Below are 216,946 nucleotides of genomic sequence, written 5' to 3' on the forward strand. Positions count from 1 at the left end.
TAAGGGGGGGGGGGGTCTTGGATAGGAATCATTTCCAGGGACCCGTACTTCTCCATACACCGTACCCCCCAATATTCCTCCATTCCCCGTACTTCTCCATACACCGTACCCCCCAATATTCCTCCATTCTCCGTACTTCTCCATACACCGTACCCCCCAATATTCCTCCATTCCCCGTACTTCTCCATACACCGTACCCCCCAATATTCCTCCATTCCCCGTACTTCTCCATACACCGTACCCCCCAATATTCCTCCATTCTCCGTACTTCTCCATACACCGTACCCCCCAATATTCCTCCATTCCCCGTACTTCTCCATACACCGTACCCCCCAATATTCCTCCATTCCCCGTACTTCTCCATACACCGTACCCCCCAATATTCCTCCATTCCCCATACTTCTCCGTACACCGTACCCCCCAATATTCCTCCATTCCCCGTACCTCTCCGTACACCGTACCCCCCAATATTCCTCCATTCCCCGTACTTCTCCATACACCGTACCCCCCAATATTCCTCCATTCCCCGTACTTCTCCATACACCGTACCCCCCAATATTCCTCCATTCTCCGTACTTCTCCATACACCGTACCCCCCAATATTCCTCCATTCTCCGTACTTCTCCATACACCGTACCCCCCAATATTCCTCCATTCCCCGTACTTCTCCATACACTGTACCCCCAATATTCCTCCATTCCCCATACTTCTCCATACACCGTACCCCCCAATATTCCTCCATTCTCCGTACTTCTCCATACACCGTACCCCCCAATATTCCTCCATTCCCCGTACTTCTCCATACACCGTACCCCCCAATATTCCTCCATTCCCCGTACTTCTCCATACACCGTACCCCCCAATATTCCTCCATTCCCCATACTTCTCCATACACCGTACCCCCCAATATTCCTCCATTCCCCGTACTTCTCCATACACCGTACCCCCCAATATTCCTCCATTCCCCGTACTTCTCCATACACCGTACCCCCCAATATTCCTCCATTCCCCGTACTTCTCCGTACACCGTACCCCCCAATATTCCTCCATTCCCCGTACCTCTCCGTACACCGTACCCCCCAATATTCCTCTATTCCCTGTACTTCTCCATACACCGTACCCCCCAATATTCCTCCATTCCCCGTACTTCTCCATACACCGTACCCCCCAATATTCCTCCATTCCCCGTACTTCTCCATACACCGTACCCCCCAATATTCCTCCATTCTCCGTACTTCTCCATATACCGTACCCCCCAATATTCCTCCATTCTCCGTACTTCTCCATACACCGTACCCCCCAATATTCCTCCATTCTCCGTACTTCTCCATACACCGTACCCCCCAATATTCCTCCATTCCCCGTACTTCTCCATACACCGTACCCCCCAATATTCCTCCATTCCCCGTACTTCTCCATACACCGTACCCCCCAATATTCCTCCATTCCCCGTACTTCTCCTTACACCGTACCCCCCAATATTCCTCCATTCTCCGTACTTCTCCATACACCGTACCCCCCAATATTCCTCCATTCCCCATACTTCTCCATACACCGTACCCCCCAATATTCCTCCATTCCCCGTACTTCTCCATACACCGTACCCCCCAATATTCCTCCATTCTCCGTACTTCTCCATACACCGTACCCCCCAATATTCCTCCATTCCCCGTACTTCTCCATACACCGTACCCCCCAATATTCCTCCATTCCCCGTACTTCTCCATACACCGTACCCCCCAATATTCCTCCATTCCCGTACTTCTCCATACACCGTACCCCCCAATATTCCTCCATTCCCCGTACTTCTCCATACACCGTACCCCCCAATATTCCTCCATTCCCCGTACTTCTCCATACACCGTACCCCCCAATATTCCTCCATTCCCCGTACTTCTCCATACACCGTACCCCCCAATATTCCTCCATTCCCCGTACTTCTCCATACACCGTACCCCCAATATTCCTCCATTCCCCGTACTTCTCCATACACCGTACCCCCCAATATTCCTCCATTCCCCGTACTTCTCCATACACCGTACCCCCCAATATTCCTCCATTCCCCGTACTTCTCCATACACCGTACCCCCAATATTCCTCCATTCCCCGTACTTCTCCATACACCGTACCCCCCAATATTCCTCCATTCCCCGTACTTCTCCATACACCGTACCCCCCAATATTCCTCCATTCCCCGTACTTCTCCATACACCGTACCCCCCAATATTCCTCCATTCTCCGTACTTCTCCATACACCGTACCCCCCAATATTCCTCCATTCCCCGTACTTCTCCATACACCGTACCCCCCAATATTCCTCCATTCCCCGTACTTCTCCATACACCGTACCCCCCAATATTCCTCCATTCTCCGTACTTCTCCATACACCGTACCCCCCAATATTCCTCCATTCCCCGTACTTCTCCATACACCGTACCCCCCAATATTCCTCCATTCCCCGTACTTCTCCATACACCGTACCCCCCAATATTCCTCCATTCCCCATACTTCTCCATACACCGTACCCCCCAATATTCCTCCATTCCCCGTACTTCTCCATACACCGTACCCCCCAATATTCCTCCATTCCCCGTACTTCTCCATACACCGTACCCCCCAATATTCCTCCATTCCCCGTACTTCTCCGTACACCGTACCCCCCCAATATTCCTCCATTCCCCGTACCTCTCCGTACACCGTACCCCCCAATATTCCTCCATTCCCCGTACTTCTCCATACACCGTACCCCCCAATATTCCTCCATTCCCCGTACTTCTCCATACACCGTACCCCCCAATATTCCTCCATTCTCCGTACTTCTCCATACACCGTACCCCCCAATATTCCTCCATTCTCCGTACTTCTCCATACACCGTACCCCCCAATATTCCTCCATTCCCCGTACTTCTCCATACACTGTACCCCCAATATTCCTCCATTCCCCATACTTCTCCATACACCGTACCCCCCAATATTCCTCCATTCTCCGTACTTCTCCATACACCGTACCCCCCAATATTCCTCCATTCCCCGTACTTCTCCATACACCGTACCCCCCAATATTCCTCCATTCCCCGTACTTCTCCATACACCGTACCCCCCAATATTCCTCCATTCCCCATACTTCTCCATACACCGTACCCCCCAATATTCCTCCATTCCCCGTACTTCTCCATACACCGTACCCCCCAATATTCCTCCATTCCCCGTACTTCTCCATACACCGTACCCCCCAATATTCCTCCATTCCCCGTACTTCTCCGTACACCGTACCCCCCAATATTCCTCCATTCCCCGTACTTCTCCGTACACCGTACCCCCCAATATTCCTCCATTCCCCGTACCTCTCCGTACACCGTACCCCCCAATATTCCTCTATTCCCTGTACTTCTCCATACACCGTACCCCCCAATATTCCTCCATTCCCCGTACTTCTCCATACACCGTACCCCCCAATATTCCTCCATTCCCCGTACTTCTCCATACACCGTACCCCCCAATATTCCTCCATTCTCCGTACTTCTCCATATACCGTACCCCCCAATATTCCTCCATTCTCCGTACTTCTCCATACACCGTACCCCCCAATATTCCTCCATTCTCCGTACTTCTCCATACACCGTACCCCCCAATATTCCTCCATTCCCCGTACTTCTCCATACACCGTACCCCCCAATATTCCTCCATTCCCCGTACTTCTCCATACACCGTACCCCCCAATATTCCTCCATTCCCCGTACTTCTCCTTACACCGTACCCCCCAATATTCCTCCATTCTCCGTACTTCTCCATACACCGTACCCCCCAATATTCCTCCATTCCCCATACTTCTCCATACACCGTACCCCCCAATATTCCTCCATTCCCCGTACTTCTCCATACACTGTACCCCCAATATTCCTCCATTCCCCGTACTTCTCCATACACCGTACCCCCCAATATTCCTCCATTCTCCGTACTTCTCCATACACCGTACCCCCCAATATTCCTCCATTCCCCGTACTTCTCCATACACCGTACCCCCCAATATTCCTCCATTCCCCGTACTTCTCCATACACCGTACCCCCCAATATTCCTCCATTCCCCGTACTTCTCCATACACCGTACCCCCCAATATTCCTCCATTCCCCGTACTTCTCCATACACCGTACCCCCCAATATTCCTCCATTCCCCGTACTTCTCCATACACCGTACCCCCCAATATTCCTCCATTCCCCGTACTTCTCCATACACCGTACCCCCCAATATTCCTCCATTCCCCGTACTTCTCCATACACCGTACCCCCAATATTCCTCCATTCCCCGTACTTCTCCATACACCGTACCCCCCAATATTCCTCCATTCCCCGTACTTCTCCATACACCGTACCCCCCAATATTCCTCCATTCCCCGTACTTCTCCATACACCGTACCCCCAATATTCCTCCATTCCCCGTACTTCTCCATACACCGTACCCCCCAATATTCCTCCATTCCCCGTACTTCTCCATACACCGTACCCCCCAATATTCCTCCATTCCCCGTACTTCTCCATACACTGTACCCCCAATATTCCTCCATTCCCCATACTTCTCCATACACCGTACCCCCAATATTCCTCCATTCCCCGTACTTCTCCATACACCGTACCCCCAATATTCCTCCATTCCCCGTACTTCTCCATACACCGTACCCCCCAATATTCCTCCATTCCCCGTACTTCTCCATACACCGTACCCCCCAATATTCCTCCATTATTCATACTTCTCCATACACCGTACCCCCCAATATTCCTCCATTCCCCGTACTTCTCCATACACCGTACCCCCCAATATTCCTCCATTCCCCGTACTTCTCCATACACTGTACCCCCAATATTCCTCCATTCCCCGTACTTCTCCATACACTGTACCCCCAATATTCCTCCATTCCCCGTACTTCTCCATACACTGTACCCCCAATATTCCTCCATTCCCCGTACTTCTCCATACACTGTACCCCCAATATTCCTCCATTCCCCGTACTTCTCCATACACCGTACCCCCAATATTCCTCCATTCCCCGTACTTCTCCATACACCGTACCCCCCAATATTCCTCCATTCCCCGTACTTCTCCATACACTGTACCCCCAATATTCCTCCATTCCCCGTACTTCTCCATACACCGTACCCCCCAATATTCCTCCATTCCCCATACTTCTCCATACACCGTACCCCCCAATATTCCTCCATTCCCCGTACTTCTCCATACACCGTACCCCCCAATATTCCTCCATTCCCCGTACTTCTCCATACACCGTACCCCCCAATATTCCTCCATTCCCCGTACTTCTCCATACACCGTACCCCCCAATATTCCTCCATTCCCCATACTTCTCCATACACCGTACCCCCCAATATTCCTCCATTCCCCGTACTTCTCCATACACCGTACCCCCCAATATTCCTCCATTCCCCGTACTTCTCCATACACCGTACCCCCCAATATTCCTCCATTCCCCGTACTTCTCCGTACACCGTACCCCCCAATATTCCTCCATTCCCCGTACCTCTCCGTACACCGTACCCCCCAATATTCCTCCATTCCCCGTACTTCTCCATACACCGTACCCCCCAATATTCCTCCATTCCCCGTACTTCTCCATACACCGTACCCCCCAATATTCCTCCATTCTCCGTACTTCTCCATATACCGTACCCCCCAATATTCCTCCATTCTCCGTACTTCTCCATACACCGTACCCCCCAATATTCCTCCATTCTCCGTACTTCTCCATACACCGTACCCCCCAATATTCCTCCATTCCCCGTACTTCTCCATACACCGTACCCCCCAATATTCCTCCATTCCCCGTACTTCTCCATACACCGTACCCCCCAATATTCCTCCATTCCCCATACTTCTCCATACACCGTACCCCCCAATATTCCTCCATTCCCCGTACTTCTCCATACACCGTACCCCCCAATATTCCTCCATTCCCCGTACTTCTCCATACACCGTACCCCCCAATATTCCTCCATTCCCCGTACTTCTCCGTACACCGTACCCCCCAATATTCCTCCATTCCCCGTACCTCTCCGTACACCGTACCCCCCAATATTCCTCTATTCCCTGTACTTCTCCATACACCGTACCCCCCAATATTCCTCCATTCCCCGTACTTCTCCATACACCGTACCCCCCAATATTCCTCCATTCCCCGTACTTCTCCATACACCGTACCCCCCAATATTCCTCCATTCTCCGTACTTCTCCATATACCGTACCCCCCAATATTCCTCCATTCTCCGTACTTCTCCATACACCGTACCCCCCAATATTCCTCCATTCTCCGTACTTCTCCATACACCGTACCCCCCAATATTCCTCCATTCCCCGTACTTCTCCATACACCGTACCCCCCAATATTCCTCCATTCCCCGTACTTCTCCTTACACCGTACCCCCCAATATTCCTCCATTCCCCGTACTTCTCCTTACACCGTACCCCCCAATATTCCTCCATTCTCCGTACTTCTCCATACACCGTACCCCCCAATATTCCTCCATTCCCCATACTTCTCCATACACCGTACCCCCCAATATTCCTCCATTCCCCGTACTTCTCCATACACCGTACCCCCCAATATTCCTCCATTCTCCGTACTTCTCCATACACCGTACCCCCCAATATTCCTCCATTCCCCGTACTTCTCCATACACCGTACCCCCCAATATTCCTCCATTCCCCGTACTTCTCCATACACCGTACCCCCCAATATTCCTCCATTCCCCGTACTTCTCCATACACCGTACCCCCCAATATTCCTCCATTCCCCGTACTTCTCCATACACCGTACCCCCCAATATTCCTCCATTCCCCGTACTTCTCCATACACCGTACCCCCCAATATTCCTCCATTCCCCGTACTTCTCCATACACCGTACCCCCCAATATTCCTCCATTCCCCGTACTTCTCCATACACCGTACCCCCAATATTCCTCCATTCCCCGTACTTCTCCATACACCGTACCCCCCAATATTCCTCCATTCCCCGTACTTCTCCATACACCGTACCCCCCAATATTCCTCCATTCCCCGTACTTCTCCATACACTGTACCCCCAATATTCCTCCATTCCCCATACTTCTCCATACACCGTACCCCCAATATTCCTCCATTCCCCGTACTTCTCCATACACCGTACCCCCAATATTCCTCCATTCCCCGTACTTCTCCATACACCGTACCCCCCAATATTCCTCCATTCCCCGTACTTCTCCATACACCGTACCCCCCAATATTCCTCCATTATTCATACTTCTCCATACACCGTACCCCCCAATATTCCTCCATTCCCCGTACTTCTCCATACACCGTACCCCCCAATATTCCTCCATTCCCCGTACTTCTCCATACACTGTACCCCCAATATTCCTCCATTCCCCGTACTTCTCCATACACTGTACCCCCAATATTCCTCCATTCCCCGTACTTCTCCATACACTGTACCCCCAATATTCCTCCATTCCCCGTACTTCTCCATACACTGTACCCCCAATATTCCTCCATTCCCCGTACTTCTCCATACACCGTACCCCCAATATTCCTCCATTCCCCGTACTTCTCCATACACCGTACCCCCCAATATTCCTCCATTCCCCGTACTTCTCCATACACTGTACCCCCAATATTCCTCCATTCCCCGTACTTCTCCATACACCGTACCCCCCAATATTCCTCCATTCCCCATACTTCTCCATACACCGTACCCCCCAATATTCCTCCATTCCCCGTACTTCTCCATACACCGTACCCCCCAATATTCCTCCATTCCCCGTACTTCTCCATACACCGTACCCCCCAATATTCCTCCATTCTCCGTACTTATCCATATACCGTACCCCCCAATATTCCTCCATTCCCCGTACTTCTCCATACACCGTACCCCCTAATATTCCTCCATTCCCCGTACTTCTCCATACACCGTACCCCCCAATATTCCTCCATTCCCCGTACTTCTCCGTACACCGTACCCCCAATATTCCTCCATTCCCCGTACTTCTCCGTACACCGTACCCCCCAATATTCCTCCATTCCCCGTACTTCTCCGTACACCGTACCCCCCAATATTCCTCCATTCCCCGTACCTCTCCGTACACCGTACCCCCCAATATTCCTCTATTCCCTGTACTTCTCCATACACCGTACCCCCCAATATTCCTCCATTCCCCGTACTTCTCCATACACCGTACCCCCCAATATTCCTCCATTCCCCGTACTTCTCCATACACCGTACCCCCCAATATTCCTCCATTCTCCGTACTTCTCCATATACCGTACCCCCCAATATTCCTCCATTCTCCGTACTTCTCCATACACCGTACCCCCCAATATTCCTCCATTCTCCGTACTTCTCCATACACCGTACCCCCCAATATTCCTCCATTCCCCGTACTTCTCCATACACCGTACCCCCCAATATTCCTCCATTCCCCGTACTTCTCCATACACCGTACCCCCCAATATTCCTCCATTCCCCGTACTTCTCCTTACACCGTACCCCCCAATATTCCTCCATTCTCCGTACTTCTCCATACACCGTACCCCCCAATATTCCTCCATTCCCCATACTTCTCCATACACCGTACCCCCCAATATTCCTCCATTCCCCGTACTTCTCCATACACCGTACCCCCCAATATTCCTCCATTCTCCGTACTTCTCCATACACCGTACCCCCCAATATTCCTCCATTCCCGGTACTTCTCCATACACCGTACCCCCCAATATTCCTCCATTCCCCGTACTTCTCCATACACCGTACCCCCCAATATTCCTCCATTCCCCGTACTTCTCCATACACCGTACCCCCCAATATTCCTCCATTCCCCATACTTCTCCATACACCGTACCCCCCAATATTCCTCCATTCCCCATACTTCTCCATACACCGTACCCCCCAATATTCCTCCATTCCCCGTACTTCTCCTTACACCGTACCCCCCAATATTCCTCCATTCCCCGTACTTCACCGTACCCCCCAATATTCCTCCATTCCCCGTACCCCCCAATATTCCTCCATTCCCCGTACTTCTCCATACACCGTACCCCCCAATATTCCTCCATTCCCCATACTTCTCCATACACCGTACCCCCCAATATTCCTCCATTCCCCATACTTCTTCATACACCGTACCCCCCAATATTCCTCCATTCCCCGTACTTCTCCATACACCGTACCCCCCAATATTCCTCCATTCTCCGTACTTCTCCATATACCGTACCCCCCAATATTCCTCCATTCCCCATACTTCTTCATACACTGTACCCCCAATATTCCTCCATTCCCCGTACTTCTCCATACACTGTACCCCCAATATTCCTCCATTCCCCGTACTTCACCATACACCGTACCCCCCAATATTCCTCCATTCCTCGTACCCCCCAATATTCCTCCATACGTCTCCATTGACACATTTCTTGTTCAGGAAATGACTGTACAGGGAAGCACACTGCCGACGCCTGGTTGCTATTGGTTACTGCAGTTGGGGGGATGGTCTGGTATAAATAAGAATTGTGTTTGCTCTTCTCTATTGGCTGACGGCTTACGCCATGATGGCGGCATGCCCACAGCTCCGCCCCCACGGTCTTTGGTTGGTGCAATCTACATCAGGACCCACCAATGCCAGATCCTGTCCTGACCCACCAATGCCAGTGTCCTTCTGGAAATGCCTGTTGCCTGGCTGTCACGTTGAGCTTCTGAATCGATTTGCTGACCTGGAAGACATTGGTGGGTCTGACTCTCCTGATCTGCAGGATTGTTGCGGCTCCAGGACCCCGAGTACTGAATGCAGAGGGTCCGCATAGCAGCCAGGCGACTAGCATTTTCAGCAGGAAGTCCACAAGGCGAGGAGAGAGAATCGGGACAATCCCATTCCATAGGAAGAGTTCGATGATTTCCATAGGTGAGTATTGTTCAATGTTCACGGCATCCAATCAGATCTCGCTGAGTTTGTCTTGTCCCACCTCCCATGCTTCTAATGGGCCACACCCTGAAGCAGCGATCCGCCCGGCGGGGGAGGGGGAGGATTGTTACTCCTGAAGTCTATATTGTGACCTGAGTGCTTGTTACATTGTTTCCTTCCAGCCAGGAAACTTTCTCCTGTACAGAGACCTTGTCCTCTCTGCCCCCCCAGTCCTTCTACGCCCCTGTCCCCTCTGACTCCTCCCCGTCATTGCTGCCCCCCCCTGTCCCCTCTGCCCCCCCACCAGTCCTTCTATGCCCCTGTCCCCTCTGACTCCTCCCCGTCGTTGCTGCCCCCCCCCGTCCCCTCTGCCCCCCTGTCCCCTCTGCCCGAAACCCCCCCCAGTCCCCTCTGCCCCCCCCCCAGTCCTTCTACGTCCCTGTCCCCTCTGCCTCCTCCCCGTCCTCTCTGCCCCCCCGTCCCCTCTGCCCCCCTGTCCCCTCTCCCCGAAACCCCCCCAGTCCCCTCTGCCCCCCCACCAGTCCTTCTATGCCCCTGTCCCCTCTGCCTCCTCCCCGTCCCCTCTGCCCCCCTGTCCCCTCTCCCCGAAACCCCCCCAGTCCCCTCTGCCCCCCTGTCTACTCTGCCCGAAACCCCCCCAGTCCCCTCTGCCCCCCTGTCTACTCTGCCCAAAACCCCCCCCAGTCCCCTCTGCCCCCCCACCAGTCCTTCTACGCCCCTGTCCCCTCTGCCTCCTCCCCGTCCCCTCTGCCCCCCTGTCCCCTCTGCCCGAAACCCCCCCCAGTCCCCTCTGCCCCCCTTGCAGACTCCGAGCTGTCTATCAAATGACTCGATTACCCTTCACTGCTCCCTTATAGGTGCATCGAAGGGTCTGTAAGGAGGGAAGGGGTGAGGAGCTGGGCCAGCACAGACAGAAATTAGCCCCTCCCAGGAAAGAGGAGGGCTGTGATGTGTCAGGCTGAGAAGGCTGGATTCAGGAGCTGACCCCCCCCCAGAGTGTCACATTTTCTACCATGAAATGAATATTTCACGGCGCAGGGAGTCGTCTGAACAGGCTGCGGCGCGGGGAGTCGTCTGAACAGGCTGCGGCGCGGGGAGTCGTCTGAACAGGCTGCGGCGCGGGGAGTCGCGGCGCGGGGAGTCGTCTGAACAGGCCGCGGCGCAGGGAGTCGCCTGAACAGGCCGCGGCGCGGGGAGTCGCCTGAACAGGCCGCGGCGCGGGGAGTCGCCTGAACAGGCCGCGGCGCGGGGAGTCGCCTGAACAGGCCGCGGCGCGGGGAGTCGCCTGAACAGGCCGCGGCGCGGGGAGTCGCCTGAACAGGCCGCGGCGCGGGGAGTCGTCTGAACAGGCCGCGGCGCGGGGAGTCGCCTGAACAGGCCGCGGCGCGCCCCTCACTGCTGTGCGTTGTGCGTTGTCAGCGCATTTCCCGGCTTATCTTCTCTTCTAGAACTTTGACACTTTTATCTCCGGACAACATTCACGGAGGAATCCTCCACTGAGCACAATAATGGCCCTCTGTCTGACAATGCTACTCGTCTGGCTGCCTCTGGCTTCAGTCATTTCTGGACAAGGATTTAGATACGATATATCCAGGGAGCACGTGGGGGGGGGGCGCATGGATGGGGCATGTGGAGGGGGTGCATGGACGGGGCACTTGGGGGGGCACATGGAGGATGACACTTCTGGTGTCACTGACCCAACAGATGAATATCAGAGTGGGATCTGGACATCTCCTCTACATGCCGTCCAGCTCTGTGAAGTGGATGGATCTGCACGGCAGTCTGCAGCGATGTCCTTCATGATTCTCACTTCAGGTTTCTCTTTAAATCGGAGTGCAGACTCGGGATTTATGGCCGGTATTGATATTCCTCTCCCCACGTGGAGTGAGAATTATCAAGTGCTGAGGAGAGACGATTTGTCTATAAAAATGTCATTATGGGTATTATTCAGAAAATGGCGGGGGTGTGCAATGTGATGGAGGCTCTGCACGGCATGACCTGAGTCCACGATGTGATGGAGGCTCTGCACGGCATGGCCTGAGTCCGCGATGTGATGGAGGCTCTGCACGGCATGGCCTGAGTCCACGATGTGATGGAGGCTCTGCACGGCATGGCCTGAGTCCACGATGTGATGGAGGCTCTGCACGGCATGGCCTGAGTCCATGATGTGATGGAGGCTCTGCACGGCATGGCCTGAGTCCGCGATGTGATGGAGGCTCTGCACGGCATGGCCCCCATCGTAATAATCAAGTCGGGGAAACCTGATAGGTCAGTTGTACAGAAGTCCATCAGCAGACTGCCTTCTGTACACCATGCCATACAAGGATCAAGATTCATCTACTCCCTGCTGAACCGGTCACATTTTTATAAGATGAGCACCAAGGAGACCCCTCTCATCTGCTATGGTGTAATGATGGGATATTCCAAATTCTCCCATTTTGGAGGCTCCAGTAGTCTGGGACAAGCATTGCTCACCCTGAAAGAATCTAAAAGGAGAAATGCTCAAAACGTTTCCCCAAAACCCCCCAAACCCAACATAGGCCCATGTGTTAGGAAGGAAGGGACTACAGGGTGACTAGGGGGTGTTGGGAAGGAAGGGACTACAGGGTGACTAGGGGGTGTTGGGAAGGAAGGGACTACAGGGTGACTAGGGAGTGTTGGGAAGGAAGGGACTACAGGGTGACTAGGGGGTGTTGGGAAGGAAGGGACTACAGGGTGACTAGGGGGTGTTGGGAAGGAAGGGACTACAGGGTGACTAGGGGTGTTGGGAAGGAAGGGACTATGGGGTGTTGGGAAGGAAGAGACTACAGGGTGACTAGGGGTGTTGGGAAGGAAGGGACTATGGGGTGTTGGAAAGAGACTACAGGGTGACTATGGGGTGTTGGGAAGGGACTACAGGGTGACTAGGGGGTGTTGGGAAGGGACTACAGGGTGACTAGGGGGTGTTGGGAAGGAAGGGACTACAGGGTGACTAGGGGGTGTTGGAAAGGAAGGGGCAGAAGGAGCCAACAATGAGAAGACCAGAAGGTTCTTCTCAATGAACACCAAGAAGATCACCGAGAACTGGAGCAAAACCAAGCAGGTTGAGACCGAACTTCTAGGCCGGTTTGGCTCTGTACGGCATGGCCTGAGTCTACCTTCACCCCTGAGGAAGCCTCCAATGAAGGTGAAACGTGTTGGGTTTGGGAAATCCTTTGAGCACTTTCGGGATGAGGAATACTGGACTATTAGAACCTCCAGAATCTGGGGGCGTTCTGAACATTCCATCATTCTATTGTAGCAGAGATTAGAGGGGTCTCCTTGGTGCTCACCTGGAAGTAGACGGACACATTCGTTATCACAACATTCTGTACCCTTTTTTTAAAGGTCCTATTTTAGGTTTTATTGGTGGGAAAGGTGGACGGTGATTCCAGCACCTCACGGATTTATTTTTGAACAATCTATTGTTCTCAGCGGAGTGTTTGGACTAAAACATAAATAATCGTCCAGATTTCATGCAAACTTTCAGGGTTTTACAGATTCTCTTCATCAGAAGGTGTGCAGCTCTGGAGCGCGATGGGCTGTGCACGGTTGGTCATTCATGTACATTATAATCGAATTATTCTAGAAGTGAATGTTCATTCAGGACAGGGAAGTGGAAGGATTCCAAGTCCCTCCAGAAGGAAGGTCCCGTTGATTAGTATGCACAGGCTGGGCTTCTCAGGGACTTTAATGACCATTCAGTCTACAATAGAACTCCTCCATAGAGGGTCTGTAGGGCAGATAAGGCTTCATGCTCGGGAGTCCAGTAGATTCTTTGAAGCGCCAATAATTCCAAGAAGTCCGGAGACATCTGATGACCTACGGATTGGACAGTCTCTGTATGGTTTGGCCTTTTTATGGGGTTGTAGGAAGACCATTTGTGGGCGGGGTCATCTGGACTTCAAAAGGTTAGAGGGTTGTTGTCAGGTCAGTGTGAGCCGCAGATCACCTTATCTTGTTTGGAAGAGTTGACTGACTGTCTCATAAAAGCGCCTTGAACTTTAGGAGCCTTTGATGTAGTCTGGAAGGTCTTTGTAGAGCCTCTCTCTCCTACATACACCGCGTTCCCGATGATTCTGCAGATGATATTTCCTCCTTTCCCCCAATAATTGATGTAAATATCAGTCGGCAGAATTCTCAGGTGACAACTAGAAGAGGACAATTCACATTTTATTGAACAAACCTCCTAATGATAACAGGATTTGTGTTCCGGATTATTCCGCACAGGAAGTTTCCAAACACTTTCTAGGTTGTAAAGAACTGAAAATTGTCATTTGTTGTGTTTGCAGCAAATTTACTGAAATCAAAAGCTATTTCAATCCAACTTTTGCCAACATTGTAACTTTGTAAACATTTGAAGCGTCACGTTACATTGTAACATAGGAGCCCTTATCTGATAGCAGATCACAAGTCTGGCATCCATTCAACTTGGCAGTTTTTGGACAGTTTCTGATGGAATTTGTTTGCAAGATGTCAGAATCGCCTCCCAGAGCTGCTGTTTGGATGTAAACTGCCTCCCACCCTCATAGATCTTTTGCTTGAGGATGCTCCAAAGGTTCTCCATAGGATTGAGGTGAGGGGAGGATGGAGGCCACACCATGACTTTCTCCAAAGGTTCTCAATAGGATTGAGGTCGGGGGAGGATGGAGGCCACACCATGACTTTCTCTCCTTTTATCCCCATAGCAGCCATTGATGCGGAGGTATTCTTTGCAGCATGAGATGGTGCATTGTCACGCATGAAGATGATTTTATTACGGAAAGCATAGTTCTTCCTTCTGTACCAGGGAAGAAAGTGGTCAGTCATAAACTCCACATACTTTGCAGAGGTCACCTTTACACCTTCGGGGACCCTAAAGGGGCCGACCAGCTCTGTTCCCATGATTCCGGCCCAAAACATGACTCCACCACCGCCTTGCTGACGTCGCAGTCTTGTGGGAACAGGGTGGCCGTCCACCAACCATCCACTACTCCATCCATCTGGACCATCCAGGGTTGCACGGCACTCATCAGTGAACAGGACTGTTTGACAATGAGTCTTCATGTATTTTCTGCCCAATGCAGCCGTTTCTGCTTGTGATCATTGGTTAGTGGTGGCCGAATAGAAGGTTTCTGCACAGTTGCAGGACTCTGGAGGACTCTACACCTTGATGTCCGTGGGACTCCAGAGGCACCAGCAGCTTCAAATATCTGTTTGCTGCTATGTAATGGGATTTTAGCAGCTGCTCTCTTGATCCGATGCATGGATCTGGCAGAAATCTTCCTCAATGTGCCTTTATCTGCACCAACCCGTCTGTGCTCTGAATCAGCCACAAATCTCTTCATAGTGCGATGATCACGCTTACGTTTTCCTGAAATATCGAATGTTTTCATCCCTCGTCCAAGGCATCGAACTATTTCACTCTTTTCGGCAGCAGAGAGATCCTTTTTCTTCCCCATATTGCTGGAAAATGGCGCTCTGCTTAATAATGGGGAACGCCGTCCTTTAGGAGTTTGTCCTGAAATTGGGCTCACCGGCCAATCTAATGATCACAGGAGTCCCAGATTGTTTTCAGTGTTCAAAAGAGCCCTGACACACAATGCCATCCAGGAGTTACACTGAAAAACAGATCTTTGTGACACTTAAATAGAATTTGCAGAATAATTTGGAACGCGGTGTAGAGATCTTCAATGTGGCCAGTTAGCCGTGGACTGAAACCTTTGTGATTTGCTGAGGAGCCCAATATTTGCATTTGTGTGGTGATTGGTTTTGTTTTGTTTTTTTGCGTGTTTTTGCTTCTTCACGTTGCTACACATGGAATCCAATGGCGGGAACACTGCTTACTTCATCTAGGATCTCTCACCAAGATTCTTTTTCATTTGTGTTTTCACATCTCATCCCCTCCAGAACTTTTCCTCTCTACTTGGCTGACCTGTGTATTTGTTGCAGGCCGTGTCAGATGGGTCATGGTTTCCCGCACATCTCTGTGGTATAATGCCCATTCCTGATAATTGCAGTTGGTTTGGTATATCCCGAGGTTAGGCCAATATCTGTTGTCGCTTCCATTTACCATCTGAGCATGGCTGTCGTTTGACACAGACGGCAATTGAGGGGTCCGCCAAGAGACGTCACCCCAGTGCCACACTGATAATTAGGACTACCAATTGGCCAGACATTATTATCCTTTTCAGTGGGTTTTCCCTTTGATGGTGTTGAGGATTCCACAATATATAATGCTCTCCTGTTACCGTCCCACAGAGAGTTCAGTTGTAGTTGTACCCTTTGCTATCAAATTTTGGAGAGATGGAATAAAGATGTCCATAGACCTTAGACAACAATCCGATGTCTATAGGTGCAGCAAAAGACCTCACATTGAAGATATGGTACCTCCACCTATTGCCTCATGTAAAAAGCCACCCAACAAATGTACACTGGAAAACCTCGTCCTGTCCCAGGTGACTTCCCACTCAAGATGGCCGCAGAGGGCTCCCCTTCCATTTCTCTGAACATGGCGGCTAAGGCGGTTGGCCCAGGATACACAAGGTTGTCAGGCTATGGGTACACTTCTTACCAGTCTCCAGTGTTGGTGACCTGAACCATGAGCGCCATATGCAAATAATGACTTTGTCAGCAAAGCTGTCCATAACCATGGTGGGTCCATAACCATGGTGGGTCCATAGGGAGGTGGAAGTAAAGGGGACCTATTTCATATATTGGAGCTTTCTGGGGTTCTGGGACTCAGGGGTTCCTCAGAAATAAAACAGAGGCCATCTAGAGGCGCCTGATATTGATTACCAATAGTGGGTGGACATATTAATGGTTAGAAACTTTCCAATTCTCGGCGTACCATATACAATTATTGCCCCGTTTTCCCACCATAGACAGTTGCCTGGTTTTATTGTTTAAATGAGAAGCTGTTTTCCCTTTTGCTCATCCTGTTGCCTCTCGGGGATGCCGATCTCACGCAGACACTATGGATAGCTCTGCCCAATCAGAATCTTACATTTTGTATAATAACTGGCGTTTGTTTTCATTCTTGTAGCTCATGCAGTAGCCATGGTGGTGTCTCTGGAATTGGCTTGGATCAGCTCACAGAAGTCAGACTAGTGAAGGTGGATTTCTGGTTACGTCTCTCATACGGGAATGTTGGTTTCTTCTTGAGTCCTCTTTGAATTTTTTGTCTGTGAACCGTATTCTTTCTACTCGGCCTCCTTTTATCAGACGTTCCATGAGCCGCACTCACTAAGTGGGTCATGTTTGGGCCTCGCTGGCACACAGAGAGGTTGGAGAGAAGGTGGATGAAAGCTCTTAGCCGTAGGCCACAATTTGTACCGTATTCATACCCTCATTTGTGTAATAGACATTCCGTAGACTCATTCCAAGAACGATTATACAATTTCTGCAGAGCTGGAGCAACTCTGACTTACAAACCGGCTTCATGTCCCAAAAGGAGGATCAAAGCCGGAGCTGCGGCCTGGACCTCATTATTACCGTCTGTGGCTGGTGAGTCGATTTGTATTCCTATGATAAGAGGATTTATAGATCTCCCCGTGAAGACGTTCCATAATAGAACTTCCAAATGTGTGGCGGTCAATGCTCCATCATCTGTGTATACCGCGCGTTCTCGAGGCGAGCCTCCTACACCGAGCCATGGCTCTCCTTCCTTCCAGAATGTAGGAATCGGTATATCTGGAATGATTTCCTTCAGAGAGATGGGAGGTGGATCCCATTCCCGTGTCATTCTTCATGGTGAAATCTCTGAGCCGAGATCCCAGGTCTGCCATTACCAGAGGTGCCCAGTGTGGGGACTGATTCATGAACTGCCAGTGCCATCCAGCAGACTCTGCAACTGCCAAACGTCAGCGATTCATGGAATACACTGCAGCCAGATTCCAGAGAGCTCCTGACACGTGGGGTGGATCTCCTTCCTCATTAGTATGATGAGCCGCCATTGCTGTCTGAGACTCACACCAGCTTTTGAACTTCTGTTCTAATTGGTGGATGTTGGGAATTTATTGACACTTTAAATCAACTCTGTTGCTTCATTTTAAAAATGGTAAATTACCGCCCCCCATTTCCCTACCAGTCACTGCTAAACCTGCAGAACTGGACCATTCTGGTGTCTGATTCCTGGTATCCTGCTGTGGCTTCATCTCCAGCACCTATATCTCAGGTCAGGGATGGGGGAGGGGTTGCTGGGATTTCTCTTCACTAACGTTTCTCAGCTTTACTTCTATTAAAGTGTTACTTTACGTGTGATAAACCTCAGCTGATTGGTCCCCGATGTTCGGTCTCCAACTCTCGGGGGTCTTCTTGGTGTTCATTGAGAAGAACCTTCTGGTCTTTTTGTTGGCTCTTCTGCCCCTTCCTTCCCAACACCCCCTGGTCACCCTGTAGTCCCTTCCTTCCCAACACCCCTAGTCACCCTGTAGTCCCTTCCTAACACCCCCTGGTCACCCTGTAGTCCCTTCCTTCCCAACACCCCTAGTCACCCTGTAGTCCCTTCCTTCCCAACACCCCCTGGTCACCCTGTAGTCCCTTCCTTCCCAACACCCCCTAGTCACCCTGTAGTCCCTTCCTTCCCAACACCCCCTAGTCACCCTGTAGTCCCTTCCTTCCCAACACCCCCTAGTCACCCTGTAGTCCCTTCCTTCCCAACACCCCCTAGTCACCCTGTAGTCCCTTCCTTCCCAACACCCCCTGGTCACCCTGTAGTCCCTTCCTTCCCAACACCCCCTAGTCACCCTGTAGTCTCTTCCTTCCCAACACCCCCTAGTCACCCTGTAGTCCCTTCCTTCCCAACACCCCCTAGTCACCCTGTAGTCCCTTCCTTCCCAATACCCCCTAGTCACCCTGTAGTCCCTTCCTTCTCAACACCCCCTAGTCACCCTGTAGTCCCTTCCCAACACTCCCTAGTCACCCTGTAGTCCCTTCCTTCCCAACACCCCCTGGTCACCCTCTAGTCCCTTCCTTCCTAACACCCCCTAGTCACCCTGTAGTCCCTTCCTTCCCAGCACCCCCTAGTCACCCTGTAGTCCCTTCCTTCCCAGCACCCCCTAGTCACCCTGTAGCCCCTTCCTTCCCAGCACCCCCTAGTCACCCTGTAGCCCCTTCCTTCCCAGCACCCCCTGGTCACCCTGTAGTCCCTTCCTTCCCAACACCCCCTGGTCACCCTGTAGTCCCTTCCTTCCCAACACCCCCTGGTCACCCTGTAGTCCCTTCCTAACACCCCCTGGTCACCCTGTAGTCCCTTCCTTCCCAGCACCCCCTAGTCACCCTGTAGTCCCTTCCTTCCCAACATCCCCTAGTCACCCTGTAGTCCCTTCCTTCTCAACACCCCTAGTCACCCTGTAGTCTCTTCCTTCCCAGCACCCCCTAGTCACCCTGTAGTCCCTTCCTTCCCAGCACCCCCTAGTCACCCTGTAGTCCCTTCCTTCCTAACACCCCCTAGTCACCCTGTAGTCCCTTCCTTCCCAGCACCCCCTAGTCACCCTGTAGTCCCTTCCTTCCCAGCACCCCCTAGTCACCCTGTAGTCCCTTCCTTCCCAGCACCCCTAGTCACCCTGTAGTCCCTTCCTTCCCAGCACCCCCTAGTCACCCTGTAGTCCCTTCCTTCCCAACACCCCCTAGTCACCCTGTAGTCTTTTCCTTCCCAACACCCCCTAGTCACCCTGTAGTCTCTTCCTTCCCAGCACCCCCTAGTCACCCTGTAGTCCCTTCCTTCCCAGCACCCCCTAGTCACCCTGTAGTCCCTTCCTTCCCAGCACCCCCTAGTCACCCTGTAGTCCCTTCCTTCCCAACACCCCCTAGTCACCCTGTAGTCTTTTCCTTCCCAACACCCCCTAGTCACCCTGTAGTCTCTTCCTTCCTAACACCCCCTAGTCACCCTGTAGTCCCTTCCTAACACCCCCTAGTCCTCCTGTATCAGATCCAGAATCTTCACTTGATTGGAGGTTTATGGCCTCCATCCTATCCTGTGTGAAATCCTCCAGGACAGAAGGAATGGTGGGGGGGGGGGGGAGGGGGTGGCAGCATCAAAAGGCTGAATGGAGTCCATTGCTTCCCTCTATTGTAGTTTGGTCAATGACACCCCGGCCTGCATGAGGCTGAGAGTAGAGCAGGAGAGAGGCTTGGCACCTTTTCATGTTCAGTCCGGGTTCATCGGCAGGTCAGCCAGCCCGGGATGACATCAGTAGACTTGTTTACCACGGTGTGTGAGGAGCGATGGGGGGCCACTGGCCCTCAGACGGAGATGAAGCTCGGACTCCGGCATCAGGACAACCGACTCTGAAATCAGCTACAGAGACTTGTATCCATGTGACGGCTCCTCATCCGTGTTAGGCGGCTCCTCGTCCGTGTTAGACGGCTCCTCGTCCGTGTTAGACGGCTCCTCGTCCGTGTTAGACGGCTCCTAGCCAGTGTTAGACGGCTCCTAGCCAGTGTTAGACGGCTCCTAGCCAGTGTTAGACGGCTCCTAGCCAGTGTTAGACGGCTCCTCATCCATATTAGACCGCTCCTCGTCAGTGCTAGACGGCTCCTCGCCAGTGTTAGACGGCTCCTAGCCAGTGTTAGACGGCTCCTCGCCAGTGTTAGACGGCTCCTAGCCAGTGTTAGACGGCTCCTCATCCATATTAGACCGCTCCTCGTCAGTGCTAGACGGCTCCTCGCCAGTGTTAGACGGCTCCTCGCCAGTGTTAGACGGCTCCTAGCCAGTGTTAGACGGCTCCTCATCCATATTAGACGGCTCCTCGCCAGTGTTAGACGGCTCCTCATCCATATTAGACGGCTCCTCGCCAGTGTTAGACGGCTCCTCGCCAGTGTTAGACGGCTCCTAGCCAGTGTTAGACGGCTCCTCATCCATATTAGACCGCTCCTCGTCAGTGGTAGACCGCTCCTCGTCAGTGTTAGACTGCTCCTCGTCAGTGTTAGACTGCTCCTCGTCAGTGTTAGACCGCTCCTCATCAATCTTAGATGGCTTCTCGTCAGTGGTAGACCATTCTTCTTCAATGGTAGATCGCTCCTCGTCAGTGGTAGACCGCTCTTCATCAATCTTAGACCGCTCCTCGTCCGTTGTAGACCACTCTTCATCAGCAGTAGACTGCTCCTCGTCAGCAGTAGACCGCTCCTTGTCCGTGGTAGACCGCTCCTTGTCCGTGGTAGACCGCTCCTTGTCCGTGGTAGACCGCTCCTTGTCCGTGGTAGACCGCTCTTTGTCCGTGGTAGACCGCTCTTTGTCCGTGGTAGACCGCTCCTTGTCCGTGGTAGACCGCTCTTTATAAATCTTAGACCGCTCCTCGTCCGTGGCAGACCGCTCCTCGTCCGTGGTAGACCGCTCCTTGTCCGTGGTAGACCGCTCCTTGTCCGTGGTAGACCGCTCCTTGTCCGTGGTAGACCGCTCTTTATAAATCTTAGACCGCTCCTCGTCCGTGGCAGACCGATCCTTATAAATCTTAGACCGCTCCTTGTCCGTGGCAGACCGCTCCTTGTCCGTGGTAGACCGCTCCTTGTCCGTGGTAGACCGCTCCTTGTCCGTGGTAGACCGCTCCTTGTCCGTGGTAGACCGCTCCTTGTCCGTGGTAGACCGCTCCTTGTCCGTGGTAGACCGCTCCTTGTCCGTGGTAGACCGCTCTTCATCAATCTTAGACCGCTCCTCGTCCGTGGTAGACCGCTCCTCGTCCGTGGTAGACCGCTCCTCGTCCGTGGTAGACCGCTCTTCATCAATCTTAGACCGCTCCTCGTCCGTGGTAGACCGCTCCTCGTCCGTGGTAGACCGCTCTTCATCAATCTTAGACCGCTCCTCCTCAATATCGGTTTTGTCACGTCACCAATCACTCACAGACCAGCATTGTCCCCGAATCTCCTGACATTATAGAACACAGAAATATTCCCGTCTGTTGCTCCACCTTTTAAGTTACAATATAAGACCTCATTGGCTAATCTGTTCTCTCGATGTTGCCGCCAGGGGAGGAGTCAATGGGTGGGCCTGTTTGGTGGGACGAATGGACCAAAGCCAGGAAGCGGGCCGTGCCATGTTCTCAATGCCAGCACTGTAACATGACATTTACTGATGGACCGCTCCATGAATGGTGATGAGGTTCTGGAGGAGACCAGGCCAAGCTGCTCTTCAGGAACCCAAGTCTGGATTTATGGCTCCAGCTGGATATTTGGGAGCTCTATGATGGATGAACGTTCTCTATGTGTAGACTCAATTAGTGGCCATTTATGAGATCGAACATAATGACAGGTTCTCGGCATTGTACCAGTCTATAGTTACTGAGGATCATTCAGTATGACTCCAACACTTTAGGACCATCTGATTGTCTATGTGTAAAGATCAGATCATGGTCACTGAAATATCCTTCTGGAGACGTTTCCTTCATTTATCACCACAATAATACCATGTATGGGGAAATCGGCCCACAAGGTCCAATCATACTCACAAGTGCCCATGTGTAATCAGTTGGGGGTCGGAGGTGTGGCCTCCTGTGTGTCCGCTGTAGGGTAGGATCTACTGTAGGCCCGTTCTCCGACAACGTGGAGGTCATACAGTGCGTATAATGGAGACCCGCCTGGCCCTGGCCCACAAAGGGGAAGATTGCTTCCGCAATGAAGTCCCCCCCCCCCCCGTTCTGTAGGTTGGAGGAGATCAGAGCGCCTTTCTCAGACACATTGTACAGTTAATTAGGAGGAGATAACGAGTCTGGCAGAAGACGGCTCTTCAGGAGCTCATTTCCAGGATTTAGCGGAGAGATTTCTTCCCCCGGAGTGACCATAGACGTGAGACCATCTGTTACCGAATCTGACCGTCTTCTGGAGATTGGACATTTTCCCTTCTCTGCTGTCTAGAAAGGCTACCAGACTTCCCTGAAGGGCCACAGAAGGTCTTCAAGCCTGCATGGCGTATAACCAGCGTCCATCTAGGCCCCATAGACATCGGAAAGGTCCCATTGGAAGGCTGTTATCTTGGGGCCCATTGCACCCAATGGCTTGCCTGCCAGTATTCACTCTTCTCACCTCTGCTTCTGGAAGACGTCCTCCATGTCCCCCAAGGGCCACGCCGACCCCCACTGTGCCCTAAAGTTTGTTCAAACTGAGCCTTTCCCAGAGACAATCCATGGCAGGAAATATCAGCATTACATGCATTGGTCGTGGTGGGAATAAGCTCCCGGGTGTAGGGGGGCTCTTTGTGGCCCCCTGGGTGTAGAGGGGCTCTTTGTGCCCCCCCGGGTGTAAAGGGGGTTCTTTGTGGCCCCCTGGGTGTAGAGGGGTTCTATGTGGCCCCCCCCCCGGGTGTAAAGGGGGCTCTTTGTGGCCCCCTGGGTGTAGAGGGGTTCTTTGTGGCCCCCCGGGTGTAGAGGGGGCTCTTTGTGGCCCCCCCGGGTGTAGGGGGGCTCTTTGTGGCCCCCCCGGGTGTAGAGGGGTTCTTTGTGCCCCCCCCTGGGTGTAAAGGGGGCTCTTTGTGGCCCCCCGGGTGTAAAGGGGGCTCTTTGTGGCCCCCCGGGTGTAGAGGGGTTCTTTGTGCCCCCCCCAGGTGTAGAGGGGACACTTTGCGCCCCCCCCAGGTGTAGGGGAGGCTCTTTGTGGCCCCCAGGTGTAGGGGAGGCTCTTTGTGGCCCCCAGGTGTAGGGGAGGCTCTTTGTGCCCCCCCCCCCCCCCCCCCCCCCCCGGGTGTAGAGGTGGGCTCTTCTGCTGGAGGGGCTGCACTCACCATGACCCCATACCTTGTGATAATGGGATTGAACATGTTGACTCCTAGTCGACCTCTCTGGACAATCATCCCCCCCCCCCCCTTTGTTGGTGGTTTCAGCCGCCTCATCTGCATCTGTGAATGTTTCGGGTCGGTAATGTCGGCCTTTTGTCCCCACACAATGCCGGGATTGGAGGACAATCTGGAGGACAGTTTTGGGTGAAGTCTCTGCAATTAGCAGAAGATTAGAGTCCATTAACATGCGAATGCTGCCCCCCCCCCCGGGGTACAATAGTCCCCACCCACTCCATCCAGGGCCTGGTAAGGTGACTACACATGTGCAAAGATTCTATAGAGTGATATGATGACCCCCCCGGGGGGGGAGAGACCTCCTCCTGCACCTAGATCTGCCCATCAGTGATATGATGACCCCCCCGGGGGGCAGAGACCTCCTCCTGCACCTAGATCTGCCCATCAGTGATATGATGACCCCCCCGGGGGGCAGAGACCTCCTCCTGCACCTAGATCTGCCCATCAGTGATATGATGACCCCCCCGGGGGGCAGAGACCTCCTCCTGCACCTAGATCTGCCCATCAGTGATATGATGGCACCTTATGGACAGGGGGCCGCCCGTCATTAGGAAGGGGAATCTCCCACCCAATCTGCAGGTGTATGGAGCCCACGTCTGATACATAATGAGCGGCTGTCAGACGTGTTCTTCATCATCATCATCATCATCATCATCATCATCGCCCATCCGTTCTCTACAGAACAGTGCAAATGTAAAGCCGCTTGTCTGTGATTGGTAGATACTGGAAACTTAACTGACTGTATTGGTGAGATCCCTGTGCCCACTATGAGGGGTTCCCACCATCCCTGTGCCCACTGAGGGGTTCCCACCATCCCCGTGCTGAGTTCCCAGGTCTGTACACCCTCTGTGCCCACTATGAGGGGTTCCCACCATCCCTGTGCCCACTATGAGGGGTTCCCACCATCCCTGTGCCCACTATGAGGGGTTTCCACCATCCCTGTGCCCACTATGAGGGGTTTCCACCATCCCTGTGCCCACTATGAGGGGTTTCCACCATCCCTGTGCCCACTATGAGGGGTTCCCACCATCCCTGTGCCCACTGAGGGGTTCCCACCATCCCCGTGCTGAGTTCCCAGGTCTGTACACCCTCTGTGCCCACTATGAGGGGTTCCCACCATCCCTGTGCCCACTATGAGGGGTTCCCACCATCCCTGTGCCCACTATGAGGGGTTCCCACATCCCTGTGCCCACTATGAGGGGTTTCCACCATCCCTGTGCCCACTATGAGGGGTTCCCACATCCCTGTGCCCACTATGAGGGGTTTCCACCATCCCTGTGCCCACTATGAGGGGTTTCCACCATCCCTGTGCCCACTATGAGGGGTTCCCACCATCCCTGTGCCCACTGTGAGGGGTTCCCACCATCCCTGTGCTGAGTTCCCAGGTCTGTACACCCGCTGTGCCCATTATGAGGGGTTCCCACCATCCCTGTGCTGAGTTCCCAGGTCTGTACACCCGCTGTGCCCATTATGAGGGGTTCCCACCATCCCTGTGCTGAGTTCCCAGGTCTGTACACCCGCTGTGCCCATTATGAGGGGTTCCCACCATCCCTGTGCTGATTATCCCCTGGTTATCTGATTATCCCCTGGTTATCTGATTATCCCCTGGTATGCCACTATGAGGGGTTCCCACCTCCCCTGTGCTGAGTTCCTGGGTCTGTACGCCTGCTGTGCCCATTATGAGGGGTTCCGACCATCCCTGTGCCCATTATGAGGGGTTCCCACCATCCCTGTGCTGAGTATCTATGTCTGTACCCCTGGTATGCCCACTATGAGGGGTTTCCACCATCCCTGTGCCCTTTATGAGGGGTTCCCACCATCCCTGTGCTGAGTTCCCGGGTCTGTACGCCTGCTGTTCCCATTATGAGGGGTTCCCACCATCCTTGTGCTGAGTATCCGTGTCTGTACACCTGGTATGCCCACTATGAGGGGGTTCCCACCATCCCTGTGCCCATTATGAGGGGTTCCCACCATCCCTGTGCCCATTATGAGGGGTTCCCACCATCCCTGTGCTGAATTCCCGGGTCTGTACACCCGCTGTGCCCATTATGAGGGGTTCCCACCATCACAATCTTCATGATTTGCATATATGTTTTATATTCTAAAGAATGTAACAGGAAAAGTTGGGACACAAAAATCTCAGCCTGCTGTGTAGTGGGCTCCATTGTTGGGCTCCTCAGGTAGATCGGGGGGTGTAGTGGGCTCCATTGTTGGGCTCCTCAGGTAGATCGGGGGGGTGTAGTGGGCTCCATTGTTGGGCTCCTCAGGTAGATCGGGGTATGTAGTGGGCTCCATTGTTGGGCTCCTCAGGTAGATCGGGGGGGTGTAGTGGGCTGCATTGTTGGGCTTCTCAGGTAGATCGGGGTGTGTAGTGGGCTCCATTGTCGGGCTCCTCAGGTAGATCGGGGTGTGTAGTGGGCTCCATTGTCGGGCTCCTCCGGTAGATCGGGGTGTGTAGTGGGCTCCATTGTTGGGCTCCTCCGGTAGATCGGGGTGTTGAGTGGGCTCCATTGTTGGGCTCCTCAGGTAGATCGGGGGGTGTAGTGGGCTCCATTGTTGGGCTCCTCAGGTAGATCGGATCTTGTAGTGGGCTCCATTGTCGGGCTCTTCAGGTAGATCGAGGGTGTGTAGTGGTCTCCATTGTCTGGCTCTTCAGGTAGATTGAGGGTGTGTAGTGGGCTCCATTGTCAGGTGGCTCAGGTAGATCGGGGGGTGTAGTGGGCTCCATTGTTGGGCTCCTCAGGTAGGTCGGGGTGTGTAGTGGGCTCCTCAGGCAGATCGGGGGTGTGTAGTGGGCTCCATTTTTGGGCTCCTCAGGTAGGTCGGGGTGTGTAGTGGGCTCCTCAGGCAGATCGGGGGTGTGTAGTGGGCTCCATTTTTGGGCTCCTCAGGTAGGTCGGGGTGTGTAGTGGGCTCCTCAGGCAGATCGAGGGTGTGTAGTGGGCTCCATTTTTGGGCTCCTCAGGTAGGTCGGGGTGTGTAGTGGGCTCCTCAGGTAGGCCGGAGGTATTTGGTAGTCTCCTTCATTATCGGGTTGATTAGTGTCCGTTTCTTACCATGTGCACATTTCCCCTGCATTTATCGCCCCCCTCAGGGGTCAGTGAGAGGTAACGTCAGGCCAGGATGCTTTTCAGGGCAGCCTGAGCTCAGCAAGGAGTTAGCGCCTCGCCGGGCCCCTGCCCCGAACAATTTTCTGGTCAGTAATTATGAGAGTCGAGTGTGTCTTGTTGATTGCGGAGGTAATCGGAGAGAACAGTGCCTGGATCCTGTCCAGCAGAGGAAGCCATCCGTCCATGAACCTCTCTTCCCTTCTATGTTGGTTCATTCGTGTTCGGAAATAGGAAAGGTGAAAACTGGTGCAATTCTGTGAGGGTGCAGATTGGGGGTCCCTGAATTCGGGGCCTCCGCTGATCTGGGCCGTAGAAGCCGCTCTGAGCTCTCCTACCTTTGGCTAGGACCGGATTACGAGTCCTGTAGATGATGGGTTTCCCGGGTCCTCCATGGCACAATGTCAATGTTCTCTTTGTTCAGTCTAAGCCGGGATCAGTCCAGGTGCCGACCTCCTGCCCTCGATGTGATGAGACATCTGGTAATGATGATGGAGACACGGTGACCTCCATGTTCTGCAGTCACGGGATACAGCATATTACATTGTGTAGACCAGTGAAGGGACTCTTCGGAAGGCAATTACATGGGACTTGTGTGCGTGTTTTATATTTCTATCATTTTATATTTAATCTGGGCAAAAGGGCAAAACTCAGCACCTAAGGCAGCCAATCCTGGTTCAGCATGTATGGACTTCCTTCATGTATGGACTTCCTTCATGTATGGACTTCCTTCATGTATGGATTTCCTTCATTAATGTATTTCCTTCATGTATGGATTTCCTTCATGTATGGACTTCCTTCATGTATGGATTTCCTTCATGTATGGATTTCCTTCATGTATGGATTTCCTTCATGTATGGATTTCCTTCATGTATGGACTTCCTTCATGTATGGACTTCCTTCATGAATGTATTTCCTTCATGTATGGATTTCCTTCATGTATGGACTTCCTTCATGTATGGATTTCCTTCATGTATGGATTTCCTTCATTAATGTATTTCCTTCATGTATGGATTTCCTTCATGTATGGACTTCCTTCATGTATGGATTTCCTTCATGAATGGATTTCCTTCATGAATGGATTTCCTTCATGTAAGGACTTCCTTCATGAATGGATTTCCTTCATGTATGGACTTCCTTCATGTATGGACTTCCTTCATGAATGGATTTCCTTCATGTATGGACTTCCTTCATGTATGGATTTCCTTCATGTATGGACTTCCTTCATGTATGGACTTCCTTCATGTATGGACTTCCTTCATGAATGGACTTCCTTCATGAATGGACTTCCTTCATGTATGGACTTCCTTCATGTATGGACTTCCTTCATGTATGGACTTCCTTCATGTAAGTTTTCTCATTGGTTGTGATGTTCTCACTGGATGAGACCCTAATAATTAGTTTCGGTGTTCAGATACTTGCTGATGTGACATCTGTAGGGTCATGTGTTAACATTCGAAGGTCAGATACAAAATTGTGAGTCGTTCTACCTTCAGAAGTACTTGGAACTCTGTTCGGTCATGTTTGTGATTCACATTTATCACAATACATAGACAGATTTCTTTTAAAAGGACAGCCAGCTCTGTTTCTCCATTGGAGCCATCAAATACCCTGCCCTTCTGGGTATAGGGCATATGATCTCCTCCCAGGAGGCATTGCCCCCAACAAGGAGAACATCATGAGCCCTGTGTAAGCTCCAACATGGAGTGGGAGTCACCTCCCGATGGAGGAATGAAATGGTGGAGGAACTCTAGAAGGGTGAATTGGCTCAGGAAGGTGACTATAAGGGGAAGGAGGAGTCAGGTAGGTGAATAGAAGAGGGGTTGGATAGGTTGGACTGGTAAGGGCCTCCATCACTTTACCCCTTCAGGGCACAGATGGGTTTCTTAAATTCTCTTTGTGCAGTTCAACAGATGAGCTCCTCCTCCCTGAGGTACATGTGACATCATTGGACAGCCCATGGTGTGAGTGATTCCTGGTTTGGATGTACAATGGATGGCCCATGGTGTGGACAGTTCATGGTGTGGACATGCAATGGATGGCCCATGGTGTGGATGTACAATGGATGGTCCATGCTGTGGACGTACAATGGATGGCCCATGGTGTGGACGTACAATGGATGGTCCATGCTGTGGACGTACAATGGATGGCCCATAGTGTGGACGTACAATGGATGGTCCATGGTGTGGACGTACAATGGATGGTCCATGCTGTGGATGTACAATAGATGGTCCATGCTGTGGATGTACAATGGATGGCCCATGGTGTGGATGGTACATCGTATGGACGTACAGTGGGTGGTCCGTGGTGTGGACGTACAATGGGTGGTCCATGGTGTGGACGTACAGTGGGTGGTCCATGATGTGGATGGTACATCGTATGGACGTACAGTGGGTGGTCCGTGGTGTGGATGTACAATGGATGGTCCATGATGTGGATGGTACATCGTATGGACGTACAGTGGGTGGTCCGTGGTGTGGACGTACAATGGGTGGTCCGTGGTGTGGACGTACAGTGGGTGGTCCGTGGTGTGGACGTACAGTGGGTGGTCCATGGTGTGGACAGTTCATGGTGTGGACGTACAGTGGATGGTGTGGACGTACAGTGGGTGGTCCATGGTGTGGACGTACAGTGGATGGTCCATGGTGTGGACAGTTCATGGTGTGGACGTACAGTGGATGGTGTGGACGTACAGTGGGTGGTCCGTGGTGTGGACGTACAGTGGATGGTCCATGGTGTGGACAGTTCATGGTGTGGATGTACAGTGGATGGTGTGGGCGTACAGTGGGTGGTCCATGGTGTGGACAGTTCATGGTGTGGACATACAGTGGATGGTGTGAACATACAGTGGATGGTGTGGACGTACAGTGGGTGGTCCGTGGTGTGGCCGTACAGTGGATGGTGTGGCCGTACAGTGGATGGTGTGGACGTACAGTGGATGGTCCATGGTGTGGACGTACAGTGGATGGTGTGGACGTATAGTGGATGGTGTGGACGTATAGTGGATGGTGTGGACGTACAGTGGATGGTGTGGACGTACAGTGGATGGTCCATGGTGTGGACGTACAGTGGATGGTCCATGGTGTGGACGTATAGTGGATGGTGTGGACGTATAGTGGATGGTGTGGACGTACAGTGGGTGGTCCGTGGTGTGGCCGTACAGTGGATGGTGTGGACGTACAGTGGGTGGTCCGTGGTGTGGACGTACAGTGGATGGTGTGGACGTACAGTGGATGGTATGGACGTACAGTGGGTGGTCCGTGGTGTGGACGTACAGTGGATGGTGTGGACGTACAGTGGATGGTCCGTGGTGTGGACGTACAGTGGATGGTGTGGATGTACAGTGGTTTGTCCGTGGTGTGGACGTACAGTGGATGGTGTGGACGTACAGTGGATGGTCCGTGGTGTGGACGTACAGTGGATGGTGTGGACGTACAGTGGGTGGTCCGTGGTGTGGACGTACAGTGGATGGTGTGGACGTACAGTGGATGGTCCATGGTGTGGACGTACAGTGGATGGTCCATGGTGTGGACGTACAGTGGATGGTGTGGACGTATAGTGGATGGTGTGGACGTATAGTGGATGGTGTGGACGTATAGTGGATGGTGTGGACGTACAGTGGATGGTGTGGACGTACAGTGGGTGGTCCGTGGTGTGGACGTACAGTGGATGGTGTGGACGTACAGTGGATGGTCCATGGTGTGGACGTACAGTGGTTGGTGTGGACGTACAGTGGGTGGTCCATGGTGTGGACGTACAGTGGTTGGTGTGGACGTACAGTGGATGGTCCATGGTGTGGACGTACAGTGGATGGTGTGGACGTACAGTGGATGGTCCATGGTGTGGACGTACAGTGGATGGTGTGGACGTACAGTGGATGGTCCATGGTGTGGACGTACAGTGGATGGTGTGGCCGTACAGTGGATGGTCCGTGGTGTGGACGTACAGTGGATGGTGTGGACGTACAGTGGATGGTGTGGATGTACAGTGGTTTGTCCGTGGTGTGGACGTACAGTGGATGGTGTGGACGTACAGTGGATGGTCCGTGGTGTGGACGTACAGTGGATGGTGTGGACGTACAGTGGGTGGTCCATGGTGTGGACGTACAGTGGTTGGTGTGGACGTACAGTGGATGGTCCATGGTGTGGACGTACAGTGGATGGTGTGGACGTACAGTGGATGGTCCATGGTGTGGACGTACAGTGGTTGGTGTGGACGTACAGTGGGTGGTCCATGGTGTGGACGTACAGTGGTTGGTGTGGACGTACAGTGGGTGGTCCATGGTCTGGACAGTCCACGGTGTGGACGTACAGTGGATGGTGTGGACGCACAGCGATTGATCCCTGCTTCTTCTTCTTCTTGGCAGATCATCATTTGGGGTCGGACGGAGAAGTGTCTGAAGGAAGCCACGGAGGAGATCAGGCAGATGGGCACAGACTGCCACTATTTTATCTGTGATGTTGGTAACAGAGAGGAAGTCTACCAGCAAGCCAAATCTGTGCGAGAAAAGGTGAGCTGTGCTCTGCCAATCAGTGACGAGAATCCTGAAGTCTATCGCCGCTCCTCAGATGTGACGACTGCATTTGTTTTCTTTTTTTAAGGCTAAGAACATTTTCTTCAGGTACAGAAATGACCTGTTGATCCTGCCAGAAATGCTGTGTCCTTGTCACTTCCTGTTATCTCAAACAATGTTCTCCAGGAACTACAAAAACCCTCCTTCCTATGTAATGGAGATAGGAGATGGAGGTGTCCTGTAGTCCTGTTGCAGTTCCCCCCCATAGATACAGTGCAGTGAGGTGAGCGTAGTCACCCTAGGACAGGAAGGGAGTTACTGGCGGGATCACAAGGTGAAAAGTCTAACGTGGCCACCACATGTATGAACGGGCAACCTGCAATGTATGACGATTGTTATTGGGAGAGACATTTGCAGTGTGATTGTACGAACCTTCTGTGCCACGCCGGCCACCATCTCAGGCTGTTTATGGTGACAACCCGTAATACGTGATATCATCCATGATCTCTGCCTCTCCTTCTAGGTTGGTGATGTCACCATCTTGGTGAATAACGCGGCGGTGGTCCACGGGAAGAGTCTGATGGACAGTGATGATGACGCTCTTCTGAAGTCCCAACACATAAATACACTGGGACAGTTCTGGGTAGGTCTTCCTCCCTCCATAGTTTATTCCTAGGGCCCCTTCCATGGAGACCTTCCCAGCAGCAGAACTTAGGGCCCCTTCCGTGGAGACATTCCCAGCAGCAGAACCTAGGGCCCCTTCCGTGGAGACCTTCCCAGCAGCAGAACTTAGGGCCCCTTCCGTGGAGACCTTCCCAGCAGCAGAACCTAGGGCCCCTTCCGTGGAGACCTTACCAGCAGCAGAACTTAGGGCCCCTTCCATGGAGACTTTCCCAGCAGCAGAACCTAGGGCCCCTTCCATGGAGACCTTACCAGCAGCAGAACCTAGGGCCCCTTCCATGGAGACCTTCCCAGCAGCAGAACCTAGGGCCCCTTCCAGGGAGACCTTCCCAGTAGCAGAACCTAGGGCCCCTTCCATGGAGACCTTCCCAGCAGCAGAACCTAGGGCCCCTTCCAGGGAGACCTTCCCAGCAGCAGAACCTAGCAGTCCTGGGGCATGGGAGCCTAAATTCCGGGGAAAGTAGAAATCCTGCCTCGTAGTGGGGCCTCCCCTGCACTGCAAGGGATAAATGTCCATTCAGATCTAGGCCAGGAGTCTCCAAACTGACCACATCCAACCCGCTACAAGAATTCATCTGGCCTATAGCTGGGGTCAGCGGTGTATCCTCAGACTGAGGGTTCAGATCAGTCGGTCTCTGCTTCTGATTGGCATCCTGGTGTAGGAGGGGCTCTGATATATGGGGGACCCTGATATGTAGGAGAGGCTGTAAAGTGGTAGGACGTCTAATGTAAAAGCAGGACTCTGATGGGGACCCTGATGTAAAGGGGGGCTTTGATATGTAAGGGGGGCTCTAAAGTGAATAGAGGGCTTCTCGTGTAAAAGGGGGACTCTGATGTACGGGGGGGCGGGACTCTGGGGACCCTTGCGTAAGGGGGGACTCTGATATGTAAGAGGGGCTCTAAAGTGGTAGGAGGGCTTCTGGTGCAAAAGCAGGAGTCTGATTGGGAACTTCTTGCAAGAGTTCTTCCACCCCAAACTGGCTCCTCCATGTCTTTATGGACCTTGCTTTGTGCACTGGTGAGCAGTCATGTTGGAACAGGAAGGGGCCATCCCCAAACTCTTCCCACAAAGTTGGGAGCATGAAATTGTCCAAAATGTCGCCTTAAGAGTTCTCTTCACTGGAACTAGGGGGCCAACCCAACCCCTGAGGAACCCCCCACACCATAATCCCCCCTCCACCAAACTTTACACTTGGCACAATGCAGTCAGGCAAGTACCGTTCTCCTGGAACCCGCCAAACCCAGACATGTCCATCGGATTGTCAGACAGAGAAACGTGATTGGCCCCTCCAGAGAACATGTCTCCTGTGCTCTAGAGTCCAGTGGCGGCGTGCTTTACACCACGGCATCCGACGCTTTGCATTGCACTTGGTGATGGAAGGCTTGGATGCAGCTGCTCGGCCATGGAAACCCATTCCATGAAGCTCTCTACGCACTGTTGTTGGGCTCATCTGAAGGCCACACCAAGTTTGGAGGTCTTTAGCTATTGACTCTGCAGACAGTTGGCGACTTCTGCGCACTGTGCGCTTCAGCATGCGCTGACCCCGCCCTGTCATGTGACGTGGCCTACCACTTGGTGGCTGAGTGGCTGTTGTTCCCAGTGGCTTCCACTTTGTTATAATCCCACTAACAGTTGAGCGTGGAATATTTAGCAGCCAGGAAATGTCACGGATGGACTTATTGCCCAGGTGGCCACCTATCACGGGACCACGCTTGGAGTCACGGAGCTCCTGAGAGCGACCCATTCTTTCACCAATGTTTGTAGAAGCCGTCTGCATGCCTAGGGGCTTGATTGTATACACCTGTGTCCATGGAGGGGATTGGAGCACCTGAATCACATGATATGGAGGGGATTGGAGCACCTGAATCACATGATATGGAGGGGATTGGAACACTTGAATCCAATGATTTGGAGGGCTTGCCCAATACTTTTGGCAATATAGTGTATGTAAAGCGCAGTAGGTGGAGTATCGGGGTGACGGCTTAATTGGAGCCCCTAAGGGACACAGGATTCCAGTGAGTCATCCAGACTGCCATCATTTATTTAGGTGGAATGACCCTTAAAGTGGCTTACTCTGCTCCAGTAATTGCACAGTGGAATGTTGGGAGCTATTAGTTGATCAGATCAGGAAGTAGAGGGTTGGCCAGTTTTATAGAAGGTTGGAGAAGGTGAAGGTGTGGAGGATGGAGAAGGTGAAGGTGTGGAGGATGGAGAAGGTGAAGGTGTGGAGGTTGGAGAAGGTGAAGGTCTGGAGGTTTGAGAAGGTGGAGGTTGGAGAAGGTGGAGGTTGGAGAAGTTGAAGGTGTGGAGGTTGGAGAAGGTGAAGGTGTGGAGGTTGGAGAAGGTGAAGGTGTGGAGGTTGGAGAAGGTGAAGGTCTGGAGGTTTGAGAAGGTGGAGGTTGGAGAAGGTGAAGGTGTGGAGGTTGGAGAAGGTGAAGGTCTGGAGGTTTGAGAAGGTGGAGGTTGGAGAAGGTGGAGGTTGGAGAAGGTGAAGGTGTGGAGGTTGGAGAAGGTCGAGGTTGGAGAAGGTGAAGGTGCGGAGTTTGGAGAAGGTGAAAGTCTGAAGGTTGGAGAAGGTGGAGGTTGGAGAAGGTGAAGGTGTGGAGGTTGGAGAAGGTGAAGGTGTGGAGTTTGGAGAAGATGAAGGTCTGGAGGTTGGAGAAGGTGAAGGTCTGGAACTATAGATCATTCATACAGATGTCTCTGTTTTATTGCAGACTACAAAAGCTTTCCTGCCACGCATGTTGGAGTTACAAAATGGACACATTGTCTGTATAAACTCTGTTCTGGCATTATCGGCCATCCCAGGAGCCATCGACTACTGCACCTCCAAGGCCTCCTCCTTCGCTTTTATGGAGAGTTTGTCCTTGGGGCTTCTGGACTGCCCAGGAGTCAACACCACCACAGTATTGCCCTTCCATACCAGCACCGAGATGTTCCAGGGAATGAGAGTTCGGTAAGTACCAGAACCGTCATGGTGAATCTGCTGTCAGTGGAACCCATAGCAACAAGACTTTGCAGAAGTCTGAGAAAGATCACGGTGGAACCTCATTGGTTTAATATGATTTAGGCTAGGCTCCCTGTAGGCGTGGCCTTCACGCTTCACATAGACTCACTCTCCATGCTCCTTTGACATACAATACATAAACATGTCTTCCACACTCCCCATAGACATGTCCTCCATGCTCCATAATAATGTCCTCCACAATACATAAACATGTCTTCCACACTCCCCATAGACGTGTCCTCCATGCTACATAGAGATGTCCTCCACAATGCACTAAGACATCTTCCACACTCCCCATAGACGTGTCCTCCATGCTACATAATAATGTCCTCCACAATACATAAACATGTCTTCCACACTCCCCATAGACGTGTCCTCCATGCTACATAGAGATGTCCTCCACAATGCATTAAGACATCTTCCACACTCCCCATAGACGTGTCCTCCATGCTACATAGAGATGTCCTCCACAATGCATTAAGACATCTTCCACACTCCCCATAGACGTGTCCTCCACCCTCCATGGCTTCTCATCCATTTACCTTCTCTCACAGGTTCCCCAGCATCTTCCCACCTTTGAAGCCTGAGACGGTGGCCAGGAGGACAGTAGAAGCTGTTCAGAAGAACCACGCTCTCCTATTACTCCCGTGGACAATGCACATCCTTGTTATCTTGAAGAGGTAAATGTCTCCTTGTGCTTTCCTTGAGCTCCAACCAAAATGCTGCAAAAATTAAACCTTTCAGAGTCCAGCCTATCCGGTCACCATTTGGGTGACATCACCAGTGCTAGAGACTTGATGGGCTCAGACCAGAGAATGGCCGATTACACAGAGGGCAGATAGGAGGGAACAGTCAGAGGAAACCCATACTGAGAGGAAGATACTGGCTGCCATTGCTGACCCAAAAATCCACTTCTTGGTCTCTGGCTTTATTACAAGTCATTGAACCAGTACAAGCATGCAGCCAGTGTGGCTAGTACCTGTTATGCATTCTTGTTCCAAAGAAGTAACCCAAGGTGTTGAAGATGTGGGATCAACATGGCAGCCAGCCGACCATAAAAGGAGAGTACAGAAATTACGGCCTACATGTTTTGTTTTCCGTTTTGAGATCGATGACCTGAAAAAAGATCTCATGTCTCAGGTTCTTCATAGGACAGTTTGAGCCCTTGACTGTCCTCCACCCCGGGCCCATGTGCCTGCTTTTCCCACCCCCGTGGCTGTAGTAATGCATTCCAGGCGTATTCCCTGCAGAGCCTATCTATAGCTCTGAGTGCTTCCAAATATAGAGGGTCTCCTGGGACAATCGTTGTCTTGGGACACTCGAAGTTTTCTTCTGGTAAATGGGAGAGAAAATATGAGATCCGGGCAGAACCAGAGCCAAGACCAACTTTCCCAAAATCCTTCTCGAAGGACAACTGAAGAATATAACCAGACCAGTTATGGTGGGCTGAGAGGAACCAAAAATCCTTCAGTAAACCCAAGAAAAACAGAGAGACTTCTTCATACAAATTGTATCTGACCGCCATGAACAGTAATGGAATTATTCCTCGGTATTGGGGGAAGCCATGCAGACCGTTCCTTTCTGCCCCCTCTACAGCCGGAGCCACTGGGTGAGTGCAGATTCCACCTCGTCATCTACACCAGTAGTCTCCAAACTGGGGGCCGGATGTGGTCCTTTGCTTGCCTTTATGCAGCCCTTGGAGCTCCCACTGACACCATTGATGGGGCACCGTTCCTCCTACTGATACCAAGAATGGGGCATTGTCTACTCCCACAGGTCAGTCTGCCCCCCCCCCCCCCAAAGCCTGGAGGACAGTAAACTGGCTCATTGTTTAGAAAGTTTGGAGACCCCTGCTTTAGACATCACTCCAGACTACTGTCGGCATTAAGAAGATATTCCCTGAGGCCACCCCCCCATACTAATAGGAGGGATGAACTCCTCATTTTGGGGGTTGAGTTGGAAGTGACATCTGACCTTCTGACCTAGGAGAGCTCTATTGTGGTGTCAGCAAACCTGCAGCCTCTTCCATAGGTAGACCATACAGGTCATGGGCCATAGATCCACCATACAGGTAATGGGCCATAGATCCACCATAGATCCGCCATACAGGTAATGGGCCATAGATCCACCATACAGGTCATGGGCCATAGATCCACCATACAGGTCATGGGCCATAGATCCACGTACAGGTAATGGGCCATAGATCCACGTACAGGTAATGGGCCATAGATCCACCATACAGGTCATGGGCCATAGATCCACCATACAGGTCATGGGCCATAGATCCACGTACAGGTCATGGGCCATAGATCCACGTACAGGTAATGGGCCATAGATCCACGTACAGGTAATGGGCCATAGATCCACCATACAGGTCATGGGCCATAGATCCACCATACAGGTCATGGGCCATAGATCCACCATACAGGTCATGGGCCATAGATCCACCATACAGGTCATGGGCCATAGATCCACGTACAGGTAATGGGCCATAGATCCACGTACAGGTAATGGGCCATAGATCCACGTACAGGTAATGGGCCATAGATCCACCATACAGGTCATGGGCCATAGATCCACCATACAGGTCATGGGCCATAGATCCACGTACAGGTCATGGGCCATAGATCCGCCATACGGGCAATATGTACCTCAAGGCCAATTTCTGCATCTGTTGTCCTGTCATCGCGCTTACATCCTGCATCCTGTCTGTTGAGCACAATTGTCATCTGTAACACAGAAGCATTTTCTTCCCTCTGCACACATGACCTCCGTCTCCATCCCCCGCCCTCTGCACACATGACCTCCGTCTCCATCCCCCGCACTCTGCACGCATGACCTCCGTCTCCATCCGCCGCCCTCTGCACACATGACCTCCGTCTCCATCCCCCGCCCTCTGCACACATGACCTCCGTCTCCATCCCCCGCCCTCTGCACACATGACCTCCGTCTCCATCCGCCGCCCTCTGCACACATGACCTCCGTCTCCATCCGCCGCACTCTGCACACATGACCTCCGTCTCCATCCCCCGCCCTCTGCACACATGACCTCCATCTCCATCCGCCGCCCTCTGCACACATGACCTCCGTCTCCATCCCCCGCCCTCTGCACACATGACCTCCGTCTCCATCCCCCGCCCTCTGCACACATGACCTCCGTCTCCATCCCCCGCCCTCTGCACGCATGACCTCCATCTCCATCCCCCGCCCTCTGCACACATGACCTCCGTCTCCATCCCCCACACTCTGCACGCATGACCTCCGTCTCCATCCGCCGCCCTCTGCACGCATGACCTCCGTCTCCATCCCCCGCCCTCTGCACACATGACCTCCGTCTCCATCCCCCGCACTCTGCACGCATGACCTCCGTCTCCATCCGCCGCCCTCTGCACACATGACCTCCGTCTCCATCCACCGCCCTCTGCACACATGACCTCCGTCTCCATCCCCCGCCCTCTGCACACATGACCTCCGTCTCCATCCCCCGCCCTCTGCACACATGACCTCCGTCTCCATGCTCCGCCCTCTGCACACATGACCTCCGTCTCCATCCGCCGCCCTCTGCACGCATGACCTCCGTCTCCATCCCCCGCCCTCTGCACGCATGACCTCCGTCTCCATCCGCCGCCCTCTGCACGCATGACCTCCGTCTCCATCCCCTGCCCTCTGCACGCATGACCTCCGTCTCCATCCCCCGCACTCTGCACGCATGACCTCCGTCTCCATCCACCTCCCTCTGCACACATGACCTCCGTCTCCATCCCCCGCCCTCTGCACACATGACCTCCGTCTCCATCCCCCGCCCTCTGCACGCATGACCTCCGTCTCCATCCCCCGCCCTCTGCACACATGACCTCCGTCTCCATCCGCCGCCCTCTGCACGCATGACCTCCGTCTCCATGCTCCGCCCTCTGCACACATGACCTCCGTCTCCATCCGCCGCCCTCTGCACGCATGACCTCCGTCTCCATCCGCCGCCCTCTGCACACATGACCTCCGTCTCCATGCTCCGCCCTCTGCACACATGACCTCGGTCTCCATCCACCTCCCTTCGTTCATCTGGCCTCCTCTGTTCTTCTTCCCGCAGTGTCCTCCCTCAGGCAGCACTTGAAGAAATCCACCGGTTCTCCGGCTCCTACACATGTATGAACACCTTCAAAGGACGAACATAGACTCCTCTTCTGCGTGGAGGAAGATTTCAGCAAAGTAAGAGAGACTCCCTGACTGATCCAGACAAGACTGAGGTGTGGCGTCCCTCCAATGAGGCCGAGAAGCCTCAGAAATGAGATGGTGCCTCCAGGAGGCCTCCACGTGTTGTCCTCTTCAGGCCCCGATGATGTCATGGAGGACGAGCAGAGATTCATTTTCTATGTTTTAGTAGTTTTATTGTTTCCATCTGCTGGTGACAACGAATATTCAATGTTTTATTGGACCTCGATGGACGTTGTCCCATTGCATTGTGGGAGCTCCGGCCTCCATGGACTCTTCTGCCAACGAGACGCTAATAGAGGCTGAAACCGTTCGCTGTGTTTCCTCCCATTGTTGTATGGTGTGGACTTCATCCAACCGCGTCCAAAAGGCTCCGCCCCTCAGAAAGTTCTGCCCCTCCCCCTTCTCTGCATCCTACACACAGGATATATATTGACCATTAAACCCCCCCCCCCCCCACCCCACCACCGGGGTATTCCGAGAGGTGTAACCAGCTGTTCTGGACTCCTATTGGCTGATAGCTCCTAAAATACAGGTGGAGGTGGGCCATGGGGTGTGTGTCACTGGCAGAGCCCCTGATTGGCTGCTGCAAGAAGATGACCCTCCCCCAACTATGTCCAGATATAGAGAGCAGCCGACCAGTAAGAACAAAGGGGCGTCTTCCTGGGGTGCCGGGGTAAGGAGGAGCAGTCCTGGGCCGCTGCAAAAATTACCCCCCCCCCTCCCACCAACGCCCCATCCCACAGCCACACCCCAACACCCCACAGCCACACCTCCATCACACCCCACAGCCCCATCCCACACACACCCCACAGCCACACCCCCATCCCACACACACCCCACAGCCACACCCCCATCCCACACCCCACAGCCACACCCCCATCACACCCCACAGCCCCATCCCACACACACCCCACAGCCCCATCCCACAGCCACACCCCCATCCCACACACACCCCACAGCCACACCCCCATCACACCCCACAGCCCCATCCCACACACACCCCACAGCCACACCCCCATCCCACACACACCCCACAGCCACACCCCCATCCCACACACACCCCACAGCCCCATCCCACAGCCACACCCCCATCCCACACACACCCCAACACCCCACAGCCACACCCCCATCACACCCCACAGCCCCATCCCACAGCCACACCCCCATCCCACACACACCCCAACACCCCACAGCCACACCCCCATCACACCCCACAGCCCCATCCCACAGCCACACCCCCATCCCACACACACCCCAACACCCCACAGCCACACACCCCACAGCCCCATCCCCCACACACCCCACAGCCACACCCCATCCCACTCATACACACACCCCACAGCCACACCCCCATCCCACCCACACCCCACAGCCACACCCCCATCCCACACACACACCCCAACACCCACCCACACCACCACCACCCCCCCCTTCCCCCCACACCCACCTCGAGGCGGAAGAATAGAGAAAGTTATTTTTAAGGGCTTGAAGAAAATCAGGTTTTTGTAGTTTTATGTTTTTAATATTTAAAAATAGAGAGAAAAGCAGGACTTTGCTTCGTTGGGTTTTCTCTGGACTGAAAACAGCCGTCACCCCCCATCCATCACCCGCCATCCATCGCATCGCCCGCCATCCATCACCCGCCATCCATCGCGTCGCCTCCCATCCATCGCGTCGCCCCCCATCCATCACCCGCCATCCATCGCGTCGCCTCCCATCCATCGCGTGGCCCCCCATCCATCGCGTCGCCCCCCATCCATCGCCCGCCATCCATCGCGTCGCCCGCCATCCATCGCGCCCCCCGCCATCCATCGCGTCGCCCGCCATCCATCGCGCCCCCCGCCATCCATCGCGTCACCCCCCATCCATCACGTCACCCGCCATCCATCGCGTCACCCCCCATCCATCGCGTCGCCCCCCATCCATCGCCCGCCATCCATCGCGTCGCCTCCCATCCATCGCGTCGCCCCCCATCCATCGCGTCGCCCCCCATCCATCGCCCGCCATCCATCGCGTCGCCCGCCATCCATCGCGCCCCCCGCCATCCATCGCGTCGCCCGCCATCCATCGCGCCCCCCGCCATCCATCGCGTCACCCCCCATCCATCGCGTCACCCGCCATCCATCGCGTCGCTCCCCATCCATCGCGCCCCCCGCCATCCATCGCGTCGCCCCCCATCCATCGCGTCGCCCCCCATCCATCGCGTCGCCCCCCATCCATCGCGTCGCCCCCCATCCATCGCGTCGCTCCCCATCCATCGCGCCCCCCGCCATCCATCGCGTCACCCCCCATCCATCGCGTCACCCGCCATCCATCGCGTCGCTCCCCATCCATCGCGCCCCCCGCCATCCATCGCGTCGCCCCCCATCCATCGCGTCGCCCCCCATCCATCGCGTCGCCCCCCATCCATCGCGTCGCCCCCCATCCATCGCGTCGCCCCCCATCCATCGCGTCGCCCGCCATCCAGCGCATCGCTCCCTATCCATCGCGTCGCCCGCCATCCATCGCGTCACCCGCCATCCATCGCGCCACCCCCCATCCATCGCGCCACCCCCTATCCATCGCGTCGCCCGCCATCCATCGCGTCGCCCGCCATCCATCGCGTCGCTCCCCATCCATCGCGTCACCCGCCATCCATCGTGTCGCCCGCCATCCATCGCGTCACCCGCCATCCATCGCGTCGCTCCCCATCCATCGCGTCACCCGCCATCCATCGTGTCGCCCGCCATCCATCGTGTCGCCCGCCATCCATCGCGTCACCCGCCATCGCGTCGCTCCCCATCCATCGCGTCGCTCCCCATCCATCGCGTCGCCCGCCATCCATCGCGCCCCCCGCCATCCATCGCGTCACCCGCCATCCATCGCGCCCCCCGCCATCCATCGCGTCACCCCCCATCCATCGCGTCACCCGCCATCCATCGCGTCACCCCCCATCCATCGCGTCGCCCCCCATCCATCGCCCGCCATCCATCGCATCGCCCCCCATCCATCGCTTTGCCCCCCATCCATCGCCCGCCATCCATCGCGTCGCCCGCCATCCATCGCGCCCCCCGCCATCCATCGCATCGCCCGCCATCCATCGCGTCGCCCGCCATCCATCGCGTCGCCCGCCATCCATCACGTCGCCCCCCATCCATCGCGTCGCTCCCCATCCATCGCGCCCCCCGCCATCCATCGCGTCGCCCCCCATCCATCGCGTCGCCCCCCATCCATCGCGTCGCCCCCCATCCATCGCGTCGCTCCCCATCCATCGCGCCCCCCGCCATCCATCGCGTCGCCCCCCATCCATCGCGTCGCCCGCCATCCAGCGCATCGCTCCCTATCCATCGCGTTGCCCGCCATCCATCGCGTCACCCGCCATCCATCGCGCCACCCCCCATCCATCGCGCCACCCCCTATCCATCGCGTCGCCCGCCATCCATCGCGTCGCCCGCCATCCAGCGCATTGCTCCCTATCCATCGCGTCGCCCGCCATCCATCGCGTCGCTCCCCATCCATCGCGTCACCCGCCATCCATCGTGTCGCCCGCCATCCATCGCGTCACCCGCCATCGCGTCGCTCCCCATCCATCGCGTCGCCCGCCATCCATCGCGTCGCCCCCCATCCATCGCGTCGCTCCCCATCCATCGCGTCACCCGCCATCCATCGCGTCGCTCCCCATCCATCGCGTCACCCGCCATCCATCGCGTCGCTCCCCATCCATCGTGTCGCCCGCCATCCATCGCGTCACCCGCCATCGCGTCGCTCCCCATCCATCGCGTCGCTCCCCATCCATCGCGTCGCTCCCCATCCATCGCGTCGCCCGCCATCCATCGCGTCGCCCCCCATCCATCACGTCGCCCCCCATCCATCGCGTCACTCCCCATCCATCGCATCGCTCCCCATCCATCACGTCACCCGCCATCCATCACGTCACCCGCCATCCATCACCCAGAAGTTGCACCCGCCATCCATCGCATCACCCGCCATCCATCGCCATCCATCGCATCACCCGCCATCCATCGCCATCCATCGCGTCACCCGCCATCCATCGCGCCGCCCGCCATCCATCACCCAGAAGTCGCACCCGCCAATCTGACGTTTAGGAACTTTTTTTTTTTTTTTGAGATTCTGAAATGAAAATATTTGGAAAATGAAAAGGAGTCTGTGTTCTATCATCATCCTCATCCTCATCCTCATCATTCCCGATGACGCCTTAGCCAGTACAGAGGTCATAGGTCATACAGGCACGGTGAGCCGCCCACAGAGCGCCCACTAGAGGCTGACAAACCGCAGGAGGCTCCAGAGCCACACGGAACGTTGTCACCCAATCAGGCCCCATTCACACGGGGGGAGGGGGGGGGGCCTTTACACTACGCCGTATGATAGTCCTGACCACTGCACTCTGTGAGCTGTGCTGTACATGACTCTCATGCTGTGCTGCACTTTGCATACTCCTGACTGCTGCACTCCCAGTGTGGAGCCCCATAGATGGTGTAATGAATGGGACTTTGTAGCTCATAGTCCAAGGTAGAGTGTGGTGGTCAGCAGTATTGCATGTGCAGCAAAGCATAGAGCGCGGGGCTCAGGAGTATACGGCATATGCTGCATTGTGCAGGGCTCAGGAGTATGCCATGTACACCCATCTTACAGAGCGCAGGGCTCAGGAGTATTCCATGTACACCCATCTTACAGAGCGCAGGGCTCAGGAGTATGCCATGTACACCCATCTTACAGAGCGCAGGGCTCAGGAGTATTCCATGTACACCCATCTTACAGAGCGCAGGGCTCAGGAGTATTCCATGTACACCCATCTTACAGAGCGCAGGGCTCAGGAGTATTCCATGTACACCCATCTTACAGAGCGCAGGGCTCAGGAGTATTCCATGTACACCCATCTTACAGAGCGCAGGGCTCAAGAGTATTCCATGTACACCCATCTTACAGGGCTCAGGAGTATGCCATGTACACACATCTTAGAGAGCGCAGAGCTCAGGAGTATTCCATGTACACCCATCTTACAGAGTGCAGGGCTCAGGAGTATGCTATGTACACCCATCTTACAGAGCGCTGGGCTCAGGAGTATTCCATGTACATCCATCTTAGAGAGCGCAGAGCTCAGGAGTATTCCATGTACACCCATCTTACAGAGCGCAGGGCTCAGGAGTATTCCATGTACACCCATCTTACAGAGCGCAGGGCTCAGGAGTATTCCATGTACACCCATCTTACAGAGCGCAGGGCTCAAGAGTATTCCATGTACACCCATCTTACAGGGCTCAGGAGTATGCCATGTACACCCATCTTAGAGAGCGCAGGGCTCAGGAGTATGCCATGTACACCCATCTTAGAGAGCGCAGGGCTCAGGAGTATGCCATGTACACCCATCTTACAGAGCGCAGGGCTCAGGAGTATGCCATGTACACCCATCTTAGAGAGCGCAGGGCTCAGGAGTATGCCATGTACACCCATCTTAGAGAGCGCAGGGCTCAGGAGTATGCCATGTACACCCATCTTAGAGAGCGCAGAGCTCAGGAGTATTCCATGTACATCCATCTTACAGAGCGCAGGGCTCAGGAGTATTCCATGTACATCCATCTTACAGAGCGCAGGGCTCAGGAGTATGCCATGTACACCCATCTTACAGAGCGCAGAGCTCAGGAGTATGCTATGTACACCCATCTTACAGAGTGCAGGGCTCCGGAGTATGCCATGTACACCCATCTTACAGAGCGCAGGGCTCAGGAGTATGCTATGTACACCCATCTTAGAGAGCGCAGGGCTCAGGAGTATGCTATGTACACCCATCTTACAGAGCGCAGGGCTCAGGAGTATTCCATGTACACCCATCTTACAGAGCGCAGGGCTCAGGAGTATGCTATGTACACCCATCTTACAGAGCGCAGGGCTCAGGAGTATTCCATGTACACCCATCTTACAGAGCGCAGGGCTCAGGAGTATGCTATGTACACCCATCTTACAGAGCGCAGGGCTCAGGAGTATTCCATGTACACCCATCTTACAGAGCGCAGGGCTCAGGAGTATTCCATGTACACCCATCTTACAGAGCGCAGAGCTCAGGAGTATGCCATGTACACCCATCTTACAGAGCGCAGGGCTCAGGAGTATGCCACGTACACCCATCTTACAGAGCGCAGGGCTCAGGAGTATGCCACGTACACCCATCTTACAGAGCGCAGGGCTCAGGAGTATGCCATGTACACCCATCTTACAGAGCGCAGGGCTCAGGAGTATGCTATGTACACCCATCTTACAGAGCGCAGGGCTCAGGAGTATTCCATGTACACCCATCTTACAGAGCGCAGGGCTCAGGAGTATTCCATGTACACCCATCTTAGAGAGCGCAGGGCTCAGGAGTATGCTATGTACATCCATCTTAGAGAGCGCAGAGCTCAGGAGTATGCCATGTACATCCATCTTAGCGCAGGGCTCAGGAGTATTCCATGTACACCCATCTTACAGGGCTCAGGAGTATGCCATGTACACCCATCTTACAGGGCTCAGGAGTATTCCATGTACACCCATCTTACAGAGCGCAGGGCTCAGGAGTATTCCATGTACACCCATCTTACAGGCCTCAGGAGTATTCCATGTACACCCATCTTACAGGGCTCAGGAGTATTCCATGTACACCCATCTTACAGAGCGCAGGGCTCCGGAGTATGCCATGTACACCCATCTTACAGAGCGCAGGGCTCAGGAGTATTCCATGTACACCCATCTTACAGAGCGCAGGGCTCAGGAGTATTCCATGTACACCCAACTTACAGAGCGCAGGGCTCAGGAGTATGCCACGTACACCCATCTTACAGAGCGCAGGGCTCAGGAGTATGCCATGTACACCCATCTTACAGAGCGCAGGGCTCAGGAGTATTCCATGTACACCCATCTTACAGAGCGCAGGGCTCAGGAGTATGCCATGTACACCCATCTTACAGAGCGCAGGGCTCAGGAGTATTCCATGTACACCCATCTTACAGAGCGCAGGGCTCAGGAGTATTCCATGTACACCCATCTTACAGAGCGCAGGGCTCCGGAGTATGCCATGTACACCCATCTTACAGAGCGCAGGGCTCAGGAGTATTCCATGTACACCCATCTTACAGGGCTCAGGAGTATTCCATGTACACCCATCTTACAGAGCGCAGGGCTCAGGAGTATTCCATGTACACCCATCTTACAGGGCTCAGGAGTATGCCATGTACACCCATCTTACAGAGCGCAGGGCTCAGGAGTATTCCATGTACACCCATCTTAGAGAGCGCAGGGCTCAGGAGTATGCCATGTACACCCATCTTAGAGAGCGCAGGGCTCAGGAATATGCTATGTACACCCATCTTACAGAGCGCAGGGCTCAGGAGTATGCTATGTACACCCATCTTACAGAGCGCAGGGCTCAGGAGTATGCCATGTACACCCATCTTACAGAGCGCAGGGCTCAGGAGTATTCCATGTACACCCATCTTACAGAGCGCAGGGCTCAGGAGTATTCCATGTACACCCATCTTACAGAGCGCAGGGCTCAGGAGTATGCCATGTACACCCATCTTACAGAGCGCAAGGCTCAGGAGTATTCCATGTACACCCATCTTACAGAGCGCAGGGCTCAGGAGTATGCCATGTACACCCATCTTACAGGGCTCAGGAGTATGCCATGTACACCCATCTTACAGAGTGCAGGGCTCAGGAGTATTCCATGTACACCCATCTTACAGAGCGCAGGGCTCAGGAGTATGCCATGTACACATCAGCGTACAGAGCGCAGGGCTCAGGAGTATTCCATGTACACCCATCTTACAGAGCGCAGGGCTCAGGAGTATGCTATGTACACCCATCTTACAGAGCGCAGGGCTCAGGAGTATGCCATGTACACCCATCTTACAGGGCTCAGGAGTATGCTATGTACACCCATCTTACAGAGCGCAGGGCTCAGGAGTATTCCATGTACACCCATCTTACAGGGCTCAGGAGTATGCCATGTACACCCATCTTACAGAGCGCAGGGCTCAGGAGTATTCCATGTACACCCATCTTACAGGGCTCAGGAGTATTCCATGTACACCCATCTTAGAGGGCTCAGGAGTATGCCATGTACACCCATCTTACAGGGCTCAGGAGTATTCCATGTACACCCATCTTACAGAGCGCAGGGCTCCGGAGTATGCCATGTACACCCATATTAGAGAGCGCAGGGCTCAGGAGTATGCCATGTACACCCATCTTAGAGAGCGCAGGGCTCAGGAGTATGCCATGTACATCCATCTTAGAGAGCGCAGGGCTCAGGAGTATGCCATGTACACCCATCTTAGAGAGCGCAGGGCTCAGGAGTATGCCATGTACACCCATCTTAGAGAGCGCAGGGCTCAGGAGTATGCCATGTACACCCATCTTACAGAGCGCAGGGCTCAGGAGTATGCCATGTACACCCATCTTAGAGAGCGCAGGGCTCAGGAGTATGCCATGTACACCCATCTTACAGAGCGCAGGGCTCAGGAGTATTCCATGTACATCCATCTTACAGAGCGCAGGGCTCAGGAGTATGCCATGTACACCCATCTTACAGAGCGCAGGGCTCAGGAGTATGCCATGTACACCCATCTTACAGAGCGCAGGGCTCAGGAGTATGCCATGTACACCCATCTTACAGAGCGCAGGAGTATTCCATGTACACTCATCTTACAGAGCGCAGGGCTCAGGAGTATGCTATGTACACCCATCTTACAGAGCGCAGGGCTCAGGAGTATGCCATGTACACCCATCTTACAGAGCGCAGGGCTCAGGAGTATGCCATGTACACCCATCTTACAGGGCTCAGGAGTATGCCATGTACACCCATCTTACAGAGCGCAGGGCTCAGGAGTATTCCATGTACACCCATCTTACAGAGTGCAGGGCTCAGGAGTATGCTATGTACACCCATCTTACAGAGTGCAGGGCTCAGGAGTATTCCATGTACACCCATCTTACAGAGTGCAGGGCTCAGGAGTATGCTATGTACACCCATCTTACAGGGCTCAGGAGTATGCCATGTACACCCATCTTACAGAGTGCAGGGCTCAGGAGTATGCCATGTACACATCACCGTACAGAGCGCAGGGCTCAGGAGTATGCTATGTACACCCATCTTACAGAGCACAGGGCTCCGGAGTATGCCATGTACACCCATCTTACAGAGCGCAGGGCTCAGGAGTATTCCATGTACACCCATCTTACAGAGCGCAGGGCTCAGGAGTATTCCATGTACACATCACCGTACAGAGTGCAGGGCTCAGGAGTATGCCATGTACACATCACCGTACAGAGCGCAGGGCTCAGGAGTATGCCATGTACACCCATCTTACAGAGCGCAGGGCTCAGGAGTATGCCATGTACACCCATCTTACAGAGCGCAGGGCTCAGGAGTATTCCATGTACACCCATCTTACAGAGCGCAGGGCTCAGGAGTATTCCATGTACACATCACCGTACAGAGCGCAGGGCTCAGGAGTATGCCATGTACATCCATCTTACAGAGTGCAGAGCTCAGGAGTATTCCATGTACACCCATCTTACAGAGCGCAGGGCTCAGGAGTATGCCATGTACACCCATCTTACAGAGCGCAGGGCTCAGGAGTATGCCATGTACACCCATCTTACAGAGCGCAGGGCTCAGGAGTATGCCATGTACACATCACCGTACAGAGCGCAGGGCTCAGGAGTATGCCATGTACATCCATCTTACAGAGTGCAGAGCTCAGGAGTATTCCATGTACACCCATCTTACAGAGCGCAGGGCTCAGGAGTATGCCATGTACATCCATCTTACAGAGTGCAGAGCTCAGGAGTATTCCATGTACACCCATCTTACAGAGCGCAGGGCTCAGGAGTATGCCATGTACACCCATCTTACAGAGCGCAGGGCTCAGGAGTATGCCATGTACACATCACCGTACAGAGTGCAGGGCTCAGGAGTATGCCATGTACACCCATCTTACAGAGCGCAGGGCTCAGGAGTATGCCATGTACACCCATCTTACAGAGCGCAGGGCTCAGGAGTATGCCATGTACACATCACCATACAGAGTGCAGGGCTCAGGAGTATGCCATGTACACCCCATCATGCAGAGTGCAGCATGCCATTAGTATGGATATATGAGATAGAACAGTCAGAGGTATGTAACATCGGCTGTAGGGAGTATGTAATGTACAAAGCACAAAATCCTGACCCCTGCACCCTGTATACTGTGCCATACATATTGACCTGTGTGCGATCCCCTATAAATCTCCTTCCTCCTCCCCAAGAGAAAAATGACCCTTCCCTAAAGCAACCCTCCAAGCTTACCATCTATTGTTCACCCCACCCCCAACATACAAGAGTGCACCAATCAGGGAATGTATTACACAGGATACTGATTGTTCATTGGGCGGGTGGGTTGGTGGACACACATCTTTGAAGATGCCTCCAAGACACGATATTCCTCATCAGGTATTGGACTGTATGGGGCCACAATGTTTCTGAGGAAGTGAAACTCCATTGAACCCTTCTTATAAGAGTGGGGGAAGGTAAGAGTTCACTGTCTGGACTGTATCCTTGTGATAACCCATAACAACCAATCAAAATGCACTCTGAAGTCAGGGAAGTACAAAATCCATGTTGATTAGCTGGATGGGTTACTCCACCTAAAGCAGAACTTCACCGCTTCCCCCCTCCCATTATAGTAAACATTTTTTTTCAGGGAGCGGGGACCTCTTTCTGACGTTCCCACTTCTGCTCTGCTTGACCCAGGTGAGTGGATAGGAAGTTCTCCACCCGCAGGGTCCTAGGACACGTCACCAGTCATAGGAGGCTGAGGGACTAAGCACAGTGTGTCTGGTTTATGTACAATGGAGAGCTGACTGTGAAACAGCAGAAGGTCACAGCAGGCTTCCCGAATCCAAGTCAGGGACCCAAAGACCAGCCAAGAACCAGCCAGGGTGAGGACAGCATTAGACTCCTAAAATGGTAAATCAGCAACTACAGCATTTGTAGCTTCAACCAAACTGTTAAAGTGCCATAAATATAGCATGCCCCGCCTTCCACAGATACAACCTTGTTCCCCAACAAAGCCACAAGCTTTGAAGCCAACTCCATAAAGACATGGTTTTGCCAGTTTGGTGTAGAGGAACTCCAGTATCCCGTACTGAACCCCGACCTCAACCTACTGAACACCTTTAGGTTGAATTAAAACACAGAGAGTGACCCAGGTCTCATCTAACACCAGTCCTGCTCTTGGAGGCTCATTATAAAAATAACTACCAATAATGAGAATAGGAGCATACCACTCCAAACTGATCCACTATATGATCCAAAGTGTGTTGACCTTCCGCCATATCAGGGTTCAGGTGTCTCCAGTGAAGGGTCCTGGTAATCCTCCATCATACAAAGACATTGGAGACAATTGTGCGCTTCCAGCCTTGTGGTAACAGTTTGGTGAAGACCCTTTTCTGTTCCCCCCATGACTGTCCTCTGTGTACAAAGCCAGCTCCATAAAGACATGGAGGACCAGTTTGGTGAAGACCCTTTTCTGTTCCCCCCATGACTGTCCTCTGTGTACAAAGCCAGCTCCATAAAGACATGGATCACCAGTTTGGTGAAGACCCTTTTCTGTTCCCCCATGACTGTCCTCTGTGTACAAAGCCAAATCCATAAAGACATGGATGACCAGTTTGATGAAGACCCTTTTCTGTTCCCCCATGACTGTCCCCTGTGTACAACGCCAGCTCCATAAAGACATGGAGGACCAGTTTGGTGAAGACCCTTTTCTGTTCCCCCATGATTGTCCCCTGTGTACAAAGCCAGCTCCATAAAGACATGGAGGACCAGTTTGGTGAAGACCCTTTTCTGTTCCCCCATGACTGTCCCCTGTGTACAACGCCAGCTCCATAAAGACATGGATGACCAGTTTGGTGAAGACCCTTTTCTGTCCCCATGATTGTCCCCTGTGTACAAAGCCAGCTCCATAAAGACCAGTTTGGTGTGGAGGAACCCCAGTGTCCTGACCTCAACCTACTGAACACCTTTGGGTTGAATTAAAACACCAAGAGTGACCCAGGTCTCATCTAACACCAGTCCTGCTCTTGAAGGCTCATTATAAAAATAACTCTACCAATAATGAGAATAGGAGCATACCACTCCAAACTGATCCACTATATGATCCAAAGTGTGTTGACCTTCCGCCATATCAGGGTTCAGGTGTCCCCAGTGAAGGGTCCTGGTAATCCTCCATCATACAAAGACATTGTAAACAATTAGGCTCTTCCAGCCTTGTGGTAACAGTTTGGTGCAGACCATTTTCTGTTCCCCCATGACTGTCCCCTGTGTACAAATCCAGCTCCATAAAGACATGGATGACCAGTTTGGTGTGGAGGAGCTCAAGTGTTCTGTACAGAGCCCCGACCGCCATCTAATAAACACCTGTGGGATGAATTGGAAGGCTGATGGTGAGCCAGGACCTCTCACCCAACATCAGTACCTGGCCTCACAAGATCAAGGTGACCCCACAGACACCCTCTAAAATCTTGTGGAAAGCCTTTAAAGAAAAGAGGATATTATAGTCACAATGGTGGGCAACTTCATATTAATGACTTTAGGGCTTTAGGTTGGGTTGTTCAACTCAAGTGTCCTGCACAGAGCCTTGACCTCAACCCTACTGAACACCATTGTAATGAATGAATGGGACTGTGAGTCTACTCATCAAGCATCAGCGCCTGACCTCACACATGGGTGCAAATCCAGAAGGAGTGGAGGCTGCAAAAGGGGCAACTCCCTATTAATGTCCATTTGTTGGGGGGGGGAGGGTAACTTCATATTAAGTGGCCTTGGTAATGAAATGAGATGCCCAACAAGCCCATATAGTTGTGATGGTCGGGTGTCCATAATCATAAGACCGTAGTGTAGTTGGGAGTATTGCTCAATTTGGAGGCAGAGCCTTCTGCCCTTCTTTCCTCCCTGCTCCCCTTTCCTCCCCTGCTCCCCTTTCCTGCCCTGCTCCCCTTTCCTGCCCTGCTCCCCTTTCCTCCCCTGCTCCCCTTTCCTCCCTGCTCCCCTTTCCTCCCCTGCTCCCCTTTCCTCCCCTGCTCCCCTTTCCTCCCTTGCCCCCCTTTCTAGTCTTGTATACCAATTGTTGGAAATGTATCACAGAAACTACCAAAAGAGTTTATATTGCCCCAAACGTTTCATCTGACATTATTGCACTCTAATGTGAAGGAAAATGAATGTCTCATTCCCACAGAAAGTTGGGATTTGCCACATAATGTCCTGAAGTCATTTCTATTCTTTTTGGATCTTATTTCTGATTAATTAGAAGGGATTCAATAACGGAAAATTAAAAACTTTGACATTTGTGAAAGTTTGAATGTTAAACCAAAATGTCAAGTTAATGGCAATCCATCAAGTGTTCACTGGATAGTCAACCAATGGAGAAGGAAGGGCAATGCATGCCAAGGCTCCTGCCGGAGAAGCAACTGGACATGAAGATTGAAGAGCCTGATTGGCAGAAATGAGAAGACAGATGGCTTAATCCTGACCAGCTGTCACAACACAGATACGTGGACATAGACGCCACATACCTACCTGAGAATGATAGATGGAGCAATATCAGCCTGACAAATGCAGGAGTTCTACCAACAGGATGGCGCACATTGCCAGAAATGCTCATCTGCACAGATGGGATCAGGATGACTCGAAGTTTGTGAGCAAAATGCTGGTCATATGCAGAATGCAGATCCTGGAGATAGATGGACTGTCTATGTTCACTCTCATAGTTACGGGATCTCAGTAGGTCTGACATCATATAGGTTTGGTTTAGGTCCTATGTAACTTACCTGCAAGCTTCCTCCATGAGCAACCCAAACCACCCCCACCCCCATAAAATCATTGCATGGTACTTGCCCATATGATGGATGGCTACTAATCTTCGGTTTCCTAAAGTTGGCCATACTTTGATTCCTCCTTCCACACTAACAGTACCGGAAGGCTCATCTTCAGGTTGATCTTTAGGTTCATCCCTTGCACTGGTTGGCTGGAGGAAAGACAAAGGGGTGCAAAGCGCAGATCTCTGGAAGGAAATCAGAACCGTTCAGCATAGGGAATGGTGAAAAGCACTAACTTTGTAAAAGCAACCGTCCTTCAATACCTTCTATCCTAACTTAGTGTACATCTCGGGTACATTGGTGGCACGTATATAAGGCCATCTCTCTATTCTGAGGGCGAGCCCAATTTCAAGAAATATAAGAAGCCAGATAAGGCATTGAACCCACCAGAAAAGTGAAAAATACATTCTGTGATGGCTAAAGTATGTCTGTGAAAGGCCTCCTCTGAGATGGTTCTACTCCGGAGAGGAAGGAAGTGTGAGTGAAGGGTCTGAAGAAAACCTTTTCAACCTTTTTTTTACCATGGAGGAGCCCTTAAAATAACTTTTAGGGCTTGGGAAATCCCTAGAAAAGTTTTCGCTCCCAGTACTGTAGGCAACTTGAAGATATTGTAGTAAGTAAATTATTGGACATGGGCCCCCTTCCATTGGTGCTCAGTGGAGAAGGGCCACTTCTTTTAATGGTCAGGGAAGATGGGGCTCCTAGCAATCTCTGGAGGACCCTAGGGAGCACCCTGGTTGAGAAATGCTGTTATAGAGGAAGATGGGCCCCATAGAGGAAGATGGGTCCCCTTCTTTTGGTGGTCAATGTTCCATTACTGTTCAGTTGAGATGGGCCTCCTAGTAAACTCCAGAAGAACCCTAATTAGTACCCTGATTAAGAAATGCTGGAGTAGAGCCAATAATGGGGGGTTGAATGAATTGATAACTCTTCATTGTGCTGCTGAAGGAAGATGGCCCCTTCCATTGCTGGACAGTGGAAAAGGAACCCATGCCATTGGTGGTTGTTGGAGATTTCATTACTACTACTGTATGAGTGATTGAAAGACACTCAGAGCCTGAGCACTGAACTCTCAATTCCTCACTGGGACTTATTGGGACTCGATCGCTGCTTTTCTTTGTTACATGTGGGTTGTTGGAGATGGACCTCCTTCCTTTGGTGGTCAGCAGAGATGGACCCATAACATTAAAGCTCAGTGGAGATGGACATCTAGGTGGAACCTCTGGAGGAATCCTAGGGAGTACCCCAGCTGAGAAATGCAGGTGTAGAAGAAATCAGAGAGGGATGAAAGAATTGATAACTCTTATTGTGCTGTTCCTCTTGCGGTATTCTGTTGTCAGAGGGGATCAGGTAGTGAAACGATGGAACTGGGAGCCATGAAGTTCTGTTGGAAGATTCTGCACACTCAGGAGCCCCTCCACTCTTCAAAGGTGGCTGTGCGGTTCGGTCTCCATGTCCCTGGCACACATACTCCTTGTGTACTCATCTCAAATGGAAGCTTTGATTGATTGGCCATAGTTGGCCAGTTCCAGGGCCATGAAGCTGATCCCGTCCTTTGCTGTCAGAGAAGTCACCGTCTTGGACATCAGGACAGCTTCTACCGGAGGTTTTCCAGAAGGGTGTGTATTGTGACTGATTAGCCTGAATATGAGCTTCATGACAATTATTACACCGTTTGTATCAAAGATCGGTAAAGGGGCCACCATGACAAGAGATGGAAGACCATAGAAAACACGCAGCTCGCCTGGCTGGAGATTTCCCAGGACTTGGAGGAATCTCTCTCTCTGAGTGGAAGATGATTATCACCGTTATACGGGAAGCTCTGAGATCTCCAACAGAAAACATTCTCTGGAGTCTCAGGCTGGCTCCGATGGAGGGGGATCTGAATCTGACATGATCCTGCTGGGGGGCAGGAGGGAAGGGATATGGGGGGAAGGGTTCAGAGCAAGGTTAGCCAAATACTGGATAAATTAAGCCGGACAAACAGACAGCTCACCTCTATGTGAACCCTTCACCCCACCAACCTGCTCCTCACCCGCCACAGGTGGAGCAACGACTCCCCCGGCCTCCCATTACCCAATGTGCTTGTTCTGTAAGAGAGCGCCATGAGCCGAAACACAGAAACCATTGCACCCGCAGCCACTGATACAGAATCAAAGACCACTGATTGGAGGACATTTATTGTACAATCGGGTGATATACTGTATATTGGATGACTGGTGTATATCAGCCCCCAATACTGAGTAGGTCCCCCATTCCTGACCCCCCACCATGGTCTCCACTCTGAAGGCACGCTGTGGTATCGGCACCAAGCCGTCAGTAGCAGATCCTTTCAGTCTTGTAGGTTGGGAGGTTGGACCTCCATGGATCGGACTTGTTCTTCCAGCACAGCCCACAGATGCTCGATTGGATTGAGATCTGGGGAATTCGGAAGTCAACTCCTCAAACTCGTTGTTGTGCTCCACAAACCATTTTTGAATCTATCAGACCAGGCCACCTTCTTCCATTGGTCCAGTTCTGAGGTTCTTGTAGCCATTGTAGGCACTGTTGGCTGTGGAGACGGGTCATCATGGACACCATGACGGGTCTGCGGCTACACAGCCCCCCATACACAACAGACTGCGATGGACATTTTTTCTGCTTTCATCTCTCTGCTTCTTCTGATGGTAACAAATCACACAAAGCACAGATCCACCATATTTTATCATCTACACATGGGACGGGGGACCTACCATGGTCTGTCCCGGAGGTAAGTAGTAATAAGGACCTTACATTGGACCTGAATCATTTATGAAAAGAGAAAACAAAAGGATGTTGATTGTGGACTCCAGAGATGAAACGTTGGGGTCACATCTATGATCCGACCTACAATGGGGACGTTTGGGAGGGCAGCATGGAGAAGGACCTGGAACCCCGAGGACTGTCAGGGGATTCTGGGTGATAAAAGGTCTTCAATCATCTTCTAGGCGCGGCTTTGTGTGTATTAGAGATAACATTATGTAAGATGTTATCTGGTTATAAGATGATCCGGTCTCCTCCCCCTCTGGGCTCCTCCGGGTTCCTCCCCCCCCCCCCCCCCTCCGAGGACAGGTGCCCAGAATTCCTGCAGATCATGAAGGTGTGATGGAACTTGGCAGACGGATCCCAACTGGGATAACATTGACTGACACGGTGCCCACCGTCCCGGAGGTATGATGGAACCAGCCTGGTCCTGCACCCCCCATACATGGAACTCCGGCCACAAAACCTTTATTCATATCGATGATTGTACGCTCAGATGAGCAGGACCCTCGTGGCCCCCTTGTATCGCATTGTACCGTCTCCCTTCACGTTGGACCCTCGTGGCCCCCTTGTATCGCATTGTACCGTCTCCCTTCACGTTGGACCCTCGTGGCCCCCTTGTATCGCATTGTACCGTCTCCCTTCACGTTGGACCCTCGTGGCCCCCTTGTATCGCATTGTGCCGTCTCCCTTCACGTTGGACCCTCGTGGCCCCCTTGTATCGCATTGTGCCGTCTCCCTTCACGATGGACCCTCGTGGCCCCCTTGTATCGCATTGTACCGTCTCCCTTCACGTTGGACCCTCGTGGCCCCCTTGTATCGCATTGTACCGTCTCCCTTCACGTTGGACCCTCGTGGCCCCCTTGTATCGCATTGTACCGTCTCCTTTCACGTTGGACCCGCGTGGCCCCCTTGTATCGCATTGTACCGTCTCCTTCACGTTGGACCCTCGTGGCTCCCTTGTATCGCATTGTACCGTCTCCTTCACGTTGGACCCTCGTGGCCCCCTTGTATCGCATTGTACCGTCTCCCTTCACGTTGGACCCGCGTGGCCCCCTTGTATCGCATTGTACCGTCTCCCTTCACGTTGGACCCACGTGGCCCCCTTGTATCGCATTGTACCGTCTCCCTTCACGTTGAACCCTCGTGGCCCCCTTGTATCGCATTGTACCGTCTCCCTTCACGTTGGACCCTCGTGGCCCCCTTGTATCGCATTGTACCGTCTCCCTTCACGTTGGACCCTCGTGGCCCCCTTGTATCGCATTGTACCGTCTCCCTTCACGTTGGACCCGTGTGGCCCCCTTGTATCGCATTGTACCGTCTCCCTTCACGTTGGACCCTCGTGGCCCCCTTGTATCGCATTGTACCGTCTCCCTTCACGTTGGACCCTCGTGGCCCCCTTGTATCGCATTGTACCGTCTCCCTTCACGTTGGACCCTCGTGGCCCCCTTGTATCGTATTTTACCGTCTCCCTTCACGTTGGACCCTCGTGGCCCCCTTGTATCGCATTGTACCGTCTCCCTTCACGGTGGACCCTCGTGGCCCCCTTGTATCGCATTGTACCGTCTCCCTTTACGTTGGACCCTCGTGGCCCCCTTGTATTGCATTGTACCGTCTCCCTTCACGTTGGACCCTCGTGGCCCCCTTGTATCGCATTGTACCGTCTCCCTTCACGTTGGACCCTCGTGGCCCCCTTGTATCGCATTGTACCGTCTCCCTTCACGTTGGACCCGCGTGGCCCCCTTGTATCGCATTGTACCGTCTCCCTTCACGTTGGACCCTCGTGGCCCCCTTGTATCGCATTGTACCGTCTCCCTTCACGTTGGACCCTCGTGGCCCCCTTGTATCTTATTTTACAGTCTCCCTTCACGTTGGTCCCTCGTGGCCCCCTTGTATCGCATTGTACCATCTCCCTTCACGTTGGACCCTCGTGGCCCCCTTGTATCGCATTGTACCGTCTCCCTTCATGTTGGACCCTCGTGGCCCCCTTGTATCGCATTGTACCGTCTCCCTTCACGTTGGTCCCTCGTGGCCCCCTTGTATCGCATTGTACCGTCTCCCTTCACGTTGGACCCTCGTGGCCCCCTTGTATCGCATTGTACCGTCTCCCTTCACGTTGGTCCCTCATGGCCCCCTTGTATCGCATTGTACCGTCTCCCTTCACGTTGGACCCTCGTGGCCCCCTTGTATCGCATTGTACCGTCTCCCTTCACGTTGGACCCGCGTGGCCCCCTTGTATCGCATTGTACCGTCTCCCTTCACGTTGGACCCTCGTGGCCCCCTTGTATCTTATTTTACAGTCTCCCTTCACGTTGGTCCCTCGTGGCCCCCTTGTATCGCATTGTACCATCTCCCTTCACGTTGGACCCTCGTGGCCCCCTTGTATCGCATTGTACCGTCTCCCTTCACGTTGGACCCTCGTGGCCCCCTTGTATCGCATTGTACCGTCTCCCTTCACGTTGGACCCTCGTGGCCCCCTTGTATCGCATTGTACCGTCTCCCTTCACGTTGGACCCGCGTGGCCCCCTTGTATCGCATTGTACCGTCTCCCTTCACGTTGGACCCTCGTGGCCCCCTTGTATCGCATTGTACCGTCTCCCTTCACGTTGGACCCTCGTGGCCCCCTTGTATCTTATTTTACAGTCTCCCTTCACGTTGGTCCCTCGTGGCCCCCTTGTATCGCATTGTACCATCTCCCTTCACGTTGGACCCTCGTGGCCCCCTTGTATCGCATTGTACCGTCTACCTTCACGTTGGACCCTCGTGGCCCCCTTGTATCGCATTGTACCGTCTCCCTTCACGTTGGACCCTCGTGGCCCCCTTGTATCGCATTGTACCATCTCCCTTCATGTTGGACCCGCGTGGCCCCCTTGTATCGCATTGTACCGTCTCCCTTCACGTTGAGCAATATCCCTCAATAACCACAAAGGAATATAATTCCACTTCATGGTCACCAAATGCCTCTGCAAACCCAGATATTACCATGTAAAAGTATCATCACTGTGCTGTACATAGGCTGTGCAGAGAACAGAGCTGTGAGAGGGGCCAAGTAGGCTCCACCCACTACAGAAATTACAAGAGGGGGCAGAGACCAATCTCGTGCCTGAGCTCAGGGTAGATGGATTCCAGGAAGTAAATGCTGCATAAATCATCTGCCCTTAGCCAAGATGGCTGTGGCTAAAAATCCTGAGGGGGGGGGAGGGGGGGGGGGGTTCAGAGTGATTTCTCAACAAAATAAGCATGGAGACATGGATGGATGGAGACATGGATGGAGGGATGGAGACATGGATGGATGGATGGATGGATGGAGACATGGATGGATGGATGGATGGAGACATGGATGGATGGAAGGATGGATGGATGGATGGATGGAGACATGGATGGATGGATGGGGACATGGATGGAGACATGGATGGATGGAGACATGGATGGATGGAGGGAGACATGGATGGATGGATGGAGGGAGACATGGATGGATGGGGACACAGATGGAGGGATGGAGACATGGATGGATGTATGGAGACATGGATGGATGGATGGGAACACGGATGGATGGATGGAGACATGGATTGATGGAGACATGGATGGATGGAGACATGGATGGATGGATTGATGGATGGAGACATGGATGGATGGAGACATGTATGGGGACACGGATGGATGGATTGATGGATGGAGACATGGATGGATGGATGGAGACATGCATGGATAGATGGATGCATGGGGACACGGATGTATGGAGACATGGATGGATGGATGGGAACACGGATGGATGGAGGGAGACATGGATGGATGGATGGATGGATGGATGGATGGAGGGATGGATGGATGGATGGAGGGATGGATGGATGGATGGATATGGGTTACTGTTTGCTGTGAATAGCACATATTCTTGAATTTGTGGTTCCAAACTCGGTATGGTGCAGACATATCCATCATCACTGACACGTATGACACCATCACTGACACGTATGACACCATCACTGCTGGTGACAATTATATACGATGTCCCCCATAGCGCTCTCTATAATGGATTTCCACACACGGATGTAAATTATTCCGGCTTTGATGATTGGATTGGATGGTCTTTAGGTGTATCCCCCCCCTCCCCCCCCATTGTAAATCTCCTCCCATTCAGCCACGTTCCTATTTGCAGTAATATACCCGGCGAGGGAATCTGCGTTCTCCATGAAATGTTCAATTCCCAGATGTAAAGTTTTCCTACAATCTGCGCCGCCGGCTTTTATAAAACCAATTTCCTGATATCCACTTAAAGTGGAACTCCGGGAACAGAATCACAAATGGCATACATGGTACAATCTGTCACTAACATTGGGGGGCGGTGTTGTAGGGGGGGTGGTAAATGCAGCAAGAATGTGTTCCCGAGGACTCGTTCACACTCACGTGGCATTGGACGCACTTTTTTAAAGCTCTCTGAATGCCAATCAAAGCCGTCACTAAATAAAGTGGTTCCCTTCCAGTCCTGTACACACGCTGTGTCTGCTGGGCTTCATCCTTGGGTCACTTGGTGCTGCAGAGTGTCTCCAAAGCCTCCATAGAAGTCTATGAAACGCTCGCTCACAGCACCTGCAGCATTTGAGGGGCTTTTATTCAGCTTTATCGCAACTTTGTTTTGGAGGTATTGCAGGTTTCAGATATCCCAGGATGCACTGGGAGACCAACAAGCGAACCCGAGAACTGGAAAGATGTCACCAGCAGTCACGTCCGGTTCCTGTGTATATATTCTGGGAGTGTCTGGTGCAGACGTCACATCTGGTGTGCAATATGGTGGGAGATGAGCGGGTATCAGAGACAGAGGCTGATCAGCAAACCAGAGGATCAGCAGAGCTGGGGGTACTACTGAGCGAGGGATCAGCAGAGCTGGGGGTACTACTGAGCGAGGGATCAGCAGAGCTGGGGGTTACTACTGAGTGGGGGATCAGCAGAGCTGGGGGTTACTACTGAGCGGGGGGATCGGCAGAGCTGGGGATTACTACTGAGGGGGGGATCAGCAGAGCTGGGGATTACTACTGAGTGGGGGATCAGCAAAGCTGGGGATTACTACTGAGCGAGGGATCAGCAGAGCTGGGGATTAATACTGAGTGGGGGATCGGCAGAGCTGGGGGTTACTACTGAGTGGGGGATCGGCAGAGCTAGGGATTACTACTGAGTGGGGGATCGGCAGAGCTGGGGGTTACTACTGAGCGGGGGGATCGGCAGAGCTGGGGATTACTACTGAGCGGGGGATCAGCAAAGCTGGGGATTACTACTGAGCAAGGGATCAGCAGAGCTGGGGATTACTACTGAGTGGGGGATCAGAAGAGCTGGGGATTACTACTGAGTGGGGGATCAGAAGAGCTGGGGATTACTACTGAGTGGGGGATCAGCAGAGCTGGTGGTTACTACTGAGTGGGGGATCAGCAAAGCTGGGGATTACTACTGAGTGGGGGATCAGCAAAGCTGGGGATTACTACTGAGCGAGGGATCAGCAGAGCTGGGGATTACTACTGAGTGGGGGATCAGCAAAGCTGGGGATTACTACTGAGCGAGGGATCAGCAGAGCTGGGGATTAATACTGAGTGGGGGATCGGCAGAGCTGGGGGTTACTACTGAGTGGGGGATCAGCAGAGCTGGGGGTTACTACTGAGTGGGGGATTGGCAGAGCTGGGGATTACTACTGAGTGGGGGATCAGCAGAGCTGGGGATTACTACTGAGTGGGGGATCAGAAGAGCTGGGGATTACTACTGAGTGGGGGATCAGCAGAGCTGGGGATTACTACTGAGTGGGGGATCAGAAGAGCTGGGGATTACTACTGAGTGGGGGATCAGCAGAGCTGGGGATTATTACTGAGTGGGGGATCAGAAGAGCTGGGGGTACTACTGAGTGGGGGATCAGCAGAGCTGGGGGTTACTACTGAGTGGGGGATCGGCAGAGATGGGGGTTACTACTGAGCGGGGGGATCGGCAGAGCTGGGGATTACTACTGAGCGGGGGGATCGGCAAAGCTGGGGATTACTACTGAGCGAGGGATCAGCAGAGCTGGGGATTACTACTGAGTGGGGGATCAGAAGAGCTGGGGATTACTACTGAGTGGGGGATCAGAAGAGCTGGGGATTACTACTGAGTGGGGGATCAGCAGAGCTGGGGGTTACTACTGAGTGGGGGATCAGCAAAGCTGGGGATTACTACTGAGTGGGGGATCAGCAGAGCTGGGGATTACTACTGAGTGGGGGATCAGAAGAGCTTGGGGTTACTACTGAGCGAGGGATCAGCAGAGCTGGGGATTACTACTGAGTGGGGGATCAAAAGAGCTGGGGATTACTACTGAGTGGGGGATCAGCAGAGCTGGTGGTTACTACTGAGTGGGGGATCAGCAAAGCTGGGGATTACTACTGAGTGGGGGATCAGCAAAGCTGGGGATTACTACTGAGCGAGGGATCAGCAGAGCTGGGGATTACTACTGAGTGGGGGATCAGCAAAGCTGGGGATTACTACTGAGCGAGGGATCAGCAGAGCTGGGGATTAATACTGAGTGGGGGATCGGCAGAGCTGGGGGTTACTACTGAGTGGGGGATCAGCAGAGCTGGGGGTTACTACTGAGTGGGGGATTGGCAGAGCTGGGGATTACTACTGAGTGGGGGATCGGCAGAGCTGGGGGTTACTACTGACCGGGGGGATCGGCAGAGCTGGGGATTACTACTGAGCGGGGGATCAGCAGAGCTGGGGATTACTACTGAGTGGGGGATCAGCAGAGCTGGGGATTACTACTGAGTGGGGGATCAGAAGAGCTGGGGATTACTACTGAGTGGGGGATCAGCAGAGCTGGGGATTACTACTGAGTGGGGGATCAGAAGAGCTGGGGATTACTACTGAGTGGGGGATCAGCAGAGCTGGGGATTATTACTGAGTGGGGGATCAGAAGAGCTGGGGGTACTACTGAGTGGGGGATCAGCAGAGCTGGGGGTTACTACTGAGTGGGGGATCGGCAGAGCTGGGGGTTACTACTGAGCGGGGGGATCGGCAGAGCTGGGGATTACTACTGAGCGGGGGGATCGGCAAAGCTGGGGATTACTACTGAGCGAGGGATCAGCAGAGCTGGGGATGACTACTGAGTGGGGGATCAGAAGAGCTGGGGATTACTACTGAGTGGGGGATCAGAAGAGCTGGGGATTACTACTGAGTGGGGGATCAGCAGAGCTGGGGGTTACTACTGAGTGGGGGATCAGCAAAGCTGGGGATTACTACTGAGTGGGGGATCAGCAGAGCTGGGGATTACTACTGAGTGGGGGATCAGAAGAGCTGGGGGTTACTACTGAGTGGGGGATCAGCAGAGCTGGGGATTACTACTGAGTGGGGGATCAGAAGAGCTGGGGGTTACTACTGAGCGAGGGATCAGCAGAGCTGGGGATTACTACTGAGTGGGGGATCAGAAGAGCTGGGGATTACTACTGAGTGGGGGATCAGAAGAGCTGGGGATTACTACTGAGTGGGGGATCAGCAGAGCTGGGGGTTACTACTGAGTGGGGGATCAGAAGAGCTGGGGATTACTACTGAGCGAGGGATCAGCAGAGCTGGGGATTACTACTGAGTGGGGGATCAGAAGAGCTGGGGATTACTACTGAGCGAGGGATCAGCAGAGCTGGGGATTACTACTGAGTGGGGGATCAGAAGAGCTGGGGATTACTACTGAGTGGGGGATCAGCAGAGTTGGGGGTTACTACTGAGTGGGGGATCAGCAGAGCTGGGGGTACATCAATGGAGGGAGCGGTAGGTACAGTTGTGTTGAAAATACTAGCAGTCAGACATCACTAACCGGATCAATCACTGTTTGTTTTTGGTGGAAATGATATTTCTACATGGCAGATAATTTCCTAGCCGGTGTAGTAGAGTCATAGAAACCCAACAGACCCGACAGTCATGACATGCATGCTGCTGATTCTGTGTCATTGAATCCCTCATTGAGGGGCGTGTTCACAATAATAGCCGTGTGGAGTTCTATTAGTGACGTCATTCATTCTTTGATAAACAGGTGGCAATTATTGCCCTTATTTAAGGAAGGAAGGCAGCAAATGTTGGACATGCTGGTTACAGTGCATTTCTCTCTGAAATTCTGAGGAAAATGGGTCATTCCAGACATTGTTCAGAAGAACAGCGTACCTTGATTAAAAAGCTGATTGGAGGGAAAACATAAAAAGAAGTGCAGAAAATGATCGGCTGCTCAGCTAAAATGATGGCAAATGCTTTAAAATGGCAACCAAAACCTGAAAGACGTGGAAGAAAGCGAAAAACTACCATTGGAATGGATAGAAGAATAGCCAAAATGGGGCGGACTCAGCCAACAATCAGCTCCAGGAAGATGAAAGAAGGTGTGACGTTCCCTGTGAGGACTCAGCCAACAATCAGCTCCAGGAAGATGAAAGAAGGTGTGACGTTCCCTGTGAGGACTCAGCCAACAATCAGCTCCAGGAAGATGAAAGAAGGTGTGACGTTCCCTGTGAGGACTCAGCCAACAATCAGCTCCAGGAAGATGAAAGAAGGTGTGGCGTTCCCTGTGAGGACTCAGCCAACAATCAGCTCCAGGAAGATGAAAGAAGGTGTGACGTTCCCTGTGAGGACTCAGCCAACAATCAGCTCCAGGAAGATGAAAGAAGGTGTGACGTTCCCTGTGAGGACTCAGCCAACAATCAGCTCCAGGAAGATGAAAGAAGGTGTGACGTTCCCTGTGAGGACTCAGCCAACAATCAGCTCCAGGAAGATGAAAGAAGGTGTGACGTTCCCTGTGAGGACTCAGCCAACAATCAGCTCCAGGAAGATGAAAGAAGGTGTGACGTTCCCTGTGAGGACTCAGCCAACAATCAGCTCCAGGAAGATGAAAGAAGGTGTGACGTTCCCTGTGAGGACTCAGCCAACAATCAGCTCCAGGAAGATGAAAGAAGGTGTGACGTTCCCTGTGAGGACTCAGCCAACAATCAGCTCCAGGAAGATGAAAGAAGGTGTGACGTTCCCTGTGAGGACTGTTACAATTAGAAGACGCCGATGTGAAGCCAAGCTATCTGCAAGAAGTCCCCGCAAAGTCCCACTGTTGGGAAAAAGACGTGTGCTGAAGAGGTTACAATCTGCCAAAGAGCACATTGACCGGCCTAAAGAGAAATGGCGCAACATTTTGTGGGCTGATGGAAGTAAGATTGTTCTTTTTGGGTCTAGTGGGCGGAGACAGTTTGTCAGACGACCCCCAAACACTGAATTCAAGCCACAGTACACTGTGAAGACACTGGAACCAGAATCTCAGTTTATGGAATAAACTTCACAAGATCTACAAGATGTCTTATCAATCGAGTCCCCCAGATGGAGTGGTCTGGATGGAGTGGTCTGGATGGAGTGGTCTGGATGGAGTCCCCTGGATGGAGTGGTCTGGATGGAGTGGTCTGGATGGAGTCCCCTGGATGGAGTGGTCTGGATGGAGTCCCCTGGATGGAGTCCCCTGGATGGAGTGGTCTGGATGGAGTCCCCTGGATGGAGTCGCCCGGATGGAGTCCCCTGGATGGAGTGGTCTGGATGGAGTCCCCTGGATGGAGTCGCCCGGATGGAGTCCCCTGGATGGAGTCCCCCAGATGGAGTGGTCTGGATGGAGTGGTCTGGATGGAGTCCCCTGGATGGAGTGGTCTGGATGGAGTGGTCTGGATGGAGTCCCCTGGATGGAGTGGTCTGGATGGAGTCCCCTGGATGGAGTCGCCCAGATGGAGTCCCCTGGATGGAGTCCCCCAGATGGAGTGGTCTGGATGGAGTCCCCTGGATGGAGTCCCCTGGATGGAGTGGTCTGGATGGAGTCCCCTGGATGGAGTCGCCCGGATGGAGTCCCCTGGATGGAGTCCCCTGGATGGAGTGGTCTGGATGGAGTCCCCTGGATGGAGTCGCCCGGATGGAGTCCCCTGGATGGAGTCCCCCAGATGGAGTGGTCTGGATGGAGTGGTCTGGATGGAGTCCCCTGGATGGAGTGGTCTGGATGGAGTGGTCTGGATGGAGTCCCCTGGATGGAGTGGTCTGGATGGAGTCCCCTGGATGGAGTCGCCCGGATGGAGTCCCCTGGATGGAGTCCCCCAGATGGAGTGGTCTGGATGGAGTCCCCTGGATGGAGTCCCCTGGATGGAGTGGTCTGGATGGAGTCCCCTGGATGGAGTCGCCCGGATGGAGTCCCCTGGATGGAGTCCCCTGGATGGAGTGGTCTGGATGGAGTCCCCTGGATGGAGTCGCCCGGATGGAGTCCCCTGGATGGAGTCCCCCAGATGGAGTGGTCTGGATGGAGTGGTCTGGATGGAGTCCCCTGGATGGAGTGGTCTGGATGGAGTCCCCTGGATGGAGTCGCCCGGATGGAGTCCCCTGGATGGAGTCCCCTGGATGGAGTCCCCCGGATGGAGTCGCCCGGATGGAGTCCCCTGGATGGAGTCCCCTGGATGGAGTCCCCTGGATGGAGTCCCCTGGATGGAGTCGCCCGGATGGAGTCGCCTGCATGGAGTCCCCTGGATGGAGTCCCCTGGATGGAGTGGTCTGGATGGAGTCCCCTGGATGGAGTGGTCTGGATGGAGTCCCCTGGATGGAGTGGTCTGGATGGAGTCCCCTGGATGGAGTCGCCCGGATGGAGTCCCCTGGATGGAGTCCCCCAGATGGAGTGGTCTGGATGGAGTCCCCTGGATGGAGTCCCCTGGATGGAGTGGTCTGGATGGAGTCCCCTGGATGGAGTCGCCCGGATGGAGTCCCCTGGATGGAGTCCCCTGGATGGAGTGGTCTGGATGGAGTCCCCTGGATGGAGTCGCCCGGATGGAGTCCCCTGGATGGAGTCCCCCAGATGGAGTGGTCTGGATGGAGTGGTCTGGATGGAGTCCCCTGGATGGAGTGGTCTGGATGGAGTCCCCTGGATGGAGTCGCCCGGATGGAGTCCCCTGGATGGAGTCCCCTGGATGGAGTCCCCCGGATGGAGTCGCCCGGATGGAGTCCCCTGGATGGAGTCCCCTGGATGGAGTCCCCTGGATGGAGTCCCCTGGATGGAGTCGCCCGGATGGAGTCGCCTGCATGGAGTCCCCTGGATGGAGTCCCCTGGATGGAGTGGTCTGGATGGAGTCCCCTGGATGGAGTGGTCTGGATGGAGTCCCCTGGATGGAGTGGTCTGGATGGAGTCCCCTGGATGGAGTCCCCCGGATGGAGTCCCCTGGATGGAGTCCCCGGGATGGAGTCCCCTGGATGGAGTGGTCTGGATGGAGTCCCCTGGATGGAGTGGTCTGGATGGAGTCCCCTGGATGGAGTCCCCCGGATGGAGTCCCCTGGATGGATCCTCCATACACTTCCAATGATAGTAAATGGCGTGATCCCGAGTGTACATCGAACGTTAGCCTGGAAGGATCCATGAAACGGTCGATGGCTCCGGTGTGGATCCTGAATTTATCGTTTTCTCTGTCCGATCGGCCGTACTCCTGGAATATTCTCGGCTCTGCGGTGATTCTGGTCACTCTGGGAAGCGCTCCGCGGTGATTCTGGTTGCGTCGGTTATTTACGTTCGCTCTGGGAAGCGCAGCGCGGTGATTCTGGTCGCATCGGTTATTTACGTTCGCTCTGGGAAGCGCAGCGCGGTGATTCTGGTCGCGTCGGTGATTCTGGTCGTTCCAGGAAGCGCTCCGCGGTGATTCTGGTCACTCTGGGAAGCGCTCCGCGGTGATTCTGGTCACTCTGGGAAGCGCTCCGCGGTGATTCTGGTCACTCTGGGAAGCGCTCCGCGGTGATTCTGGTCACTCTGGGAAGCGCTCCGCGGTGATTCTGGTCACTCTGGGAAGCGCTCCGCGGTGATTCTGGTCACTCTGGGAAGCGCTCCGCGGTGATTCTGGTCGCGTCGGTTATTTACGTTCGCTCTGGGAAACGCTCTGCGGTGATTCTGGTCGCTCTGGGAAGCGCTCCGCGGTGATTCTGGTCGCTCTGGGAAGCGCTCTGCGGTGATTCTGGTCACTCTGGGAAGCGCTCCGCGGTGATTCTGGTCACTCTGGGAAGCGCTCCGCGGTGATTCTGGTCACTCTGGGAAGCGCAGCGCGGTGATTCTGGTCGCGTCGGTTATTTACGTTCGCTCTGGGAAGCGCAGCGCGGTGATTCTGGTCGCGTCGGTGATTCTGGTCGTTCCAGGAAGCGCTCCGCGGTGATTCTGGTCACTCTGGGAAGCGCTCCGCGGTGATTCTGGTCACTCTGGGAAGCGCTCCGCGGTGATTCTGGTCACTCTGGGAAGCGCTCCGCGGTGATTCTGGTCACTCTGGGAAGCGCTCCGCGGTGATTCTGGTCACTCTGGGAAGCGCTCCGCGGTGATTCTGGTCACTCTGGGAAGCGCTCCGCGGTGATTCTGGTCGCGTCGGTTATTTACGTTCGCTCTGGGAAACGCTCTGCGGTGATTCTGGTCGCTCTGGGAAGCGCTCCGCGGTGATTCTGGTCGCTCTGGGAAGCGCTCCGCGGTGATTCTGGTCGCTCTGGGAAGCGCTCTGCGGTGATTCTGGTCACTCTGGGAAGCGCTCCGCGGTGATTCTGGTCACTCTGGGAAGCGCTCCGCGGTGATTCTGGTCACTCTGGGAAGCGCTCCGCGGTGATTCTGGTCGCGTCGGTTATTTACGTTCGCTCTGGGAAGCGCAGCGCTGTGATTCTGGTCGCGTCAGCGATTCTGGTCGTTCCAGGAAGCTCTCCGCGGTGATTCTGGTTGCTCTGGGAAGCGCTCCGTGGTGATTCTGGTCGCGTCGGTTATTTATGTTCGCTCTGGGAAGCGCAGCGCGGTGATTCTGGTCGTTCCAGGAAGCGCTCCGCGGTGATTCTGGTCGCGTCGGTTATTTACGTTCGCTCTGGGAAGCGCAGCGCGGTGATTCTGGTCGCGTCAGTGATTCTGGTCGTTCCAGGAAGCGCTCCGCGGTGATTCTGGTTGCTCTGGGAAGCGCTCCGCGGTGATTCTGGTTGCTCTGGGAAGCGCTCCGCGGTGATTCTGGTCGCGTCGGTTATTTACGTTCGCTCTGGGAAGCGCACCGCGGTGATTCTGGTCGTTCCAGGAAGCGCTCCGCGGTGATTCTGGTCGCTCTGGGAAGCGCTCCGCGGTGATTCTGGTCGCGTCGGTTATTTACGTTCGCTCTGGGAAGCGCAGCGCGGTGATTCTGGTCGCGTCAGTGATTCTGGTCGTTCCAGGAAGCGCTCCGCGGTGATTCTGGTCACTCTGGGAAGCGCTCCGCGGTGATTCTGGTCGCTCTGGGAAGCGCTCCGCGGTGATTCTGGTCACTCTGGGAAGCACTCCGCGGTGATTCTGGTCGCGTCGGTTATTTACGTTCGCTCTGGGAAACGCTCTGCGGTGATTCTGGTCGCTCTGGGAAGCGCTCCGCGGTGATTCTGGTCACTCTGGGAAGCACTCCGCGGTGATTCTGGTCGCGTCGGTTATTTACGTTCGCTCTGGGAAGCGCACCGCGGTGATTCTGGTCGTTCCAGGAAGCGCTCCGCGGTGATTCTGGTTGCTCTGGGAAGCGCTCCGCGGTGATTCTGGTCGCGTCGGTTATTTACGTTCGCTCTGGGAAGCGCTCCGCGGTGATTCTGGTCGCTCTGGGAAGCGCAGCGCGGTGATTCTGGTCGCGTCGGTGATTCTGGTCGTTCCAGGAAGCGCTCCGCGGTGATTCTGGTCGCTCCGGGAAGCGCAGCGCGGTGATTCTGGTCGCGTCGGTGATTCTGGTCGTTCCAGGAAGCGCTCCGCGGTGATTCTGGTCGTTCCAGGAAGCGCTCCGCGGTGATTCTGGTCACTCTGGGAAGCGCTCCGCGGTGATTCTGGTCGCGTCGGTTATTTACGTTCGCTCTGGGAAACGCTCTGCGGTGATTCTGGTCGCTCTGGGAAGCGCTCCGCGGTGATTCTGGTCGCTCTGGGAAGCGCTCCGCGGTGATTCTGGTCGCTCTGGGAAGCGCTCTGCGGTGATTCTGGTCACTCTGGGAAGCGCTCCGCGGTGATTCTGGTCACTCTGGGAAGCGCTCCGCGGTGATTCTGGTCACTCTGGGAAGCGCAGCGCGGTGATTCTGGTCGCGTCGGTTATTTACGTTCGCTCTGGGAAGCGCAGCGCGGTGATTCTGGTCGCGTCGGTGATTCTGGTCGTTCCAGGAAGCGCTCCGCGGTGATTCTGGTCACTCTGGGAAGCGCTCCGCGGTGATTCTGGTCACTCTGGGAAGCGCTCCGCGGTGATTCTGGTCACTCTGGGAAGCGCTCCGCGGTGATTCTGGTCACTCTGGGAAGCGCTCCGCGGTGATTCTGGTCACTCTGGGAAGCGCTCCGCGGTGATTCTGGTCACTCTGGGAAGCGCTCCGCGGTGATTCTGGTCGCGTCGGTTATTTACGTTCGCTCTGGGAAACGCTCTGCGGTGATTCTGGTCGCTCTGGGAAGCGCTCCGCGGTGATTCTGGTCGCTCTGGGAAGCGCTCTGCGGTGATTCTGGTCACTCTGGGAAGCGCTCCGCGGTGATTCTGGTCACTCTGGGAAGCGCTCCGCGGTGATTCTGGTCACTCTGGGAAGCGCTCCGCGGTGATTCTGGTCGCGTCGGTTATTTACGTTCGCTCTGGGAAGCGCAGCGCTGTGATTCTGGTCGCGTCAGCGATTCTGGTCGTTCCAGGAAGCTCTCCGCGGTGATTCTGGTTGCTCTGGGAAGCGCTCCGTGGTGATTCTGGTCGCGTCGGTTATTTATGTTCGCTCTGGGAAGCGCAGCGCGGTGATTCTGGTCGTTCCAGGAAGCGCTCCGCGGTGATTCTGGTCGCGTCGGTTATTTACGTTCGCTCTGGGAAGCGCAGCGCGGTGATTCTGGTCGCGTCAGTGATTCTGGTCGTTCCAGGAAGCGCTCCGCGGTGATTCTGGTTGCTCTGGGAAGCGCTCCGCGGTGATTCTGGTTGCTCTGGGAAGCGCTCCGCGGTGATTCTGGTCGCGTCGGTTATTTACGTTCGCTCTGGGAAGCGCACCGCGGTGATTCTGGTCGTTCCAGGAAGCGCTCCGCGGTGATTCTGGTCGCTCTGGGAAGCGCTCCGCGGTGATTCTGGTCGCGTCGGTTATTTACGTTCGCTCTGGGAAGCGCAGCGCGGTGATTCTGGTCGCGTCAGTGATTCTGGTCGTTCCAGGAAGCGCTCCGCGGTGATTCTGGTTGCTCTGGGAAGCGCTCCGCGGTGATTCTGGTTGCTCTGGGAAGCGCTCCGCGGTGATTCTGGTCGCGTCGGTTATTTACGTTCGCTCTGGGAAGCGCACCGCGGTGATTCTGGTCGTTCCAGGAAGCGCTCCGCGGTGATTCTGGTCGCTCTGGGAAGCGCTCCGCGGTGATTCTGGTCGCGTCGGTTATTTACGTTCGCTCTGGGAAGCGCAGCGCGGTGATTCTGGTCGCGTCAGTGATTCTGGTCGTTCCAGGAAGCGCTCCGCGGTGATTCTGGTCACTCTGGGAAGCGCTCCGCGGTGATTCTGGTCGCTCTGGGAAGCGCTCCGCGGTGATTCTGGTCACTCTGGGAAGCACTCCGCGGTGATTCTGGTCGCGTCGGTTATTTACGTTCGCTCTGGGAAACGCTCTGCGGTGATTCTGGTCGCTCTGGGAAGCGCTCCGCGGTGATTCTGGTCACTCTGGGAAGCACTCCGCGGTGATTCTGGTCGCGTCGGTTATTTACGTTCGCTCTGGGAAGCGCACCGCGGTGATTCTGGTCGTTCCAGGAAGCGCTCCGCGGTGATTCTGGTTGCTCTGGGAAGCGCTCCGCGGTGATTCTGGTCGCGTCGGTTATTTACGTTCGCTCTGGGAAGCGCTCCGCGGTGATTCTGGTCGCTCTGGGAAGCGCAGCGCGGTGATTCTGGTCGCGTCGGTGATTCTGGTCGTTCCAGGAAGCGCTCCGCGGTGATTCTGGTCGCTCCGGGAAGCGCAGCGCGGTGATTCTGGTCGCGTCGGTGATTCTGGTCGTTCCAGGAAGCGCTCCGCGGTGATTCTGGTCGTTCCAGGAAGCGCTCCGCGGTGATTCTGGTCGCTCCGGGAAGCGCTCCGCGGTGATTCTGGTCGCGTCGGTTATTTACGTTCGCTCTGGGAAGCGCAGCGCCGGCGGCCGCACAGAACGACGAGGAGAATCCGCGGCTCGGCCGCCCCGTCCTCTTCCACTGACAGGCAGATTTGGCTGCGGCGTACTTCCACTGCCAACTCGCTGAATCCATCCAATCCATCATGGGGGGCGGCTGTGAGATGAATGGGCCGTGATCTTCTCCCCCCCAGCAGGGGGCGACCCCCGACACCCTCATTAATGTGTCAATCAGGAAGAGTAATGAATCCACAGAATCTTTGCCCCGCCCCCTCCATTCTCCTCCATCCAGCCGCTTTGTAGGAAGGACCTCCGAGGACGATTCAGGACGACTTTTATTATTTCACACCTCCAGCGATGGAACTCCACCAGGAAAGAGCTGATAGGAGGCGGGGCCTGCGGGGGGCCTGTGGGCTGCGGCGGGTGAGGCCACTCTGATCCAGGGGCGGACTGACAACTCATGGGGCCCCCGGGCAATAGGGGATCATGGGGCCCCTGTGTCCTTGCCCAAACTCAAAAAAGCCAATGAAAAAGGTACCAGGGGCATCTCATGGGGCCCCCTACTGACCCTGGGCCCTCGGTCAGTCTGCCCCTGCTCTGGTCACATACACAGGAGTTACATCATCAGTGGCCACCCAATGAGTGAAGAGGATCACCACAGGCCTGGGAAGGATCGGCGGTGAGGCGCTGCGGTGCCTGGACCCAACATCGGTGGGGGAGGGGACAGGATCTCAACAGATCACTCATGTAACATTCGATGTCCTTTATAAGACAGGCAGGGCTCAGAGAGGGGGAGGGAGAAGCAGCACAAAGAGCCAATCAGGTGTGCTGCGGTGCATGCTGACAGGAGGAGAGAGCAAAGAGATGAGGTCATCAGTCTGCTGCTTCTCCTTTCATTGTCCAGTCCCAGGGTGGGGGTGGGGAGGAGACCTGCAATACAGTATATGGGAGAGGATTTCTGTCCATCCAGTCCTGAGATATACACAGCTCTGCCTGGGGTGGGAGGGGACCAGATTGTCACTTACAGGTCTCCTCCCCGCCCCCACCCTGTGACTGAACAGCAGCAGACTGATGACCTCATCTGGACAGGAAGTGAAGGGAAGTGTCCCCAACAGACAGCAGTAAATCCAGTGACGGGGGTGTGTCCTCTCTGGCTGTCTCCAGGACTGAGGTGCTGACACGGCGGCCTGCTTCCAGTATTGTAGTCAGTGTCGTCCTCTTGTTCCCCCTCCTGTTTTGTGCTAGGTAGTGTAGTCCCCTGCTTGTTACTTTAGATTTCCCTCTCCCGGTGTACAGAACTCCCCCCATAGAAGGCGAATTATTCCAGAGTATTCGTTCACCTTCATGACCAGGAAATCGTCCTGTGATGTACCCAGCCTGGTGAGATGACACTGCTTGTGGATCTTGTGGAGTCAGCAAGTCACCATATTGTCTTCACAGGCAGAGTCTCGGGAGGGAATGTCTACTACATAAACCAGTGTCTGCAACAGGACAGATGACAGGAGACCCGGGGGCCACCATTGTCCCACCATTGCCCCACCACTGTCCCACCATTGTCCCACCACTGTCCCACCATTGTCCTACCACTGTCCCACCATTGTCCCACCATTGTCCTACCATTGTCCCACCGCTGTCCCACCGCTGTCCCACCACTGTCCCACCATTGTCCCACCGCTGTCCCACCATTGTCCTACCATTGTCCCACCATTGTCCCACCGATGTCCCACCATTGTCCTACCATTGTCCCACCACTGTCCCACCATTGTCCCACCGCTGTCCCACCGATGTCCCACCATTGTCCTACCATTGTCCCACCGCTGTCCCACCATTGTCCTATTATTGTCCCACCATTGTCCTATTATTGTCCCACCATTGTCCTATTATTGTCCCACCATTGTCCTATTATTGTCTCACCATTGTCCCACCATTGTCCTACTATTGTCCTACCATTGTCCCACCGCTGTCCCACCATTGTCCTACCATTGTCCCACCATTGTCCCACCGATGTCCCACCATTGTCCTACCATTGTCCCACCACTGTCCCACCATTGTCCCACCGCTGTCCCACCGATGTCCCACCATTGTCCTACCATTGTCCCACCGCTGTCCCACCATTGTCCTATTATTGTCCCACCATTGTCCTATTATTGTCCCACCATTGTCCTATTATTGTCCCACCATTGTCTCACCATTGTCCCACCATTGTCCTACTATTGTCCTACCATTGTCCCACCGCTGTCCCACCATTGTCCTACCATTGTCCCACCGCTGTCCCACCATTGTCTTACCATTGTCCCACCGCTGTCCCACCATTGTCTCACCATTGTCTCACCATTGTCCCACCGCTGTCCCACCATTGTCTCACCATTGTCCCACCGCTGTCCCACCATTGTCCTACCATTGTCCCACCGCTGTCCCACCATTGTCCCACCGCTGTCCCACCATTGTCCTACCATTGTCCCACCGCTGTCCCACCATTGTCCCAACGCTGTCCCACCATTGTCCTACCATTGTCCCACCATTGTCCCACCGCTGTCCCACCATTGTCCCACCGCTGTCCCACCTCTGTCCCACCATTGCCCCAACATTGTCCCACCGCTGTCCCACCATTGTCCTACCATTGTCCCACCGCTGTCCCACCATTGTCTCACCATTGTCCCACCGCTGTCCCACCATTGTCCCACCATTGTCCCACCGCTGTCCCACCATTGTCCCACCTTTGTCCCACCCTTGTCGACCCGGAGGTCTATCGGACACGTTGAATCCAGCGCTGAGTTCAGGAAAGCGGAACCTCAGTGACAGTGCCGCTCCAGACAGAACCTGGAAACTCCCTCTGAAAAGAAATTCAACTGAACAGAAAAATATTGTATGAAACGATGAATGACCCCACTGATGTGACCTGAATAAAACGTTCGATGATTCATATCGATCTCCCCCGCCATTGTCTGCAGTGAAAGGTTCACATTACGTCACCAACTGCAGCCGGAATACAAAGAACACCTCACAGGATCACCAGGAGGCGCCATTTCTGAGCTGCCATCTTGGTGCAGGAAGGGTGTACATCGAACATTCTGCAGGACGATCTTCATGCACTTCACAAGGACAGCAAATGACTGATGTGATTTGTCCCTGATGAAGGAGGAGTGATTTGACCCCTGATGAAGGAGCAGTGATTTGTTCCCTGATGAAGGAGCAGTGATTTGGCCCTGATGGAGGAGTGATTTGGCCCTGATGGAGGAGGAGTCATTAGTCCCTGATGGAGGAGGAGTGATGTGGCCCCCTTATGAAGGAGTGATTTGTCCCCTAATGAAGGATGAGTGATTAGTCCCTGATGAAGGAGGAGTGATTAGTCCCTGATGAAGGAGGAGTGATTAGTCCCTGATGAAGGAGGAGTGATTAGTCCCTGATGAAGGAGGAGTGATTTGTCCCCTGATGGAGTAATTTGGCCCGGATGAAGGAGGAGTGATTTGGCCCCTGATGAAGGAGGAGTGATTTGTCCCCTGATGGAGGAGGAGTGATTAGTTCCTGATGAAGGAGTGATTTGGCCCGTGATGGAGGAGTGATTTGGCCCTGATGGAGGAGTGATTAGTCCCTGATGGAGGAGTGATTTGGGCCCTGATGAAGGAGTGATTAGTCCCTGATGAAGGAGGAGTGATTTGGGCCCTGATGAAGGAGGAGTGATTAGTCCCTGATGAAGGAGGAGTGATTAGTCCCTGATGAAGGAGGAGTGATTAGTCCCTGATGAAGGAGGAGTGATTTGGGCCCTGATGAAGGAGGAGTGATTTGGGCCCTGATGAAGGAGGAGTGATTTGTCCCCTGATGAAGGAGGAATGATTTGTCCCCTGATGGAGTGATTTGGCCCCTGATGGAGGAGTTATTTGGTCCTGATGAAGGAGGAATGATTTGTCCCCTGATGAAGGAGGAGTGATTTGGCCCCTGATGGAGGAGTGATTTGACCCTGATGGAGGAGGAGTGATTAGTACCTGATGGAGGAGGAGTGTTTTTCCCCTGATGAAGGATGAGTGATTTGGCCCCCGATTAAGGAGGAGTGATTAGTCCCTGATGAAGGAGTGATTTGGCCCCTGATGGAGTGATTAGTCCCTGATGAAGGAGGAGTGATTTGGGCCCTGATGAAGGAGGAGTGATTAGTCCCTGATGAAGGAGGAGTGATTTGTTCCCTGATGGAGTGATTACCCCTGATGAAGGAGGAGTGATTTGGGCCCTGATGAAGGAGGAGTGATTAGTCCCTGATGAAGGAGGAGTGATTAGTCCCTGATGGAGGAGTGATTTGGCCCCTGATGGAGGAGTTATTTGGTCCTGATGAAGGAGGAATGATTTGTCCCCTGATGAAGGAGGAGTGATTTGGCCCCTGATGGAGGAGTGATTTGTCCCCAATGAAGGAGGAGTGATTAGTCCCCGATGAAGGAGGAGTGATTAGTCCCTGATGAAGGAGGAGTGATTAGTCCCTGATGATGGAGGAGTGATTTGTTCCCTGATGGAGTGATTACCCCTGATGAAGGAGGAGTGATTTGATCCCTGATGAAGGAGGAGTCATTTGATCCCTGATGAAGGAGGAGTGATTTTTCCCCTGATGGAGGAGTGATTAGTCCCTGATGAAGGAGGAGTGATTTGGGCCCTGATGAAGGAGAAGTGATTAGTCCCTGATGAAGGAGGAGTGATTTGGGCCCTGATGAAGGAGGAGTGATTAGTCCCTGATGAAGGAGAAGTGATTAGTCCCTGATGAAGGAGGAGTGATTTGGGCCCTGATGAAGGAGGAGTGATTAGTCCCTGATGAAGGAGGAGTGATTTGGCCCCTGATGGATGATGATTTGGCCCCTGGAGGAGTGATTTGCCTCCTGATGGAGGAGTGATTTGGCCCTGATGAAGGCGGAGTGATTTGTCCCCTGATGGATGATGATTTGGCCCCTGATGGAGGAGTGATTTGGCTCCTGATGAAGGAGGAGTGATTAGTCCCTAATGAAGGAGGAGTGATTTGGCCCTGATGAAGGAAGAGTGATTTGGCCCCTGATGGAGGAGTGATTTGGCCCTGATGAAGGAAGAGTGATTTGGCCCCTAGTGAAGGAGTGATTTGGCCCCTGATGGAGTGATTTGGCCCTGATGAAGGAAGAGTGATTTGGCCCCTGATGGAGTGATTTGGCCCTGATTTAGGAGTGATTTGGTCCTGATGGAGGAGTGATTTGGCCCCTGATGGAGGAGTGATTTGGCCCCTGATGAAGGAAGAGTGATTTGGCCCTGATGGAGGAGTGATTTGGCCCCTGATGAAGGAAGAGTGATTTGGCCCCTGATGATGAAGGAGTGATTTGGTCCCTGAAAGGAGTTGTTTTTTATCTGATCAGTTCATGTAATTACTCCCGTGGTCTTCCATCCTATTGGTTCCTTTCTGTATGAATGTGGGCGGAGTCACAACGATTGGAGGAGTGGCTCTTCCAGGACATTCCCTCGCCGGGGAGCTGCGATTAGCAGGATGACGATCAACCTGAATACAAGGAATGGCGCCCAGCGCCGCCTGCAGCCAATCAGAGATGACGCGTCTGATCTCCCCGGAAACAGGCGTGTGACTCCTCCCCCTGTGTCTGCGGTCAGACACAATGTTACCATTCACACTGCAGGATCGAAGATCGACTTCTCTGTGGAGACGAATCTCCAGAGAGGAATCCATCAGAAGACCTCATTGGATACGCCGGGATCAGCCGCACATCCAGCAATCCGGCACGCACCCAATGATGCCGCTCAGAGCGGGAGCGCCTCCCAGAGGCTTACAGGGGAACTTCATCCAATGGGAACCCCTCATAGTGGGCACAGGGATGGTGGGAACCCCTCATAGTGGGCACAGGGATGGTGGGAACCCCTCATAATGGGCACAGGGATGGTGGGAACCCCCTCTTATTGTGCACAGGGATGGTGGGAACCCCCTCTTATTGGGCACAGGGATGGTGGGAACCCCTCATAGTGGGCACAGGGATGGTGGGAACCCCCTCTTATTGGGCACAGGGATGGTGGGAACCCCTCATAGTGGGCACAGGGATGGTGGGAACCCCTCATAATGGGCACAGGGATGGTGGGAACCCCCTCTTATTGGGCACAGGGATGGTGGAAACCCCTCATAATGGACACAGGGATGGTGCAAACCCCTCATAATGGGCACAGGGATGGTGGGAACCCCTCATAGTGGGCACAGGGATGGTGGGAACCCCTCATAGTGGGCACAGGGATGGTGCGAACCCCTCATAATGGGCGCAGGGATGGTGGGAACCCCTCATTGTGGGTACAGGATGGTGCGAACCCCTCATAATGGGCACAGGGATGGTGGGAACCCCTCATAATGAGCACAGGGATGGTGGTAACCCCTCATAATGGGCACAGGGATGGTGCGAACCCCTCATAATGGGCGCAGGGATGGTGGGAACCCCTCATAGTGGGCACAGGATGGTGGGAACCCCTCATAATGGGCACAGGGATGGTGGTAACCCCTCATAATGGGCACAGGGATGGTGGGAACCCCTCATAGTGGGCACAGGGATGGTGCGAACCCCTCATAATGGGCGCAGGGATGGTGGGAACCCCTCATAGTGGGCACAGGGATGGTGGGAACCCCTCATAATGGGCACATTTACTGCCTGATGGGTTGCAGCTCTCTGACATCATCACATACAATGTTGGATGACACCGCGGCTCCGCCTACAACCAGCAGATCACGATTCCTCTTGTAGTCATCCTCACAGTGGGGGAGGGGGGGGGACCCCTAATCATGTGCACTTACCTCCCCCCCAGGTTTCAGCTGTCACTTACCCCCCATACAGCCAGGCTAAAATGTTCCGTTTTGGGTGGAGTGACCCTTTAAGGCCACCACATAGAACTGGGGAATGTTCCGACTTCCTGGCGCAGATAATTGTTTCCATCCTCCAGAGACCGCTGAGCTCCTCCGACATCCCCCCTCTGATACCATTCATGGAAATCGCCAGCCAATCCCTTCCCTCCTGACAACATGGGGGTCAGAGAGGGGACAGCGCCGGGGCCCGAGGATCTACAGCCACATATATACATACCCAATGACAGCCAATCAGGGTTCAGATGGATTTCTGGTCCCCGAAGTGAGACGGTTCCGTCCTGAACCACCATCAGGAAGGAGGTCCCAACCCCTCTACATAGATCCTATCACTAGAGGGGTCACCGGCAGGAGGAAGGAGGTCCTGATTCCTCTATATAGATCCTATCACTAGAGGGGTCACCGGCAGGAGGAAGGAGGTCCTGATTCCTCTATATAGATCCTATCACTAGAGGGGTCACCGGCAGGAGGAAGGAGGTCCCGATTCCTCTATATAGATCCTATCACTAGAGGGGTCACCGGCAGGAGGAAGGAGGTCCTGATTCCTCTATATAGATCCTATCACTAGAGGGGTCACCGGCAGGAGGAAGGAGGTCCCGATTCCTCTATATAGATCCTATCACTAGAGGGGTCACCGGCGGGAGGAAGGAGGTCCTGATTCCCCTATATAGATCCTATCACTAGAGGGGTCACCGGCAGGAGGAAGGAGGTCCTGATTCCTCTATATAGATCTTTAGTTGGACCTCATTGAGAATTCTGGGTCCAGTTCTGGAGACGTCACTTACATGAAGATATTGATAAGATAGAACGAGTCCAGAGACGGGAACACAAATGGTGGAAGGTCGGGGGGGGTGGTAAAACATATCAGGAGAGACTTCAGGAGCCTCACATGTCCAGTCGGGAGGAAAGAAGGGAAGGAGGACATGACTGGACCCTTTACATACATGAAGGGGGTGAAGATGGTTCAGGATCTTCTACACGAGACCAAGACCCCGAGGAGCGGACCTCCAACGGAGGAAAGTCCACATCTCATCTCAGAAAGTATTGTACTGAAGGAGTAGTTGGTGTCGGGAATTAACTCCCTGCAGAGGGAGGGAGATGGGGAGCGGTAAATATCTTCAGACATGTGAGGGGCAAATCACTAGAGGGGTCACCGGCAGGAGGAAGGAGGTCCTGATTACTCTATATAGATCTATCACTAGAGGGGTCACCGGCAGGAGGAAGGAGGTCCTGATTCCTCTATATAGATCCTATCACTAGAGGGGTCACCGGCAGGAGGAAGGAGGTCCCGATTCCTCTATATAGATCTATCACTGGAGGGGTCACCGGCAGGAGGAAGGAGGTCCCGATTCCTCTATATAGATCCTATCACTAGAGGGGTCACCGGCAGGAGGAAGGAGGTCCTGATTCCTCTATATAGATCTATCACTAGAGGGGTCACCGGCAGGAGGAAGGAGGTCCTGATTCCTCTATATAGATCCTGTCACTAGAGGGGTCACCGGCAGGAGGAAGGAGGTCCTGATTCCTCTATATAGATCTATCACTAGAGGGGTCACCGGCAGGATGAAGGAGGTCCTGATTCCTCTATATAGATCTATCACTAGAGGGGTCACCGGCAGGAGGAAGGAGGTCCTGATTCCTCTATATAGATCCTATCACTAGAGGGGTCACCGGCAGGAGGAAGGAGGTCCCGATTCCTCTATATAGATCCTATCACTAGAGGGGTCACCGGCAGGAGGAAGGAGGTCCCGATTCCTCTATATAGATCCTATCACTAGAGGGGTCCCCGGCAGGAGGAAGGAGGTCCTGATTCCTCTATATAGATCCTATCACTAGAGGGGTCACCGGCAGGAGGAAGGAGGTCCTGATTCCTCTATATAGATCCTATCACTAGAGGGGTCACCGGCAGGAGGTCCTGATTCCTCTATATAGATCTATCACTAGAGGGGTCACCGGCAGGAGGGAGGAGGTCCTGATTCCTCTATATAGATCCTATCACTAGAGGGGTCACCGGCAGGAGGAAGGAGGTCCTGATTCCTCTATATAGATCTATCACTAGAGGGGTCACCGGCAGGAGGAAGGAGGTCCTGATTCCTCTATATAGATCTATCACTAGAGGGGTCACCGGCAGGAGGAAGGAGGTCCTGATTCCTCTATATAGATCTATCACTAGAGGGGTCACCGGCAGGAGGTCCTGATTCCTCTATATAGATCCTATCACTAGAGGGGTCACCGGCGGGAGGAAGGAGGTCCTGATTCCTCTATATAGATCCTATCACTAGAGGGGTCACCGGCGGGAGGAAGGAGGTCCCGATTCCTCTATATAGATCCTATCACTAGAGGGGTCACCGGCAGGAGGAAGGAGGTCCCGATTCCTCTATATAGATCCTATCACTAGAGGGGTCACCGGCAGGAGGAAGGAGGTCCCAACCCCTCTACATAGATCCTATCACTAGAGGGGTCACCGGCAGGAGGAAGGAGGTCCTGATTCCTCTATATAGATCTATCACTAGAGGGGTCACCGGCAGGAGGAAGGAGGTCCTGATTCCTCTGTATAGATCCTATCACTAGAGGGGTCACCGGCAGGAGGAAGGAGGTCCTGATTCCTCTATATAGATCCTATCACTAGAGGGGTCACCGGCAGGAGGAAGGAGGTCCTGATTCCTCTATATAGATCCTATCACTAGAGGGGTCACCGGCAGGAGGAAGGAGGTCCTGATTCCTCTATATAGATCCTATCACTAGAGGGGTCACCGGCGGGAGGAAGGAGGTCCTGATTCCTCTATATAGATCTTTAGTTGGACCTCATTGAGAATTCTGGGTCCAGTTCTGGAGACGTCACTTACATGAAGATATTGATAAGATAGAGCGAGTCCAGAGACGGGAACACAAATGGTGGAAGGTCGGGGGGGGTGGTAAAACATATCAGGAGAGACTTCAGGAGCCTCACATGTCCAGTCGGGAGGAAAGAAGGGAAGGAGGACATGACTGGACCCTTTACATACATGAAGGGGGTGAAGATGGTTCAGGATCTTCTACACGAGACCAAGACCCCGAGGAGCGGACCTCCAACGGAGGAAAGTCCACATCTCACCTCAGAAAGTATTGTACTGAAGGAGTAGTTGGTGTCGGGAATTAACTCCCCGCAGAGGGAGGGAGATGGGGAGCGGTAAATATCTTCAGACATGTGAGGGGCAAACATAGATCTATACTCAGATAAACCCCCAAAAACCGAAACAACGTGCAGAGTGGGCGGGGCTCTCCTCTTCTGCCGTCACTTTTCTGTGTTTCTAGGAGTTTCGTTTGATAAATACGTTCCAAGCAGAGGCGGAATGACAACTCATGGGGCCCCCGGGCAATAGGGCATCATGGGGCCCCCTACTGAACCGGGCCCTCGGGCAGTGCCCGCGTTTCCAAATGGTCAGTCCGCCCCCGGTTCCGAGTGAACCCAATCCAAAGGTGAGAAAAGTCCGACATTTCATTATCCTGTCCCCTGCCAGCAGAGGGCGCTCCCTGGGTGGAAGCAGTGGTCTCTCTGCAGAGCTCCGACATGCCTCTTGCTTAGTCAGTCCCTAGAACTCTGGAATGAGGAAAGCTCCGGCCCCCAGATGATTGGGAAGCTCTGGTAAGCAGAGGCTGTGTTGGTCCTCTGCAGAGAGACCACTGCTTCCCCACAGAGAGCAAAGGTCATTGTGGGCGGCGTGCCGGCCGGGGGCAGGACTTCCTACTATTACTACAGTTGGGTCTAAACACAGGAGAAGCTCCAGGATGGACTTTGCCGACCTCCAGAGAAGAATGTGTATTACTTTCCATCAGTCCTGTAATGGTCTCCTACAGCCCCGCCCATTGCCCCGCCCCCAGCAGGGCACTTCAATGATCCGAGGATCCCTCCCATAGTGCAACAGAATAGACTTCACTAGAAGGAACACCAATGAGAAGCTCAGAGAATCTCTTTATTGTACATGAAAGTCAAAACAATTAAAAACCGATTGCGGTGGATCTGTAGAAGGAACAAATACGAGAGAAAACCCAGAACGAGCTCCGCACATCCGGCACGCACCAGGCGATGGCGCTCCGTGCTGCAGAGATGCAGAGGTCTAGTGCAATGTAGCTAAAAGTGGACTTGTCACCTGCGTACAATGAAGGCAGCCATGGTCTAGGTTGGAGCCACGGACTAGGGTGCAGCCACGGACTAGGGCGCAGCCACGGTCTAGGTCGCAGCCATGGTCTAGGTCGCAGCCACAGTAGGTTGGAGCCACGGTCTAGGTTGGAGCCATGATCTAGCTCGGAGCCATGGACTAGGGAGCAGCCATGGTCTAGGTCGGTGCCACGGTCTAGGTCGGAGCCACGGTCTAGGTTGGAGCCATGATCTAGCTCGGAGCCACGGACTAGGGAGCAGCCACGGTCTAGGTCGGTGCCACGGTCTAGGTCGGTGCCACGGTCTAGCTCGGAGCCACGGTCTAGCTCGGAGCCACGGTCTAGGTTGGAGCCACGGTCTAGGTCAGTGCCACGGTCTAGGTCGGAGCCATATTCACACACCTCCCAGGACACGTCTCATTACAGACTATAGGAAAGCAATGCGATGCGATCCGCACCTTGTAACCCATTCTGTCTATAGAAATGAAATGCAGAACAGTCGTGGTCACGTGACCTCTGTTCTCCTCTGCATATGGAGGTCAGTGAGCTGGGGGAGGAGAAACAGCAGCATGCTGGTCTTCCCGGTGAATGGTTATGAGGGGGGAAGAGGGGGTGTCAGGACAAGTCTGATGATTGGAGAACAGGCCGAGTTCTCAGCACAGCTGGAGAACTGACCACACTGTGCTCTCCTGTCCAGTGTGGTCACCAATAGGAAAGCAGATGGACTGGCAGGAACACCAAGAGAAGAGGACATGGGGCAGCCGGCAAAGATCGGGGGGTGGGGGGGGGGGGTGCAGATTCTTCAGTCTTCATTGCTGAGCTCTCGGATTTTCCTGATCTGTATGTCGGCACTCAGGGCACAAAGTATTGAAGCCCGAGGATCGGCAACAGACGCAGTCGGCATACAGAGGAGGACCTCAGCAATGGCTCCTCCTCCCATGTCAGGTTGAAGGACTCCATCTCCCCCCCCCCTGCCGCAGCACCATCAGGTTCAGTGTGTAAGAACACGCACATTAGAAGGAACATGGGAGCGCCAATAACAGGGAACATCGCGTGTTTGCTGACGGGCGACACGTTTCTGTGAGCGGGTTGTGTGCTGTGATCCCACCCAATGTGCTCTGCTGTGAGATGTCACAATCAACGGTTCCAATGGCCACTGAAGTCCGACCTTCACACCGTCTACGTGACACTCACCTCAAGAGCGAGCATTTCCTCCCGTGTCACCACGTGGCCTCTACTGATTCCAATCCGGGGTCACCTTGTGCTCCTCTCTCACCCCTCAGTCTGTCATGGATGTTCTCAGCTGCTTCCTTCACCTGATCCGGGTTTACTCATAAAGGTTCTCATGACATATATAGCTCTATACATACATGACTCATGGCATCATACATACATGACTCTATACATACATGACTCATGGCATCATACATACATGACTCTATACATACATGACTCATGGCATCATACATACATGACTCTATACATACATGACTCATGGCATCATACATACATGACTCATGGCATCATACATACATGACTCTATACATACATGACTCATGGCATCATACATACATGACTCTATACATGGCATCATACATACATGACTCTATACATACATGACCCTATACATACATGACTCATGGCATCATACATACATGACTCTATACATACATGACTCATGGCATCATACATACATGACTCTAAACATACATGACTCATGGCATCATACATACATGACTCTATACATACATGGCATACATGGCATCATACATACATGACTCTATACATACATGACTCATGGCATCATACATACATGACTCTATACATACATGACTCATGGCATCATACATACATGACTCTATACATACATGACTCATGGCATCATACATACATGACTCTATACATGGCATCATACATACATGACTCTATACATGGCATCATACATACAAGGCATACGTGGCTCTATACATACATGACTCTATACATGACTGTGTGTGTAGGGAGGGAAGAAGCACGTCTCATCCCTCAGCCTCCTGACTGTAGAGTTCTGGTTACATCCATTGCTGTGACTCGGCTTCTGCCTGACACCAGATCTCCAGAAATGTATGTGGAAGTTGTCAGCAGAGAATGTTCTGTAACTTGGAGAAGGGACTTTGCCCCGGAAGGGATCTTCACTGAAGGCCAGTTGGGGAAGGGATCTTCACTGAAGGCCAGTTGGGGAAAGGATCTTCACTGAAGGCCAGTTGGGGAAGGGATCTTCACTGAAGGCCGGTTGGGGAAGGGATCTTCACTGAAGGCCAGTTGGGGAAGGGATGTTCACTGAAGGTCGGTTGGGGAAGGGATCTTCACTGAGGGTCGGTTGGGGAAGGGATGTTCACTGAAGGTCGGTTGGGGAAGGGATCTTCACTGAAGGTCGGTTGGGGAAGGGATGTTCACTGAAGGTCGGTTGGGGAAGGGATGTTCACTGAAGGTCGGTTGGGGAAGGGATCTTCACTGAAGGTCGGTTGGGGAAGGGATCTTCACTGAAGGTCGGTTGCTGTCAGTTGGATATATTATATGGCTCATGCTGGCCGACCCTTCGGGAGGTCAGACCTTCTGGTGAGAGGCCAATTCATGTGGGTGGAAGGTGATGGTCGTCTTTATGGACCAACTTTTATCTAAACACGTGAAGCCTACATAGACTTTGTTACCATCCATGTACACTTTCCATTTACCTTTTTGCTTTTTCAATTAGATGCGTGTATACCTAGCACTGCAAATGTATGGCTCTATACATACATGGCTCCATACATACATGGCATACATGGCTCCTTACATACATGGCTCCATACATACATGGCATACATGGTTCCATACATACATGACTCTATACATACATAGCATACATGGCTCCATACATACATGGCTCTATACACACATGGCTCCTTACATACATGGCTCCATACATACATGGCATACATGGTTCCATACATACATGGCTCTATACATACATAGCTCCTTACATGCATGGCTCCATAGATACATGGTATACATGGTTCCATACATACATGGCTCTATACATACATGGCTCCATACACAAATGGCTCATGGCATACATGGCTCCATACACGCATGGCTCCATACATACATGGCTCATGACATACATGGCTCCATACATACATGGCTCATGGCAAACATGGCTCTATACATACATGGCTCCATACACACATGGCTCTATACATACATGGCTCTATACATACATGGCTCCATACACACATGGCTCTATACATACATGGCTCTATACATACATGGCTCCATACACACATGGCTCTATACATACATGGCTCCATACACACATGGCTCTATACATACATGGCTCCATACACACATGGCTCTATACATACATGGCTCCATTTACAATGAAATATTCCCTGTATATTTGAAGGAAACCCGCCCCCAGCTGGGAGGAGTGCAGAGGACCGCAGCCGGGCAGCTCACTGGAAGTCCATGACATCATAAAACAAAATGGCTGCCTTAACCGCATGGAAGTGACAATGACGACTTGAAGACTACAACGTAAACAAACATGAGGCACACGCCGCGGTTTCCATCCTCCGTGTATTTACATCGACCACAGATATACATATGTACAAAGTTAGCAAAATAAAGGTCTTTCTTCAAAATTGATACAGCTTTATATGTAGATATTTATAATTATACATCTGGTATTAAATATTACTAACCCGCCACAGAAACCAACCCCGAAAATGTGAGGACAGACATATTCCGGAACATTCCATCCCTCCGCATGGTCTCCAGAGAGTGGTGGGGTGCCTCTTGGGGAAGTTCTGTACTTTAGGGGTTCAGCTCCGGACTGTCCTGCTCCTCCGTCTGCCGTAACATCAGCTGCTGCTCATAGTAAAGACTTTTCGCATAATTGATTTCTTGAGAGATTTTCACGGCGAGGCTCTCGGACTTCACATGGACCTGAAGGAGGAGGAGGAAGAAGGTGGACTATGTGAGACACGGGTTGTAGACAGCCCCTGACCATTGGGAAACTCGGGCACTGCTCAAGGGCCCGGGGTCAGTAGGGGGCCCCACGAGATGCCCTTGGTACCTTTTTCATAGGCTTTTTTGAGTTTGGGCAAGGACACAGGGGCCCCATGATCCCCTATTACCCGGGGGCCCCATGAGTTGTCAGTCCGCCCCTGGTTGTAGATGAGGAAGACCAGCTCCCCCTCATTATATATATGGGGGGGAGGGGAGGGGAATTCTGTTCAGACATGTTCAGGGAGATCAGGTCTGATGACAATTGAGAAAATACTCTGCTGCGCCCATGGGTCGCCCCTCAATGGCTGGATGAACGAGGCATCGCCCCCGAACCAGAATGGAGGTCACCATTGAGGGACTCCAGACTGTCATGTGATCACGTTGATGGAATTAAGGAATGTATCCTGAAATATTTTGGTGTAATAAATTTTCACCAACATTTTACAGAAGGTTCAGCAGTCTGGCTGTAGGCACATATTCCAAAGACCAGCACAAGCAGCTATACCAAAGGCTGACGCCACAACGCACAGCATGGAGAAAGTTCAGAATTCTGGGAATTTTATTTAAGGGGGACGGGTGCAAAAAAACGAAATTCTGAATTCTGCTTTAAAACGAAGCAGGCGCAAGCCCTGACTGCACACAGGTTCTATACAGAGACCACATAAACCTGTGCAGTGGATATACATTCCCCCGATGTCGGAGGCCAATGGCCTCTTGGCCTAGATCACAGAACATGGCCGTCAATGAGCACCTACCATTGGTTTTTGGTGGGACGGCCCTGGTATTGCGATCCCGCTACTTGTAGTTTCTGCCTTCTTGGTTAGCTGGACGTATATTTTCCCGTGATCTTTGGAGACAAGGCAATGGTACAAATCATCGTACTTAATTTCCAGGAAGATGGCTTCCCGGTCCACATACTCGCCCCACTTCAGGAAGTAGACAGTTTTGGAGGAGATCAGCACACAGTAACTGTCTATATGTTCCACGGCAATAAAGCTGAGAAAGGACAAAAAGAGATGAAAATGGAATGTTTACAATGAAAAGACTTTCAGTTATCTTTACTACAGACAATCGAATCACGACTTCCACATTCACAGATGGAAAAGGTCGTCTATAAACCGTTACTGGACCTATTGCTCATTACAGTTCTTCAACAAGGTGTAGTAGATTGTAGTTGTGATCGTTCTTTGGAAGCAGATTTGTTAAGGTCCACCACCAGTTCCTATAGGTGGAGGTGTACACTCCTGACAGTCATTCTACACTATATGGTCAAAGGTTTGTGGACACCTGACCATGACACCTCCTGTGTATGAGCTTACTGGTCATCCCATTCCAAAACCATGGCCTTAATATGCGCCTTCCCCCAATCATCATTAACATGGATCCCCATTTTGAAAAAGCGGGGAGGTTGTCATAGCTGCAAAGGCTTTCCACAAGATTTGTGAAGTCAGGTACTGATGGTGGATGAGAAGACCTGGCTCACCATCGGAGTTCCAATTCATTCCAAAGATGTTCTGTAGGTTGAGGTCGGGGCTCTGTACAGGACACTGGAGTTCCTCCACACCAAACTCGTCATCCATGTCTTTATGGAGCTGGCTTTGTACACAGGGGACAGTCATGGGGGGACAAAAAAGGATCTTCACCAAACTGTTACCACAAGGCTGGAAGACCACAATCATCTACAATGTCTTTGTATGATGGAGGATTACTAGGACCCTTCAGGTACTGAGTATGGATGAGAAGATCTGGCTCACCATCAATGTTCCAATTTATCCCATAGGTGTTCAGCAAAGGTGAGGTTAGGGCTCTTGAGTTCCTCTACTCTTCTAGGAAGACTTTCCATACGACTGTGGAGGGTGTCTATGGCAATTTTGTCAATTTTTAGAGATCAGGTGTTCAGTAGGGTTGAGGTCAAGTCTCTGGAGTTCCTCCACACCAAACTGGTCAACCATGTCTTTATGGAGCTGGTTTTGTACACAGGGGACAGTCATGGGGGGACAGAAAAGGGTCTTCACCAAACTGGTCATCCATGTCTTTATGGAGCTGGCTTTGTACACAGGGGGGCAGTCATGGGGGAACAGAAAAGGGTCTTCACCAAACTGGTCATCCATGTCTTTATGGAGCTGGCTTTGTACACAGGGGGTCAGTCATGGGGGAACAGAAAAGGGTCTTCACCAAATTGTTACCACAGGGATGGAAGAGCACAATTGTCTCCAATATCTTTGTATGATGGAGGATTACCAGGACCCTTCACTGGGGACACCTGAACTCCATCATTGGAGGGAGGATCACATACATTTTCTACAGATGACACCACTGGCAGATGATGTGAGCTTCATCAAGATGTGAAGTCGAAGTGACAGCACCCCACAAGGCGTCATGGGCCGATGACTCTGGGAGTACCTGTAGAAGTCCTGGCAGGGATTTTGTGACTTTTACCATATAGGTAGGTGTGATGGTTAGATGTCCACAAATCTATGGCCTTATAGTGAGTGTTACGCAACCTTTTTTATGCACATTGCCTTTGTGTGTTATTGAGCCCTAAGATATATTAGGGGATCAAACAGATCTACAAGTCATGAGGGGGGAGGGGATATTGCTTACTCAAATTTTTATCAGTCATGACATCAACATTGCTGTTTTTCCAGGTTACAAAGGACTAGGAGAGGGGGAGGTGGTAGAACCATGGAACACACCATATAGTCAGAGATTCTGCATCAAGGACAAAAATTGAAGATATCAGTGAGCAAGCATTAGGAGATCAGGACAGTCTGGCAATCTACTGCTCATTAGTGTCTTTAGAAGACCCTATGGTTGGCCCAAAGACCGAATATGTCCTCATTACTAGCCTTGGTTTATAAAGGGTCCAACTGGTACCAATGTTCTACCTGAAAGGGGAGACTAGATGTCTGTGTAGTGACTTGACAGAAAACTGTGTGGAATGTTTACCGTATAAAATATTTATTATTCATCAACAATCCACCAGATGGACCATCACACCTCTACTGATTGGAAGACCTTCAATACCCGTCCAGTGCGCCTGACAAACAAGGTCCCAGCCAGTTCCATCATTATTCTGTATGTAGGATTTATCACCAGAGTGAGTAAAAATCCGTCATTCTCATGTCTGAGCACAGGATAAACCTTACAAAGCTTTGATCATCGTCACCGACACAACTCATCCATCGTCACCGACACAACCCATCCATCCTCACCGACACAACTCATCCATCGTCACCGACACAACCCATCCATCCTCACCGACACAACCCATCCATCGTCACCGACACAACCCATCCATCCTCACCGACACAACCCATCCATCGTCACCGACACAACCCATCCATCCTCACCGACACAACCCATCCATCCTCTCCGACACAACCCATCCATCCTCACCGACACAACCCATCCATCGTCACCGACACAACCCATCCATCCTCACAGACACAACCCATCCATCCTCACAGACACAACCCATCCATCCTCACCGACACAACCCATCCATCGTCACCGACACAACCCATCCATCGTCACCGACACAACCCATCCATCGTCACCGACACAACCCATCCATCGTCACCGACACAACCCATCCATCCTCACAGACACAACCCATCCATCCTCACCGACACAACCCATCCATCGTCACCGACACAACTCATCCATCGTCACCGACACAACCCATCCATCCTCACCGACACAACTCATCCATCCTCTCCGACACAACCCATCCATCCTCACCGACACAACTCATCCATCCTCACCGACACAACCCATCCATCCTCACAGACACAACCCATCCATCCTCACCGACACAACCCATCCATCCTCACCGACACAACCCATCCATCCTCTCCGACACAACCCATCCATCCTCTCCGACACAACCCATCCATCCTCACCGACACAACCCATCCATCCTCTCCGACACAACCCATCCATCCTCTCCGACACAACCCATCCATCGTCACCGACACAACCCATCCATCCTCACCGACCCAACCCATCCATCCTCACCGACACAACCCATCCATCGTCACCGACACAACCCATCCATCGTCACCGACACAACCCATCCATCGTCACCGACACAACCCATCCATCCTCTCCGACACAACCCATCCATCGTCACCGACACAACCCATCCATCGTCACCGACACAACCCATCCATCGTCACCGACACAACCCATCCATCGTCACCGACACAACCCATCCATCGTCACCGACACAACCCATCCATCGTCACCGACACAACCCATCCATCCTCACAGACACAACCCATCCATCCTCACCGACACAACCCATCCATCGTCACCGACACAACTCATCCATCGTCACCGACACAACCCATCCATCCTCACCGACACAACTCATCCATCCTCTCCGACACAACCCATCCATCCTCACCGACACAACTCATCCATCCTCACCGACACAACCCATCCATCCTCACAGACACAACCCATCCATCCTCACCGACACAACCCATCCATCCTCACCGACACAACCCATCCATCCTCTCCGACACAACCCATCCATCCTCTCCGACACAACCCATCCATCCTCACCGACACAACCCATCCATCCTCTCCGACACAACCCATCCATCCTCTCCGACACAACCCATCCATCGTCACCGACACAACCCATCCATCCTCACCGACCCAACCCATCCATCCTCACCGACACAACCCATCCATCGTCACCGACACAACCCATCCATCGTCACCGACACAACCCATCCATCGTCACCGACACAACCCATCCATCCTCTCCGACACAACCCATCCATCGTCACCGACACAACCCATCCATCGTCACCGACACAACCCATCCATCGTCACCGACACAACCCATCCATCGTCACCGACACAACCCATCCATCGTCACCGACACAACCCATCCATCGTCACCGACACAACCCATCCATCGTCTCCGACACAACCCATCCATCGTCTCCGACACAACCCATCCATCGTCACCGACACAACCCATCCATCGTCACCGACACAACCCATCCATCCTCTCCGACACAACCCATCCATCGTCACCGACACAACCCATCCATCGTCACCGACACAACCCATCCATCGTCACCGACACAACCCATCCATCGTCTCCGACACAACTCATCCATCCTCTCCGACACAACCCATCCATCCTCTCCGACACAACTCATCCATCCTCTCCGACACAACCCATCCATCCTCTCCGACACAACCCATCCATCGTCACCGACACAACCCATCCATCGTCACCGACACAACCCATCCATCCTCTCCGACACAACTCATCCATCCTCTCCGACACAACCCATCCATCCTCTCCGACACAACCCATCCATCCTCACCTACACAACTCATCCATCCTCTCCGACACAACCCATCCATCGTCTCCGACACAACCCATCCATCGTCACCGACACAACCCATCCATCGTCACCGACACAACCCATCCATCGTCACCGACACAACCCATCCATCGTCTCCGACACAACCCATCCATCCTCTCCGACACAACTCATCCATCCTCTCCGACACAACCCATCCATCCTCTCCGACACAACCCATCCATCGTCACCGACACAACCCATCCATCGTCTCCGACACAACTCATCCATCCTCTCCGACACAACCCATCCATCGTCACCGACACAACCCATCCATCGTCACCGACACAACCCATCCATCCTCACAGACACAACTCATCCATCCTCTCCGACACAACCCATCCATCCTCTCCGACACAACCCATCCATCCTCTCCGACACAACCCATCCATCGTCACCGACCCAACCCATCCATCCTCACAGACACAACTCATCCATCCTCTCCGACACAACCCATCCATCGTCTCCGACACAACCCATCCATCGTCACCGACACAACCCATCCATCGTCTCCGACACAACCCATCCATCCTCTCCGACACAACTCATCCATCCTCTCCGACACAACCCATCCATCCTCTCCGACACAACCCATCCATCGTCACCGACACAACCCATCCATCCTCTCCGACACAACTCATCCATCCTCTCCGACACAACCCATCCATCCTCTCCGACACAACCCATCCATCGTCACCGACACAACCCATCCATCCTCACCGACACAACTCATCCATCCTCTCCGACACAACCCATCCATCGTCACCGACACATCTCATCCATCGTCTCCGACACAACCCATCCATCCTCACCGACACAACCCATCCATCGTCTCCGACACAACCCATCCATCGTCACCGACACAACCCATCCATCGTCTCCGACACAACCCATCCATCCTCACCGACACAACCCATCCATCGTCTCCGACACAACCCATCCATCCTCACCGACACAACCCATCCATCGTCTCCGACACAACCCATCCATCCTCACCGACACAACCCATCCATCCTCACCGACACAACTCATCCATCCTCTCCGACACAACCCATCCATCCTCACCGACACAACTCATCCATCCTCTCCGACACAACCCATCCATCCTCTCCGACACAACCCATCCATCGTCACCGACACAACCCATCCATCGTCACCGACACAACCCATCCATCGTCACCGACACATCTCATCCATCGTCACCGACACAACCCATCCATCGTCACATCTCATCCATCGACACAACCCATCCATCGTCACATCTCATCCATCGACACATCTCATCCATCGTCACCGACACATCCCATCCATCGTCACCGACACAACCCATCCATCGTCACCGACACAACCCATCCATCGTCACCGACACAACCCATCCATCGTCACCGACACATCTCATCCATCGTCACCGACACAACCCATCCATCGTCACATCTCATCCATCGTCACATCTCATCCATCGTCACATCCCATCCATCGTCACATCCCATCCATCGTCACATCCCATCCATCGTCACATCCCATCCATCATCACATCTCATCCATCGTCACATCTCATCCATCGTCACCGACACATCTCATCCATCGTCACATCCCATCCATCGTCACATCTCATCCATCGTCACCGACACAACCCATCCATCGTCACATCTCATCCATCGTCACCGACACAACCCATCCATCATCACATCTCATCCATCGTCACATCTCATCCATCGTCACCGACACATCTCATCCATCGTCACATCTCATCCATCGTCACATCCCATCCATCGTCACATCTCATCCATCGTCACATCCCATCCATCGTCACATCCCATCCATCGTCACATCCCATCCATCGTCACATCTCATCCATCGTCACATCTCATCCATCGTCACCGACACATCTCATCCATCGTCACCGACACAACCCATCCATCGTCACATCTCATCCATCGTCACCGACACAACCCATCCATCATCACATCTCATCCATCGTCACATCTCATCCATCGTCACCGACACAACCCATCCATCGTCACATCTCATCCATCGTCACATCTCATCCATCGTCACATCCCATCCATCGTCACATCCCATCCATCGTCACATCCCATCCATCGTCACATCTCATCCATCGTCACATCTCATCCATCGTCACCGACACATCTCATCCATCGTCACATCCCATCCATCGTCACATCTCATCCATCGTCACCGACACAACCCATCCATCGTCACATCTCATCCATCGTCACCGACACAACCCATCCATCATCACATCTCATCCATCGTCACCGACACAACCCATCCATCATCACATCTCATCCATCGTCACCGACACAACCCATCCATCATCACATCTCATCCATCGTCACATCTCATCCATCGTCACCGACACAACCCATCCATCGTCACATCTCATCCATCGTCACATCCCATCCATCGTCACATCCCATCCATCGTCACATCTCATCCATCGTCACATCCCATCCATCGTCACATCCCATCCATCGTCACATCCCATCCATCGTCACATCTCATCCATCGTCACATCCCATCCATCGTCACATCCCATCCATCGTCACATCTCATCCATCGTCACATCCCATCCATCGTCACATCCCATCCATCGTCACAACCCATCCATCGTCACATCCCATCCATCGTCACATCTCATCCATCGTCACCGACACATCCCATCCATCGTCACATCCCATCCATCGTCACATCTCATCCATCGTCACCGACACATCTCATCCATCGTCACCGACACATCTCATCCATCGTCACCGACACATCTCATCCATCGTCACATCTCATCCATCGTCACCGACACAACCCATCCATCGTCACATCTCATCCATCGTCACCGACACATCTCATCCATCGTCACATCTCATCCATCGTCACCGACACATCTCATCCATCGTCACATCTCATCCATCGTCACCGACACAACCCATCCATCGTCACATCTCATCCATCGTCACATCTCATCCATCGTCACATCTCATCCATCGTCACCGACACAACCCATCCATCGTCACATCTCATCCATCGTCACATCTCATCCATCGTCACATCTCATCCATCGTCACCGACACAACCCATCCATCATCACATCTCATCCATCGTCACCGACACTTACAACTCATCCTGGATGTTGTCTGTCAGTCTGAATAGTTGTTCTTGTCCCTCAGCCTGGATATCGGAGTATCTGGGAAGAAGTCCCTGGGGACTGGTGCAGCACCGCGGTCTCCTCACCCTCTGAACCTGCATCCTGGAAGACAGTCCCAGAGAAGATTTACATCATGAAAACTCCTCCAAACAAAACAATCATCATCAGCCCTGACAGCTAAATACAGCGCATGGGGTCACTTCGCTGCCATTCAGGCAGGAAAAGGGACGGGGAGTGATTTCTGTGCTTTCAGCCAAACACATTCAGGGTTCCCCAACATTTATATACCTGGGCATTTATACACCTGGGCATTTATATACAGCACCTGGGCATTTATATACAGCACCTGGGCGTTTATACAACTGGGCATTTATATACAGTACCTGGGCATTTATATTCTTGGTCATTGATATACAGTACCTGGGTATTTATATACAGTATCTGGGCATTGATATACAGTACCTGGGCATTTATATTCTTGGACATTGATATACAGTACCTGGGCATTTATATTCTTGGACATTTATATACATTACCTGGGCATTTATATTCTTGGACATTTATATACATTACCTGGACATTTATATTCTTGGACATTGATATACAGTACCTGGGCATTTATATACAGTACCTGGACATTTATATTCTTGGACATTGATATACAGTACCTGGGCATTTATATTCTTGGACATTTATATACATTACCTGGGCATTTATATTCTTGGACATTTATATACATTACCTGGGCATTTATATTCTTGGACATTGATATACAGTACCTGGGCATTTATATTCTTGGACATTTATATACATTACCTGGGCATTTATATTCTTGGACATTTATATACATTACCTGGGCATTTATATTCTTGGACATTGATATACATTACCTGGGCATTTATATACAGTACCTGGGCATTTATATTATATAAGTATTTATATACCTTGACATTTCAGTACAGTACCTGAGTATTACATACCTAATTATATCTATACCCCGGTATTTATACAGCAGATGCTGTTCCCAGCCGGTACATACAGTGAAGGTTACCAGAAGGTCCTGGATGAAGGTTTGCTGATCACAGGACGAGGCTAAACACCTACAGACCCCTCATGGATATAGAGACCTCCTCAGCCTTCCCTCCTCTATAGTCCCCTGTGGCTGGCATTTCTATGCTGCAAGCCCGGCTTCCCTGCAAGCCCGGCTTCCCTGCTGTGCGCTGAATCTGATTTCCATCATACGGACAGGAGCTGAATATCTTATGAATGTTACCAGCAGGATGGATCTATCAGGTACCTGAGCTAAATGAAATCCCCGTTCTTCTCCCTCTTCTACTTGCAGAGCCTCCAGGATGGATCATGGTCTGTGCTGGTGCTGACCAATCAGAATCCTTCTGATCTGTCCCAGAAGCCCTGCTAAAAGAAGAAGAATGGGGACTCCATATCCCCCGACTGCTGCATTGGCTGCATGGTCATTGACAGCTCAGCACCCACAGAGGTAAGTACAACAGGGACCAGGGGTGGAGTACAGGGTTAGATCACCTTTTATTTTTTTCTGAAAAGGTGAGTTTATATCTTATAGACCTCGGCAAGGATGACCTCACCTCATTCTACCCTCCCATCCTGCAGCCTCCTGGGACATGCTCCACATCCCTGCATGACCAGTCACCCTGGACCATGTGCACTGGGGAGCCGGCTGTGATTCTTCAGGAACTTAGAGCCGGCTCCCATAGAAGAATCGGCTGAGGGAAGGCAGGCTCCATGGGCTGGTAAGTACCTTTTTTTGAAGCCACCAGCTACAGTATTTTTTAAATATTGAGTGAATTTCCTCTTTGTTATTCATGGTCATCACTTTTTGGTAGAGTTGGGAAGTCTCAGAACCTCTGGCAAGTTTTTATTGCTCTTGGTCTGCCTGTCGTCACATTTCATTGCTGCCGGTGTCCCCATTGAGGACAAAACTTTCATTTCCTGTTCTGGTGACCCCACTCAAGAAAAACCTGACAGTGGTTTCTAAACCTTCCACGTTCTAATCAAAAGTCAAATACCAAAAAGAATTTTGCCTGGAGCCGGCACACAGCCACAGCCAATGAGTGCTGATGCTGAGGTGGACACATTTCATTCTTCTGATGACGGGTCTGCTTCAACCTACAACAGGCCATGGAGCCAGGCTATAAAACCAGATCCATCTGACACTTATTCAGCTGAATGGTTTCCATCACTGGCAAGAGAAACACGTCTCCATATGAAAATGACATCCATCTAGTGGGAAATGGAGAACAAAGGGGGCCATGGATTATTTTCATTGAAATCTACCTCTCTGGCTTGCACCACGTTACCAGTTTAGGAGAAAATGCAATAAAATATCTGCTGCATATGGATTCCAGTTCTCGGGTCTCCAGGAACGTTTAGTTCTAAGTATAAAGGAATGTATACAGAGGAAGTGGGGAGAGGGGGAACCGGCCCTCAGAACAAAGATGCTTCTGTCGCCGGCAACACGGGTAGCAGAACGTTCAACTTGGTAATAGAGTCCTTCCAGCGTCAGGAGGATTTGCACCTCAACCATACTGTCCAAGTGTGAGAATGAATAGTATGGACAGGCAGTCCTTCAAGGCTTGCCAGACGGCTCTGTTTGGTCTGGATGGCAAGTCACATTCCTCCCAACTCGCTAGATTTTTTTTTTCTTTTTTATAACTACAGTCTGTTCCACTGTCTCAAGTTTCTTTCTGTAAATAATAAGAACCTCTTATGAATCTAAAAAGCAGAGCTAAGCCTGGTGAGGCCCACATCTGTGTTACATTAAAACCTGCACTCAATAGATTTTTTGATTCTTTTTTAATGAGTACACAAAGGCAACACAAGACAGAAATGCTCCAATGTCTCCCAGTCACAGCAGGGAGGAGTGCGGCTCGAGGAAGAGACAAAAAGGAACTGTGGCCGGTGTCAGAAAGTTCAAGTGTGAGTACAGGTCCTCAGTGTGAAGGGAAAAAATAAAGCCTGCCATCTAGGACAGGAGAGAAGACCATACAGAAGGTACAAAGGTGACCAAAGATTGCCAGGCTGAGTTCAGGTCCTCAGTGTGAAGGGAAAAAATAAAGCCTGCCATCTAGGACAGGAGAGAAGACCATACAGAAGGTACAAAGGTGACCAAAGATTGCCAGGCTGAGTTCAGGTCCTCAGTGTGAAGGGAAAAAATAAAGCCTGCCATCTAGGACAGGAGAGAAGACCATACAGAAGGTACAAAGGTGACCAAAGATTGCCAGGCTGAGTTCAGGTCCTCAGTGTGAAGGGAAAAAATAAAGCCTGCCATCTAGGACAGGAGAGAAGACCATACAGAAGGTACAAAGGTGACCAAAGATTGCCAATCTGAGCTCAGGTCCTAAGTGTGAAGGGAAAAAATAAAGCCTGCCATCTAGGACAGGAGAGAAGACCATACAGAAGGTACAAAGGTGACCAAAGATTGCCAGGCTGAGTTCAGGTCCTCAGTGTGAAGGGAAAAAATAAAGCCTGCCATCTAGGACAGGAGAGAAGACCCTACAGAAGGTACAAAGGTGACCAAAGATTGCCAGGCTGAGTTCAGGTCCTCAGTGTGAAGGGAAAAAATAAAGCCTGCCATCTAGGACAGGAGAGAAGACCATACAGAAGGTACAAAGGTGACCAAAGATTGCCAATCGGAGCTCAGGTCCTCAGTGTGAAGGGAAAAAATAAAGCCTTCCATCTAGGACAGGAGAAAAGACCATACAGAAGGTACTAAGGTGACCAAAGATTGCCAGGCTGAGCTCAGGTCCTCAGTGAGAAGAAATAATATACAGGCCTCCATCTGGGACATCCCATCACAGGATCGAAGACCATACAGAAGGTACTAAGGTAACCAAAGATTGCCAGACTGAGTTTATATTTTTCCTTCACACTGAGGACCTAAACTCAGTCTGGCAATCTTTGGTTACCTTAGTACCTTCTGTATGATCTTTTCTCCTGCCAAGGGATGTCCCAGGTGGAGGCCTCTATATTTTCCCTTCACACTGAGGACCTGAACTTAGTCTGGCAAATTTTGGTTACCTTAGTACCTTCTATATGGTCTTCTCTCCTGGGACGGGATGTCCTAGATGGAGGACTCTATATTTTTCCTTCACACTGAGGACCTAGAGGCCTCCATCTAGGACATCCCATCCCAGGAGTGAAGACCATACAGAAGGTACTAAGGTAACCAAAGATTGCCAGACTGAGTTCAGGTCCTCAGTGTGAAGGAAAAATATAGAGGCCTCCATCTAGGACATCCCATCCCAGGAGAGAAGACCATATAAAAGGTACTAAGGTAACCAAAATTTGCCAGACTAAGTTCAGGTCCTCAGTGTGAAGGGAAAATATAGAGGCCTCCATCTGGGACATCCCTTGGCAGGAGAAAAGACCATACAGAAGGTACTAAGGTAACCAAAGATTGCCAGACTGAATTCAGGTCCTCAGTGTGAAGGAATAATATAGAGGCCTCCATCTAGGACATCTTGTTGCCGTAGAGAAGACCATACAGGAAATACTAAGGTGACCAAAGATGGCCAGAATTCCTGCTTACAATGACTGGAGGTAATAATTCTGCCCATCTTGGCCTGAATTGCATACCACCAGGAACCGCTTGAGTTTACCCAACATCAGCTGGCCATACTCGAGCCAAATTTCATTAGCAATTTTTCACTTTAAGAATGTTTATTCATTTTTCCAATGGTTATTGGGGTCAAACCAACTTAAGTTTTCAACCGAAATGATGAGAAAATTCGAAGGCGCTGGATGGAACATTTTTCTTGAAAAAAAAAATTTCTAACAGCAAACTTGGTTTTCATTCAGGAAAGTCCCTTCATTCCAAAACTGAATGTTAAAAGCAAACAAAATTTTAGCCAGAGTTTTAAAAACGCACAAAGATATCATATGACAGAAAATCAATCTGAGATTATTTTGAATGAATGGTCGAGGCAGAAAGCCAAAGATGAACCTCCATAACCTGAGTCTGGGGGCCAATTAGAGCGAATGTTATCATGTTCAGTGATCCCTCTCTACCCAACAGCACTATCACTGTGTACATGACATGTCTGTTACCAGGCCGCAAAGCCTAGCTGATCAACTTGCACCTTCTTTATTTTCTCTTCATATGTATGTCAATCTACACTTATATGTGTGTCATTTGCACTTGAATTGTAGGGTGTGGGTCTACCATGAAGTCTATGGGAAGGGAGTGTGTTCCTTGGGTTTCTTCTTCTCCTTGGGGCTCTCTCTTTGGGACAGCCTCTGACCCAGTACTCGGGTTCAGCTGATCATGAGGAGCGAGGTCTGCTGGGTCTTTTGGACCTAAGTGCACCTCCTCATCAGAAGTCTTGTGCCCCAGGGGGTCTCTTCAGTAGAGGACCATATGACACACCCTAAGTGCACATTTTTGTGATCGCAAACCCTTTTTTGATGTTCTGTTTTTGCAAACCGCACTGCATACATCACCTAATATACACGAGGATAAAGAATCTCAAAAACCAAAAAGGACAAGTGATCTGATGAACTGAAATAAAGAGAAAATAAATGAATGTCAAATATTTCTCTTTTTATCCCTTTGACCTCATTATCCAGATACAGTAAGTGGAACATCAGAGGAGTCCACGGAGCCGTCTGATTGACCCAGGCTCAGAGGAGTCCACGGAGCCGTCAGATTGACCCAGGCTCAGAGGAGTCCACGGAGCCACCTGATTGACCCAGGCTCAGAGGAGTCCACGGAGCCGTCTGATTTGACCCAGGCTCAGAGGAATCCACGGAGCCGTCTGATTGACCCAGGCTCAGAGGAGTCCACGGAGCCGTCTGACTGACCCAGGCTCAGAGGAGTCCACGGAGCCGTCTGACTGACCCAGGCTCAGAGGAGTCCACGGAGCCGTCTGACTGACCCAGGCTCAGAGGAGTCCACGGAGCCGTCTGACTGACCCAGGCTCAGAGGAGTCCACGGAGCCGTCTGACTGACCCAGGCTCAGAGGAGTCCACGGAGCCGTCTGACTGACCCAGGCTCAGAGGAGTCCACGGAGCCGTCTGACTGACCCAGGCTCAGAGGAGTCCACGGAGCCGTCTGACTGACCCAGGCTCAGAGGAGTCCACGGAGCCGTCTGAGTGACCCAGGCTCAGAGGAGTCCACGGAGCCGTCTGACTGACCCAGGCTCAGAGGAGTCCACGGAGCCGTCTGACTGACCCAGGCTCAGAGGAGTCCACGGAGCCGTCTGACTGACCCAGGCTCAGAGGAGTCCACGGAGCCGTCTGACTGACCCAGGCTCAGAGGAGTCCACGGAGCCGTCTGACTGACCCAGGCTCAGAGGAGTCCACGGAGCCGTCTGACTGACCCAGGCTCAGAGGAGTCCACGGAGCCGTCTGACTGACCCAGGCTCAGAGGAGTCCACGGAGCCGTCTGATTGACCCAGGCTCAGAGGAGTCCACGGAGCCGTCTGATTGACCCAGGCTCAGAGGAGTCCACGGAGCCGTCTGATTGACCCAGGCTCAGAGGACTCCACGGAGCCGTCTGACTGACCCAGGCTCAGAGGAGTCCACGGAGCCGTCTGACTGACCCAGGCTCAGAGGAGTCCATGGAGCCGCCTGAAGGACCCAGGCTCAGAGGAGTCCATGGAGCCGCCTGAATGACCCAGGCTCAGAGGAGTCCATGGAGCCGCCTGAATGACCCAGTCTCAGAGGAGTCCATGGAGCCGCCTGAATGACCCAGTCTCAGAGGAGTCCATGGAGCCGCCTGAATGACCCAGGCTCCTATTGTTATTCACTCATTAATGATTAAAAGCAAAAGTGGTGCTTGGGAGAAGATAAAGTAGGTGTTGGAGGGAGATCTTTGACAAATTAATGGAAGCTTATCTTGAAATTTCCATTTTAACAGCCTTTATAATGTCAACTTGAAAGTAATGAGCAGCTGGGCTGAGTGCAGAGATTGTGGCCAGTCTCTTGGAGATGCTGATGAACACAAAGCACACCAACCCTCCAGCTGTAGAAAACACGATATTTGTAGCTGAACACATCAAATGAAAATATATCTACACAATTCTGGATATTTCACCTCATTTCTGTACTTCTATTACTTCCTAAATGGAATTCCAAAGCTAACTAGAGGGAAATCTTACATTCAAGAGATATCTCACTATATTGTGGATGGGGGGTGACCTGGCGGCAGACCTTTGATAGAACCTCAATAAACAATCACCCCAATATCCTTGCTACAGTCAGCCAGATGTGCAGCTCCTCACGGTATACAGATGCTGGAGGTATACATTTTACACCTCCAGGATTTGTAGTTTTCCCCTTTAGGATACATGTATGGATGTATCCAATTATACGAGGAGCTTTCAAGTCAACCGGGACTTTTCATTTTCTGGGTATAGAAAGGGATGCTAGCGTGGCGGTACTACACGTAGTAGTAACCAGGAAGTGTGTCCTATTACCGATAGGCGGGGCACATGTGGCGGGCCAGTCCAGAGACCGTTAATCAAGATGGCAGACAACAGTGTTAGTGCGTGCGTGGAGCAGCGTGTGGCGATGGTGTTTCTTGTGAACGAACGTGTAAAACCCGCGAATATCTACAGAAGACTTCAAGCATGGGACGGTGATGAGATGCTCAGCTGCAGTAAGATGTTTGAATGATCTAAACATTTCAAAGATGGTGGTCTGTCCATCAGTGACAATCCCGGCCGTGGCGGTTCCCAAACCACAGCAAGTCATTCCTGTGAACATGCAGTGTGTGGAACGCCTGATCCTGGATCATCGATCGTGAAATGGCACCAGAGGTTCTGTGGGAACCGTGAACGCAATGATGAGGAGGTGAAGGCGGCTGTCCTAAGATGGTTGAGGTGTCCTGACAAATCTTTCTATGCCGGAACTTTCCAGGCCTTAGTTACATCCTGGGATAAGTGTATAAATGTAGCAGGGGAGAATGGCGAAAAATAAATGCAGTTTCCACCCATTGAAATTTGTTCTTTTATTATATAAACTCAAAAGTCCCGGTTTGACTTGAACGGCCCTCGTAAACTGATTATGAAGTAGTTGGTGAACATTCTCAGGGACCAACAGTTGTTCAATAATAAATAATGCAACCCCTTTTTTCCCCCTGAAGTCAGTGAATCTGTTGAAGACTGAACGGCCCAACTGACATGCCAGTTGCCATGATTGAAATTGGTATACGGTTACGTAAAATGGCAATGCCATCCAATATGTGGTTGGGGACAAGATTCTGAATTGAAACTAGTTTGCACAAACTTATGGTTCCCTTTCAGGGAGTGCGAGACGCTTGATGGCCTTGATGCCTATTGAACACGTCTACCATCCTCGACAACTCCAATGCCAAGTTTTTAAAGATTTGGGAACCGTGGTTGTCCTATGCCTTTCCTACCCTCCTACCACATAGTGTGGGACCACCGATGATTGGCCCCCTGATGATCTCAAGACCCTATCCCCCTTTTGGCCTTGCCTCTTCTTCCCTGTTTACTCTCTCTTGATGGGACTCTGTTCGTCTTTCGGTCTCTACATGGGCCTATCGCCCAGTTGTCTGTTACTCAGTGTGTCCAGGTTTGCGATTAGCCACGTGGAGCTTTCCTGGACCTCCCCTTCATGGTGTTCCCCTTCATGGTGTTCCCCTTCATGGTGTTCCAATTCATTTTAGCTGAAAACTAATGCTGATTTTCTTTCTTCGCACCATATTTTAGGTTTATTGTACTTATGCCGGTAATTCTATCCCCTGCGTGGGCGGATTTGGTGCTTCCTTTGTTACTTTTTATAAATGAATAAAACAGAAACAAGTTTGCTGCATCTTCTGAGGACGGAGTTGGAGAAATATTCTCGCAGGTGTTCCCATTGCTGACCACTTTCCATAGATATTGGAAATCCAAATGATGGCGTCGTGCTTCTCTGATTGACTCGCCGTAAAGTAGAACTGCAAGAACGCGATCCCCCCCCAGTGTGGTTTATTGGGAAGGGGGGGGAGGCAAGACTCCTGTTGGGAGCCCCCATCACTGGATTTTCTTGGAGATATAAGAAGCTGGCAGGCAATTTTGCCCATAACTGCCCTAATGGAAATATATTCTGGATTGGGTTGTTCTGTAAAAGAAATCAGACAATTGGAGGAAAGGTTAAGTTCCTTCAGTATTGTGAACCCATCGGCTGGTCCAGGATGTATGAGCACAGCTCCTTTCCAGGGTACTCTGGGCCTAGCGATGCTTCCAGGACATCTGCACTCTCTCTCCTCGGGGGGGGGGGAAAGTGGTTGGTTCAGGATGAGGTCACCGGAGTGTCCCTTCTTATTGCTCTTTAATCCGGTTGACATGTTTCGCTATTGTTTCTGGCAATTAACCCGGTTATCCAACAAAGGCATATTTGACCTCCTATCGTAAGCCTGTTGAGTCATTGAAGTTCAGGGGGGAGTGAAGGAGCAGAAGCAGCAAATCTGCAATACGACACATTCAATGTCTGTTTATGAGACGCATGTCTACAACTGTTTTCTCATATCTAATTAAACCCAAAAAGATTCACTGAGCAGGGTATGGTTGGTGAAAGGACCCTTCCCTTTATATGGGGAGAAGGCTGGAGACACAAAAATCTGGGAAACAACAAGACAACCAAAACTGAGAAATGCCCTCAACTTTTTTGGCACCTTGCTGACTTAGCAGTTATTAGTAGAGGTCTTATAAGTGCCGTAGAATATCTGTTGATCCTGCCAGTATCTACCGCTTTCTGCACACAGGTGACCACGCAATCTACAGTCTCCTGTTGTGTTGTCAGTCCAGTGTGCCCACCCCCACTCTGGGACTGCAACCAGCTTGTGACATCACAGGTATCCATCATACCTCTCAGCACCCATCATACCTCCAGGCATCCATCATACATCTTGGCATTCATCATATCTCCCAACATCTATCATATCTCCCAACATCCATCACACCTCCCGGCATCCACCACACCTCCTGGAATCCATCATACCTCCCGGCATTCATCAGGCGTCCACCACACCTCCCGGCGTCCACCACACCTCCAGGCATCCACCACACCTCCTGGAATCCATCATACCTCCTGGCATTCATCAGGCGTCCACCACACCTCCCGGCATCCACCACACCTCCTGGAATCGATCATATCTCCTGACGTCCACCGCACCTCCCGGCATCCACCACACCTCCCGGAATCCACCACACCTCCCGGCGTCCACCACACCTCCCGGCGTCCACCACACCTCCCGGCGTCCACCACACCTCCCGGCGTCCACCACACCTCCTGGAAGCCATCATACCTCCTGGAATCCATCATACCTTCCGACGTCCACCACACCTCCCGGCGTCCACCACACCTCCTGGAATCCATCATACCTCCTGGAATCCATCATACCTCCTGACGTCCACCACACCTCCCGGCGTCCACCACACCTCCTGGAATCGATCATACCTCCCGACGTCCACCACACCTCACGGCATCTATCACACCTCTCAGAATCCATTATATCTCCCAGCAACCATCATACTTCTTGGAATTCATCATACCTCCCGGCGTCCACCACACCTCCCGGCGTCCACCACACCTCCCGGCGTCCACCACACCTCCTGGCATTTATCACACCTCTCAGAATCCATCACACACTCCGGCATCCATAATACTTCTTGGAATCCATCACACCTCCCAGCATCCATCATACCTCCCTGTGTCCACCACACCTCCCGGAATCCATCATACCTCCTGGCATCTATCACAGCTCTCAGAATCCATCACACCTCCCGGCATCCAGCACACCTCCCGGCATCCAGCACACCTCCCGGCATCCAGCACACCTCCCGGCATCCAGCACACCTCCCGGCATCCAGCACACCTCCCGGCATCCAGCACACCTCCTGGCCTGCTCTGAAGGCTTTGACTTTCTGCTGAAGATGACAGCGGTGGTGGCCAGATGCTGTGGCTTTCACTCTGCCTCCAGCCCTGGAGCACAACATGGAAGACTGAGGTTTGTGGTCACATGATCAGTACCTGTTCTTTATTTATCGAGGTTTCTTGTAGGAAATGAGCGGAATTTGTATTTCCGGGGACAGAAGTACAGTGTAAGTATGTCCGGCACGGTTCCTCCTGAGATACATACACAGAGGTCAGGTGTGAAGCACATTGAAGGAGCTTGGTTGGGTTTAGATCCATGGAGAGGGGCGGTAATGGAATGTTGAAGACCTCCAGCAACATTGCACCAAAGGAGAAAATAACCTCATAACCCGATTACTACTTCCCCCAAGCAACTGAGGTCAGCAGTGTCTGGGGGAGGGGGTGCTCTATGAATGGGGTCTCCTCACCTCACACCTTTGGTACCCTATTGCAGCTTTTCTATGTAAGAAGACCTCTCTGTCTGGATTATCAAACATCTGAGGCTGCCATGACTTCTTCATCTAAAGATTGTGATCTCACATCTGTTGGCACTACTCATCTGGCCAATGTCGGGGGGGCAATGTGTTGGGGGGTCAGAATACCTGCTGTGACCCCAATTGTTCCCCGTTCTGATCTCTACAGAAGTCACCTGTAGCTGAATCATGAACAGAACGCTTGGCCCCGCCGTGGGCCCTGAGGTTGGGCAGATTGTACGTCTGGATGACCTCCAATGTCTGTTGCCAACATTCGATTGTTTTCCTTGCATGGTTGAAGTATAAGGAAGTCCTCTCCGAGGCCCGCAGTCCTGCTGCAAGAAGTGGGAGGAGTTATGCAAATATCAAAATGCCTTGATGGGCGGGTGTCAGTCTGGAAGAGTGGGTGTTCCTAGGCAGGCTGCATTTACATAGTGATGCTGAGCCTCCAATGAATGAAAAGGACAGTCAGGCTGTGGAGAAAAAGCGCTAGATGATGCTGGGCGTCCTCCACTCAGGAAATGAGGCGGGCTCTAATGAATGAAAGGGCGGGACCAGAGACAAGCTGGGATAAAATAGCTAGATGATGCTGGGCGTCCTCCAGCCAGGAAATGGGGCGGAGCTCTATCTGACTTGCTGCAGCTTCTAATGCACATTGTGAGATGCTCCCAGTGTGCAGTGACATCAGAGGAAGACATTCCAGTCCAGGGGAGGAGCCGGTACACCTGTGCAAGACTGAAGGGGAGGAGCAGGTACACCTGTGCAAGACTGAAGGGGAGGAGCCGGTACACCTGTGCAAGACTGAAGGGGAGGGGCCGATACACCTGTGCAAGACTGAAGGGGAGGAGCCAGTACACCTGTGCAAGACTGAAGGGGAGGAGCCGCTACACCTGTGCAAGACTGAAGGGGAGGAGCCGCTACACCTGTGCAAGACTGAAGGGGAGGAGCCGCTACACCTGTGCAAGACTGAAGGGGAGGAGCCGGTACACCTGTGCAAGACTGAAGGGGAGGAGCCGATACACCTGTGCAGGACTGAAGGGGAGGAGCCGATACACCTGTGCAGGACTGAAGGGGAGGAGCCGATACACCTGTGCAAGACTGAAGGGGAGGGGCCGGTACACCTGTGCAAGACTGAAGGGGAGGAACCGGTACACCTGTGCAAGACTGAAGGGGAGGAGCCGGTACACCTGTGCAAGACTGAAGGGGAGGAGCCGGTACACCTGTGCAAGACTGAAGGGGAGGAGCCGGTACACCTGTGCAAGACTGAAGGGGAGGAGCCAGTACACCTGTGCAAGACTGAAGGGGAGGAGCCGATACACCTGTGCAAGACTGAAGGGGAGGGGCCGATACACCTGTGCAAGACTGAAGGGGAGGAGCCGATATACTTGTGCAAGACTGGAGGGGAGGAGCCGATACACCTGTGCAAGACTGAAGGGGAGGAGCCGATACACCTGTGCAAGACTGAAGGGGAGGAGCCGTTACACTTGTGCAAGACTGGAGGGGAGGAGCCGATACACCTGTGCAAGACTGAAGGGGAGGAGCCGATACACCTGTGCAAGACTGAAGGGGAGGAGCCGATATACTTGTGCAAGACTGAAGGGGAGGAGCCGTTACACTTGTGCAAGACTGAAGGGGAGGAGCCGATACACCTGTGCAAGACTGAAGGGGAGGAGCCGATACACCTGTGCAAGACTGAAGGGGAGGAGCAGGTACACCTGTGCAAGACTGAAGGGGAGGAGCCGATACACCTGTGCAAGACTGAAGGGGAGGAGTCAGTAGGTGGGAGTGGGGGCTGGGGGTCAGATTAAAGCGGAACTCCAGGTAAAGGGCCTCAGTGAGGACACTTGTTTGGTTTTATCTGCTGAATGATTTGTTATTCTGCCCGGCCGGTTTTCTGACTCCTATACCTCTGCCAAGCAGTGCAGCCAGGATGGGGACAGCACTTCAATAGACCGCTACCTGCAGCCTGAGTCATTACCTGCTCTCTCTGATCCTCCTGTCAGCACGTGTAAATGCAGCACACCTGATTGGCTGCTGTTGTTGCCCCTCCCTCTCTCAGTCTGCTGTGCAGAGGATGATATGAACACAGATTCAGGTTCTTACAATAGCTGCATGTAAATTGTAGAGATACATGTGAATGAAAACACAACTGCATGAAGTGGGGGTTATGTCTGCATGGAGTTGGGCTGATGGGGTGAAGTAGGATTTATGTCTGCATGGAGTTTGGCTGACGGAGTGAAGTGGTTTTTGTCTGCATGGAGTTGGGCTGATGGGGTGAAGTAGGATTTATGTCTGCATGGAGTTGGGCTGATGGAATGAAGTGGTTTATGTCTGCATGGAATTTGGCTGATGGGGTGAAGTGGTTTATGTCTGCATGGAGTTGGGCTGATGGGGTGAAGTAGGATTTATGTCTGCATGGAGTTTGGCTGACGGAGTGAAGTGGTTTATGCCTGCATGGAGTTTGGCTGATGGAGTGAAGTGGTTTATGTCTGCATGGAGTTTGGCTGACGGAGTGAAGTGGTTTATCCCTGCATGGAGTTTGGCTGATGGATCTAAGTGGTTTATGTCTGCATGGAGTTTGGCTGGTGGAGTGAAGTGGTTTATGTCTGCATGGAGTTTGGCTGATGGAATGAAGTGGTTTATCCCTGCATGGAGTTTGACTGATGAACAGATCTTGCAGAAGAATATATTGTACCGGCTCTAGAAGTTTCTGCTGCCAGCAAGGTTTAGGCGGGGGCAGCAATGGGGATGGCGGTGTCCCCGGCCGCGGTGCGTTGTTCCGGAGTCACGCGGCGAGATTCATGTAAATGGCGCGGAGGTCGCCGGTCCTGCGGTGAGCCGAGTTCCTCCAGAAAACGTTTTCCTCCATGACGGCTCCCAGAGAACCGCAGAGAATAACCCGACGCATCTCTTGGCTGCCTAACGGCGAGAAATTGGAAAAATCATTGTTGGCGGGCGGCGAGGAGCGCGGCAGATCTGGAACGCACCCCTGTGATTGGTCTGCCAGTAATTGGAAGGACGGGGGGGGGTAAAGCTCCAGTGTACATTACAGCCAGCGTGAGGGGGTTAATAGCTCGGCCTCAACTCTCCATAAACTTTCGCCCTCGGGATGTGTACTTGTTGGCGGCGGGACAAGTTCTGCGCTGTAATACACGCCTTCACCGTACGGTTCAACTGTCGGTCAGACTCAGGAGCTGGCAGCCAGCCAGACCACAATCAACGTGACATCCCCCCCCCACTCAGATCATCCCTCCATTCACAGCTCTCCGCTTCCATCTGATGCTGGAGGGCAACAATGCTGCAGGGGGGGGATGGGAGCTGCAGACGCCGGCCCGTGCGGGTCTCCTGTCCTTCGGGGCAGTAAGTGAGCGGCCCATTCTGTTCACTGGATTTATTGGGGTGATGAAGAGTTCAGAACCAGAGCAAGAGGGAGGGACAAGGGGAAAGGGCAAGGACAAGGGGGAAAGGGCAAGGACAAGGGGGAAAGGGCGGGACAAGGGGGAAAGGGCGGGACAAGGGGGAAAGGGCGGGACAAGGGGGAAAGGGCAAGGACAAGGGGGAAAGGGCAAGGACAAGGGGGAAAGGGCGGGACAAGGGGGAAAGGGCGGGACAAGGGGGAAAGGGCGGGGACAAGGGGGAAAGGGCGGGACAAGGGGGAAAGGGCGGGACAAGGGGGAAAGGGCAAGGACAAGGGGGAAAGGGCAAGGACAAGGGGGAAAGGGCAAGGACAAGGGGGAAAGGGCGGGACAAGGGGGAAAGGGCGGGACAAGGGGGAAAGGGCGGGGACAAGGGGGAAAGGGCGGGGACAAGGGGGAAAGGGCAGGGACAAGGGGGAAAGGGCGGGACAAGGGGGAAAGGGCGGGACAAGGGGGAAAGGGCGGGGACAAGGGGAAAGGGCAGGGACAAGGGGGAAAGGGCGGAACAAGGGGGAAAGGGCGGAACAAGGGGGAAAGGGCGGAAAAAGGGAGGGACAAGGGGAAAGGGGGGGGGGAAAGGGGGGGAAAACGGAGGGACAAGGGGAAAGGGGGGGAAAAGGGAGGGACAAGGGGAAAAGGGCGGGACAAGGGGGAAAGGGCAGGGACAAGGGGGAAAGGGGGGGAAAAGGGGAAAGGGCAGGGACAAGGGGGAAAGGGCAGGGACAAGGGGGAAAGGGCAGGGACAAGGGGGAAAGGGCGGAACAAGGGGAAAGGGGGGAAAAGGGAGGGACAAGGGGGAAAGGGCGGGACAAGGGGGAAAGGGCGGGACAAGGGGGAAAGGGCGGGACAAGGGGGAAAGGGCGGGACAAGGGGGAAAAGGGAAGGGACAAGGGGGAAAAGGGAAGGGACAAGAGGGAAAAGGGCAGGGATAAGGGGGAAAGGGCAGGGACAAGGGGGAAAAGGGGAAAGGGCAGGGACAAGGGGGAAAAGGGGAAAGGGCAGGGACAAGGGGGAAAAGGGGAAAGGGCAGGGACAAGGGGGAAAAGGGGAAAGGGCAGGGACAAGGGGGAAAAGGGGAAAGGGCAGGGACAAGGGGGAAAGGTCGGGACAAGGGGGAAAGGTCGGGACAAGGGGGAAAGGTCGGGACAAGGGGGAAAAGGGCGGGGCAAGGGGGAAAAGGGCGGGACAAGGGGGAAAAGGGCGGAACAAGGGGGAAAAGGGCAGAGACAAGGGGGAAAAGGGCAGAGACAAGGGGGTAAAGGGCAGGGACAAGGGGGTAAAGGGCAGGGACAAGGGGGTAAAGGGCAGGGACAAGGGGGTAAAGGGCAGGGACAAGGGGGAAAAGGGCAGGGACAAGGGGGAAAAGGGCAGGGACAAGGGGGAAAAGGGCGGGGCATGGGGAAAAAAAGGGAGGAGGGGGGGGGATTAAACAGAAGTAAATCTATTAGTTCCACAATCTGCCCGGCCCGGGGCTCCTCCTCCTGGTTATGGGGCAGATATTTCCATCTCCCAGCCAGGCTTCCCGATATAACAGCCCTCACTACTGTCAGTCACATGATATTGCATGTGGTATGTTTGTTCTTCCCCTGTGTGGGTTAATACACTTGGAGTCTGTATACTCAACGTCATAAAAAAATAAAAACCCAAAATACAAAAAAAATGGATGTTTGTTGATTGGCCCCCAGAGGCAGCTGTTAGTGGCTCAGTGGCTCCCACTGACACCAATGATGGGACGCTATTCCTCCCACTGACACCAATGATGGGACGCTATTCCTCCCACTGACACCAATGATGGGGCACTATTCCTCCACTGACACCAATGATGGGGCACTATTCCTCCCACTGACACCAATGATGGGACACTATACCTCCCACTGACACCAATGATGGGGCACTATTCCTCCCACTAACACCAATGATGGGGCGCTATTCCTCCCACTAATACCAATGATGGGGCACTATTCCTCCCGCTGACACCAATGATGGGACACTATTCCTCCCACTAATACCAATGATGGGGCACTATTCCTCCCACTGACACCAATGATGGGGCACTATTCCTCCCGCTGACACCAATGATGGGGCACTATTCCTCCCACTGACACCAATGATGGGGCACTATTCCTCCCACTGACACCAAGGATGGGTCACTATTCCTCCCACTGACACCAATGATGGGGCACTATTCCTCCCACTGACACCAATGATGGGACGCTATTCCTCCCACTGATACCAACGATGGGGCACTATTCCTCCCACTGACACCAATGATGGGACGCTATTCCTCCCACTGACACCAATGATAGGGCACTATTCCTCCCACTGACACCAATGATGGGGCGCTATTCCTCCCACTGACACCAATGATGGGGCACTATTCCTCCCACTGACACCAATGATGGGGCACTATTCCCCCCAATGATACCAATGATGGGGCACTATTCCTCCCACTGACACCAATGATGGGGCACTATTCCTCCCACTGACACCAATGATGGGGCACTATTCCTCCCACTGACACCAATGATGGGGCACTATTCCTCCCACTGACACCAATGATGGGGCACTATTCCTCCCACTGACACCAATGATGGGGCACTATTCCTCCCACTGACACCAACATTGTTCAGAACTTTTTTCCACTAATTGTACCTGTTGATACTGCCAGTAACATACTTCCTGGCTCACTGTAGTGTATGGAGGAGCAGCGTTGTCACCATAGGACAGGAAGTACACTATATTGCCAAAAGTATTGGCCCCACCCTCCAAATCATGTGATTCAGGTGTTCCAAACCCTTCCATATCATGTGATTCAGGTGTTCCAATCCCCTCCATATCATGTGATTCAGGTGTTCCAATCCCCTCCATATCATGTGATTCAGGTGTTGCAATCCCCTCCATATCATGTGATTCAGGTGTTCCAATCCCCTCCATATCATGTGATTCAGGTGTTCCAATCCCCTCCATATCATGTGATTCAGGTGTTCCAATCCCCTCCATGGACACAGGTGTATACAATCAAGCCCCTAGGCATGCAGACGGCTTCTACAAACATTGGTGAAAGAATGGGTCGCTCTCAGGAGCTCAGTGACTCCAAGCGTGGTCCCGTGATAGGTGGCCACCTGGGCAATAAGTCCATCCGTGACATTTCCTGGCTACTAAATATTCCACGCTCAGCTGTTAGTGGGATTATAACAAAGTGGAAGCCACTGGGAACAACAGCCACTCAGCCACCAAGTGGTAGGCCACGTCACATGACAGGGCGGGGTCAGCGCATGCTGAAGCGCACAGTGCGCAGAAGTCACCAACTGTCTGCAGAGTCAATAGCTAAAGACCTCCAAACTTGGTGTGGCCTTCAGATGAGCCCAACAACAGTGCGTAGAGAGCTTCATGGAATGGGTTTCCATGGCCGAGCAGCTGCATCCAAGCCTTCCATCACCAAGTGCAATGCAAAGCGTCGGATGCCGTGGTGTAAAGCACGCCGCCACTGGACTCTAGAGCAGGGGAGACGTGTTCTCCGGAGTGACCAATCACACTTCTCTGTCTGGCCATCCGATGGACATGTCTGGGTTTGGCAGTGGCCAGGAGAACGGTACTTGCCTGACTGCATTGTGCCAAGTGTACAGTTTGGTGGAGGGGGGATTATGGTGGGGGGTTGTTTTTCAGGGGTGGGGCTTGGCCCCCTAGTTCTAGTGAAGGGAACTCTTAAGGCAACATGTTGGACAATTTCATGCTCCCAACTTTGTGGGAGGAGTTTGGGGATGGCCCCTTCCTGTTCCAACATGACTGCCCCCCAGTGCACAAAGCAAGGTCCATAAAGACATGGAGGAGCCAGTTTGGGGTGGAGGAACTTGACTGTCCTGCACAGAGTCCTGACCTCAACCCCATAGAACACCTTTGGGATGAATTAGAGCGGAGACTGCGAGCCAGGCCTCCTCCCCCGACATCAGTGCCCCTCCCCCGACATCAGTGCCCCTCCCCCGACATCAGTGCCTGACCTGACAAATGTGCTTCTGGAAGAATGGTCCAACCTTCCCATAGACACCCTCCTAAACCTTGTGGACGGCCTTCCCAGAAGAGTTGAAGCTGTTATAGCTGCAAAGGGCGGGGCCAACCCAATATTGAACCCTACGGACTAAGACTGGGGGGCCATTAAAGGTCATGTGTGTGGAAAGGGCGGGGCCAACTCAATATTGACCCCTACGGACTAAGACTGGGGGGCCATTAAAGGTCATGTGTGTGGAAAGGGCGGGGCCAACTCAATATTGAACCCTACGGACTAAGACTGGGGAGGCATTAAAGGTCATGTGCGTGGAAAGGGCGGGGCCAACTCAATATTGAACCCTACGGACTAAGACTGGGGAGGCATTAAAGGTCATGTGCGTGGAAAGGGCGGGGCCAACTCAATATTGAACCCTACGGACTAAGACTGGGGGGCCATTAAAGGTCATGTGTGTGGAAAGGGCGGGGCCAACTCAATATTGAACCCTACGGACTAAGACTGGGGAGGCATTAAAGGTCATGTGCGTGGAAAGGGCGGGGCCAACTCAATATTGAACCCTACGGACTAAGACTGGGGGGCCATTACAGGTCATGTGTGGGGGGGAAAGGGCGGGGCCAACTCAATATTGAACCCTACGGACTAAGACTGGGGGGCCATTAAAGGTCATGTGTGTGGAAAGGGCGGGGCCAACTCAATATTGAACCCTACGGACCAAGACTAGGAGGGCCATTACAGGTCATGTGCGGGGTAAAGGGCGGGGTCAACTCAATATTGAACCCTACGGACTAAGACTGGGGGCCATTACAGGTTATGTGCGGGGAAAAGGGCGGGGCCAACTCAATATTGAACCCTAAGGACTAAGACTGGGAGGGCCATTACAGGTCATGTGCGGGGGAAAGGGCGGGGCCAACTCAATATTGAACCCTACGGACTAAGACTGGGAGGGCCATTACAGGTCATGTGCGGGGGAAAGGGCGGGGCCAACTCAATATTGAACCCTACGGACTAAGACTGGGAGGCCATTAAAGGTAATGTGCGTGGAAAGGGCGGGGCCAACTCAATATTGAACCCTACAGACTAAGACTGGGGGGCCATGAAAGGTCATGTGTGGGGGAAGGCCAGCGGCCCAATACTTGGGGCAATATAGTGTGTGTTAGGACTACAGAACATCTCCTTCTCTCCTCAATAAAATGGGGGAAGGTGTTCGGTAGTTGTCAGAAAGAATTCAGAATGATGATGGTGCAGCACAGAGCACAGGAAGTTCTCTCACAAGATTTCTGGCAGGATCAACAGGTACGTTTTCAGTTATCCAACAAATATGTTTGAATGGGATAAATCTCAGACTGAAAAGGCAACAAACGAGAAGTTCATTGTTAGGGTTGACATACACTTTAATGAGTGGGGGGGAGGGGGGGTCCAGAACAACAGGGGGGAATCTCTCATTTTGAGGAGGTCAGCAATAGCAGCCCCCTTCTTCACTCTTGCCCCCCTCCCCCCATCTCCGGGGGTCCCGCACACACCAGAGCTCAGCATTGCAGTGATAACAGAGCTGTAGTCATTCTTGGCCGTCATGGTGTAACATTTCCCAAATTCTTGTGCAGAAATGTGACCCCCAACTATCCTGACCGTCCAATGAGAGACATTCCTGACTCCCCAAGCAGAGTGAGGCGTCCCCCGCTGCCACCATGTCCCCGACGTACTGCCAATGAACATAAGATGGAGGCATGCGTGTTCTCCGGGCCGAGGTTACACAAATATTGTTTCTTTCGGGAATGTCGGCGGAATCTATTCCGAGACTCAAACTTCCACCGCAGAGATCCAAACTTCCACCGCAGAGATCCAAACTTCCACCGCAGAGATCCAAACTTCCACCGCAGAGATCCAAACTTCCACCGCAAAGATCCAAACTTCCACCGCAGAGATCCAAACTTCCACCGCAAAGATCCAAACTTCCATCGCAGAGATCCAAACTTCCACCGCAGAGATCCAAACTTCCACCGCAGAGATCCAAACTTCCACCGCAGAGATCCAAACTTCCACCGCGAGATCCAAACTTCCACCGCACAGATCCAAACTTCCACCGCGAGATCCAAACTTCCACCGCAGAGATCCAAACTTCCACCGCGAGATCCAAACTTCCACCGCGAGATCCAAACTTCCACCGCAGAGATCCAAACTTCCACCGCAGAGATCCAAACTTCCACCGCAGAGATCCAAACTTCCACCGCAGAGATCCAAACTTCCACCGCAGAGATCCAAACTTCCACCGCAGAGATCCAAACTTCCACCGCAGAGATCCAAACTTCCACCGCAGAGATCCAAACTTCCATCGCAGAGATTCAAACTTCCACCGCAAAGATCCAAACTTCCATCTCGAGATCCAAACTTCCACCGCAGAGATCCAAACTTCCACCGCAGAGATCCAAACTTCCACCGCGAGATCCAAACTTCCACCGCAAAGATCCAAACTTCCATCGCAGAGATTCAAACTTCCACCGCAGAGATCCAAACTTCCACCGCAGAGATTCAAACTTCCACCGCAGAGATCCAAACTTCCACCGCAGAGATCCAAACTTCCACCGCAGAGATTCAAACTTCCACCGCAGAGATCCAAACTTCCACCGCAGAGATCCAAACTTCCACCTCAAAGATCCAAACTTCCACCGTAGAGATCCAAACTTCCACCTCAAAGATCCAAACTTCCACCGCAGAGATTCAAACTTCCACCGCAGAGATCCAAACTTCCACCTCAAAGATCCAAACTTCCACCTCAAAGATCCAAACTTCCACCGCAAAGATCCAAACTTCCACCGCAGAGATCCAAACTTCCACCGCAGAGATTCAAACTTCCACCGCAGAGATTCAAACTTCCACCGCGAGATCCAAACTTCCACCGCGAGATCCAAACTTCCACCGCAGAGATCCAAACTTCCACCGCGAGATCCAAACTTCCACCGCAGAGATCCAAACTTCCACCTCAAAGATCCAAACTTCCACCGCAGAGATTCAAACTTCCACCGCAGAGATCCAAACTTCCACCGTAGAGATCCAAACTTCCACCTCAAAGATCCAAACTTCCACCGCAGAGATTCAAACTTCCACCGCAGAGATCCAAACTTCCACCTCAAAGATCCAAACTTCCACCTCAAAGATCCAAACTTCCACCGCAGAGATCCAAACTTCCACCGCAGAGATCCAAACTTCCACCGCAGAGATCCAAACTTCCACCGCAGAGATCCAAACTTCCACCGCAGAGATCCAAACTTCCACCGCAGAGATCCAAACTTCCATCGCAGAGATTCAAACTTCCACCACAAAGATCCAAACTTCCATCTCGAGATCCAAACTTCCACCGCAGAGATCCAAACTTCCACCGCAGAGATCCAAACTTCCACCGCGAGATCCAAACTTCCACCGCAAAGATCCAAACTTCCATCGCAGAGATTCAAACTTCCACCGCAGAGATCCAAACTTCCACCGCAGAGATTCAAACTTCCACCGCAGAGATCCAAACTTCCACCGCAGAGATCCAAACTTCCACCGCAGAGATTCAAACTTCCACCGCAGAGATCCAAACTTCCACCGCAGAGATCCAAACTTCCACCGCAGAGATCCAAACTTCCACCGCAGAGATCCAAACTTCCACCTCAAAGATCCAAACTTCCACCGTAGAGATCCAAACTTCCACCTCAAAGATCCAAACTTCCACCGCAGAGATTCAAACTTCCACCGCAGAGATCCAAACTTCCACCTCAAAGATCCAAACTTCCACCTCAAAGATCCAAACTTCCACCGCAAAGATCCAAACTTCCACCGCAGAGATCCAAACTTCCACCGCAGAGATTCAAACTTCCACCGCAGAGATTCAAACTTCCACCGCGAGATCCAAACTTCCACCGCGAGATCCAAACTTCCACCGCAGAGATCCAAACTTCCACCGCGAGATCCAAACTTCCACCGCAGAGATCCAAACTTCCACCTCAAAGATCCAAACTTCCACCGCAGAGATTCAAACTTCCACCGCAGAGATCCAAACTTCCACCGTAGAGATCCAAACTTCCACCTCAAAGATCCAAACTTCCACCGCAGAGATTCAAACTTCCACCGCAGAGATCCAAACTTCCACCTCAAAGATCCAAACTTCCACCGCAGAGATCCAAACTTCCACCGCAGAGATCCAAACTTCCACCGCAGAGATCCAAACTTCCACCGCGAGATCCAAACTTCCACCGCGAGATCCAAACTTCCACCGCAGAGATTCAAACTTCCACCGCAGAGATCCAAACTTCCACCTCAAAGATCCAAACTTCCACCGCAGAGATCCAAACTTCCACCGCAGAGATCCAAACTTCCACCGCAGAGATCCAAACTTCCACCGCGAGATCCAAACTTCCACCGCGAGATCCAAACTTCCACCCCGCAGGAAAACAATCAGCCTGGAGTCTATTTATTTACAAAGGACAGAAGAATCCATCCGCAGGTCCCCGAATATATCGCCCTACAAGCCAAGGCAACGGCGCACCTCGATTTAAGGGGCCCCAACAATGGACTTCTCTCGGTTGGTCCCTTTAGGTCTGTGAAATACTGAACGCCTTTAACACTCGGTATATCTGTTCAAGAAGTGCAAAGAATGAACTGCTGATCCTGCCAGAAATCATGTCGGCGTACAACTTCCTGAGCGCTCTCTCTGTGCTGCACTCATCAGTTATCTATGAGGACTACAGAACTGGAGAGGACTACAGAACCGGAGAGGAGAGGGCTACAGGACCGGAGAGGAGAGGGCTACAGGACCGGAGAGGACTACAGGACCGGAGAGGAGAGGGCTACAGGACCGGAGAGGAGAGGGCTACAGGACCGGAGAGGACTACAGAACCGGAAAGGATAGGGCTACAGGACCGGAGAGGGCTACAGGACCGGAGAGGACTACAGGACCGGAGAGGACTACAGGACCGGAGAGGTGAGGGCTACAGGACCGGAGAGGTGAGGGCTACAGGACCGGAGAGGAGAGGGCTACAGGACCGGAGAGGAGAGGGCTACAGGACCGGAGAGGAGAGGGCTACAGGACCGGAGAGGAGAGGGCTACAGGACCGGAGAGGAGAGGGCTACAGGACCGGAGAGGAGAGGGCTACAGGACCGGAGAGGAGAGGACTACAGAACCGGAGAGGACTACAGAACCGGAAAGGATAGGGCTACAGGACCGGAGAGGACTACAGGACCGGAGAGGAGAGGGCTACAGGACCGGAGAGGTGAGGGCTACAGGACCGGAGAGGTGAGGGCTACAGGACCGGAGAGGTGAGGGCTACAGGACCGGAGAGGTGAGGGCTACAGGACCGGAGAGGTGAGGGCTACAGGACCGGAGAGGTGAGGGCTACAGGACCGGAGAGGTGAGGGCTACAGGACCGGAGAGGAGAGGGCTACAGGACCGGAGAGGACTACAGAACCGGAGAGGACTACAGAACCGGAGAAGAGAGGACTACAGAACCGGAGAAGAGAGGACTACAGGACCGGAGAGGACTACAGGACCGGAGAGGACTACAGGACCGGAGAGAAGAGGACTACAGGACCGGAGAGAAGAGGACTACAGGACCGGAGAGAAGAGGACTACAGGACCGGAGAGGAGAGGACTACAGGACCGGAGAGGAGAGGACTACAGAACCGGAGAGGTGAGGGCTACAGGACCGGAGAGGTGAGGGCTACAGGACCGGAGAGGTGAGGGCTACAGGACCGGAGAGGAGAGGGCTACAGGACCGGAGAGGAGAGGACTACAGAACAAGAGAGGAGAAGACTACAGGACCGGAGAGAAGACTACAGGACCGGAGAGGAGAGGGCTACAGGACCAGAGAGGAGAGGGCTACAGGACCGGAGAGGAGAGGGCTACAGGACCGGAGAGGGCTACAGGACCGGAGAGGTGAGGGCTACAGGACCGGAGAGGGCTACAGAACCGGAAAGGAGAAGATGTTTCCTACAATACAGAAATTCACAGCCACAGGACTGTGCAGAGGCTCTCCTGTATGTAGCGTCTCAGAGGTGTATATCTGCAGTTTGAGATCATTTAAGGCACTGCCGGCTCTGACTACTGGTCTCAGGAAATCTGGAATGAGAGTTGGAGTCACTTCCGTGCTGCTCACTGTTCTCCTTGCTGGAGAGGAAGCCATATCTGAGGACCTGCAGTGCACATTCTAATTTATCCATTTCATGGATCTATGATATCTGTTCCTTCTTGACTATTACGGAACCAATTATCAGATCTCCAGTCAGCAGGGGGGCAGCACTGACATAAGGAAGCAAAACCCTGCCTCTACCAAGATGGCCGCCTCCACACAGAAAGATACAGCACAGAACAAACCATGGTAAGTCAGTAACAGATACCCAATCATTGGGCGGCAGCTCTGGCATAAGCAAGCAAAGCCCTGCCTCTACCAAGATGGCTGCTCTCATACAGAGACACAGTACAGAACAAGGCATTGTAAGTCCATAACAGATCCCCAATCATTGGGGGGCAACTCTTGCATGAGGAAGCAAAACCTTGCCTTACCAATATGGCTGCCCTCATACAGAGATACAATACAGAACAGGGCATGGAAAGTCTGAAACAGATCCACAATTATCTGGGGGGAGCTCATGGCATGAGGAAGCAAAGCCTTGCTTCTACCAAGATGGCTGCCCTCATACAGAGACACAATACAGAACAGGCCATGGTAAGTCAGTAACAAATCCCCAGTCCTGGGGGGGGGGGGGGGGGCAGCTCTGGCACAAGGAAGCAAAGCCCTGCCTCTACAAAGATGGCCACCTCCACGCTGAGATACAGTACAGAACAGGCCATGATAAGTCAGTTAAAGATCTCAGTTATCGTGGGGCAGCTCTAAAATGAGGAAGCAAAGCCTTGCCTCTACCAAGATGGCCACCTCCACAGAGAGACACAAAGCATGTAAGTCAGTAAGGGGGAAAGGTTCAGTCACAGGGAGACAACAGGCAGCAGACCACAGGCCTGGTCCTTTGCCCTCTGTTTGACGTTTTTGGGCTCAGCTTCCACAGTAGAGGTTCTCTTAAAAGGCCCCCATAGTTATCACACGATTGTCACCTAAACTGGACAATTTTGGCCTTCAATCTCTATATGGATTGTTGGTGGCAGATCACTGCAGATACCGGACTTAGAGAAACTATCAGCCATGTTAGGTCATTTCAGCTTGGCTGGGATCTGACAAAGTCTGACCACTTCCCTCTTCTCCATAAACATTCACAATCATCTAGAATGAACATTCATGTTAGTTTGTAGCTGTGGGTTGAATTGACTTGCTGACTTCGTACATCTACATTATTCTGGATTTTTCTCTTGCAGTTTGTGACGACACATCCCGACACGAGGCGACCGCAATGTGTCCATATCCTGCAGCTGAGTTCCGCAATGATTTCCTTTCATTTACATTGCTGAGAGTCCATTAGGGGAAGCAGAAAACCATCACTTGTCTTTGTGAAAACCTACGACTACTTGTTAGAGGTGGAGACTCCCTCCATTGGGGTCCCAGAGAAATAGGAGATACAAGGAGCCAGTGAGTGACTTAGCTGGCTAGCGAGGGTCACCAATTGTCCGGGTTTACAGATAGTTTGAAAAACTTGTAAAATTTATTGTGTCCATAAAGTCCATGAAAAAAAATGGGTGTCCATAAAGTCCATGAAAAAAGTGGGTGTCCATAAAGTCCATGAAAAAAAATGGGTGTCCATAAAGTCCATAAACAAAATGGGTGTCCAGAAAGTCCATGAAAAAAATGGGTGTCCATAAAGTCCATGAACAAAATGGGTGTCCATAAAGTCCATGAACAAAATGTGTGTCCATAAAGTCCATGAACAAAATGGGTGTCCATAAAGTCCATGAACAAAATGGGTGTCCATAAAGTCCATGAACAAAATGGGTGTCCATAAAGTCCATGAACAAAATGGGTGTCCATAAAGTCCATGAAAAAAATGGGTGTCCATAAAGTCCATGAAAAAAATGGGTGTCCATAAAGTCCATGAACAAAATGGGTGTCCATAAAGTCCATGAACAAAATGGGTGTCCATAAAGTCCATGAAAAAAATGGGTGTCCATAAAGTGCAGAATCCTTTCCTGTAAGCATTAGTCCTCTGAGCAGCAACAATACTCAGGACTATGAATAAACAGGATCCCGTGTTCCCAAATATTGAGGTTTATCCCCAAATCACAGAGCTCCCCACAGTGTGATGTCCTCCTGTCCAGGCCAGTAACAACCACCATCACAACTGGACAACATCATTATTGGGGATGGTTGGGTATCATTATGGGGATGTGCTTGAACTCTATTCTATTCCCATTCTACGAGCACAAGAGTGGATACCACTATCTGCTGTGCGCTGGACACCACAAAATGAACGTTTGGTAGCCCAACACTAAGAAAAAAAAACCCTTGGCCCCTCCCCTTTTCTGCACTGCAAGGATTAATTGCTTGATTAGTATGTGGAAAATGATGAAGTACTTACCTTACTCCTCTTTTTAGCAGGCTCCCTCCAGCACTGCGACTAGTCCCGCGCAGCCTGCTTTGTATGACCGGTTCTGGTTGCACCCTACCCTCCTCAGTGTCCCATACGGGGTAATGTCTCGGTACTGTATGTGAAGTAATGAGGCTCCACCCACAGACTGGAGTTCCAGACAGAGGAGGAGGGCACTGGAGCTTGACGGTGCGGGGTGTAAGTGATAGGACCTCTTCTCTCCACTAGACATAACTCTTGCACTATGGGGGTCCCCACTGCAAGGGTGGGCTTTAATGCTGCAAAGAGAACTCCCTGACTGAAGGACAGTAACCCCAGGACTTGGACAGGTCACCTGACTTGGCTCTCCATCTGAATTTCTCTTTCTCATTCGTTTGGATAGCGATTTGCTTGTCTAAGAAAGGTGAAGCACAATATACATTTGTAGAGCTCACCATTGTGGTAAGACCAGACGGCTGCTTTATAAATGGGGCCCCTAGTGATACCTTCATTATGTGGATCACCAGATGTTACATCACTTTTTGCCCCCAAAACATGCAGCCTAAGCAGATTAAAATGATACACAGATATGCACATTTGGCTTTTTGTCAAAGGACAACAGCTAAGCTCTTCATGTCTATTAGCCCGGTTGCTGACATAACCTCTAATGGCCTGGTCCCAGGGAGGAAAGAGGTGTCCTTGACCTTCAGGCTGCAAAACCCTAGTACATCTGCACACAGGTCTCAGCCATGTGTTTGCTCTTAGCTTGATTAGGGGCTAGATATAGTCTGAGATGTCACTGTGTGAACAGGGAGATTGACTGAGGTGTACTTCTGTTTTGCATGCTTGATGTTCCTCTGGGGTGCCAAAGGTGGTATCATCCAGGCCCCAGAAAAGGCCTGAGCTTCTGCAGTACTGTTGACCTACAGGCTGGAAATGACAGCCTGGCTTCATCTTCTCTACATTGTGAGAGAGGAACGATAGCAGTGCCCAACGGGGGAAAAACTGGGACTCTGGGGACAGGCTGGAGAACTCCATGTACTTCCTGCAGTAGTTTATAAGCTGAACAGCTCACATTTTGCAGCGGTTTCTGTTAGCACTGGCAAAGTAAAGGGTTGCTTTAAGCTGTCTGATTTTTTTCGGCAGTTGTCTTGTCAAAAAAATACATTTTGGGTTGGCAAACCTGCCTGCCAGCAACCATGCAAAAACTGAAAGAATTCTGGAGGCAGCTGGTCTCCAACACTATTCAGCTTCTACTTTTGCAGCTGGAAAAAAGCTAAACCACAGAGCTGACACTCTAACTTCTCTGCCAACTATATTGTCAGATTGCACCGAGGACACTAGAGGAAGGTCAGAAAGATCACACCGAGGACACTAGAGGAAGGTCAGAAAGATCACACCGAGGACACTAGAGGAAGGTCAGAAAGATCACACCGAGGAAACTAGAGGAAGGTCAGAAAGATCACACCGAGGACACTACAGGAAGGTCAGAAAGATCACACCGAGGACACTAGAGGAAGGTCAGAAAGATCACACCGAGGAAACTAGAGGAAGGTCAGAAAGATCACACCGAGGACACTACAGGAAGGTCAGAAAGATCACACCGAGGACACTAGAGGAAGGTCAGAAAGATCACACCGAGGACACTACAGGAAGGTCAGAAAGATCACACCGAGGACACTAGAGGAAGGTCAGAAAGATCACACCGAGGAAACTAGAGGAGGGTCAGAAAGATCACACCGAGGAAACTAGAGGAGGGTCAGAAAGATCACACCAAGGAAACTAGAGGAGGGTCAGATAGATCACACCAAGGACACTAGAGGAAGGTCAGAAAGATCACACCGAGGACACTAGAGGAAGGTCAGAAAGATCACACCGAGGACACTAGAGGAAGGTCAGAAAGATCACACCAAGGACACCAGAGGAAGGTCAGAAAGATCACACCGAGGACACTAGAGGAAGGTCGGGAAGATCACACCGAGGACACTAGAGGAAGGCTGGGAAGATCATACCGAGGACACCAGAGGAAGGTCGGGAAGATCATACCGAGGACACCAGAGGAAGGTCAGGAAGATCATACCGAGGACACCAGAGGAAGGTCAGGAAGATCATACCGAGGACACCAGAGGAAGGTCGGGAAGATCACACCGAGGACACAAGAGGAAGGTCAGGAAGATCACACCGAGGACACAAGAGGAAGGTCAGGAAGATCACACCGAGGACACTAGAGGAAGGTCGGGAAGATCACACCGAGGACACTAGAGGAAGGTCGGGAAGATCATACTGAGACAACTAGAGAAAGGTAGGGAAGATCGCACCATGGACACTAGAGGAAGGTCGGGAAGATCACACCGAGGACACTAGAGGAAGGTCGGAAAGATCACACCGAGGACACTAGAGGAAGGTCGGAAAGATCACACCGAGGACACTAGAGGAAGGTCGGGAAGATCACACCGAGGTCACTAGAGGAAGGTCGGGAAGATCACACCGAGGACACTAGAGGAAGGTCGGGAAGATCACACCGAGGACACTAGAGGAAGGTCAGAAAGATCACACCAAGGACACCAGAGGAAGGTCAGAAAGATCACACCGAGGACACTAGAGGAAGGTCGGGAAGATCACACCGAGGACACTAGAGGAAGGCTGGGAAGATCATACCGAGGACACCAGAGGAAGGTCGGGAAGATCATACCGAGGACACCAGAGGAAGGTCAGGAATATCATACCGAGGACACCAGAGGAAGGTCAGGAAGATCATACCGAGGACACCAGAGGAAGGTCGGGAAGATCACACCGAGGACAGAAGAGGAAGGTCAGGAAGATCACACCGAGGACACAAGAGGAAGGTCAGGAAGATCACACCGAGGACACTAGAGGAAGGTCGGGAAGATCACACCGAGGACACTAGAGGAAGGTCGGGAAGATCATACTGAGACAACTAGAGAAAGGTAGGGAAGATCGCACCATGGACACTAGAGGAAGGTCGGGAAGATCACACCGAGGACACTAGAGGAAGGTCGGAAAGATCACACCGAGGACACTAGAGGAAGGTCGGGAAGATCACACCGAGGTCACTAGAGGAAGGTCGGGAAGATCACACCGAGGACACTAGAGGAAGGTCGGGAAGATCACACTGAGGACACTAGAGGAAGGTTGGGAAGATCACACCGAGGACACTAGAGGAAGGTCGGGAAGATCACACCGAGGACACTGAAGGAAGGACAGGAAGATTACGCTGAGGACGGTCGGGAAGATTATACTGAGGACAGTAGAGGAAGGTCGGGAAGATTATACTGAAGACAGTAGAGGAAGGTTAGGAAGATCCCCCAGAGGACACTAGATGTTTGGAGAGATCACACATTGGGTATGGACATTCAGCACCTTTAGAAGTCTTGCCTATCTCCTCGAATTTCAGCAACCATTAGGTGTGGTTCACAAATGTAGAATAAAAAGTAAAAGTACAGTGGCTTTATTTATGAAACAAAATCCCTTTCATTGACGTATACAAAGAGAAATGTATAGTATATGATTACAGGGAGAACGTAAGATTTCCACCGACAATTATATAATGTTCTGTGTCTACATTGCAGACAGGCTCTGGGCCAATTCTGAGCTATAAGAGATCAGTTCGCTGCTCTCGTATTACGATGCCACGCGGTGGTTTCACTCATAAAATCATCACAACAGATAGCGCTGCCTATTTTCTGAGAGTGTATGTAGAGACAAAACATTTTTTTTTTTTAGAGTAGGGAAGGATTAGAACCCCTATCGGGTGTTTTTTTTTTTGTTCTATGTATCCTGCTATGGAGCTTTCCCATCACCTTCTGTCTTGGAGATGTAACAGAGGAGAGGAAACCACCGGAAAAGAGAGGATTTCCCATCTTAGAGAGTTGTCACAACAACATCTTTTCCATTGGAAGATTTCCCCACAAATTTCATATTTCCTCTTACTTTCTGTCTTGGTAACAATGGTCACCAGGACAAATGGAGGGTGAATCCTCTCAGCAGGGACGCAGATCGCAAAATACTTGGCAGAAGGTCTAACCATTCCCCAAATTAGTCTTTACACTTAAAAGTGGTTTTCCCACATTTTATTGTTTGGTTTGCCGTATTTCTATACACAAATCTAAAGGCACTTCCTCTGATTGGCGTACGCTGATCACATTCAGCTTTGTGGGTGGCCATTGGTACCCACATCCTTCCACTGAAAAATCAAAGGTGCCAGGGAGAAAATCGTCAGCGGAACAACAGCTGCATCATCCAATCACATGCAGCCACTCGGATATTCTAAAAGAGGCCGGTGGCAGTTGTCAGAACACAAGAGTCGAAGATTCATCCTTTGTGATATATGGCGTGGACGGATGAATCTGTTCAATTATATTCATTCTACAGGATGAACAAAATCAGAAAATTCCCACACAAAATTTCTTCTCATTTGGCAATCTTGGATATTCTGTTCCCAATCGTCACAACTTGAGGACTCTGTATTGTCCATTTAGCTTTACAGAGCGCTGACCCCCTGGGACCCCTTCCCTCCACCCCTGTGCCTCTTGCACCCTTACTCCCCACTTTCTCCTTTTTTATGAAGTCTCAACATCCACCTCTTCGAACTATATTCTTCTCACCACACATTTTATAAATCATCCTTGATTTTTTTTTTTATCAATACCCGTTAGCTGCACTTGTAAGACAACCAGGACTCCGGATCCCTCCATCTACCTAGAAGATCATATAGTGGACTCTACGATGGGGACCTTATCTTAACAGGACTCCGGATCCCTCCATCTACCTAGAAGATCATATAGTGGACTCTACGATGGGGACCTTATCTTAACAGGACTCCGGATCCCTCCATCTACCTAGAAGATCATATAGTGGACTCTACGATGGGGACCTTATCTTAACAGGACTCCAGATCCCTCCATCTACCTAGAAGATCATATAGTGGACTCTACGATGGGGACCTTATCCTAACAGGACTCCGGATCCCTCCATCTACCTAGAAGATCATATAGTGGACTCTACGATGGGGACCTTATCTTAACAGGACTCCGGATCCCTCCATCTACCTAGAAGATCATATAGTGGACTCTACGATGGGGACCTTATCTTAACAGGACTCCGGATCCCTCCATCTACCTAGAAGATCATATAGTGGACTCTATGATGGGGACCTTATCTTAACAGGACTCCGGATCCCTCCATCTACCTAGAAGATCATATAGTGGACTCTATGATGGGGACCTTCTCTTAACATTTCCTAAATCTTTACAACTTGTCATTACATTATTGCTACTTCTGTATAATGCTGACCATCTGTATCTGTCCATGTCAGTGTGATATATGTCACTGTCAATGATGTTACCTTGGTTAACTTCTCAGTAAACGTCTGTAAAACATCTGGAGTATGTGGTCCATCCTTCCTCAGGAAGGATGTGCTGGAACTGGAGAGAGTCCAGAGAAGGGCAACAAAAGTAATAAGGGGGATGGAGGAGATCAGTTATGGGGGATGGAGGACCTCGGGTACGAGGGGGTGGAGGACCTCGGGTACGAGGGGATGGAGGTCCTCGGGTACGGATGCTTCCCCCTAACAGGAGAACCCAATAGCTCAGATGGAGAGATTCCCCCATCAATACTGACTGTGTTGATGGGGGAATCAAGTGATTTTCTTTCCTCCAACACATGGTTGCAGGAAAGAAAAATGCACCACCTATGGCTGGCTTTAGAGCAATAAGGATATGGAACTCCCTTCCATAGTTGGAGTTGCAGCAGGTAGTGTTGATAAATTCAAAAAACGTTTAGATGTGTTATCTGGGAACAAAACGTACAGGGATATGGAAACCGGTAGTGCCATACACTCATACATAGGATGGACTGGGGTCCAATTTGTTATTGGAAGCTAATCAAGTGAAAACAGATCCCTGAAGAGGGTTGTATATTTTCCAAAGTGACGATTATCTAAAGCCATTTTAGAAAGCCCGGATGGTAATGGATTCCTGCACCAGCTCTGACCGTCTAGTACAGATCTCACAAAAAAATGAAGGGGAAGCCCCCAGTGGTCGGGTATATGGGGGTGAAGAACGGAAGGGAACCGGTGTCATACCAGACGCACCTTGTGCAGGAGACGGGACGACCCCGCACTGCATGGGAGACTCAACACTTTCATTTCTATTTGTAGTGATTTTCTGGACAACCTGTGTTACAGTTTCTGAGCCGATGGAAGAATTAAGGTGAGTCACATTCCACAGACGATTAGAATACAAATCACCAGCTGACAGTATTAATCTCATCAAACAGAGAAAACCGTGATATACCGTATCCTAAATTAGTCATGACGCAGGAGAGGCCTCAACATCATCAAACAACAACCAAGGCCTCAACATCATCAAACAACAACCAAGGCCTCAACATCATCAAACAACAACCAAGGCCTCAACATCATCAAACAACAACCAAGGCCTCAACATCGTCAAACAACAACCAAGGCCTCAACATCGTCAAACAACAACCAAGGCCTCAACATCGTCAAACAACAACCAAGGCCTCAACATCGTCAAACAACAACCAAGGCCTCAACATCGTCAAACAACAACCAAGGCCTCAACATCGTCAAACAACAACCAAGGCCTCAACATCGTCAAACAACAACCAAGGCCTCAACATCGTCAAACAACAACCAAGGCCTCAACATCGTCAAACAACAACCAAGGCCTCAACATCGTCAAACAACAACCAAGGCCTCAACATCATCAAACAACAACCAAGGCCTCAACATCGTCAAACAACAACCAAGGCCTCAACATCATCAAACAACAACCAAGGCCTCAACATCGTCAAACAACAACCAAGGCCTCAACATCATCAAACAACAACCAAGGCCTCAACATCATCAAACAACAACCAAGGCCTCAACATCATCAAACAACCACACCTCTAGAGGCTGCATCACATTTCTAGATGTAAATTCTTCTATAGCACCCAATAAATACCAGCCAATGCATCTAAAGAATACCTCCACTTTGTTGAGAATAATACCCCCCCCTCTCTGCCGTTTAGGCTGGTGTCCATCCACGCCATCAGAAGGAAGGATTTCCCTAACTCCAGGGCTGGATTCGTGATAACCTGGTCCTGGAGTTGAGATGCAGATGAATGTCCATAGGCTATGCCTGCTTGTTTCAGTCAGAAAGTTAAGTTGCAACAGTCTGGGCTGAGACTGGACATACAGAATTGCCGTGACAGGGGCTAGCATCAAGTCCAGAACCCCCATGTCTGAAATTGGGTGCAGAGAGGACATGGGGGGGGGGGGGGGAGAAAAACCCTGGGCTGAGCTGTACCTGGTATGAGACCTAGATACTCCAAGCAATAAGTGCTAATTTCTAAAGGTTCAGGACCCAACAAAATCTTTGCAGAGTCTGAACAGATTGATGGACATTGACAGACAAGGCTTTTGCCTACTGTTCCCTCAGAACAAGGTTGCCCAGGTATCACGAAAAGCAGAGAAAGTATGGGAGCTAGCATCATGGTGAAAACCCAATGTGAAGTGGTGAGATAGAAAGGAAGGTCAAAAAATTTGTAGTTTTGTGTTCCCACCAATCGCAAAGGGCAAGTAGCAATGATGCACTGGAAAGATGAGAATATGCAAGTAAGCATCCTTGATATCCACAGAGGCCAGAAGGTCCCCTGGAAGAAAGGAAGCAATGACTTATCTGATAGATTCCATGCAAATTTTTTGCTTTTCAGTGAAGACATTGAGAACCTTTAAGCCCAGGATAAGAACGCCCCCTTTTGCTTTGGGAACAGTAAACAGGTTTGAGCAGACACCATGAAACTTTGCTTTGCTGTGCCAGGAACAAACACAATGATTCTCCGAGAGAGGATTTGTGTCAAGCAGCGTGAACATTTGTTAGTTCATGCAGGGATGTTGGAAGCTCGACGATTTGACAAGAAGCAGGACAGAGGTAGAGCTTGAAATTCTATCTTGAAACACTGGATACTACGTCCTTCACCCAGGCATCAGGTGCTTTTGGACCAAGCGGTTGCAAATGTCAACAGATGTCCCCTCATTTTGAGAAGTGGGGGCATCCCCTCACTGCAAGGAGGACCTTCTCACAGGTTAGGAGTCTTTTGGAGTCCAAGGCTCGGACTTTGGTCTAGATAACTGGGAGAACAGAAGGGAACTCTTCTTAGCTTTAGAAGTAGAAGGTTTTCCCAGCTGAGCCTCAGATTTTCTTTTTCTGAAGTTAAAGGGTGCTCCCCTCCTTCCCCTCATGAGACCCTTAGAGTGGTGCAAAAAAAGCTCTCATCACCAAAAGGCATACGCAATAAGCATTTTGCATTGATGTTTGGCAGACCAGCATTTGAGTCAACGGGGTACGGATAGAAGACTCATTATAGATATCTGACATGTGAGATCTGCAAACCCATCAACACAGTACTGCAGGGCCACAGACAACAATTCTAATTGCTGGAGAACAGAAGGATCAGTAAAGATGGAAATTGGATCCCTAGACATATCCTTGGACCATACCCCATGGTCTGATAGAGAGATGGACATAATGGCCTTATTTTCAGTTGCAGGGTGGGGCCTGCTAGGGAACATAAGACCTCAGTCTTATCTACAGGATAGTTAAGCCGCTGAGTGTCCTCAACAGAAATGGTCAGAACCTTGTTAGGACAGGAAATGGCTGGGTCCACAGCTGGGTCCTCAATGGGGTCCTCAATAGGGTCCTGCTAAACAAAATGCTTGGGAGGAGCAAATAACTTGTCCAGATTTGGGCAGTCCTCATACAAAACAGGTTTTAGTAGTGAGTGCACTTGGAAGGTTTTGACAGGTTGAGCACTTCTGAGGAACCCAGACTGGTGAGCTTAGACAATTACTCACAGGCTGCTCCAGCTCTGGACAGGTATGCGCTGTGTCAATACGGACTGAAATGGTATCCTTAAGCCTAGGTGTAATGTCAGCAGACTGGGGCCCCTCAGGCGTAGACTCATCTAAAAACAGGCCGGGTTACATTTCTCCTCTTCCTCAGCTGGGTATACCGAGACCGCTGCAGGCCAATCCGAGAGAGACTGAATCCAATGAAGAAGCATGCTTGCACCCCTGTATTCTCAGTCATATGAAGAAGCACGCTTGCACCCCTGTATTCTCAGTCATATGAAGAAGCATGCTTGCACCCCTGTATTCTCAGTCATATGAAGAAGCATGCTTGGCCCCCCTGTATTCTCAGTCATATGAAGAAGCACGCTTGCACCCCTGTATTCTCAGTCATATGAAGAAGCACGCTTGCACCCCTGTATTCTCAGTCATATGAAGAAGCACGCTTGCACCCCTGTATTCTCAGTCATATGAAGAAGCATGCTTGCACCCCTGTATTCTCAGTCATATGAAGAAGCATGCTTGCACCCCTGTATTCTCAGTCATATGAAGAAGCATGCTTGGCCCCCCTGTATTCTCAGTCATATGAAGAAGCACACTTGCACCCCTGTATTCTCAGTCATATGAAGAAGCATGCTTGCACCCCTGTATTCTCAGTCATATGAAGAAGCATGCTTGCACCCCTGTATTCTCAGTCATATGAAGAAGCACGCTTGGCTCCCTGCATTCTCAGTCATATGAAGAAGCATGCTTGCACCCCTGTATTCTCAGTCATATGAAGAAGCACGCTTGCACCCCTGTATTCTCAGTCATATGAAGAAACATGCTTGCACCCCTGTATTCTCAGTCATATGAAGAAGCATGCTTGCACCCCTGTATTCTCAGTCATATGAAGAAGCATGCTTGCACCCCTGTATTCTCAGTCATATGAAGAAGCATGCTTGCACCCCTGTATTCTCAGTCATATGAAGAAGCATGCTTGGCCCCCTGTATTCTCAGTCATATGAAGAAACATGCTTGCACCCCTGTATTCTCAGTCATATGAAGAAGCACGCTTGCACCCCTGTATTCTCAGTCATATGAAGAAGCACGCTTGCACCCCTGTATTCTCAGTCATATGAAGAAGCATGCTTGGCCCCCCTGTATTCTCAGTCATATGAAGAAGCACGCTTGGCCCCCCTGTATTCTCAGTCATATGAAGAAGCATGCTTGGCCCCCTGTATTCTCAGTCATATGAAGAAGCACGCTTGGCTCCCTGTATTCTCAGTCATATGAAGAAGCACGCTTGCACCCCTGTATTCTCAGTCATATGAAGAAGCACGCTTGGCCCCCCTGTATTCTCAGTCATATGAAGAAGCATGCTTGGCCCCCTGTATTCTCAGTCATATGAAGAAGCACGCTTGCACCCCTGTATTCTCAGTCATAAGAAGAAGCACGCTTGCACCCCTGTATTCTCAGTCATATGAAGAAGCATGCTTGCACCCCTGTATTCTCAGTCATATGAAGAAGCACGCTTGCACCCCTGTATTCTCAGTCATATGAAGAAGCACGCTTGCACCCCTGTATTCTCAGTCATATGAAGAAGCACGCTTGGCCCCCCTGTATTCTCAGTCATATGAAGAAGCACGCTTGGCCCCCCTGTATTCTCAGTCATATGAAGAAGCATGCTTGCACCCCTGTATTCTCAGTCATATGAAGAAGCACGCTTGCACCCCTGTATTCTCAGTCATATGAAGAAGCACGCTTGGCCCCCCTGTATTCTCAGTCATATGAAGAAGCACGCTTGGCCCCCCTGTATTCTCAGTCATATGAAGAAGCACGCTTGCACCCCTGTATTCTCAGTCATATGAAGAAGCACGCTTGCACCCCTGTATTCTCAGTCATATGAAGAAGCACGCTTGGCCCCCCTGTATTCTCAGTCATATGAAGAAGCATGCTTGGCCCCCTGTATTCTCAGTCATATGAAGAAGCACGCTTGCACCCCTGTATTCTCAGTCATATGAAGAAGCATGCTTGGCACCCCTGTATTCTCAGTCATATGAAGAAGCACGCTTGCACCCCTGTATTCTCAGTCATATGAAGAAGCACGCTTGCACCCCTGTATTCTCAGTCATATGAAGAAGCATGCTTGCACCCCTGTATTCTCAGTCATATGAAGAAGCACGCTTGCACCCCTGTATTCTCAGTCATATGAAGAAGCATGCTTGCACCCCTGTATCCTCAGTCATATGAAGAAGCATGCTTGCACCCCTGTATTCTCAGTCATATGAAGAAGCATGCTTGCACCCCTGTATTCTCAGTCATATGAAGAAGCACGCTTGCACCCCTGTATTCTCAGTCATATGAAGAAGCATGCTTGCACCCCTGTATTCTCAGTCATATGAAGAAGCACGCTTGCACCCCTGTATTCTCAGTCATATGAAGAAGCATGCTTGGCCCCCTGTATTCTCAGTCATATGAAGAAGCACGCTTGCACCCCTGTATTCTCAGTCATATGAAGAAGCATGCTTGCACCCCTGTATTCTCAGTCATATGAAGAAGCATGCTTGGCACCCCTGTATTCTCAGTCATATGAAGAAGCACGCTTGCACCCCTGTATTCTCAGTCAGCTATCTTGGAGGTGATCTGACATGGTTGCAGAACATTCCTCTCTGGATAATGCAAGAGAAGAGGTCAGGCTTGGGGAAGTTGGGGAAGACTTCAAGGAGCATGCTGGCTGGCAGGGAAAATCTGTGGGCGTTAGACCCTTGGGGCGAGGACACTGCAAACTGTCACAGAGCTGATAGTGGATCTGGAGCCAAGAGATCACACAGGACCGCTCCAGCTGCATCTATGTTCCACCATGCTGCCCAACGTGCAGGCCCAGCAAGGAGTACTCACAAACTACAGCGGTTGTCCAGAAGATGCCCTGTGATCCCCACAATGCAGACAAGCTGGACAGTGCCAGGCAGGGTTCAGGGGAACATGTCCCAACCAGACAATGTAAGCCCCCTCCGGTGGGTATATTCCATAAGAGGTCTTCAGGAACAGGGTTCCACCAGTGAGTGTACTGCAGCCCTGAACCTGTGGCTGGCCCACACAAAGCTCAGTGCCGTAGGGTCACATTATAGTCCATCTTCACATCTTCAGCATGATGAGGGTTCTGATAGGAATTCCAAGGCTATGGGTCAGCTGATCCCAAAAACTGCATAAATGAGCTCCTTGGCTCTGCAGCAAATGAAAGACCTTTATAGAAGTCGAAGTCTGTAGAAATGAAGAGAGAAGACATCCAATCTCCAATGACCAAAGAAAAAAAACTAGAGCTTGATGGGAGTAGGGCGCGTCCTACCTAACAGCTTTGCTGCTAGTATCCAGTCACTTGAAGGCCGCAGGATAAGGCAGCCCATACATCAGCCATTTTTCTTGATCAACCAGCGGGCTGAATGAAAAAATGACCCAATTTCCCCATCCATACACTCTATGTGGATGGGGGAATCCTTCCAGCTGAGACTTCCCACCATCAGAATACACTGATCAGCACTGCCAGCTATAGCACTGATCGAGTGGACACGTTGGTTGTACAGATGTCCATCAATAGTTCAGTACAACCAGCCTGCCCAGTCATGTCCTTGGTGAACTGGCCCAATTTGGATACATGTATGGCCGGCTTTACCCTCATCTCCGTAAAAAATAAATAATAACTAAATCATGGTGTGAATTTGTAGATTTCTTTTATTCTTCAGCTTTTATGGGGAGCAGCCACATCCCGGCCCTTGCTCTTCCCACAAACATATTCACAGTTAAAGCGCCCACTGGGGGAACATGGCTGCAGCAGTCAATGATCGAACGTCTTCAGAAGACGTCACTAACTTCGGTTCATACTGGGAGGCATCAGACAGCCCTGTACCGGCCATAAACAACTAGAATTTAGTCTGAATATTTGTATAAACATTTTGAAATATCATATCTATCATCAGAACGTTTGATGTCACAATCAGTCAACTAATTTGGTTCAAAAGCCCTTCAAATCTTGAGGTCTGCCCTTGAATGGAATCCCAGACTTATTGAACACCTTTCTTTGTGCCCAGATGGTTTGTTGCAGGTTGGCTGTGAGTGAGCTGGGAATTGTTCTTTGTTGTTTGTTGACATGCGTTGCCCTTCCATGTGCTCCTTTCTGCGAAGGCCAGTTGTAGGTTGGGGTGGTTGCCACTTGTTTGAACTGTTGGTCAATACCTTTGCTGCCATTGGTGGGTGTCTAGTGTGTCTCTATACCTATAAGGAGGGGTGGGCTCCCTCCAGGCATACCTGCCCTCAATCTATCCCTTATTATATAGGTGCTCCAACTTTGGAGCCTCTCAACATTTATTGAGTTAGGACTGCAGTACACTGGGGTGCCGTGACGTGGCCGCTGCAGCTTACGCGTCTATTTTCAAATGTGTGAACACTAAACCCCTTGCTTCTACTGTAAATGGTTGTGGAGGCTGCCTGGTAAGTGAGCTGGGATTTCTTTCCTTGTTTTTTTGTCATGAATTGCCCTTCCATGTGCTCCTTGCTGCAAAGGCCAGTAATAGCTTGGGGTGGTGGGTGCCATTTGTTCATACTGTTGGTGAACTGGTGAGGGGAGCACTGGATACCTTCAGCTGCCATTGTGCCTCCATTCAGTGTCCTCCATCCTTCTCTGCCAATCCCTCCACTGGCCTCCATTCAGTGCCCTCCACCCCTCTCTGCCAATGCCTCCACTGGCCTCCATTCAGTGTCCTCCACCCCTCTCTGTCAATCCCTCCACTGGCCTCCATTCAGTGCCCTCCACCCCTCTCTGCCAATCCCTCCACTGGCCTCCATTCAGTGCCCTCCACCCCTCTCTGCCAATCCCTCCACTCAGTGTCCTCCTCCCCCCTCTGCCAATCCCTTCACTGGCCTCCATTCAGTGCCCTCCACCCCTCTCTGCCAATCCCTCTACTGGCCTCCATTCAGTGTCCTCCACCCCTCTCTGCCAATCCCTCCACTGGCCTCCATTCAGTGCCCTCCACCCCTCTCTGCCAATCCCTCCCCTGGCCTCCATTCAGTGTCCTCCACCCCTCTCTGCCAATCCCTCCACTGGCTCCCAGTTGCCCAACAGATAAAATTCAGAACACTAACACTGACATATAAAGCCATCCACAACACCGCCCCAAATTACATAACTGATCTTATCGCTAAATATCACCCGAACCGTACACTCCGCTCCAAGCAAAACCTCCTACTCTCTAGCTCCCTCATCTCCTCCTCCCATGCTCGTCTCCAAGACTTCTCCAGGGAGTCACCCATCCTCTGGAACTCCCTACCCCAATCTATCAGACTCTCACCTACTCTACTTGCCTTTAGGCGATCACTGAAAACCCACCTCTTCAGGGAAGCCTATCCCGCCGTCTTCTAATTCTGGAATCCTCTACTCTTCCAACCACTCCATCCCCCACAGTTACTACCTACTGTACCACTCACCCCGCCCTCCTAGATTGTAAGCTCCCAGGATCAGCCCCTCCCTCCTAGATTGTAAGCTCCCAGGATCAGCCCCTCCCTCCTAGATTGTAAGCTCCCAGGATCAGCCCCTCCCTCTTAGATTGTAAGCTCCCAGGATCAGCCCCTCCCTCCTAGATTGTAAGCTCCCAGGATCAGTCCCCTCCCTCTTAGATTGTAAGCTCCCAGGATCAGCCCCTCCTTCCTAGATTGTAAGCTCCCAGGATCAGGCCCTCCCTCTTAGATTGTAAGCTCCCAGGATCAGGCCCTCAAATCCCTCTTGTATTGATCTGTATTGTTGCTGTATTGTCTCCCACTATAATGTACAGCGCTGAGCAAACCGTTGGCGCCATAAATCCTGTATAATAATAATAATATTTCATGATTTTTCTCTACAATCCATAATGATGTTTTTTCTATCTCTGGCTGACCCAACTGGATGACTGTGAAGCCGACATGCAAAGAGAACACGGCTACAGTTCCAGCTCTCATTCCAATATCCGGCTAATTGCTATTATTTGTCCATGATTCATTCCTATGGTCACACTCCGCAGACTGTGATTGGACGGTCCTGGGGTCTCCAGTCTGGGCGGTGAACACCGACATGCAGATGTCTCGCAGGTATTTTGGCAATGTGCTTCCTCTGAAAAGCCGTTCCAGAGGAGGTTTTACCGTCATGTGGGGTTACTGGCTGAACTCTGCTTGAACCTGAGCGGCATATCATTTGCAGCTATGATCACCTGCTTCAGACGGTTCAGAGGAAGTTCGTGTCCTCGCACACCTTGCCTTACAAGAAGGATTTCCTGAAAGCAGCCGGAGCTCGCTGCGGAAACAGGATGGAGACAAAGACGTATTGCCCTCTACCTTCACGTGGCACTGGAAAGCCTTGGAAAACGAGGAGAATTCAGAGAGAGGTTTCACTTTTGGTGTCACACTTGTGTTCCACATGAAGAATTTGTTCACAATAGATCGAGGAGGAAGCCGGGGAGCCGTACCCAGCGTTCATTTCCTCAACAAAAACATTTTAGTTTCAACTAAAACAATTCAGAAGATTAAAATACGACTAATAAAAAAAATGGCATTTCAGTCAAAAGACTAAATCTAAATTTGCCATCAAAATGAACGTTGGCGGCCGCCTCCAGCGAAATCCAAATGGGACATCTCAAGAGACATATTATACAGCTTTCCCACCCCAAACCCATTCCATGCCCTGGGTCTCCCTGCTTCTATGGCTTCCCAATCCTTGTGTACATAATCATACAATTACCATTCTACAGAAAGATTGCTCCACAAATAATCTGACCACCATCTTATTCATGACTAGTTGTATATTTAGAGGACAACTTCTGGATACGCTGGGATATGGCCAACAATATGTGAACCCCTCGAATGATGGAGGTCAGGTGTCTCCAGTGAAGGGTCCTGGTAATACTCCATCATACAAAGACATTGGAGACAATGGTGGTTTGTCCTTTTCTGTTCCAGCATGACCGTGCCCCTGTGTACAAAGCCGGCTCCATACATTGGGATGAATTGGAACACTCATTGCAAGCCAGGTCTTCTCTAGCTCTCCAGAAACCTGGACAACTGCACTACCCTTGCCTCTCCCCCTTCTCCTCCACCTCTGTCTTCTTTTTCCCCTCTCCCACCATAGATGGCTCTCCCCCCTCTGCCTATACACATGCACCCCTAATAACTAACCAACCAACCCCAAGTCCTCCTCTCTGCTCCACACACACCTTCATCTGAGGACCACAACACCTTCAAGGCCACAGAAGCCCCTTAAGGCCTTCATCCCCTATTCTATTTTTTCCATAAACCCGTATTGATTGGCACCCATCTGTCTGTACAGACAGGCCTCATGTGAACATATAAATTGTTCTCTGTCACATTATTATTTGACTTCTGTGGGACAAGTGAACTGATGCATGCCTGCAAACCTCTGGAAAAGCTTCATAAAAACTGACCGTAGAGAATGTAAAAAGTTAGATTTTGGCTCAATGTGTACAATTCTGACCCCACCAACACCCTGTAAAAGGGAATAGTGGGACTGACACATACCAGCTAACCTGTGTACTGTATATCTACTAGAAAACCTGAAACATGTCACCCAACCCAATATAAACTGCAGGTCACATGCCTGAGAAATCTCTGCAAATAGAATAGATCAAGGGATGGATTTGAGAAGCAACAACTTCACAACTCACAAGTCAACCTTTGGCCTGTACTGTAATATCCCTATTTGACCTACCAGACTGACCAGAAGGAGCCCCACACAAATGACTGAGTTCCTGAATATTTTACCTCAATATCTGAAGGAAACAAGTCAATGTGTTTCAGGGGTTCTAAGACACCCCCGTTCTTCAGGGCTGCAGTTACTGGTGAAGACTGAATGATGGCTCAAACGGGTTTAAAGGTTCAAGAACATAATATGAGCATCTACAGGAAAGAAAGGTTCAGCAGCTGATTCTACCGACCATTGGATATTTCATATCTGCAGAAAAATTTAATTCATGTAAATTAAAAACCCAACATGCCTTCGCACTCCCAGCTGCCCGTACATAAAAGACTTGTAAACCAAGTGCTCGCCAATCCAGGCCATGTCTCCTTCCGCACAGGGAAAAAATCTCAACAAACGGTGGCCAAAATCCAAGTTCCTTACCTATTAGGAGTTCATCCTTCTGATGGGATGGTGGCCCCGGGAGCAGTGACATGATCACCACACTTGGACTGTCGCTTGTATTTGCTGGAATTGTAAAATTGGAAACCTTTGAAAAGGCCCATTTGAATTTTTCGAATCACAACTCTGAGAGGTGAAGTGGGCCATGTCACATCACACAGGTTCCAAGATCCCTCTAGACCAGCCATTCCCAACCAGGGTGCCCTAGAACCCGAAGGTTTACTCTAGAGGTTGCTAGAGGGTCCTTGAGCTGTGGCTGATTGACTTCCCATTTGAGGGTACCTCAAATGGGAAGTTCTGGTGTCACTTGAAAGAACCCGCGGCAGAACGTCAATTATATTTTTATCTGTTTCTGAGGGTGGAATTCTGGCCAGCACTGTAAGGGGGGCATACTTCCCAATGGCCACCAATAAATTGTTTTTAGCAGGGGTTCCCTTGGACCTGAAAATTGTATAGAGGGTTCCTCTTGGGTAAAAAGGATGAGAAAGGTTATTCTAGAGCCAAGAGCAATTGCCAGAAAGCTAAGCAAGGGATAACAAGAGGAGATGTCTTCAGCAACCTGAATGTGTGGAAGAAAAAATCCTCCAAGCAAGTGATCTGCTTTGGAATGCTCTGATTATTTATATGCTGTTGAAATGGGGTTTGTTTTCTTCTCAAGGTCATGTTTAAAGAACATCATTGACATCTAAAACATGTGTTACTTTTTAGAACACGGTCTCTTTCTCTAGAACAAATATCAGCGTTAAAACAATAACCTGAACACAGCGATGAGATGGTTTGGAATGAATTATATGGACCTGATGTGTTAAAATGCCTAAAAACAACATTCATGTCAGCAAGTCTTTCCTCGGCTTTTAATTTATGATTCAGAAGGCGGTCTATGAGGGTACGGTCTATGAGGGTGCGGTCTATGAGGGTGCGGTCTATGAGGGCGCGGTCTATGAGGGCGCGGTCTATGAGGGCGCGGTCTATGAGGGCGCGGTCTATGAGGGTGCGGTCCATGAGGGTGCGGTCCATGAGGGTGCGGTCCATGAGGGTGCGGTCCATGAGGGTGCGGTCCATGAGGGTGCGGTCCATGAGGGTGCGGTCCATGAGGGTGCGGTCCATGAGGGTGCGGTCCATGAGGGTGCGGTCCATGAGGGTGCGGTCCATGAGGGTGCGGTCCATGAGGGTGCGGTCCATGAGGGTGCGGTCCATGAGGGTGCGGTCCATGAGGGTGCGGTCTATGAGGGTGCGGTCTATGAAGGTGCGGTCTATGAGGGTGCGGTCTATGAGGGTGCGGTCTATGAGGGTACGGTCTATGAGGGTACGGTCGGGGAATGACATAGATACATGACAAAGAAGGCACTATAGGCCTTCATAACACGAGATACCATGCTCCTCCATACCCACAATATCACGCGTGTGAGAAGAATCACCTGAAGCCCAACTCGCTCCTCCATACCCACAATATCACGCGTGTGAGAAGAATCACCTGAAGCCCAACTCGCTCCTTCATACCCACAATATCACGCGTGTGAGAAGAATCACCTGAAGCCCAACTCGCTCCTCCATACCCACAATATCATGCGTGTGAGAAGAATCACCTGAAGCCCAACTCGCTCCTCCATACCCACAATATCACGCGTGTGAGAAGAATCACCTGGAGCCCAACTCGCTCTTCCATACCCACAATATCACGCGTGTGAGAAGAATCACCTGAAGCCCAACTCCAGCTTTTCCAAAAAAATTAAAATGGGATGTTGTAGCAATCGTGCACCCAGAGGTGCATACGAATCTCCATTTTGTTAAGAATTTTCCATGTTGTACCATTTCTCACTCCCAAAGCAGGTTGCCTCCTCCAATCATGTGGGCTGAGTGATGACAGAGGTCACAGGCAGCAAAGTACAGCAGGGAGCTCCGAGCTATAGAACCTCCAATGGAGCTGGGGCCTAGCTGTCTGTTAGTTGTACAATCTGGGATATCGTAAAAGCGTAAACCAAGCCCTTCATTGAGTTCAAAGACATTCCAGAGAAGTAATAAACTAGACAGCACATTCAACATCCATTTTCCCCTATGATTTCATATCTTGGAATATGAGGGACTTACATAAACACCAGACATAACGTCAGATTGGTTAAGTTAATACAAACCGTTTGGTATATTATATTCCCTAGCTGGAATATATAGGAGGGCAGGAAAGTATATCTCCTGAACAATTCAAGTGTATATGACATGTTTCATCTCTAACCATTCCGCAGATGCTGCTGAGTATTAATATACTAGTGCCCAGGCTGCCAAATGCCCGAGAATGAGTTATGAATCATAATAAGCTATGAAGGATTTTTGTTCTAGCTTGGGTTTCCGCCCCAACACCCCTCCCCAAATGAGTCAATTAGCTCTCTGCTGTAAGGAGACACCCTGCTGAGATCCTAGAAAACGGCTGTTGTGATTGGAGTGGTGTGTGAGAGAGAAAAGAAAAAGTCTCCTGTCTTAACATCGAAACTGACCGTGGGAGATAAATCCTTTTGATTTATGAAACTTGAAGCTGCTTACACCAAGGCTGACTGGCAAGTACTTTAACCCTCTAAATTCCTGTTATCCCTTTGCTGTGCTATTGTTCTCGGTATACTTATATATATATATTGGCTACATCTTTTTCTGTAAATATTTTATTGCACCCTTTTGACCTTTTAGTAATAAATCTTACTTTCTGAAAGTGTTGAACTGTTTCTAAAGCTCTTTAATGCAAATTACGAAGTCCTGCCGTTGCAGAGCACTACTGTTTGTTTAACCCTCTGTATAACCTGTCTGCGGTGACTATGGTATACAGACGCTTATTCAACTATCCTAGTGTTATTGCTGATATCGCCGAGTTTCCTTTCTCTGTACAAAAAGGAGGTGGTGGCAGTGTGAAGGGTTAGTTGCGTAATTAACCTGACCCAGTAACAATCGCGCTCAGGCTGCCGGTACATCGATTGTGGTCCATTAGCTGGAAATTCGCTGTGCAGGGTGCAGCTGGGTGTGGCATTGTTACGCACATGACATCGCGGTTTTAGATTGGCTAGTCCTTCGGTCACGAGTTTGGTGTGAAGGGCTGGGGTCTGACACCGGTTCAGTGAACATTGTCCCAGATGTTCACTGAACCGGTGGAAGAAAAAAGCAACTTCTTCAATAGTCCCCTCCCGGGCAACAGTAAGAGCTGGCCACCGATGGAGCCAAGAAGAGAAAGTGCAAGTGATGTCATGTTAGGGGTCAGAAGAATGATGGATTTCAAGGCTGTATTCTGTTTTACTACATGGGGCAGGGAGATTGAAAATCTGCAAATAGACTTCAAATGCATAAATTCAGCATTTTTCTGAAAACAGAAGTCACATCAGGTCCGCTATATACATACTAAAAGATTTAAACCAGCCTTGTCAACCAGGGTTCAACGGAACCTTGGGGTTCCTCAAGTGGTTGGTAGGTGCTCTTAGAACAATGAGACATTTCTTACTCTTTGACAAGTTTTCATTGACACTGATGATGTTTTTACCCATCTATGAGGGGGGATTCTTCCCAATGACCCACAAATGTAAGCATCATTCTTCTCAGTGGCCATCACACTAACATGCCATGAACTGTACAGAGTATTTATTAGGTGGGGATCTGTAAGGCCAAAAAGTGATTTCAAGGGATCCTCTGTGTTAAGGTTGATCTAAGCAATTGTTCTCTGAGCCCTTTGACCGACTCTTCTAGAGTTCATCACCCATGACCGTCTTATAGCTCATGGCTTCCTAGGCCAGATCTCACACCTGACGTGTAGATCTCTTCCTCAAACCCCTCAACAGACCCCTCATAACGCTTGTGTTAGGCAGGAGGGGTTGAGAACTCACATCATCTCCATAAATCCTGAAGGACACAAGCTTGGGGGAGATGTTTTTCATAATGTTTTCATTCTGGGAGGACTGAGTCTTTAAACTGCGAGCTGATTATAGGCTGACTCAATGCTTGGCCGGTCCGAACTTTGAGATTTGCTACTGCTATGCTCATAACCTGGATCCCAGAGCAGCTATCAAACCGAAAATACAGAACTCAACCATTTAATAAGTCTGGAAACTGGACAACAAATGACTGGAGCTATTTTCTGGTATTTCTGAGATGCTTTTAGTTGCACATGCGCTCCAGTCTAGACTCGGCCAATACGAAGTTCGAAGTCAATGCCACACTGAAGTCCCAGAGGAAGCCATTCAGGCAGACCAAGTGTTTTCTTCAGTCTGCTGTCCTAAGGTGACGGCCGGATCTCAGGTGGCCTTTTTGTTGTTGATTTGATCAGCTGAACATAAACCAAAAGGATAATTTACAGGCGGACTATCTCCGCGATGGATGGAAATCTCTCTATATTGTCATCAAAAGGATCTTCAACAATTATGTACAAGTCAGTCTCATACACTGCGAAGATTTGTAGTGGATGTCATAGCGGAGTCTGACCTCCCGCCATTCTGGGGACCCCCCCCCCCAATATAAATTCTATTTATCTCCTCCTTCCTTAAAGCTAAATGGGAGGGGCTTTCTGCTAGAGTCACATGATAAGTCCCAGTAGGGTAATACCCAATAAAATGCTGGGAAATGCAGTGAGCCAATCATATAATTAGGAAGTATTAGGTCTGGGGGGTCTTGTCTACACACTACAGAACCCCCCAACCCCTCACAACAAGCGAATACACAAATGAAACACAGAAGAGTGGCGGCAGAAAGAAGAACAAATGATCCATCGAACCTGCCCAGTAACAACAAATATATATATATACATCCAATACTGCTGAGAATCCCTCCCTGAACGTCTATTCCAACCATCAACTACGCTTTGGGGTTGCAGCACCGTGATTGGGTGGAGAGGGGTTGCAGCACCGTGATTGGGTGGATGGGGGTTGCAGCACCGGGATTGGGTGGATGGGGGTTGCAGCACTGTGATTGGGTGGATGAGGGTTCCAGCATTGTGATTGGATGGAGAGGGGTTGCAGCACTGTGATTGGATGGATGGGGGTTGCAGCACTGTGATTGGATGGATGGGGGTTGCAGCACTGTGATTGGATGGATGGGGGTTGCAGCATTGTGATTGGATGGAGAGGGGTTGCAGCACTGTGATTGGATGGATGGGGGTTGCAGCACCGTGATTGGATGGATGGGGGTTGCAGCACCGTGATTGGATGGATGGGGGTTGCAGCACCGTGATTGGATGGATGGGGGTTGCAGCACTGTGATTGGATGGATGGGGGTTCCAGCATTGTGATTGGATGGAGAGGGGTTGCAGCACTGTGATTGGATGGATGGGGGTTGCAGCACTGTGATTGGATGGATGGGGGTTGCAGCATTGTGATTGGATGGATGGGGGTTGCAGCATTGTGATTGGATGGATGGGGGTTGCAGCACCGTGATTGGATGGAGAGGGGTTGCAGCACCGTGATTGGATGGATGGGGGTTGCAGCACCATGATTGGATGGATGGGGGTTCCAGCATTGTGATTGGATGGAGAGGGGTTGCAGCACTGTGATTGGATGGATGGGGGTTGCAGCACTGTGATTTGATGGATGGGGGTTGCAGCACTGTGATTGGATGGATGGGGGTTGCAGCATTGTGATTGGATGGATGGGGGTTGCAGCACTGTGATTGGATGGATGGGGGTTGCAGCACTGTGATTGGATGGATGGGGGTGACAGCACTGTGATTGGATGGATGGGGGTTGCAGCACTGTGATTGGATGGATGGGGGTGACAGCACCGTGATTGGATGGATGGGGGTGGCAGCACCGTGATTGGATGGATGGGGGTGGCAGCACCGTGATTGGATGGATGGGGGTTGCGGCACCGTGATTGGATGGATGGGGGTTGCGGCACCGTGATTGGATGGATGGGGGTTGCGGCACCGTGATTGGATGGATGGGGGTGGCAGCACCGTGACTGGATGGATGGGGGTGGCAGCACCGTGACTGGATGGAGGGGGGTTGCAGCATTGTGATTGGATGGAGGGGGGTTGCAGCACCGTGATTGGATGGAGGGGGGTTGCAGCATTGTGATTGGATGGAGGGGGGTTGCAGCATTGTGATTGGATGGGGGGGGGTTGCAGCACTGTGATTGGATGGATGGAGGGGGTTGCAGGGTCTGCGGTAGAGAAGCTGCGAGTCCTCAGAGTCACTTGTTGTTCTCTATTCCCCACCTCCCTGCAGGTCCGTGCAGCCACCAAGTCCCCTGCGCATGGACCCCCACCAAGTACCCTGCGCATGGACCCCCACCAAGTACCCTGCGCATGGACCCCCACCAAGTACCCTGCGCATGGACCCCCACCAAGTACCCTGCGCATGGACCCCCACCAAGTACCCTGCGCATGGACCCCCCACCAAGTACCCTGCGCATGGACCCCCACCAAGTACCCTGCGCATGGACCCCCACTAAGTACCTGGGTAGTAGTTAGGTCTTGTCTGTAATCCTCTGGAAATCCATTAAACCAATCCCCCCCCTTATACACACACCAATTTCCAACCAATTTCAATCTCAAAAACAGAATCAGATGAATCAATGTGACCTAATATCAGTCCTACTATATATAGTATGTGACCCAAAGTGTGTAGACACCCGACCATCACACCTCTGTGCTCCTTGGACATCCCATTTCAAAACCAAGGACATACAGATTTGACCCAAAATACGGATATAAAAGTCTCTTCATGTGTCTGGGAATTTGCCACCATTTGTGAGGTCAGGTAATGATGTTGGATGAGAAGACCCGGCTCACCATCGGGGTTCCAATTCATCCCAAAGATGTTCAGTGAGGTGAGGTCAGGGCTCTGTACAGGACACTGGGGTTCCTCCACACCAAACTGGTCATCCATGTCTTTATGGAGATGGCTTTGTACACGGGGGACAGTCATGGGGGGACAGAAAAGGGTCTTCACCAAACTGGTCATCCATGTCTTTATGGAGCTGGCTTTGTACACGGGGGACAGTCATGGGGGAACAGAAAAGGGTCTTCACCAAACTGGTCATCCATGTCTTTATGGAGCTGGCTTTGTACACGGGGGACAGTCATGGGGGACAGAAAAGGGTCTTCACCAAACTGGTCATCCATGTCTTTATGGAGCTGGCTTTGTACACAGGGGACAGTCATGGGGGGACAGAAAAGGGTCTTCACCAAACTGTTACCACAAGGCTGGAAGAGCACAATTGTCTACAATGTCTTTGTATGATGGAGGATTACCAGGCCTCTCACTGGAGACTCCATCACCTGAAGGGGGTTCACATACATTAGGCCATATTATCTGGTTGGAATTGGATGACTCCATTTCCAAAGATGTCAGAATTCTGTAATCATGAGCCACCAGGGGCAGGACTGATGTTGGATGAGAAGACCTAGATCATAATTGGTGTTCAGTAGGTTGAGGTCAGGGCTCTGTAGTGGATGCTCAGGTTCCTCCACACCAAACTGGTCATCCATGTCTTTATGGAGCTGGCTTTGTACACAGGGGACAGTCATGGGGGAACAGAAAAGGGTCATCACCAAACTGTTACCACAAGGATGGAAGACGACAATTGTCTACAATGTCTGTATGATGGAGGATCACCAGGGCCCTTCACTGGAGACCCCTGAGCTCAGTCACTGGGAGGACATAGAGTGGTAGGAGTGATGGTGAGGTGTCAGTAGACCTTTGGCCATATATCAGCTGCAGGTGGAAGGGTACATTGACCTGTTTGGTCATTTTTGTGATAGAAATTGGTAGAAAATTGCCCGTGTATGGAGGTATTAGTCTTCACGTGTCAGAATGAGGAGTGAGAGATTGAAGAGGATCGCCCTCCAATCACTGCTGTGCCGGAGACGATGGGAATTTCATATGAAGACGGAATTCTGGAAATGACTAGTATTATAAAGATGAAAGTTAAGGCGAGTCTATCCAAACCGGAGCATTTCGGGTTGTGCAGAAATATATCCACCCCCCCCAACCGGCTAGGACCATAAAATGCCATCAACCATCGTATTCTTTCTTCTTCCAAAGCAGAATATATGAATGTATCAGTTGTGACACTTCCAGGTACTGGACTTCCCTGCAGACTACAACCAGATCCAACAACCTGCTCCGGGACAAACCTAAGCCTGGGATTGGCCAACGAAGGTTAAGAAGCAAACTGATGAGGTCATCCCTCTGCTCTCTCCTTCTGTAAGCATGCCCAGTATAGCAGAAGAGCCCTTAATGGCTGCCCCTCTCCCAGTCTGAGTGTTGCTGTGTAATTTCAGGACAGATTCAAGTAGATAAGAAGCTCCTACATATTACAGGTTTATGGATTTTCTGTCTGGAGTTCCACCTTAAACAAAGACTTTCCCAACTCGCTTCCAGTGTGACTGGGCCGTAGGAAAGCCGGTCACATGATGAGAAATACTCTCCCCTCATAGGTTCAGCTACTGACCTGTGTCCGCTGAGCGATGCCGTGTCCCTCACCGCCTGAGCCGTTTCCGAGGCAAAATCCAGAGCTCCGGCCACCGGTTTGGTGACCGTCCCCACCAGGCCCTTCCCTAAGCCGGAGATGAAGCCGCTGACCCCACCTTCATTCTTCACGCCTTCCACCGTGGAAGTGATGACGCTGGTCAGCCCACCAATGATACCTGAAAGGAAACGCTCAGTTATTGTCGGATTCAGGTGGCTCCACCCAGAACTGGTCCTGCAGACGTGGCCAGGTGGAGCTCCAGCCGAAAACAAGAAGATAAAAAAGAAGAGCCGGTTCAGAATTAAATTCAAAAACAGCATTTACTAAAATATTCCCCTTCAGTCCAGAGATTCCCCCTGCAGTACCTTTATCTGCCACTAAATGTCCTCCCTTAGATGGCTAGCATCAATCACCCACTTCCTCTGAGCCCAGAGAATGCTTCGTATTGTGGAGGGAAAGCAAAACAATAGTGCCAGTGCTAGGAGTCCAACTACTGTGCTCAGAATGCAGCAGATGCCTGGGAGCTACAGGGGATCCCCGTAGTAGCGGTGTAGTAGTGATGTATTAGTGGCATATTAGGGGTGCAAAAGCACTGTAGTGGGGGTGCAGTAGCAGTAGTAGGGGTGCAGTAGCAGTAGTAGGGGTGCAGTAGCGGTAGTAGGGGTGCAGTAGCAGTAGTAGGGGTGCAGTAGCGGTAGTAGGGGTGCAGTAGCGGTAGTAAGGGTGCAGTAGCGGTAGTAGGGGTGCAGTAGCGGTAGTAGGGGTGCAGTAGCGGTAGTAGGGGTGCAGTAGTGGTAGTAGCAGTAGTAGGGGTGCAGTAGCAGTAGTAGCGGTGCAGTAGCGGTAGTAGGGGTGCAGTAGCGGTAGTAGGGGTGCAGTAGCGGTAGTAGGGGTGCAGTAGCAGTAGTAGGGGTGCAGTAGCGGTAGTAGGGGTGCAGTAGCGGTAGTAGGGGTGCAGTAGCGGTAGTAGGGGTGCAGTAGCGGTAGTAGGGGTGCAGTAGCGGTAGTAGGGGTGCAGTAGCAGTAGTAGGGGTGCAGTAGCGGTAGTAGGGGTGCAGTAGCGGTAGTAGGGGTGCAGTAGCGGTAGTAGGGGTGCAGTAGCGGTAGTAGGGGTGCAGTAGTGGTAGTAGCAGTAGTAGGGGTGCAGTAGTGGTAGTAGCAGTAGTAGGGGTGCAGTAGCGGTAGTAGGGGTGCAGTAGCGGTAGTAGGAGTAGTAGGGGTGCAGTAGCGGTAGTAGGGGTGCAGTAGCGGTAGTAGGGGTGCAGTAGCGGTAGTAGGGGTGCAGTAGCGGTAGTAGCAGTAGTAGGGGTGCAGTAGCAGTAGTAGGGGTGCAGTAGCGGTAGTAGCAGTAGTAGGGGTGCAGTAGCAGTAGTAGGGGTGCAGTAGCGGTAGTAGGGGTGCAGTAGCGGTAGTAGGGGTGCAGTAGTGGTAGTAGCAGTAGTAGGGGTGCAGTAGCGGTAGTAGGGGTGCAGTAGTGGTAGTAGCAGTAGTAGGGGTGCAGTAGCAGTAGTAGGGGTGCAGTAGTGGTAGTAGCAGTAGTAGGGGTGCAGTAGCGGTAGTAGGGGTGCAGTAGCGGTAGTAGCAGTAGTAAAGGTGCAGTAGCAGTAGTAGGGGTGCAGTAGCAGTAGTAGGGGTGCAGTAGCGGTAGTAGGGGTGCAGTAGCGGTAGTAGCAGTAGTAGGGGTGCAGTAGCGGTAGTAGCAGTAGTAGGGGTGCAGTAGCGGTAGTAGGGGTGCAGTAGCAGTAGTAGGGGTGCAGTAGTGGTAGTAGCAGTAGTAGGGGTGCAGTAGCGGTAGTAGGGGTGCAGTAGCGGTAGTAGCAGTAGTAGGGGTGCAGTAGCGGTAGTAGCAGTAGTAGGGGTGCAGTAGCGGTAGTAGGGGTGCAGTAGTGGTAGTAGCAGTAGTAGGGGTGCAGTAGCGGTAGTAGGGGTGCAGTAGCGGTAGTAGGGGTGCAGTAGCGGTAGTAGCAGTAGTAGCGGTAGTAGGGGTGCAGTAGCGGTAGTAGCAGTAGTAGCGGTAGTAGCAGTAGTAGGGGTGCAGTAGCGGTAGTAGGGGTGCAGTAGTGGTAGTAGCAGTAGTAGGGGTGCAGTAGCAGTAGTAGCGGTGCAGTAGCGGTAGTAGGGGTGCAGTAGCGGTAGTAGGGGTGCAGTAGCGGTAGTAGGGGTGCAGTAGCGGTAGTAGGGGTGCAGTAGCGGTAGTAGGGGTGCAGTAGCGGTAGTAGGGGTGCAGTAGCGGTAGTAGGGGTGCAGTAGTGGTAGTAGCAGTAGTAGGGGTGCAGTAGCGGTAGTAGCAGTAGTAGGGGTGCAGTAGCGGTAGTAGGGGTGCAGTAGCGGTAGTAGGAGTAGTAGGGGTGCAGTAGCGGTAGTAGGGGTGCAGTAGCGGTAGTAGGGGTGCAGTAGCGGTAGTAGGGGTGCAGTAGCGGTAGTAGGGGTGCAGTAGCGGTAGTAGCAGTAGTAGGGGTGCAGTAGCAGTAGTAGGGGTGCAGTAGCGGTAGTAGGGGTGCAGTAGCGGTAGTAGGGGTGCAGTAGTGGTAGTAGCAGTAGTAGGGGTGCAGTAGCGGTAGTAGGGGTGCAGTAGCGGTAGTAGCAGTAGTAGGGGTGCAGTAGCAGTAGTAGGGGTGCAGTAGTGGTAGTAGCAGTAGTAGGGGTGCAGTAGCGGTAGTAGGGGTGCAGTAGCGGTAGTAGGGGTGCAGTAGCGGTAGTAGGGGTGCAGTAGCGGTAGTAGCAGTAGTAGGGGTGCAGTAGCAGTAGTAGGGGTGCAGTAGCGGTAGTAGGGGTGCAGTAGCGGTAGTAGGGGTGCAGTAGTGGTAGTAGCAGTAGTAGGGGTGCAGTAGTGGTAGTAGCAGTAGTAGGGGTGCAGTAGCGGTAGTAGGGGTGCAGTAGCGGTAGTAGGAGTAGTAGGGGTGCAGTAGCGGTAGTAGGGGTGCAGTAGCGGTAGTAGGGGTGCAGTAGCGGTAGTAGGGGTGCAGTAGCGGTAGTAGCAGTAGTAGGGGTGCAGTAGCGGTAGTAGGGGTGCAGTAGCAGTAGTAGGGGTGCAGTAGTGGTAGTAGCAGTAGTAGGGGTGCAGTAGCGGTAGTAGGGGTGCAGTAGCGGTAGTAGGGGTGCAGTAGCGGTAGTAGGGGTGCAGTAGCGGTAGTAGGGGTGCAGTAGCGGTAGTAGGGGTGCAGTAGCAGTAGTAAAGGTGCAGTAGCGGTAGTAGGGGTGCAGTAGCAGTAGTAGGGGTGCAGTAGCGGTAGTAGGGGTGCAGTAGCGGTAGTAGGGGTGCAGTAGCGGTAGTAGGGGTGCAGTAGTGGTAGTAGCAGTAGTAGGGGTGCAGTAGTGGTAGTAGCAGTAGTAGGGGTGCAGTAGCGGTAGTAGGGGTGCAGTAGCGGTAGTAGGAGTAGTAGGGGTGCAGTAGCGGTAGTAGGGGTGCAGTAGCGGTAGTAGGGGTGCAGTAGCGGTAGTAGGGGTGCAGTAGCGGTAGTAGCAGTAGTAGGGGTGCAGTAGCAGTAGTAGGGGTGCAGTAGCGGTAGTAGGGGTGCAGTAGCGGTAGTAGGGGTGCAGTAGTGGTAGTAGCAGTAGTAGGGGTGCAGTAGCGGTAGTAGGGGTGCAGTAGTGGTAGTAGCAGTAGTAGGGGTGCAGTAGCAGTAGTAGGGGTGCAGTAGTGGTAGTAGCAGTAGTAGGGGTGCAGTAGCGGTAGTAGGGGTGCAGTAGCGGTAGTAGGGGTGCAGTAGCGGTAGTAGCAGTAGTAAAGGTGCAGTAGCAGTAGTAGGGGTGCAGTAGCAGTAGTAGGGGTGCAGTAGCGGTAGTAGGGGTGCAGTAGCGGTAGTAGCAGTAGTAGGGGTGCAGTAGCGGTAGTAGGGGTGCAGTAGCAGTAGTAGGGGTGCAGTAGTGGTAGTAGCAGTAGTAGGGGTGCAGTAGCGGTAGTAGGGGTGCAGTAGCGGTAGTAGCAGTAGTAGGGGTGCAGTAGCGGTAGTAGCAGTAGTAGGGGTGCAGTAGCGGTAGTAGGGGTGCAGTAGTGGTAGTAGCAGTAGTAGGGGTGCAGTAGCGGTAGTAGGGGTGCAGTAGCGGTAGTAGGGGTGCAGTAGCGGTAGTAGCAGTAGTAGCGGTAGTAGCAGTAGTAGGGGTGCAGTAGCGGTAGTAGGGGTGCAGTAGTGGTAGTAGCAGTAGTAGGGGTGCAGTAGCAGTAGTAGCGGTGCAGTAGCGGTAGTAGGGGTGCAGTAGCGGTAGTAGGGGTGCAGTAGCGGTAGTAGGGGTGCAGTAGCAGTAGTAGGGGTGCAGTAGCGGTAGTAGGGGTGCAGTAGCGGTAGTAGGGGTGCAGTAGTGGTAGTAGGGGTGCAGTAGCAGTAGTAGGGGTGCAGTAGCAGTAGTAGGGGTGCAGTAGCGGTAGTAGGGGTGCAGTAGCGGTAGTAGGGGTGCAGTAGCGGTAGTAGGGGTGCAGTAGCAGTAGTAGGGGTGCAGTAGCGGTAGTAGGGGTGCAGTAGCGGTAGTAGGGGTGCAGTAGTGGTAGTAGCAGTAGTAGGGGTGCAGTAGTGGTAGTAGCAGTAGTAGGGGTGCAGTAGCGGTAGTAGGGGTGCAGTAGCGGTAGTAGGAGTAGTAGGGGTGCAGTAGCGGTAGTAGGGGTGCAGTAGCGGTAGTAGGGGTGCAGTAGCGGTAGTAGGGGTGCAGTAGCGGTAGTAGCAGTAGTAGGGGTGCAGTAGCAGTAGTAGGGGTGCAGTAGCGGTAGTAGGGGTGCAGTAGTGGTAGTAGCAGTAGTAGGGGTGCAGTAGCGGTAGTAGGGGTGCAGTAGTGGTAGTAGCAGTAGTAGGGGTGCAGTAGCAGTAGTAGGGGTGCAGTAGTGGTAGTAGCAGTAGTAGGGGTGCAGTAGCGGTAGTAGGGGTGCAGTAGCGGTAGTAGGGGTGCAGTAGCGGTAGTAGCAGTAGTAGGGGTGCAGTAGCAGTAGTAGGGGTGCAGTAGCGGTAGTAGGGGTGCAGTAGCGGTAGTAGGGGTGCAGTAGTGGTAGTAGCAGTAGTAGGGGTGCAGTAGCGGTAGTAGGGGTGCAGTAGTGGTAGTAGCAGTAGTAGGGGTGCAGTAGCAGTAGTAGGGGTGCAGTAGTGGTAGTAGCAGTAGTTGGGGTGCAGTAGCGGTAGTAGGGGTGCAGTAGCGGTAGTAGGGGTGCAGTAGCGGTAGTAGCAGTAGTAAAGGTGCAGTAGCAGTAGTAGGGGTGCAGTAGCGGTAGTAGCAGTAGCAGGGGTGCAGTAGCAGTAGTAGGGGTGCAGTAGCGGTAGTAGGGGTGCAGTAGCGGTAGTAGGGGTGCAGTAGCGGTAGTAGCAGTAGTAGGGGTGCAGTAGCGGTAGTAGGGGTGCAGTAGCGGTAGTAGGGGTGCAGTAGCGGTAGTAGGGGTGCAGTAGCGGTAGTAGGGGTGCAGTAGCGGTAGTAGCAGTAGTAGGGGTGCAGTAGCGGTAGTAGGGGTGCAGTAGCGGTAGTAGGGGTGCAGTAGCGGTAGTAGCAGTAGTAGGGGTGCAGTAGCGGTAGTAAGGGTGCAGTAGCGGTAGTAGGGGTGCAGTAGCGGTAGTAGGGGTGCAGTAGCGGTAGTAGGGGTGCAGTAGCGGTAGTAGCGGTAGTAGGGGTGCAGTAGCAGTAGTAGGGGTGCAGTAGCGGTAGTAGCGGTAGTAGGGGTGCAGTAGCAGTAGTAGGGGTGCAGTAGCAGTAGTAGGGGTGCAGTAGCAGTAGTAGGGGTGCAGTAGCGGTAGTAGCGGTAGTAGGGGTGCAGTAGCGGTAGTAGGGGTGCAGTAGCGGTAGTAGGGGTGCAGTAGCAGTAGTAGGGGTGCACTAGCGGTAGTAGGGGTGCAGTAGCGGTAGTAGCAGTAGTAGGGGTGCAGTAGCGGTAGTAGCAGTAGTAGGGGTGCAGTAGCGGTAGTAGGGGTGCAGTAGCGGTAGTAGGGGTGCAGTAGCGGTAGTAGGGGTGCAGTAGCGGTAGTAGGGGTGCAGTAGTGGTAGTAGCGGTAGTAGGTCCCCTTCACAAAACATGAATTAATACTTGGTGGCCAATCCCTTGTTGGCAATCACAGAGGTCAGACGTTTCCTGGAGTTGGCCCCCAGGTTCGCACACATCTCAGGAGGGATTTTGGCCCACTCCTCTTGGCAGATCCTCTCCAAGTCATTAAGGTTCGGTGGCTGACGTTTGGCAACTCGAACTTTCAGCTCCTCCACAGATTTTCCATCGGATGAAGGTCTGGAGACTGGCTAGGCCACTCCAGGACCTTAATGTGCTTCTTCTTGAGCCGCTCCTTTGTTGCCTTGGCCGTGTGTTTTGGGTCATTGTCATGCTGGAACACCCATCCACCACCCATTTTCAATGCCCTGGCTGAGGGAAGAAGGTTCTCACCCAAGATTTGAGGGTACATTGCCCCGTCCATCGTCCCTTTGATGCGGTGCAGTTGTCCTGTCCCCTTAGCAGAAAAACACCCCCAAAGCAGAATGTTTCCACCACCATGTTTCACAGTTGGGATGGTGTTCTTGGGGTCATAGGCAGCATTCCTCCTCCTCCAAACACGGCGAGTTGAGTTGATGCCAAAGAGCTGGATTTTGGTCTTCTGGACATTGTATGATTTGTAAAGAATGTATTTGTCTCGCATGGCTGAACAGAAGTATTTGAACCCCTAAGAAACAGCAAGAATTCTGGCTCTCAGAGACCTGTTACTGCGCCTTTACAAAGTCCACCTCTACTCCACTCATTCATCTCACTTAGTAGCCCCTGTCTGAGCTCTTTAAAGACACCCGTCCACCCCACAGTCAGTCAGACGCCAACTACTACCATGGGCAAGACCAAAGAGCTGTCAAGACACCAGAGACAAAATTGTGGACCTCCACAAGGCTGGAAAGGGCTACGGGGCAATTGCCAAGCAGCTCGGTGACAATAGATCAACTGTTGGAGCAATTGTTAGAGAATGGAAGAGGCTAAAGACAAGTGTCAGTCTCCCTCGGACTGGGGCTCCATGCAAGATGTCCCCTCGTGGGGTATCACTGATGAGAAGAAAGGTGAGGAATCAGCCCAGAACTACAAGGGAGGAGCTGCTCAATGACATGCAGAGAGCCGGGGCCACAGTTTCACAGGTCACTGTCGGTAGAACACTACGCCGTCATGGTTTCCAATCATGCATTGCACGGAAGGTTCCCCTGCTCAAGTCATCACATGTCCAGGCCCGTCTGAAGGTTCCCCTGCTCCAGTCATCACATGTCCAGGCCCGTCTGAAGGTTCCCCTGCTCAAGTCATCACATGTCCAGGCCCGTCTGAAGGTTCCCCTGCTCAAGTCATCACATGTCCAGGCCGTCTGAAGGTTCCCCTGCTCAAGTCATCACATGTCCAGGCCCGTCTGAAGGTTCCCCTGCTCAAGTCATCACATGTCCAGGCCCGTCTGAAGGTTCCCCTGCTCCAGTCATCACATGTCCAGGCCCGTCTGAAGGTTCCCCTGCTCCAGTCATCACATGTCCAGGCCCGTCTGAAGGTTCCCCTGCTCCAGTCATCACATGTCCAGGCCCGTCTGAAGGTTGCCAATGACCATCTGGATGATGCAGAGGAGACATGGGAGGAAGTCATGTGGTCAGAGGAGGCATGGGAGGAAGTCATGTGGTCAGAGGAGGCATGGGGGAAAGTCATGTGGTCAGAGGAGACCAAAGTAGAACTTTTTGTTCTAAACTTCACTCGTCGTGTTTGGAGGAAAAAGAAGGATGAGTTGCATCCCAAGAACACCATCCCTACTGTGAAGCATGGGGGTGGTAACATCATGCTTTGGGGGTGGTTTTCTGCGAAGGGGACAGGACGACTGCACTGTATTAAGGAGAGGATGAATGGGGCCATTTATTGTGAGATCTTCAGCAACAACCTCCTTCCCTCAGTCAGAGCATTGAAGATGGGTCGTGGCTGGGTCCTCCAACATGACAACGACCCGAAGCACACAGCCAGGAGAACCAAGGAGTGGCTCCATAAGAAGCATATCGAGGTTCTGGAGTGGCCTAGCCAGTCTCCACACCTAAATCCAATAGAACATCTTTGGAGGGAGCTGAAACTCCGTGTTGCTCAGCGACAGCCCCGAAACCTGACAGATCTAGAGGAGATCGGTGTGGAGGAGTCGGCCAAAATCCCTGTTGCAGTGCAAACCTGGCCAAGGACTACAGGAAACGTCTGACCTCTGGAATTGCAGACAAAGGCTTCTGTACCAAATATTAACACGGATCTTCTCAGGGGTTCAAATACTTCTGTTCAGCCGTGCGAGACAAATACATTCTTTACAAATCATACAATGGGATCTCCTGAATTCTGTCCTCAGAGTGGGAATCCCCTGCAATGTGATCTCCTGAATTCTGTCCTCAGAGTGGGAATCCCCTGCAATGTGATCTCCTGAATTCTGTCCTCAGAGTGGGAATCCCCTGCAATGTAATCTCCTGAATTCTGTCCTCAGAGTGGGAATCCCCTGCAATGTGATCTCCTGAATTCTGTCCTCAGAGTGGGAATGTCCTACAATGTGATCTCCTGAATTCTGTCCTCAGAGTGGGAATCCCCTGCAATGTGATCTCCTGAATTCTGTCCTCAGAGTGGGAATCCCCTGCAATGTGATCTCCTGAATTCTGTCCTCAGAGTGGGAATCCCCTGCAATGTAATCTCCTGAATTCTGTCCTCAGAGTGGGAATCCCCTGCAATGTGATCTCCTGAATTCTGTCCTCAGAGTGGGAATCCCCTGCAATGTGATCTCCTGAATTCTGTCCTCAGAGTGGGAATCCCCTGCAATGTGATTTCCTGAATTCTGTCCTCAGAGTGGGAATCCCCTGCAATGTGATTTCCTGAATTCTGTCCTCAGAGTGGGAATCCCCTGCAATGTAATCTCCTGAATTCTGTCCTCAGAGTGGGAATCCCCTGCAATGTGAATGTCAGACCCTCCATGATGAAGAAGTGGGAGAAGTTGCAGAATCGCAGGGGGTTCAATACTTCTGTTCCTCTCTGTACATGTACCACATTGGGTATATTTGGAGTCCACTTTTTTTTCAGCCACTGTTCCGTGTCACTGTCAGGTCCCAGCTGGGATCAGCTCACTATATCGTTCTGATTGTAGAATTATTGATGATTGTTTGAATATTTATTTATTTTTCATGTATGAGCGCTACGCCAATCTATATATTACTGACCTTCCAGACAGCCCTCCCCCGTCTAACACTTCCATTCCTAGGGAACAATTTACACATTTGGTTCCATCACATACCGTGAGCGAATCCATGAATCCCGGCCACCAGATGTTCTCCACTCGTGGCGGCGTGATATCGAATGTATTCCCGCTCCGTCAGGTGTCTGTTGTCCATCGTCTTCCCGAGACCATCAGACAGAGTTCCAGCAAACTACAACAGAAAGAAAACCGTCCAATCACCAATGATTTCCACCATTTACAGCTACAGAAACCACAAGATGAAACCCAACCCATTCCTCTGAGTAATAACTACGCCCATCCCCCTCCTCCACAGTTCCCATGAGCCTCTTGGCTGCTCCTCTGATGAATGCTCTCCTTGCCGGGCCGGTCAGTGTAGGTGGACGGCCATGTCTTGGTAGGTTGGCAGTTGTGCCGTACTCCTCCCATGTTCGGATGATGGATTGAACACAGTGCTCCGTGAGATGGGCAAAGCTTGGGAGATTGTTTTATAACCTAACCCTGCTTTACACTTCTCCACAACTTTATCCCTGACCCGTCTGGTGTGTTCCTTGGCCTTCATGATGCTGATTGGTCACGAATGTTCTCTATCATCTGAGGGCTTCACAGAACAGCTGGATTTATACTGGATCACATGACACACAGGGGGGCTCTATGTACTAATCAGGTGACTTCTGAAGGCAATTGGTACCACTAGATTGTAGTTAGGGGGTCAGAGTAAAGGGGGCTGAACACAAATGTCGCCACACTTCTCACAGATTTATTGGTCACAAATGTTGGAAACCATTTCTCATTGTCCTTCCACTTCACAATTATGTGCCACTTTGTGTCGGTCCATCACATCCAATCCCGATAAATACATTGTAACATGACAACATGGGGGGGGGGGGGATACATTGTAACATGACAACATGGGGGGGGGGATACATTGTAACATGACAACATGGGGGGGGGGGATACATTGTAACATGACAACATGGGGGGGATACATTGTAACATGACAACATGGGGGGGGGGATACATTGTAACATGACAACATGGGGGGGGGGGATACATTGTAACATGACAACATGGGGGGGGGGGATACATTGTAACATGACAACATGGGGGGGGGGATACATTGTAACATGACAACATGGGGGGGGGATACATTGTAACATGACAACATGGGGGGGGGATACATTGTAACATGACAACATGGGGGGGGGATACATTGTAACATGACAACATGGGGGGGGGGGATACATTGTAACATGACAACATGGTGGGGGGGATACATTGTAACATGACAACATGGGGGGGGGGGATACATTGTAACATGACAACATGGTGGGGGGGGATACATTGTAACATGACAACATGGTGGGGGGGATACATTGTAACATGACAACATGGGGGGGGATACATTGTAACATGACAACATGGGGGGGGATACATTGTAACATGACAACATGGGGGGGGATACATTGTAACATGACAACATGGGGGGGGATACATTGTAACATGACAACATGGGGGGGGGATACATTGTAACATGACAACATGGGGGGGGATACATTGTAACATGACAACATGGGGGGGGATACATTGTAACATGACAACATGGGGGGGGGATACATTGTAACATGACAACATGGGGGGGGGATACATTGTAACATGACAACATGGGGGGGGGATACATTGTAACATGACAACATGGGGGGGGGGGATACATTGTAACATGACAACATGGGGGGGGAGGGGGAATACATTGTAACATGACAACATGGGGGGGGGGGGGAATACATTGTAACATGACAACATGGGGGGGAGGGGGAATACATTGTAACATGACAACATGGGGGGGGGGGAATACATTGTAACATGACAACATGGGGGGGAGGGGGAATACATTGCAAAATGACAACATTGGGGGGGGGGGAATACATTGTAACATGACAACATGGGGGGGGGGGGGAATATATTGTAACATGACAACATGGGGGGGAGGGGGAGGGGGAATACATTGTAACATGACAACATGGGGGGGAGGGGGAATACATTGTAACATGACAACATGGGGGGGGAAACATTGTAACATGACAACATGGGGGGGGATACATTGTAACATGACAACATGGGGGGGGGGTACATTGTAACATGACATGGGGGGGGTACAATGTAACATGACAACATGGGGGGGATACATTGTAACGTGACAACATGGGGGGGAGGGGAATACATTGTAACATGACAACATGGGGGGGGGGGGGATACATTGTAACATGACAACATTGGGGGGGGGGGGGGAATATACTGTAACATGACAACATGGGGGGGGGAATATACTGTAACATGAAAACATGGGGGGCAATACGGGGGGGGGGGAATACATTGTAACATGACAACATGGGGGGGGATACATTGTAACATGACAACATGGGGGGGGGATACATTGTAACATGACAACATGGGGGGGGGATACATTGTAACATGACATGGGGGGGGAGAGATACATTGTAACATGACATGGGGGGGGAGATACATTGTAACATGACATGGGGGGGGAGAGATACATTGTAACATGACAACATGGGGGGGGAGAGATACATTGTAACATGACATGGGGGGGGGGATACATTGTAACATGACAACATGGGGGACATTTCGGGGGGGGGGGGGGGGGACTTGTTCAAGGCACTGTATATACTGATACTGTCAATGTAAGGAGACTATATATCTCCGGGTGATCAGAGTACTGGGGGGCCGGACACGCACATACAACACGCACATACAACACGTATCTTCATTCTATCAATCAACAGCTAATACATGACAAAGGATTCGCAGAGCACAGGGGGATAGCCGAGGACAGAGCACAGGGGGATAGCCGAGGACAGAGCACAGGGGGATAGCCGAGGACAGAGCACAGGGGGATAGCCGAGGACAGAGCACAGGGGGATAGCCGAGGACAGAGCACAGAAGGGGCGGCGCACTCGGGATTCATCTTCTATAAACCAAACTACAAACAGTATTTATCAGCGTAGGTAACTTTATTGTTCCATGTGACTACGTACAGCGCACCAGGCTCCTCCCCTCCGATGTGCGTCACTAACCATAGATCCGCTGTAGTCGCGTGTTCTCCGGCTGAGACAACGTTTAGATCAGCACAAAGCAGAACCTGCAGAAGAAAAGGATCTACACTTCCCGTTCCTCCAACCCTCACACCATGTACCCTCAGGGCCGACATTTTCCTGGCCCCCCAATGCTTGGTCAGGTTCTCGGGGTCACCTCCTAGGGCACTACAACACGTACAGGTGACACGGAACACAACACGTACAGGTGACACGGAACACAACACGTACAGGTGACACAGAAAACAAAACATACAGGTGACACGGGTAACACAACACGTACAGGTGACACGGAACACAACACGTACAGGTGACACGGAACACAACACGTACAGGTGACACGGAAAACAACACGTACAGGTGACACGGAAAACAACACGTACAGGTGACACGGAACACAACACGTACAGGTGACACGGAACACAACACATACAGGTGACACGGAACACAACACGTACAGGTGACACGGAACACAACACGTACAGGTGACACGGAACACAACACGTACAGGTGACACGGAACACAACACGTACAGGTGACACGGAACACAACACGTACAGGTGACACGGAACACAACACGTACAGGTGACACGGAACACAACACGTACAGGTGACACGGAACACAACACGTACAGGTGACACGGAAAACAACACGTACAGGTGACACGGAACACAACACATATAGGTGACACGGGTAGAGATCATTGTATTTATGGTCGGGGTGATTCTGGTTGGAGATCGGTGTGTGTATGGTCGGGGTGATTCTGGTTGGAGATCGGTCTGTGTATGGTCGGGGTGATTCTGGTTGGAGATCGGTCTGTGTATGGTCGGGGTGATTATGGTTGGAGATTGGTGTGTGTATGGTTGGTCTGATTCTGGTTGGAGATCGGTGTGATTCTGGTTTGAGATCGGTTTGTATGGTCGGGGTGATTCTGATTGGAGATCGGTGTGTGTATGGTCGGTGTGGTTCTGGTTGGAGATCGGTCTGTGTATGGTCGGGGTGATTCTGGTTGGAGATCGGTGTGATTCTGGTTGGAGATCGGTGTGTGTATGGTCGGGGTGATTCTGGTTGGAGATCGGTGTGTGTATGGTCGGGGTGATTCTGATTGGAGATCGGTGTGTGTATGGTCGGGGTGATTCTGGTTGGAGATCGGTCTGTGTATGGTCGGGGTGATTCTGGTTGGAGATCGGTCTGTGTATGGTCGGGGTGATTCTGGTTGGACATCGGTGTGTGTATGGTCGGGGTGATTCTGGTTGGAGATCGGTCTGTGTATGGTCGGGGTGATTCTGGTTGGACATCGGTGTGTGTATGGTTGGTCTGATTCTGGTTGGAGATCGGTCTGTGTATGGTCGGGGTGATTCTGGTTGGAGATCGGTGTGTGTATGGTCGGGGTGATTCTGGTTGGAGATCGGTCTGTGTATGGTCGGGGTGATTCTGGTTGGAGATCGGTCTGTGTATGGTCGGTCTGATTCTGGTTGGAGATCGGTGTGTGTATGGTCGGTCTGATCCGGATTGGAGATTGGTGTGTGTATGGTCGGGGTGATTCTGGTTGGAGATCGGTGTGTGTATGGTCGGTCTGATCCGGATTGGAGATTGGTGTGTGTATGGTCGGGGTGATTCTGGTTGGAGATCGGTGTGTGTATGGTTGGTCTGATTCTGGTTGGAGATCGGTGTGTGTATGGTTGGTCTGATTCTGGTTGGAGATCGGTCTGTGTATGGTCGGGGTGATTCTGGTTGGAGATCGGTCTGTGTATGGTCGGGGTGATTCTGGTTGGAGATCGGTGTGTGTATGGTCGGGGTGATTCTGGTTGGAGATCGGTCTGTGTATGGTCGGGGTGATTCTGGTTGGAGATCTGTGTGTGTATGGTCGGTCTGATCTGGATTGGAGATCGGTCTGTGTATGGTCGGTCTGATTCTGGTTGGAGATCGGTGTGTGTATGGTCGGGGTGATTCTGGTTGGAGATCGGTGTGATTCTGGTTGGAGATCGGTGTGTGTATGGTCGGGGTGATTCTGGTTGGAGATCGGTGTGTGTATGGTCGGGGTGATTCTGGTTGGAGATCGGTCTGTGTATGGTCGGGGTGATTCTGGTTGGAGATCGGTGTGTGTATGGTCGGGGTGATTCTGGTTGGAGATCGGTGTGTGTATGGTCGGGGTGATTCTGGTTGGAGATCGGTGTGTGTATGGTCGGGGTGATTCTGGTTGGAGATCGGTCTGTGTATGGTCGGGGTGATTCTGGTTGGAGATCGGTGTGTGTATGGTCGGGGTGATTCTGGTTGGAGATCGGTCTGTGTATGGTCGGGGTGATTCTGGTTGGAGATCGGTGTGTGTATGGTTGGGGTGATTCTGGTTGGGGATCGGTGTGATTCTGGTTGGAGATCGGTCTGTGTATGGTCGGGGTGATTCTGGTTGGAGATCGGTGTGATTCTGGTTGGAGATCGGTGTGTGTATGGTCGGGGTGATTCTGGTTGGAGATCGGTCTGTGTATGGTTGGTCTGATTCTGGTTGGAGATCGGTGTGTGTATGGTTGGTCTGATTCTGGTTGGAGATCGGTCTGTGTATGGTTGGTCTGATTCTGGTTGGAGATCGGTCTGTGTATGGTCGGGGTGATTCTGGTTGGAGATCGGTGTGTGTATGGTCGGGGTGATTCTGGTTGGAGATCGGTGTGTGTATGGTCGGGGTGATTCTGGTTGGAGATCGGTCTGTGTATGGTCGGGGTGATTCTGGTTGGAGATCGGTCTGTGTATGGTTGGTCTGATTCTGGTTGGAGATCGGTCTGTGTATGGTCGGGGTGATTCTGGTTGGAGATCGGTGTGTGTATGGTCGGGGTGATTCTGGTTGGAGATCGGTCTGTGTATGGTCGGGGTGATTCTGGTTGGAGATCGGTGTGTGTATGGTCGGGGTGATTCTGGTTGGAGATCGGTGTGTGTATGGTCGGGGTGATTCTGGTTGGAGATCGGTCTGTGTATGGTCGGGGTGATTCTGGTTGGAGATTGGTGTGTGTATGGTCGGGGTGATTCTGGTTGGAGTTCGGTCTGTGTATGGTCGGGGTGATTCTGGTTGGAGATCGGTGTGTGTATGGTCGGGGTGATTCTGGTTGGAGATCGGTGTGTGTATGGTCGGGGTGATTCTGGTTGGAGATCGGTGTGTGTATGGTCGGGGTGATTCTGGTTGGAGATCGGTCTGTGTATGGTCGGGGTGATTCTGGTTGGAGATCGGTCTGTGTATGGTCGGGGTGATTCTGGTTGGAGATCGGTCTGTGTATGGTCGGGGTGATTCTGGTTGGAGATCGGTCTGTGTATGGTCGGGGTGATTCTGGTTGGAGATCGGTCTGTGTATGGTCGGGGTGATTCTGGTTGGAGATCGGTCTGTGTATGGTAGGTCTAATCCGGATTGGTTGTTACACAGAACGACTCGGTTTTAACATTCCTCCATTAATCTGGTTTGCGTCAACATTATCCCGACGTCTGACACAATCCATACACTTCGCATAAATCCCGTTTCCTCCCGGATGGACGGATTGTATGATGGAGGAGCCCAGCGTACAGTAATCAGCCAAGCAGATGATCGATGTTCTACACGGCACCAATGTCAGCAGAAGAGATCGCTTACAGGACGACCCGCGCTTCACCTCTCTGCAGACTCCCAGGAATGCCATTTAGAAGCTCAGTTATCGTATTGCGTGAAGATTGTAGAAGACGAGGAATGATGGTGTCACAGGAGACATACAAGACGAAAACACGACACCCAGCTGAGGAGAGAATCGATAGGAGACCCGTCCCCGACTCGTCCTCACCAGAGAATCGATAGGAGACCCGTCCCCGACTCGTCCTCACCAGAACATCGAGAGAAGACCCGTCCCCGACTCGTCCTCACCAGAGCATCGATAGGAGACCCGTCCCCGACTCGTCCTCACCAGAGCATCGATAGGAGACCCGTCCCCGACTCGTCCTCACCAGAACATCGAGAGAAGACCCGTCCCCGACTCGTCCTCACCAGAACATCGAGAGAAGACCCGTCCCCGACTCGTCCTCACCAGAGCATCGAGAGAAGACCCGTCCCCGACTCGTCCTCACCAGAGAATCGATAGGAGACCCGTCCCCGACTCGTCCTCACCAGAACATCGAGAGAAGACCCGTCCCCGACTCGTCCTCACCAGAACATCGAGAGAAGACCCGTCCCCGACTCGTCCTCACCAGAGCATCGATAGAAGACCAGGTCCCCGACTCGTCCTCACCAGAACATCGAGAGAAGACCCGTCCCCGACTCGTCCTCACCAGAGAATCGATAGGAGACCCGTCCCCGACTCGTCCTCACCAGAACATCGATAGGAGACCCGTCCCCGACTCGTCCTCACCAGAGCATCGATAGGAGACCCGTCCCCGACTCGTCCTCACCAGAGAATCGATAGGAGACCCGTCCCCGACTCGTCCTCACCAGAGCATCGATAGAAGACCAGGTCCCCGACTCGTCCTCACCAGAGAATCGATAGGAGACCCGTCCCCGACTCGTCCTCACCAGAACATCGAGAGAAGACCCGTCCCCGACTCGTCCTCACCAGAGAATCGATAGGAGACCCGTCCCCGACTCGTCCTCACCGGAGAATCGATAGGAGACCCGTCCCCGACTCGTCCTCACCAGAGAATCGATAGGAGACCCGTCCCCGACTCGTCCTCACCAGAGAATCGATAGGAGACCCGTCCCCGACTCGTCCTCACCAGAGAATTGATAGGAGACCCGTCCCCGACTCGTCCTCACCAGAGAATCGATAGGAGACCCGTCCCCGACTCGTCCTCACCAGAACATCGAGAGAAGACCCGTCCCCGACTCGTCCTCACCAGAGAATCGATAGGAGACCCGTCCCCGACTCGTCCTCACCAGAGCATCGAGAGAAGACCCGTCCCCGACTCGTCCTCACCAGAGAATCGATAGGAGACCCGTCCTCACCAGAGCATCGATAGGAGACCCGTCCCCGACTCGTCCTCACCAGAGCATCGATAGAAGACCAGGTCCCCGACTCGTCCTCACCAGAGAATCGATAGGAGACCCGTCCCCGACTCGTCCTCACCAGAGAATCGATAGGAGACCAGGTCCCCGACTCGTCCTCACCAGAGAATCGATAGGAGACCCGTCCCCGACTCGTCCTCACCAGAGCATCGAGAGAAGACCCGTCCCCGACTCGTCCTCACCAGAGAATCGATAGGAGACCCGTCCCCGACTCGTCCTCACCAGAGAATCGATAGGAGACCAGGTCCCCGACTCGTCCTCACCAGAGCCATGGCCATGCATTATGCTATTTCCTAATAAACGCCAAACACAATGGAACCTGGTCACCTCGATGTCCTGCCTTGGACCTGGTCACACCGATGTCCTGCCTTGGGCCTGGTCACCCCGATGTCCTGCCTTGGACCCGGTCACCTCGATGTCCTGCCTTGGACCTGGTCACCCCGATTTCCTGCCTTGGACCTGGTCACCTCGATGTCCTGCCTTGGACCTGGTCACCCCGATGTCCTGCCTTGGACCTGGTCACCCCGATGTCCTGCCTTGGACCTGGTCACACCCATGTCCTGCCTTGGACCTGGTCACACCCATGTCCTGCCTTGGACCTGGTCACCCCGATGTCCTGCCTTGGACCTGGTCACCCCGATGTCCTGCCTTGGACCTGGTCACACCCATGTCCTGCCTTGGACCTGGTCACCCTGATGTCCTGCCTTGGACCTGGTCACCCTAATGTCCTGCCTTGGACCTGGTCACCCTGATGTCCTGCCTTGGACCCGGTCACCTCGATGTCCTGCCTTGGACCCGGTCACCCCGATGTCCTGCCTTGGACCCGTTCACCTCGATGTCCTGCCTTGGACCTGTTCACCTCGATGTCCTGCCTTGGACCTGGTCACCCCGATGTCCTGCCTTGGACCTGGTCACCCTGATGTCCTGCCTTAGACCTGGTCACCTCGATGTCCTGCCTTGGACCTGGTCACCCCGATTTCCTGCCTTGGACCTGTTCACCTCGATGTCCTGCCTTGGACCTGTTCACCTCGATGTCCTGCCTTGGACCTGGTCACCCCGATGTCCTGCCTTGGACCTGGTCACACCGGTGTCCTGCCTTGGACCTGGTCACCCCGATGTCCTGCCTTGGACCTGTTCACCTCGATGTCCTGCCTTGGACCCGGTCACCCCGATGTCCTGCCTTGGACCCGGTCACCCCGATGTCCTGCCTTGGACCTGGTCACACCGATGTCCTGCCTTGGACCTGTTCACCTCGATGTCCTGCCTTGGACCTGGTCACCCCGATGTCCTGCCTTGGACCCGGTCACACCGATGTCCTGCCTTGGACCTGTTCACCTCGATGTCCTGCCTTGGACCTGGTCACACCGATGTCCTGCCTTGGACCTGTTCACCTCGATGTCCTGCCTTGGACCTGGTCACACCGATGTCCTGCCTTGGACCTGGTCACCCCGATGTCCTGCCTTGGACCTGTTCACCTCGATGTCCTGCCTTGGACCTGTTCACCTCGATGTCCTGCCTTGGACCTGGTCACACCGATGTCCTGCCTTGGACCTGGTCACCCTGATGTCCTGCCTTAGACCTGGTCACCTCGATGTCCTGCCTTGGACCTGGTCACCCCGATTTCCTGCCTTGGACCTGTTCACCTCAATGTCCTGCTTTGGACCTGGTCACCCCGATGTCCTGCCTTGGACCTGGTCACACCGGTGTCCTGCCTTGGACCTGGTCACACCGGTGTCCTGCCTTGGACCTGTTCACCTCGATGTCCTGCCTTGGACCTGTTCACCTCGATGTCCTGCTTTGGACCTGGTCACCCCGATGTCCTGCCTTGGACCTGGTCACACCGGTGTCCTGCCTTGGACCCGGTCACCTCGATGTCCTGCCTTGGACCTGGTCACCCCGATGTCCTGCCTTGGACCTGTTCACCTCGATGTCCTGCCTTGGACCTGGTCACACCGATGTCCTGCCTTGGACCTGGTCACCTCGATGTCCTGCCTTGGACCTGGTCACACCGGTGTCCTGCCTTGGACCTGGTCACCTCGATGTCCTGCCTTGGACCCGGTCACACCGATGTATTTTTTGCTCTCTCTGGTTCCCTCCTCCTCCTCCCATCAACAATAACGACATTTTAAAATAAAACCTTTCCATTATCATTACATATCTTATTTTAGACTCAGCGATATCATTTCTGGATCTCTGTGCTTCCCTATGCAATACAGACAGATCATGTCTGGTAGGAGCGGCCAGCAGGAGGCTGTACATAGCTTCCTGAAAACATCACAGCACCCGGCCTCAATACTCCTCTCAAGAGCCCTCAGCCCTGATGCAGTTATGCAAATATCAAAATGCCTTGATGGGTGGAGTCGGTCTGGAAGAGGGGGTGTTCCTAGGCAGGCTGCATTTGCATACAGACCACCCACTAGTGATGCTGAGTCTCCATGAATGAGAGAACTGAAATCCAACGAATGAAAGTGGGGATTGGGAAGGAAAGTGCTAGATGATGCTGGACGTCCTCTAGCCAGGAAATCTGACTTGCTGCAGCTTCTAATGCACATTGCAAGAAGCTCCCGGTGTGCAGTGACATCAGAGTAACCAGGGGAGGAGCCAGTACACCTCTGCAAGACTGAAGGGGAGGAGCCGGTACACCTCTGCAAGACTGAAGGGGAGGAGCCGGTACACCTCTGCAAGACTGAAGGGAATGAGCCGGTACACCTGTACAAGACTGAAGGGGAGGAGCCGGTACACCTCTGCAAGACTGAAGGGGAGGAGCCGGTACACCTCTGCAAGACTGAAGGGGAGGAGCCGGTACACCTCTGCAAGACTGAAGGGGAGGAGCCGGTACACCTCTGCAAGACTGAAGGGAATGAGCCGGTACACCTGTACAAGACTGAAGGGGAGGAGCCGGTACACCTCTGCAAGACTGAAGGGGAGGAGCCGGTACACCTCTGCAAGACTGAAGGGGAGGAGCCGGTACACCTGTACAAGACTGAAGGGGAGGAGCCGGTACACCTGTGTAAGACTGAAGGGGAGGAGCCGGTACACCTGTGCAAGACTGAAGGGGAGGAGCCGGTACACCTGTGCAAGACTGAAGGGGAGGAGCCGGTACACCTGTACAAGACTGAAGGGGAGGAGCCGGTACAGCTGTGCAAGACTGAAGGGGAGGAGCCGGTACACCTCTGCAAGACTGAAGGGGAGGAGCCGGTACACCTGTGCAAGACTGAAGGGGAGGAGCCGGTACACCTGTGCAAGACTGAAAGGGAGGAGCCAGTACACCTGTGCAAGACTGAAGGGGAGGAGCCGGTACACCTGGGCAAGACTGAAGGGGAGGAGCCAGTACACCTGTGCAAGACTGAAGGGGAGGAGCCGGTACACCTGGGCAAGACTGAAGGGGAGGAGCCGGTACACCTGTGCAAGACTGAAGGGGAGGAGCCGGTACACCTGTGCAAGACTGAAGGGGAGGAGCCGGTACACCTGTGCAAGACTGAAGGGGAGGAGCCGGTACACCTGTGCAAGACTGAAGGGGAGGAGCCGGAGGAAGGATACAAGAATATATAATGGCGTATTCAGTGTTGAATAGTAATGGGGGTGGGGAATCCCGGGCAGATTCGGTGGGAGTGAAGCTGCCGTACACCTGCAGATTTTCAGACGAATGTTTGAGAACCATTTCCCATCCTGCTCCTGAGAATTGTCTCGTTACAGAAAATGACCCACTGATGTTCCTAAATAAAAAATGTCCAACTCTACGAGTGTATGAGGATTGGTGGAGCCGGCCCTCGTCTTCCAAATAATAAAGCTTTATTGAGTAAAATGTGCGCACAGAATGGCTATGAGTAACTCTTATTGCTGAAACGCATACGCCATTCTGTGCGCACATTTTACTCAATAAAGCTTTATTATTTGGAAGACGAGGGCCGGCTCCACCAATCCTCATCATTCAGTCCCATCTGTGCCGGGGGACCCACAGAGCCGGAGCACCGACATTCCACCTCCGTGGGGACCCACAGAGCCGGAGCACCGACATTCCACCTCCGAGGGGACACACAGAGCTGGAGCACCGACATTCCACCTCCGTGGGGACACACAGAGCCGGAGCACCGACATTCCACTTCCGAGGGGACACACAGAGCCGGAGCACCGACATTCCACCTCCGTGGGGACACACAGAGCCGGAGCACCGACATTCCACCTCCGAGGGGACACACAGAGCCGGAGCACCAACATTCCACCTCCGAGGGGACGATCTCTGGCCGGAGCACCGACATTCCACCTCCGTGGGGACACACAGAGCCGGAGCACCGACATTCCACCTCCGTGGGGACACACAGAGCCGGAGCACCGACATTCCACCTCCGAGGGGACACACAGAGCTGGAGCACCGACATTCCACCTCCGAGGGGACAATCTCTGGCCGGAGCACCGACATTCCACCTCCGTGGGGACACACAGAGCCGGAGCACCGACATTCCACCTCCGAGGGGACACACAGAGCTGGAGCACCGACATTCCACCTCCGAGGGGACGATCTCTGGCCGGAGCACCGACATTCCACCTCCGTGGGGACACACAGAGCCGGAGCACCGACATTCCACCTCCGAGGGGACACACAGAGCTGGAGCACCGACATTCCACCTCCGTGGGGACACACAGAGCCGGAGCACCGACATTCCACTTCCGAGGGGACACACAGAGCCGGAGCACCGACATTCCACCTCCGTGGGGACACACAGAGCCGGAGCACCGACATTCCACCTCCGAGGGGACACACAGAGCCGGAGCACCAACATTCCACCTCCGAGGGGACGATCTCTGGCCGGAGCACCGACATTCCACCTCCGTGGGGACACACAGAGCCGGAGCACCGACATTCCACCTCCGTGGGGACACACAGAGCCGGAGCACCGACATTCCACCTCCGAGGGGACACACAGAGCTGGAGCACCGACATTCCACCTCCGAGGGGACAATCTCTGGCCGGAGCACCGACATTCCACCTCCGTGGGGACACACAGAGCCGGAGCACCGACATTCCACCTCCGAGGGGACACACAGAGCTGGAGCACCGACATTCCACCTCCGAGGGGACGATCTCTGGCCGGAGCACCGACATTCCACCTCCGTGGGGACACACAGAGCCGGAGCACCGACATTCCACCTCCGAGGGGACGATCTCAGGCCGGAGTACCAACATTCCACCTCCGAGGGGACGATCTCTGGCCGGAGCACCGACATTCCACCTCCGAGGGGACGATCTCTGGCCGGAGCATGATGACTGGTGTCCATGAAATACGAACATCTCACATTCCGGAACCTTCCCATTGTCCAAGAAGCAGAACTGGCCGTCAATGGGTGGAATTCTAACTTCAGCAAAAGGGAAATATTCGGAGACTTCCAAACATGCGAGGAGAACTCTCTGGGATGCGAGGAGAACTCTCTGCGATGCGAGGAGAACTCTCTGTGATGCGAGGAGAACTCTCTGCGATGCGAGGAGAACTCTCTGCGATGCGAGGAGAACTCTCTGCGATGCGAGGAGAACTCTCTGCGATGTGAGGAGAACTCTCTGCGATGTGAGGAGAACTCTCTGCGATGCGAGGAGAACTCTCTGGGATGCGAGGAGAACTCTCTGGGATGCGAGGAGAACTCCCTGCGATGTGAGGAGAACTCTCTGGGATGCGAGGAGAACTCTCTGGGATGCGAGGAGAACTCTCTGCGATGCGAGGAGAACTCTCTGGGATGCGAGGAGAACTCTCTGGGATGCGAGGAGAACTCTCTGGGATGCGAGGAGAACTCCCTGCGATGCGAGGAGAACTCTCTGCGATGCGAGGAGAACTCTGCGATGCGAGGAGAACTCTCTGCGGTGCGAGGAGAACTCTCTGCGATGCGAGGAGAACTCCCTGCGATGCGAGGAGAACTCTCTGCGATGTGAGGAGAACTCTCTGCGATGCGAGGAGAACTCTCTGCGGTGCGAGGAGAACTCTCTGCGATGCGAGGAGAACTCTCTGCGATGCGAGGACAACCTCCTGGGATGCGAGGAGAACTCTCTGCGACGCGAGGAGAACTCTCTGCGACGCGAGGAGAACTCTCTGGGATGCGAGGAGAACTCTCTGCGATGCGAGGAGAACTCTCTGCGATGCGAGGAGAACTCTCTGGGATGCGAGGAGAACTCCCTGCGATGTGAGGAGAACTCTCTGCGATGCGAGGAGAACTCTCTGGGATGCGAGGAGAACTCTCTGGGATGCGAGGAGAACTCCCTGCGATGCGAGGAGAACTCTCTGCGATGCGAGGAGAACTCTCTGCGATGCGAGGAGAACTCTCTGCGATGCGAGGAGAACTCCCTGCGATGCGAGGAGAACTCTCTGCGATGCGAGGAGAACTCTCTGCGATGCGAGGAGAACTCTCTGCGATGCGAGGAGAACTCCCTGCGATGCGAGGAGAACTCTCTGCGATGCGAGGACAACCTCCTGGGATGCGAGGAGAACTCTCTGCGACGCGAGGAGAACTCTCTGGGATGCGAGGAGAACTCTCTGGGATGCGAGGAGAACTCTCTGCGATGCGAGGAGAACTCTCTGCGATGCGAGGAGAACTCCCTGCGATGCGAGGAGAACTCTCTGCGATGCGAGGACAACCTCCTGGGATGCGAGGAGAACTCTCTGCGATGCGAGGAGAACTCTCTGCGATGCGAGGACAACCTCCTGGGATGCGAGGAGAACTCTCTGCGATGCGAGGAGAACTCTCTGCGATGCGAGGAGAACTCTCTGCGATGCGAGGAGATCTCTCTGCGATGCGAGGAGAACTCTCTGCGATGCGAGGAGAACTCTCTGCGATGCGAGGAGAACTCTCTGCGATGCGAGGAGAACTCCCTGCGATGCGAGGAGAACTCTCTGCGATGCGAGGAGAACTCTCTGCGATGCGAGGAGAACTCTCTGCGATGCGAGGAGAACTCTCTGCGATGCGAGGAGAACTCCCTGCGATGCGAGGAGAACTCTCTGCGATGCGAGGAGAACTCTCTGCGATGCGAGGAGAACTCTCTGCGATGCGAGGAGAACTCTCTGCGATGCGAGGAGAACTCTCTGCGACGCGAGGAGAACTCTCTGCGACGCGAGGAGAACTCTCTGCGACGCGAGGAGAACTCTCTGGGACGCGAGGAGAACTCTCTGCGATGCGAGGAGAACTCTCTGCGATGCGAGGAGAACTCTCTGGGATGCGAGGAGAACTCCCTGCGATGCGAGAACTCTCTGCGATGCGAGGAGAACTCCCTGCGATGCGAGGAGAACTCTCTGCGACGCGAGGAGAACTCTCTGCGATGCGAGGAGAACTCTCTGCGATGCGAGGAGAACTCTTTGCGATGCGAGGAGAACTCTCTGCGATGCGAGGAGAACTCTCTGTGATGCGAGGAGAACTCTCTGGGAGAGAACTCTTTGCGATGCGAGGAGAACTCTCTGCGATGCGAGGAGAACTCCCTGTGATGCGAGGAGAACTCTCTGCGATGCGAGGAGAACTCTCTGCGATGCGAGGAGAACTCTCTGCGACGCGAGGAGAACTCTCTGCGACGCGAGGAGAACTCTCTGCGACGCGAGGAGAACTCTCTGCGACGCGAGGAGAACTCTCTAGGATGCGAGGAGAACTCTCTGGGATGCGAGGAGAACTCCCTGCGATGCGAGAACTCTCTGCGATGCGAGGAGAACTCTCTGCGACGCGAGGAGAACTCTCTGCGACGCGAGGAGAACTCTCTGCGACGCGAGGAGAACTCTCTGCGACGCGAGGAGAACTCTCTGCGACGCGAGGAGAACTCTCTGCGACGCGAGGAGAACTCTCTGCGACGCGAGGAGAACTCTCTGCGACGCGAGGAGAACTCTCTGCGACGCGAGGAGAACTCTCTGCGACGCGAGGAGAACTCTCTGGGACGCGAGGAGAACTCTCTGCGACGCGAGGAGAACTCTCTGCGACGCGAGGAGAACTCTCTGCGACGCGAGGAGAACTCTCTGCGACGCGAGGAGAACTCTCTGGGATGCGAGGAGAACTCCCTGCGATGCGAGGAGAACTCTCTGCGATGCGAGGAGAACTCTCTGCGATGCGAGGAGAACTCTCTGTGATGCGAGGAGAACTCCCTGCGATGTGAGGAGAACTCCCTGCGATGCGAGGAGAACTCTCTGGGATGCGAGGAGAACTCTCTGGGATGCGAGGAGAACTCTCTGCGATGCGAGGAGAACTCTCTGGGATGCGAGGAGAACTCTCTGCGATACGAGGAGAACTCTCTGGGATGCGAGGAGAACTCTCTGCGATGCGAGGAGAACTCTCTGCGATGCGAGGAGAACTCTCTGCGATGCGAGGAGAACTCTCTGCGATGCGAGGAGAACTCCCTGCGATGCGAGGAGAACTCCCTGCGATGCGAGGAGAACTCTCTGGGATGCGAGGAGAACTCTCTGCGATGCGAGGAGAACTCTCTGTGATGCGAGGAGAACTCTCTGTGATGCGAGGAGAACTCTCTGCGATGCGAGGAGAACTCTCTGCGATGCGAGGAGAACTCCCTGCGATGCGAGGAGAACTCTCTGGGATGCGAGGAGAACTCTCTGTGATGCGAGGAGAACTCTCTGGGATGCGAGGAGAACTCTCTGCGATGCGAGGAGAACTCTCTGCGATGCGAGGAGAACTCCCTGCGATGCGAGGAGAACTCTCTGGGATGCGAGGAGAACTCTCTGCGACACGAGGAGAACTCTCTGTGATGCGAGGAGAACTCTCTGTGATGCGAGGAGAACTCTCTGGGATGCGAGGAGAACTCTCTGGGATGCGAGGAGAACTCTCTGCGATGCGAGGAGAACTCTCTGTGATGCGAGGAGAACTCTCTGCGACGCGAGGAGAACTCTCTGTGATGCGAGGAGAACTCTCTGCGATGCGAGGAGAACTCTCTGGGAGAGGAGAACTCTCTGTGACCTCCGCCGTTCTCCGCCGCTCCAGCCGAGGTGCAAACAAACAATTAGCCCATAATATGACTTCTTTTAATTCGATTTAATAATGGGCGGTAAAAGGATTAGGAAAGGTCGGGGCGGTCGGTGTGTACACAGGTGTGACGAGGAGGTCCGTGGAGGACGGCACCCTGCAGGTGATCTCCTCCCTGAGGGAACATCTGCTCCCAAATCCCGTTTCATGGCCAGATAAGGAGACTTCTCTCTGGAGAGTCCATGTTCTCCGGGTGAAAAGTTCACCTTCCCAAAGAAAGCCAACCGCTGGATTACAGCAGAGAAATGGAGGAGATTGTTCCAGGGTGACTACCAGAACGAAGTCCGGGGGATTCGGTGTCACTTCCATCGTCCGGACAGGAAACTCACGGGACTTAGCGAGGACCACGGCTGGAAAACCAAGATTTACTATGTCATAGGGAACCTCTACAGAGGGGAATCGTGCCTGAACTGTGCTGCAAATAATCAAAATACCAAGGTTCTTCCTGTGCCTAGGCACCCCTGATACCAGTGCGCTTCCTGTGCCTAGGCAGTCCTGATAACAGTGTGCTTCCTGTGCCTAGGCACCCCTGATACCAGTAAGCTTCCTGTGCCTAGGGACCCCTGATCACAGTGCGATTCCTGGGCCTAGGCAGTCCTGATAACAGTGCACTTCCTGTACCTAGGCAGTCCTGATAACAGTGCACTTCCTGTACCTAGGCAGTCCTGATAACAGTGCACTTCCTGTACCTAGGCAATCCTGATAACAGTGCACTTCCTGTGCCTAGGCACCCCTGATACCAGTACTCTTCATGTGCCTAGGCACCCCTGATACCAGTACGCTTCATGTGCCTAGGCACCCCTGATACCAGTACGCTTCATGTGCCTAGGCACTCCTTATACCAGTGCGCTTCCTGTGCCTAGGCACACCTGATACCAGTGCGCTTCCTGTGCCTAGGCAGTCCTGATAACAGTGTGCTTCCTGTGCCTAGGCACCCCTGATACCAGGACGCTTCCTGTGCCTAGGCACCCCTGATACCAGGACGCTTCCTGTGCCTAGGCACCCCTGATACCAGGACGCTTCCTGTGCCTAGGCACCCCTTATACTAGTAAGCTTCCTGTGCCTAGGGACCCCTGATCACAGGGCGCTTCCTGGGCCTAGGCAGTCCTGATAACAGTGCACTTCCTGTGTCTAGGCAGTCCTGATACCAGGGCGCTTTCTGTGCCTAGGCACCCCTGATTACAGTGTGCTTCCTGTGTCTAGGCAGTCCTGATACCAGGGCACTTCCTGTGCCTAGGCAGTCCTGATAACAGTGCCCTTCCTGTACCTAGGCAGTCCTGATAACAGTGCACTTCCTGTACCTAGGCAATCCTGATAACAGGGCACTTCCTGTGTCTAGGCAGTCCTGATACCAGGTCACTTCCTGTGCCTAGGCAGTCCTGATAACAGGGCACTTTCTGTACCTAGGCAGTCCTGATAACAGTGCACTTCCTGTGCCTAGGCAGTCCTGATAACAGTGCACTTCCTGTGCCTAGGCAGTCCTGATAACAGTGCACTTCCTGTGCCTAGGCAGTCCTGATAACAGTGCACTTCCTGTGCCTAGGCAGTCCTGATAACAGGGCACTTTCTGTACCTAGGCAGTCCTGATAACAGTGCACTTCCTGTGTCTAGGCAGTCCTGATACCAGGGCACTTCCTGTGCCTAGGCAGTCCCGTGCCTATAGCCTCATAGCTGTACTGTATATCTCCAGTGTGAGATCATCTACAGCACGGTTTCTCATCCAGGGTTCCTCCAGAGGTTCCTAGAGTAATGAGCAGTTTCTGCCTCTCAGGGGTGGAAGTGGTGGTGGGGAAGAGGGTGAAGGTGGTGGTGGGGAAGGGGGTGGAGGTGGTGGTGGGGAAGGGGGTGGATGTGGGGAAGGGGGTGGAGGTGGTGGTGGGGAAGGGGGTGGAGGTGGGGAAGGGGGTGGAGGTGGTGGTGGGGAAGGGGGTGGAGGTGGTGGTGGGGAAGAGGGTGGAGGTGGTGGTGGGGAAGAGGGTGGAAGTGGGGGTGGAAGTGGTGGTGGGGAAGGGGGTGGAAGTAGTGGTGGGGAAGGGGGTGGAAGTGGTGGTGCGGAAGGGGGTGGAGGTGCGGAAGGGGGTGGAGGTGGGGAAGGGGGTGGAGGTGGGTGGAAGTGGTGGTGGGGAAGAGGGTGGAAGTGGTGGTGGGGAAGAGGGTGGAAGTGGTGGTGGGGAAGAGGGTGGAAGTGGGGGTGGAAGTGGTGGTGGGGAAGGGGGTGGAGGTGGGGAAGGGGGTGGAGGTGGTGGTGGGGAAGGGGGTGGAGGTGGTGGGGAGGGAGGGGGTGGAGGTGGTGGGGAGGGAGGGGGTGGAGGTGGTGGTGGGGAAGGGGGTGGAGGTGGTGGTGGGGAAGGGGGTGGAGGTGGTGGTGGGGAAGAGGGTGGAGGTGGTGGTGGGGAAGAGGGTGGAAGTGGGGGTGGAAGTGGTGGTGGGGAAGGGGGTGGAAGTGGTGGTGGGGAAGGGGGTGGAAGTAGTGGTGGGGAAGGGGGTGGAAGTGGTGGTGCGGAAGGGGGTGGAGGTGCGGAAGGGGGTGGAGGTGGGGAAGGGGGTGGAGGTGGGTGGAAGTGGTGGTGGGGAAGAGGGTGGAAGTGGTGGTGGGGAAGAGGGTGGAAGTGGTGGTGGGGAAGAGGGTGGAAGTGGGGGTGGAAGTGGTGGTGGGGAAGGGGGTGGAGGTGGGGAAGGGGGTGGAGGTGGTGGTGGGGAAGGGGGTGGAGGTGGTGGGGAGGGAGGGGGTGGAGGTGGTGGGGAGGGAGGGGGTGGAGGTGGTGGTGGGGAAGGGGGTGGAGGTGGTGGTGGGGAAGGGGGTGGAAGTGGTGGTGGGGAAGGGGGTGGAAGTGGTGGTGGGGAAGGGGGTGGAAGTGGTGGTGGGGAAGGGGCTGGAGGTGGTGGTGGGGAAGGGGCTGGAGGTGGTGGTGGGGAAGGGGGTGGAAGTGGTGGTGGGGAAGGGGCTGGAGGTGGTGGTGGGGAAGGGAGTGGAAGTGGTGGTGGGGAAGGGGGTGGAAGTGGTGGTGGGGAAGGGGGTGGAGTTGGTGGTGGGGAAGGGGGTGGAAGTGGTGTTGGGGAAGGGGGTGGAAGTGGTGTTGGGGAAGGGGGTGGAAGTGGTGTTGGGGAAGGGGGTGGAAGTGGTGGTGGGGAAGGTAGCGGTGGGGAAGGTGGCGGTGGGGAAGGGGGTGGAAGTGGTGTTGGGGAAGGGGGTGGAAGTGGTGGTGGGGAAGGGAGTGGAAGTGGTGGTGGGGAAGGGAGTGGAAGTGGTGGTGGATAAGGGGGTGGAAGTGGTGGTGGGGAAGGTAGCGGTGGGGAAGGTAGCGGTGGGGAAGGTGGCGGTGGGGAAGGTGGCGGTGGGGAAGGGGGTGGAGGTGGCGGTGGGGAAGGGGGTGGAGGTGGCGGTGGGGAAGGGGGTGGAGGTGGCGGTGGGGAAGGGGGTGGAGGTGGCGGTGGGGAAGGTGGCGGTGGGGAAGGGGGTGGAGGTGGTGGTGGGTTGTTTGGGCCTTAGAGCTCAACCTGGACTCCTGTGAAGCCAATTATGTCAGGAACCAGAGCCTTCAAACTCTCTCGAGGAGCAAAGGAGACACTTCCATAAGAAAAGAACGTGTCGGCCACTTTTAGTTCCAGATATTGAGTACAAATCTCATTTTTGATTCTTTTGGTAGTTTAAAATGATTCCTTGTAAAACTTTTTTTTTTAAATAAGCATCTTGCCCGAAAGCTGAACCCATAAGATGTCTGCCGATAACTGCACTGCCCAAGGAGCTTATTCTTTACCCCCCTGGGATCCGGTATCACTTTGTTAGGGGCCCGACTTCCTCTGCTAAGCCCTGGGGCTGCCGTTCCACTATTTCCTGAGACTGCCTTTGTGGTTATTGAAGGGCCTAATCCCTGGACAGGTGGATGGCAGTCGTCGGGGTTCAGCCATCAATCTGGGAAAGTCACGTCCAGAGAAGGACATAGAGGAGGACATGAGGAGGACATGAGGAGGACATGAGGAGGACATGAGAAGGACATGAGGAGGACATGAGGACATGAGGAGGACATGAGGAGGACATGAGGAGGACATGAGGACATGAGAAGGACATGAGGAGGACATGAGAAGGACATGAGGAGGACATGAGAAGGACATGAGGAGGACATGAGGAGGACATGAGAAGGACATGAGAAGGACATGAGGAGGACATGAGGACATGAGGAGGACATGAGGAGGACATGAGGAGGACATGAGGCGGACATGAGGAGGACATGAGGAGGACATGAGGAGGACATGAGGAGGACATGAGGAGGACATGAGGAGGACATGAGGAGGACATGAGGAGGACATGAGAAGGACATGAGAAGGACATGAGGAGGACATGAGGAGGACATGAGGAGGACATGAGAAGGACATGAGAAGGACATGAGGAGGACATGAGGAGGACATGAGAAGGACATGAGAAGGACATGAGGAGGACATGAGGAGGACATGAGAAGGACATGAGAAGGACATGAGGAGGACATGAGGAGGACATGAGAAGGACATGAGAAGGACATGAGAAGGACATGAGAAGGACATGAGGACATGAGGAGGACATGAGAAGGACATGAGGAGGACATGAGGAGGACATGAGGAGGACATGAGGAGGACATGAGGAGGAGAGGGCATCTTGTCGGGTTGTCTTGTAGACATCAAGTTTAGGTGAACAGTAAAGGTTGAACTTTAAGCTTGGCATGCATGAAATTAAACTTTGCCAGATATAATCGAAGACCAAATCCTCGGCCACTGACCGAATGACACCATGGAGGGGATAAAAGCCAGATTGTCAGAACTCACATGAGATGTCATCACGGACCTCATTACCACAACTGTAAGGACAGAGATGATACAATACATGCACAGATAGCAGACGGTTCTCTTTCTGATGGGGAGATTGATTGCCCTCCCTCACATAAAAAAAAAGCCAAGGTAAACTAAAAAATCTGAAAAAAATTAAAAATTCTCCCTTTGTACCCGCAATGAGTGTGACCCCAATGAGTGTGACCCCAATGAGTGTGACCCCAATGAGTGTGACATCACAGCTCCTTCTCCCAGGATGATGGGAAAGCTGAGGCTCCCAAAGTTCCCTCAAGGAAGGTGGAGTGCCGGCTCTTCATATTGGAGATTCTCAGAGTTCTCGGGATCCCAGGAGAAAGCCCGGCAACATGAGCCTTGCCAGGAACATGCTGGACCTGTTTGTGTGACTGAGAGTGCTGGAGCCGGGATCTCAGACCTCAGGGTAGTAATCGGAGTCGGTGAAAGGAGTCCTTTGTTTTATTGGTGGAAATGTTTGGCGCTACGGCGATACCAGTAATAAAATAAATGACTTTGGATTGTGTTTGGGGATCCCAGTGACTGGAAGTTGCCATGTGTGTGGCTTGCATGGCCACCATTCAACCACTAGCCGGAGTTTGGATATATCTTCCATACCAGGAAGAGGTGTCCTTAGAAGAAACATTTGGTGGCGGCTCATGGTGCGAGGTTGCCAGCAGGGGCGGACTGAAAACTCATGGGGCCTCCGGGCAATAGGGGATCACAGGGCCCGTGTCCTTGACCACACTCAAAGCACACCCACAAAAGCCTATAAAAGGTACCAGGGGTATTTCATGGGGCCCCCTACAGACTCCGGGCCCTGGGGCAGTGCCCGAGTGCTAGAATGGTCAGTCCATCCCTGGTTGCCAGTCAGATTAACGAACGACTAGGATTGAATCTTCATAGGTAGCTTTGAAATAGAAAATTCAAGAATAGACTGCAAAGAATTTCTGAAAGTCCTTGGAGGACCAACTGTCCACAACCTACAATGGCCTTATCTGGAGGCCCATTGACTTTATCTCCAGTAATTAAAAGCCCATTAATGACCCCCACATCCTATTGTTAGGTGGGCTTAGAGGTGGCCAGGCATTGCCTGTCAGTTGGGTAATCTGCAAAGCCCCCTGATAGGCTGTCAGTGAGGCTGCCTGATTAGCTGGTTATCCCGGAGGGAACCCCCTGCTGCTTTTATCTCAGCAGAAGCCTGATGAGTGTGGAAGCTTCCCCCCCCAGGACCCCCTGTGAAGCTGTCCCAGCAGGTGCCCGCTGGCAATAGTTTAGTGTTACAGGCTAAGTGATCCCCGCAGGAGCCGCCCGCTGCTTTCACATACAGAAGGCAGTCAAAAGTCCAAAGCCTGAACTTGGAATGACCCCAACTGTAGAGTCACGGCGGGTTCATGGAGAGGCCAACCGCGCTTTATTAAACACAACTAATACCCTCAACAGATAACTTTCCGAAGAGAGAAATACGTTAACCCGCGACTCGCCGGAACCCGTCCAACCTGCTGGAACCTCCTCTGGAGAGGCACACCAGGCTGATCTTCTCCCACATTTACATTCAGTTTATGAGGCGCTGAGAGCTTCTCCTCCACACAGAACATCCACATGCCGGAGATTAGGAAGTCCACTATATAGTGCTGCCATATACCAGAGAGAGCCCCTCATCAGTCACACCAGACCCCCAACCCAGCGAGCTGACCATCCAACCCCACCACTGCACACCAACGAGGTCCTTCTACACCTCCACACCCCAGAGGAACCCTGAAAAATAACTTTTTGGGTCTCAAGGAACCCCACTAATATTAGTCCATTAGGGGTCAGTGGGAAGAACGTCCCTTACATTGGGGGTCAGTGGGAAGAATGTCCCTTACATTGGGGGGTCAGTGGGAAGAATGTCCCTTACATTGGGGATCAGTGGGAAGAATGTCCCTTACATTGGTGGTCAGTGGGAAGAACGTCCCTTACATTGGTGGTCAGTGGGAAGAATGTCCCTTACATTGGGGGTCAGTGGGAAGAATGTCCCTTACATTGGGGGTCAGTGTGAAGAACGTCCCTTACATTGGGGGTCAGTGGGAAGAATGTCCCTTACATTGGGGGTCAGTGGGAAGAATGTCCCTTACATTGGAGGTCAGTGGGAAGAATGTCCCTTACATTGGGGGTCAGTGGGAAGAATGTCCCTTACATTGGAGGTCAGTGGGAAGAATGTCCCTTACATTGGTGATCAGTGGGAAGAATGTTCCTTACATTGGGGATTAGTGGGAAGAATGTCCCTTACATTGGTGGTCAGTGGGAAGAATGTCCCTTACATTGGTGGTCAGTGGGAAGAATGTCCCTTACATTGGGGGTCAGTGGGAAGAATGTCCCTTACATTGGGGGTCAGTGGGAAGAATGTCCCTTACATTGGTGGTCAGTGGGAAGAATGTCCCTTACATTGGGGGTCAGTGGGAAGAATGTTCCTTACATTGGGGTCAGTGGGAAGAATGTCCCTTACATTGGTGGTCAGTGGGAAAAATGTCCCTTACATTGGTGATCAGGGGGAAGAATGTCCCTTACATTGGGGGGTCAGTGGGAAGAATGTCCCTTACATTGGGGGGTCAGTGGGAAGAATGTCCCTTACATTGGGGGTCAGTGGGAAGAATGTCCCTTACATTGGTGGTCAGTGGGAAGAATGTCCCTTACATTGGGGGTCAGTGGGAAGAATGTCCCTTACATTGGGGGTCAGTGGGAAGAATGTCCCTTACATTGGGGGTCAGTGGGAAGAATGTCCCTTACATTGGTGGTCAGTTGGAAGAATGTCCCTTACATTGGGGGTCAGTGGGAAGAATGTCCCTTACATTGGGGGGTCAGAGGATGAGGGGTTATGGAGATGAGGAGGAGGGGTTATGGAGACGAGGAGGAGGAGGGGTTATGGAGACGAGGAGGAGGGATTATGGAGACGTGGAGGAGGGAGGGTTTTGGAGACGTGGAGGAGGAAGGGTTTTGGAGACGTGGAGGAGGAAGGGTTTTGGAGACGTGGAGGAGGAGGGGTTTTGGAGACGTGGAGGAGGAGGGGTTATGGAGACGAGGAGGGGGGGTTATGGAGACGAGGAGGAGGATGGGTTATGGAGACGAGGAGGAGGATGGGTTATGGAGAAGAGGAGGAGGATGGGTTATGGAGAAGAGGAGGAGGAGGGGTTATGGAGAAGAGGAGGAGGAGGGGTTATGGAGAAGAGGAGGAGGAGGGGTTATGGAGAAGAGGAGGAGGAGGGGTTATGGAGAAGAGGAGGAGGGGTTATGGAGATGAGGAGGGATTATGGGGATGAGGAGGGGTTATGGAGATGAGGAGGAGGGGTTATGGAGAAGAGGAGGAGGAGTTATGGAGAAGAGGAGGGGTTATGGAGATGAGGAGGAGGAGGAGGAGGGGTTATGGAGATGAGAGCTCAGTGTTCTTTGCCATCCATCAGAAATGAAGTAGGCAGGGCTGACACCATGTTCTCCAGTACATGTCATACTACCAGGTATTCTTCTGTCCCGGTAGCGTGTTACACGGATAACACGCGGGGCAATGTGTGTGAATTCCACAGATGTACTCTGTGAGGTTCATTATTTTACACGGACATATGCAGCTGACTAATGAGCTCCTCCCCCGAGGGGGCAATGAGGGGCGGGACTCATCACATGAACAATGGTGGTGGGATTTGGCGATATCGGACGGAGTACAAACTAAGAAGATCGAGCCGAACGTTCGTCCTGCGATTCCACAATCCACCAATAAAAATGTAAGAACAGGAAGACAAAGTGCAGCCAATGTGCTTCCGGGGCCAGAAAATCCTCCATCGGGGCCAGAAAATCCCCCATCGGGGCCAGAAAATCCCCCATCGGGGCCCAGATAACATGGGAGGGCCCTCTGCTGGACTCTAGTAAGATATCCTGGGGGGGGGGGTCATCCCCGGCAGAAAGAAAAATAAAAAGGCCGTCTCAATGGAAATGTAATACGCGATCTCACCTCCCGGTCACTCTGCTCTCTGCTCCTACCAGCACAGGATTGCATCCTCGTGCTGCTTCTCCCTCCACCAGTCTGAGCTCTGCTGTACAGGTGACTGCCGGAGGGCGATACCAAGCTGGAGCTCATATTCTGCACCATACACTGAGAACATCATTGTGTTCATCCCGAACACCACAGAAAAGTTCCGATCCATCCATGTCTCCATCCATCCATGTCTCCATCCATCCATGTCTCCATCCATCCATCCATCCATGTCTCCATCCATCCATGTCTCCATCCATCCATCCATCCATCCATGTCTCCATCCATTCATCCATGTATGTCTCCATCCATCCATCCATCCATGTCCTCCATTCATCCATCCATCCATGTCCTCCATTCATCCATCCCTCCATGTCTCCATCCATCCATGTCTCCATCCATCCATGTCTCCATCCATCCATCCATCCATGTCTCCATCCATCCATGTCTCCATTCATCCACCCATCCATGTCTCCTTCCATTCATCCATCCATGTCTCCATTCATCCATCCATCCATGTCTCCATCCATCCATCCATGTCTCCATTCATCCATCCATCCATCCATGTCTCCATTCATCCATGTCTCCATTCATCCATGTCTCCATTCATCCATGTCTCCATCCATCCATGTCTCCATCCATCCATGTCTCCATCCATCCATCCATCCATCCATGTATGTCTCCATTCATCCATCCATCCATGTCCTCCATTCATCCATCCATGTCTCCATCCATCCATCCATGTCTCCATCCATTCATCCATGTCTCCATCCATCCATCCATCCATGTCTCCATTCATCCATGTCTCCATCCATCCATGTCTCCATCCATCCATGTCTCCATCCATCCATCCATCCATCCATCCATCCATGTCTCCATCCATCCATCCATGTCTCCATCCATCCATGTCTCCATTCATCCATCCATCCATGTCTCCATCCATTCATCCATCCATCCATGTCTCCATTCATCCATGTCCTCATCCATCCATGTCTCCATTCATCCATCCATCCATGTCTCCATCCATCCATGTCTCCATTCATCCATCCATCCATGTCTCCATTCATCCATCCATCCATCCATGTCTCCATCCATCCATCCATGTCTCCATCCATCCATGTCTCCATTCATCCATCCATCCATGTCTCCATTCATCCATGTCCTCCATTCATCCATCCATCCATGTCTCCATCCATCCATGTCTCCATTCATCCATGTCTCCATCCATCCATGTCTCCATTCATCCATCCATCCATGTCTCCATTCATCCATGTCTCCCTCCATCCATCGATGTCCTCCATTCATCCATGTCTCCATTCATCCATCCATCCATCCATCCATGTCTCTATTCATCCATCCATCCATGTCTCCATTCATCCATCCATGTCTCCATCCATCCATGTCTCCATTCATCCATCCATCCATGTCTCCATCCATCCATGTCTCCATTCATCCATGTCTCTATTCATCCCTCCATGCTTTATTTTACCAGGAACCCCCCCCCAGTATTTCTAGCCATGACCATCCTGAGTAAGGGCAGATGGTTCATGTAGCATTTACTTCCTGGAATCCATCTGCCCTTAGCTTAGACATTAGGGTGTAATTAACTGAGAAAGCCCCTCCCCCTTCCTCACATGACGACACCTAGGCCAGAAACCAGGAAGACAATGAAGAAATGCAGAATAAAGTATACAACCAGTAAGTGGACCCCCCCTCCCCCTATGTAGGGATGATCAGCGCGGTATCCATCCGTCCCCCATACCCCCCCTCCCCCTATGTAGGGATGATCAGCACGGTATCCATCCATCCCCCATACCCCCCCTCCCCCTATGTAGGGATGATCAGCGCGGTATCCATCCGTCCCCCATACCCCCCTCCCCCTATGTAGGGATGATCAGCGCGGTATCCATCCGTCCCCCATACCCCCCCTCCCCCTATGTAGGGATGATCAGCGCGGTATCTGCCCCCCATACCCCCCTCCCCCTATGTAGGGATGATCAGCGCGGTATCCGCCCCCCATAACCCCCTCCCTCTAAGTAGGGATGATCAGCGCGGTATCCATCCGTCCCCCATACCCCCCCTCCCCCTATGTAGGGATGATCAGCGCGGTATCCATCCGTCCCCCATACCCCCCCTCCCCCTATGTAGGGATGATCAGCGCGGTATCTGCACCCCATACCCCCCCTCCCCCTATGTAGGGATGATCAGCACGGTATCCATCCATCCCCCATACCCCCCCTCCCCCTATGTAGGGATGATCAGCGCGGTATCCATCCGTCCCCCATACCCCCCTCCCCCTATGTAGGGATGATCAGCGCGGTATCTGCCCCCCATACCCCCCCCCTCCCCCTATGTAGGGATGATCAGCGCGGTATCCATCCGTCCCCCATACCCCCCCTCCCCCTATGTAGGGATGATCAGCGCGGTATCTGCACCCCATACCCCCTCCCCCTATGTAGGGATGATCAGCGCGGTATCTGCCCCCCATACCCCCCTCCCCCTATGTAGGGATGATCAGCGCGGTATCTGCCCCCCATAACCCCCTCCCTCTAAGTAGGGATGATCAGCGCGGTATCCATCCATCCCCCATACCCCCCTCCCCCCTATGTAGGGATGATCAGCGCGGTATCTGCCCCCCATACCCCCCTCCCCCTATGTAGGGATGATCAGCGCGGTATCTGCCCCCCATACCCCCCTCCCCCTATGTAGGGATGATCAGCGCGGTATCCATCCGCCCCCCATAACCCCCTCCCTCTAAGTAGGGATGATCAGCGCGGTATCCATCCATCCCCCATACCCCCCCTCCCCCTATGTAGGGATGATCAGCGCGGTATCTGCCCCCCATACCCCCCCTCCCCCTATGTAGGGATGATCAGCGCGGTATCTGCCCCCCATACCCCCCCCCCTCCCCCTATGTAGGGACGATCAGCGCGGTATCTGCCCCCCATACCCCCCCCCCTCCCCCTATGTAGGGATGATCAGCGCGGTATCTGCCCCCCATACCCCCCTCCCCTATGTAGGGATGATCAGCGTGGTATCTGCCCCCCATACTTGCCCCGTGTTGGGGTTCCTCCATGGACGATGTGCGGCTCCTGCGAAGTCCCAGACACCCCAGAATTCTCTGACACCCCCCACCCTCTGCAGAAGGAATGGTGTCATTCAATCGGCCTCTTTGATGAGATCTCAGATCGGTGAACAGATGTGGATTTGCTCGGCCTGAAAGACATGAAAGTTCGTCTCCAGATCGCCTCAGTCACACTCTTTGTTCTCCAATCTCCACAAATCATGTCCTGGCGGTGACACGGGGTGTGCAACCAATCACAGAAGTAACATGGCCGCCTGCGGGCTGACCGCCGTCCAGGCAGGACCCGGCCCAACCTACAGATGTCTACCTGTACAGGACTAGTGTGGTCAGCACTACATACCATCCAATGTGTGAGGGGAACAGGAACGCTGCCTCTCCCTCCATACAAGTCAATGAGAAAAGCAGCTGGGAGCAGGGTGATGCAGCTCAGGGGGAGGCCAGGCGCAGCTCAGGGAGAGGCCAGGCGCAGCTCAGGGGGAGGCCAGGCGCAGCTCAGGGGGAGGCCAGGCGCAGCTCAGGGGGAGGCCAGGCGCAGCTCAGGGGGAGGCCAGGCGCAGCTCAGGGAGAGGCCAGGCGCAGCTCAGGGGGGAGGCCAGGCGCAGCTCAGGGGGAGGCCAGGTACAGTTTGGGGAAGCCAGGTGCAGCTCAGGAGAAGGCCAGGTGCACAAACAACGCCGAGCCGCTGCAGGGACACAAACAACGCCGAGCCGCTGCAGGGGCACAAATCACGCCGAGCCGCTGCATTGCCCTTCGCAGGCACAGCTCAGGTTTGCTTTAAAAATCCTTTTCTTAGACATTTGGAAACAGTAAAATCTGGAAGGTTTGATGATGGAGAGCCGTGACCCCGGAGGAAAGCAAATGAAGAGAAGGAGGCGGCTGGTGTCCCAGAACAATGACTCACGGCTCTCCATACTCCACATTTTATTACTGATTAGCATCCAAGTTAAAATCGGAAAAAGAAGGAAAACAATGTAACGGCGGCCGAGAATGTGCCATGAGGGAGACGGCTAAATGTGAGCGGGCTGAACTCTACGTAACCCACCATTGTGTGCCAATTCCAAGACGGCGGAGCCGGCGGAGCCTCTTCACTTCACACACGGCAAACTGCCCACTGTGTGTTCTCCAATCCATGGAAAAGCCATTACCGGCATCAACAACAGCTCTATAAAACCCAGCGCCAGAACAACGAGCCAACCAGATCCCGCTCATAAACAGCGCATGGAGAGGTCGAATAACTCCACCCAATAACTGAAACCTAAAGAAATCTGCCTCCAATGCTGGAAGAGCCATCAGACCTGGAGACGTTCTCCACACCGTGCTCCGAGGACCCGGAGACGTTCTCCAAACATCCTCACCTACACACCGCGCTCCGAGGACCCGGAGACGTTCTCCACACCTTCTCAACTACACACCGCGCTCCGAGGACCCGGAGACGTTCTCCACACCTCCTCACCTACACACCGCGCTCCGAGGACCCGGAGACGTTCTCCAAACATCCTCACCTACACACCGCGCTCCGAGGACCCGGAGACGTTCTCCACACATCCTCACCTACACACCGCGCTCCGAGGACCCGGAGACGTTCTCCACACATCCTCACCTACACACCGCGCTCCGAGGAGCCGGAGACGTTCTCCACACATCCTCACCTACACACCGCGCTCCGAGGACCCGGAGACGTTCTCCACACCTCCTCACCTACACACCGAGCTCCGAGGACCCGGAGACGTTCTCCACACCTCCTCACCTACACACCGAGCTCCGAGGACCCGGAGACGTTCTCCACACCTCCTCACCTACACACCGAGCTCCGAGGACCCGGAGACGTTCTCCACACCTCCTCACCTACACACCGCGCTCCGAGGACCCGGAGACGTTCTCCACACCTCCTCACCTACACACCGCGCTCCGAGGACCCGGAGACGTTCTCCACACCACCTCACCTACACACCGTGCTCCGAGGACCCGGAGACGTTCTCCAAACATCCTCACCTACACACTGCGCTCCGAGGACCCGGAGACGTTCTCCACACCTCCTCACCTACACACCGCGCTCCGAGGACCCGGAGACGTTCTCCACACCTCCTCACCTACACACCGCGCTCCGAGGACCCGGAGACGTTCTCCACACCTCCTCACCTACACACCGCGCTCCGAGGACCCGGAGACGTTCTCCACACATCCTCACCTAAACACCACGCTCCGAGGACCCGGAGACGTTCTCCACACATCCTCACCTACACACCGCACTCCGAGGACCCGGAGACGTTCTCCACACCTCCTCACCTACACACCGCGCTCCGAGGACCCGGAGACGTTCTCCACACCTCCTCACCTACACACCGCGCTCCGAGGACCCGGAGACGTTCTCCACACCTCCTCACCTACACACCGCGCTCCGAGGACCCGGAGACGTTCTCCACACATCCTCACCTAAACACCACGCTCCGAGGACCCGGAGACGTTCTCCACACATCCTCACCTACACACCGCACTCCGAGGACCCGGAGACGTTCTCCACACCTCCTCACCTACACACCGCGCTCCGAGGACCCGGAGACGTTCTCCAAACATCCTCACCTACACACCGCGCTCCGAGGACCCGGAGACGTTCTCCACACCTCCTCACCTACACACCGCGCTCCGAGGACCCAGAGACGTTCTCCACACCTCCTCACCTACACACCGAGCTCCGAGGACCCGGAGACGTTCTCCACACCTCCTCACCTACACATCGCGCTCCGAGGACCCGGAGACGTTCTCCACACCTCCTCACCTACAAACCGAGCTCCGAGGACCCGGAGACGTTCTCCACACATCCTCACCTACACACCGCGCTCCGAGGACCCGGAGACGTTCTCCACACCTCCTCACCTACACACCGCGCTCCGAGGACCCGGAGACGTTCTCCACACCTCCTCACCTACACACCGAGCTCTGAGGACCCGGAGACGTTCTCCACACCTCCTCACCTACACACCGAGCTCCGAGGACCCGGAGACGTTCTCCACACCTCCTCACCTACACATCGCGCTCCGAGGACCCGGAGACGTTCTCCACACCTCCTCACCTACAAACCGAGCTCCGAGGACCCGGAGACGTTCTCCACACATCCTCACCTACACACCGCGCTCCGAGGACCCGGAGACATTCTCCACACCTCCTCACCTACACACCGCGCTCCGAGGACCCGGAGACGTTCTCCACACCTCCTCACCTACACATCGCGCTCCGAGGACCCGGAGACGTTCTCCACACCTCCTCACCTACAAACCGAGCTCCGAGGACCCGGAGACGTTCTCCACACCTCCTCACCGCGCTCCGAGGACCTGGAGACGTTCTCCACACATCCTCACCTACACACCGAGGTCCGAGGACCCGGAGACGTTCTCCACACATCCTCACCTACACACCGCGCTCCGAGGACCCGGAGACGTTCTCCACACCTCCTCACCTACACACCGCGCTCCGAGGACCCGGAGACGTTCTCCACACCTCCTCACCTACACACCGAGCTCCGAGGACCCGGAGACGTTCTCCACACCTCCTCACCTACACACCGCGCTCCGAGGACCCGGAGACATTCTCCACACATCCTCACCTACACATCGCGCTCCGAGGACCCGGAGACGTTCTCCACACATCCTCACCTACACACCGAGCTCCGAGGACCCGGAGACGTTCTCCACACCTCCTCACCTACACACCGCGCTCCGAGGACCCGGAGACATTCTCCACACCTCCTCACCTACACACCGCGCTCCGAGGACCCGGAGACGTTCTCCACACCTCCTCACCTACACATCGCGCTCCGAGGACCCGGAGACGTTCTCCACACCTCTTCACCTACACACCGCGCTCCGAGGACCCGGAGACGTTCTCCACACCTCCTCACCTACACACCGAGGTCCGAGAAGTGACAAGTTTCCGAGCTCACCGCTGACCCCAGTGAATGGTTTGAAGTGATCCTTTCACAAAGAGAAAATATGGAAAAGAAAGGTTCCTGCAGTAGTAGAACTGTCATACTCCTCTCTCGTGTCTCCTGACACCCCGCCATACTCCTCTCTCGTGTCTCCTGACACCCCGCCATACTCCTCTCTCGTGTCTCCTGACACCCCGTCATACTCCTCTCTCGTGTCTCCTGACACCCCGCCATACTCCTCTCTCGTGTCTCCTGACACCCCGTCATACTCCTCTCTCGTGTCTCCTGACACCCCGTCATACTCCTCTCTCGTGTCTCCTGACACCCCGTCATACTCCTCTCTCGTGTCTCCTGACACCCCGTCATACTCCTCTCTCGTGTCTCCTGACACCCCGTCATACTCCTCTCTCGTGTCTCCTGACACCCCGCCATTTCAGCTCTTCAGCCTTCAGAATTCACAAATGCTTCAAAACGCACATTCCTAAAGTATTCTGAATGCCAATCAAAGCCCGTCACTAAATAAAGTGGTTCCCTTACAGTCCTGTTCACACGCTGCGTTTGCTGTGCTTCAAAAATGATCCCCCGGGTCACTTTCTTGGTGCTTCAAAGCATCTCCAATAGAAGTCTATGACAACGCTCGCTCGCAGCACCTGCAGCATTTGAGGGGCTTTTATTCAGCTTTGCTTTGTTTTGCAGGTATATCCCAGGATGCACTGGGAGACCAACAAGTGAACCAGAACAACATCATCAGCAGTCACGTCCGGCTCCAGTGTATATATTCTGGGAGTGTCTGGTGCAGACGTCACATCTGGTGAGCAGGGTGGAGCAGTAGGAAGGTGAGTGGGGTCCGGACCGGACCAACTAGCAGACGGCACAAATGGTGCACAGCATGGGAATGCTATAGCAGAGAGTGAGTGGGGACCGGAGAGAGAGGACTGAGCATCAGAGGATCAGCAGAGCTGGGGGGACTGGAGCAGGAGAACCAAGTAATGTCACACCTGGTGAGCAGCATGGGAGCAATATGGTGGGAGGTGAGCGGGGACCAGAGAGGGAGGAGGATCAGCAAACTAGCGGATCAGTAGAGCTGGGGGTTACTACTGAGTGGGGGATCAGTAGAGCTGGGGGTTACTACTGAGTGGGGGATCAGCAGAGCTGGGGGTTACTACTGAGTGGGGGATCAGCAGAGCTGGGGGTTACTACTGAGTGGGGGATCAGTAGAGCTGGGGATTACTACTGAGTGGGGGATCAGCAGAGCTGGGGGTTACTACTGAGTGGGGGATCAGCAGAGCTGGGGATTACTACTGAGTGGGAGATCAGCAGAGCTGGGGGTTACTACTGAACGGGGGATCAGCAGAGCTGGGGGTTACTACTGAGCGAGAGATCAGCAGAGCTAGGGGTTACTACTGAGTGGGGGATCAGCAGAGTTGGGGGTTACTACTGAGCGGGGGATCAGCAAACCTGGGGGTTACTACTGAATAGGGGTCAGCAGAGCTGGGGGTTACTACTGAGTGGGGGGTCAGCAGAGCTGGGGGCTACTACTGAGTGGGGGGTCAGCAGAGCTGGGGGCTACTACTGAGTGGGGGGTCAGCAGAGTTGGGGGTTACTACTGAGTGGGGGATAAGCAGAGCTGGGGGTTACTGAGTGGGGGATCAGCAGAGCTGGGGGTTACTACTGAGTGGGGGATCAGCAGAGCTGGGGGTTACTACTGAGCGAGAGATCAGCAGAGCTAGGGGTTACTACTGAGCGGGGGATCAGCAGAGTTGGGGGTTACTACTGAGCGGGGGATCAGCAAACCTGGGGGTTACTACTGAATAGGGGTCAGCAGAGCTGGGGGTTACTACTGAGTGAGGGATCAGCAGAGCTGGGGGCTACTACTGAGTGGGGGGTCAGCAGAGCTGGGGGCTACTACTGAGTGGGGGGTCAGCAGAGCTGGGGGCTACTACTGAGTGGGGGGTCAGCAGAGCTGGGGGCTACTACTGAGTGGGGGGTCAGCAGAGCTCGGGGCTACTACTGAGTGGCGGGTCAGCAGAGCTGGGGGCTACTACTGAGTAGGGGGTCAGTAGAGCTGGGCGTTACTACTGAGCGGGGGATCAGTAGAGCTGGAGGTTACTACTTTGTGAGGGATCAGCAGAGCTGGAGGTTACTACTGAGTGGGGGATCAGCAGAGCCGGGGGCTACTACTGAGCGGGGGATCAGCAGAGCCGGGGGCTACTACTGAGCGGGGGATCAGCAGAGCTGGGGGTTACTACTAAGTGGGGGATCAGCAGAGCTGGGGGTTACTACTGAGCGAGGGATCAGCAGAGCTGGGGGTTACTACTGAGCGGGGGATCAGCAGAGCTGGGGGTTACTACTGAGCGGGGGATCAGCAGAGCTGGGGGTTACTACTGAGCGGGGGATCAGCAGAGCTGTAGGTTACTACTGAGCGAGGGATAAGCAGAGCTGGAGGTTGCTGAGTGGGGGGTCAGCAGAGCTGGGGGTACTACTGAGCGGGGGATCAGCAGAGCTGGGGGTACTACTGAGCGGGGGATCAGCAGAGCTGGCGGTTACTACTGAACGAGGGATCAGCAGAGCTGGGGGTTACTACTGAGTGGGGGGATCAGCAGAGCTGGGGGTTACTACTGAACAGGAAACCAGCTGAAGTAGGGTACAAATGAGCTGGGGATCTGCTGATTGGGGGTACTGCTGAACTGGGGTTCTACTGCGCATGTGTGGTGTGAAAGGATTTGATGAACTCTCCACTTGCCAGGCTTATAGGTATAGTGCGGAGAGTCTGGCTGCCCCCTCAGGACCGCGGCTATCCTCCCATGAACTAGACAGAGCGCACCGATCTGGCGCATTACCAGAACACAACTTTATTAGATTTACGTGAAACAGACACAAGACATGCGCAAATGTATCCAGAAACGCAAATGAGACGCCAACAGGAGAGCTGATGTCATGGGAAGACCTCATAGCGTCCAAAATGCTTTCCGCGTTTCAAGGGTCTGAGGAAGGGGGCTTGACCCTGAAAAGGCGTGTTATGGTAAAGCGCTAGGTCGGGGGGCGCCCTCTCTTTGCTGTTTTCTGGGTGGTAAAACCATGTCTCTACAGCCTACTTCTCCCTGGCCACATGACTTCAGTATTCAGTACTTCGTCCCGTGTCCTCCGGCTAAGTCCATCCTCCGACCTCAATGTCCCTGCTGAGTCCTGTAGTGAGGGGTCGGAGGATGGAACCACACATGGAACCATCCCGCACTCCTGGTACTCTTCAAAGACAAGACAAGGAATTAACGAAGCTTCCTGCATCATTATATCATGGGGGTGGTGTACATACACTAAGCACAAGGATCTGTGGTAGGTCTGAAGGAGATTCGTGGTAGGTCTGAAAGGGATCCGTGGTAGATATGAAGGAGATCTGTGGTAGATCTGAAGGAGGTCTGTGGTAGATCTGTGGTAGGTCTGAAGGAGATCTGTAATAGGACTGAAGGAGATTTGTGGCAGGTCTGAAGGAGATCTGTGGTAGGTCTGAAGGAGATCCGTGGTAGGTCTGAAGGAGATCCGTGGTAGGTCTGAAGGAGATCCGTGGTGGATCTGAAGGAGATCCGTGGTAGATCTGAAGGAGATCCGTGGTAGATCTGAAGGAGGTCTGTGGTAGATCTGAAGGAGGTCTGTGGTAGGTCTGAAGGAGATCTGTGATAGGACTGAAGGAGATCTGTGGCAGGTCTGAAGGAGATCTGTGGCAGGTCTGAAGGAGATCTGTGGTAGGTCTGAAGGAGATCTGTGGTAGGTCTGAAGGAGATCTGTGGTAGGTCTGAAGGAGATCTGTTGTAGGTCTGAAGGAGATCTGTGGTAGGTTTGAAGGAGATCTGTGGTAGGTCTGAAGGAGATCTGTGGTAGGTCTGAAGGAGATCTGTGATAGGACTGAAGGAGATCTGTGGCAGGTCTGAAGGAGATCTGTGGCAGGTCTGAAGGAGATCTGTGGTAGGTCTGAAGGAGATCTGTGGTAGGTCTGAAGGAGATCTGTGGTAGGTCTGAAGGAGATCTGTTGTAGGTCTGAAGGAGATCTGTGGTAGGTTTGAAGGAGATCTGTGGTAGGTCTGAAGGAGATCTGTGGTAGGTCTGAAGGAGATCTGTGATAGGACTGAAGGAGATTTGTGGCAGGTCTGAAGGAGATCTGTGGCAGGTCTGAAGGAATTCTGTGGTAGATCTGAAGGAGATCTGTGATAGGACTGAAGGAGATTTGTGGCAGGTCTGAAGGAGATCTGTGGCAGATCTGAAGGAGATCTGTGGTCGATCTGAAGGAGATCCGTGGTAGGTCTGAAGGAGATCTGTGGTAGGTCTGAAGGAGATCTGTGGTAGGTCTGAAGGAGATCTGTGGTAGGACTGAAAGAGATCTGTGGCAGGTCTGAAGGAGATTTGTAGTAGGTCTGAAAGGGATCCGTGGCAGGTCTGAAGGAGATTTGTAGTAGGTCTGAAAGGGATCCGTGGTAGATCTGAAGGAGACCTGTGGTAGATATGAAGGAGATCCGTGGCAGGTCTGAAGGAGATCCGTGGTAGGTCTGAAGGAGATTCGTGGTAGGTCTGAAGGAGATCCGTGGTAGGTCTGAAGGAGATCCGTGGTAGGTCTGAAGGAGATCCGTGGTAGATATGAAGGAGATCCGTGGTAGATATGAAGGAGATCCGTGGTAGATATGAAGGAGATCCGTGGTAGATATGAAGGAGATCCGTGGTAGATATGAAGGAGATCTGTGGTAGATCTGAAGGAGGTCTGTGGTAGATCTGTGGTAGGTCTGAAGGAGATCTGTGGTAGGACTGAAAGAGATTTGTGGCAGGTCTGAAGAAGATTTGTAGTAGGTCTGAAGGAGATTCGTGCTAGGTCTGAAGGAGATCTGTGGTAGGTCTGAAGGAGATCTGTGGTAGGTCTGAAGGAGATCCGTGACCTGTGGTAGGTCTGAAGGAGACCTGTGGTAGGTCTGAAGGAGACCTGTGGTAGGTCTGAAGGAGACCTGTGGTAGGTCTGAAGGAGACCTGTGGTAGGTCTGAAGGAGACCTGTGGTAGGTCTGAAGGAGATCCGTGGTAGGTCTGAAGGAGATCCGTGGTAGGTCTGAAGGAGATCCGTGGTAGGTCTGAAGGAGATCCGTGGTAGGTCTGAAGGAGACCTGTGGTAGGTCTGAAGGAGACCTGTGGTAGGTCTGAAGGAGACCTGTGGTAGGTCTGAAGGAGACCTGTGGTAGGTCTGAAGGAGACCTGTGGTAGGTCTGAAGGAGATCCGTGGTAGGTCTGAAGGAGATCCGTGGTAGGTCTGAAGGAGATCCGTGGTAGGTCTGAAGGAGATCCGTGGTAGGTCTGAAGGAGACCTGTGGTAGGTCTGAAGGAGATCCGTGGTAGGTCTGAAGGAGATCCGTGGTAGGTCTGAAGGAGACCTGTGGTAGGTCTGAAGGAGATCTGCACCACACATGCCAGATTTCTATTTCAGAGTGAAACATAAACTGGCGTAGGGTCAGCACCTAACAGAGGGAACACAGCAGTTTTCTAGATAGAAAACTGCCGCTGACCCCCGCTGGGTCTGACCTTCGGGATGTCTATTGTCCGTAGTCCACTTATATCTGTGTCTCTGCCCGTGCAGTGATTACACCACATGAGCAGAGCCTGAACCGAGGAATATATCTGCTGTCTCTGACAGTCTTCTGTATCATTACATATATGGACTAATCCGCGAGGTCCCCTGGTGATGTTACGGGTCACAGTTGAAGCCCCCCTACACCTTGTAAGCTGACCACCGCTGGTTTGGACTGAGATTCTGTCCATCTGCAATCTGCTGTAGTCCTTGGCTAATCGGTCGGTTGGCTCCCCGGACGGCAGGTGTAGGAGCTGCAAATAGGCCATAACCACGGTCATACAGACCTGAGAGAATGTGGTGAACCTGCCGGAGGAGGAAGGATTATTATCAGCAGAACTACTCGGATGGCGGGTCCGGCCTGGACCAAAGTCAAAAGCTTAGAAGCCCCGATGATCCTGAAGAACACTGAAAAGCATTGACTGTTCTGAATAAAGGTTTGAACCACAAAATGATTGACGGACGGTAGAAATATTGCGATCCTCTTCTTTCTATAGCGACCTTTAGCAGTAACGGACATACACATCTATAGGCCGACAGTCTAAGTTGGCCAATGGTCATTAGTGGAATATCTGGGATATGGTGGGGTTGGGTGGGTGCCGGGGGTGGGGCACAACAGAACTACAGAAGGGGAATTGGATACTCATCGACAGAACAAGTCATCATGTAACCATAAGTCCCTAATGTCTGGTACACATCAGAGTTGGGGTCGCTCCCTGGGCTTGGCCCTTCTGTCAGTAGAACTAGCAATGGCCGGTCACCTACATACAGTACATACCTAGAACAGTCCCAATGAATGATACAGAGGCCATAGAAGATGAAAGTGGTGAGATTGCTATGAAGGTCATGTAATGCCGATTGTAAACATTCCCCAATGTACAGCTACTGCTTCCCAGAACACCAGATTCTCCATTACCCGATCCCATTCCCAAGAAGTTCTTTTACTCCAGTAAATGTTTACACACTTCCTCACTCAGAACGGCTCCAATGTATCTGCTGAAATATTGATGGAGAGCTTGGATTCTGATATAAGCAGACAACTCTGGTTCCCCATCTACATCTCCTGAGGCCTCATGGGAGTGACTGGTAGAAGGAACGTAGAGTGTTCCCCGTCTACATCGCATGAGGCCTCATGGGAGAGTCTGGTAGAGGGAACGTACAGTGTTCCCCATCTACATCTCATGAGGCCTCATGGGAGAGTCTGGTAGAGGGAACGTACAGTGTTCCCGTCTACATCTCATGAGGCCTCATGGGAGAGTCTGGTAGAGGGAACGTACAGTGTTCCCCATCTACATCTCATGAGGCCTCATGGGAGTGTCTGGTAGAAGGAACGTAGAGTGTTCCCCGTCTACATCGCATGAGGCCTCATGGGAGTGTCTGGTAGAGGGAACGTACAGTGTTCCCCATCTACATCTCATGAGGCCTCATGGGAGTGACTGGTAGAAGGAACGTAGAGTGTTCCCCGTCTACATCTCATGAGGCCTCATGGGAGTGTCTGGTAGAAGGAACGTAGAGTGTTCCCCGTCTACATCTCATGAGGCCTCATGGGAGTGTCTGGTAGAAGGAACGTAGAGTGTTCCCCGTCTACATCGCATGAGGCCTCATGGGAGTGTCTGGTAGAAGGAACATAGAGTGTTCCCCGTCTACATCGCATGAGGCCTCATGGGAGTGTCTGGTAGAGGGAACGTACAGTGTTCCCCGTCTACATCGCATGAGGCCTCATGGGAGTGTCTGGTAGAAGGAACATAGAGTGTTCCCCGTCTACATCGCATGAGGCCTCATGGGAGTGTCTGGTAGAGGGAACGTACAGTGTTCCCGTCTACATCTCATGAGGCCTCATGGGAATGTCTGGTAGAGGGAACGGAGAGTGTTCCCCGTCTACCTCTCATGAGGCCTCATGGGAGTGTCTGGTAGAGGGAACGCAGAGTGTTCTCCATCTACATCTCCTGAGGCCTCATGGGAGTGACTGGTAGAAGGAACGTAGAGTGTTCCCCATCTACATCTCATGAGGCCTCATGGGAGTGTCTGGTAGAGGGAACACAGAGTGTTTAGTCCAACTCTCCTTTAGTAGACATAGAATATCCCACCATACATGGTCCTCAAACCTAGACCCACCTAGATTTCCACCACTAAGCTATTTATGTATGACAGGAACGGCCTACCTGGGCCAAAATCTTCAAGGCTGACCATGATTGGTAGTAGGTCTTCATGGACTTGAATATATAACTCCAAGATGGCTCTGTGTTTTGGGGGACCAGAGCTGAAGAGGAGTTTGTACTGCAGGAGCTCCCAGGAGGCTCTTTCTATATCTGCTGTATACAGGAGAGATCAGATTACACAGACTGCTGAATGGCTCTGAGGAGGGACCCCACTCCGCTGGTAGGGATGGAAACATCCTAATTAGTATATAGCAGCCACCACGAAGGAGGAAGCATTGGCATTCCTTACCAAAACTGAACGTGCTTTGTGGCATGATGGACGCTCCCTGTAATAAATGTCCATTTTAAAGTGCTATAAATAAGTAGAATGGAACATACCGGAAACCATAACGACTGTCAGATATAAGGACCAAACCCATCACTGCGTCCCACCATGCCAACATTGCTGATGTACAGTGGGACCCCCCCACCTGCATGTCAGTAGGCCTCCCCTCTCAGCACAGGAAGACAATGGAGTCCAACAAAACTGAGGGCAGCATTAGCCCGGTCCCTAATGCCAAGCTATGTGCACACAGTATTCTTCTAGGGATGGAGAACCCCTCAACTAGAGATACCTCCAATATGGTGGTCATCCCTGCTAACCGTGGTCATCCCTGCTAACCGTAGTCATCCCAGCTAACCGTGGTCATCCCAGCTAACCGTAGTCATCCCAGCTAACCGTGGTCATCTCAGCTAACCGTGGTCATCTCAGCTAACCGTGGTCATCTCAGCTAACCAAGGTCACCCCTGCTAACCGTGGTCATCCCTGCTAACCGTAGTCATCCCAGCTAACCGTGGTCATCCCAGCTAACCGTGGTCATCCCAGCTAACCGTGGTCATCCCTGCTAACCGTAGTCATCCCAGCTAACCGTGGTCATCCCTGCTAACCGTAGTCATCCCAGCTAACCGTGGTCATCCCTGCTAACCGTGGTCATCCCAGCTAACCGTGGTCATCCCAGCTAACCGTGGTCATCCCAGCTAACCGTGGTCATCTCAGCTAACCGTGGTCATCTCAGCTAACCGTGGTCATCTCAGCTAACCAAGGTCATCCCTGCTAACCAAGGTCATCCCTGCTAACCGTGCTCATCCCTGCTAACCGTGGTCATCCCTGCTAACCGTGCTCATCCCAGCTAACCGCGCTCATCCCAGCTAACCGTAGTCATCCCAGCTAACTGCTCATCCCTGCTAACCGTGCTCATCCCAGCTAACCGTGGTCATCCCTGCTAACCGTGGTCATCCCTGCTAACCGTGGTCATCCTGCTAACCGTGGTCATCCCTGCTAACCGTGGTCATCCCTGCTAACCGTGGTCATCCCTGCTAACCGTGGTCATCCCTGCTAACCGTGGTCATCCCAGCTAACCGTGCTCATCCCAGCTAACCGTGGTCATCCCAGCTAACCGTGGTCATCCCAGCTAACCGTGGTCATCCCAGCTAACCGTGGTCATCCCAGCTAACCGTGGTCATCCCAGCTAACCGTGCTCATCCCAGCTAACCGTGGTCATCCCTGCTAACCGCGCTCATCCCAGCTAACCGTGGTCAAGCATTGTCCCCGGCTGTCGGAGTGATGTCTATGCTGTCAGCGCCTGGTCATGTATACGGGGGGGGGGGGGGGGGGGGGAGTATAATGACAAATTACAGGAACATCACAGACTGGGAATGTAATTATTTCTAACAATTCTGAGAAGGTGCCAACAATTTTGTCCATTTTTGGGGTCTTGCACGGAACGGGTCAGATTTGGCTTTTTGTTTCTCCACTTTTTTGTCTCACCGATACAAAGAGAAGAGAAATGTGAGAAACCCGGAACATGTCATGGCAGCGATTGTCTGATTAACTGAGGCGTTGTCTGAAATGTGGGGGGAATAAACCCTCCATCTCCTGTGATCCCCTCCATCTCCTGTGATCCCCTCCATCTCCTGTGATCCCCTCCACATCCTGTGATCCCCTCCACCTCCTGTGATCCCCTCCATCTCATGTGATCCCCTCCACCTCCTGTGATTCCCTCCATCTCCTGTGATCCCCTCCATCTCCTGTGATTCCCTCCATCTCCTGTGATCCCCTCCACCTCCTGTGATCCCCTCCATCTCATGTGATCCCCTCCACCTCCTGTGATTCCCTCCATCTCATGTGATCCCCTCCACCTCCTGTGATCCCCTCCATCTCCTGTGATCCCCTCCACATCCTGTGATCCCCTCCATCTCCTGTGATCCCCTCCACCTCCTGTGATCCCCTCCACCTCCTGTGATCCCCTCCATCTCATGTGATCCCCTCCACCTCCTGTGATTCCCTCCATCTCCTGTGATCCCCTCCATCTCCTGTGATCCCCTCCATCTCCTGTGATCCCCTCCATCTCCTGTGATCCCTTCCATCTCCTGTGATCCCCTCCATCTCCTGTGATCCCCTCCACATCCTGTGATCCCCTCCATCTCCTGTGATCCCCTCCACATCCTGTTATCCCCTCCATCTCCTGTGATTCGCTCCAGCTACTGTGATCCCCTCCACATCCTGTGATCCCCTCCACATCCTGTGATCTCCTCCACCTCCTGTGATCCCCTCCACCTCTGGTGATCTCCTCCATCTCCTCCACCTCCTGTGATCCCCTCCATCTCCTGTGACCCCGGCCATGAGTACACCTCAGACATACACCCTCCATCTCCTGTGACCCCGGCCAGGAGTACACCTCAGACATACACCCTCCATCTCCTGTGACCCCGGCCAGGAGTACACCTCAGACATACACCCTCCATCTCCTGTGACCCCGGCCATGAGTACACCTCAGACATACACCCTCCATCTCCTGTGACCCCGGCCAGGAGTACACCTCAGACATACACCCTCCATCTCCTGTGACCCCGGCCAGGAGTACACCTCAGACATACACCCTCCATCTCCTGTGACCCCGGCAATGAGTACACCTCAGACATACACCCTCCATCTCCTGTGACCCCGGCCAGGAGTACACCTCAGACATACACCCTCCATCTCCTGTGACCCCGGCCAGGAGTACACCTCAGACATACACCCTCCATCTCCTGTGACCCCGGCAATGAGTACACCTCAGACATACACCCTCCATCTCCTGTGACCCCGGCCAGGAGTACACCTCAGACATACACCCTCCATCTCCTGTGACCCCGGCAATGAGTACACCTCAGACATACACCCTCCATCTCCTGTGACCCCGGCCAGGAGTACACCTCAGACATACACCCTCCATCTCCTGTGACCCCGGCCAGGAGTACACCTCAGACATACACCCTCCATCTCCTGTGACCCCGGCAATGAGTACACCTCAGACATACACCCTCCATCTCCTGTGACCCCGGCCAGGAGTACACCTCAGACATACACCCTCCATCTCCTGTGACCCCGGCCAGGAGTACACCTCAGACATACACCCTCCATCTCCTGTGACCCCGGCCAGGAGTACACCTCAGACATACACCCTCCATCTCCTGTACCTTTGCAGCAGAGTTGGAGACGCCATGTGTGACATTCCGGATTAAGCCGCCAACATTTCCATACTTTATAAGGCCGGATACTCCTTCGGACACATCATTCAGGAGGCCCATTGGATTGCCAAGGAAGTCAACTGAGCCCAGAATTTTTGCTGCTTGGCTGAGCAACTCCTGTGAGACAATATAGAGCAGGATTAGTGACCGAGCTGTGACTCAGCAGCGCCATCCTATGCTGACAGGCATGTACAGCACCTATGAATGCTGTACATGCCTGAGGGCAGGCACGAAGCCCAGGGACTGCAGGGCAGGCGCCGAGCCCAGGGACTGCAGGGCAGGCGCCGAGCCCAGGGACTGCAGGGCAGGCGCCGAGCCCAGGGACTGCAGGGCAGGCGCCGAGCCCAGGGACTGCAGGGCAGGCGCCGAGCCCAGGGACTGCAGGGCAGGCGCCGAGCCCAGGGACTGCAGGGCAGGCGCCGAGCCCAGGGACTGCAGGGCAGGCGCCGAGCCCAGGGACTGCAGGGCAGGCGCCGAGCCCAGGGACTGCAGGGCAGGCGCCGAGCCCAGGGACTGCAGGGAAGGCGCCGAGCCCAGGGACTGCAGGGAAGGCGCCGAGCCCAGGGACTGCAGGGCAGGCGCCGAGCCCAGGGACTGCAGGGAAGGCGCCGAGCCCAGGGACTGCAGGGAAGGCGCCGAGCCCAGGGACTGCAGGGAAGGAACCGAGCCCAGGGACTGCAGGGCAGGCACCAAGCCCAGGGACTGCAGGGAAGGAACCAAGCCCAGGGACTGCAGGGAAGGAACCAAGCCCAGGGACTGCAGGGAAGGAACCAAGCCCAGGGACTGCAGGGCAGGCGCCAAGCCCAGGGACTGCAGGGCAGGCGCCAAGCCCAGGGACTGCAGGGCAGGCGCCAAGACCAGGGACTATAGGGCAGGCGCCAAGCCCAGGGACTGCAGGGCAGGCGCCAAGACCAGGGACTATAGGGCAGGCGCCAAGCCCAGGGACTGCAGGGCAGGCGCCAAGCCCAGGGACTGCAGGGCAGGCGCCAAGCCCAGGGACTGCAGGGCAGGCGCCAAGCCCAGGGACTGCAGGGCAGGCGCCAAGCCCAGGGACTGCAGGGCAGGCGCCAAGCCCAGGGACTGCAGGGCAGGCGCCAAGCCCAGGGACTGCAGGGCAGGAGCCAAGCCCAGGGACTGCAGGGCAGGAGCCAAGCCCAGGGACTGCAGGGCAGGCGCCAAGCCCAGGGACTGCAGGGCAGGAGCCAAGCCCAGGGACTGCAGGGCAGGAGCCAAGCCCAGGGACTGCAGGGCAGGAGCCAAGCCCAGGGACTGCAGGGCAGGAGCCAAGCCCAGGGACTGCAGGGCAGGCGCCAAGCCCAGGGACTGCAGGGCAGGCGCCAAGCCCAGGGACTGCAGGGCAGGCGCCAAGCCCAGGGACTGCAGGGCAGGCGCCAAGCCCAGGGACTGCAGGGCAGGCGCCAAGCCCAGGGACTGCAGGGCAGGCGCCAAGCCCAGGGACTGCAGGGCAGGCTCCAAGCCCTGGGACTGCAGGGCAGGCTCCAAGAGGTGAATGTGTGCATATACAGACTATTCCCAGAGTTCTCAGGGACCCCAGAATCCGGCCAATCGATGATGAGGATATTCTGCCTTCATTCCTGTGTGTTGGGAGAAAGGGACGCTCTGTCACCCATCACTCAGCCGCTCTCTGCCGGCAATGCCCCCTCTAGGCCGGTGTCGTCCTAGCCGTTAGGTGCTGCCTGTTCCCCCCAGCAGCAATCATTCTCCAGCAGCATCCTGGCGCTCTATCAGTACATCATAAGCCCGGAGCTCTGGGCCCGGGATCACATTCTGCTCCTTGGATCAGTACCGGTGCCTTGCCGCCCCATTGTCTGGATGACAGATTGCTCTCTGATTGGCACCAGCCCTGACCCTTACTTGGATATGGACTCTGACTGCTACATGCCGGCCCAGACCATGGAATGCTTGGGGTCCAGCCAGTCTATAGTCCTGGTCCCTCCTGCATTCAGCACCAGCCAGGAAACTTCCCACACTTGGGTGCCATCAGACACGGCCCATTCCTCTTGGGTCACTGGAGGGTCCCAGCATTGTGCCCTAAAGTGCTGACCAGTAGAATTTGTGACAGGAGACACCCTATTGGTCTCTTCTGTCCTAAGTGTGTCCCCCTGCCTGTCAGCGTTGATGTACACCGAGCCACGCATGCACAGCTTAGCGAAAATATACGCCGCGTCTCGTGCTGCGATGATGTGACTTCCATACAACAGGAGTGACATCATCGCGGCCTGGCCAATCAAGTGGCTGAACAGTCTGAACCCAGAAGGAAGACGGGGAGGGGTTGGAGGCACCTGTGACCAGCGGGGGGCACTGACAGCGCAACACTGGGGGGATTCATTTGACGGGTCCGTCTGGGCTGTGCATACTGACACATTATGGCTAAGGGTCCTTCCCCGGGCGTTCCGTATGTCCGTTTACATCCACAAGTCCATACATTTCTATGGACTTGTGGATGTAAACGGATGAACACCTTTTTACATCCATTAGTATCTGCATCCGTTAACATCCGTTTTTTTGAACGGAAGAAAACCCAAATTCTCTTCCACAAAAAAAACGGAATGGACCAAAAACGTATGAAAACGGACATCAACGGATAAAAAATGGATGTAAACTCAAACTGAAAACTGAACTGAAGAAGAAGCATGGAATGCCCATGTGGAAGGACCCTAACAGCTCCTGGGGGGCCATTGCATTACAATTCCAGGGGGCATTGCCGTACCGGCAGGCACACGGTCCTTACAGGAAGACGGCTGTTCCAGGTGAACGCACATTAGTCTGCCTATAGAACAGAAGGCAAACCATCAACGCCTATTGGCCAGTGAGACAATCCTCCATATTTGGGGGCCAATAGGGGAGCATGGTGGGTGGTCCTCATAGATGATAACTAGACCTCATGCACAGAGCCGTATTGGGAGAGAAGGGAAGGAACGGCACAATGAAGACCTCAGGAAGGAAGACGGATGAGTCGGTCATGTCAAAGAAATGGGAAAACCAACCTCTTGGAAATGTTTGAGGACATCATTGACAATAAACTCCCGAGATTCGTAGGGGTGGACTCTTGTAAATGGATCCAGATCAATCACAGCATCTTCAAATTTAATCAGAGGAAACCCCAGAGTGCTCTTCAAAACCTAAAAGAGGAAAAACCACTTTTTACCGAACAGCGAAGACAATGAGTGAAGGAATAATACTGTCCAAGAGACAGGTCCACTTTAGAATAATCACCCTTCCCCTTACTAACCCCTAAATTATCCTGAGCTTTCTCATCCCCCCCCCAGGTGCCTACTCACCTCTTCCTGATGGCGGAAGGTACCTCTTACACTGTGCAGCAAGGCAGGCCATGGATGATGCAGGTTTATTTGCTTCCATCGGGTTGCAGGAAATAAAATCGCTCGATTCCACCATCAACAGTCAGTGCGGTTGTGTTCTGCTGATGGGGAGCCTGCCCAACCCACAGAACTCAATGATTTGTGTTGTCGGCTACAGCCGGTGGCACAAAACGATCAGGCTGGTTGTACACAAGTCAATCGATAGATCAGCTTGTGTACCGCCATGGTGCCCATACAGGGACCGAAATCCGGCAGGTTCAGCAGGAACTCTTCATCAGGGAATTTCAATCCACGTATAGCTGACTTAACTTCCAATAGAATGGGAGATACATCCACCATTGGAATAATGAGCCTCCAGATTTCTGCACCAAGGCCATAGACATGGCGGGAGACTACTACCTCAGAGGTAAACGGACACTAGTGTGGGGGAGTGGTGGGTGGAAGTGGGGGGGGGGTATGTGGGAGTGGGTGGGGGGGGGGTAGAGGTTGCTTAGAAGAGGTCAGAGGGCTGGGTGCAGGTTTGTGGAGAGAGGTTTTATTTTAAAGTGAACATGTCCTTTAATTGGAATTAATATCCTCTGCTGTCAGATTTCACACATCTACATAGATCAGTGTTTCTCAACTCCAGTCCTCATGGACCCCCAACAGGTCATGTTTTCAGGATTTCCCTCAGATGAAACAGCTGTGGTAATTACTAAGGCAGTGAAACTGATCAAATCACCTGTGCAAAATAATGGAAATCCTGAAAACATGACCTGTTGGGGGTCCATGAGGACTGGAGTTGAGAAACACTGACATAGATGGTGGATGGGTCTGCCTCCCGAAGTGTCCAGATGAAGGCGCCCCTTGGTCCTCCCTTCTATAGTTCTCACAATATGTTGCACAATTTACACCCCAAACCAGGGAGCTTGTATGAAAATATTGACTTCCTAGTTAAATTCACCACTTGATCCCACCCGTTACTTCCTGATTGGTTGATCTGAAGGCTAATAAGGACTTCTTTAACTTGAGGATCATCTGAGGTTACGGCCCTGAGCTGGTCTAGAAGATGGATGCTATGAATAGGTACATAGAGGTTCCTGTCATTGCTTCCCAGTGGCAGATGACACCATCGGATTGATGTAAACAGGAATAAATCCCTTTTATCGGGTCTGTGGGGTGACAACACGTGAACGTTGATCTAGAAGAATGCCGTGGAAGCATAGTGGGTGAGCTGGGTATTACCACCTACAGACAGGGACTTGGAGCTTAATGGAGCATGAACCAATGAAAGTTAATGAGCTGTGAGAACCCCATTCTGGGTCAATGCAGATCCCCATTTAGAGAAGTGACGCGTGACGAGACGTATGACGAGACGTATAACGAGACTCCTAACATCTGTACGTCCGGAGAATGATTGGGGACATTAGTTCAATGAAATAAACTGAGATTGGAACAAACAGGTCCCAGGAGATGGAATCATTGAGAAGGTGAATTGTAATGTGTGGGCGGTGGACCAGCGTCCAGCCATCAGTCAGACATTTCATAGATTCTTACTATGGAACAGAAATATGAAGCAGAATATACAATGAGATGTGTGAACCCATCCAATGCGGAAAACTCCCACATGGCGTGTACACTGACAGGTTGTTAGGGGCTCGCTGTGTATACGGAGGCTGGAACCTCACTTGGCTGTATGATGAGAAGTTCCAACACACTACTGGATCCTCTGGAGGAATAAACGGAGAACCCATATGGGGCGCACAGCATAAAACAGCACAAGAAGACTATGTACAGCCTACAATAAATGGCCGAACGTTGGTGAAAACCTGACCCTCACCTCTCTATCAGAATGTTGGACATCCCATTCGGAAACCATGGACATTAATATGGAGATGCTCTCTGCACCTACAACAGCTTCTGTTCATCTAGAAAGCCTTTCCCCAAGATTTTGGGAATGTCTGCGGGAATTGCTGCCCATTTGTGAGGTCAGGTCTTGATGTTGGATGAGAGACCCGGCTCAGCAAAACACGCCGGCAATTAAAAATTCTGAAAAAAAGTGTGCCCCCCATTCCCCCCCACCCCCCATCCATACCAGGCCCTTTGGGTCTGGAATGGATTTTAAGGAAAACCCCACAGCAAAATTAATTAAAAAAAACAGCCCTTGAGTCTGGTATTGATTTTGGGGGAACCCCATGCCAACATTAAAAAAAAAAAAAATGTCATGGTGTCCCCCCAAAATCCATACCACACATAAGGGTCTGGTAGGGATTTGGGGGGGACCCCACTCCGTTTTTAAAAAAAATTGGCATGGCGTCCCTTAAAATCCATACCAGATATAAAGGGCATGGTGTGGATTGGGGGGGGGAGACCCCCTTGCTGTATCTGAAGAAGTACCGTGTGCACTACCGCCAGCAAAGCCCCCGATGATAAATATCGCATCTTTTCTTACTTTCTGTTCCGTTTGTGAAGTGGACTGGACAGCGGACCGCGTGGGTTTTTTTGCAATATTTACCGGCACATTTTTCATTTTGCGTTAAATACCACATAATCGGGTTTTGGTTTTTTTTTTAGCTGGACATTTATTTACTACGTGATAATTTATGCAAATGAGTCATGTGACCATGGTATTGCATGCAGTAACCTTTAGTAAATTGACCCCCCCCGTCTCTTAATTGGCATTCCAAATTGTACCAAAGGTGTTCACAAAGACTGAGATCCAGGCTCTGTGCAGGACACTCGAGTTGGACATCCCTCCCTAAAACCTTGGTTATTACTATGGAGTTGGACCCTTGTTGTCGTTAAACCATTCCCACCAGTCTGGATAGGCTTCCACAAGATGTTGGAGGGTGTCTGTAGGAATTTGTACCCATTTGTGAGGTCAGGTACTAATGTTGGATGAGAAGACCTGCCTCACCATCGATGTTCCAATTCATCCCAAAGGTGTTCTGTAGGTTGAGGTCAGGGCTCTGTACAGGATACTGGAGTTCCTCCACTCCAAACTGGTCATCCATGTCTTTATGGAGCTGGCTTTGTACACAGGGGACAGTCATGGGGGAACAGAAAAGGGTCTTCACCAAACTGGTCATCCATGTCTTTATGGAGCTGGCTTTGTACACAGAGGGCAGTCATGGGGGGACAGAAAAGGGTCTTCACCAAACTGGTGATCCATGTCTTTATGGAGCTGGCTTTGTACACAGGGGACAGTCATGGGGGGACAGAAAAGGGTCTTCACCAAACTGGTCATCCATGTCTTTATGGAGCTGGCTTTGTACACAGGGGACAATCATGGGGGAACAGAAAAGGGTCTTCACCAAACTGGTCCTCCATGTCTTTATGGAGCTGGCGTTGTACACAGGGGACAGTCATGGGGGAACAGAAAAGGGTCTTCATCAAACTGGTCATCCATGTCTTTATGGATTTGGCTTTGTACACAGAGGACAGTCATGGGGGGACAGAAAAGGGTCTTCACCAAACTGGTCATCCATGTCTTTATGGAGCTGGCTTTGTACACAGAGGGCAGTCATGGGGGGACAGAAAAGGGTCTTCACCAAACTGTTACCTCAAGGCTGGAGGAGGACAATTGTCTGGCAACAGCACCCTTCACATGAAGCACCTGAACCCCATCATTTGGAGAGTGCCCTCATAGTATGACCCACATAGCTGGTACCTTCATGTCCTTCGTCAGTGTGAGCTCTCTTGGTGCTTCAAAATTCCCACATATTCTAACATGTGTGTACTTCCCTGGCCCCACCCATTCCTGTCTCCTAAGGCTGATTATTGGTCCATTCTCATGAATGACAGCTTCACAATCCATTAAACAGGAAGCTGAAGGATCTAGCTTCTTCCAGACACAGTAACTGTTCTCTATATCATGAACCTTTACTGAACTGTCATTTATATTATTGGCTCCATGTTCATGGGACGCCCATTGGCTCCATGTTTATGGGACGCCCATTGGCTCCATGTTTATGGGACGCCCATTGGCTCCATGTTTATGGGACGCCCATTGGCTCCATGTTTATGGGACGCCCATTGGCTCCATGTTTATGGGACGCCCATCGGCTCTATGGTCTATTGGTCTATGTGTTGCTCGTTGTCTCCATTGCCCTTACCTTGAGTTCAGAAGGAAGTTTGTTGGAGGTGAAGACGCTGAGTTTGATTTGCGGAACGCATATCTTCAGATTTTCAAAGTAATATATTTTGTGAGTGACGTTCTCCTCTCCAGTTTTCTCGTGAATATTTTCATCCCACTTTTCCACCTCTACAAAAAAATCAAAAAAATCAGGAAGTGGTTGAAAAAGGTCCGCAGGGAATCAGCAGAACTAAGGATAACAAAACAATGAAATAGAACACAGCGATCGTTGGCGGTACGCAGCAAACGAAGTTCATCCAGTTCAGGTTCAGATCCGTAATGAAGAGGCTGTCCAGGCAGAAGCCTGACGTAGGGGGAAGGAAGCCGGACAGAAATCAGAAGGCAATCCTCCGCTGAACAGAACATCGTATGGAGACTGGAGCCAATCTAGTGCTGAGGGATATGACAGGGGGCGCTCTTGCACTGCAATACATCACTGAACCAGCAGATGGTGCCAGCCCAGCCTGATGGACGATGACATCCAAGGGAGCCATTGGATCCTTCAAGTATGGGAATCTGGAAGTGGAACGGTGGAGAAGGAAACATACCGGGAGAGTGGAATGGTGGAGAAGGACACATACCGGGAGAGTGGAACGGTGGAGAAGGACACATACCGGGAGAGTGGAACGTTGGAGAAGGAAACATACCGGGAGAGTGGAACGTTGGAGAAGGAAACATACCGGGAGAGTGGAATGGTGGAGAAGGACACATACCGGGAGAGTGGAATGGTGGAGAAGGAAACATACCGGGAAAGTGGAATGGTGGTGGAGGACACATACCGGGAGAGTGGAATGGTGGAGAAGGAAACATACCGGGAAAGTGGAACGGTGGTGGAGGACACATACCGGGAGAGTGGAATGGTGGAGAAGGAAACATACCGGGAGAGTGGAACGGTGGAGAAGGAAACATACCGGGAGAGTGGAATGGTGGAGAAGGAAACATACCAGGAGACGAATGGTGGAGAAGGAAACATACAGGGAGACGAATGATGGAGAAGGACACATACCGGGAGAGTGGAACGTTGGAGAAGGAAACATACCGGGAGAGTGGAATGGTGGAGAAGGAAACATACAGGGAGACGAATGATGGAGAAGGACACATACCGGGAGAGTGGAACGGTGGAGAAGGAAACATACCGGGAGAGTGGAATGGTGGAGAAGGAAACATACCAGGAGACGAATGGTGGAGAAGGAAACATACAGGGAGACGAATGATGGAGAAGGAAACATACAGGGAGACGAATGATGGAGAAGGAAACATACAGGGAGACGAATGATGGAGAAGGACACATACCGGGAGAGTGGAATGGTGGAGAAGGAAACATACCGGGAAAGTGGAATGGTGGAGAAGGACACATACCGGGACAGTGGAATGGTGGAGAAGGAAACATACAGGGAGACGAATGATGGAGAAGGACACATACCAAGAGAGTGGAATGGTGGAGAAGGAAACATACAGGGAGACGAATGATGGAGAAGGACACATACCAGGAGAGGAATGGTGGAGAAGGAAACATACAGGGAGACGAATGATGGAGAAGGAAACATACCGGGAGAGTGGAATGGTGGAGAAGGAAACATACAGGGAGACGAATGGTGGAGAAGGACACATACCGGGAGAGTGGAATGGTGGAGAAGGAAACATACAGGGAGACGAATGATGAAGAAGGACACATACCGGGAGAGTGGAACGGTGGAGAAGGAAACATACCGGGAGAGTGGAATGGTGGAGAAGGAAACATACCAGGAGACGAATGGTGGAGAAGGAAACATACAGGGAGACGAATGATGGAGAAGGAAACATACAGGGAGACGAATGATGGAGAAGGAAACATACAGGGAGACGAATGATGGAGAAGGACACATACCGGGAGAGTGGAATGGTGGAGAAGGAAACATACCGGGAAAGTGGAATGGTGGAGAAGGACACATACCGGGACAGTGGAATGGTGGAGAAGGAAACATACAGGGAGACGAATGATGGAGAAGGACACATACCAAGAGAGTGGAATGGTGGAGAAGGAAACATACAGGGAGACGAATGATGGAGAAGGACACATACCAGGAGAGGAATGGTGGAGAAGGAAACATACAGGGAGACGAATGATGGAGAAGGACACATACCGGGAGAGTGGAATGGTGGAGAAGGAAACATACCGGGAGAGTGGAATGGTGGAGAAGGAAACATACCGGGAAAGTGGAATGGTGGAGAAGGCACATACCGGGACAGTGGAATGGTGGAGAAGGACACATACCGGGAGAGTGGAACGGTGGAGAAGGAAACATACCGGGAGAGTGGAACGGTGGAGAAGGAAACATACCGGGAGAGTGGAACGGTGGAGAAGGACACATACCAGGAGAGTGGAATGGTGAAGAAGGAAACATACAGGGAGAGTGGAACGGTGGAGAAGGAAACATACCGGGAGACAAATGGTGGAGAAGGACACATACCGGGAGAGTGGAACGGTGGAGAAGGAAACATACCGGGAGAGTGGAACGGTGGAGAAGGAAACATACCGGGACAGTGGAATGGTGGAGAAGGACACATACCGGGAGAGTGGAACGGTGGAGATGGAGACATACCGGGAGAGTGGAACGGTGGAGAAGGAAACATACCGGGAGAGTGAAACGTTGGAGAAGGAAACATACCGCGAGAGTGGAATGGTGGAGAAGGATACATACCGGGAGAGTGGAACGGCGGAGAAGAAAACATACCGGGAGAGTGGAATGGTGGAGAAGGAAACATACCGGGAGAGTGGAACGGTGGAGAAGGACACATACCGGGAGAGTGGAACGGTGGAGAAGGACACATACCGGGAGAGTGGAACGGTGGAGAAGGAAACATACCGGGAGAGTGGAACTGTGGAGAAGGAAACATACAGGGAGAGGAATGGTGGAGAAGGAAACATACCGGGAGAGGAATGGTGGAGAAGGAAACATACCGGGAGAGTGGAATGGTGGAGAAGGAAACATACCGGGAGAGTGGAATGGTGGAGAAGGACACATACCGGGAGAGTGGAATGGTGGAGAAGGAAACATACCGGGAGAGGAATGGTGGAGAAGGAAACATACCGGGAGAGGAATGGTGGAGAAGGAAACGGACCGGGAGAGGAATGGTGGAGAAGGAAACATACCGGGAGAGTCGAACGGTGGAGAAGGAAATATACCGGTAGAGTGGAATAGTGGAGAAGGAAACATACCGGGAGAGTGGAATGGTGGAGAAGGAAACATACCGGGAGAGTCGAACGGTGGAGAAGGACACATACCGGGAGAGTGGAACGTTGGAGAAGGAAACATACCGGGAGAGTGGAACTGTGGAGAAGGAAACTTACCGGGAGAGGAATGGTGGAGAAGGAAACGGACCGGGAGAGTGGAATGGTGGAGAAGGAAACATACCGGGAGAGTGGAATGGTGGAGAAGGAAACATACCGGGAGAGGAATGGTGGAGAAGGAAACATACCGGGAGAGTGGAATGGTGGAGAAGGAAACATACCGGGAGAGTGGAATGGTGGAGAAGGACACATACCGGGAGAGTGGAATGGTGGAGAAGGAAACATACCGGGAGAGGAATGGTGGAGAAGGAAACATACCGGGAGAGGAATGGTGGAGAAGGAAACGGACCGGGAGAGGAATGGTGGAGAAGGAAACATACCGGGAGAGTCGAACGGTGGAGAAGGAAATATACCGGTAGAGTGGAATAGTGGAGAAGGAAACATACCGGGAGAGTGGAATGGTGGAGAAGGAAACATACCGGGAGAGTCGAACGGTGGAGAAGGACACATACCGGGAGAGTGGAACGTTGGAGAAGGAAACATACCGGGAGAGTGGAACTGTGGAGAAGGAAACTTACCGGGAGAGGAATGGTGGAGAAGGAAACGGACCGGGAGAGTGGAATGGTGGAGAAGGAAACATACCGGGAGAGTGGAATGGTGGAGAAGGAAACATACCGGGAGAGTGGAATGGTGGAGAAGGACACATACCGGGAGAGTGGAATGGTGGAGAAGGAAACATACCGGGAGAGTGGAATGGTGGAGAAGGAAACATACCGGGAGAGGAATGGTGGAGAAGGAAACATACCGGGAGAGGAATGGTGGAGAAGGAAACGGACTGGGAGAGGAATGGTGGAGAAGGACACATACCGGGAGAGTGGAACGGTGGAGAAGGAAACATACCGGGAGAGTGGAACGGTGGAGAAGGAAACATACCGGGAGAGAGGAACGGTGGAGAAGGACACATACCGGGAGAGTGGAATGGTGGAGAAGGACACATACCGGGAGAGTGGAACGGTGGAGAAGGAAACATACCGGGAGAGTGGAATGGTGGAGAAGGACACATACCGGGAGAGTGGAATGGTGAAGGACACATACCGGGAGAGTGGAACGGTGGAGAAGGAAACATACCGGGAGAGTGGAATGGTGGAGAAGGAAACATACCGGAGAGTGGAATGGTGGAGAAGGACACATACCGGGAGAGTGGAATGGTGGAGAAGGACACATACCGGGAGAGTGGAACGGTGGAGAAGGAAACGGACCGGGAAAGTGGAATGGTGGAGAAGGAAACATACCGGGAGAGTGGAATGGTGGAGAAGGACACATACCGGGAGAGTGGAATGGTGGAGAAGGAAACGGACCGGGAAAGTGGAATGGTGGAGAAGGACACATACCGGGAGAGACTCACTAGAAGGAGATTTGTGCTGAACCAGGAAAAGCCGATAGAAGGTGTGGCCTGCAGGTGACGGCACTGAAACACCAAAGTGTTCTCCTTCCCTGTAACCTTCTTCTGTCCCACTCATGGGAAATGTACCATACTGACATCTAGTGGCAGTTCTGGGTCACTACAACAAGTTTACTGGGTGATTTGCTATCTCCCTCTGTCCTCCCCTCCTGCTTAGTGCTAGTTAGTTCAGTCCTAGCTAAACCCTCCCCATTTCTTCCATGTTCCTTCAGTCAGTGTTAGTGCTCCACAGAGACATGGAAAGTCATTGTCTTCCTGCACTCCAAAACACTGGAAACATCCTCTGCACTGCAATTAGCTGAAGGACAAGTGTGATGGATACAACTTATGTGTCTTATTAGAGTGTTAGCTCACCGGTACAGAGAAAATGAAGAGGTGAACGAAGACTGTACCCCCCCCCCCTTCCCCGCTGTACTTACCTGCATGGGTGATTAGTTGTGCAGCCGATCCAGCGGTCAGGGATTTGAACGCTCCGCTCTTCTCCCTCCTCTCTGTACAGGCTTTTGGGATGGAGTAGAGCAATTCTGATTGGTCAATGCTGACAGTGAATCACTCTGGTCCATCCTGCAAGTGCTGCACAGAGAAGAGGGATGGGGGGGATCTCAAATCCCAGGACTGCTGCATGGGCACTGACACCTCTGCATCCTGGGATGGGGGAGGGGGGTGTACACTGTCAGGTCACCCTCTCTGTGCGGACAGGCTGGGTCTATGGAGAGATCTCAATACATAAAGCAGTTGTAGCTGCATGGTTGTCACACTGATCCTCTGGCTTCAATACCTTCTGTGTACAGCGGGCAGAGACTCTGTTCTGGGTCAATGACTGTACAGGAGGACAGGTATGAGCAGAGGAGACGGCGGTGCAGGGCAGCCCATACATGTCATGACACACGCAGTATATTGCAGCAGCACATCCGTGTGAACTCCCCGTGCCCTCGCTCTGCAGACCCGTCCCTGCACTTGCTCCGCAGACCCGTCCGTGATCTCGCTCCGCAGACCCGTCCAATGCCCTCGCTCTGCAGACCCTTCCCTGCCCTCGCTCTGCAGACCCTTCCCTGACCTCGCTCTGCAGACCCGCCCGTGCCCTCGCTCTGCAGTCCCGCCCGTGCCCTCGCTCTGCAGACCCTTCCCTGACCTCGCTCTGCAGACCCGCCCGTGCCCTCGCTCTGCAGTCCCGTCCGTGCCCTCGCTCTGCAGACCCTTCCCTGCCCTCGCTCTGCAGACCCTTCCCTGACCTCGCTCTGCAGACCCGCCCGTGCCCTCGCTCTGCAGACCCCTCCGTGCCCTCGCTCTGCAGACCCCTCCGTGCCCTCGCTCTGCAGACCCCTCCGTGCCCTCGCTCTGCAGACTCGCCCGTGCCCTCGCTCTGCAGACTCGCCCGTGCCCTCGCTCTGCAGACTCGCCCGTGCCCTCGCTCTGCAGACCCATCCAATGCCCTCGCTCTGCAGACCCGCCCGTGCCCTCGCTCTGCAGACCCGCCCGTGCCCTCGCTCTGCAGACCCGTCCATGCCATCCGCAGCCATACAAGGATGGATACTGCCAGAGGTCACGGCGTATGTCTGCATGTCCCAAGTCACCAGATTTCGTGGCTGACCCGGCATACACATCCCAGGCCGTACATTCAATACGGATCTGTAAACATCTCATGCAGCTTTGCATTCTTGAGAGGTGCTATTGGCAGAGGGCTGAGCGCGGCTTTGTGATGCGCTGGCTAATTAAACAGCTAAGCCGTTTTATTTCCCCCCCCCCCTCCCGGTTCCCCAAGCAGCTTTTCTCCCAGCCTGCCCTGGGCATTCAATGACTACATTATGCAATCTGTTCTGCACTCTCGCTATTCAAGTGCTGCCAGTGCTCCGGATTAGCGGAATGTCTGGGCTAAATAACAACTTGTAAGGGCTTCAGTAATGCCTCCATCCCATGATCCTCGGTCCCTCCAGTCTTCAGCTGCACTTTTCACCTCTTCCCCGGCTATTGTGCCGCGTCAACGCAGAGAAATGAGGAGAATGCTGCTGGAGCACACGGCTCCGGGTCACTCTGTACCTCACATTTCTGGGGCACCAAACAAAAGCAAAGCAACAACAGCAATCATCAGAAATAAAGTCTGAGAGTCGAGAAAGAAGAGCGATACACAAGAGGACACTTCATGGTCAGATGTTCGTGGACACCTGACCAGAACACTGATAGGAGCTTCTTTGGAGATCCCCTTCCAAAACCACGGCCATTAATATGGAGTTGTCCTCCCCCCCCCTCCTCCATGGCCATTAATATGGAGGTGTCCTCCCCCCCCCCTCCTCCATGGCCATTAATATGGAGGTGTCCTCCTCCCCCTCCTCCATGGCCATTAATATGGAGGTGTCCTCCTCCCCCTCCTCCATGGCCATTAATATGGAGTTGTCCTCCCCTTCCTCCATGGCCATTAATATGACGTTGCCCCCCCCCCTTCTCCATGGCCATTAATATGGAGTTGTCCTCCCCCCCCTCCTCCATAGCCATTAATATGGAGTTGTCCTCCCCTTCCTCCATGGCCATTAATATGCAGTTGCCCCCCCCCCATGGCCATTAATATGGAGTTGCCCCCCCTCCTCCTCCATGGCCATTAATATGGAGTTATCCCCCCCTCCTCCATGGCCATTAATATGCAGTTGCCCCCCCCCCCCATGGCCATTAATATGGAGTTGTCCTCCCCTTCCTCCATGGCCATTAATATGGAGTTGTCCTCCCCCCCCCATGGCCATTAATATGCAGTTGCCCCCCCCCCCCCCCATGGCCATTAATATGGAGTTGTCCTCCCCTTCCTCCATGGCCATTAATATGGAGTTGTCCTCCTCCCCCATGACCATTAATATGCAGTTGCCCCCCCCCCCCCATGGCCATTAATATGGAGTTGTCCTCCCCCTCCTCCGTGGCCATTAATATGGAGTTGTCCTCCCCTTCCTCCATGGACATTAATATGGAGTTGTCCTCCCCTTCCTCCATGGCCATTAATATGGAGTTGTCCTCCTCCTCCTCCAATGCCATTAATATGGAGTTGTCCTCCCCCTCCTCCAATGCCATTAATATGGAGTTGTCCTCCCCCTCCT

The 216,946-nt window shown here is 52.7% G+C and overlaps 3 protein-coding genes across 4 annotated transcripts; 2 read left to right on the forward strand and 1 right to left on the reverse strand.

Annotated features, from left to right (window-relative positions):
- The first annotated feature begins 17,029 nt into the window (after positions 1-17,029).
- DHRS3 (dehydrogenase/reductase 3) lies at positions 17,030-86,642 on the forward strand. Of its 2 annotated transcripts, none has more exons than XM_089664070.1 (6): positions 17,030-18,129; positions 31,207-31,350; positions 31,877-31,996; positions 34,753-34,991; positions 35,597-35,722; positions 86,401-86,642. In XM_089664070.1, exons 1-6 carry the CDS (start codon positions 18,010-18,012, stop codon positions 86,519-86,521), a joined length of 870 nt encoding a protein of 289 aa, XP_089520196.1. In that variant the 5' UTR covers positions 17,030-18,009; the 3' UTR covers positions 86,522-86,642. The 2 variants fall into 2 exon arrangements, with proteins under 2 accessions (XP_089520196.1, XP_089520198.1); XM_089664072.1 differs by lacking the exon at positions 86,401-86,642 and adding an exon at positions 39,130-39,564 and having other exon boundaries at positions 17,081-18,129.
- LOC149434129 (uncharacterized) lies at positions 44,197-52,615 on the forward strand. The gene is made up of 3 exons (XM_089664069.1): positions 44,197-44,399; positions 44,711-44,854; positions 47,867-52,615. Exons 1-3 carry the CDS (start codon positions 44,197-44,199, stop codon positions 49,374-49,376), a joined length of 1,857 nt encoding a protein of 618 aa, XP_089520195.1. The 3' UTR covers positions 49,377-52,615.
- On the reverse strand, positions 82,772-209,502 carry LOC149434130 (intermembrane lipid transfer protein VPS13D-like). Its single transcript, XM_089664073.1, has 9 exons — positions 209,376-209,502; positions 209,117-209,265; positions 204,690-204,824; positions 201,631-201,798; positions 157,505-157,637; positions 148,275-148,470; positions 95,532-95,663; positions 87,761-88,001; positions 82,772-86,942 (listed from the first exon to the last, which is right to left on the reverse strand). The coding sequence occupies exons 1-9, from the start codon at positions 209,500-209,502 to the stop codon at positions 86,811-86,813; spliced, it is 1,413 nt and encodes a 470-aa protein (XP_089520199.1). The 3' UTR covers positions 82,772-86,810.
- Positions 209,503-216,946: the final 7,444 nt, after the last annotated feature.

This window comes from Staurois parvus, unplaced genomic scaffold (assembly GCF_062004578.1).
Source record: "Staurois parvus isolate SC_StPar_1 unplaced genomic scaffold, SC_StPar_1.0 ptg001825l, whole genome shotgun sequence".
Taxonomy (NCBI): Eukaryota; Metazoa; Chordata; class Amphibia; order Anura; family Ranidae; genus Staurois; species Staurois parvus.

Excerpts from the sequence above, each read along its gene's own strand:
- DHRS3 (XM_089664070.1), top strand. The coding sequence starts at position 18,010 with ATGGTAAATTACCGCCCCCCATTTCCCTACCAGTCACTGCTAAACCTG. Across the intron at positions 31,351-31,876 it reads CCAAATCTGTGCGAGAAAAG|GTTGGTGATGTCACCATCTT; the intron begins GTGAGCTGTGCT and ends CTCTCCTTCTAG. Across the intron at positions 31,997-34,752 it reads ATACACTGGGACAGTTCTGG|ACTACAAAAGCTTTCCTGCC; the intron begins GTAGGTCTTCCT and ends GTTTTATTGCAG.
- LOC149434129 (XM_089664069.1), top strand. The coding sequence starts at position 44,197 with ATGTACACACATCTTAGAGAGCGCAGAGCTCAGGAGTATTCCATGTAC. Across the intron at positions 44,400-44,710 it reads ACAGAGCGCAGGGCTCAGGA|AGAGCGCAGGGCTCAGGAGT; the intron begins GTATTCCATGTA and ends CACCCATCTTAG. Across the intron at positions 44,855-47,866 it reads ACAGAGCGCAGGGCTCAGGA|GGCTCAGGAGTATGCCATGT; the intron begins GTATGCCATGTA and ends TACAGAGCGCAG.
- LOC149434130 (XM_089664073.1), bottom strand. The coding sequence starts at position 209,502 with ATGTTCTGTTCAGCGGAGGATTGCCTTCTGATTTCTGTCCGGCTTCCT. Across the intron at positions 157,638-201,630 it reads TCTCCAACTCTGCTGCAAAG|TTTGCTGGAACTCTGTCTGA; the intron begins GTACAGGAGATG and ends TTTCTGTTGTAG. Across the intron at positions 95,664-148,274 it reads GCATCGCTCAGCGGACACAG|GATGCAGGTTCAGAGGGTGA; the intron begins GTCAGTAGCTGA and ends ACTGTCTTCCAG.